At 42.4% G+C, this 288,358-nt stretch overlaps 1 protein-coding gene and 1 long non-coding RNA gene across 3 annotated transcripts; one reads left to right on the forward strand and one right to left on the reverse strand.

Annotated features, from left to right (window-relative positions):
- Positions 1-16,277: 16,277 nt before the first annotated feature.
- On the reverse strand, positions 16,278-33,035 carry IL12B (interleukin 12B). Of its 2 annotated transcripts, none has more exons than XM_089335014.1 (8): positions 32,792-33,035; positions 28,440-28,527; positions 24,558-24,833; positions 23,985-24,102; positions 21,951-22,153; positions 20,401-20,558; positions 18,613-18,744; positions 16,278-17,361 (listed from the first exon to the last, which is right to left on the reverse strand). In XM_089335014.1, the coding sequence occupies exons 2-7, from the start codon at positions 28,525-28,527 to the stop codon at positions 18,613-18,615; spliced, it is 975 nt and encodes a 324-aa protein (XP_089191140.1). In that variant the 5' UTR covers positions 32,792-33,035; the 3' UTR covers positions 16,278-17,361. The 2 variants fall into 2 exon arrangements, with proteins under 2 accessions (XP_089191140.1, XP_002710393.1); XM_002710347.6 differs by having other exon boundaries at positions 32,787-33,035.
- Positions 33,036-66,570: 33,535 nt separating this feature from the next.
- LOC149126134 (uncharacterized) lies at positions 66,571-204,271 on the forward strand. Its single transcript, XR_016235436.1, has 3 exons — positions 66,571-67,489; positions 69,760-69,857; positions 203,646-204,271. It is a non-coding gene; the product is annotated as an uncharacterized LOC149126134 (long non-coding RNA).
- The last annotated feature ends 84,087 nt before the right edge of the window (positions 204,272-288,358 follow it).

The raw sequence follows: 288,358 nt of genomic DNA on the forward strand, positions 1-288,358 counted from the left end.
TTCACTTCTTAGCATCATTTATGTCTGCAAAGTGGGATTTTTTTTTTTTGACAGGCAGAGTTAGAAAGAGAGAGAGACAGAGAGAGAGAGAGTTTTAGACAGTGAGAGAGAGACAGAGAGAAAGGTCTTCCTTCCGTTGGTTCACTCCCCTAATGGCCGCTACGGCCGGTGCTGTGCTGATCCGAAGCCAGGAGCCGGGTGCTTCCTTCTGGTCTCCCATGTGGGTGCAGGGACCCAAGCACTTGGGCCATCCTCCACTGCCCTTCCGGGCCACAGCAGAGAGCTGAGCTGGAAGAGGAGCAACCAGGACTAGTACCCGGTACCCCAACCGGGACTAGAACCCGGGGTGCCGGTGCCGCAGGCGGAGGATTAGCCAAGTGAGCCACAGCGTCGGTCAACGAGAAGTGGGATTTAATTGTTACCTTGTGTTGGAAGCTTTATATGTATTATCTTATTTAATCTCACAGAGGATGACTATGAGACTTAGACAAGGAATGTGGGGGCAGGTGTTTGGTGCAGTGGTTAAGATGCTACTTGAAATGCCCAGCTCCCTTGTCAGCATGCCTGATTCTAGTTCTAGCTACTCTGCTTCCAGTCTGACTTCCTGGTGATGCTTACACTGGCAGGCAGCAGGTGATAGATCAAGTATTTGGGTCCCTGACATCCACGTGGCAAACCTGGATCCAGTTCTAGGTGTGTGGTTTTGGCGTGGTCCAGCCTGGCTATTGTGGGCTTTGAGGGAGTATACAGTAGATGAACGATTCATACTCTCCTTTTCAAATAAAATGAAAGTAAATCCATAAATGTTTTTTAAAGAAAGCAAAAAGTGACTTGCCCCATATCACACAACCAGAACATTACAGAGATAGAACTTACACCCAGCTTGCTCACTCTCTCACTTGCTCACTCTATTCTTAGCCACATGCCTATATCACCTTATGCAGCCTTCTGGTGAGAGTTCAACACATTTGTGAATGCAAACATATGCAGTTAATCACCTTACAATACAAGGATCTTAATTTTTCACATCACAGTTCAGATGGGCAACCTGATTTTCATGGAACAGAGCTGAAAATGCCAACACTGGGGCAAGGCATGGGACCAAGAAAATTCAGAACACCCCATGAATTGGCATTTTATCTGTACCATTGAGGGAGGATGGAGGTACAGCTGCCAGGCTCCAGGTACTGATGTGAACATTCAGCTTTGAGTTGGGGAAGAAAATAGGGCTGGGATCTCTGTTTGAAATTCTTGCCCAAAGATACTGTCCTTCCCCTAGAGAAAGGAACAAAGTCTAAATCTCAGGTTACCTGTGACACTGTTAGAATCTGTTAGTGAGTGCTCTGTGTCGGGCCCTCTTCTGGGCTCGCTGTAAGCCTCATCTCATCTCATCTCATCTCATCTCATCTCATCTTCACAAGCCAGAGCCAGTGGGATTAGAAGATGCTTTTCAGGTTCAGCATGCCGTGTTCCAAGGAGATGAGCAACTATTTTGAGAACTGATTAGTGCTTAAGTGCTGTGAGAGTTCCTGAGTTTCAGTGTGCTGTTTTTCTTGGGTGATGGACTTGTCATTTTAATGATAATATTCTGAGAATTATGATCTAATATAAAAGGAATGGCCAAAATGCAAGACATGAGTCCCGGGTTCAAGTGTGAGACTTGTCATTAATCAGGCTCTGGGTACTTGGACAAGGCATAGAACTCTGACCTTGAATTTGCTCATCTATTAAACTAGAGGTTCTCAAACTGTATTCTGTGGCATTCAGAAGTGCAGAGGAGGCCACAGGACTCCCAGTAGTGAATAGGGAGGGGAACTGTGTGAATGGAAGCAGAGCAGCTCTGTTTTTGTTTGCTTTTCACACAGGACTTCATAAAAAATGAATTTTTAATTATATAAGAAGTATACTAATATATTCTCCTTGCAAGGAATTCGAATACTGTAGAAACAACTGAAGTTTCCTCGGACATAATCCTCCCTAATTCCTGTGTATGTTGGGGTCTCCATTAAGATTTCCAGTAGAATGAAGGGATGTTGTCCCAAAGAAGTTGGGAGATCATTGGTCTGGTTAGCCCTTAAGCATCCCAAATGTGCAAAAAGGAGAGATTGTTTTTAAAGATTTATTTTATTTTATTTATTTGAAAGACAGAGTTATAGAGAGAGGTAGAGACAGAGAGAAGCCTTCCATATGCTGGTTAATTCCCCAGATGGCTGCAGTGGCTGGAGCTGCGCTGATCCAAAGGCAGGATCCAGGAGCTTCTTGGAGTCTTCCACAAGGGTGCAGGGGCCCAAGGACTTGGGCCATCTTTTACTGCTTTCCCAGGCCATAGCAGAGAGCTGGATCAGAAGAGGAGCAGCTGGGACTAGAACTGGCACCCATATGGGATGCTGGCACTTCAGGCAAGGGCTTTAACCCACTGTGCTGGCCCCAAAACGAGAGATTTTAGAGAAAGGGAAAGTCATGGCTCAAGAATGTTCTACAAAGTAGAACAGAAACCCGTACATGGTTTGCTGAAATTGGGCATTGCTCTGGATGCTGTGATAGGCTGCCCATGCTGTGTACTGGCCATATGTCCAGGAGAGGGCTGGTGGATGGGAGCATGTGGCTTTCTGAATGAGGACTAGAAGTCATAAGTATATGTCTAATACCAGCCCTCACCTCCACAGAGAGAGAAGAGGTAGAATTTAGGATTATCTCTTCTTTTCAACATTTACCTTAGTAAAAGAGCAGCCACAGCTAACATCTATTGTGATTCAGCATCCTGTGCTTTGAGCATGGTCTTGTTTAATCCCCACGGGGCTCTAGGAAGTGGTGATGCTGTTAGCACACTTGCTTTAAAAGTAAGGAAGCTGGGGGCGGAGCCAAGATGGCGGAATAGTGAGGGCACGCACTGATAGTCCGGGAAAATTTAGTTTAATAAAAGGGGAGTTACGGTAGCCGCAGAAAAAAGAACCAGGAAAATATTGCAGGGGAAACCCTTCTGGATGGAGCAGCCGTGAATCGGAGGACCTACTGGGAGAACAAGGTCGCCCACCGCGCGGAAGCCAAGTCGCGGGACCAAGCCGCAGAAGCCCCAGGGTCTGCGCGCCAGTGCTCCAAGGGGAGTGCATGCCACACAGACAACAGCGGGGAGACTTGGGACGCTCAGGGCTCCGAGTCCACACATCGGCACTGGAAGGGGAGGTGAGCTCAATAACCCGAGACATTGGTGGGGAAACGGGGGTCAGAATCTAGACGGGGGCCGGAAAGTGCAGCAAACTCACTACCGGAAAGAAGGAAAAAAAAAAAGCTTCGGGGTTTCTCTTCCCCCTAACCTTGCAAAGGTTACAAGGCTGCAAGGCTTGAAGAATTCCCAAGAGACAAAGAGCAGGCCTCCTCTCTGGATTTACATATCAATGGGGGAGAGCTAAGGAACTGAGTCACTACAATTCAGTAGCCTAGGCAACCCAGTGGGAGTCCAGAGGAGCCAAAGACTGGAAGCTAAATACCATCAATTCTGCACAGCCGTGCCCTGCGGTGTTACTTACCCCCTGAATAAATAAAATAAATAAATAAATAAAAAGAGAGAGATTTACCACGCATAACCTGAGGGTGTCACCTTTGCACACCCTTAACCAGGAAGAACCAGGCAGAGCTCTCAGGCCGCACCCATCTCAAGCCTCCAAGGCTCCTCCAACAGCAGGCAGTCCACTTAACACGGACACAGTATAAAAAAAAAAAAAAAGAAAAAAAAAAACGCACAGTGACGCAAGAAGAATTAACTATGCCGAGTAACAAACACAGAAATAGAGGGAGCAAGATCAACGATGACACTATGATGCCTCCAAATAAGCAAAACACCCCAAGCCAAGAGTATGAAGATGATGAGATAGAAGAAATGCAAGATACGGATTTCAAAAAATTTATGATAAGAACATTTAGAAGTTTTCAAAAGCAAATCCTTGAACTACAGAAATCCTTAATGGACAAGATTGAAAATCTCTCTCGTGAAAATGAAATTTTAAGGAAGAGTCAAAATGAAACTCAGAAACTAGTAGAACAGGAAAGTGTTATAGTGAAGAGAAATCAAAATGAAATGAAGAGCTCAATAGATCAAATGACAAACACATTAGAAAGCCTTAAAAACAGAATGGGTGAAGCAGAAGAGAGAATATCAGACTTAGAAGATAGAGCACAGGAAAACATACAGTCAAACCAAAGAAAAGAAGAGGAAATTAGAAATCTAAAAAATATTGTTGGGAATCTACAGGATACTATTAAAAAAACCAACATTCGAGTTCTAGGAGTTCCTGAAGGCATGGAGAGAGAGAAAGGATTGGAAGGCCTTTTTAGTGAGATACTAGCAGAGAACTTTCCAGGTTTGGAGAAGGACAGAGATATCCTAGTACAGGAAGCTCATAGAACCCCCAATAAACATGACCAAAAGAGATCCTCACCACGACACGTGGTAATTAAACTTACCACAGTGAAACATAAAGAAAAGATCCTAAAATGTGCAAGAGAGAAACGTCAGATTACTCTCAGAGGATCTCCAATCAGACTCACAGCTGACTTCTCATCAGAAACCCTACAAGCTAGGAGGGAATGGCGAGACATAGCACAGGTGCTAAGAGAGAAAAATTGCCAGCCCAGAATATTATATCCTGCCAAGCTCTCATTTGTGAATGAAGGTGAAATAAAGACCTTTCATAGCAAACAGAAATTGAAAGACTTTGTGGCCACTCGTCCGGCCCTGCAAAAGATACTTAAAGATGTGCTACACTCAGAAACACAGAAACACGGCCATCAATATGAAAGAAGGGAAAGGAAGAACACCTACCAGTAAAAGAGCATGGGAAGCTCAAAGCATATACTAGAAAATATTTCCGGGAAAATGGCAGGGCAAAGTCACTACGTATCAATTGTCACATTGAACATTAATGGTCTGAATTCTTCAGTTAAAAGACACCGTTTGGCTGACTGGCTCACAGAACACAACCCAACTATTTGTTGCCTACAAGAAACACATCTCTCTAACAAAGAGGCATGCAGACTGAAAGTGAAAGGTTGGAAAAAGATATTCCATGCCAACAGAAACCAAAAAAAAGCAGGTGTAGCCATATTAATATCAGACAAAATAAACTTTAATACAAAAACTGTTAAGAGAGACAAAGAGGGACACTATATAATGATTAAGGGTTCAATTCAACAGGAAGATGTAACTATTATAAATGTATATGCACCTAATTACAGGGCACCGGTCTATTTAAAAGATATGTTAAGGGACTTAAAGGGAGATTTAGATTCCAATACAATAGTACTGGGGGACTTCAATACTCCACTCTCAGAAATAGACAGATCATCCGGACAGAAGATCAACAAGGAAACAGCAGATTTAATTGACACTATTGCCCAAATGGATCTAACAGATATCTACAGAACTTTCAACCCTACATCTACAGACTTCACATTCTTCTCAGCAGCGCATGGAACCTTCTCTAGGATTGATCACATACTAGGCCATAAAGCAAGTCTCAGCAAATTTAAAAGAATTAGAATCATACCATGCAGCTTCTCAGACCACAGCGGGATGAAGCTGGAAATTAGCAACTCAGGAAACCCCAGAAAGTATGCAAACACATGGAGACTGAACAACATGCTCCTGAATGAACACTGGGTCATTCAAGAAATCAAAAGAGAAATCAAAAACTTTCTGGAAGTAAATGAAGACAACAACACAACATATCAAAACTTATGGGATACAGCAAAAGCAGTATTGAGAGGCAAATTTATAGCAATAGGTGCCTATACCAAGAAATTGGAAAGGTACCAAATAAATGAGCTTTCAGCGCACCTCAAGGACCTAGAAAAACTGCAGCAAACCAAACCCAAATCTAGTAGGAGAAGAGAAATAATTAAAACCAGAGAAGAAATTAACAGGATTGAATCCAAAAAAAGTTACAAAAAATCAGCCAAGCGAGAAGCTGGTTTTTTGAAAAAATAAACAAAATTGACACCCCATTGGCCCAACTAACTAAAAAAAGAAGAGAAAAGACCCAAATCAATAAAATCAGAGATGAAAAAGGAAACGTAACAACAGACACCACAGAAATAAAAAGAATCATCAGAAATTACTACAAGGACCTGTATGCCAGCAAACAGGAAAACCTATCAGAAATGGATAGATTCCTGGACACATGCAATCTACCAAAATTGAACCAGGAAGACATAGAAAACCTAAATAGACCCATAACTGAAACAGAAATTGAAACAGTAATAAAGGCCCTCCCAACAAAGAAAAGCCCAGGACCAGATGGATTCACTGCTGAATTCTACCAGACATTTAAAGAAGAACTAATCCCATTTCTTCTCAAACTATTCAGAACAATCGAAAAAGAGGGAATCCTCCCAAATTCTTTCTATGAAGCCAGCATCACCTTAATCCCTAAGCCAGAGAAAGATGCAGCAGTGAAAGAAAATTACAGACCAATATCCCTGATGAACATAGACGCAAAAATCCTCAATAAAATTCTGGCCAATAGAATACAACAACACATCAGGAAAATCATCCACCCAGACCAAGTGGGATTCATCCCTGGTATGCAGGGATGGTTCAACATTCGCAAATCAATCAATGTGATTCACCACATTAACAGACTGCAGAAGAAGAACCATATGATTATCTCAATTGATGCAGAGAAAGCATTTGATAAAATTCAACACCCTTTCATGATGAAAACTCTAAGCAAATTGGGTATAGAAGGAACATTCCTCAATATAATCAAAGCAATTTATAAAAAACCCACAGCCAGCATCCTATTGAATGGGGAAAAGTTGGAAGCATTTCCACTGAAATCTGGCACCAGGCAGGGATGCCCACTCTCACCACTGCTATTTAACATAGTTCTGGAAGTTTTAGCCAGAGCCATCAGACAAGAAAAAGAAATCAAAGGAATACAAATCAAGAAGGAAGAAGTCAAACTATCCCTCTTTGCAGACGATATGATTCTGTACTTAGAGGATCCAAAGAACTCTACTAAGAGACTATTGGAACTCATAGAGGAGTTTGGCAAAGTGGCAGGATATAAAATCAATGCACAAAAATCAACAGCCTTTGTATACACAAGCAATGCCATGGCTGAGAAAGAACTGCTAAGATCAATCCCATTCACAATAGCTACAAAAACAATCAAATACCTTGGAATAAACTTAACCAAGGACATTAAAGATCTCTACGATGAAAATTACAAAACCTTAAAGAAAGAAATAGAAGAGGATACCAAAAAATGGAAAAATCTTCCATGCTCATGGATTGGAAGAATCAACATCATCAAAATGTCCATTCTCCCAAAAGCAATTTATAGATTCAATGCAATCCCAATCAAGATACCAAAGACATTCTTCGCAGATCTAGAAAAAATGATGCTGAAATTCATATGGAGGCACAAGAGACCTCGAATAGCTAAAGCAATCTTGTACAACAAAAACAAAGCCGGAGGCATCACAATACCAGACTTTAGGACATACTACAGGGCAGTTCTAATCAAAACAGCATGGTACTGGTACAGAAACAGATGGATAGACCAATGGAACAGAATTGAAACACCAGAAATCAATCCAAACATCTACAGCCAACTTATATTTGATCAAGGATCTAAAACTAATTCTTGGAGCAAGGACAGTCTATTCAATAAATGGTGCTGGGAAAGCTGGATTTCCACGAGCAGAAGCATGAAGCAAGACCCCTACCTTACACCTTACACAAAAATCCACTCAACGTGGATTTAAGACCTAAATCTACGTCCTGACACCATTAAGTTATTAGAGAACATTGGAGAAACCCTTCAAGATATTGGCACAGGCAAAGAATTTCTGGAAAAGACCCGGGAGGCACAGACAGTCAAAGCCAAAATCAACTATTGGGATTGCATCAAATTGAGAAGTTTCTGTACTGCAAAAGAAACAGTCAGGAGAGTGAAGAGACAACCGACAGAATGGGAAAAAATATTTGCAAACTATGCAACAGATAAAGGGTTAATACCAGAATCTACAAAGAGATCAAGAAACTCCACAACATCAAAACCAACAACCCACTTAAGAGATGGGCCAAGGACTTCAATAGACATTTTTCAAAAGAGGAAATCCAAATGGCCAACAGGCACATGAAAAAATGTTCAAGGTCACTAGCAATCAGGGAAATGCAAATCAAAAGCACAATGAGGTTTCACCTCACCCCGGTTAGAATGGCTCACATACAGAAATCTACCAACAACAGATGCTGGCGAGGATGTGGGGAAAAAGGGACACTAACCCACTGTTGGTGGGAATGCAAACTGGTCAAGCCACTATGGAAATCAGTCTGGAGATTCCTCAGAAACCTGAATATAACCCTACCGTTCGACCCAGCCATCCCACTCCTTGGAATTTACCCAAAGGAGTTTAAATTGATAAACAAAAAAGCGGTCTGCACCCTAATGTTTATTGCAGCACAATTCACAATAGCTAAGACCTGGAACCAACCTAAATGCCCATCAATGGTAGACTGGATAAAGAAATTATGGGATATGTATTCTTTAGAATACTATACTGCAGTAAGAAACAATGAAATCCAGTCATTTGCAACAAAATGGAGGAATCTGGAACACATCATGCTGAGTGAAGTAAGCCAGTCCCAAAGGGACAAATACCATATGTTCTCCCTGATCGGTGACAACTGACTGAACACCAAAAAGGAAACCTCCTGAAGTGAAATGGACACTATGAGAAATGGTGACTTGATCAGCATAGCCCTGACTGCTAATGGACAACTTAATACATTATCCCTCTTAGTATTTTTTTTTGTCTGTTCTACTTAATATGACTGGTTTAATTCTGTAATTATCACACAGTTATTCTTAAGTGTTGAAAATTAACTGAAATGTGATCCCTGTTAAACATAAGAGTGGGAATAAGAGAGGGAAGAGATGTATAATTTGGGGCATGCTCGGGCTGACTTGCCCCAATTGGTAGAGTTGGAAACATACCAGGGGATTCCAATTCAATCCCATCAAGGTGGCATGTGCCAATGCCATCTCACTATTCCAAGTGATCAATTTCAGTTCACAATTGATCATAATGAAAGGACTAAGAGTCAAAGGGAGCACATAAACAAGTCTAGTATCTGCTAACACTAACCGATAGAATAAATAAAGGGGAGAGTGATCCAACATGGGAAGTGAGATACTCAGCAGACTCATAGAATGGCGGATGTCCTAAATAGCACTCTGGCCTCAGAATCAGCCCTAAAGGCACTCGGATCTGGCTGAAAAGCCCATGAGAGTATTTCAGGCATGGAAAGCCAAGACACTCTGGCAAAAAGATCTCTGTGAGTGAGATCCCAGTGGAAAGAACAGGTCTTCAAAGAGGGAGGTGCCTTTCTCTGAAGGGAGGAGAGAACCTCCACTTTGACTATGACCGTGTCTAAACAAGATAAGAGTCGGAGAACTCAAGGGGCTTCCATAGCCTTGGAAACTCATGACTGGTTCATAGGGAGATTACTGATGCCATAAACAGGAGTGTCAATTTGTAAAGTCAACAACAGGAGTCACTGTGCACTTACTCCTCATGTAGGATCTCTGTCCTTAATGTGCTGTACACTGAGGCTTAATGCTATAACGAGTACTCAAACAGTATATTTCACTTTGTGTTTCTATGGGGGTGCAAACGATTGAAATCTACTTAATGTACACTAAACTGATCTTCTGTAAAAAAAAAAAAAAAGAAATTATAAATTCCCAACTTGACTCTCACTGGGATTAAACATGACAATAGGACTTATCTGATTTCATCATCATTAAAAAAAAATCATCTATTATTTTTCACTTTATGTTTTTGTGTGGGAGCAAACTGTTGAAATCCTTACTTAAGGTATACTAAGCTGATCTTCTGTATATTAAGATAATCGAAAATGAATCTTGATGTGAATGGAAGGGGAGAGGGAGTGAGAAAGGGGAGGGTTGTGGGTGGGAGGGACGGTATGGGGGGGGGACCATTGTAACCCATGAGTCGTACTTTGGAAATTTATATTCATTAAATAAAAGATAAAAAATAAAAAAAAATAAAAGTAAGGAAGCTGAGGCACAACGATTAAGGAATTGCGTAAGAGCACGGAGCCGCTGAGTGGGGAGCAGAGATTTGAGTTTGGGTCTTCTAGCTTCAGGTGTACATATCTGTCATTATCATCATACCTGTGTGTGTGTGTGTGTGTGTGTGATTGGGTTTGGAAAGAAGGAAGATCCCTGAACGCCTTGGTTTGTCCAAAGCTTGTTACCCTAACTTCCCTCTCCTCCAGGTCTGTATGGCAACTGGTGAAGTGTCCAGCTCTCTGAAATTGCTTTGCTGGGATTAGCTGCTTTTGTGGGCCTCCAGGGAAGGTGCCAGATGGGCAGGGTGAAGGGCAGGGGGAGGTGGTTTGTACTCAGAGAGGAGACTGGAGAGCAGCTGCAGAGTCCTGCAGCCAGCACACACTGGCATTCACTGGATGGGGAAATCATGCAAGCCAGCAGCTTGAGCACCACTAGAATGGTCTATACTATGGCACCCATGCCTGGGTGAAGGGAAAGGCAAACCTACTCGCAGATGCATTGCCTGCAGAGGACTTGCAGCATGCGTGCCTGCTGGTGTAGCCATCAGTGCTAGTGCTGATTTTAGTTTTACATTTGATGAACTTGAGAGAGGGAATTCATTTCTTTGCTGTGATATGACCCTCTGGAGAAAGCCTTGTCCAAATACATTTTGTTTGCAGTTGGTGACTTGGAAGAAGGACTGTACTGAAACAAAATAGAAAGAGATTATTTTTTAAAAAAATTTTATTTATTTATTTGATAGGTAGAGTTACAGAGAGAGAGAGAGAGAGAGAAAGGTCTTCCTTCCATTGGTTCACTTCCCAAATGGCCGCTGCAGCCAGCGCTACGCCAATCCAAAGCCAGGAGCCAGGTGCTTCTTCCTGGTCTCCCATGAGGGTGCAGGGGCCCAAGCAGTTGGGCCATCCTCCACTGCCCTCCCAGGCCACAGCAGAGAGTTGGACTGGAAGAGGAGCAACCAGGACTAGAACCTGGCGCCCATATGGGATGCCGGCACCGCAGGCGGAGGATTAATCAGGTGAGCCACTGCACCGGCCCGAAAGAGATTATTAAAGTGTGATCTATAGGTAAGGGGAATTGGCAGTTTAATGCCAAACTGTTACATCCAGGAAGGTGAGAGAGAAAAAGGCTCCTCCCAAGAATGGGAAACGTTTGTAAAAAGAAATATTTATGATACACGTAGCATCATCCCAGGCAGACTACATTTTAATATAGTTACCATGTATCCCCCTCTCACCAGAATGAATAATACCTGAAGGCAGCGATTGAGTTCATTGTTATCTTGGTATCTTCCAAATGGGGATAACTTGCAGCTCTATTTTTAAGAAAGGGAGGCTATACTGAAAAGGCATCTAAATCTCAGCAGACAGGGCCACATCTTTCTTCCTCATTGGTGCAGTACTGACCCCTTGATCCCAACCCAGTTCGGGCCTGGTAATAACCATTCCTCCATCCCCCTCCATCCCCCTGAGTCCTGCACAAAGCACAGGTCCAGATTAGTCTTCTTTCAGGTGATAAGCTGTTTAGCAAAATGGACAACAGTGAATCCTAACAGGGGATTTGCTGTGGGTCAGGTACTTGTCCAAGTACTGATGGAACTCAGGAAGTGATTCACCAAAGTATGGCACCTTGCCACACTGAGGATTTTGAACTAAAGGAGATGGGAGGGCTTCAGAAACAGGCTTCAAGCCATGGCCTCTCCCACCTCCCCTGCCCTCCTGCCTCTCACCTCTTTCTCTTGCCAGTAATTCACAGAAGCCAGAATTGCTCTTCACCAAGGCAGGTCCCCAGAACTAGAACTCCTATAGCCTAAAGGAAACCGTCAAACCTAGAAAAGTCACTCTCTGCCTTCTCTGTTGAAGACACTCATTCCAGAGGGTGCTGCCCCACAGCAGGGAGGAAGGAATGCTGCCTTAGAGAGGCCAAGAAGTATCTGAACAGAATGACCTTGCTGGACTTTCTCCTTCTGTCTTTCAACATTATGTCATACCCTTTTGGTGCAGTCATGTTTCTGTATGGCTGTCCTTTCTTCTTGTAACTGCAGCATAAAAACATAGTTTTCCCTGGGTCTTTGAATTTTCATTTCTGAAGTCTCCCATTTCATGTAAGACTTTGATTAGACAAACATGACTTTCTGTTGCATCTGTGTGAGTGATGACCCTTATGGTGGGTGAGGAAAGTTGTCATACCTTCTGTCCCTCCAGAACTTTCTGAGATTATTTCATTCAGTCTTCACAACCACCCTGTAAGGATGATACTGTCGTTATCCCATTTTGAGGTTGATGAAACAGAGTCTTAAAGAGGTGAACTCACTTGTTCAGGCTCAAAGAGCTAGTCAGTGGAAAGAGCTGCCAGTGACACTGTGCCAATCATGTTCAATTGATGATCTCATTTAATCCTTTAGAAGTGGCCTCTAGTGCTTAGCATGGGATACATTTGGTGCCCTGGGACTATAATCCATGTGAAGACAGGGTCTTGTTCATCCCTGTATCCAGGAAATTGAGGATGGTGCCAGGGACAGAGCTATAAATAAAAATGCCCAGTGAAGGAACAACAGAGGTGTGTCTGCTGAGGGATCTTCTGATCCCTTTCCCCTTCAGATGAGTCCTGTTGAGATTTGGTCTGCCCTTGAAGGAGGGACCCTGGCCACAGTTTCCCCATCTGTAATGGGGGTGAGAATCCCGTCTTCACAGGGTGGTTGGGAGTCTAATGACACAGCTGCTTCGACTGCATTGGCCTTTTATTTCTTCCCTTTCTTCTCAAACATGGGAGATGAGGGGTAGACCCCTAATGGTAGGACTGGCAGACTGCAGAGGGTGCTGCCTGTTGGTGTTCTCACTTGTTCCTGCACAGCATGGAGGTCTGGGGGCAGGGGATTGCTAGGTCTCCACCAGGCCTCACTGGAACATGAATGTGCCGTGGCTTCTGCAGGCCTGCATCAGCAGTGAGGGACAGAACTGGGTTTTCTGAGGCTTAAACTTTGGCTCTCACTTGTGACCTGTTTTCTGACTTGGTGAGCAAGCCTCTTCTAAATGAGGTTTTGAATGTTCAGAATATCTTTAGGTTTTGATTTATTTATTTTCCATTTTAAAAACAAATATGAGAGTGGTTATTATTGAATGAATACAGAATTTTTGGTTTGGGAAGATACAGTTGTTTTGGAGAGAGCAAGTGGTGATGGTGGCACAACAATGTGAACGTATCTAATGCCACTGAACTCACACATAAAATGGTTAAAAGATAGTCAATTTTATGTCATTTCACCAAACAAAGGAAATAATTATGAGTCTTTCTCATGTGCTATGGTATTTAATTGTGTCTCTCCAAAGTTCATCGGTTGGAAACGTGATCTCTAAATTCATGTGTTGTGGTGCTTGGAGGAAGGCATTTGGGAGATAATTAGGACTAAGTCAGGTTGTGAGAGATGGGAACTAGTTGACTTTACATGCAGAGGAAGAGACCTGAGCCAGCTTACTCTGCCTTGCCCCATGCTGCCCTCCCCCATGTGGTGATACTGCAAGAAAGCTCACACCAGATGTTGGTGCCATGCTCCTGGACTTCCTGTTCTCCAGACTGTTACCTAAATAAATCTGTATTCTTCTTCTTCTTCTTCTTCTTCTTTTTAACAGGCAGAGTTAGACAGTGAGAGAGAGAGAGACAGAGAGAAAAGTCTTCCTTCTGTTGGTTTACTCCCCAAATGGCCACTATGGCTGGTGCTGATCCGATCTGAAGCCAGGAGCCAGGTGGCTCCTCCTGGTCTCCCATGCGGGTGCAGGGGCCCAAGCACTTGGGGCATCCTCCACTGCCTTCCTGGACCACAGCAGAGAGCTGGACTGGAAGAGGAGCAACCGGGACAGAATTTGGCACCCCAACCATTACTAGAACCTGGGGTGCCGGCACCGCAGGCAGAGGATTAGCCAAGTAAGCCACGGTGCCGGCCTACCTGTGTTCTTTATACCTGGGCCAGTCTTGTGCATTTTGTTATAGCAATAAGAAACAGACTAAGACATTACATAATGAGGCATCTTGGGTAGGAAGTTAGAGTTTGGGTGCTCCACAATGCCACTATAGGGGCCCGAACCTTCTTAGTAGAAGATTCTTGCATTATGGCTTTTACCCTGGGTGCCAGGTATCTCTGAAGGTTCTCATGTTCTGTCTGCTCAAGAGTGGAAAAAGAGGGCAAGAATGATACCAGCCATGGCTCTATTTTTATTATTTTTTTAAATCGGGGAAGCTGAAATTTCTTGGTAGTCCCCCAAGTGGAATTTTCTCACATTTTATTGGCTAGCACCAGGTCTCCTGGCTTTGCCAGACAGCAAGGGTAGATGGAGAAGTGACTGCTTGGCTTTCCAACCTTCAGAGCTGAAAGGAACATCAAGGAAGAAGAAACCTGGGAGTGCATGTTTATCAAAGAACTTTCAAGTTGTATAGTTGTGTCTACTCCTTGCTCAAGATCATATGGTCCCCAGCCGGCGCCGCGGCTCACTAGGCTAATCCTCCGCCTAGCGGCGCCGGCACACCGGGTTCTAGTCCCAGTCGGGGCGCCGGATTCTGTCCCGGTTGCCCCTCTTCCAGGCCAGCTCTCTGCTGTGGCCAGGGAGTGCAGTGGAGGATGGCCCAGGTGCTTGGGCCCTGCACCCCATGGGAGGCCAGGAAAAGCACCTGGCTCCTGGCTCCTGGCTCCTGCCATCGGATCAGTGCGGTGCGCCGGCCGCAGCAAGCCGGCCGCGGCGGCCATTGGAGGGTGAACCAATGGCAAAGGAAGACCATTCTCTCTCTCTCTCTCTCTCACTGTCCACTCTGCCTGTCAAAAAAAAAAAAAAAATCATATGGTCCCAGAAAGGTTTGGTCATGCCTGGGGCCAGGGCCTGTGATTTCCAGGTCTGAGATTTTTTTTCCTGGGACACTTGATGCATTTCATGGTGGGTAGATTTACAGTACAAAGACTGTTCTGGGGGAATGCCTTTAAAAAATGGAAACTCCCCTTTATATGTACTGGAATCAGTCAAATGCTAAAGACCATGGCAGAAAAACACTGGGCATAGTGGAAGCCAGAACATCAGAGCTCTGCCTGAGGCTGGCCGGAAGCTTTGGGAAAGGTCCAGGTCTCTGCGTTTATGAAATGTGATTTTTCTTGATTAGCATTGTGCATTAAGTGCTTTGGTATCTCTAGGTAAAAGATCTTGTAGGAGGACAAATAGTTATTAACTAACCATGTGCTGTCAGGTGTGGGTTTCTAATGCAAGATGATACATTTCAAACTTAGAGTAGGATGACAGAAACCTCCCTCCATTCTTCCAGGTGAGGAGCAGAGCAGAATAAGGGCAACAAAAGGACTCTTGAAATCAGGACCTTTTATAGTTACCCTGCCATGGCAGGGAAGCTCAGATGTGTTCAGTTGGATTTTCAGGAAGGCAGGGAAACAGACTCCTTTCTCTGGATCCCACCACTTGTTCTTCCACAGAGGGCATCCAAGGGGAATATGCTAGCCTTGCCCATTTTGTAAGCCAAAGTTGACCCCTTTGCTTCTGTGTGGAGTCTTCCTGGATGACTTCAGGTTGTCTGTATACTTCTCTTTTGTTCTTACCCCAGGGAACCATATATAGCAAACATTTAGCATTTAATGGTATTGAAATGAACTCCTCATCCTTGTCTTGCAAGCAGGGCTAGAGTGGGCACTGTTTGGGGAGACAGTATGAGGTTTATTGAAACTCTCAACCCCCAAGGACTAGCACATGTCTGGACATGTGGCGAATCTTGAATAAATGCTAAGGTTGGACCTAGTAGATAGAATACCCAGGGCTTTTCCAGCCTAGAATTCTATTTTGCAATGCTGGGGAGACCATTAGAGTTGATTCCAGAACAGAAGGTGGAAGAAACAAGAGCACCCAACCCTTAACAAGAGCATAGTGTGGTTCAGTGGCCTTGCAAACAGTTCTCATTGGTCAGATTGCAAGGACATTCTCCAAGCTCAGCAAGACAGCAAGACATTGACTTTGTAAACAGTATAAAGTCAAAGAGTTACTCTGAGAAACTGGAAATGAAATGGCTTCAAGGAGGGGAGAATTCTTAAATGATAGGGAAGAAAATGCACCCCTTGTAGTCTTGGAAACAGAATACTTGAGTCATTTGGGAGAGGCCAAAATATGATTGCAAAAAAAATTTTTATTAGTTTGGTCTTGGAATACAAAAATAAATAAATAAATAAATAAACACACAGATAACAGATATAATCACTTTCTAGGAAGCATATTCATTACTTAAAAATAGCACCTTTGTGGAGCATTACTTTCTGGTCACGTTGGATTCAAGTTCATTCGTGTTGATGAGGAGAGATTCTAGATCATTTCCTCTGTATCTGTGTGCCTTTTTTGCGTGGTCATTTAGAAGCCACCTGCAATTCTGACAATCTTGTGTCCTTAGCAATTACTACACTTTTCCTCCCTCTTGAACTCTAAGGTCTTTTTTTCTTCTGAGCACTCATGCTGCCACCCTCCTGCGCCTCAGAGAGGTGAGGCATGGACCGCTAGGGATGCTGAAGCTGAATTGCAATTTCAGTTTTTTTTTTTTTTTTTTTTTTTTTAGCTCATTTTAAAAGTCAGGCATCCAAAGACCAAAACTGCTTGGAAGCATAGGTGACCCTGAATTGTTTGCTTGATCAATACCCCTGCAAGGATGACTTCATGGATATGGGAAATAGCATCATCTTATCCATGTTCCCTTCAGCAGATCTGAGGCTTCATTCACCATTTAAATCTCTTGTGTTCTCATCCATCACAGATATACAGTGTCCTGGCATCAGAACATCATGTTCTTACTAATTGTCATAAAACCAATGTACTTTCAGGCTTGCTTGAAAAGTCATCGGTATAAATAACACTGAAGTTCACATTTTACAAAATAGAGCCTGATCCTTATGGATCAGGTCATGAGACTGAAACATTCAAAACATCCTGGCACACACACCTTAAATAATAGTAACAAATTAATAAATACATAAATTATTTAAATATTTAAATAGCATTAAGGTTAGTGGCAATTTGAAAACTAGAAAATCTATGAATAAATTAGGTGATTGTTTCAGTGGACATTTAGCATCTAAATATAAAAATATAGCAAATATATCACTATGATCCAAAAATTTTTTTAGAAAAACAAAATAAGTGGAAAATAGTTTTTTAGTCTATTCCATCATGTCTTTAAAATTTTGTCTAATAACATCTTCCACTTCTCCTCCAAAGCTACATTCTGGCATTGGAATCTGAAAAAGAAGGCCAAAAGTACATAAGGATTAGAAATGTAGCATCAAAAGCTTATTAGAATTCTGTATGGGAAGGGCCAGCTCTTCCTCATGTGGCCTAGAATATGGTTGGTACCATGCTTGCCAGAGGCTCTCTCTCTCTCTCTCTTTTTAAAAAAGATTTATTTATTTAAAAGTCAGAATTACACAGAGAGGGAAGGAGAGGCAGAGAGAGAGAGAAAAAAAAAAGGTCTTCCATCTGTTGGTTCACTCCCCAATTGGCCACAATGGCTGGAGATATGCTGATCTGAAGCTAGGATCCAGGAGCTTCTTCTGGGTCCCCATGTGGGTACAGGGGCCCAAGGACTTGGGCCATCTTCTGCTTTCCCAGGCCATAGCAGAGAGCTGGATCGGAAGTGGAGCAGCCAGGACTTGAACTGGCACCCATGTGGGATGCCGGCACTGCAGGCGGTGGCTTTACCTGCTACGCCACAGCACCAGCCCTCAGAGGCTCTCTTGAGAGTTCTTAAAAGAATATCTGGTTTTGTGCTCCCTTCGGCAGCACATATACTAAAAAGAATATCTGGTTTCATTATTACCCAAGGATGTCCCAGTGCTCTCAGAACAAGTTCTGACTCTGGGAAGCAGGCATGTCCTCCTTGCTCTAACTCCTGCTACCTTTCTCTCCTTTCTTTGCCTTTTCTTCTAGGAGGGCAGGCCCATGCCTGTTTTCTTTACTGCAATTGTCCCCTTGGGGCCGGCGCTGAGGCGTATTGGGTGAGGCCTCCGCCTGCAGTGTCGGCATCCCATGTGGGCGCCAGTTCGAGTCCCCGGCTGCTCCACTTCCAGTTCGGCTCAATGCTGTGGCTTGGGAAAGCAGAGGAAGATGGCCCAAGTCCCTGGGCCCCTAACACATGTGGGAGACCCGGAAGAAGCTCCTGGCTCCTGGCTTCAGATTGACCCAGCTCCAGCTCCAGTCATTGCAGCCACCTGGGGAGTGAACCACTGGATGGAAGACCTCTCTCCCTCTCTCTGCCTCTCTGTAACTCTGTCTTTCAAATAAATCAATTAAATATAAAAAAAAAATAGTCCCCTGCCCAGCACAATGCCTGATATAACATAAACATCAAATATCCATTAACAAGTAAATGTTAGCTTGTGACTCTGGGTTCCATGTGCCAGGTACCCCCTTCTCCCCTTTCCTCTCCTGCACAGTGCCTCCCACCCCAAAGCCTTGTTCCCAGGCACAGCACCTGGGGATACTCTGCTCACCTAATTGCAGGACACAAATGCCCATTCGCTCCAAGATGAGCTATAGTAGCGGTCCCGGGCTTGCACACGAATCTTGGCATCCTTGTGGCACATGACTGTGGCCGAAGTCTTGTCCACACAGAGTCTATCTTTCTGCAAGGAGAAGGGAATTCTGTGAAGACCCATTGGCAATGCAGTGACAAGACAGGCTGAGCATATTTCTGCAAAGTACAACCTCCCCTAAAAAGCACATCTCAGCCTTAAGACACTCTGTTTGCAATTCCCAAGAGGCATGCAAAGAACTGGCACCACCTACTGGAAGAAGCTCTAAGCACAGATTTGCTTGTCTACTTCATAAGCCCCAAAGAAACAATCGTTTGGTCCACTTTTCATCCTTGTAGCCCTTGCCGTAGAGCCCCAGGACTAAGCTGATGGAGCGACTGACGCAGATTAGTCATGGCTGTCACCTGGACATCCAGAAATACTATACCCTGACCTTTCATCAAATAACTTGGCCTTCAAATCCTGGTACTGGTACTAAATAGCTATGTAACCTTAGGGAAATAGCTTAGGCTCTCTGGATCTGTTTTTTTCATTTGTAAATAGGAATAATAACTATCTCATTGATATGTTTAAGTCAAAGGCGATGATCATATAAAACTCTTAGCAAGTGTAACACATTAGAAAACACACAGTATTACCAACTAATGATATGTATCTTAAATAGGGAAGATATTTACCAAGACTTTAAATAATATTAAAATAAAATTTATCCCAGAATACCTCCCCCATCCCCTAAATTCTTTTCAGTGAGGGACTGAGTCACTGAGTTTTGAGTCATGTCCAGTGATTTTAAAAGTGGGGTTTGAAGCTGCTGCTGTGGCTTAGCAGGTAAAGCTGCTACTTGCAGTGCCAGCATCCCATGTGGGCACCAGTTTGAGTCCTGGCTGCTCTACTTCCGATGCAGCTCTCTGCTATGGCTGGGAAAACAGTGGAAGATGGCCCAAGTTCTTGGGCCCTTGCACCTGCGTGGGAAGTCCCAGAGGAAGCTCCTGGCTCCTGGCTTCGGATTGGTACAGGTCTGGCCATTTCGGCCAACTGGGGAGTGATCCAGCAGATGGAAGAACTCTCTCTCTCTCTCTGCCTCCCCTTTTCTTCCTGTGTAATTCTGACTTTCAAATAAATAAATAAATTTTAAAAAGAAGTGAGGTTCAATGCGGCTGGACCTCCATAAAAGTGCTCTGGACACTTGCAGGAGGAAAGGGATTCTGATGCTCAGGTGGGAAAGTTGGAAAGCCATCATGTTAACTTACAGAAGTGCAGACATCCTCTTAAAAGAATTTCACAATATCTGGAACAGTTGGGAGTTACCCATTTTGCAGGAGGTTTATCATGAATGTTCTGTCTGTCATTGTGTTTACTTAGTTAAAAACAATAATTTTAGGCTCCCGGAGCCCAGGTCTCCTGTATCAGGACCAGTTCTGAGTGCAAGGATTAATGGTCAACCATGCCAGAGCAGTGGGTGTTTGGGTACATGGGCTTTATATCTGGCAGGCTGAGTTGGACCTTAGGCAAATCACTTCGCCTCTCTGAACTTCAGTGGCTTTACTTGTGAAGATATGATGACAATACTATCTTTTCTCCTAGGATTAATTACATGGGTTAAGTGTTGGAAAACCACTAGCATAATTCCAGGAACATAGCAAGTGCTAAAACAAAGGTGCTGTTACTGTCATTCTTCATCATCTTCCTGGTGTGGACTTTCAGAGACTTGCTCACAGGACATGCTGAACCCAGACCGTACCTTACCTTTTCTTTCTTGTTCTTGTTCTGCACCTGAACACAGAATGTCAGGGAGAAGTATGAGTGTGGGGTACTCCAGGTATCAGGGTACTCCCAGCTGACCTCCACATGCCGGGAATTCTTCAATGGCTTCATCTGCAGGTTTTGGGGTGGATCAGGTTTGACTATGGAAGAGGAGAAACACCCTTTATTTTCCTGGTGGGCCTTTGGAGATAGATGGTTTGACTTCTGAGCCCACTGACACTTTGGCCCGTTGTGAGTCCCTGGATAGCTACTTAACTTCTCTGAGCACATGGCTGGCATGTGTGAGGCACCTGTGTTGCAGATGTTCATGACAGTGCCCATGAAAGCAGTTGTCATCAACGTTCACATCCTTGGTTGAAGAACCTTAGAGAAGCTCAGAGTTCCTCCTATCACTGCCTAACCCAATGGGATCTGGGAGTTGGAGCCCCTTTGCCTGGAGGTTAGAAGAAATTCCCTGAGACAACAACAAGGCTCTCATGTCTGACCTCAGTGAAGGACCACTCTCTGTGCTCAGTCCCTCTCTTTGCACCCAGTGCAGATCTGAGCTGAAGCGTTTTCTGAGGATGAGAGGAGAGCTTTTCTACTCACTGCCTTTTCTTTAGTATTTCTGTGGTTTGTGGCATTGACTTCTCTTGTAGTGGCTAATATAAATGGTCTCTGTGCTCAGTCATTTATCCAGTAGATAATTACATACACCCGTCATGTGCCAGCTGTTGGAGTGGGCAGAGAGGATCCCACACTGAGTATCACAGACCCCATCCCCAGGCAGGGTGTCTTCTAGACAAGGGGAGGACAGACATCCTGTGACTCATTTTGGGGTTCTGTTGGCCAGCTCTCCTTCTCACAAAAGCCATGGCTCTGTTCTTCATACTTGACATCTTCTTGGAGGGGCTCTTCCCCTTCCACTCTCTATGAATCAGACCTCCTTGACTAACCCACCAAGTACAAACACCCCATAAATTCTAGGGCAAGTTTTGTGGTTCTATCACAATTTATCATGATGCTTTTTCAATGGACAAAAGGCAGGAAATAATAAATGGTGAAATCTTTGCTAACTACAAAAAACACATGTCCATTTTTGAAGGGCTTATAGAAATATACCCTCCCATATATATATATATATATATATATATATATATATATGATAGAAGAGACCAAATTATATTAAAAGGGAAGCCGGGTTCTGAATGTAAATATTATGGATGAGCGACTCTTGGATTCATCATGGAAGCTGCATGGGTGGTAGAACAGAAGTGCTGGAAACAGTCTGCTGTTTCTGGTGGGGGCAGATTGGGATCTGAAATGCCAACAATGAGATCTGAGATCTGGGGCAAGTTGCTCAAGCTTTCTAAAACTCAATTCCCTCCTCTCTGAAATGCCAATACTAGTATCTATAACACATTTGCGGTGGGGGGGGTACAGAATAAAAGAGATAATGCATGTAAACCCCTTACCCTGGTGCATGGGACATGGTGACCCTATAACAAATTGCATCTTCCTTTAGGAAGCACCAGTAATCAACCCCAACTCACTGATGTCTCTGATGAAGAAGCTGCTGGTGTAGTTTTCATATTTGAGCTTGTGAATAGCATCCAGCATCACCTCAAGGTGCAGGCTCTCTTCAGCAGCAGGACAGGCATTGTCTTCCTGACACTCCACTGAGTACTTATACTCCGTGTGGTTCACACTGACTCTCTCTGGTACTCCACATGTCACTCCTTGGGGGTCAGAAGAGCTGAAATCAAAGACAGAAATTATCCTGTTATACACTAACGGGAGCATTCTCAGGACTGTAGCCAGTGAGACAGATAAGGCCTGTAGAACCTAATTTTTCCGGCTGGGGCGTAAGAAACTGCCTTCCTCAGGAGAACAAGCTCAGCTTCAAGAGAGAGCAAAAATGTTTAGGAAAGCCACACTTTCATACCTCTTTCATAAATGAATCTGGATTTTTGTTTTTAGATCCAGATTCCCTGATTAAATCTCCTTATTCAAATTTTAAATTCATATTTCCTGTTTTAATAAAAATCAGCACATACTAGTTATAAAAAATTAGAATGATATAGATGTGCATAAAAAACCATGTGTTGGCCTTCTTCATGGCCTTTTATTTATTTATATATATATTTTTTGACAGGCAGAGTGGACAGTGAGAGAGAGAGAGACAGAGAGAAAGGTCTTCCTTTGCCATTGGTTCACCCTCCAATGGCCGCTGCGGCCGGCGCACCCTGCTGATCTGAAGGCAGGAGCCAGGTGCTTATCCTGGTCTCCCATGCGGGTGCAGGGCCCAAGCACTTGGGTCATCCTCCACTGCACTCCCGGGCCACAGCAGAGAGCTGGCCTGGAAGAGGGGCAACCAGGACAGAATCCGGTGCCCCGACTGGGACTAGAACCCGGTGTGCCGGCGCTGCAGGCAGAGGATTAGCCTATTGAGCCACGATGCCGGCCCTTCATGGCCTTTTAACCCTAACTTTACTTCCAGATGCAACCACTACTCATAGCTGTTGCAGTCTTACTTTTTTCAGTATTCAAGACATCATATGTCTACATGTATAATGCATATATATTTTTAATCTTTACATACACAGAAAAATTTTATTTTTTAGAAAACAGGGTCAAATTATAACCATAAGGTTTTGTACTCATCTTTTCTCCAACTGGACATATTATGGGGGGCCAGGCTGTCCATGACAGAACAGAGTTTGGGTTATTCATTTTAATGACTGTACATTAAGCCAGAGCACCGTAAGCCATGATTTATTTAATCATTCTTCTACCGATTACCAAACACATCACCATGAACACATACACCTATGTCTTTGCACTTGTTTAAGCATCTCTTAAGTATTGTCATCTTCAAGATGAGAAAGTGAGGCCACAGAGCTTAATTTACTCAGTCACAGAATGGTGAAGCAAGGTTGGTCACCGAGGGTTTGCTCCATCATCCCACAGTGCTTGGGAGTGCTTAGGAACTTAGATGATGCTGAAAATCAGTCCCACAGGGGGCTAACAGATAGATTCTAGATCAATGGAAGTTGGTCTCTTAGGGGAAGTCCAAATATGCCAGACAAATTGAGAACTTGGTGTCAGTAGAAGACAAAGGAGTTGAGGTGGCCCTGGAAAAATTTCAGGAAGCCTCCCAGAGCTTCTGGAGCCCATTCCAGGGCCTCCAAGATCTACGCCTTGGAGTTTTTCTTTCTGTTTTCAACTCATAGTGCAATTTTGTCAAGTTATTTGCAACTTTGACTTCTCCTTTTTATCCCTCCCATGGTATTATGGGTTTCAATCAAGCATTGTTAGGCATTTTGGATGAATGGGTCCAAACATGGCAGCGACTATTCTCAGCCCCTGATGATACCCTGTTCCAGTACATACATTGGTTCAGGAGATTGGCTTAAATCTCTGCACTCCAAGTCTCTCCAACTTTAGGCACAAGGCAAGCATTGAGAAATCTAGGTTTGACTAGCTTTCCCCCTCATAATTAACCAATAGGCCACTTATAGGCTACCCCTTTTTTCTATTGAAATAGTTCTACCAAAATGCTGAAAACCTGGACTGGTTTTACTTACCCTCTGTTGCTTTTGACACTGAATTTCACGTCCCTACTGATTGCCGTCAGCCACCAACAGGTGAAATGTCCAGAATAATTCTTTGCCTCGCATTTTAGAAAGGTCTTACTTTTAGGTTCTGGAATTTAAAAAGAACAAAAATTCAATATTTAGGTGTTTACTTTTAGAAAGATTTTGCTAATGATTAACTACAGGCCACCAGTGGTACAAGGGTGATGTTCCCTCCATTTATTTCTTTGGAAAATGCCTCTGCTACCCTGGCAGGTACATACTATAAACCCAACATGTTAGAGTTATTCGTGTTTTCCCAGGCTGTCACCCTAGTGCAGAGTTTTGTACTATACATGTTGATTAACCTCCATTAGCCATCCAATAATATGGAAATAATTTTTAAAATTCTCTGACTATGAAACAAAAAGAGATTTTTTATGATTGATAACTCAAAGTGTCCAGGGAAAAAAGGAAAATGGAGCTTTGCAGGGTCATGTCAGTAAGGGACTTGATGCTAATTCATCAATAGCACTAGTCATGTCTTGCCTCTTCAGTTTTTTATTTTTGTATATATAGACCTACCTTTCTGGTCCTTCAAAATATCAGTAGACCAAATTCCATCTTCCTTTTTGTGAAGCAACACTTTTGAATGGCCCAGAACCTTGTCTCCTTTGTGGCAGGTGTATTGGCCAGCATCTCCAAACTCTTTGACTAGGATGGTCAGGGTTTTGCCAGATCCTAAGACCTTATTGCTCTGTTCTGAAGTCCAGGTAATGCCATCTTCTTCGGAGGTGTCGCAGGTGAGGACCACTGTTTCTCCTGGGGCATCAGGGTACCAATCTAACTCTACAACATAAACTGGACAGCACCAGAAATAGAGAACCAGATTGTAAGCTCCATGCACTCTGGAACTGTATTTTATTCACTGGCTGGGCATCCCACTACTTAAATACCACCTTGCTCATAAGAAGGGTTTGACATATGTTTGCTGAGATTGTCCCCCAAGTGCTTTTTACCTCTCATCTTTGTCACCCATTTACATTTATAAATCCCATAGTTATAAATCTCATAATATAATGTGAGAACTTTATCTTCTACAATGTTTTATATTTGGTGTCAATAACAAAAGCCACCATTTACAAGACATTTAATGGCATGGGCTAAGCCCTGTTTTGGATCAGGGTTGTGCAACAGAAAAGCAAAGAGTTCTATAGCTGCCACTGACTTTATTAACTAGGAGGCTGCCCGTAGTAACTGACTTCTGATTAGCTGTCAGAAGGGGAAGAGCTTGATACACCAAAAAATGAAAACAGCATAGGATTCTTTACAAAGGTCTGGTTGAGATAAACTTGCTGTACAATGTCACCTCATAGGCAGAGAAATGAAGGGAATAAAGCAAGGATTTGGTGGAATAGCACAGATCGAAAGCATAGGATCTCAGGAAAGACTGACTAGGACTGAAATCTTGTCTCTGCTTACTGGCTGGGGATTTGGAGCAAGGTGCATGATCATCATGAGCCCCAGTTTCCTCATCTGTGAGATCATAATAATATCTATGCTATAGTTTTCAATATGAGAGTTAAAGGGAAAAAGCACATGAAGGACTTTGTACAATGTCTCTCACATTGTAAACTCTCTTAGTTATGACTGCTGTACATAGACCAAAGAGACAGCTGGCTGTAGTTAGAAACTCCTTTACAATTTTCCTTGAGTATTAATGATTTAGTTCCTTCTACACATAACTCAGCAATGGAGATTTTAATTGTTTCTGGTTTGTTTATTTGCTTTTAGCTATCTTATACTCTTAGGAGACAGTCTAGGGGATTTAGTGTTCATATTCATAGAGTAAGGGTACTGAAGCCAAGAGGCTGAGTACAATCACATCAAGTTTGAAACTCAGGAGCTTTGATTCAAACCTTGTATCTTTAAGGCTTTGCAATGCATATCTAATGCCAATATCTAAACTAGCACTTGAGGAATGGCTTAGTCTATCATCTCAAAGAGCAGGTCACATGAAAACTTCTTCATTTGTTTAGCCATAGCATCAGTGATTAATTGAAAAGGACAGTTGAGTGCATTTTCTCTCTAACCACTAATATAGCATCACCTGGAATCTGCCAGGAATGCAACTCTTAGTTGCTGACTCAGAAACTTTGGAATGGGTCCAGGGATCCATTTTTTTAATCTCTCCAGATGTTTTTGCTCAATCTGGAGAACCAGGATTTTAGAGTGACATAGGTCTGGATTTAGAGTCTGTTCCAGTCCTTATACTAGCCTTGTGGCTTTGGGCACAGCATTAAACTACTTGAAGCTTTATTGTCATGATATTTATTAAAAGAAAAATACTCATACTTGTTTTAGAAGGTCAAATGTGGATTATGCAAGCTAATTAATATAAGAGCTTAGCCCATGCCATTAAATGTCTTGTAAATGGTGGCTTTTGTTATTGACACCAAATATAAAACATTGTAGAAGATAAAGTTCTCACATTATATTATGAGATTTATAACTATGGGATTTATAAATGTAAATGGGTGACAAAGATGAGAGGTAAAAAGCACTTGGGGGACAATCCCAGAAATGATCAACTGTGCTGACATGTGACACCTTTTGTTGTCTCTAGTTCTTTTTTATCCACAAGGAGACTGAACAACATGGTTATTTTCCTGCCACAACTAAGACTGGAAGACATAGGAGACCTTTGTCCAAGGGCCGGGGCAGAAGTCCCAAGAGGAAAGCTGGGGAGGTGCACCTAGAACCTAATGCTTGGCTTCTTTCCATATCTCCTGTCACAAGGCACAGGCCCTCTTGTTTACCACATTGACTTTCTGGAATTTATGTAGTTTACCAACTCAGAAATAATTAAAGGGTTAAACATGCAAAGGCTAAGGTCCCTTAACTCACTCAAAATCCCATGGTTGGAAGGGATCTGGCTTAATCAACCAGCCTAGGTTTTTACTTAAGTAACTTAAGTTAAAACTTAAGTTTTAACTCCCAAAACTCACATAGGAGTGGGGAGTTGGGTGGATGGTTTGTTGTCTTCCTCAAATTCTTAAGAATGAAGGAATGATCCCAAATTTCTTTCAGGTACTCATTTCAGTATTATACTTTCCTGACTTAAAAGATTATCTCTGATCATCAGCTGAAGTATGTTCATCTTTAACTTAAGCCTATTTCGTTTTGCTCTGCTCACTAAGGATAGGACATAATTGCTTATGTACTTTCTATAAAATCTTAAAATAATTACGTACATATGCTTTGGAGTGAGACTAAATTGAGATCCCCGTTCCTTACAAGGTATGTGACACTGGGCAAGATACCTAATCTGTTAGCCTCAATTTTTAACATCTGTAAAAAGGGTTACAGCTAGTCCCTGATTCATATGATTGTTGTGAGAATAAATGACCCAATACTAAGCTCAATAAATATAAGCTGGTATTATTACTATTACTATTATTGTTATATAACTGGAGACTGCAATTGCCCACTTCATTCTATTGGCTTTTATGAGAAACATCTAGGGGTCTTTCAAGTGTAATCAACAATCTGTGAATACAAATTTACTGACTGTGAGACACCAGAAAGATAGAGGGAACCACTTATTCTATGAGGGATTTTCAGAAAGTTCATGAAAATGTTTATCATGAAAAAGCTATGCATGGATTTCAAAAAACTTTTAGTACCAAAATAAATATTTTTAAGAACCATTTTTCATGTTTTGTAAGTATCCTCATACTAGTACTTATTGTACTAATCTACTAGTAATTTTTATTGATCAATGAGATAATAAAAATTTGGAGACATAATTTTCAACAACCCAAACAGTAATGCTTGCTATCACTTATTTTCACTTTACCATCTCTTCATATCTTTTATATTCATTAACATATTTATTAACTCATGTGGGAGGTGTCCCTTTGTAATACCCAGTTAACAGTTGAGGAAACTCAGGCTCAGGGGTGATCTGGCTCACATAACCCGTAACCCATAACCCATAACCAGTAGTTGAAGGGACCAAGATTTGGACCCAGGTTAGTGTGAGTCCAAATCCTATGCTTTCTCCAAAGTCCCACGTCAGAGGAAGTCATCAGAGGAACAGCAGTGGGGGAGATACAGTGTGGTGGAGTGCAAGATGATAGAAAATTGTTCTTATACTTTTCAAGTCTGCCACTTTGGAATTTAATCATATGAATAGCTAGCTTCTGGTAATCCTGGCAAAGTCTGTATCTCTTCTCTCACCACATTCCACAGAGAGCTCTCTTTCTGGTATCCAGTGTGAAAACCACATAATACAGATGACCTCAAAGTCAAAGAAGGAAGTGTGACCTTGCATTTACCCAGAATGTTGGCTCCTTACTCTGAGGATCCTATGTATGGATGCCCATTTCAGTCTGATTTCCCAAAAGTGCCTGAAAATCTAATTTAGAATCTGGAGCTTCATAGAGAATAAGACAAGCTACTTACCATCTTTCTCCAGTTCCCATATGGCCACGAGGGGAGATGCCAGCAAGACCAGGGCAAACCAGAAGGTGACCAACTGCCAATGACACATCTATAAGGAAGGGGAGAAACAGGAGAAAGAGGAGGGAAGGAAGGGGAAGAAAAAGAGAAGAGTTCATGTCAGCAATTATGCAGCTATCTTAGGGAATCATAAATGCATCCTATCTACGTTGTTCTAAATCTTGATTTTCATCTTTCTTTTATACACTGTTAGGCAATTAGTAAGTGAATTATAGGAGCTGTATGCCAGTCTCTGTGTATGAACATCTCTAATTAAAGAGCCACAAGCTACCTGTAGCTGAAAGACACCCTAGACCAACTTTCTGATATAATCCTCTTATTTTTAAGATGAGAAGCCTAAAACTTAGAGATGAAACATGGCTTCTCAGGGTCTTTGTAAAGGGGTAGCTTAGAATAAAAGGTTTTACCTGGATTTTGTACTATAGGGCCAAATGCTTTCCTTCAATAAAGATTTGTTGTCAGTATGCTAAGTGATTCCTCTCCACTTAGGGAAATAGGCCACACCCTTGTGTCGCTGTAACATAATGCAGTATGTATCAGGACATTCAGGGCTGATGAACTTGGGATAGGGGCTAGGAAGTTAAGATGGAGGTGAACTTTCAAGTTCCAGCAAGAACTCAGCCACCAGTTCTTGTTGTGGAAGCTTAGTTTCTCTTGTTTAGACAGCAACTGCTCCAAGTTAAAAAATTACTCCCTCCCACATAATGTAACCCACATAATGTAACATAATGGTTCTCAAATTTGAGCATATGTCAGAATACTGGGAAACCTTACTGAAACAGGCTAAGTCTCAGCTCCAGAGTGTCTGATTCAGCTTGTCTTGGGTGAGGCCTAAGCATTTGCATTTAAAAATTTCCAGGTGAAGCTGATGATGCTGATACAGGGATTGCACTTTGAGAACCACTTTAAAACTCATGTTCAGTACCCAGAACTCTTGAAACTGAAAGTGTTCTTTGGAAGAAGACCATAAATATTCATATAGTTACCATGAAATAATGAAATGCATAATTTCTTGATAAATAACCACCATCTTATACTGACACTCCGTTTAGTTTCAGAGTACATGAGAATTTTTAGATTGAAAGTTATACCTCACTTATGAATTAGGTAGAGATTATAATCATTTAATTTCATTCTGAGACACCTCCTCCCATCTTGAAGAGACCAGTGTTCTAAAGGACCATGGTTTTGCAGGTCCTTGGTCTAAGTAACCTGAAGAACATGGCCCAGAGGAAGGCATTTGGCACAGTAGTTATGATATTTGGATCACCAGCATCCCATTTCAGAGTGTCTGGGTTTGAATCCCTGCTCCACTTCGATTCCAGCTTCTTGCTAATATGCACTCTGTGAGGCAGCAAGTAATGACTCAAGTAAGTGGGTCCCTGATACCCATGAGAAAGACCTGGGTTGAGTTCTGGGCTCCTGACTTTGGACTGGCCCAGCCATGGCTATTGATGGCTGTTGTGGGCCTTTGAGGAGTGAAATAGATGCTAAAAGATCTCTGTTGATCTCTCTGTCTCTCTTTCAAATAAAATAAATGAATAAATAAAATAATAATAGAAAAAGAGTAAGACTCAAACAATTCAACTAAATACCTTAAAAATGCGCATCCTTTGGTTGGGGTTACTGAGTAATAACAAACCACATTGTTATCAGAATTTCTGTTAACCCCCAGGGGGCCTTGCTATATATTTTATTCTCTTATGTTGTAAAGCTTGTAAATAGCAGGGACAGGACCAGAAGTCAGGAATTCTTGTACACAGCTCAGTGCCCTTGTCACTGCTGCATGGAGATTTAGGGACATACTTATTAATTCAGTCCAGGTTATGACTAAAGCAAAGAACTAGTTGGCAAAGAACATTGGTTAGTACATTAACAGGCTTGGAATCAAGGAGACCTGGGCTAGAATTCTGGTTCTACCTCTAATTTGTTCTATGTTGTTGGCCAAGTTACTTTCTGAGCTTCATAATAGACATAATATTCATTTGAAAGCATTTTTGGGAGTTGCAATGAGATGGTGTATTATAGAAGGCAACCACTAACATATTAACTTGTGCTTAGAGGAAGAGATAAGGGGAAAAATGGGACAACTCTCTGTTTTGTTTACATTGGATTGTCAAAAACATTGTACCAGGCTGTAGGGAAATACCCAGAGAAGTACTGCAATTAGGTGGGCCTTTAAAACCCAGAAGTCGGCACTCTGGGAATGGAAACAAGAGGATTCCTGGCATCTGCTGCTGATTCCTTTACTCTGTTATAATGCTGGGGCTTCCCCTTCAGCTATATGCTTAGCACTTCCTCTCTGGGCCTCAGGTGCATTTGAGAATTTCAGGTGAACTGTACTTCAGGACCAAGGGAGCATTGGCCACGGTTCTAAGAAACAACTCCGATTTGATTATCATCTACATTTTAAACCCTGGAACACTGGCAATGAGACAAGAGGTTGATAAAGTGACCACCTTAAAAAAAGCCTAGAGAAGGCAAAAAGGGATCAAGATGTGATCACTTCTCTACTCTGGCTGATCAGCTGTGAGAGCTGTAACCTTCACTCACATTTCCTCGGCATGGTAAGTTTGAGAGTCTTGAGGATTAAACACCCCTCCCCTGCAATTTGATAGATTTTCTACTCTTGAAACTCTTGCGTGAGGGATGATGGCACTCCTGCTTCCAGGAGTATGCTAGAGCTCTCTAACACCAGTGCCAACACAGGCAAACTGGTACACTTGGTGGCATCTATTTTTCAAGTTTTATTTTGTTACTTTTTAAATAGAAAAAGAAAATCTACTAGAAAATAAAAAAATATATAATCCATGGATGGCACATGCAAAGGACTACAGCTCCAGAGCCAGGCAGACCTCCAGAACTGGCTCTGCCATTTGCTAGTTATATGACCCTGGGCAAGTCAGTTGACCTCTTTAAGCTTCAGACTATTAGTCTGTAAAATGGGCATCCTGTTGTGGTGAGGAGGTAATGAAATAATTCATGTAAAGTCTCCAGCATGGTGCTCGGCTGAAATCAAGATTCCCAACTATTTATTTTCCTTCTTCCACAGCACTTGCTATAATGGCAAAAGCAGCCACTCACTTAATGTTTGCTTTCCCTGCCACACTAAGCTCTCTTATGGTAGGGAACCTCAGAATTTAGGATAGAAGTATCCCATGAATTATTATTAGAATTGAATATATGGAAAAAATTAAATTTCAGGGCCCCATAAAATAAACTCTATGGTGTTACTCAAATTATAGTATCTTGAGAGCCCTTGTTTGAAAAAAAAAGTAGCAATCAGCTGGTATTTAGTAATCTTGTTAAGATGATATTTCAACCCAATTATGTTATTGCACACAATTTTACCTGGGCAAGTATGAGACACTGGTATAGTAAAGATTATCTTTTTCCTATTCTCGTAGATTTTAAGAAGTTTTCAGAAACTACTTTTAAACATTATAATAAATTCCCATTTTTTAAGTCAGAGCAAATTTAGTTAATCTGAAAGAAGTGGAAAATCCAGCTATTAATTGGTCGCTTTCACAACTGACTAGCAACTCCATTACAAATAATAGAGCAAGTATGGTCTGTAACATTCAGTTATAAGCATGCATTCAATTACTTTCACAAAGTTTTCAACACTAACGCAGATACCACTGACTTTATATAATACTTTAAATGATGAACATTAATATTTTAGGAGCACACTTTCATATAGGTACCACTTCAAAATAAGTCAGGTGCTGGCATTTGGTCTAGCAGATAAGATGCTGCTTGGGGCTCTTGCATCCCACATCGGAATGCTTTAAACTCTGGTTCCACTCGCCATCCTAGCTTCCTGTTAATGAGCACTCTGGGAGGCAGCAGGTAATGGCTCAAGTACTTGGGCTCTTGCCACCCAAGTGGGAGAACAGAATTGAGTTCTAGGCTTTGGCCTGGCTTAGCCTCAGCTTTTGTGGGTAACTGGGGAGTGAACCAGCTGATAGGAGCTCTGTCTGCCTTTCAAATAAAGAAATAAAAATTAAAATGAATTAAGACAAGACAGTCCTTTCTATAAAATGTACATGTAAGCATAGACCATGGTATGCAGTTGTTATTAGCTAACAGTTTCAATTGACACTTCACACACCAGCCCCCAAAGTACCAGGTTTCCAATAGTGTCCCAGCAGGTAAATCACCAGGGCTGCTTCAGGGAATCCACTTGCTCCACACTGCCAGGTGCAGGGGACACACACTGCTGGCGCCTCCTCCTGGACAGTCTGGGGGCCCATGGGAAGCAGGGGCTGGGGCTAGGGAAGCACTTACCTCACCTTTTGGCAGAGTGCAGGATCTGATGGGCCTGAACCAGTTGGTTCTTCTGATGCTGGTGCTCTTGCTGCTGGAGCTTATATACCCTACTCCTACCAAGCTTTCTGGTGGAAACTCAAACTAGAAACTGAATCGTTCCAAGTTGCAACATTGAAAACTACTCTCAAAACCTTCTGGGGGAATTTCAAGAAGTTCCTTTTTTTCTCTCTCTCTCTGTGTATCAGTAACACTGAGGAAGACATTAAAACTCCAGGTAATGAACCAAGAGGAAATGTCTTTGGGGTGGGGAAAAGGAAGGAGATGGGGTTGCTGATCTCTGTGGTTGACATCATGGCTGAGGCGCTTCAAGGCACCTTCGAGGCAGCCTCTCTGGTTTCCACAGCCTGGGGAAGAAGGAAGACCAAGGGAAGGTCATACAGGAGGCAGGGCTCACGGCAGGATGGAGCAACTCTATACTGGAAGGCCCAACAGCAAAACCCATGCAATGCAGGAAAATGGGGATGAGATGAAGGGCAGAGGGTTTAGCGCACCTGGGACGCCTTCCCCTGACATTGTTCACTGAACATTACGAGTTCAGAAATATAGCATCACCACTAGTTGTGGCTCCATGCAGCACACATCACACACACACACACACACACACACACACAAACATACATGCACCTCACACTCTGCAGGCACAAGCCTTGGGCTCCCAGACTGCATCTTCATTTCATTTACCCACAGATCTATGGTCCTGGGAGCTCTGCATAGATACACAGGGTTAGCAGAATCAAGACATTTCTCCCACTGAAAATAAAATTGTTAAGAAGTGTGCAAAGGTGTATGCTGGTATTAGTACAGGTACACAGAGTAGAGGCAGATGCAGGCAGTCCCCAGAGCCGCCAATAGAGGGCACCGCTGTGAGGCGCTCCCTGCACAGCTCCTGGTGTCCTGGATCCCCGGCCCGCCCGCAGATTTCTCTATCTCTGCCATTGGTCGCCGGCCCTCGTGGCGGGGAAGTTCCTAGGGCGGGGGCTGGGGCCGGTCGGGTTTCAGACGGGCCCAGATTTCAGGGCTGACTTCTCGCAGCCTCAGTTGAGGGGAAACGGGAAACCCGGGCGGGAGTGTTGGAGCTTCCCAGCCGCACGCTTCCTCTCTCCCGCTGTTGCCGGCCTGGAGGGCGGAGGCCCTAGGCTGGCAGTCACACTGGTTATCCGACCTGTGCTCAGAGGTTCTGCCCAATCTCCTCTGTCCTCTAAGCCTCCCAGGCTTCAAGTGACACTGCAGTTTCGTAAGTGTATGAAGCAGGCTGCGCCATAGCTGGGTGTAAGAAAGAGACTGTGTGTGTGTGTGTGTGTAGGCAACCCTTTCACAGTTTTGTTACTGTTGGGATAGCATTACGCAAACACACATGTTGAAATATGGAACAACTTAGGGAAGGGGCTTTTTGCGTAACAGTGTATTCCTTTCCTCCAATCACCCAAGGGTGCTGAAGAGAACTTACTGTGAAATTGATATGACATAGTCTCACCAATTCACTTACAGTGGCTTCCTCACCCTGTCAAGTAAAGGAAAGCATATGAAAAAGACAATTTTTTTTCATGTGTTCACAAAAGCATCTTCAAAATTAAAGAATGTATGCGTTGCGATGTAAAATCTCAGTAGAAGTCATGTGAGAGTCCTAGTATGTCAAGGAAAATCCCCAGCCTCTCTTGTCTGCTCAGATAGCAAACCCAAGCCAGTCTTTTATGAAAACTGTGGGCCCCTGCTGTTCGTTCACCTGCTCCAGGAAAAAGAAATAGGTATGTTACCCCATCTGTAAAATGGGGCTAATATTCATAGCTCGCCTTAGGTTTGTTATAAAAGTGAAGTGAGCTATGATGCGATGCATTTAGTACAGCATCCTGGCTAAGGGCTTAATGAATGCCAGTACTTGTCTATTTTTCTGTCTTTCCATGTCCCAGAAAGGCTTTTGGTGGCTTACAAAGGGACATTGAAGATACAGTGGAAGAAGACAGAAAGAACTCATGCCCATCCCCTCTTTGCCACTTGGGACTGAGTGGTGAATCCAGGTAATCTACAGGGGAAGTATTGCTTTCTGCATGTAACAGCAAACTCAGGTTCTCAGGACCCACATGCAGAGATTGTGATTCAGTAGCTTGGGAATCTGCATTTTTAACCACGGAGGTTCAAATGTGGTCACTGGCAGGTACTATAAATATGGAAACGATGGCCCACCTTTTGAGACCTTGCCTGAAGGGCACATCTCATGCCTCACTCATCTCTGGAGCCCCCATGAGGCCCCCAGCATCTGGTAATGTTTGCTGGATGCCAGTTGACCTGATTTCTCAGAAGAGGTTTATCAGTGCACATCACTCCACAATCCAGAGTGAGTCAAAGCCCATGAGCTCCCTGTGGCCCTCCCAGCAGGAGGGGAGGATCTGCTGGCAAACAGCTGGCTCTGAGCTGCCAGACTGATGTGCTGATGATTAAGCTTTGAGATGGAGGCCATTCCCCCAGAAACCAAAAATAACTTGAAGAATTTTTTTTGACCACAACCTTTTTTTTTTTCCTAGAAGAAAATTTTGAGCTTCTAGTATTCGTTTCAAACAAAGGAGAGGCCACTCATACTTCAAAAAATTAACATACTTAAAACATTACCTAAGCCATACATGCATACATGCTATTGTGAACTTTAAATAATACAAATACACATTGAATACACAGTCAACAACTGATTCATTTGGCTCCCAGGGGTAGCTTTTATCAACATGTGGTGTATCTTCCTTGGTCTCTTGTCCTTCTCTGCATATTTGTATCTATCTGGTTATGTAAATGGGATCACACTATACGTATTGCTCTGAAAATTGCTTTTTTTTCTTGAAGAAATGTAGTTGAAAGGGAGGGAGGGAGGGAGTAAGGGGAAGAAAGAAAGAGAGACAGAAAGAGGGAGAGAGATATGGATATCTTCCATCTGCTGGTACTATACTCAAAACAGCTGGGGCTGGCCAGGTCAAAGCAAGAAGTCTCGCACTCATTCAGGGTCTCCCATTTGGGACCAATGTACTTGAGCCATCACTTGCTGCCTCCCTGGGTGTGCATTAGTAGGAAGTTGGAACTGGGTGGAACTAGGACTCTAACCCAAGCACTCTGGTATTGGAGGATGTCTTCTCAAGTGCCATCTTAGCTGCTGGGCCAAATGCCCACTCCCCAGTGTCTTGCAAGAGGACACCTGAATAGATTCCATATTGTGATCAGGTGTGATGCTCTAGGCTTGGTTTTCCAACCAGCTTCTCTCAGGCTCTCATAGTTGCTCGACAGTTCCAGGCAACCACTCCACACAGGACAATACTTAGGATTAAGAAACAAAACCAAACAAAAACCCACATATTTTTAACACATCTCTCTTAGGTGCAGAGAAGTTTTCCTAGAAGCTCCTAGAGCCCTTTCCTCCAGTCTTCTATAAATCAAAGGGTTTGTCTCTTAGCTGGGGACAGTGTTGGGATTCCAGAGGAACAGACATTCCAACCAGGTGGAAATGGGTGGGCAATCAGAGTCACAACTGTTGTTAGGTGAGCCCCAGTGACTAGCACCACCCATGAAGTGAAGGAGTGTGAGTTATTGTGCTGATAATGAGGATGAGGCTTCTCCCCAAAAAGTCAGTTGTGTTTGAATGAATGCATCTGGCTTAGAGCTATTGGGCAATAGCTTCCACATGCTGTTTCATGGATACATGCTTTTTTTTTTTTTTTTTTTTTAAGATTTATTTATTTATTTGAAAGAGTTACACAGAGAGAAGAGAGGCAGAGAGAGAGAGAAAGGTCTTCCATCTGCTTGTTCACTCCCCAATTGGCTGCAACGGCCGGAGCTGTGCTGATCTGAAGCCAGGAACCAGGAGCTTCTTCCAGGTCTCCTATGTGGGTGCAGGGGCTCAAGCACTTGGGCTGTCTTCTACTGCTTTCCCAGGCCATAGCAGAGAGCTAGATTGGAAGCAGAGCAGCTGGGACTCAAACCGGTGCTCATATGGGATGCTGGCACTGCAGGCAGCGGCTTTACCTGTTATGCCACAATGCCAGCCCCTGGATACATGCTTTTACAACAAAAAGACAGTAAGATTCTACTGCCAAAATTTTAACAGTGTGTATCTCAGTGATATAATTGTAGATGACTTTTATTTTCTTCTCTATGGTTTCCTAAATATTCTAAAACATCTATAAACAACTTGTATGTCTCTTCTAATCCAGATAATTATGTTACCAAAAGAAGAGCTGAATGAAGCACACAAAATAGGTGGTATATGTGGTGTTTAGAGATTTGCATTCTAGAATCACACAGACCATGGGTTGATCATAATTCGTATTGCAAGTATGATTTAGTGTGCTCATGCAGATAACATTTTTTGGACTCTAAGTCACCAAGTCACTGCTGAAGTCTGCTTTTATGGTGGTGATGGGGAGGCAGCTTTCCATGGTGTGGTATTTCCTAGAAGCAGAAAGCTGCCTGAAGTGAGCTTATTCAATTTTTCAAGTGTTCTTCAAATACATGTTTTTAGTTTCAATGCTTTGTAAAAGATTCCTAGAGTCAGCTTAATTTTTTAAAATCATTTTAAGATTTATTATTTACTTGAAAGGTAGAAATGCACATATGCACACAGAAAAAGAAAAACTGATAGAGAGCTCCTATTCACTGGTTCACTCCCCAAATGCCCATAATGGCTGGCGCTGGGCTGAAGCTGAGACCTGGGATCTTAGTCTGGGACTCCAACATGGATTACGTGAGCTGTTACCATTGCCTCCCAGGATCTGCCTTAGCAGAAAGTTGGAGTCAGGAGCCAGAGGTGGGAATTGAACTCATGCTCTCAGATGGGACTCTACTTGGGTGTCTTAAACTCTAGGCCATAGGTCCAACCCCTACTTCATTCTTAAAGGGACTAAGATGCCTTCACCATCCTTCTCCCCTTCAACACTGACTCTGTTCACATTTCCATGATGTCATCCTTCCTGCTTTGGCCCATGATAGGAAAGGACAGGGTGTTAGATTCAGTCATTGCTGAATTTCATCATCCAATGGTCATCTGTGTCCTGCTCAACTGGACTGACTACAGAGTAAGACACTTGCTCTACTTTGACATTGATTTTTGCCATCTGCATGTGGAAACATTTTTCTTTTCCTTACTACATTACCTTCTATGTTAATCCCAGTGAAAGGAATGGGTGTGTAGACAACCAGAAGGAAGTGGGTGTGTGGTAGGCTGTGGGATTCCTGAAGTGTAGAAACATGCATGCCAGAAAGTTGTTGGAACACCTGGTCTGGTTTGACTGTTAGAGAGACAGGTAGAACAAGGTGAGGTGGGGGCAACGTGAGAGGGCAGACATCTAGGGCAAAGGTCTTTCATCCTCTGTCCAAGGGTCCCCTGTTACATGAACTCCAACCCACAAACAATCATGGAATATTCACTGAGCACTCCTGTGTGAACAGAAAGAATTGTTAAGTCACTGTGCAATGAAGCACATTCCTGCGGCTGCTCACCTTGGATCATAGGGGATTTGTAGATAAAAAGTAGCTCGACCAAAAATCAGAGCCTACAGTTTGAAGAATTTGCCATTCGATTTTGGGACTCACATTTGAAACTGCATTATTTCTCTGTTCATACAGAGTTGACATGTATGTGAGTTTCCAAGTTTCTTGCTATGGAAGATAACCACGATCTCCAGTGTCCTCCCCTTGTAATTTTCTGTCTAATTTTTGACTTTGAAGATCTCTCTCTTATTTGTTCTGGTGATATTTTTAAAGTAATTTATGCCCCTAGTTAAAAAAAATTAAATAGTACAGAATACAGAGATCTTCCAGTCATTTTGCTTCAACCTGTAACAAGAAAATCGACAGAAACTTAATTTTATTTGTGCCCTATAATAGGTGAAAGATGATCCTCTTACCACTTAGGAGATAGAATCTTAGGGGTTAGATGCTACCAACAGTAAGTTACATTCTGTTTGGGGTGACTTACAATCCATGAAAGTTAAATAATGCCAAGGGAAAAACATGACAAGGTAAGGGATGTGTTTACTCATCAAACCCTAAGGCACTAGCATGTTGGCTGTTTAAGTGCCAATGATGAGGACAACATGCTTGCAGCATTTGGAAAACTAGAGAACGGGGGAGGGAAAAAGGGCAAAAGGGAAAGCAGTATCCTCAGTTCTGTCAGGAGGCAGCAGAGCCATCCACACTGGAGTTGCACAGGCCTGGATTCTAGTCCCAGCTCCGTTCTGTTAGCAGGATAATCTTGGGTAAATTACATCAGTTCTCAGAGCCTCAATTTCCTCATCTGTACGAAGGGACTACTGATAGTATCTATCTCAAAAAATAGATAGAATTGTTAAGTTATAAAATTTTGTATGGAACAATACATGGTAACTTTTCTTAAAATTAAATAATATAAAAAGGAATGTGGTTGATTTTCTTGCAAGTCTTTAGTTTTACATTGTAGCAGTTAAAGTTTTAATGACTGTTTTGTCTTGATTTTGTTATTGGTTTAATTAATATTTTCATTTAATGAGATATTTACTGAGCACCTACCTTATCCTAGATGTCATGAAAGAGGTGAAGGAACACTGTCTTCACCAACAATGTGCTTACGGTATACCAAGGGGAACAAAGAAGCTTCAGGGCATGACACTGCTGTGTGATAAGTTTTGTGGTGATGTCTAGGGCAGGGTTCTTTAGAGACACACGTGTCCTTGGGATAGTGATCTGGGAAGGGCTTCCTAGGATGTGGGAAGTCTAAGCTTTGTTCTAAAGACTGAGGAGTTTATCTAAGAAATCATAGTAGCTAACTTTGCGAGGGTGTTTCCTAGGGACCTTGGACTATGTTGTGTGTTTCGTGTTTGTTTTCTCTTCCGGCTCTCACAAGAAAATAATTCTACGCTGCCATTTTACAAATGAGGGAACTGAGACCAGAAATGTGAAATTCACTTGCCATAGAAAATGTAGCTGGTGAGTGGAGAAGCTGAGATTGAAATACATCATGGGTGTGAGTCCCCCAGCATCACCTGTCATGCAACGCCACCCTCTATGATGTTCATAAAGTGAAGATGACTCTGGTTGGCAGAAGGCTTTATTCTCAGCTAGGCCACATCCAGAAGGCCAAGGGGATAAGTGGGTTTGTAAGCAGGAGGTATAGATACTTGTTGGGGAGGAGAGTGACGTGATTCCAGAGCATTGTGAGAATGGGGATCAGGTAGGGAGAGACTAGGTCAGGAGGCCTGGAAAACAGACAAACAGCAATCTGGACATGTGCAGATGAAGACTAGCACTTATACTTCCCCCCACTGCAAGGAGGGGAGCCACATGACATTTCCCTTCTGTGATTGTGAGTGAGCCCAGGGCCACCCAGGTACTATGGGAAAGATATCAGTGTGCACTGAGCTTACATTTAAACTTTTTTAAAAAATTGTTTATTTTTATCTACTTGAAATGCAGAACAGCAGAGGGAGGGTAAATCTTGCATCTTCACTTTTCAAATGCCTACAAGAATTATGATTGGTCTCAGAATTCAATCTGGGTCTCTCATATGAGTGCCAGAGTTCTAAGCACTTGAGCCATCATCTGCTGCCTCCCAGGATACATTAGTTGGAAGCTGGATTGAGAGTGGAGTTCTGGGACTTGAACCAGCACTCTAATATGGAATGTGGGTATCCCAAGCAGCAACGTAACCTGCTGCACCCCAGCACCTACCCTGGGCCTAGTTTTAAGCCTAGAATATGAAGCAAGCCATTTCAAAGAGGAGCAAGCAGAGGATTGGGAGGACTCAGCAGACACCCTCACCGTATGCAAAGCCAGCCCCACAACAACTCTTTTCCAGGCAAGGGTGCAAGAGCCAAAATGAGGAACTTGCCTCATGTCTGGCTACAAAAAGAGATGGGAGAGCTGGGATTCTTAATCTCACTCACTGCCCTAGACCAGCCCTGTCCCAGGCTAGAGATGCAAAGGTCCCTGGTTTCCAACAGATGGGCTATTTACCAGAAAAGCCTATTGGAATGTTTTAGGTTTGACAGGGCCATGGTCAGAATATCCTTGCATTACTTTTGTTTTGTTCAGTTATTTTTTTGAGTCACAGTTATGTCAGGCACTGTGCTAAGTTCTGTGGATACTGTTGTGAACAGAACAGATTTAGGCATCCCAACCAGTTGGACTTAAGCATTACACCAAATGCATGTCTATTACTAGGAGAATTTAAAATATTTTACAGTACTCCTGCGAATTTACTCTGGTACTCTGGGATTATCTGGTTTTCAGTTTGGGCACAGAGTCAGATACTACTTTTTTTTTTTTTTTTTTTTTTTTTTTTTTTTTTTTTTTTTTTTTTTTGACAGGCAGAGTGGACAGTGAGAGAGAGAGACAGACAGAGAGAAAGGTCTTCCTTTTCCGTTGGTTCACCCCACAATGGCCGCTGCAGCTGGTGCGCTGCACCAATCCTAAGCCAGGAGCCGGGTGCTTCCTCCTGGTCTCCCATGTGGGTGCAGGGCCCAAGCACTTGGGCCATCCTCCACTGCCTTCCAGGGCCACAGCAGAGAGCTGGACTGGAAGAGGAGCAACCGGGACAGAATCCGGCGCCCCGACCGGGACTAGAACCTGGGGTGCCAGTGCCGCAGGCGGAGGGTTAGCCTATTGAGCCATGGCGCCGGCCATGAGATACTACTTTTAGATTATAAAACTATGAAACACCTTTGCCCCTAATATGACCATATCTACATCATACTTAAACATATTTTGTGTGAAGATTCCAAAAGAAAAGTCATCACCCGTTCTAGAAATTGTGTTTGATTTGTTAAAGGCTCAGTAGTGATGAACTTGGAATGCTGGCACAGTGTAGCAAATTGGGAGCAAAAGAAGAGGGTTAAGAATATGTTCAGATTTCCAGCAATTGTTCTAAAGCATGTGAGGCTGGCCCAAGAGGAAATGATTATGTGATGTTCAGCTGTGGTTTTAAGGACCTTGTTGGTGAAATGAGTGAGATTCTGAAGGGTTAGTTATTGTCAGGCTTTCAATTAATCTGGGTAAGCCTTAGGTGTTGCTTTTGTAATCAAGAATATCCTGTCAGAAGACAATTAAGGAGCAGTCGAACTGAAATTCAGAAAAGGAATTTAACACCTACCTTCACCAGCACATTCCTTTGGTCGCACTCATCTTTATTGGTAAATGAGAGAAAGTGTGAGGATTAATGATCAGACCTGTCTTTGGAATGCCTCAGATCTGTGATGCAATGTAAACATCGTGTTGTCTCAAAAGACAGCAACCAGTAGAACCAGTTGACTTCAAGTCAGTGTAACTTTCTTTTTCTGGATGACATCATGTATGCAAATCTTCCAGTCAGTCTGACACCCGATGAAACCAGTTCCCATGACAACTGGGAAATTATTTTTACATCATCCTTTCAATGGCTTTTCCCAGGCAATCAGATAGAGAACTCCCAAAATCACTCAGTGGTAGGTTGTATCCCCATTGGTCAACCCTTTAGGCACGAAGAACTACACTGTGAATGAAGAAGAGAAAACTCTTAGATTGTCTCAGGCTACCTCCTTCAAGCTTTACAGGTGAGCAGAATGAGAAAATTTCTGAAAGGAAAGCCTAGGTTTGAAAATTTGAGTCATTGTAGTCATCACATGGAATGATCCAACTTCTGTTTGGGAAGTATGACCATCTGATTTCTCTCCTGGAATCACTGGCCTTTGCTGTAATGTGTCATGTGAAGATTGGTTGCAATTATTAATTCATGTAGAAAAAAGTATCAACTTATTGGTGATAGAAGTAGGGGTAGGAAATGATGATAAATACTTTTCTTTTTTCTTTTTTTAATATTTATTTATTTGAAAGTCAGAGTTGCACAGAGAGAGGAGAGAGAGGCAGAGAGAGTCTTCCATCTGATGGTTCACTCCCCAACTGGCCACAACGGCCGGAGCTGCACCTATCCGAAGCCAGGAGCCAGGAGCTTCTTCCAGGTCTCCCACGCTGATGCAGGGGCCCCGAGGATTTGGGCCATCTTCTGCTTTCCCAGGCCATAGCAGAGAGCTGGATTGGAAGTGGAGCAGCTGGGTCTCGAACTGACGCCCATATGGGATTCCGGTGCTTCAGGCCAGGGAGTTAACCTACTGCACCACAGCAATGACCCCGATAAATACTTTTCAAGCCTGGATGATCTAAAATAAAGCCAACTCTCCTCAATACATATGATAGCTAATGAAAGTGCAGGCCAACTTTTGTGGTAGGATATAGGGCATAGTTAAGTACGATGGTTTGTAAAAGCCCAGATGTTTTGATACCAACTCCACCACTTACTGGTTATGTAATTTCAGATGAGATACTCAGTCTTTCTGCACTATAGTTTCCACCTGTTAAAATGGGGGTGATTTTTCTAAAACCTACCACAAAGTGCTGTTGTGAGGATTGAATGAGACACTATACATAAAGATCCTGGACTGTAGTAGACACTCAGTATATGTTAAGCTGTTTTCATCATTTTGAAACTTCTACCCTCCAGGACTACATAAGTAGATTGCAAGTGTTGTGTCTTTGAGTCAAGAAATCCATTTTTTCTTTCTTTTCTTTGTCATTAGGACAACGTTGGACACAAACTGGTGCTCAATGAGTATTCCATTGATAAATTAATTATCAAAATAATGCCCACTGATGTTATATTCCATCTGTTGGTTCACTCCCCAAACGGCTCCAACAGCCCAAAATAAGCCAGGCTGAAGCAAGGAAGTCAAATCTCCCTTGTGGGTGTCAGGGGCCCAAATACTTGGGCCATCTTCCAGTGCTTTTCTAGATGCATTAGCATTAGCAGGGAGCTGGATTGGAAGCAAAGCATCCAGGACTCCAATTGATGCTCATATGGGATGCTGGTATTGTAGGTGCGTAAAGTGCTGCACCACAGTGCTGGCCCCTAGAGCTAAGTCTTGAAGTAGAGTCTGCTTATTATGTCAAACCTGGAAGGGTGACAAAATCTGAGGCCTTTGGGAGCCAGTTAAAGTGATGAAGAGCACTGTGTATGTGTTTCTGGATGGCACTGGAGACATCAGAATACTGGGAAGTCATGTTTCATCTGAATGCACTCAAATTCAATTTTAAAAACAAAATTATAATCACTGTTACCACCATGTCAGCGAGTTGAATTCAACTGTATTGACTACAACCTATGAAAATGATGCATGAAGCTTGCCAGGGTATACTATAGCTCAGGATTCTATAGTATGAACCACAGTGAATATAACTTCTCTTTATATCTCTTTGCTTCTCATGAAAAATATGATGAATCAATATCTGTCTTCTTTTTCAAGTGCCTGCAAACATAGTTCTGTCAAAGACATGGAGACACCAAGAACATCCAGGAAGCCAGGGATATTCTCCAAGGAAACATTAGAACATGTGCATTTATTCATTCTTCCATTCACTCATCCATCTATCACACTTTTAATGAATGCCTAGGGTATTTTGTTGACAGGGAATCCTTTTCGTAAGTAGTTTATGAGGGGAAATATGCCAGTTGTCAGGTATCTACTAAACTTGACAGGGTAAGAGTGGTATTCAAAGTCCAAACAAGTGCTAGAGGGACTTTAGGGAAAAAGAGATCATGCCCTGGGAGGATGAAGGCAGAGTTATGTGAAGGATGAGACATTCATAGCATATTTGAAATCTGACTATGTTGTAACAGTAAGAAAAGGGAGTGAGTGAGTGACCTAGTGGTTAAGATGCCTGCCTGTGGCACCGGCACCCTGGGTTCTAGTCCCGGTCGGGGCACTGGATTCTGTCCTGGTTGCTCCTCTTCCAGTCCAGCTCTCTTCTGTGGCCCAGGAAGGCAGTGGAGGATGGCCCAAGTGCTTGGGCCCTGCACCCGCGTGCGAGACCAGGAGGAAGCACCTGGCTCCTGGCTTAGGATTGGTACAGCGCGCCTGCTGCAGGGCGCTGGCCACGGCGGCCATTGGGGGGTGAACCAACAGAAAAGGAAGACCTTTCTGTCTGTCTGTCTCTCTCTCTCACTGTCCACTCTGCCTGTCAAAAAAAAAAAAAAAAAAAAAAAAGATGCTGAGATGCCCACATTTCAAAATACAGTGCCTGGGTTTGAGTCCTGACTCCACTCTCGATTCCAGTTTACTGCTAAAGTAGGCCCTGAGAAGCAGTAGGTTAAGGTTCAAGTAATTTGATTTCTGCTACCTATATGGGAGATGTGGCAGTTCTTGGCCTTGGCCTAGCCCAATCCTGGACTTTGTGTACCTGGGGAGTGGATCAGCAAATGGGAGCTGTCTCTGTCTGTTTCTCTGCCTATCAAATAGATAAAAATAAAACAGGAGAAGAAGAAAAGGGACAGATGAGGAGTAGGTAAGGACAAAAGAAAATGTAGGAGATGGATATCTAGGGGATTCCCATTAGTTCTCCTTGAGCTGCTTGTCATCCTAAGGGGAAGTCAGGAAAGAAGATGGAAAGGTGACAGATGACAGATACCACAAATAATTGCCAAGAATCACTGAGCACTATAAAAAAAGTTCAGTTAAGACCAAAGGGAAGTAAAATTCTTGCTTCTCATTGAACTTGGTCTGTTCAAATTTTCTCTTTGTAGTCTTGGTTTCTTTGTGTACAAAATGGGGATAATATTGACTTTAAAGTTGTTACAAGAGATAATAATGCTTACTGTGAAAAAAACCACATGCCACATTTTTGCTCTACATGCTTTACATGCATTACTTACTTTATCCTTACAACAGCCTTTTGGGGAAGGTGTATCACAATCCCTACTGATCTCTGAGAAAAATGGGGCACTGATGTCATAGAGATAGAGAAGAGCTGGGAAGGGATAATGAGATACTGTCTAGCATATGATTTGGTTGAGATCATGAATGTGACTCTTAGTTCAGTGCTTGCCCATAGCAGCAGTGAGCAAGTGCTAGCTGTCATTGTTAATGATTCTTTCCTTGATTCTCTTACCATTATTAATTGATTGGGAGAATCACCTTAGGCTTCATGGAGAAGGTGATATTTTGCAAAAGGCTTTGAAAGTGAGTGGGCTTTGGTCAGGCAGGGGTGGAAGAGAAGGACACTCTAGACTATGGGCACAGCAAGAGCTAAAGAGGTGGGAACATGTTATTTTGAAATGGAGAATGAAGAGGAGACCTCATGGCTTGTTCCTAGGCTCTCAGAGAAACAGAAATTCTGTTGATAAGGCAGTAACATTGCCCAGCTTTCAGTGGGTAGACAGTGCATCAGCATTCTAGATTTGAAATATAGGAAGTAAGGGGACCAGAGATTTGCTCAGTTTTCCGTTTAGAACCAAATGGTGGGGGCCGGCCCTTTGGTGCAGTGGGTTAGCGCCCTGGCTTGAAGCGCCGGCATCTCATATAGGCACCGGTTCGAGACTCAGCTGTTCCACTTCCAATCCAGCTCTCTGCTATGGCCTGGGAAAGCAGTAGAAGATGGCCCAAATCCTCGGGCCCCTTCACCCACGTGGAAGACCCGGAAGAAGCTCCTGGCTCCTGGCTCCTGTCTTTTTAAAGGTGCAGCTCCGACCTTTGTGGCCAAATGGGGAGTGAACCATTAGATGGAAGACCTCTCTCTCTCTCTCTCTGCCTTTCCTCTCTGTATAACTCTGACTTTCAAATAAATAAACAAATTCTAAAAAAAAAAAAAAAAAAATGAACCAAATGGTTTGCTCTTGAAGCAATGCTGTCCTCCCCAGGGGAGCTCTTCAAAGCCAAGTCCACGCATGCAGGGATCCATTCTGGTGGTGATGCCCCAAGCCAGGGGAGGAAATGATGGAGACCTGGAGTACCCGTCAAAAGTCCAGCCTTCATTCTAGACTCACCCCTCCATCAGGACAGCCTGTCACGGGTGCTAGTGAGTATTCAGCAGTTGGGGAAGAAAGAGAAACTGAATAGCAGAGGCCCCTCTCTCAGTCTTGTGGTTTTCCGCAGCAGGTGTCTTGTGTGTTTGAGAGCCCAGAGGGCATGGCTGACAGCTGACTTCAACTGTCTCCAGGAAGAAATGGAAGGAGATTGAGATGTGCTTTTTGCCTTAAATTTTTCTAGCATAAACCACTGGGAAGAAAGATTGATTTTGAAAAGAAAGATGAGCTTGAAAGTGTGATGTTAACACAGGCATTTGAAGTCACTGCTGGATAACACACAAGGTGAGTAAGTGCTCTCCAATGAGCTGGCTGGAGTCCCAGGCAGGGAAGCTGGCTGTAGGAATCAGAGGACATAGAAATGGAAACCAGACCCCCTGAGGTCTTCTGAACCAGTGCTTTCCAAAGGGCATGCCAAGGGAAGTGATTCTGGTCAGCAAAGGGGCAACTCCTCAAATGGTGATCATTGTACCTGATAATGTTTCTCCATTTCAAAGTTGGTTTTTTTTTTTCTTTTTAAAAGTTATTAGAGAGAGAGAGAGAGAGAGAGAGAGAGAGAGACTAACTGACCATTTGCTGGTTCATTCCCTAAATACCTGCCATGGCAGGGGCTGGGGTCTGAGTCAGGACCTGGGTACTCGATCCAGGTCTCTCATGTACATTGCAGGAACCCAGTTACTTGATCTGTCACTGCTGCTTCCAAAGGTCTGCGTTAGTAGGAAGTTAGAGTCAGATCCCCAAGTCAAACCCAAGCACACTGATGCAGGATACAGGCATTCTATTTTATTTTTATCTGTTTATTTTTTAAAGATTTATTTATTTTATTTGAAAGTCAGAGTTACACAGAGAGATGGAGAGGCAGAGAGAGAGAGGTCTTCCATCTGATGGTTCACTCCCCAGTTGGCCACAATGGTAGGAGATGCACTGATCTGAAGCCAGGAGCTAGGAGCTTTTTCCAGGTTTCCCATGTGGATGCAGGGGCCCAAGGACTTGGGCCATCTTCTACTGATTTCCCAGGGCATAGCAGAGAGATGGATTGGAAGTGGAGCAACTGCGACTCAAACTGGTGCCCACATGGGATGCTGGCACTGTAGACGGCGACTTTACCCTTCAAAAAGTTTGTGGAGGGGGCTGGCATTGTGGCATAGTGGGTAAAGCTGCTGCCTCTGATGCGTGCATGCCAGCATCCCAAATGAGTGCTGGTTTGTGTGCTGGCTGCTCCACTTCCTATCCAGCTCCCTGCTAATGGTAGTGAAGAACAACCCGGTGTTTAGGCTCCTGCTACCCATGTGGAAGATGCTGGTGAAGTTCCTGGCTCCTGCCTTTGGCCTAGCCAGCCCTGGCTGCTGTGGCCATTTGGGGAATGAAGCAGTAGATACAGATCTTTCTTTCTGTCTCTGCATCTCTCTCTGTAACTTGACTTTCAAATAAATAAAAACAATTTTTTTAAGGTTTGTGGAAAATAGAATTAAAAAATAAAATTCATAGAAAATGAATATTATGAAAATGCCATGCATGGGTTTCAAGTTTTTTACACCAAAATAAGTTCATAATTTTTTATTAACAAAAGATTTTACTTATTTATTTGAAAGGCAAGGTGACAGATAAGGAGAGAGTGGGAGAGACAGAGAAAGAGATCTTTTATCTGTTAATTCACTCCCCAAATGGCCAAATTAGTAGGGCTGGGACAGGCTCAAGCCAAGAGCCTGGAATTACATCTGTTTTCTCATGTGGCTGGCAGGGGACCAAGTGCTTGAGCTATCTTATGCTGCTTTCCCAGGCGTCTTAGTAGGGAGCTGGCTTGGAAGCAGAGCAGCCAGGACTCGAACTGGTGCTCTGACATAGGATGCTTATGTCACAAGTGGTGACCTTAACTTGCTAAACAACAATATTGACCCCATAAATTTATTTTTTAATCTTTTTTCTTTCATAAACCTTGTGGAGTCTTGTCTTTTAGAGAGCCTCACGTTTGGCTGCACACATTATTGGCTGCTATTTCTGTGAAAATCTTCAAAAATTACTTATGGTTGTGCGACCCCCACCTCCTTCACCCCACCCCCCGCCAGAGGAATACTGCTTTAGTAGATCTGGGATCTGGGATCTGGCTAGGCCATGGGCATTATTGAAGGTGCTCCAGGCAACAGTGTCCAATTATAATTGTTTTATATTGTATTTATCAATCTGTTTATGGCCAGAATCACTGGATTTCTGTTGAAGATGTTGAAGTAAAATCTTTCCACAATAATTGACTTAATTATAAACAGTAGACTCCTTTTAAGGAAAAATAATAATTAAGTAGTGCAGATAGTATTTTGATAGGGCAAAGCCAAAATACTCGTTGAGTGAACTTTGGGAAACTTTTTGGGTTCTTGCTTAGCTCTATCATTTCTGACATCTCCATAGGTCCAGTTTCAACAATAAAATGGGATTAATTATTCCATATCACCTTTCTGTAGTGGGATATCCTGGGAAATATGACTGAGTTCTGTTGAGTTTGATTTCCTAAGGAAATTCAAAGCAGGAAAAAAAAGGTAGATGATTCACACTGGTATGGGTAATTAGCTGAGGTCTTAGCCTGTGTTCTGTTTTTATAACAAAATGCCAGCCGGCGCCGCAGCTCAATAGGCTAATCTTCCACCTAGCGGCGCCGGCACACCGGGTTCTAGTCCCGGTCGGGGCGCCGGATTCTGTCCCAGTTGCCCCTCTTCCAGTCCAGCTCTCTGCTGTGGCCCGGGAAGGCAGTGGAGGATGGCCCAAGTACTTGGGCCCTGCACCCCATGGGAGATCAGGAGGAAGCACCTGGCTCCTGGCTTTGGATCAGCGCGGTACGCCGGTCGCAGCATGCCAGCCGTGGCAGCTGTTGGAGGGTGAACCAACGGCAAAAGGAAGACCTTTCTCTCTGTCTCTCTCTCTCACTGTCCACTCTGCCTGTTAAAAAAAAAATGCCAGAGGCTGGGTAATTTATACAGATAAAAGGTTTGTTTAGCTCAGAGTTTTCTGGAGGTCCAGGAGCAGGGTGCTGGCATCTGTCAGCTTCTAGTAAAAGCCATGTGCTGCTCCATGCATGACAGAAAACCAGAAGTGACAGCTGGTGTGGTAGAAGATAAGGCATGCATGTAAGACAGAGGGAGGCTAATCTGCTTTATAATAAGCTATTCTTGTTAACCCAGTCCAAAGTAGAACTAGCCCTGTCTTTTGAGAAACTAATGCATCCACTTACAAGAGTGGCTTCTCTGAGCTAACCACTTCCCACCAGGTCCTGTCTCTTGAAGGTCTCTCCAGCTGTCAGTATGGTTACATATCCAAATCACAGCAATAGGCTGACAGAGAGCTGAATCTGGGGTATCTTAGGTATCAGAAGTTCTGATTTCCATTTATAGTTTTCTCTCCCTCTTCACTAGGGACTTGCCTCCATTAAAGATATCATAACATCCAGTTTTGATTCATTTACTAACACTCAAAGTCCCATGAAGAGCTCCCCGGGTCACATTTTGGATGACCTATAAGTCCATCTCCAGCTGATCTGGACGTTGCATTTCATTTATGAGGTACTGGTCTGGCATTCCACAGGCTGAATTACACTCATTTCAGCTGAGTGTCCTCTTCCATATTTCTCCATCTGGACAGTGAGGGACTCGGACCAGATCTAAGCTCAAATGCCGTCGGCACCACAGAGGTGACCCAAATATATGGCTTTGCCAAGGGAATAGGGAGTGGTGATGCCTAGAGCAAAGTAGAGAGCACAGTAGCACAACAAAGTACCCATGTTCAAGTTTTTAAAGACATGATGTTGCCTACACAATTCAGCAAGGTGACAGTTAGTGATTCCTGGCTGTGGCAGTTTGGAAGTTTCCTTTCATTCCTAAGAATGATTTTATGAGAGTAAAATGAATTTCAAGGATTTTACTAGAAGTTTTGATATGACTGCTATGCTCAGTAATCTCCAGGGGCTTCCCTGATAATAAGAGCTAACATTAGTGATAAGAGCTAACATTCATATGCTAAATTCTTTAAAATCATGATCACATTTAATCCTTGTCACAGCCATGTGAGGTCAGTCGTATTATAGCTGCCTCCTAACAGATGAGAAAATTGAGCTTCAGAGAATGTAAGATATTTCTGTAAGATCTTGAGAGCAGTACTGTCCAATGGAAATATAAAATGAGCCACATATATAATTTTGAATTTTCTAGGAGCCAGATTAAAAAAATAAAAACTTGTGAAATTCATTTTAGTAATATCCAAAGCATTATCATCTCAAAAATAATCAATAGAAAAATTAATGAGTTACATTTTATTTTCTTTTTGTTCTTTGTAATGTATTTTTTCCTTCTACAAAAGTAGTCTTATTGAGATATAATTCCCACACTATACAGCTTGCTATTTAAAGTGTGCAGCTCAGTGGTTTTGATATACCCATATACATACAAATATCACCATGATTTTGGAAACCTCATTATCTCAAGGAGAAACCCCATATCACTTAGCTATTGTTCACCTACCACCCAGGTTACCTCCTCAGCCCTAAGCAAGCACTATTTTGCCTTCTGTCTCTATATTTCCCTATTCTGGACTTTAGTATAAACTGAACCATATAGTATGTGGTCTTTGTCAGGATTAACTCCTTTCACATAGCAGTTTTTCAAGCTCCATCCATGTTATGGCATGTACAGGGAGTCCTCAAACCTGTTCATGAGAATTTGCATTGTCTTTTAATTTCATTTTTCGATGAACTTTTGAAGTAACCTCAATTCAGTGTTCCATTCATTTTAATGGCCAAATGATATCCCATTATATGGATATTCTATTCTTTCTTGTTTCCCCCTCTTGACTATCTAATAGTGCTACTGTGACATGTATACAGGTTTCTGTGTGGATGTAGGTTTTCACTTCTCTTTGATAATTACCTTGATTTGAAATTGTTATATAACTTGATGTTTAATTGTTTGAAGAGCTGACAAACTGTTTTCTGAAGAAGTTGCACCATTTTGCATTCCTGCTGGCAGTGTACGAGGGGTTCTGATTTCTCCACATCCTCACCAATGTTTATTATCTCTCTTTTTGGCACTATAGAGAGTGTGAAGTGGTATCTTATTATGATTTGATTTGTATTTGCATGATGAATAATGGTATGGAGGATATTTCTGAGTGTTTCTTGGACACTTAATGTCTTCTGTGGAGAAATATCTATTCAGATCCTTTGCCTATTTAAAAATTAGATTATTTTTAGGTGCCAGCCTTGTGGTACGGGGAGTTAAGCAGCTGCCTACGATGCCGACATCCCATTTGAGCACCAGTTTAAGTCCTGGCTGCTCTACTTTTGATCCAGGTCTGTGCTAACGCAGCTGGGAAGGCACCAGGAGATGGCCCAAGTACTTGAACCATATGCTATGTGGTCTTGAAATCAGACATGACCCCCTAAAATTTACACCAAAATGTGGCGCTTTAGAGTTCCCCAGAAGTGCTACCTGGGGTGCCACATATGCTACTGGAATTTGGGGTGTCATATGATTTCACCATATGCTTGCTAATAAAACCCCAATATTAGTAAGCCCAAGAGGGTTCTTGCCTAATAATTAGAGAAGAATTCTAAATACCGGAACAGATAAACGAGGCAGCATGGTACATTTAAAGCTTTATTTAGTGCAGAAAATGCAAAGGAGAGTGAGAGCTTTATTAAGAGAGAGAGGTAAATCTGGTTTCATACCGAGCACCAGGAACCAGCCATGTGGAAGAGCATCTAGGCCAGGAAGCCTAGAGCACATGGCTCAAAGGCCATGCGCCCTGGAGGCACAGGGCTACAGCAAGTCCCCTCCTGGCAAGAAGCCAGGGCTGAGGAGAAGGGTGGGACACACCGTGTCTCAGGCTTTTAACCCACTTCCAAAGGGGAGTGGTTAATAAACCTGATTGGCTGGTGGGCACCCAGGTGTGGCCAGGTAGGGTCACACAGGGGCATGGCGAAGATATCAGGTAGGGTGTGAGGTCACACAGGGGCATGGTGAAGGCGTGGTCTTCCAGCTCACAAACTGAATCTATTTTAACCTGTATGCTTGCCTACTTCATTCTTTGTGATTAATTTATTTCATTTAACATAGTTTTCCAGCTAAATTCCAGGCTCCTGGCTTCAGCTGGTTTGTAGCCATTTGGGGAGTGAACCAGTGGATGGAAGATCTCTGTCTTTGTAACTCTGTGCCTTTCAAATAAATAAATAATTTTTTAAAACAATTGGGTTATTTTTCTTTCTATTATTGGGCTGCAAGAGTACTTTATATGTTCTTAATATAAATCTCTTAACAGATATTCAAGTATGATATGCCAATATTTTCTGCATTTCTGCCAGTTTGTCTTTTTGCTTTTCTTTTTTTTTTTTTTTTTTTTTTTTTTTTTTTTTTTTTTTGACAGGCAGAGTGGACAGTGTGAGAGAGAGACAGAGAGAAAGGTCTTCCTTTGCCGTTGGTTCACCCTCCAATGGCCGCCGCGGCCAGCGCGATGTGGCCGGCGCACCGCGCTGATCCGATGGCAGGAGCCAGGAGCCAGGTGCTTTTCCTGGTCTCCCATGGGGTGCAGGGCCCAAGCACCTGGGCCATCCTCCACTGCACTCCCGGGCCACAGCAGAGGGCTGGCCTGGAAGAGGGGCAACCGGGACAGAATCCGGTGCCCCGACCGGGACTAGAACCCGGTGTGCCGGCGCCGCTAGGCGGAGGATTAGCCTAGTGAGCCGCGGCGCCGGCCCCTTTTTGCTTTTCTTGATGGTATCATGGAAAGTGCAAGTTTTAAATTCTGATGATGTCCAGTTTGTCTGTTCTTTGCTTCTGTAGCTTGTGCTTTTGATTTCATGTGAAAGAGTCTTTTGCTGAGTCCAACGTCATGAAGATTCATGGTTATGCTTTTTTCTGAGTTTTATTGGTTTTGTTCTTCAAGTCTTTGATCTATTTTGAAGGAGTTTTTGTATATGTATTTAATTACTAATTAATTTCAGAAAGAGACAGGGAGAGAAAGAGAGAGAGAGCAAACTCTTATCTCTAGGTTTATTTCTCTAATGGCTGCCATAGCATGCTGAGGCTGAAACTGGGAGCCAGGCACACAATCCAGGTTTCACATTTGGGTGGAAGAGACTCAACTACTTGAGCCATCACTACTGGCTCCCATGGTCTGCATTAGCAGGAAGCTGGAGCTGGGAACTGAACCAAGGTTTGGTACTCATGTGCTTTGTTTGTGGGTTGCAGGATTCTTAACTGCTATCCTAAATACCCACTCTGTATATTTTTTTTGTTTGTTTTGAGGTAAGAGTCCAAATTTATTCTTGCAATTGACTATCCATTTACCCCAGCACCTATTCTGAAAAGACTCTCACCCAGCCACCACTGAATGGTCTTGACACCCTTGTCAAATAAGTTGACCATAGACACATGAGTTTATTTCTGCACTCTTAATTCTATCCCAATGGTCTATATGTTTGTCTTTATGTTAGTACCACTTCTCTTGGGTATTGTTTTGTAGTTAAGTTTTGAAATAGAGAATTTTGAGTCTTTGTACTTTATTCTTCTTTTTCAGGATTATTCTGGCTGTTCTAATTCCCTTCCAGTTCCATGTAGATTTCAGAATTAGCTTATCAATTTGTACACAATAGTCAGCTAGGGTTCAGTTCATCTTTGATCATTTTAGGAAGTATTGCCATTTTAATAATGTTAAGTCTAATTCATGAATATGAGGTGTTTTTTTTCATTTATTTAGTCTTTACTTTTTTCCCAGAATACTTTGTAGCTTTCAGCATGGAAGTTTCCACTTCTTTTGTTAAATTTATTCCCAAGTATTTATTGCTATTTTAAATATAAACATTTTCTGAATTTAACTTTCAGATTGTTCATTGCAATTACACAGAAATAGAGTTGATTATTATTTTTAACTGACACATAAAACTACACATTTATGTGATACCACGTATACATTGTGTAATGTTTGAATCAGGGTCAGCATCTCAGTGTGCTAACACTCTCATCTTTGTGTGGAAAACATCCTGCCATGATACCATCTTGCTGTGATGATTAATATTTTGTATCAACATGAATGAGCCACGGGGTGCCTCCCTATTTGGTCCAACATGATTCTGGGTGTTTCTATGAGGTTGTTTTTGAATGAGTTTAACATTTAAATTGATAGTCTGAATAAAGGAAACTGCCTTCCCTTAGGCAGATTGGCTTCATTCAATATTTGAAAGCCTGAATTGGGAAAAAAAAAAGGCTGACATTTCCTTGGGTAAAGCAGAATTCTCCTGTCTGACTACCTTTGAGCTGCAGCATCAATTTTTTTCCCTGCCTTTGGACTTGACCTAAAAAAAATTGGTCATTGTGGGTTTCAAGCCTGCTGGCATTCAGATCAGAATGAGACCACTGGCTTTCCTAGTTCTCAGGCCTGTAGTGGATCTGGATTGCTACTATACTATTAGCTCCCTTGAATCCCTAGCTTGCTGACCTAGCCTCCATAATCCTGGGAGCCAATTCATTGAAATAAATCTATTTTTGGGGTTGGCACTATGGCTCAGGGAGTTAAAGCCCTAGCTTGAAGCTCTGGCATCCCATATGGGTGCAGGTTCGAGTCCTGGCTGCTCCACTTCTGATCCAGCTCCCTGCTGATGCGCCTGGGAAAGCCCCAGAGGATGGCCCAAGTCCTTCGGCCCCTACACCCACATGGGAGACTTGGAAGAGGCTTCTGGCTCCTGACTTCGGATCAGCTCAGCTCTGGCTGGTGCAGCCATTTGGGGAATGAACCAGCAGATGGAAGACCTCTTTCTCTCTCTCTCTCTCTCTCTCTCTTTTACCTCTCTCTATAACTCTGTCTTTCAAATAAATAAAAAAAATCTATTTTCATATGTATGTTTGCCTTTACACACACATGTACATATATATAGATTATTCAGAAAATTCATGAAAAAATGAAATTAAAAGGTAATGTGAATTTTCCATGAACTTTTAAAACCCTCTTAAGCATACATACACAAGGACGCTTCAAAAAGTTTGTGGAAATGCATATACCTTTTAATTAATATATACTTTTTAGTTCTGTTTCTCTGGAAAATCCTGACAAATTATACTTGCTGACCTCATTTATTGGCTCAAATAGTCTTCTGACGGATTTGTAAGGATTTTCTCGATGCAAAATTTGTCATCCTCAGATACAGATAATTTTATTCTGCTCCTCCCCCTAAATCTGGCTTCCTTTAAATTTCTTTTTCTTGCTTAATTGCCTGACTAGAACTTCTAGTATAATGTTGAACAAAATAATGAGAGCAGATATTCTTGTCTTGTTCTTCATTTCATTATGGGAAAGCGTCCAGGCTTTCACTGCTAAGTATGATGTTAGCTATAATTTTTTCATAAAGGTCCTTTATCAGGTTGAGGAAATTCCCTTCTATTCCTAAGTTTTTAAATTTTTTTAAAGTATCATGAAAGTATATTGGGTTTTGTCAAATTATTTTTTGCATCTGTTGAAAAGATGATGTGGTCTGTGCTTTTATTTTATATCATAGCATAATTTGTTAATTGATTTTTGGGTGTTAAACCAAACAGCTTTTTATATCTGGATTGAATCCCTCTTGGTTATGGTATATTGTTCTTTTTATATGTTTCTGGATTTGATTTGCTAGTATTTTGTTGACGGTATATCCGCACAATAGAATAACTACTTAGTAACATAAAGAACTATTGATAGAGGCTACAGCATGGACAAATCTCAGTATAATTATACTTAGTGAAATAAATCAGATCAAAAAGAGTATATACTCTGTGAGATCATCCCTATAAACTGTGAAAAGTAATGTATAATAACTGGAGCAAATCAGTGGTTATCTTGGCATGGTGTCAGGGGTACAAATCAAGGGTAGATAGGAGGGAGAAATTACAAAGGACCATGAGGAAAGTTTTGAGCTTGATGCATATGTTCATTGTCTTGATTAAGGTGATGGCTTCACAGGTGATACATGTCTCTACACATAGCAAATTATGCCCTTTAAATGTGTATGTTATTATTCACAAATCACACCTCAATAAAGATATAAAACAAGAGAATTAATTATGTGAACTTAAAGCCCCACAAATCCTCATCAGTATTTGCATGTATGTTTCCTTTGGGGTGTAACTTCATTCATTTTATTTGTGTGTCATTCACATGGTTGCCAGAGCCAGGAGCCAGGAAGTCCAACCTGGTCTCCCACATGGGTGGCAGGGGCCTAAAGTACTAGGGCCATTAAACTTTGCTTTCCCAGGGTGATAGGCAGGAAGCTGGATTACAGGCAGAGCATCTGGGACTCAAAAAATCTGCCTTCTCATATAGGATGCTGACATCCCAAGTATTATGCTGTGCTACAAACCCTGGCCCCTCAAATACTTTTACTTCATTTCTTGGGACAAGCATATGACTTTTCTTCTTATTCTATTAATGTGGTGAAGTACATGTACTGATTTACAAATGTTGACTTATGATCCTGGAGTAAACTCTACTTGATTATGATCTGTTGGCCTTTTTACATGAGGTGACTTTCAAAAGTTCATGAAAAAGTAGAGCTAAAAGATAAGTTCATTTTGGTGAAAAAATTTTAAATCCATGCATAGTTTTTTTCATCATACATATTTTTTGTGAACATTTTGAAGTACAATCATATGGGGGTTATATTTAATTTCTCAGCATTTGGGCTCTAGTTCTTACTAAGAAAATATCTTCTTTAATATTTCAAGCATTACAGTTACTCCTTTAAGACTGCTTGTGGTGGACTCCAGTTAAAATATGAGTATCTTTCCTGGGAGCAATAATAGATTAACATCAGTCACTGTGACCACCTCAGCAAGAAACAGTCCACTTATATCACTGAGCAATAATCAAGTAGAGAAGGCAAATTTGAAATAGTCAATTTGGAGGGGATATTTGGTGTAGCCATTAAGATACTTGTGGGACACTCACAACCCATAGTGGAGTACCTGGGTTCAACTCTTGCCTGTGCTCCTGATTCCAGATTCCTGCTAATATATACTCTGGGAAGCATTCAGTCTGCACCAACCCAGCTGTTGTGAGCATTAGGAGAATGAGATCTCCTCTGTCTCTCTGTCGTCTCTGTCTCTGTCTCTCTCTCCCTCTTACTCTCTCCATCTCTCAAATAAATATTAAAATAAACATCAATATACAGATACAATAAGATAATCAACTTGTTAGAAAGCAATTTAATATAGTATATACTCAAATGAGATATTAAGCATAGTTGAGTGAAGGAGTAATTTCTCATCATAATAAGTAGTTGGACAGTGAAGGATTGATAATAGTTACGAAGAAAGCTTCTGGAGTAGGTGGCACTTGATATGAGTTGAAATCTTGATTGGCTTGAAAACCTATATGCCTGATAATAGTGACTTTTAAAAAAAAAAAAACTGTAATAATTTTCTTTTTTTTTTATTTTATTTTATTTTTTTTTTTATTTTTTTTGACAGGCAGAGTGGACAGTGAGAGAGAGAGACAGAGAGAAAGGTCTTCCTTTTGCCGTTGGTTCACCCTCCAATGGCCGGCCCACCGCGCTGATCCGAAGGCAGGAGCCAGGTGCTTCTCCTGGTCTCCCATGGGGTGCAGGGCCCAAGCACCTGGGCCATCCTCCACTGCACTCCCTAGCCACAGCAGAGGGCTGGCCTGGAAGAGGGGCAACCGGGACAGAATCCGGTGCCCCGACCGGGACTAGAACCCGGTGTGCCGGCGCCGCTAGGCGGAGGATTAGCCTAGTGAGCCGCGGCGCCGGCCCTGTAATAATTTTCAATTAGTCTTTTTCTACCAAGGGTAATCCACTTGTCTCCACCTTCTCTTTCTCTAAGGAGTGCTTCTTCAACTGTAATCACATGACTTGAGTAGGAGTAGTGATCATTTTAGTGATCTCTTTTCTGGGTAGTATTGATTGGCTCATGGATAGGCATTTGATCTGATCTTAGCCAATCAGAATACACAAATTTATGTCTGCACTTGATAAATTCAGTGATAGCTTCCCAATCAGATCCATTTATAGGGTTTTTGAGTTTGAGACTGGAGAAAGTGAATAAAGATTCCTCTATGGATTTGTACATTATGAGATTGAAGGCACTGGATCCAGCAAAGACCGTGTTCCTGTCTGGTCTTTTTGAAGAAAGAATGAGGTGCCCTATGAGGTGCTCTCTGGAGAAAGTGGTTACATTTCTGTTTCATGTTCCAGAGGTCTCTCAGAGCCACTTTTATACACTGTTCAAGTTTTTTGATTTTCATGTAAATAAATTCCAGTACTCCTCTCCCCCCACAATCTATCTTAAATTTTTGGCTGGTTCAAGTTGAATTCTCATCACATGCAGCCAAGTGGACTAATATTTTACTGTGACAATGTTGCAATAGATAGAATAGGGTTTTTTGTCTTTATTTACAGAGAGAAAATAAGGCTCAGAAAAACTAATATAACCAAGATATCAAAAAGTATTAGGAGCTGATTCAAAATAAATATCCAATCTTCTTTCTCTGCAAACAACACTAGTTGGTAGAAGGAGATGTGTCATGGAAAGTCTGCTAGCTTAGGAATCTTAGTATATGAACTATGAATGAAATATCTGCCAAATCTTCATGTATTCTCAATGTTCTGACACCATTTGGTATCATTTTAGCTTGGGTTTTTATTGTGGTGAAGGTGGTTGTTTTTGTCAGCAAAACCTTGGCTTTTGAGGAAAAAGAAGGAAGTCCAGTTCCACTACAGCATCTACTTCCCATTATACTTATGTTCATGGGGTTGCCCAGCTCTGAAATCAGTTGCAACTGTCTTCTTTATACCTTAGTGATGTAATGCTGAAAATAATGTGCTTTTGACAAAGACTAATTTCAAAATGACTTAAAATGATTGATCTAAATACTTTTATGAAAGCACATTCAAATCCATATTAACCTAGGGACACGAGACAATTCAGAAAGAATTCTTGTCTTCAACTTATTTTATTTTTTTTAAAAGATTGTATTTATTTATTTGAAAGGTAGAGTTACAGACACACAGAGAGAGAAACAGACAAAAAAGTGTTCCATCCACTGGTTCGCTCCTCAAATGGCCGCAACAGCCAGAGCTGGGCCAGTCCAAGGCCAGGACCCAGGAGCTTCTTCCAAGTCTCCCACTTGGGTGCAGGGGCCCAACCAATTGGGCCATCTTCTACTGATTTTCCGGGCCATTAGCAGAGAGCTGGATTTTTTTGGAAGAGGAGCAGCCAGAACACGAACTGATATCCATATAGGTTGCTATCACCTCAGGCGAAGGTTTAGTCTACTGTGCCACAGTGCCGGCCCCTTGTTGTCTTCAATTTAAAGATAAATTTTAATTAGAGAAAGATATTGTCTTTAATAATAAAGAAGAAAGAGAACTTAAGACATTAAAAAAGTGTATATTCTTCCTTATTTCAAGTAAGATTTAAGGTCGCTTAAAAGGATATAAACACGAAGATCATAAATTGAAATTAGGTGAAAAATAAAAATGATAATAAGGTAGTGATATTTAACATAATTAAATTAAGCTGATAAGCAATGAATAGGACACAATTGGCCCCATGTTGGGCTTTTAGCTTTCTTGTTGTCAATGCAAATAGAGAGTCTCAATGAATTACATGCTTTGTGATGTCCATGAGTTGAAACACACTAAATCCTTAGAAGTACAAGTATATCTGATACTCTGACCACAAATGATGTGTTCCTAGATTCTTACATAGAGAGCGCTGTGCTATATAATGTAAAAGGCCGCAAAGACTTCCTTCCGGGAACCCCAAAGATGAGGTTCATGGGCCTGGTTCTTAAAGCTGGGAGCATTATCTCTCAAATTTCAATAATCTTTATTAATTCTGTTCTATCTGCTTACATTTCAAAAAGTGTTCAGTTAGCATACTTATTTTAAAGATTTGTTTATGTAAAAGACACAGTGACAGAGAGAGAGAGAGAGAGAGAGAGAGATATCTTCCACCTGCTGGCTCACTTCCCAAATGGCTACAAATGCCAGGGCTCAGCCAAATGGTTGTCAGGAGTCTGGAACTCCAACCAGGTCTCCCACATGAATGGCAGGGACCCAAGAACTTGGGCCATCATCTGCTGCCTTCCCAGGTACGATAGCAAGGAGCTGAATAGGAAGGGGAACAGCCTAGAATTGAATCAGCATTCCTATATGAGAAGCCACTTTTGCAGGCAGTGGCTTAATCTACTGTTACACAAGGCTGGACCCAAGTTAATATATTTTTTAATACAGATTTTACCTTGACTCAGTTTTAAGCTTAATCTCTAAATATCAAGGCAGATGGACAAGTTATGTTTTTTATAAATACCCTTTAAATTAAGTTTATAAGTATTAAAATAAAAAAGTCTGTTGTAACCTAAGATTTTTTTTAGATGCCACTGGTGCAATGAATGTGTGACACACCTTGAGAAACACTAAGTTAGGAAAAGCAAAATTTGACATTTGAATATCAGTGACCTCACTGTATCTTAATATCTCTCAGGAGACATTATTGTCACTATCAGAGATGAGGAAACTGAGGTTACAGGACTTTTGCAAGGTTCCAAAATAACTCAGCAACCATGAAACAAGCCTTATGATGAAAATCTGGCTTCAAGATGAGTGTACTAAAGGTCTTTTTTCCAAACTGTGGTTCAGGCCCCTTGACAGAGTGCCACATTGCTTTCTGCCAGCCCACTGTACCTCTGTGTGGTCCAGAGTGATGGCTGCCTGTGGTTATGAAGCTGAGGCCACTGGATCAAAGCGGGCGAAGTCTGTCAGGCATATGTAGAATCCAACAGAGGAAGTTCATCGACTGCATGGACAGCTTTGCCACTTTATGCCCTGTGGATTTTGGGGGAAGTGTTTTTGTGGTTCACCAGGCTGTTATTAGGCAGAGCCACTTGTCTCGTGTTAGTCTACTCCGCTGGTGGAAAGTACAGCTGGGAGATTTGGAATGGTCACACTTGATTCTCATTAGGTAATGTCACTACAGGTTTTTTGGAAAGGCCTCAAAGCTGGTGTTTATTGCTGAGGATTGTGGGATTCCTCCCAATCTTGGGGAATATTCTGAGTCATTCCTCATAGCAGATTTCTGGTGACAACCAAGCGAACTTGAAATGGAGAAGCTACCTCTATCTCTCACATGAATATGATTTTGGGTAAATAACCTTGGACTCAGGGCCCATTGCACTTTCTACTCCTCCTAAGCCTGGACCTTGATTTTTAGTATAAGCATTTTTCTTTATGAAAAGAAGTAGTGTTTTCTGCTTTATATATCTCTTCAAGAAATTTTTTTAAGTCTCTTATAACTTAAAAAGTTTCATTGTTAAAGAATGTTACATTTTGAAGTCATTGTTGATTCACATGCAATTGTATGAAATGCTCTAGAAAAGCCCTGTGTGGCTTTTATAACCATACTCCTAATAGTAATGTACTTTAAGAGACTTTATATTTACTGAGGTGTAAATTAAATATAATAAAATTCATTCTTTTATGTATTTAGGTTTCTTATCTGCCTTTCCAGGACTTGATAGCTCATTTATTTCTAGTGCTGCATATTCCATTGTCTGGATGTACCAGAGTTTATTTATCCATTTACCTACAAAACGACATCTGGGTTGCTCCTAAGTTTTGACAGTTAGGAACAGAGTTATTATTTGTATAATTTGTGTGAAAGTTTTTGTGTAGGCACAAGTATATTAGTCAGATTTTTATTGCTATAACCAATGCTTGAGAGCAGCTACTTATGAAGGCAGTTAAGGTTTCTTTCAAATCACTGTTTAGGAGCTTCACAGTCCAACATCAGGCAGCCCCAATGCTTTGGCATCTGATGAGGGTGGTGGATGGCAGAGCTCATGTAGGAAGGACACATAGTGAGCTGCGAATCAGAGGGAGAGGACAGCGGGGCTGAACTCAGTTTATAGAATTAGCTCTTATGAGATCTACCTTCTGAGGGCATACCTCCAAGTGACTTATGAACCTTCTACTAGGCACTCTTTCTAAACACTACAGTTGGATCAAGTCTCAATCCTCTTTCAATAATGTCACCTTAGGTTCAACGTTGGCATTTGGGAGACACTGAAACTAATATCCAAACTCTAGCAACAAATCTTTAAAAACAATAAAATAAAATATTTATTTATTTGAAAGAGTTACACAGAGAGAGAAGGAGAGGCAGAGAGAGAGAGGTCCTCCATCTGCTGGTTCACTCCCCAGTTGGTCTCAATGGCTGGAGCTGTGCCAGTCCAAAGCCAGGAGCTGGTAGCTTCCTCCAGGTCTCCCACACAGGTACAGTGGCCTAAAGACTTGGGCTTTCTTCCACTGCTTTCCCAGGCATAGCAGAGAGCTGAATCGGAAATGGGGCAGTGGAACCCGAACCGGCGTCCATGTGGGATGCAGGCACTGTAGGTAGCAGCCTCACCAGCTATGCCACAGCACTTTCCACTGATCTAATTTTTTTGGAAATATTTATTTTATTTGAAAAGCAGAGTGATAGAGAGACAGGGAGAGATCTTTCATCAACTGGTTCGTCCCCAAATGGCCACAACGGCCAGGGCTGGGCCAGAGAAAAGCCAGGAATCTCATCTGGGTCTCCAAAAGGGTGCAGGGACCCATGTACTTGGGCCATCTTCTGCTGCTTTCTCAATTACATTAGCAGGGAGCTGGATTGGAAGTGGAGCAGCTGGGAATCAAATTGGCATCCATATGTGATGCTGGTGCTGCAGGTGGCAGCTTTAATCGCTATACCACAGTGCTGGTCCCTGATCCATTTTTCAGTCAAGTAGTTTGTCTCTTTATTGTTGAGACTTAAGGTTTATTTAAATATCTTGAATAATAGCTTTTTAGCAGATTTTTTTTTGCAGGCTATTTCTTCCCAGTTTGTGACTTGTCTTTCCATTTCTCTCAAACCCTATTGGGTTCATAGCTCCTGCACCATGAAGGAGAGTCTCTCAGGTCGTCTTCCTCCACCCAGTGTTTCTTATGCATTCCCAAGAAACCCAAGGAAAAGAGCTGTGGAGTGGTTGTGGCCTTCTTTTGTGACTGTTTCTCCCAGGAATTGAAAGTGTTAATGCTATCTGACTTATAATCTTTTTTTTTTTTTTTTTTTTGACAGAGTTAGACAGTGAGAGGGAGACACAGAGAGAAAGGTTTTCCTTCCGTTGGTTCACCCCCTAAATGGCCGCCTCGGATGGAGCTATGCTGATCTGAAGCCAGGAGCCAGGTGCTTCCTCCTGGTCTCCCATGCGGGTGCAGGGGCCCAAGCACTTGGGCCATCCTCCACTGCCCTCTCGGGCCACAGCAAAGAGTTTGACTGGAAGAGGAGCAGGACTAGAACCCAGCACCCATATGGGATGCCAGTGCCACAGGCGGAAGATTAACCAAGTGAGCCATGGTGCCGGCCCCCTGACTTATAATCTTGAAGAATTTGTGAGCATTTCAGCTATTTTCTTCTTGACTTTTTTTATAACTGCCACTTCTTTCTCTCATGCTGTGCCAAAAATTATAACTGCTATCTGTATTACATCAGATCACCTGGTTGTCCAATAATCTCATCACCTGGATAGAATTCAGAATCTTTTTTAGGTCTGTTTAATTTTCTTTTAGTTTGGGTAACCTCAACCTTCACTTTCGTCTTTCTACATTTTAAGTGGAAGCTTGAAGTCACTTCATTTATTTAAATAGAATAAAAATGTCATATGAATTTAGTCAGTGCCAAAGTTATTGTATTTGGAGACATTGTATGAATCATTCACACATTGGGTAAATGAAATTTCAAATGAATCAGACATTTAGGACTTGTATTGGTGTCTCTCATCAAAACCTTTAACTGTTGTGATATTTCATGGACTGTTCATTGGGAGGCAATTATTACTCAGTGAATTCCATTGATAACTGAAATCTGATTATATTTTGTATTTTTAAATCCAGTATTAAGGTAAAATTTATCTGTAATTCCAAATGCAGTTTTATTCTTCTAATTATGGGCACAATCTGTTTAGGGCTAGAAGCCAGGAACTCAACTGAAGCACCTCAACCATATGAGTGAAGGCACAAAGATTTCACAGATCCACCCAAAATCACATCTGCAATCCTGATGATCCTATGACTGCATCATACTGGGTCAATGTCCTGGGAATGATATGCATGCAGAAGCGGTGATGAAAGGGCCTGACAGCTAGACTGAGAGGTTTGGGCATGAATGTTCCACATTTTTGTTGACTGATTGATGTGTTTTCTATTACAAGAATAATGTGATACAGTGTAGAACAAGTGAATCTTTCTTGAGACTTGGATACACATGGCTTGGATTTGAGTCTTGACTTCAATGATAAGAAGCATAGTGAGGTACAAAAAGCTGAATTCTAGGTCCCAGTGGGACTGAGTATAAATCCGTGGCCCTGTCAATTAAGATTTTGTGACTTTGAGTTAATTAAGAGGTATCAGCTGCAGTTTCCTCACTGGCTAAATGGCACAACAGTACCTACCTTGCAGTGCTCTGGAGAGATGAGATATTATATTTCCAAAGTGCCAGGTATCATCATGGCTCCATATATGATTATGTTGGGATGATCTCAATTATAAAAATCATCTTCTCTAAACCTCATTTTCCTTATGTGTGAGCACATTTCATTGAGTTGTTGAGCAATTTAAATGAGACCATGTAAAATTCAGACCCAAATGCTATTTTTCTTCCCATAAAAGTAGTTATTTGAGGAATATTAGCATTCATAGTATATCGAGCTGCTAATGTCTTCATTAACTTCTCTCTCTCTCTTTTTTTTTTTTTTTTTTTTGACAGAGTGGATAGTGAGAGAGAGAGACAGAGAGAAAGGTCTTCCTTTTGCTGTTGGTTCACCCTCCAATGGCCGCCACGGCTGGCGCGCTGCGACCGGCGCACTGCGCTGATCTGAAGCCAGGAGCCAGGTGCTTCCTCCTGGTCTCCCATGGGGTGCAGGGCCCAAACACTTGGGCCATCCTCCACTGCCTTCCCTGGCCACAGCAGAGAGCTGGCCTGGAAGAGGGGCAACCGGGACAAAATCCGGCGCCCCGACTGGGACTAGAACCTGGTGTGCCGGCACCGCTAGGTGGAAGATTAGCCTATTGAGCCGCCGCGCCGGCCGCTTTCATTAACTTCTCTTAACCTGATTGGTAAGATGGAGATTGTTTACTTAGGTTTAGAGGGATGGCCAACACATGACCCTTGATACTGGACAAATGGGATTGACAGCAGTTGGTCAGTCACATACAATCACAGCCCAGGGGATGGGAATATCACAGGTCCATCAGGCCATACGAGGAACACATGCACTTGAGAACAGAATAACCTAGCAGGGACAGGGGGGCAGGTTTTGGAGAATTAGGGGAAAGTTGTATCTTTTGGTCTCCAGGGAAGGATGTGGCTGGCTTGTTTGAATATTTCTATAGGCTGGCATAGGATGGACACCCACTACTCAGAGATAAGCAGGAATTGTAACTGGTCCCTTTGGAAAGAAAGATGTTTGGTGAGGAGACCTTGTTTGCTATAACAGGGTAAGGAGAGGACTTGTGGTTGTACCCTTTGAAGCTTTCTCAGTTTTTCCCAGATGTAGAAGCAGCATATGATACTGGGTTTTAATTTTAAGCTGTAAGCTGCACGTGTGCCAAGGCATTTGTAAATCTTTGAAACTTTCATCGACTCTCCGTGGTGGATGCCATGGTCTGAACATTTGTGTCCTCCTGGAATTTGTATGTGGAAATACTAACCCCCTCCTCCACTCTAGTGATGGTGTTAGGAGCTAGAGCTTTTGGGAGTGACAGGGTCATGAGGTCAGAGCCCTCATGATTGGGAAGAGTGTCCTTACCAGATTTCAGAGAGCTGCCTTGTCCCTTTCACCAGATGATGTGGGGAGCAACTCGGACTAGACTGTTACTGGAATTAAGACTTATTCTATGCATCTGCTCTCCCACAATATGGCGCTGGGAGAGGAGGAAACAGCTTCTACACAGCTGCCTCCAGTTCAACCAATAAACAGCAGGACCTGCTCCTGATTGGAGGAGAGCAGCATACTCGGTGTGTGGGTAGCAGAGTTGGGATTGGTGGAAGAGGACTATAAAGGAGGAGAGAGACAACATGCACCAGGAACATCTATCTAAAGGAACACCTGAGGAACATCTGAGCAGCCCCTGAGAGAGCCGGCCGGCGGTGTGCCGCTCCCCCGCGGAAGTGGGGAAAGTGGCAGGGGGAACCGCCCTTCCACGGAGGTGGAAGGGACGGTAGCCAACCCGGGAAGAACCAGCAGCAAACCCGGGGAGGGCCGAGCAGACAAAAGAACAGCGCAGGGTCCTGTGTCGTTCCTCCGCGAAGACGGGGAGCGACAAGATGAGGACACTGCGAAATGCTGCCTTTGAAGAGGAGGCTGTCCTCAGCCCCCGGCATCTGCTGGAGACTTGATCTCAAACTTGCTGGCCTACAGAACTGTGAGCAACACATCTCTCTTGTGCCTCAGCCACCAAGTTTAGGGCGCTTTGTTTTAGCAGCCTGAGAAGACGAAGACAGTGGTTATCCTTCTCCCCATGTTACAGCTGTGAAACTGTGGGATGGGACGGACATGCCACGTAGCAAGTAGAGGTGCCAGGGATGAGCTGAGGTTTGAGGCCCTGCTAAGTGGTCGATCCCTTCCTCAACTGTTGTGTGGGATCTGCTGACACGGTGATGGGTGGTGCTGGAGTCATGTGAGACTTGGGCTGGAGGCCAGTTGAGCTGTCACAGCGGCTCAGGAGTGCTGATAAACGCCTACCAGACATTGCAGACTCATACACTGACTCTACGCAGCTCAGGTAAATAAACACACCTGGACAGGGGGTAAGGCTCTGTGCTGAGGAAAAATGAGGCAGTGGTGGGGACTGTTATGTGTTGGCAGCACTGGCTCCCTGCCAAAGGGACAGCTGCATGTTGATGCTGGTTCATTGTGCTGGGTGAGAATGCAAGAGGGGCATTGATTCCTGTGATGTTTGGAAGCAAGCCAGGAAGTTGAACTTAAATGGGGACTTTACTCATTTTAAAAGTTGGCCATCTTTATAATTTAAAAACTGTATTTTACAGGTCATAATGTGAGGAGCAGGCAACCTGTGTCTGTAGACCTTGAGCCACAGAAACTGTTGGGGGAGGAGAAAGGGGGCAGCGGGGAACAGAGGGGCTGCCCAAGGCACTGCTGCAGCAGCTGTGAATATGTGGATGTGTGCCTGTGGACTTGGAGTTTTACCAGATGTATTTTTGACCAAAGGGCTGAATGACAGATGAAAGGACCTTTTCCACTGAATAGGACACCACTGTTCCTTATCTATACCACAGGCTTGGCTTTATCAGTTTGCAGGGACATCTGGGTTTACATTTTTGTCAGCACCTGACTTTGACATGTCACCAACTGCCTCCTAGAATCCCTTTCCAAGAGAGTGTGCTCCTGAGTCAGTCTATATGATAAAGGCAGCGTAGCCTAGTGGTTAGTATCTGGGTTTTTGTCTTGGCCTTTCTGTTTACTACCTTGGGTACCTCAGCTGTCATTTGACTGTGTTCTCCAAAAGTTCATGTGTTAGAAATCTAATCCTCAAATTCAAATGTTGAAAGTATTTGTAGGGCAGGTCATCTGGGAGGTGAGTAGGGTTAGATGAGATCATACAGGAGTAGCCCTATGATGGCTTGGAGACCTGAGCTGGCATGCTTGCTCTGTTTTACCACGTGATGCCCTCTGCCATCGTTGATGTACAGGAGCCCACCATCAGATGCAGAGTAGATGCTGGCTGGCACCATGATCTTGGACCTCTCAGCCTCCAGAACTGTGAGCCAAATAAATGTCTATTTTTTATAAATTATCCAGCCTCAGGTATATTCTAAAAGCCACAGAAAATGGACCAAGACAATATGTTTGTCCGATTTTCACTACCACTACAAAATACCAAAAGCAAGTAATTTCATACAGAGAAAAGGTTTATTTAGCTTACAGTTGGAGAGGTTCCAGTCCAAGATCAGGCGGTCCTCCTCTGTGGACCTATAGTGAGGATGGTGGACGGCTATGGTGGAGCACTTGCCGAGGAAGGCTCCCATGGCAAGCTAGGAAGAAGAGAAAAGTGGTTAGTCCCGCGTCCGGCTTTTTAACAACCCTCCAAGGAGACCTACCTTCCAAAGGCATGAGCCCCATGATTGAAGACCTCCTACTACGTCCTTTCTCTTGAAAGTTACATCACCCTGGGGCACATGATTTATTTATTTATTTATTTATTTATTTATTCATTGAAAGAGTTACAGAGAGGCAGAGGCAGAGAGAGAGAGAAGTCTTCCATCTGCTGGTTCACTCCCCAGATGGCCACATTGGCTAGAGTTGGGCCGATCCAAAGCCAGCAGCCAGGAGCTTCTTCCAGGTCTCCCACATGGGTGCAGGGGCCCAAAAGCTTGGGCCCATCTTCTATTGCTTTCGCAAAAGGGGCCCATGATTTTTAACATATGTGGAAACATTCAGCATTCAAACTCATATCCAAACCATAGCAGATGCTTAATCCTCTTTGTTCAGTTACTTATCTATAAAATAGGTAAATAATTTGATCTATGTGGCTATGAGAATTATAAAATGTAAGAAATATTCAGGACATGGAAAAATGTTTGGTGTATGAAAAGTCCAGCTCCAAAAATATTAGATACTATTGTTCACATTTCTTCTCCATCGGTTATTTATTGGGAGCGGCTATCTGCTGCCTCTGTTGAATTAGTCCCTGAGAAAGTTCACTTGGTGTCACCCAGAGCCGTCAGGATACCAAGACTGCATTCATTCATTCAAAAATTATTTATGGAGGGTTCTCAGATACAGGATGGAGACCATTGGACCAAATGATCACCCTCAGGTATACATTTTAATGCAGAAACAGGGACTTCAAGTTGTACGGAAGTAACAAGGAGTAGAACAGTGGCTTAGTATGTTCTATGTATTCTATTCATTTGGAATAAACAGAGTTATCAGAGTTCTAGAAAAAAGACAAGTAAAAAAAAAAAAGAACAGTTATATAAACCAATTCTGGAAGAATATCCTGTTTCATGGCAATGGGATCCTGTTTTCCAGGATATTTTTCAGAGACCCAATATGCACGAGGAAGAATCTACTTCAAAAATTGGCAAATTTGGCCTCGGCCTGTTGCCTGTCCTTTCTGGGATTCCCAGGTAAGACTTTGGTGCCTTATACCTTTAATTGTTGGTACCCTATTGTTTGAAGCCATGAGAGAGAACAAAGAATATGTTAATGCTTTTCCCCACTAAGCTAAACTTTAGAGTATATAATATGATCTGTGCTTTGCAACAAAGCAAAGATACATGCACAGTGTAACATTTGAACACATGGAATGAGTATTGTTGTACCTGTTATCAAGATGAGGAAACTGAGGCTTAGGGTAGGTCATGTGACCAAAGCTACACAGTTACTAAGAGGAAATTCTGACTTCACAGTTAGATCTGATGTGAAAGTTATTGATTTTAACCAATAAAACTCTATTTTCTCTCTAATTTCTATCCAAAGGAAAAATCTTTTAAGAATTCTTATAGGAAGGAGATAAGGAGCAGGGAAAGGAGGAAGAAAGTAATGTGGAGGAGGCAGGAGCAAAGGGAAGAGTAGGATTTGGTGTAGTGACAAAGAGGAAATTAGTGTAAAATGATAAAAACCCAAGGAATCCAATGTTAAGAAAGAAAACACGATGGAAAATCCAAAGAAGGATAACACTATCATGAGGCCAGATGAGAAAAGCAGTGGAGCTCCAATGTATGGTTACTGTTTACTCATGACCAAAATGCCAAGATTTCAGCCAGGACCAGACCCTCCTGGTTTCTATTTTGATATGCTTAATTACTCATTGACAGTCAGGTTCATGTTCTCCAACAGTTACATGGGCATGTGGGGAGCAACTCGGACTAGACTAAGTTACTGGAATTAAGACTTATTCTATGCATCTGCTCTCCCACAATATGGCGCTGAGAAGGGAGAAACAGCTTCTACACAGCTGCCTCCAGTTCAACCAATAAACTGTAGGACCTGCTCCTGATTGGAGGAGAGCAGCGTACTCGGCGTGTGGGTAGCAGAGTTGGGATTGGTGGAAGAGGACTATAAAGGAGGAGAGAGACAACATGCACGAAAGAACATCTAAGAGGAACACCTGTGCAGCCCCCAGAGAGCCGGCCGGAGGTATGCCGCTCCCCCGCGGAAGTGGGGAAAGTGGCTAGGGGGAACCGCCCTTCCACGGAGGTGGAAGGGACGGTAGCCAACCCGGGAAGAACCAGCAGCAAACCCAGGGAGGGCCGAGCAGACGAAAGAACAGCGCAGGGTCCTGTGTCGTTCCTCCACGAAGACGGGGAGCGACAGGGCACATGAGACTGGTCAGGGATGCAGGAGTCCTGCCGGTGACCCTTACCTGGAGCTAGGCCGTCTTTTTGGATACCTGATCCATGAGACCAAACTCTGCCCAGCCTCTATATAGTGATTCTTCAGGCCACCGAACAATCAGTTTCCCCATTGATTGAAATTTCAGCTAGGTCATATGAAGGCTGGTGGAGTTAGGGTCTATGAATCAATAGTCAAGAGACAGAGGGATGATTTGCAGTAGTTTGAATGTGGATGTCTTGTTCTCTAAACACAGCAAGGCAAGGGAACCAGTGAGAAAGCTGTTGTCTTTTGGTGGTGACTGGTCTCTGCCAGGAGCTGGCCAGTGTGTGGAGTTCTTCCGTAAAGGTGTCTGGTGTCAAGACCAAGCACCACTCAGGGTTTAGGTAGAGTTGATGGCATAGCTCCTACTGCTGCTATTGGTTGCATAAATGGGTGATTTCTGTGTGAAGCATCTACCCAGGTGAGGCGGGACAGATCACAAAATCCCATGCTCTGCCTCAGCTCACCTCTCTGAAACACCCTTATCATATTTGCTTCTTCTCTACTTTTTTCAGAAGGGCTATGGAGTTATAAGGCGAGAGTGTGGAAACACATTGAATCTTCTGCCTTCTTTATCCCAGGCCTTTCTGATCAGAGTCTTCCTAAACTCTCAGCTGGGTAGCATTAACTTCATTTTATAAGAGATAATCAGAGATTTTGGAGGTTGAGAGAGAGAGAATGTGGTTTGTTAAACTCTCTTCTACTAATTTTTACATCTCCTTCTCTTTTATTTGTCTGGAACCTCTTGAGGGCATCTGTTGGTAATCCTTTTTTGAATCTAAGCCCTAACTGAAGGGCACTGAGATAGGTGCCAAAGGTTGGACAGCAGTCCTCTCAGGGCCACTTTGAGGGCAAAGAAGATAGCATAAGAGGCAGTTAGGTATAGCAGACCTCCCTATCTTCATGGGATACATCCTGAGACCTCCATGGATGCCCGAAATCACACATGTATTGAACTCTATATATACTCATTCTTATACATACATCCTATGATAAAGTTTAATTTGTAAATTAGTCGCAATAAGACATGAACACTAACTAATAAAATAGAACATTTAATGCAACAAACTAATAAAACTATTTAAAACTTTTGAATTGTTTATTTCTGGTATTTTCCATTTAGTACTTTTTGTATTATAGTTGACTTCCATTAACTGAGACTACAGAAAACAAAACCACAAATAAGGCTGGGGCTATTGTCTAGGATATTAGGGAGAGGGGAATGATTAGATGGAAAATGAACTTAAGATTTAAAGATAGTCACATTCAAAGAAGACATGGCTGCACTGGAAAGTAAAAGAAAGCCAGAGCTTTTCAGGTTATAGCCTCCCAACTAGGTAATCATTTAGGTCCTTTTGAGTACTAAAGTTTAATTTTTTTTTGTCTTCTGTCAAAACCAGCCCATACTTTGTGTATTCTCTTCAAGTTTGCTTTTTGCTGGGAGGAGCAGGTAATAGCATTGAGCTAATCAGATAAGCTAACTTCTACTAATGCATGAATGAGCTAATGGGCAGCTCTTCCCATGACTTCACCCCATCACCATGTTAAACCTTACTCATTTCAATCTTGGACCTGGGGATTGGCCAATGGTGGGAATTCATGCTGTACTCAGCACCCCTGTGACTGTACCCTGGCCAGTTTCTTGGTCTTCTTAATGCCAAGTACAGGGCTGGACAGTGGCATCAATACTATGACCATAGTCTAAGTATGGAACTAAAAGTATTGGGTTTCTCTGTCATGTTGTAGCCCCACAGGGGGAGGGGGATGATAGAGACTATGGCAATTTTAAGGTCATTGAATAATATTTTGGTTAGTTATGAATTAAACTCCCAACAAACATATAAAAGCTCTCTAAGTTAAAGATACATTTGTGGTAAAAAGGAAAAATACTTAGAAAAGTATATGTCTCCTATAAACTCCAAGTTCCATTCTACTAAAGCAACTAAATTAATTTCTTATAAATATCTAAGCTAAGGAAGGAGACCTATGGCTTAAATACTCTATCTTCATAGGAATCAAAAACAAACTATTTTATTTTCTTTCCTCCTCCACCTCCCACAAATTGTGCCAATAGTGTAGTCTCCTTAAATATCTCGGGCTTTCCATGACCCTCATTCTATGCCTACCTTCTCCAGTTGAGGGATTCCTGTCTCAGAAAAAGCTTTTTATTAGTGGTTTACACTTGAGTATAGGAAAAATAGTAAGAGTATAAAATTTGTGATTTGGAAGGAACTGCTTATAATTGTGGAAGTGGAGGCCCTAGAAAAATGAACACCCCATGACATTGGGTTTGTACAACATTGTTGTTCATCACTATATTTGACTATCATGTCAGCTGTTTGGAAGCAGGAGTGTACAGCATTGATTCTGTTGTGCACATGAGGAAACACAGTACAAGAAGTTTACTTCCCTAATAGCCACTGCACTCGTCCCAGGGCATAGAAATCTGCAACCTTATGGAGAGATTACAGGTGTGACCAAGCAATGGCAATATGGGGCAATTCCCAGAGTGCCACAAATTGCAACAATTGGGCAAATGATTGTTTTGCATAAGCTGAAAACCAGCTCTGGCTCAGGTACAGTGCTGACATTACTTTCCAGGTTTAATTTGGCTCCTGAACATGGGTTTCTCAGGCAAGGAAATGCCATAAGTATTGCTTAAAGCACAGCAGCAGGAACAGCTTTTCGCAGGCACTCAGCCAGACTTGGTTCTTCTTAGTCCCTTGCTTCATAGACTGAGGCTGGTACATATTCCCCACTGTAGCTAGTCATCAGGAACCCAGCCTCTGAAGAAAGATTTTGGTTCAAGTTCAGCTCTGACGCATACCAGTTGATTGACCTTTGGCAGCCGCCTGACCTCTCTTTGCTTCAGTTTTCATAAGGCGAAGATCATAATGTTACCTATTTCTTAAAGTGGTTATGGAGAAAGGATGATGTTAAGAGATGTTGGTTATTATTACTGCTGGTTAGAGTCCCGTGTTGCTGTGATGTGACTCAGTTCTAACTGTAGTTAAACAGAATACATCTTCTTTTTCTCTTTTCCCATTCTGCTTAAAAGCTAATTGCTGACTTTGTGACTAATCAGACCTACCTTTAACTCAACAGGTAAGTAATGCTTTCTTAAGAATGCCAAAGACAGACTTCAGGGAAATGGCTAGAACTTTGAGACGTCAGATAAGGAAGGGCTTGGCAAACACCCAGCCCAATGCCAGAAGGACCACTGGCTGCTCAAGAATTTACAACCAGCTATAGACAATCAGGTCCTAGGTCAAAGGGACCATGGCCCAACTGGTTTCATGCTAACCTTGGGAATTTGACCAACAATCAATCAGTGGTGTCCAATATCCTCCCTAACTTCCCCAACTCCCCCTTCTTCCTTTAAAAGTTTTCTTGATTTTTTCAGATGAGGAAAAATCTTTTCTAAGTCAGAAGTTCCCAACTTTCTCCCAAGATTGCTAGTCTCTTGAGTAAACTTAATTTTCTTAAATTACCAGTTTGTGTCTGGTAAATTGGCCTTCTAGCCACAAGCAGCACAGGTCTTTATTCTCTGTCTCTTTTCCCTCATCAGTTTCTTCCAGAGTAATGTGTAGGACAATACTGCCTATGTTCATTGCTGTCAGACTGAGATGGTTCATGTAGAGAGATTAACAGAGTGTGTGACCTATCATAGCATCTCAAAGAGTGCCATTCATTGTGAGAATGGAGCTTGGAGAAGGGGTAGGTAACAGTCTCAACAAGACAGGGACAGTCAGGGGAGGTGTCTTGGGTGAGTGGTGTCTGAGTTGTGTCTGGCAGATGTGTTCTAGGACAGTGCCCTCTGCTCATATGTGCACCCTATTAGTTATGAAAACAGCGAATTCATTTATTTTTTTTCTATAGGTCTGTAGAAGAAAGGGAAAGGTTATGTCAAATCCCAAACCCATCTCCCTGTACAGAGAGTGATTTAGGAATTTATGCAGTTAGGGTAACTGGGTTGAAATAAAGTGACAGAACATGATAGGTGCAGAGCAAAGAGGTAGGAAAGTCCTTTGAGCATGTGTGATAAATCATGTCTACATACATCGTATGTTCAAAGATGGCTGATGAAACATCACCAGAGGTGTGTCATTGAACATTATGATGAACCACAAGATAACTCCCAGACAACCTGAGTTGTTCTCTGTGTTAGATAGCTAGGTAGACATTAGCCTATATGTGTAAAAGCGTCCAAAAATGGCAATTTTAAAGAAAATTCCTCAATATGATGGACTGAGGAAACAAGCCTGGAGAGCAGACCAGCGATTACATATCTAAAATATTGTTCTTGTTCAGTAACCTTGTTGGGTGGGTTCCAGTCCTCTGCCTTGCATCAAGAGGGCTATCATGTCCAATGTCACTGTGCTGATAAAGTCCTGGGAGGAATTTTTGGGAATTCTACCCCCAGAAAACCTTCTACCAGGCAATTTCCCAGAAGAGGGAAGTGGGGAGGAGAAATGAGGGGACCTATATCCATATCCATACCCATAAAAATTCAGTCTGAATACATACTAGGCTCTCAGTTCTTTCCTGAGATGCCTGCCATGTCTGTCAGGTATTTCTTCTCATTAAAATTTGCTACCTCACTTACTACTACTCTCTGTCTCATGTCTGAATTCTTTCTTGCATGAAGACAAAAATGTCTGAGGAGCCTTCTCTGGTAACATGTGCTGGCTAAAGCTGGTTCTATCAGAGACCCTGAAAAACAGCTCAGCAGAATTTTTTGGCAGAACTAAGGTTTGCAAAGAGCTCTTATGGGCTGTTACTATGTTGAGTAGCCCCTGGAAGCTTGTTGTTTGGCAAGGGGAAGGGGATTCTGTAATGTCCTTGGTTTTGATATAGGCAGGGAGGTAGTTAATGAAGAGGGCCCTAGTGTTGCCAGCAAGGGTGCTGAAGCCCCATTGAATACTGCTCAAATCCCACTCCCTTCTTTGCAGACACCACTGTGTTACACAAGCTAGAAATATCCAACATGGGGCACAGCAGGTTAAACCACAACCTGCAATGCCAGCATCCCATATCAGAACCTCAGCTGCTCTGCTTCAGATCCAGCTCTCTGCTAATGTGCCTGGAAAGGCAGCAGAAAATGAACCATGTTCTTGGGCTCCTGCCACCCACGAGGGAGACTTGGATGGAGTTTCTGGCTCCTTTCTTTATCCTGGCTCATCCCTAGATGTTGTGTCTATTTGGGGAGTGAAACTGTTACTAAAAGTTTGGTCCTTGTCCCTGGTACCAAATCAGAATGATGAGGACAAGGTTTTTGGATGAAGGCAAGAGAAAATTCAATCTGTTGACAGATGAGACGGTATCAGAGTTCTCTGTCTCCAGGATTACTGTTCTGCTGGATGAGGGTGGTTGTTGTGGGGCTTATAAAAGGGCTACAAAGAATGGGGTGCTGGTATGGTGAAATCATGAAAGAGCTGCAGGTCTCTGGTGTCAGGCACCAAGACTTGTTTGTCGTGGTGGTTTTCAAGTCCACAGGTGGTGAGATTAGATCTAACCTTACTAGATCCTCTTGTTCTGCAAAAGAAGCTGAGATAAGGAAGGAGGAAATTTGTGCCTTAAGACATAGGCAGGTGGGAGGCTGGCGTGCGGCTCAATAGGCTAGTCCTCCGCCTTGCGGCACCTGCACCCCTGGTTCTAGTCCCTGTTGGGGCACCGGATTCTGTCCTGGTTGCCCCTCTTCCAGGCCAGCTCTCTGCTATGGTCCAGGAGTGCAGTGGAGGATTGCCCAAGTACTTGGGCCCTGTACCCGCATGGGAGACCAGGAGAAGCACCTGGCTCCTGGCTCCGAATCAGCGCAGTGCGCTGGCCGCGGCGGCCATTAGAGGGGTGAACCAAAGGCAAAGGAAGACCTTTCTCTCTGTCTCTCTCTCTCACTGTCCACGCTGCCTGTCAAAAAAAAAAAAAAAAAAAAAAAAAAAAAAAAAAAAAAAAAAAAAAAAAAGACGTAGACAGGTGGGAAGCCAGCAGTCCAGCCCTGAAGGAAATTGTTGGCTTGTGTTATTTTATACCCAGTGACAAAACAGTGGTGAGAAGATATCTTTCTCTCTCTGTCACTCTTTTCAAATTAAAAAAATCTTAAAAATGAAAGAAATATTCACATGGCTGCAGGTTCAGCAAACCCAATCACATCATGCACATGAATTCCACTCCCTTTGTGTAACAGGTGCCATGATATGAGTTAGGGGGTGTTGATTTTTTTACTCCAGATTCTTATCATGCACAAAGACAAACATACTCAGTGCTGACACATAAAGATGAACAGAGTTATAGCATTTATTTAAAAGGTGAGAAAATGAACACACACACACACACACACACACGAGCATGCGTTGCCCCACACAGGAAATACACATCATGCATGGGCAGTAGGCCAGAATATTTGCCCAAAAAGAGAAGTGGCAAGGGAGGAGAGACAGATAAAGCACCTGCAGTTCCTCTAGCTGTGGTCTGTGGCAGAAGAAAGGGGGGGGATGGAGAGAAAGAAAACAAGAGTACACAAGAGCCCCCCTCCCAGTTTTTGGTCTCTGTTATTAAGTTGGGGTTGATGCCTCCAGGCGATAAGCCACCTGGGGATTATATGGCACCTCTACAAGTTCCACATGGAGTTCAGTATCCATATTTTCATAGCATCCTCCTTTGGGTCCTGGATAAAGCAGATGTATTCCAGGCAAGGGGGCATTTTGATTGACAAGTAGGAGGACAGAATTACATGGGGGTTTGTGAGTTCCAGCTCATTGGTCCTAAATTAGCTTCCTGCCTATTTGTCCCATGTGACGGTGACACTTGGAGATAAAAAAAAAAAGAGACACAGAAGTGTGTCGTACTCAAGCCCCTTCTAAACCACACCACCCTTTGAATATTCAATTAAGCTCTGCCCCAGAAACCACTCCTTATCCTATAAAAAGATGACCTGAACTTTGCTAATTGTGTCACTCTGCCATGAGGTTGCCCACATTCCCTCTTGAGTGTATACTTCCCCTTTTTATTGTTTTTTAAATAAGAGGAATTATTTTTTATTTGAAAGTCAGAGTGATAGAGAGGGAGAGGCAGGGAGAAAAAGATCTTCCATCCAAAGGTTCACTTCCCAAAATAACCCAAAACAGCCAGGTCAGGGCCAAGCTAAATCTGGGAGCCTGGAACTCCATCTGAGTTTCTCACATACCTGGCTGGGTCCCACGTACCTGGGCCATCCCCTGCTGCATTCCCAGGTACAGTATCAGAAAGTTGGAGTGGAAGCAGAGCAGCTGGGTCTCAGGCAGCAGCTTAATCCACCGCACTGCAGGCTACATGTACTTTCCCTTTGTCTTGAAATAAATACTGCTTTTCTGCTTACTTTTATCTATGACTTCTTTTTTTTTTTTTTCTTTTTGACAGGCAGAGTGGACAGTGAGAGAGAGATAGACAGAGAGAAAGGTCTTCCTTTGCTGTTGGTTCACCCTCCAATGGCCGCCGCGGCCAGCGCACTGCGCTGATTCGAAGCCAGGAGCCAGGTGTTTCCTCCTGGTCTCCCATGCGGGTACAGGGCCCAAGGACTTGGGCATTCCTCCACTGCACTCCCGGACCATAGCAGAGAGCTGGCCTGGAAGAGGGGCAACCGGGACAGAATCTGGCGCCCCGACAGGGACTAGAACCAGGGGTGCCGGCGCTGCAGGTGGAGGATTAGCCTATTGAGCCGCGGCACTGGCCCTCTCCTCCTTGACTTCTTTCTTGCATGAAGACAAAACCTGGACCAAGCCTAGCCAGGGGTCTCATCCATACTGTTTCAGATGTAGAAGAGTCAGCCTGGTGGAAAAGGTGGGTTGGGTGGTCTTAAGCAGAGAGGGCAGCATGGAGGTTTCAATGCACACAGTATGGTCTCCAAACAGGGAAGGGTTTGGAATGTGTGCATCTCACAATCAAGGCAGGAGTGGAATAAATTGAGGTGAAGGTAGTGTTTGGGGCTTGGAGGGCTTGCCTGCTCTGCTGTAGACCCAGGGCTCTGGGAAGCTGGGCCTGTTGCTTCTATCTCCTGGATGGGTTTCTGAAAGCAGTTGAGATCATGCTTACAGACAAGGAATTAGTTGGCTTGAACAGTGCTTGTTTTTTTGGCATCTGCACACTCCCACCTGTTAAACAAAGGCCTCAGGCTCAAACTCTGGCCAGGCTTCTTTGGGAACAGCCCATTAATCAGCAAATGACTTCCACTTTGGCAGAGAAGGGAATGCTAATGGCTTGAGGCTGGTGTTGCTGCTGGAAGAATGAAAAGACTGTTGTAAGTTCTTGCAGGCATGTAATGACAAGTTGACTACAGATTTCCAACAGTGCTTTATTACCCATTAGCAGATGAGCACAAATTTGTTTATCAGATTCCCTTAGAAGTTAAATTGTTGAGACAGCTGGAGAGGTGAATTCTGAGGTGGGAGGAGAATTCAGAGAATGAAACTAGAGATGATGAGGATACAATAGTGCATCGTGGTTGAGCTTCAGAGCTTGCTCCTCAGGAGACATAAAGAGTACTTGACAGGAGTCCCAAGTCCTAGGCACCAGGCTTACCTCCATCCCTAAGTTCACAGAAACGATACACAGTATCCTGTAAAACACAGGGAATAATGTTTTCATCATAAATATCTTAATTATTACTTCAAGTTCTTTTCCCCACAGAAATAGGAATTCAGGGGCCGGCATTGTGGCGTAGCAGGTGAAGCTGATGCCTGCCACATTGGCATACTGTATGGATTCCCATTCATGTTCTGGATGCTCCGCTTCTGATCCAGCTCCCTGTTAATGCATGGGAAAGCAGTGTAAGATGGCCATGGTACTTGGGCCCCAGCCATCTCCATGAGAGATCTGGATGAAGCTCTTGGCTCCTAACTTCAGCCTGACCCAGTGCTGGCCATTGAGGCTGTCTGGGAAGTGAACCAGTGGATGGAAAATCTCTCTGTCTCTCCATCTCTCTCTGTAACTCTGACTTTCAAAATAAATAAATATATCTTTTTAAAAAAGAAATCAGAATTCAAAGCAGAGGCGTAAGTACTGTGAGTGAGAGCAGGATTTATTTAAAAATGAGAGAATGAATATACATTCACACATGAGTGTGGACAAACCCACATGGAGAGATACCATCATGAGTGGGCCAGAGAGTTGCCTATGAGGAGATACCATGGGAGGAGGCCAGAGAAGGACCCATAAGCAAGGTCCAGAAGCCAAAAAGCAAAAGGACCTTTCCACAAGTACCGGTCCTTTTTATGAGGTAGGGGGTGGTGCCTTAATTAAATATTTGAATTGGGTGGAATTAAGTGTGCATGAGGCTCTCTGGGAACTTCATGGTGCCTCCCTGTGGAACTTAGCTTCCAAGTTTCATCATGGTGTCTCCTTCCTGGTCTCGAATGAGACACAAGTACATCACAGGGAAGTGGGCATACTGGAATGACAGGTAAGGGATGGAGTTACAATGCTGTGATATACAGAAATTGTGATTCCAGTTCACCATTGCTACCTGATCTTCCTGCCTACTTTGTCTATGTCAGTAACACTTGCTCAATTAGCATCACCAGGCTGTTTGATGAGAAAACATGTCTGCAAGGACACTTTGTAATGTGCACCTAGCATAAAATCCAACCCTAACCCGGTCTTTGAGGCCATCTAATACATAATAGAATATTACTGCCTTTTCCCTGCCTTTGTAAATTGACGTGTGCTCCTTTTCTGCCTGTAACATTCTTCTGCTAGTCTCTCCCATGACTTGTTTGGGTCCATTTCATCTTATATCCAACATCCTTAGAAGAGTCTTCCCTGGCTTGTTTAAAATACATACCCTTCAATGTAGCTAGTGGTTAAGAACCCAATCTCTGAATCACTGCTCTTGGGTTCAAGTTCATCTCTGATACATCCATTATTCTCTATTATTAGCACTTGAGAATGCAATGATGAGCAGTTGACTGTCTCCCAGCCAAGACCTGTTGAAAGTGAAGTTAATGAAGGGCTGTTTGGATAAAGTGTAGAAAGGTGAGGCACTAGCAGTCAGTATGTTGACAGGACTGCAGGGGAGCTACAGAAGACGAATTATAATTTCTCTTCTGAACAGTTCTGCCAAGAATAAAGCAATCCTAACCAGCTGTGAATAATTGTAATTCTTTTCTCCATTTTGTTATCAGTTGACTGATGGGCTGTTATCGGATCATTGCTGCCTATAATTAAAGGATGCTTTACCTCTGGCTTGGCAAGGCTTCCACGTGTGATCAGAGGAGACATTGCTCTAAACTCACTCATCCCGGGGCTTTAGCTGTGCATGCTGTCATTGGCTCCTACAGCAGAGGGTCAGTTACTCATCAGGGACCTGGTGGTGTCAGATGCTGACCTTGAGATCACTTCTGGAGCTTCTTTCCAGAGAGTCTAATAAGTTGTTTGCCAGGACACCACCTGTTTCAAGCCTGCTTCTTTTTCTTTTCTTTCTACCAATCCTTATCCTTCCCCCTTTCTCTCTTTCCTTCCTCTATTTTTTCTAGTTTTCTAAGGTTTTAGGATCAAAATAATGAAAACAAAAATAGAAATCATAACAATAAATATAGAAAAATATAGAAAAAATCATAAAAATAAAAATAGGAAATAACTCAAAGTTGGCCGGTGCCAGGGCTCACTTGGCTAATCCTCTGCCTGCGGCACCAGCACCCCAGGTTCTCGTCCCGGTTGGGGTGCCGGTTCTGTCTTGGTTGCTCCTCTTCCAGTCCAGCTATCTGTTGTGGCCTGGGAAGGCAGTAGAGGACGGCCCAAGTGCTTGGGCCCTGCACCCACATGGGAGACCAGGAGGAAGCACCTGGCTCCTGGCTTTGGATCGGCACAGCGCTGGCTGTAGCGGCCATTTTGGGGGTGAACCAACGGAAGGAAGACCTTTCTCTCTGTCTCTCTCTCTCTCACTGTGTAACTCTGCCTGTCAAAAAAAAAAAAAAAAAAAAAAAAAAAACCCCAAAGCTGTGTTAAATTAAAATTTGTGGGGAATACATGAAAGATCTCTGCGAGTGAGATCCCAGTGAAAAGAACAGGTCTTCAAAGAAGGAGGTACCTTTCTCTGAAGGGAGGAGAGAACTTCCACTTTGACTAGGACCATGTCTAAATATGATCAGAGTTGGTGAACTCAAAAGGCTTCCATAGCCTTGGCGACTCATGACAAGAGCCTAGGGTGATTACTGATGCCATAAACAAGAGTGTCAATTTGTTAAGTCAACAAGAGGAGTCACTGTGCACTTATTCCTCATGTAGGATCTCTGTCCTTAATGTGCTGTACAGTGTGATTAAATGCTATAACTAGTACTCAAACAGTATTTTTCACCTTGTGTTTCTATGTGGGTACAAACTGTTGAAATCTTTACTTAATATATGCTAAACTGATCTTCTGTATATAAAGAGAATTGAAAATGAATCTTGATGTGAATGGAAGGGGGGAGGGAGCGGGAAATGGGAGGGTTGCAGGTGGGAGGGAAGTTGCGGGGGGAAGCCATTGTAATCCATAAGCTGTACTTTGGAAATTTATATTCATTAAATAAAAGTTAAAAAAAAAAAAACAACTTGTGGGGGAACCGGCGCTATGGCTCACTTGGTTAATCCTCTGCCTGTGGCGCCGGCATCCCATATGGGTGCCGGTTCTAGTCCCGGTTGCTCCTCTTCCAGTGCAGCTCTCTGCTGTGGCCCGGGAGGGCAGTGGAGGATGGCCCAAGTGCTTGGGCCCCTGCACCCCATGGGAGACCAGGAAGAAGCACCTGGCTCCTGGCTTCAGATCGGTGCAGCGCCAGCCGTGGGCCATTAGGGGGTGAACCAACGGAAGGAAGACCTTTCTCTCTGTCTCTCTCTCTCACTATCTGTAACTCTACATGTCAAAAATAAATAAATAAATAAAAAGAGTTGTCTCTCTGATTCTTAAAATTAAAAAAAAGCTTGTGGGACCAAGTGATCTCTGAAATAAAAGGGTTTATTGAATTATTTCAGATGCCATCTAGAAAGGAAGGACCAGTGCTGGAACAAGTTTTCAGAGGTAGAAATCAGGAAAATGTCCGTAAGATCTAAGGAGGCAGTCAATTTTATAATGAAAATTTGGGGACAGGGAAGTATAAATTGCTTATGTTGAACTTACATTGGCTGTAGGTAAGAGGGTCAGGATGACATGAAGTGAGCAAAGTTTCAGTGATAGGAAAATAGTCTGCAAGTACATTTTGCTTCTTGATTAGTTCTGATTGTAAGCAAAATATGGTGGGAACTTTGAGTCAAGGGTTTCTACATATGTTTAGGAGTGTGGAGTAGAGTGTTTTGATTGTTTTTGGTTGTGGTAGTTTATTTCAGAGCTCTTCTCTCCTTCATCAGGCCTTGTAACCAAATTTAGGCCATTTCAGAATATTTCTCTTATCAGGTATAAGAAGGTATACAGAAATTCACAGCTCTTTTCTTCTCTGTTTTGATAACGGGTATTTACATCCAAGAAATAGTTTTGTTCTGATTCTCCCATGTTTTGGGGACAGGAAACTTTTAAAGGCAGGAGTAGCATTGCCTTGGGGAGTTGGGGGCAGTCTGGTGCTTGTGATTTAATGCAAACTAATGCAGAAAGGGAGCCACTGACTTGCTCCGAGGCCAGGGGTTGGTTACAGGCTGTAGGTAAAACAGGGGTGTAACTCTCCAGAGTCACAGAGAGGAACCAGCCCCTTGGTGCTAACAGAAGTCACTGCTCTTGAGTACATCAGTTGCGACACCAGGGAAACTTCCCCTCCCCACCCCAGCTACTCCCTTGCTTCTCCCACACTCACATCGGGCTTGCCAGCGGGGGCAGTTCTGGGGAGAGCTTTTGGAAAACCAGTTAGAGTGGATGAAACTACTGGTGTGGTGTCACCAAGAAGAGGCTACATCTTGGGAAATCCAAGAGGAAAATGGAGTAGTTGAGCTAAAAAAAGTCACTAGAGCTTTTCCTTTGGCTTGAGGCATTGCATACATTTAATAATAGTAATCAAATTAATATTAGCATTTCTAATACTGTGGTTGAGCAACAGTGATGTGCTGATCATGGGGTTACCTGGGTTATCTTTAGTCAGTGTACTAACTCTGCAAAGTAGAGCTGTGGAAACTGAGGAGAGAGAGTAACAGTTGTTCAAGGCCACTGAGCCTGTGTGGTGGGCTGAGATTCAATTTAGTTTCACTGATTTTAAAGTCTGTTTTATATCTTCTCTTTCTTCATTCCTTCCTTCCTTCTTCTCCTTTCTGTTTTCATCTTCATTGCTTGCTTCCTGTCTTTTTTTTTTCTTTGATTTATTTTATTTATTTGAAAGTCAGAGTTATAGAGAGGCAGAGGCAGAGAGAGAAAGAAAGAGACAGAGATAGAGAGAAGAATTCCATCTGACGGCTCACTCCCCAGATGGCTGCAATGGCCGGAACTGCAATCTGAAGCCAGGAGCCAGGATCTTCTTCTGGGTCTCCCTTACGGGTGCAGGGGCTGAAGGACTTGGGCCATCTTCTACTGCTTTCCCAGGTCATAGCAGAGAGCTGGATGGGAAGTGGAGCAGCCAGAACTCGAAACGGTGCTCATATGGGATGCTGGCGTTGCGTAGAGCAACTTTACCCATTATGCCACAGCGCTGGCCCCATGTGTTTTCTTTTTTAAAGAAATAAATTCTCGCATCATCATTGAAAGTCCTGGTGCCCCCTCCCTGTCTCATGAGGCAGCCTCCAACTGATGTGAGAAAATCAGTTGGAGGAAAAATATTTCCTTCTAGTGTTCATGTTACATGAATATAAATAATTCACTGTGCTGTATGTTTTAACATTTACATATATGAAAAGGGCTAAAAGTTTTAATTTATAAAAAAAAGAATGCTAACTGTTAAGAAAACGCTTGCTACTTCCTTGATAAAAAGAGCTATACAATTTCAAATCACATTGAGATACCATTTTTAAAATCTGTCAAATCAATCCATACCCATGCGTTGGTAACAGTGTATAGCAGAGACTATGGAGGAAAGAGGTATTCAAACTTTGATTATGGGCAAGTTAATTTGTATACTTTATGTACAGGGCAGTTTGACAATTCTTGATAAAAAATGAAAATGCACAAAATTGCAGAATTTCTTAGAATTTGTATGTATATTTGCATGCATTTAAAAGCAAAATGCTCAAGATTTTTCATGGCAGCATTGCTTGTAATGTAGTAGTAGGAGAGAGGATGAATAAATTACGGTATATCCTTCTAACATGATCCTACACAGTTATAGAAAAAAATGAACAAGTTCTGCAGTGGTCTTCAAATTCCAGATAGGTGGGAATAAAGAACAAGGTTTAGAAAAAGAAGTGCATGTTATCTTTTGTGAAGCAAAGAAGAAAATGAGCCTATGTATTAATTTTTGTTTGTATGTTCATAAGGAAATAGGAAGTTTACATACAAAAGCCTACAGTTTTGCATATATAAAGAAAGAGGGTGTGGCATGACTTTGGGGAGAAGACTTTAAAATAAATTCCTTTTTTAAAAAGACTTTTAAATGCATTATTTTTACAGGGTGGGGCATGTGGATGTGATATCGGGGAGACAGGAAGATTATGTAGGAATAGGTGAGCAGGAAGATGTTCCTAATAATTTTTGTCTCTAGCGCTTCATTATAACTCCACCCCTTCCCTGTCAAACTAGAATGTCTATTTTCCCATGATACACCTATGTCTCATCTGGGACCAGGAAGGAGGAGATGCCATGATGACCACATGGAATTAATCTCTATGTGGAGGTGCCATGAAACTCCCAGAAAGCCTCACACACACGATGAACCTTGTCCAAACTCCAACGCATTTGTGTATTCAGTTAGGGCACCATGAAAGGGGACTGTTATTTGTGAGGGAGGCCATTTTGCTTTTTGGCTTCTGGCTATTGTTGATCTTTCTTTGGTGTTCTTCCATACTTTGTCCTCTTAGGCAATTCTCTGGCCCACCCATGATGGGTATCCCTGCCTGTGGGGTTGTCCACACCCATGAGTGAGCATATATTAATTTTCTCACTTTTTTTGGAAATTTATATTCATTAAATAAAAGTTAAAAAAAATTTATCACTTTTAAATAAAGCCTGCTGTTACTTGCGTATTGTATTTATGCTTCTACTTTGAATTTTTATCTGTGTAGGGGCAAGAAGTTGGAATGAAAATTGGGATACATATTCCTATCACAGTTGGACTATGTTACTTATTAAAATATTAAAAACTAAGGATCATGTAGTACAAGTCGTTCTATGACTCACCTTTTCCAGTCAGGTTCATATTTTCAAAGCCTGTCCATGTGGTAGTGTCTTTTGACTTTTACATTAATTATGCTGCCTGATCTGTAGAATCTTATGGCTGGCAAAGGTGTCAGAGATGACCCAGTCCCCCACTTTCCTGTTATAGCAAAGAGGAATGAAGGTGCAAGAACAAGTGACTCCCTAAGGGTGGCCCAGCAGGTCAGTGTCAGAATTAGGGTTTAACCTCAAATCTGACCCTGATCTGGAATTTGGGGCTGCCTTTCTATCACCTCCCTCACCAAGCCAATGCCCAAACAGTCTCGCCCTTCCTGCTAAGAGATTGGTAACTGAATGTGTTGTCATTTTCTAGGAATGTTTGCTTTGAAAAAATAAAGACAAGTAGCATAAGACAACAAAACCCAGAAGTCACTGTTTTCTAAAATGGTGAATGTTGAGACCACAGGAGTCCTAGAGTTTTGGGGTGAGGGTTATGGGGTGATTGGTAACAGTGTTAGGGGCGTTAGCTAGGGACTTGGTGAATTTCCTATTATCTCCTCTCCTTCTTCTCCCCCCAGATAAATAAATTAATCATGTTAAATGAAAAGGAGAGCCAAACCAACAGCATAAGCAGTAGGTAATGCTCATTTATATGAAAATTGGTTCTGCCTTCAAGTCAAGAAGAACCAAATTGTGCTTTACATGACTTTACTGATGACATTACTATGAATATTGTTAATAAAACACAATCTATTAGACGTTTTGTTGCCAGAGATAGTTTAGGCACTGATAAGCCCCAACCCCACTCCACATTCCCCTCAGTGAGGCTTCTGCAGGCAAAGCCATCTGTCCCATCTCTCTGCTTTAAGGCTGGATTCCATTGAACCATGCAGATAGGCAAGGGCCTCTCAGGATTGATAAGTGATGCCAGTGCTTCTGGAGCTCTTAGGGTCAAGGCCTGTCACAAGTGGCAAGAACACAAAGACCTAGAAAATAGGCATTTTTACCTCAAATTGAACAATATAGGTGGTGCTCCCAAGATTTTTATACCAAAATATTTATAATAGGAGCAGCAACAATATGACGAGGCCCTCCCCAAATTTGGAATTTTGGTCACACTATAGATTTTAACTCACAATTCTATGCAAACAGTGGATTCCACTGTATAGTATGTCTGCTTTCATATTCACTTCATAGTCTATGAACCTTAATCTACTGACCCTTTTTTCCCCCAATTTTCTGGTAAGCAGAAGATACACCAGGCTTGCTCCCTGACTTTGGATATCCTCTGCCTGCTCTCACAGCCTAGATCTTGGTTCACTCAAGTTTGAAGAGCTTGGATCAGCCGGAATCAGAAAACTTCCATTGTAAGGGCCAGAAAGTAAATATTTAGGCTCTGTGAACCAACCACTTAACTCTACAGAGGTAGCAAAAACAGCCGTAGACAATATATGCATAAAGTATCATGGCTGTGTTTCAATAAAACTTTATTTACAAAAACAACAACAACAACAACAACAACAACAAAAAACCCAGACTTGGCTGACAGCCTGAGTTTGTCCCGTAGACCGTAATATACTAACCCCTGGATTAGATAATAAATGTCCCCCAAAGGTTATAAAAAAGGAAGTCTTTTCAGCTCGGCCAAGTAAGGAAGAAGCGTGAGGGTAGAAATTCTGTTGATCATTGAAGTCTACATTGTATTTCAAAGAGCAGAGAGGAAATGACAGCATTATTGGTTGAGGACCAATATAAGCAAAGGCAAATAATTTTGGGGAAATATGTGAGGTAAGAGTGGAGGACAGGGAAGACAGTAAAAGGTCAGTTTGACTAAAGGAAGGAAGTTGAAGAGAAATGTTCTAAAACATCAGGGCCAGAAGGGACTTTGCTAATCATTTGGTTTTCATTGGACACAAAGAGAAATTGATGGTAAACAATATCTCAGATGTCGAAAGGGTTGAAGAATGTTGTGATTTGATTGCTAAGCTAAGGATTTATAGCTCTGCTGGGCAGCCCGATAATATTTCAACACACCTGAAGATTTGAATACTTTTTAATTAACCTCCTTCCTATATGCCACATGACCAGATGTCACAAGAGACATTCCTTTGGAATGGAGTTAATTTTATCATTTGTATACTACTGCTTAATAGCATCCTAGCCAAGACACATGTGGAGTAAGTTCTTGGACAAGCTCCAAGCAAACAGAAGTTTTAGCGTCTCATTCTACTGTGAACTTGCTCCATCAGTCCATATGAAATCATGAGCCTCCCTCTGTTTCCTCCTTGGTTGAACCAGGAATATTGTCCTGGTCTCTTAATCAGAACTAGTGCCTGTTCTACTCCACTTCTCTACTACCAATAGGATCTAAGTCATAAATGACTAGAGGGACCTGGAGCGTGAGGGGCCACAGCATTGTGAAACGCAGATAGTCTCTCATTTATTTATTCTCAACTAATTACTGAGAATTAACCAGGTGTCAGGTGTCAGTCTACCAGAACTCTCATTCTAGTGGTATATGAGAAGGAACATAAACAATGTACAAATAAACAAGGAAATGGAAGAATTTCAGCTGAGATAAATTCTGTAAAGGAAATAGAATAAGGTATTATGATGGTGACTAGATAGACACCTCTTCGAGAAGAGAAAGATCATTCAACTACAGAGCAAAGCAAGGGAGAGAGGCCCTGGGTGTGCTGTGTTGGTAGAACAGAGAGAAAGCCCTGGACCGCAAGGGTAGTAGTAAGGAGAAGATGCAGACTAGACACAGATAAAGAGGATAAAAGAAAAAAAAATCAATGAATTTTAGTCTTATCAGTTGAGTGACTCAGTGTGGTGTCCATTTTACAAAATTCTCTGCTTCTTGGAGATTGATTGTTAAAGGTTAAGAAAATGCGGAAGGCTGTTTTAGGGGCTCAGGGGTGAGATCATGGTGGCCTACTTCACAGTCAAGGTGGGGACCAAGAAAAGATAACAGCAACCAGGATCCACTTTGGAAGTAGCAGAAACAGCATCTGTCGAAGGATTAGACATGGGTGACTGGTGTGGTAATGGTCAAGAGAAAGTAGGGCTTGAACAGCCTGAGAAGCTGCTGTGCCTTTTTGTTGAGACTGGTGTCACAGAAAGTGACAGATGTAGGCTGGATATCATGAGTGGTGAAAGAATTCACCAGAATAGATAGAGTGAGCAGAGCTAGATTTATTGAACACACTGTAAGCAAGCAGCGGGAAAACGGGACGATTAGGGACTGATCACTGTGGCATATGGACTCTAATCTGAGGGGTACACTGTGGCAGCAGTCCCTCCTTAGGGTGACTGATTGTTGTCATATGCTTGCAAGGGAGCAGTGGGCAGAACAGCCTGCCAATGTGGACTATAACCCAAGAAACATACTTATTGCTGTAGTATTTCTTTGGTTAGAGTGAGTTTTCTTTGGCTCAACAGGTTTTCCCAGGTAAGTAGTTTGCATCTCTGGGTGGAGCTGGGGATCCTGTACCACCTTCAGCTTGAGGACTCCACCAAATACCCTGGGGCCACCCTCTACAACTAGAACCCTGAGAAATGAGCAGCCTGGGATGGGAAGTATAGTAAGTCCGCAGGTCCACCAATCATCCTATGTAGGAGTTACCTTTTTTGGTATCTCCAGTCTTAAAGGATTAATATTATCTTTAATACCTATTTAGCATATGCTTGAGCCTTGATTTGTTTGTTTGTTTATTTTATTTATTTGACAGATAGAGTTAGATGGTGAGAGACAGAGAGAAAGGTCTTCCTTCTGTTGGTTCACTCCCCAAATGGCCGCTACAGCTGGCGCTGCGCCGATCCAAAGCCAGGAGCCAGGTGCTTCTTCCTGGTCTCCTATGCAGGTGCAGGGGCCCAAGCACTTGGGCCATCCTCCACTGCCCTCCCGGGCCACAGCAGAGAGCTGGACTGGAAGAGGAGCAGTTGGGACTAGAACCTGGCACCCATATGGGATGCCGCTGCCGCAGACGGAGGATTAACCAAGTGAGCCACGGCACTGGCCCGAGCCTTGATTTGTTTGATCGCACTCTTTTTAAATTAAAAATATTATTTATTTATTTGGAAGGCATGCACCCACACACAAAGACGCAATCTTCCCTTAGCTGATTTACTCTCCAAATGCCCACAATAGCTAGGGCTGGGTCAGGCTGAAGCCAGGTGCCCACAGTTTCAACTGGGACTCAAGTACTTGAACCATCACCACTGCTCCCTAGGGTGTGCATTAGTAGGAAGCTGGAATTGAGAGTGAAGCCAGGATTCAAACCCAGGCGCTCCCATATAGTATGCAGGTATCTCAGGTGACATCTTAACAACTAATAACTGTACCAAATGACTGTCACTGACCACAATATTTTATTTTAATTTATTATTTATTTTATCTTATAATATCTCCTTCCTGAAATATCTGGAAGTCCTTAAAGATGTGTTGATTGCATGGATACACCTTAATTTATTTTTTTAAAGTTTTTTTTTTTTAAATTTATTTGAAAGAGAGTTACAGAGAAAGGTAGAGACAGAGATAGAAAGAGGTCTTCCATTTGCTGGTTCACTCCCCAGATAGCCACAATGGCTGGAGCTGAGCTGATCCAAAGTCAGGAGCCAGAAGCTTCTTCCAGGTCTTCCAAGAGGGTGCAGGGGCCCAAGGATTTGGGCCATCCTCCACTGCTTTCCCAGGCCATAGCAGAGAGTTGGATTGGAAGAGGAGCAGCTGGGACTTGAACTGGTGCCCATATGGGATGCCGGTGCTTCTGGCAGGGGCTTTAACTCGCTGCGCTGGCCCCAGTTCCACCTTAATTTCTGCTTTTTTCTTCTGCCAGCCATCCTGCTTCTGTCACTGCTCCATCCCTTGCCACCACCTGACTTTGTCCCCATCCTGCTTGGCCCTAGCATGGATGTGTTTAAGGGACCTGTCAAGTTAGTCTCCCTTGAATTTGTGCCATTTATCCTCCCACACACAGTGCAGGCACAGCCATGTCCCTACATTCTCACCAATACTGGAGAGTGGTATTTGCTAACTTGATAGATTACAGGTTGTGACATATTTCAATTTGAATTGCAAGGATGTACTTTTAAATAGTAAATACTCTATATCTGTAAATCAAATTGAAACCAATCCCAGTACTCACAACCATTTGTAATTATTCAAGAATTCCAGGGTGCAGATTATAGCAATGACTGGCAATAGTTGAGTTCCTGTTGTGTACTGTAGATATGGGACCTCTTGTAGTCCTCACAGCATCCCAGTGCTGTGGTTGTTATGACCAGCCCTCATTTTCTAGAGGAGGAAACTGTGGTGAAGAGAAATTAAGGAACTTGTCCCTATTGCACAGAAGGGACTTATACTCCAGGTTCATGGGCGTGCAGGGCCTAACCGAAGCCTTTGCTCTGATGCCTGAGAGGGAAGCCACCCAGAGCTACCTCTGCTTAGGATGTCAGTATTGATCAAATCTCCCTCCAGATGTTCTTCTTTGCCTCCTACCATCCCATTTACTCCTGCTAGTTCATTAAATCCTTGCTCAGATTTATTCTTGGTTGACATCTGATTGGTAGAACCCTCTGGGATCCTCTCATAGCCAAATATCCAAGTCATGGAGGGTGGAGGTGGGGGCATAATGAGAGACACAGGGCTTTGTGGGGTGGGGAGAGGGCTCCCTGGCTGGTGGGCCATCTCTGCTCCCCACCTGTCTTTCCTGCTCATATGGTAGTGAGGCAAATTGTTTCCTGATAGTAATAATGAAGTCATCAGTACTGAGAGCCTACTGTGTGTGCATGCTCCATTTTCAGCACTACTAATTCTTATGATTACCCATGAGGTACTACCGTATCTGCTGGTTAGGGAAAATCTGGGTTACAGAGCAGCCAAAGACTGCTGCCCCTGCTAATATGTCACTGTATTTTCTTCTAGAGTTTTTTTGTTACCTTCAGTGTTTGTTTATTTTAGATACATTGGATGTCATATCGTAATGCAGTAAAGTTACACCAGTTTGGCTGTATAAGAGTGAGAGGGAAGAGGGAAGAAAAGAGGATTTAAAGTACAGGGTATTGTGTTTGTCTCTATTGAATTAGGGGAGGCCAGGGAGTGAGTGTGAGAAAGGCATGGGGGGATATCTGCTTGCTGCTCCCTCCTTAAACATCAGGTGTTGGGGGCTTCTCATTTGTGGAAACTCCCAGAACAACAAAGACTCTGATTTTGTGTTTAAAAAGATATACTTTTGCTTCAACATAGTCCCTCATTCAAACCAGTTGCTCTAGCTGATGGTCAAACTAAGAACCAGGGACCAAGTGACATAGAGAGAAACATGGCTGATTGGACTTACTAAGAGATGTCCATATCCCATGTGGCTTAGGGATTTCAGGAATATTTTGATTTGACATTTTTACCTGGTGCCAGATGGCACTCTGTTGTTTGTGTAATTTAGATGTGAGCTGAGATCACTCTGTATTCTGACATTTGAATAATAGTGACCTAAACTATTTATCCTATTTTCTCTGGGAAGTCCAGCATCTTCCCCAAGACTTCTGCCTTCTCTGGGGCTGACATTCCCGTGGTTGGTTCTAATGCCAGGGGTCTGCCCACTGAGGAGCTCTGGCTTCACTTCCTCCTGTGAAGGGACTGCACACTGTACACTCCATCCCCCATGTACTGAGCATGGGGCATGGAACTTGGCCTCGACTCTCTCCGCCAGTCCCTTCTCCAGAGGAACGTGGGCTTAGCAGACTTCAGTCAAGGGGTGGGGATGGATTTTTAAAAACTCTAACAATGCCAGCAGCTCACAATTAGATATTAGGTTGCTCTTTCTCCTGAAAAGCCCCACCTGGCCGTAGAAAACTTCTTTCTCACTGACCATTTTTTCTCTGAGGATGTTTGCCTTCTACCTTGCTCACTGCTTTTTTCTCACTTGCCTTAAAACTTTTAAATTCTCATTTTAGTTCAGAAAGTTTCACTAACAACCCTTCTATAGTCCTGGGCCTCATTTCGATGTCTAATGACATACTGTAGAGTGTTGCTCAAAAGGCTGTCTACTTGGAGTTTCTATCTTTATTTGTAGAGAAGAAAAGTGGAGACTTTGAAATTCCCATCTCCCCCACCCTCACCAGTCTTTGTACGTGGAATAGAGCCTGCTAAGGATTAATTTTTTTCATTGATATAAGTTACATTTTTGTTCTTGCAACACAGAGGCATCTGTACTTGGTGTTGATTTTCAATATATTTCACTGTTCTATATAGAAGGCACTTACAAAATTTCTACAAAAGGATTAATGATTATTTTGCTGTGAAAAAACTTTAAATCCACAGAGTTTTTCTCTTTTTTGATATTTATTTATGATTTACTTGAGTTACACAGAGAGAGAAGGAGAGGCAGAGAGAGAAAGAGAAAGAGAGAGAGAGAGAGAGAGAGAGAGAGAGAGGTCTTCCATCCACTGGTTCACTCCCCAAATGGCAGCAATGGTCGGAGTTGCACTGATCTGAAGCAGGAGCCAGGAGCTTCTACCAGGTCTCCCACATGAGTGCAGGGACCCAAGGACTTGGACCATCTTCTACTGCTTTCCCAGGCCATAGCAGAAAGCTGGATTGGAAGTGTAGCAGCCTGGTCTCAAACCAGCACCCATATGAGATGCCAGCACTGCAGGCGGCAGCTTTACCTGCTATGCCACAGTGCCGGCCCTGACATAGTTTTTCATAATTTATGTTTTCTGTGATTTTTTGAAGGCCCCTATGTATATGGGTTTCAAATTTTTTAACCAGAATAAGCTTATCTTTTTTTTTTTGCAGTATAAACCGTATTTATTTTATTTTATTCTTTGTCATTATGTTTAACTTATTTTTTACTTTTATTTATTTTCATGAATCTCATAATTACAACATTAGGAACATAGTAATTCTTCCCACCTTACTCACCCTCCCACCCACTCTCCCACCCCTCTTTCCCTTCCCTCTCCTGTTCCTTGTCCTGTTTTTCACTAAGATCTATTTTCACTTAACTTTATATACAGAGGATTAACTCTATTCTAGATAAAGAGTTCAGTGCTTAGGCTGAGAAAGAAAAAGAAAAAGAAGGAAAAAAAAGAAACAAAACAAAACAAAAACTTGTTCCTCAACAGTCCAGATAAGGGCTGTTCAGAGTTTCTAAAAGGAAAGAAGAGGGAGGAAGGAAGGGAAAAAGGAATGGAGGGGGGAACAAAATCGCCTTCGAGATGCATTAACTAAGCTTATCTTTTAATTCCGTGTCCCATGAACTTTTGGAAGTGTATGAAATACATGGACCCTGATATGTGCACAGCATGGCATCCTACTTGTTCCATTTATTGTTACTGCTTAACAGACCATCCTAAACTTAGGGGCAAAGCAATAACAACTTACAGTGCTCATAGATTCTGTAGGGCAGGGATTTGAGAAGAACATGGTGGGGACAGCTTGTTTCTGTTCTGTGAAGTTTAAGGCCTCAGCTGGGGAGATGCAAATCCTGAGGTGGATCCCTGGCTGAGGGCTGGAACTCTCAGAAAGCTCATAACTAATGCAAGCCATCAACTAGGATCTCAGTAGGGGCTGTCTCCTGGAACAACTACTTATGGCCTTTCCCTGACAGTTGGTCATCCTCATCATGTGATGGCTAGGTTCCAAGGTGGGCATCTCAAGGGAGCAAGGTGGAAGTGCATGAAAGTATTTAGAGATGCCTTGGAAATCAAATATCACTTCTGCAGGATTCTGGATTGAGTAAGATACTCAGACCCATCCAATTTCCAGGGGAGGTGACATAAACCCTATCATTTGATGGGTGGACTGTCAAGGTCTCATTGTAAATGAGCATGTGAGATGGGAGGTTGTCTTGCAACCATTTGGAATATCTACCAAACTACTCTTTCCATTCACTGTATTTTGCCTTGAAAATAATCACCAATTCAGTCAATATAGCCATAGATTTGTTGATTTAATTAATTCCTTATTACAGGTCTTTTCTAATCACTTCTCCATGGCAGAAATGAAGAGGGTGTGAGCATTTCCTCCTGTGCCCTGCGTCAAAGCAAGGGGGAAGGAAACTCACAGATAATTATTTGATGAGTTGGGCCTTAATGAGCTTTTCAATTTTATTTTATTTATTTGAGAGGTAGAGATATAGACAGAGAGAGAGGAGAGACAGAGATAAAGGTCTTCTGTCCACTGGTTCACTCCCAAAATGACCACAATGGCCAGAACTGGGCTATCCAAAGCCAGGAGCCAGGAGCTTCTTCCACATCTCCCACATGAGTGTAGGGTCCCGTGCACTTGGACCATCTTCCACTGCTTTCCCAGGCCAGAGCTGCCACTGAAACACAGATTATCTCAGCTCTCACCAGATGCACCTACACAACAAAACATCTCTGTCCTCCATCCTTCCAGCCTTCTGTAGTGCCCTAACAAGAGAGGACATATGCAGAGGTGATAGCGGTGGTGAGAACAGACTGTATTCCTTTTCTTCTACCCCTATCAGCCCCAACACACTTTAAGCTTATTAGAAACTCATGTCTAGGTTTGTGTATGTGTTTGAGGTAGGGGTGGTGAGAAGAAGAGAACCATTCATTGAAAACAAGTTTAAAATTTTGAAATGCGTAGGACTGAATCCTAGAGGGAAAAAAAGACTGTGTAACCCCTAATAATTGGAATCAGCCAAGATGATGTTAAACATCATTAAATAGGATTTGAGGACACAGAGTGGGAGGTGATTTTGTGGTTGAAACCCTGGCAAGCTGAGGCTCCTTGATAAACTGAGGCCAAATGTTACTGGGTGCCTGCCTTTGGGAGACTTGATTCTTAGCAACCAAAAGACCCTCCCAGGAAGGCTGTGGTATCCCTAGTGGCTAGATATACCCACTTTACATGCAGTGTTGTCCAGACCTGGACTGGTGACATGAGAGGGAGGTATTGGCTGAAGATCTCACAGCCTCTGTGATTGGTGTACAAGTGAGGGAGAAATGTGATGGCTCCCACGTGCTGCTTGCAGATGGTGAAGAGTCATGTTCAGAATGGGAGGATATGAGTCTTGAGCATTTTGGACCCATCCTTGACTGCCAAACACTTCTTCCCCCTGACTCCCTCTGGGAGATTGCTCCAGTCACCTACTTCTTGTCCCAACCTGGGAGTCCTGGAGTCCTCAGGCCTCACTCTAATTTCCCTCACTTTTGTCATAGCTGTGGTTGTACAGCAAAATGAGGTGGGAGAGAGAAGTCAGGTTGAGGACTGGGAAAGAAGAGGAAATTAAAAAGATAGACCAAGATGGGCATTTTGTGCAGTGGTTAAGTTGCTGTGTGGGATGCCCACATCCCATGTTGGTGTACCTGGGTTTGAGTCCCAGCTCTGCTCCTAATCCCAGATTCCCACTAATTCCCACCCTGGGAGGCAGCACATGATGGCCTAAATTCTTTGGTTTCTTCCATCTATGTGGGAAGTCTGGATTGAGTTCCAGGTTCCTGGCTTTGGCCTGGTCCAGCCCTGGCTGTTCTGGACATTTAGGGAGGAAAACAATGAATGGAAGATCTCTGTCTGTCTCTTGTCTCTCTGCCTTTAAAATTAAAAATTAAAATAAGTAAATAAAACTTACAAAAAAAGAAAATGGACTATTTGAAAACAAAACTTTTTTAAATTCGACCATATGCTCCACCTTGGAAACAAGAAGAGGAAGACGGACTGAGAGGGGAAGCTGGTTCTCAGCAACCATTTTAAAGCTGACAACAGAGGAAGAGAGACCAGAACCACAAACAAATTCAGCATTTTGCACTTGGGCATCATTTGATTTTTTAAAAAAGTCCCTAGTCTTGGAGGGACTGTCCCTGGGTCAGGGGCTCTGCTCCTGAGCCACAAGAAGATACAGGTGAAATGTGGACAGAGTATTTGCTCCCTTCCTCAAATCACTCCCCATCAGCATCCCAGGGTGCTGGAAACCCCCAGGGTTAGCCTTTCTTTCCTCTTGGCTACAGTGATAAAGTTCATTTAATGAATTCTACAATGGTGTATCAGTTTACAGATAAGCTAACTGAGGTTTGGTGCAGTTGAACAGTTGTGCAGGTTCACACAGCTGGTAGACCACACAGCCCAGGGTTCAGTCCCAGGTCTGCCTGATTTCACACTCTTCCCATCATCTCAGTGGTGTCAGGAGGTATTTTTTTTGCTTCAAGACAAAGTATCCTCTCTATCAGCTTCCATCTCATGGTTTACTGAGCAGAGTGGCAGGGAAGCTTAGGCTCTAGGTATTGGAGTCATGAGGACTTGGGATTGAGTTTTAACTATGGGCAAGAAATTTAGGCTCCCTCAGTCCATTCAAAAGGAGGCAAGGCTGCTAGGAGGAAGTCTGACAAAACTGAGGTACATGTTTTATGAGATTATTGTTAATTGTTAAAAGCTAATTCTCCACAAGTAAGCACTGACAGAACAGAAGGTGGACAGATGACAACAATCAGAACAGAAGCTAACACTTGAGTATTGGGGTATACCAGACACTATGTTAATGCTTTATAGGTACTTTCTTAGTTAATCGTCATGACAAGTCAACAAGGTCTATACAATTAGCAAACCCTGATATACTAATAGCATATTCAGTTGCAAGTAGAGGAGCCAGAGCTGGAACCCTACGAGTGACCCTGGAGCCAGTGTTCACCAGTAGGAGATAGGTACACATGGGCCTTCTCAGAAAATTTGAAGTATGTGGTGATATTTAAGGAGGGTGAATAGGGGTCTTGGAACTGGGAAAGCACATGGTGAGAACAGGCCAAGGCAAGGTAACCATGCCCTGGGGATTTGGACATTTGAAACAGCTGTCACTTAGGGGACGACAGTGTCTGGGAGTTGAGTGTGGATTCTAAAGGTGAATCACAGACAGGGCTGGGAGTTCCTTAGAGAGATCTAGTCTGATGGTTTATTGAACTGCACTGAACATCAGAGTCTTCTGAGGGTAGATGGATGAAGTTAATGGAGTAGAGACCTCTAGTCTGCTTCAGCCAGAGTAACTTCACTTTGCTTTTTACCTTTTATTTGTTGTTGATGGTATACAAATTATATATAGTAAAGCACATGAGTCTCAATTATAAAATTTGATGATAAGAAAGCATACATTTTCTTCAATGTATGCATTCATGTAACCAATACCTAGATGAAAGTAAAGGGCATCTTCTAACCCCACAGCAAACTCTTTCCTGTGCTTCTCAGTCAGTCGTAGGTAACCACCATTCTGATATGATGTGATTTCAGACTTTATAGAAATGGACTTACAGAGTATGAATTCATTCTGTCCAAGGTCTTATTTTAAATGTTTATTTACTTGAAAGGCAGAGAGAGAGAGAGAGAGAGAGAGAGAAAGAGAGAGATGGATGGGGAGAAAGAGAGTCTTCCATCCACTGGTTTATACTCCAATGGCCAGAGCTGGCCTGATCTAAAGCCAAGAGCCAGGAGGTTCTTCCAGGTCTCCCATGTGGGTACAGGGACCTAAACATCTTCCACTGCTTTCCCAGATGCATTAATAGGGAGCTGGATTGGAAGTGGAGCAGCCAGAACTCCAACTGGAGACCATATGGGATACCAGCACTACAGGCTGTGGAAGCCATCATGGAAGAGAAGCTCAGAATCTAACATGATTGTTATCCTTATAAAATAGAGGAGAGACACAGAAACAGGGGCACATACAGAGTGAAACATTCTGTGAAGACATGGAGCCACAAATACAATGCCATATGAGTCTGGAGGCAGAGATGAGGGGATGCATCTATAAGCCAAAGATTACTGAGGATTACTGACAACATCAGAAGGTTAAAAAAAGGCATGGAACAGTCTTTGCCCTAGAGCCTCTAGAAAGAAAATGACCCTATTTACCCCTTGATTGTGGACTACTAGCCTTCAGAAGTGTGGAAGAATAAAATTCTGCTGGGGTTGGTGCTGTGGCACAGCAGGTTAACGCCCTGACCTGAGGCACTGCATCTCATATGGGTGCTGGTTCAAGACCTGGCTGCTCCACTTCTAATCCAGCTCTCTGCTATGGGCTGGGAAAGCAGTGGAAGATGGCCCAAGTCTGTCCTTGGGCCCCTGCACCCATGTGGGAGACCTGGAAGAAGCTCTTGGCTCCTGGCTTTGGATCAGCGAAGCTCCAGCTGTTGCGGCTAATTGTGGAGTGAACCATCAGATGAAAGACCTCTCTCTTATCTCTCTCTCTCTCTCTCTCTCTCTCTCTCTGCCTCTCCTCTCTGTGTAACTCTGACTTTCAAATAAATAAATAAAATCTTTAGAAAAAATAAAGTTCTGCTGTTTTAAGCCACCTGGTTTGTTACGCTTTGTTGTAGAAGTCCTAGGGAACAAATGGAACCTGTAACAGAAGTGCTGTTGTTTAAATATTTATTTGTGCCTTGGAAAACAGTTGAAATTTAGCTATCATTCTAACAGTATTAAGAGATGAGCAGCTGTGAGGGCTACCCCTTCATGGGTGGCATTGGATATCTGAATGTATGTCATTGTAAAAATTAAAAGACAAATAAGAAAGGAAGGGAGGGTGGGAACAAAGGAGGGTAGGTTGGGAAGTACCATTATGCTCTTAAAAGTGTGTATATGAAATTTGTTCCCCTTATACAAATAAAAAAATTTTAAAAGAGTAAATTCAGCCCACTGCTGCTCTCCCTTGTCTTTCTGTCTTCTTCCATGTGATGACATCAGGAAGCCTCTCTCAGGATGCTGAGCATTTGATCTCTAACCTCCCAGAATCCAGGGCTGAGAACCAAATAAATTTCTGTTCATTATAAATTACTCAATCTTGAATATTCTGGTAGAACAGCACAAAACAGATGATGATAATAGATACTATTGCAGGGGCCAGCACTGTGATGTAGAGGGTTAAGCTTCTGCCCACAGTGCCAGCATCCCATATGGGCGCCAGTTCAAGACTCGACTGCTCCACTTCTGATCCAGCTCCCTGCTAATGCACCTAGGAATGCAGTGGAAGATGGCCCAAGTGCTTGGGCCCCTTCACTCATGTGGGAGACCCAGAAGAAGCGCCTGCCTCCTAGCTTCAGGTTGGCCCTGCTCCAGCTGTTGGAGTCATTGAGGAGTGAACCAGTGGATGGAAGATCTCTCTCTCTCTCTCTCGTTGTAACTCTGCTTTTTAAATAAATAAATAAATAAGATACTGCACCTGTTTTATAGGTTGAACAAAACAAGATTCCTATCCATATTTTCAAACTAGTAAGTGGTAGATCTGGGATCTAGACCCGGCTTTGTCTTACTCTAAGTTCTGTACGCTCCACTGTGCCATCCCAAGAGTAGATGGGATTAGTCACCTTGGGCTGGTTGGTAGGCCCTTTAGAAGGAGGGATGAGTACAAGCAAAGACAGAAAATTGAGACAACATGAAACTGGAAGAGTGAGACAAAGAGTGGTGATGAGATGGTGATGCTGCTAACATTGGCCATGGTGAAAGTCTCAGTTGATTGAGAACATTCTATGTGGCAAGTGAGTGCTGTCCAGTGAGTAAGTATGTTACTTCTATTCATTCAGTCTTCACAAAACCCAGTGATGAGGAACTTTTACAATTCTCCTTTTCCAAATAAAGATGAAGCACAGAGATGTTAAGTAACTTTTTTACTTTCGTATCGGGGCAGTGGAATTGAAACTCAGGCTGTGGTCTTCGTATTCATTCACACAAGATTGATAAAATACCTTGCCTGGGCTGGATATAAGGGTTTCAGAGATGATCACACTTTGGTTTCACCCCCATAAGTTCTCACTGTCTTTCTAATCAAAACTGGTTGGTGTCCCCTCCTGCATCCATGCAGGAGATGCACTGTCCAATAAGGTGGCTACTAGCCACATGTGGCTCCCAGGAGGCCCCAGCGTGGCTAGGTTGAGCTGAGACATGCTATGTGTGTGATAAGAGGGTGCCTCTAAAAGTTTGTCTGTAGATGGAATTAAAAGATAAGTTTATTTTGCTGCAAAAAACTTCATAAATCCATGCGTAGCTTTTTTCATAATATGAATTTTCATAAACTTTTTAAGACCCCCTCATTCACACTGGGTTTAGAACATCTAGCATAAAAAGGAATGTAAAGGATGCCATTAATCATTTTTAATATCAAAATGACTATAATTTGGATATATTGGGATAAATAAAGTATACCATTAAGGTTAACTGTACCTTTTACAAAAAAGTGGCCACAAGAAAATGAATGCCACATCTATGCACAAAAGGTATTTCTCTTGCACAGTGCTGCTCAGAATGTGAGTTCTTGGAAGGCAAGCAATCATATGCTTCCTGTTCACTGTGGATCCCAAGAGTCAGAGCAGGGCCTGACATGTAATAGTCCCTCAATACTTACCTATTGGATAATTGAATGGATGAATAAATGGATGACAAAATCCCACCAACCTTGTACCTGCACATCTGTTTCCTGTGAATGAGTTTGAACCTCATTTTCACCTTGTCTTGTCTCTGGGCAGTCACTCAGGATATCGAGAGGACAGAAGCTGTACAGTGCCAGCTAATTGAGAGTCCGGGTACGTGGGGGGAATGTGGATACAAAAAGTGGTCAGAGTATTTCTAACCACAGTGGCTGGCAGTGAACACTGATTGGATGGAAATTCCATACCTGGTACCATTCTAGGCGTTTTATATGGAATGACTTATCTGATTCTAAAAGCATCTGTGACATCAGTCCCATTTGACAACTGGGGGACATTAAAATTCAGATAGGCTAAATAATGCCCCCATGATTATAAAAGTGGATTTGTACCAGGGTCTCTCTGATATGTCACTGGTACCCTTAACAAACACCCTAAGCAAAAGAAAAAGGGAGTTTGGGGTTCCCCCAACATAAAGTGGTCATGTACTAGGTCCCCTTTGTTCTGAGGCTCCAGAGTAGTCTCAGAGAGCAGGTAGCTCCAGCTCTCTGGGTTCTGGGAAACCGTCATATGTGTCTAATACCAAAGAACAGTCAGCCACATGTTGTCTTTGAGTCTGGAAATGACTTTTCTGGGTATCCAGTCGCATCCTGCCTGTACATATTCCTCAGCAGATGGTTGGACCACCCTCTATCACTGTGTGATGGCAATGAGTGCCCAGGCAAGTGAACATCCCAGAGTCTTCTAATGAGCCACCACCCTTTCTTGCTTTTCTGGACCTTAACTTTTTCACCCAGGACAGAATCCTGGGGATCAGGTATGCCCAGCAGACCTCAAACTACACATTCTGTCTTCTTAGGGGCTGCTTAAGCTCAGAGAGTTCTTTCTTCTACTCCAAACCTCAGTTTCTTCTTCAGCAACATGAGGATAATAATGGAGTCATTCACGTTATTACTGCTCCTTGTCAAGGCACAACTCACGACCTTCCCCTGGCCTTGGCTGACCCTCTTTCCCTCTGAATTCCTACCCAGCTCCTCTAACTCCTGCATAAATTAATGACAAGTAATTTGGCATGCCGTATGGTGATGTTTGTGGATCCAGCAGGCATATGACTTGCTTAAGCTGTGGGCACTGGAGCCAGAGACCAGGCTCAAGTGTTAAGCCTGCTGCTATTAGCGCTATGTTACCTTCATGAAGTTACTTTACTTCTCTAAGGCTCAGAGTCCTCATCTCTTGAGTGGCGATAGTATCTCCCTTAAAATGTTCTTGTGAGAATATTGTGGAATATCCATGAAAAAGTGCATAAAAGTGCCTTCATTGGGCCCTGGTTGTCTAGGTGATCCCAGCTCCCATCCCCAGCTCGTTCCCTTTCCGCAATCCCCCAGGTGACTTGTCTGTATAGTCAGCCTTGATCTCACTCCTGCTTCAAAGATAATGTCTGCCACCTTGCACTGCATACCTACCTCCTGTCTCTGTCTTCCCTCCTGGCTGCTGTATGTGGCTCCTCTGTGTTCAGCAAAGCAGCTGACAGAGTGTAGCCCTGCCATGTCCTAAGTTCTCAAGGTGTCAGTCAAGCTCTTGAGCTTAGATATATTTTGAAGTCCATTAGTTGAGATCAGCTACCCATATATGGAGGGTCTGATAAGGTTTATTTGACATTCCCAAGGGTAGAGGAAGTTCAGCTTCTTGCATATGAAATCTAAGAAGTCAAAGAAGAGGGACATATACTCCAAGACAAAAACATTATGTAGTAAACCATGTGTTTGCAGTCATTTCAAAACTATGTGGCACTTCCTGCTCACCATATATAACATGACATGTCACACTCCAACCCTTCCTTTTTATTCTCTGTAGCACTTATACTCACTTTCACATCTTGTGCATTTACTGGGCTGCTGTTGGAAGCTCCCCTCATTAATGAAACGCTTGCAAGGGTAGCACTTGGTTTTGTTCATTGCTGTATTCCTAGATGAGCACCTACTGGTTGGGTAGGTCCTTGAGAAATATTTTTGAGTGAATGAGTCTATTTACACAGACATGCATAACTGTATGTGTGTGTGCGTGTGTGTGTGTGCATGCATTTAATATGAGAGTACTGTAAAAAAGTTCATGGAAAATGGATTAAAAATAACTTTGTTTTAGTGCAAAAACTTAGGAAATCCATGCAACAAGGAGTCTTGGAAATGTTCCTGGAAAATATATGTTATGGAAACATTGCTGGGGGTCAGTGTTGTGGTACAGGAGGTTTAGCTGCCATCTGCAACCTGAGCATCCCATATGAGCACTGGTTCTAGTTCCAGCTGTTCCACTTCCAATCTGTTAGCTGCTAATATGCCTGGGAAAGCAGTGGAGGAAGACTCAAATGCCTGGACCCTTGATGTGTATTTGGAAAATCCGGATGGCATTCTAAGATCCTGGCTTCGGCCTGTTCTAATCCTGGCCATTGCAGTCATCTGGGGAAGGTATAAGCAGGTGGAAGATTCTCTCTCAAACTCTGCTTTTAAATAAATAAATAAATCTTAAAAAATTACTCATGGATTTCAAAAATTTTATTGCACCCAAATAGACTTATCATTTAGTCCCATTTCCCACAAACTCTTGAAAGTACCTGAGCATTTGCCGGATACATAAATACATGCAGTGTATTTATATCATTTTCCTGCTGATTAATTGCAATACTGAGGCACAAAGGTTGAGTGTCTGTATCTGGGTTCTGCCTGAGACTGAGTCCCAACAGGTATGTCCCAGCTCTGTGCCCGAGACCTTGGGAATGCAGCTTTACCACAGTATTTTACTACTTCATCTGTAAAATGGCATTATTGGGGTTGGCATTTGACTTTGCGGTTAAGATACTGCTTGGGATGTCTGCATTCCATATCAGAGTGCTTGTGTTCAAATGCCAAGTCCACTCCCAATTCTATGTTCCTGCTAATGCACACCCTAGGAGGCACCAGGTGATGGCTCAAGTAATTGATTCCCTATTGTGAGATATGTAGATTGAATTCAAGACTTTTGGCTTCATCTTTGCCTGGCCTCAGATGTTGCTGGCATTTGGAGAGTGAACCAGTGGATGGGAGTTTTCTGTCTCTCTCTTTCTCTCTCTCTGACTGTCTTTATCTCTTCCTCTAAAATAAAATACATCAGTAATGCTTAATTGACACATGTTCTTCTTTTGATGATTAAATGAGTTACCAGTATTAAACATAAATTATCACTGATTTTTAGGCAGCTGTATACCTGGGTGGCAGCATCAGTTAATTTGTTGACTATGGCCAAGGACACAGCATTGAGCATTGAGTCCTTTGGGATGGGGAGTTGTTTTTTTTTTTTTTTTTTAGATTTATTTATTTATTTGAAAGTCAGAGATACACAGAGAAGGAGAGGCAGAGCGGGGGTCTTCAATCCAATGGTTCACTCCCCATATGGCCACAATGGCCAGAGCTGTGCCAATCCAAAGCCAGGAGCCAGGAGCTTCTTCTGGATCTCTCAAGTGGATGCAGGGGCCCAAGGACTTGGGTCATCTTCTACTGCTTTCCCAGGCCATAGCATAGAGCTGGATGGGAAGTGGAGCAGCCAGGACTCGAAATGGCGCCCATATGGGATGCCAGCACGGCAGGTGGCACCTTTACTCACCACGTCACAGTGCCAGCCCCAACAGAGTTCATTTGATGGACACTTATTGAACACTTGCTGTATGCCAGGTATTGTGTCACATGCTGGAGACAAGAAAATAAAGATGCCATTGCCTCATCTCAAGAAACTTTGAGACATTTTCATTTACACATTAAATTAATCATTAATAATAAAACTGCTGATATAGTAGCAATTGATAATAAATATTCATTTTTCATGCAATATGTTTTTAGAGTACTTCTTGTAAACTGCCATGTTGGATGTGAATAATGACAAACGCATCTCAAAGAGTAAGGAGACAGATGCAAGAAGTCAGTGTGATGACAAGGAAGTTAAGAAGGCTATAAGCATCATATTCATCCACTTGAGCTGCAAGAAAATACTACAAACTTGGCAGCTCAGACAACAGAAATCTGTTTTTTATAGTTCTGACAGATGGAATCTCCAAGTCAAAGTGCTGTCTGGGTTGGTTATGAGGAGCCTTCTTTTCCTGGCTTTTAGATGGGCCTCATTTACCATTGATTCACTCCTTAGAGTCTTGGGTGTTAGAGATTCAACCTAATGAATTTTGGGAGACAATACTCAATTTGTAATAGGTGCACACACAGCTCAGTTCTATGGAAGCTGGGAAAAACTTCTGGAATGAAGGGATATTTCAATGAAAGATTAAAGAATGCATAGATATTAGCCATGTAATGTGCAAGAATATATTTCAGAGTAGGAAACAGACCAAGCAAAGGCCTTGAGGGGAGGCTGTGGTTCTTTTAAGAGAGAAAATGTTTTAATTTCAGATAAGCATAAAAAGTGGAAGGGAAAGCTTAGGAGGAACACAGAGGTTACAGAAGGCCACGTGAATCTAAAGGGAGCAGCATTAAAAATGGAGATGGCTTGTACCAATTACTAAATGATCTAGAAATTTTCAAGTCAAGTGTTAATCCATTATGGTTTGAAATTGACTGTGGTGGGAGCCTTTACACAAAGGAAATTGGCAAGCAGTCTAAATCATGGCCCCATTCTCCACCAACCCCCTTCCTGTCCCCACTTCCCAGGGAGCTGTTGTGAAACATTTGTCAGCATACTAAAGACTTTGATGAAGGTGAGTATGAGTGTTTGGGGATTACAGAGGAGGAGGCTGGAGTTAGCTTCCCGGGTAACTTTACGTCAAAGGTGGTGTTTAGACTGGTTCCTGAAAGTAGGCATTTGCCTGAGTTGGAAGAGCAAACCAAATAAACAAAAGCACCAACATATGAATTTGTGGGTTACATTTGGGTCACTAAGTAGTGCAGAGAAGCAGTGGTATGTGTGTGGAGAGGACGCGGGAAGAAGAGAAGGCACATTGTATTGAAAGAGAGAGCAGCAGGAAAAGGGGCTTGATGCAGATTATGTGAGAATTTGAAGACCAGGTGGGGTCCTGGGGAGCCATGGCAGGCTGTGGAGCAAGGGCACGATGGGTATTGCTGAAGCTTGCATTTTGGCAAGTGTATTCTGGCTCTGATATGGAGAATAGATTGGAAGCAGGAGGCCAAATACTGTTTGCAACTTGTTCTTTTTGCTTATGATAAGCAAGCACTAGGAGAAGATGATCAGCAACTGTGTACACTTGTATGTCTTCCCTTAGGGCTCTACAGGAAGAGTTCTAGGCAGGTCCCATTAGCCTCATTTTTAGGAGTTAGTTCACTGACAGGTGCAAAGCATACTAGCATACTGGGAGTCTAGCAAAAATAGCAGTAAGTCCTCATTGGAATGGAGTGAGTAATGGGTTCTCTTCCACCTACTTTTTGGATTTTCCTTTCACCTGAACTCTGTACAGCAAGTCATCTGAGGGCCATAGGAAGCAGGTAGACATAACAGCAAGTGGGCCTTTCTAAGTGTAAGCCACTGTTCAGTCCTCTTTTCATGTGTTAGCTCCCTTAGTACCTGCAGTTCATCACTGAAGGAGGAGCCGTTGGTATTCCCATTTTGCAGATGAAAGTGATAAAGTAACTTAGTGAAATTTACATGACCAATGGGTGGAGGAGTTGGATTCACACCCCAGAGCTCATGCTATCCCCTGTTGTATCCGGTCTCTCCCTTTCCTTATGCTTATCAATTTTATAATCATCTCAGTTTCTTTTGCAAGAGGTACTATTCTTTGCATTTTATGGATGCAAAAACTGAAGTTCACAGGGCTCATGGCTGCCCCACATCACACAGCCACTGAGTGGCAGAGCTGAACTTGATAGTTCGTCTGTTCTGTCTGACTCTGCTGCCTGAGTCCTGCCTCCCCAAGGTGTTGAGAAAAGATGAAAGAAGGTGACTTCAGGGGCCTGGCTGGTGATCCCGCACTGGAACACAGGCATCTGTCTGCCTATAAAGTGTGGGTCTAATATCTTCCACAGGACAAAATTTTGATAGTTTGGAAATTCCACAGTAGGACACAAGCATCATGTGTGAAGACTGCCCCTGGTCATGCCCACCTCCTTTCTTGGCCAAGACTATGGTTCTTCCAAGATGAGACAGCAAATCTGGGCTGCTATAGAGTCAGCCTGTGAAGGTCAGGGTTCTCATCTGAATTTTGAAAAGTAGTTTATTTTTGAGCAATGCAATCTGCCATCCAAACCTGATGTCACTTCAGAGAGGAGAGCTTTGTTTGTAGGCTTCTTGTTTACCACAAGAAGGAAATTAAGGGGAAGAGAGTTCAGGGGTGGGTATGCAGATTTAACTCAGAGGGTCCATTAGACAACCACGTGGTGAAAGAACCCTGTGAGAGGTAGGAGAGGAGGTATATATTGAGTTGTCATCAGTTTATTGGTAGTTCAAAGCCATTTGCTGGATTATATTATCAAATAAAGGATTTTAAAAAGAGAAAAATGGCCAAGAGCAGGGCCTTGAAGGGTCAAACAGTGAAAGGTGGATTTGGGGTAGGCAGCAGAGGAACTTGAGAAGGGACAGCAGGGCATAGCAGGAGAACCAGGAAACATCTCAAGAAGAACGTGTTTCATGTAGCAGTGATCACCTGGTTACTGCCACTGAAGGTCACGTTAGAAAAGGAGATATTTGAACATGAACTTTAGCAAAATGCAGCCTCTTGTTGACTTTGATGTTCTGGTAGTGACAAATGCTTTAGGTCCATCATGTTGGCTGCCCATGGAGTTCTTGGATAAGGATCCCCAAGATTATGAAACTTAGAGAGGATAGCACCAACAGTGAGGCAGGTCTAGGTTTGAACCTTGCATCTGCCAGTAGCTGTGTGACCTTGGGCAAGTGATCCTCCTTGAACTTTATTTTCCTCAAATGTGAAATGGGAGAGAGAATGGTGCCTGCCTCAAAACTTGTGGTGAGGCAGAGGTTCAGTAAAACAATTTCTATGGTATGGCAAATGCCTAGCAGGTGCTTCATATTATTATTACATTTTTATTATTGTCAGCTCAAGAGTGATGATTCTTATTTCAGATAAAAATCAATGCCTAATTTTGACTGGGGTTTCATCAATACCAGGGGATCTGATGGAAAGCTTGAGGGTCAAAATTTTCTTTTTATTGTGTCACTCAAAATGTCTAGCAGCCGATTCGACTTAATCTGTTTAGTTTACCCCTGTTCCAAGTAGTTCCTCATGGCTCCCTGGGAGGAGATCTAGATCCCCACCTGGGTCCCACAAAGCCTGAGTGGTTTGTCCCCTGCTCCTGGCCCACTTCACCTCATACCGCTCTCCCCAGATTCTCAGTTCCCCTGAAAGCATTGTAGTTGCTCCATGTGCTATCAGGCACAGCTCATTCTATTCCCTCGCCTACATACTCCCTTCCCTGTCCTCTTTCCTGTGTTCTTTTCTTTCTAGTCTTTTTTTTTTCCTTCTCCTGGGCCAATGCCTACTTTCTCATGGAATCTCTCCCTGAGCTCCTAGAGCGAGTCCATTCTTTTCTTAGAAGGTACTGAAGCCACTGTGCCCTCCTTTCTGGCACTGAACATATTTCCAATTGTATGTTCTTGGTATGAATCTTAGTTTAATGCCTGAGTGTACCACTGGACTCTAGGTACCAGGGAGGTGCCTGGGAGCAGAGGCAGACCTGCTCATCAATGCCTTGTGTCTGACCCAGGGCCTGGCACACAGTAGGAGCACAGCATAGAACTGTAGGTAGAAGGAATGAGTGGATGTTTAATGAAGCAAACAAATGAGCAGATGGCTCTCCTTTTGTAGAGCAATGCAGGTGTCTCTGAAACATTGTTGGAAAGGCAAATACAACACCAAATCTTATTCCATTTCCTTTAATTACAATACTAAGCAGTAGGAATAAATCTTGCCCTTGAAATGTAATAAAGTCATACTTTGAAATCTGGAACTGTCTTTTCCACTTGCTTATGCTTTAAAATGATAATTCCCTGATAAGCCATAAACATTAGCACTTAAAATATGTTCCTGAATTGGCTCAGCCACTAACTAGCTGCTGATCACAAACAACTTCCTTACACCCTGTGTGTCACTATTTACCTCACACAGTTCCTGCGAGGCTCTGGGTTGGCAGTGTGAGTGCCCTTTGAAAGCAAGGTCTTATTTAATATCCATTATTCTCAGGCTTATTAATAATAAGAAGGAACAGGCTGCGTGCCAGAGATCATTGAGTAGATTTGCAGGGCTGCAGGATTGAGGCCACAGAGAGAATTGAAAAGGAATGAGATTGGTTGAGAAATATATAAAGGGGGGTAGACAGGAGGGAGGGGGCTGGAGACCATAAAGGCTGGGAGTTTGCGTCTACCAGGATGAATAAAGCGGGGAGGGGTGCTGTGGGTTTTGGAGCTGAAGGAGGTGAACTAAATAAATCCATTCTGGTGGCCAAATTCTTAGAAGCCACACAAGAGAAGGAAGCAAAGAATATAGCTCTGGTCAGCTCGCAGTGCAGCTGCACAGAAGAGAGGCTGGGCGTCCCCCAGGTGACCTTGGCCCATCAGGGCTGCGGCTCTGCTGACAGGTCTTGGAGGCTGCACCAGGCCTGACAGCTTGGAGGCGGGGCAGGGGAGGGGAGCAGCTGTTGCTGGGTTTGTCCACCAGGCCAACTCTGCTGCCCTGCATAACCTGGGCTCGGCCACTGGGAGTGGGCACAGAAGCCCCCAGACCTAGGAGGAGGAGCAGTAGCAAATCTGGCAGGACAGAGACAGGAGGGCTGGCCAGGAAAAGTGAAGAACTGGGCAGCCCAGAGGGCACCAGAGGCCTGCAGAGCCCTGCCGAGTTCAAGGGCAGCAGACCTCAGTAACAGGCCATTGCCTCCCCGCAGGGCTGCAGTTCTCATTGCTGCTGTCCAGCTGTCCTAAAGAAGCTGCCAGTCCTGGGTTTCCAAGGTGGAATCTGTCACCTGCAGGAAAACAAAGTCTACTGGGCCAACAATGCTGATGAAGAGCAGAAACCTCTGCAGGCTGGCAGGATGTGTCTGGTGGCTACGTAGTGGGGTTGCTCCTCTGCCATCCCATTTGATGCTGCACAACCCCACCCCACCCCACACCCCTTCCAGGAGAGGCGGAGAAGCTATTGCACTGCTTGGTGAAGGACCCTGCATACTCACCTAACCACCCTGCATTTTTAACCACTGCAGGTAACCAAGCATGTGATAAAATATCAGCTTGTGATAGTGGCATGAATAACGGTAAGGAGAGAGGAGAAAAAGGAGAGGGAGAGAGAGGGAGCAAGGGGGGGAGGGAGGAAGAGAGAGAGAGAGAGGGAGCAAGGGAGGGAGGGAGGAAGAGAGAGAGAGAGAGAGAGAGAGAGAGAGAGAGAGAGAGAGAGAGATTGATTTTTTGCTTGGATGACCAGCAGAGGTCTCTCCAGTCCTCTTCCTCCCCCACCCTCAGGGACTTAGCAATGTTTGCTGGGTTTCCAGGCCTCACTCTAGGTGCTAATGAGCAGCTGAGAGCTGGCTGAGTAGCAGCCTGATGGAAAGGATTTCCCCTCCACCCTCTCTATCCTTCGAAGCAGACTCAGCCCCAGCCAAAGGGAGCAGGTGCAAGGCTGAAACCCTGATTAAGTATTCCCATTTGCTTACACAGCTGTGAACAGTTGGCTGGCTGAGACTGCAGGGAGGAAAGGCACTGTGGCTGCAGGACAGCAGTGGATAGGGCAGGGGAGCTGGGGCTGGTGGCTCCAGGCTGTGGTTGGCTACCTCCCACTCAGACAGCCTTGCTCAGAGGGGAGAATACAGACATGAAGGATAAGTCAGGGCAGGTCCCACTGCCGCAGATAGAGCCCCCTCCCCTTGTTCTCCCTGCCTGCAATGTAACTATCAGACCGTTGTTCTTCCCGGAGTTGCAGTTTCCAAGGCAGAAAATTATGGAGATTTAAGGGCTATCTATCTCTGAGAGAAAGACCACATTCTCACTGGGGTCCACAGACACTCATAGTATTCAGCCTGTGCACCTTAGGCTGGCTACATAATTTTGGGAGTCCTGGGCAAAATGACAAATTGGCCCACTGCGTCGTTGTTGTTGCTCTGAGTGCAGAATGACTGTCTTTTCGTTTTGGTTTCAAGATCACTCTATCTCCAGAGCTTGCCACTTGAGAGATGCTCAGTATTTTCTGTTGTTAGATAAAGGCACAGAGTTTGAGTCATGAAGTGGATGTATTTAGAGGCTGTCTCAGAACATTTATTAAGCTCTTACTGTGTGGCAGGCACTGGACTATGACAGTGGTTCTCACCCAGGCTGCAGGAGACAATCACCCCAGGAATCTGTAAAAGTCCCAGTCCCAGGCTCCACCCTGGACTGGTTACATCAGCGTCTTTCATGATGCCATGCTGCTTCCAGCATGCTGTCAAATTTGTGGAGAACAGCCACCCTTGTTCTCCAGGGTCAACGTGCATGTGAATAACCAGGCAGCTGGCTAACTGCTCAGATGCCCAGGGACATTTTCAGATTTTCTGAATCAATGAGTTTTGGAGGTGCAAGTCCTCAGGGACCAAAGTTTGCTGATACCAAAGTTTGAGAACCTGAATGATGGTGTTGAACCCTATGGCTGTGCCCATTTTACAGATAGGAAAAAAGGGATGAGGAGGTTTGCCCAAAGTAACAAGGTAGTAACTGTCAGGAAAGGGATTCAACCCAAGGATTCTGACAATGCGTGCTGGGATTACCTCTGTGACAAAAACCTAAGTCTGTGCCTGGTGTTGGTTGTAAAAACAAAACAATAGTAAGTACGATTAAAGGAAGGCATGTGCTATATAGGCAAGTGGGTTTGACCAGTTACCCGGTGAGGAACAGGGCCAGCCAGGAGGGGATGGAGTAGGGGCATAGGGGAGGGAACTGACCCCCACTTCTGCCTCCCCAGGGTCTCTGGGGCTTCAAGGAACCGAGTTGTTGATTCCAGGTCTGATTCTGCGTTAGCAAGTAAATCTCTAAGCCCCTGGGGTATCCCTCAGTTGTGGTGTTTAATACTTAATAGATTCCTAGGCAGTGATACCAAGCAAGCGCCCCAAGGCTGACTGGCTGGCTGGTTGCCTGGGTGCACCAGCCAGGAGAGAGGCGGTCTGTTGGCGCTATTTTTCCCGTAGAGTTGCGACCACTAGAGGGCAACATCGGACAAGACAAAGAAGCTGCTTCGCCGCGGGTTTCCAGCCCTGGAGAAAATAATAGGTTTGTGGCTGTGGATTTAACCCAAAAAGGGTAATTCACGGAGCACTTAAAGCGAGCGCTGCTTTCCCGTGGGCACGCAGGCTGAGGGGAACGTTTCTCAAGACACATTAACATGTGAGGGCACCTCCGGCCTTTCTCGATTTAAAACCAATAGGTTGATGGGAAAGGGAAAATCTGAGTCAGCCTGAGAAGTGGATGTTTATAGAAAATAGGAGTTTTTTTTTTTTTTTTTTTAAGACATTTTGTGGCTTCCTAGACTTTTACAACATTGATGGGAGTTAATGTTTCGAGAAATGGTATTATGATGAAGTTGTATGCTGAATTAATTTTCCATAAATAAAACCATACATTTTCGCAGATTGCTTTCTCTGCCCTGTGGGGAGATTGTGTGCCCCAGGAGGATGAGCCATCCCTTGCCTCCCCCACCTGTCCTGGAGTAGGACTGCCCCAGGTTTGAATCTGGGCCGTGACTCTGCTGACTGTGTGACCTTGTGTAAATGTTTTGACTGCTCTGAAGTTCACAGTCATCAAGTGGAAAAAGAGGGAGACAAAGCTGATGGCTTTGCAGATTTGTCCTCTGGTTTGAAATCAGAACTTGTGGGAAGGTCCCGGCTGGGTGGCTCACACACAGCTGTCATTGCATGGTGGTCACTTTTCATGCCACCTTTTGCTTAGGAGCCCTTCTCTGCTTTTCCATTTGCCACTGAAGTTCTGCTGTCTAAAGAATGCTAATAAGAGTTCTCTGGCTGCCCTTCCTGGACACCATTACCACCAAGATTTGCAGTGTGGACACTACTTGAATAGAGCAGGGACCCCCAGAAATGAAATTCTTTCCCTCTTTTCTTGTTTGTTTCTTTCTAGATTATTTATTTATTTGAAAGGTAGAGTTAGTGAGTGAGAGAGAGAGAGAGAGAGAGAGGGAGAAGGAGAGACAGAGATTTTCCACCCACTGGTTTGCTTCCCAAATTGCTACAATGGCTGGAACTAGGCCAGGCTGAACCAGGAGCCAGGAGCTTCATTCGGGTCTTCCAAGTAGGTGAGGTCTAAGCACTTAGTGGTTCTAAGCACTTGGACCATCTTCTGCTGCTTTCTCAGGTGCATTAACAGGGAACTGGACTGGAAGTGGAGCAGCCAGGACTTTAACTGGCACCCATATGGGTTCCAACATTGCAGGCCATGGCTTAACCTGCTGTGCCACAGTGCCAGCTCATTTCTTCATTTCTTCCTTCTTTTCTTCCTTCTTTCCTTTCTCCTTTCCTCCCTTCCTTCCTTCCTTCCTTCCTTCCTTCCTTCCTCTCTCTCTCTCTCTGTCTCTCTCTCTGTCTGTCTCTTTCTTTTTCAAGATTTATTTATTTATTGGAAGGGCAGAACAACAAGGGAAAGAGAAAGAGAAGGAGGCACATATCGAGATCCATCTTCTATCTACTGGCTCACTCCCCAGATGGTTGCACTGATTGGAGCTGGGCCAGACGGAAGTCATTAATCAGAAACTCCATCCAAGTCTCCTATGTGGGTGCTGCCACTCTACTGTCTTCTGAGCATTTTCAGGGAGCTGGCTCAGAAGCAGAGCAGCTGGGACTTGAACTGGCGCCCTGATCCAGGATGCCTCCAATTGGCTTATCCCACTGTGCCATGAGACTAGTCCCAGGAATGAATTTCAAATGGCAGCCTTTGAGACACAACCCCAAAAGAGTACTAACAATGGTTATGATTCCTGTAACATGTCCTGAGTGTGTGCCATGTGTTCCCTAAAGCTCATGTTGAGAGGTCAGCCTCATAATAAGTGGTTATGTCACCAGGATTGTGCTTCATAGATGGACTGAAGTCACTACTATGGGAGTGCATTAGGTATATCGAGAATGGGCTTGCCAGGAAGACAAGTTCTTGCTCTCTCATTTGCTTTCCTGTTCTCTCTCTCCATGTGACATCTTCAGTGAGGCTAAGAGGCCTTTTGCAGAGGTGGGCCTTGGATTTTGGACTTCCTAATCTCCTGAACTGTGAGCTAAATGAATTTCTGTTCATTGCAAATACCCCAGTATGTGGCACTGTTAGAGCAGCGCAAAATGAACTAAGTGCTGAGCGCTGTGCTAAAGATCTTGCCTGCGTCATCTCTTGTAATTCCCACCACAAACCCTATGAGGTAGCTGCTTTGTGATGCTTTTTTATCAGGTGGGGAAACTAAGGAGCAGAGAAATTGAGGAATGTGGCTGAAGTTGCACAGTCATTAAGTGGCAAAGCTGGAGTTAAACTCAGGTCTGACTCCCACACTTACCATCAAGTAGAGGGCTGGAAATGAAATGTATGCATCCGTTATCTTATGCTGTGGTGACTTCCACAGAAAGGGAGTTTGTCTAGGAGGTTGAAAGGAAGGGGAGGCCACACACGAGGGAGAGAACCTGGAAACACCTGAAAGTAGAGTCCTTTGAGCAGGGCGTGAGGCCTCCCCCAGCAAAGAGGATGAGGGAAGAGTGCATTGGAGGATTCACCAAGGGCAAAGGCAAGAGAGCTGGAAAGCTGTGGTGTGCTTCAGGGATGTGGTTGTATTCTGTGTTGCAATATCACACTGGGGAGGTGCTCTCTGTCATTTGTACCCCAGACCACTGGTGAATCTTTTCTATGAGTGGTTCTCCATCTGTGGCCAGCAGGTGTTGTGGCCCTGCAGGGGCCTTTGTAGGACCTGGGGCAGTATCACAGGCAGAGCCGGCAGTGAAGACAGCATACACACAGTATTCAAGAGAGGTGAGGGTTAAGAGGCCTCAGAAGGAACTCTCTGCTATGGATGTAGAAGGCGTCACCCATGTAGGGCGAGAGGGAACCTCTTCTCCATGTTTTTGTGGAGGAGGGAAGAAGGGAATATGTGCAGCCATATATTCATTCATTCATTAAGACACTTAACAGGCACACCTTGAGCATGTTCATGCACTGCACTGTGTGGCAGGCACCAAAGAACAACAGGGCGCAAAAGCGAATACTTATTCCCAGAGAGCCCCTCATTCTCATGGTGATAATGAGGGTTGGGCTTGAAAGCCAATGGATACATAAAGCAAACAGGAAAGTTAGGTGATGGTGGCAGGTGATGTGGCTGCAGATGATGCAGATGATAACAAACCCTGGAGAGACCAGGAGGGCTGGGGGAGAGGTGGAATCTCTGCATGTGGGCTGTTGTTTTAGGTCTAGATGGAGCTGGAATCAGGTTATTTCTAAACAGATAGGTCTTTATTCTGAGAATCCAGATTAGCTTCTTATAGGCAAAATACAGGTAAGCTTGGATACCTTGCTCAGAGCAAGAAAGGAGATGTTCAGAGCCAGAAAGGGATTTCTGAGAGACGTTTCCATCAGCTCTGCACAGAATCAGTGTACTCTGAGCTGCTGGGGTGAAGTTGGGGGCTGCTCATGGGGACCAGAGCCCATCCTTGTAAAGTGAGGGTGGGAGCAATATTCCTGTAAGCAGACCTTAGTGGCTAAGCCTGGAATGTTTACATGTGCTAGTTCTGTGGGCTGCCCTGGAGATACAGGCCTTCTTGCTACTCTTGTGGAGCTGATTGGGCTTTGTCCCAACTCCATGGAAATGGTCTGGAATTCTGGGACCCAGTTTCCCTGTTAAAAGCATTTGGGCCCAAAGGTGGCTAAGCCCACCATGCTGCTCTGTGGTAGGTGTGGTCCTGGTGCTTCAACTTAATCTGCATCAGCTGATCTCTATTTATGACATAAAGTCATCCTCTACATTCAAAGGCTCTCTGGTGACCAAGAAAACAGATTTATGAGACAATGGCTTTGCTCTGGAAATTGAGGCCCACAAAAGGAACTAACCTGGGAATCCCTATTGTGTTTAAAGTTCACAAGCATTTGTAAACTTTAAAAAATGCTGTATATCAGTTTTTTTAACTTTTATTTAATGAATATAAATTTCCAAAGTACAGCTTATGGATTACAATGGCTTCCCCCTCCCCATAACTTCCCTCCCACCCGCAACCCTCCCCTTTCCCGCTCCCTCTCCCCTTCCATTCACATCAAGATTCATTTTCAATTCTCTTTATATACAGAAGATCAGTTTAGCATATATTAAGTAAAGATTTCAACAGTTTGCACCCACATAGAAACACAAGGTGAAAAATACTGTTTGAGTACTAGTTATAGCATTAAATCTCAATGTACAGCATATTAAGGACAGAGATCCTACATGAGGAATAAGTGCACAGTGACTCCTGTTGTTGACTTAACAAATTGACACTCTTGTTTATGGCATCAATAATCACCCGAGGCTCTTGTCATGAGTCGCCAAGGCTATGGAAGCCTTTTGAGTTCACCAACTCTGATCATATTTAGACAAGGTCGTAGTCAAAGTGGAAGTTCTCTCCTCCCTTCAGAGAAAGGTACCTCCTTCTTTGATGACCTGTTCTTTCCACTGGGATCTCACTTGCAGAGATCTTTCATTTAGGTCATTTTTTTTTTTTGCCAGAGTGTTTTGGCTTTCCATGCCTGAAATACTCTCATGGGCTCTTCAGCTGGATCCACATGCCTTAAGGGCTGATTCTGGGGCCAGAGTGCTGTTGAGGACATCTGTCATTCTATGAGTCTGCTGTGTATCTCGCTTCTCATGTTGGATCGTTCTCTCCCTTTTGAATAAGGTTTGTATTTATTTGTTTGAAAGGCAGAGGGAGAGTGAAAGTGAGTGAGTGAGAGAGAGAGAGAGAGAGAGAAAGAGAGTTCTTCTATATGATGGTTCACTCCCTAAATAATGGGCAGGGCTGATTCAGGCAAAAGTTAGGAGCCAGGAACTACATCTGGGTCTCTCACGTGGAGGGGAGGAGGCTGAGCACCTGCACCACCTTCTGCTGCTTTCCTGGGTGAATTAGCAGGGAGTGAGATCAGAAGTAGAACAGCCAGGACTTGAACTGGCACCCTGATTTAGGATGCTGGCATTGAAAGAAGCAAATTTTTCAGCTGTACCACAGTGCCCACCCAGCTTTGAGTGATTTGTGGCATTTCATCCACCCATTAGTTGTCAGTCATCCAGAAAGATTGACTGGGGACCTTGTGGGTAGCAGACACAGTTCTGGGCACAGGTGTCAACAAGTGAGGGTCAGCTCCTGTCCTCATGTAGCCACAGTTGGGTGTTGGATGCAGGTGAATGAATTGGTAGACCACGGTGCTGTGAGACAGGAAGTTGAGGCTGTTCTGGGGAATACTTAAAGGTGAAAGTCAGAGGTAGCATCCTGGGCAAGGGGTGGGCTGGAGGAAGAGTCACAGGAAGAGCAGGAGCAAGCCTGGAGCACAGCTTGAGGGTCCTGTCCAGGGGGTGTCGGCAAACAGAGAGATGCTTGGGCTGCCCTAGCAGAGTCCTAAAAACTGGGAATCTTATAAAACAGATTGATTTTCTTGTGATTCTGGAGGCTGCAAGTCCAAGATCAGGGTGTTGGCAGGGTTGATTTCTCCTGGGCCTCTCCTGGGTTGGTAGATGGTGATCTTCCACCAGTCTCTGGGTCCCGATCTCCCTTTCTTAGAAGGGCACCAGTCAGACTTGATTAGAGCCTACCTTAAGGAATCATTTGAACTCCATTGCTTCTTGCAAGGCCCTGTCACCAAATAAGGTCACAATCAGAGGTACTGATAGTTGGGGCTCAAACATAAGCATTTTACAGTGAACACAACTCAGGCCAAAACAGATGGATCATGGCTTGATGCAGCATGGCCCTGGAATGGCGTGATGTGTGATCTTTTCCTGGAAGACAAAGTAAAGTCACTGAAGAGTCTCACACAGCGAGGCAGTGCTTAGTTTGCATTGCACAGAGTTCTCAGAGCAGCCAGGGCCAAGGTTTGCAGAGGGGCAGAAAGATAGGTTCTGAGAGAGCCATGGCATGGGGAGAGACTGGGGGGTTGAAGCAGCAGTACTTGGGATGTGTCACCTGTGGGGGCAGAGCAGGGGTGTCAAGGTGAACTGGATTTCTATTTTGGGTCACTGGGTGCATCATGGACCTCTTTATGGAGAGGCTTGGTCTGAGGGAGGAGAAGGAGCTGAGCCATTGTGAGGACGGGGATGCTTGTGAGTCTGAGGGGCTTGTGGGCCATCTGAGTGGGAGCAATTTTCAGCTCTGGGAAGAAATTTGATTGGACATATATACTTGGCACTCATTTGTTATAGATGGTAGTTGAAGCCCTGGGAACGGATTGGGGGCTTGTGATAAATCTGTTTACAGGCAAGGCAGCCACTCTTCTTGTTAATGCTGGAGATATGTGCCGAATGCTGGATGCCCCTGCTCAGATGGAAGCTCAGTTAATTTCTAAGGCTGTATTCTGTCTAAGGAGCTACTGGGGACCTGGGGGAAAAACACCTTTAGGTCTCCTGGCGTTTGCTGCTTTCCTGAGATCTGAGGGCGTTTTCATCAGTTTTTGATATTTAGTGAGTCAGTGGATACCCTCTCTGCTGAGTCAGCCAAGGCACCCCTCCTGGGAGGGACAGCCAAGGAGGCTTATGGGCAGTTCAGCCACCTGCCTTGCTTAGCAGAGGGCCAAGGAGGAAGAGTGGTGTGACTTCCAGACCAGTGAGCTGCAGTGACCTGTCTGCAGGGGAGTGAGTAATGACACCAAGAGATGAAAGTCTTTCCTGGGCTCGAGGTGCGTGACATGTAATTTTGGGCACAAGAACAGATTTGTCTTTGCAAGATATCTTTCTTGGTCTACTTTCACAATAACGATGGCTGACAGTTATAGAATCCTCACTAGCTTCCAGACAATGTGCTGAGCATTTTACCTGCTTTGTCTTAATTCACACTCACAGGCAGGTACTGGAGTTATTCCCATTGTACTGAAAAAGACACCAAGGCATGGAGACACCAAGGAAGAGGCTTGCCCAGGGTCATGCAATTTAAAAGTGGAGGGACTGGGATGTGGACCCCAGCAGACTGATGACAAGGCTCCATGCCACATGCTTCCACCAAATATGTTTGCTCATAGAATCAGCCTCACAGTCCACACCTGGAGTTCCTTCCCAGGTCCTCCATTGAATGTGGCATGATCAGAGCAAGTTTCTTAGCTCCTGTATCTCAGTTGCACTCTTCTTTAAGCTGGAATAACAGTGCCTAGTAGAACAGCATTTTTGGGTGAATTTAATGATGATGATCCACAATGACCAGGAAGCACTTGGCTCATTCTTGCAACACAGCAACCACCTGACATGGGTGGTGTTCATTAAAGATAGTCACCTTCATATATGTCCCATGCCATGGGTTCTTCTCACTGTGTGATGCTGATACTCCTTCATGTGGTGTTAGGTTTCCTCCTCTTGAGCTGGGATACAACTCTGCAGTTGCCTTGGCCCATAAAATGTGAGAAAAGTAACATAACTTGACTTCTGAGCCTGGGTGATAAAAGCCTGGTGCTCTCATTCTGTCTCAGGACATGAGCCAGGGGAGCCACAATTGACACATGACAAGTCTGATTACCCAGGAGCCACCATACTGGAGAAAATGCTTGGGGACACCCCACTGAGACACCTACCCAAATTGAAGATCTGTGAATAAAAACATAGGTATTGTATTAAGCCTCTATGTTTGGAGTGGTTTGTTTTAGCAGCAGTAGGGAAAATTTAGGCATCACTGAGAAGAAGTAACAAAGTTCAAGGTCATATACTTGGTTAGGGGAACAGCAAAGGAAGTATACTCTCCCTGAGTTCAAAGCCTAATTCTTCAACTTGGTAGCTGTGGGGTTTTTGGCAAGCTAATTAACCTCTCTTTTCCGCAATTTTCTAATCTGTGATGGGGATAAACACTTTAGTGGATTGTGGTAAGGATTCAGATATTTCATTCCTGGTGGGAAGGGGAAAGCTAGTTCATTATCTGTGTTAAGGTTTCCATTCAGGGGGCCAGTGCTGTGGCGCAGTGGGTTAAAGCTGCCCCCTGCAGTGCTGGCATCCCATATGGGCACCAGTTCGCGTTCTGGCTGCTCCACTTCCCATCCAGCTCTCTCCTATGGCCTGGGAAAGCAGTAGAAGATGGCCCAAATCCTTGGGCCCGTGACCCATGTGGGAGACATGGAAGAAGTTCCCGGCTCCTGGCTTCAGATCAGCTCAGCTCTGGCCGTTGTGGTCATTTGGGGAGTGAATCAGTGGACGGAAGATCTCTCTGTCTCTGTCTCTGTCTCTCTCTCTCTTTGGCCCTACCTCACTCTGTAACCCTGTCTTTCAAAGAAATCAAATAAAAAAAAAGGTTTCCATTCAGGTCTTCTGATCCCAGATTCCACACTGGTCAATCCAAGTCCAGGAAATCCCACCAATCTCCAAAAAAGGAGGTCAGACAGCAAGATCCCAGCTATTCCCATGCTTCCTCATAGGGTGTAATTTTGAGTCTCTGATCCCTGTGTCTTGATTTGTGATGCTCTGAACTGAAGGCAGCACCACAACTCCTCTTTCGTTAGTGCGGCCCAAGATTACATCGTTTCTTCTGGCAAGCGCCTTGCACTATTGACTCATCCTGCGCTGGCAGTCAGAGTCCTAAGTGTTTTTACCACATGTGCTAGAATCAAGCTGCATTCCTTTCCATCTAGGATTGATGCTGTTAGAGATTTTGAAAATCAGACTGCAGAATTGTCCAGCTTGTTCCATCTTGCTCTTTGTAGTCTGCCTAGGAAAGAGGCCCTGGGCTCCTGGAGATACCCTGTTTTCTTCTATGTGCCCTCCCTTCCAGCTTGGATTTTGAGTGAATCACTGGTACTTGCAACAACAACAAAAACACATAAGCCATTGACTGACTCCTGTGCTGTGTATGCGGACAAGGAAGGAGGTGTGGTAGGGATGCCACCATCACTGCAGGGAAAACAAATGCCAGGAGCTTGTGCCACATGCCACGGAAAATCCCATGGCATATATTGCAGCTAATCATGAGTCTTTTCTGCTGAGTGTGGCCTCAGCTTTGCTCAGCTGCCATCTGAAGAGAATAGAGCTGAGGACAAGGACTGTTTTCCAAGGGAACACTGGCATCACTATTCAGGCTTTTAGCAGATAGGTTGTTCCAATGGCTCCCAACACTGTAAATGCACAAGGCTGTGATTTAAATGGGTCTCCCACATTTTCCATACTTGGAGACTTAATAATCAGGTTCATATGGTAAGTGTGTTTGGAGGTGAGACCTTTAGGAGGCGATTGGGTCTTTGGATTCTGCCTTTATGCATGGATTAACCTGCACATGGACAGAAAGATTATTGATGGAGTGGCTCTGTTACAAAAGCAAGCATTCTCTGGCGTGCTTGCCCTGTCTTGCTGTGTGATGCCCTCTGTCATGCTAGGATGCACCAAGAAGGCCCTCAGCAGAAGCTGAGCAGGTGTTGGAGATATGACCTTGGATTTCCAAGCCTCCAAAACTATGAACTAACAAATCTCCTTTCTTTACAAATTATCCAATCTGCGATATTCAGTTACAGGCAACAAGATTGGACTAAACCATACTGCCAACTGCCCCGCACTTTCCAGGTTAGTGTACAGGATAAAACAGGTTTTCATCACGTCTCATATCTGGTTGAACTACAAATTCTCTAAGTGCCTGCATCGCTTGGTCCTCCTAATCTGAAAATTCTATGCATGGTGCTTGCTTGTGGGGGGGTGGTTTATGAGTGGTCTATGAACCCCAACAGAAGGGGCCTGATGGATATCAGTTCTGTAGTCAGCGCTGAGGTACCAGCGTGAGTCAGGGTTTCCACCAGGTGCCCCAGTTCAGCAGAGTCATTGCGGAGTCGTCCTTGGCCCTGTCCGTGGTGCTTCTCTGAACGACTTTTGGGCGACATTGAAGGACAGCATGGACTCAAGCAGAGGCTGTGCTACCTCTGGATACTTCCACCTTGGTCTTGAGTCTCCAAATTATGTTTTCATTGATCTCCCTCCTCTTCTTACCTTCCTCCCCAGCCCAGAGGTGCCCTTGTGTTCTGAGAATGGGAGGCTTCAGCTTTACTCCATTTGTACTCTATCCAGTGCATTGTGGGTACTCAAGTCCTTCTCATTGCCTGTGCATAAACTTTTGAAGCTCAAAGTGAGTCATTTACCTTTCTCTTGTGTGTGTGTGTCTGCTTGGCTTTCTTTTTTGTCATCTTTTCCTTAAGGGAATAACTGTAGGCTGCTGGGCTGAACACCAAAGGGGAGAGGCCCAAGGGTATCAGGAAATCCCAGAATCAAAAAGCACACTGTTTAATTTTATAGAAATGCTATTCTTCTACACAAGTCAGAGAAACTTGTTCAAGCAAGCCTAAGAAATTAGGAGAGTTGACTGTAGGAATACAGCTGAGAGAAGTCAAGGGTACAAAGAGCTGATTGGGTGTCCATGTTGTGGTATAGTAGGTTAAGCTACAGCTTGCAATATCTCACCCCCACCTCCCCCAGCATACCCCATATTACAATGTTAGTTCAAATCCCTGCTATTCCACTTCTGTTCCAGCTTCCTGTTAATACACACTTTGGGAAGGAAGCACATGATGGCCCAGTTATTTGGGTCACTGCCACCCGTGCGAGAGACACTAATGGAGTTCTAGGCTCCTGGATTCAGCCTGATCCAGTCCTAGCTGTTGTGGGCATTTTGGGGAGTGAAGCAATAGAATATCTCTCTGTGTCTTTCAAGAAAGTGAAAATACATTTAAAACAATAAACATTAAAAAAAGAGCTGAGTTGATTCAAAGTGAAGCTGTAGGAGGAGGCTAGAGGGCTACCCTTTCACCATTTCTCATTTCTTTGGATTTCCAGTCTCTCCTCTACCTGTCTCTGAGCATATACCTCATTGTCCTTCTCTGGTCTGGCTTTTCCTTCTTTAGTGGATGTATGACATATGGAGACCAAGCCAAGCCTGTGGGCCAAATAGTGCCTCTGGACCAATTAGAGAAGCTGCTCCTTTGCAGAAAGATTTTAACTACAATATGCCAGGGGACTTTATTAAAACACACACAAGTCAGAGAGGATCACAGGTGTTCAACAGTTCACTGATCATTTGTATGCTCTGACTGAAGGGATGCCCTAGAACTTGGCCTCACCTCCTCAGAAGTGATCATTAGGAAAGAAGTAACATTTTTGAGTCTCAATCCCCAAAAGCAACAAGCTCATTGGATTTGCATAGCCTGGGTATCTGTCTGCCTGTAGTTCAACTGGCTGTTGGCAGGGGGCCAGATGTGTTGGTATAAATGTATCTCAGAGGAGTGACTATGTCGGTTGGGTATATAATGCTCATACAAAGGGGTTTATCACATTAGAATAATGAATTGATAAAGGACAAAAATTCTCCAGGAGGACCAACCTGGTAGCTCTTTCAGAATGGACAGATCTATGGGTCACCTAGTTCATTGTTGTCTGAAGTTTGTTTAAGATTGTAGGTGTCAGCTTATATGTCCCTTCCTTTGTAAACATTACTTGACCTCTGGTAGGAAATATGATTCATATAAGCAAGGTAACAAGAGGGCTTTTCCAAAGGTGTAGATGGAGTTACAGGAATCCAACAAGGAAAATCAGTGCATGCTGGAGCTAACAAGAGCTGGGAGCCATTATCTCTGTTGGGCTTGAACAGATGGGGGGTGGTTTACACAGACTAGGAGAAAGTGGTGTAGTTGTAGGAATTTTAAGAGAGGGTACCTGGTAGAACCCATGGTGTTAGGAACAGGGAGGCATCAAACCCATAGTTATCTGCTAGGGTGGGAGCTGGGCAAATACATACTTTGATGTTGTTCTCCTCCTCTCCATTCTCCTGCCATTGCCGTGATGGACAGAACCTAACTAGAAGCCAGAGGAGACAAAATCTTATTTTATGTCCACAAATGTTAGCCTTCTGGGACATGCAACAAATGGTGGGAGTAGGTAGAATGTGTATCTGAGAGTGGCAAATGGAAGATACCCAGCACATCCCAGAATATGTTCCAGGCTTTCCCAGATCACTGCACTGCACTGTCTGTTGCAAAGCTCACTCTGTTTGTACTGGAAGAGTATGCATGTAGCACATGAGCCACTCATGGTAAGAGCTCCATCTCATTTGTCCATTGCTTTATTACTAGTGCCTGGTTGGCAATAGCATGTAATACAGTTTGAGACATGAATAGCTGTATATGTCTGTTGTCCCCATATGGGTGATCTTTGGAAACTCTTTGAGAATAGTGAATCTCTCTGTGTCCTACTTGGACACAAAAGAGACTGCTGAAAGAAAATTCAAGTGGATGGATGAATCTTGAGGGTGGGACACTTTGAAAATACTTGACTGTTCATCTCATGGTGCCAAGCTTATATCACAGTTCAACCTCAGATTCATTAAATTTAATAAGGCCTGTCCTTCCTCAGGGGCATGGCCATATATCTATCATGTTCTCCTGCTTTGGATCCACAGCTCCTTGATCTGGCAGCATCAACTCCATTTCCTTGCAAGCAGCTAGACATTGCCAGCATAGGTCCCCAATCCAATCCTACTCAAGGAATGAGCTATGACTAAGGCTGGGACAGTCACTCTCCCTGGAAAGTTGCCTCGCTAAGCCATGAGTCATGAGAAACGTGCCTGTCTTCTCCCTCTACCATATTTGTTTACTTTTTTTTTTTTTTTGCAAAAGCTGAGCAGAGGTAGCACTTGTTGCATGCATTCAAAGAACAGGGACATGCAGAGGAGCATTCTAGATTTATCAGGTGAATGGGAATGGGGTCCATCAATGCCATGTTTGAGACCATGGGCTTTGTGACTATACTGCTTGGGTTTGAATCCCATCTCTGCCATTTCTTGGGTGTGTGATCTTCAGCAAGTTACTTGTCCTCTTGGTGCCTCAGTTTTCCAGCCTTCCAAATGGGAAGGTTGGATGAGGATTCTGTCCCGGTTGCTCCTCTTCCAGGCCAGCTCTCTGCTGTGGCCAGAGAGTGTAGTGGAGGATGGCCCAAGTACTTGGGCCCTGTACCTCACGGGAGACCAGGAGAAGCGCTCCTGCCTTCAGATCAGCGCGGTGCGCCGGTTGCAGCGCGCCGGCCGCGGTGGCCATTGTAGGGTGAACCAACGGCAAAGGAAGACCTTTCTCTCTGTCTCTCTCTCACACTGTCCACTCTGCTTGTCAAAAAAAAAATAATAATAATTGCTGGCACATGGTGTGCGCTCAGACAGTATCACTGGGGTCTTGACCATCTGTGCAACTTGAAAAGAAAAGAATGCCTGGAATCATTCTTCCTTAAACAAAGAAGAAAAAATTATGAATCATGGAATGAATTCAAAGATTTTTGCAGGATTCCTTGTGTCTATTGCTCACCAGCTCTGAGGTGTTATAGGTGTCTAGAAAAATGAATCTAGAGCTATTTCTAAAGGAAGCATTTGAAAATGAGCTAGTGCTTTTTAATTTTTCAAGAAAATCCAAGAGCTGATAGCTGTATCTGGTATTCTGTCTTCCTTTTCTGGGAAAGTTCATGAGTTCTTGGCCCCAAATAAGCTTAGTTCTCTGTGATTTCCCACAAGGAAATTAAATTTTCAGGTCCTGCACAAAAGTTTCGTTATCACTAATGTAATCATTGGTGTTGTCACTGGAAATCTGTAGGAACCAAATGGAGGATGGGACTTGAAGTAAAGAAAAATATTCCTTCTCTGCCTCCCTCTCAGAATATCATGTGCTTACACATGTGTACATCATGTATATAATGTGTACATGATGTCACACACATCCTCAAAGCACATGCATGCACACCACACATATACAAAAGGATGCTTTCCCAGTAGCAGCTGTTACCCAGGTGACTTATTAACCCAACCCATTTAGCCTTTTGGGGTGCAGGCAGTAGGGAGAGGGGAAAATGGGGTACTACCATCAGGGTTATGTCCTGTTCTTACCTCCAGGAGATTCTGAAACAATGTATTGGGGGAGAGAGTCACCTGCCAAGATCTGATAAAAGGTAGGCTACTTGGAGTAGGCATTTAGTACAGCCTTGAGAAGCTGCTTGGAATGCCTGTATCTCATATCAGAGTGCCTAGCTTGGAGTTCTGACTCCACCTCTAATTCCAGCTTCCTCATAATGTGCACCCCAGGAGGGAGTGAGTGATGACAAAAGTAGTTGAGTGCTTGATAACCACATAGGAGACCCAGTTGAGTTTTCAGTTCCTGGCATTGTCCTGGCTCAGCCTGGGGTTGTTGCAAGAATTACCTTTCTCTCTCTTCCACTCTTCACCCTGTGTGTGTGTGCTCTGCCTTTCAAAAAAGTGAACAAATAAATATTTTCTAAGAGGTAGGCTTTGAAAGGGCTCTATGAGAGACTAGAAAAGTTGCTAAAATTTGCTTAATGTCTTTAATTTATTTTTCAGTGTGATTTAGGAGTAGTTTCACAGGTTCTCAGTTTAGTTTTCCAGTCAACCAGCCTTTTTCTGTATTGGCCTGGGTTTGAATATTAAGTGTGCTACTTATGAATTGTGACACTTTGTGAGCCTTGGTTTCCTGGTCTGTAAACAAGGTATTATTGATATCAGCTGCCTGCATGTAGTCTGTGCTCTGCTGAAACTAACAAAGGTCAAATGGCAGAGGCTTAGCCAACTAGGATCTTATGTTTCTCATGGTACACAGTTTAGAGGAGGGCCATACAGGCTTGCTGCCATTCATGTGAGGGACTCATCAAGGATCCAGGATACTTTTGCCCTGCTACCCTGGTGCCCAGGGCCCAAAGATGGCTGCTCCAGCTGCAGGCAAGACAAAGGGGAAGGGACCACCTGGAAAGAGGCTGAAAAGTGCATCTTTCCTTCTATGAAGGGATTTCTTTAAGGCCCCACTTAGTGCCTGCCTCTCCCACTTCATTGGTTATAGCCATTCCAAGATGTCCCAATCCTGCTTGCAAAGGAGACTAAGAAGGTATTTTAACTGAATATTTGTGGCCTCAAACAAAACTGAGATTTCTTTTCCTTTTTTAAAATATTTATTTTATTTGAGAGAGTTACAGAAATAGGGAGGGAGGGAGGGAGAGAGAGAGAGAGAGAGAGGTCTTGCATCCACTGGTTCACTCCCTGAATGGTTGCAATGGCTGGAGCTAAGCTGATCCAAAGTCAGGAGCCAGGAGCTTCTTCTAAGTTTCCCACACCGGTGCAGGGGCCTAAGGACTTGAGCTGTCTTTTACTGCTTTCCTAGGTCATTAGCAGGGAGCTGGATTAGAGGTGGAGCAGCTGGGACTCGAACTGGCACCCATATGGGATGCCAGCATTGCAGGCCGGGGCTTTAACCTGCTGTGCCACAATGTCAGCCCCTAAAATTTAGATCTTGTAAGGCAGGAAGAAAAGGATATTCCAGAACTATCTGCCACCCTATGTTTTTTTTTTTTTTAAGATTTATTTTATTTAATTGAAAGAGTTACAGAGAGAGGTAGAGACAGAGAGAGAAGTCTTCCATCAGCTGGTTCACTCCCCAGATGGCTGCAACGGCCATCTTCTACTGCTTTCCCAGGCCATAGCAGAGAGCTGTACCAGAAGAGGAGCAGCCGGGACTAGAACCGGCGTCCATATGGGATGCCGGCACCTCAGGTCAGGGCTTTAATCTGCTGCACCACAGCACTGGCCCCTGCCACCCTATGTTATTGAGAAGATTCTCCTGGGTAATTCATGTGAAACTCTTGGCCTAAAGCCTGGCATACAATGACAATTATTGAGTCTCTCCCCACATCTTCTCAGAGGACCCTCAGTGAGGTGGCAAATGGAAACACAGTCCCCTCTGTGTAATGGGACTCCCCCTGCTACTAGCTATCTCTTGTCCAAGTCTAATTCATGCCTCACAATGCAGAAAATCTCATCTTCCCAGAAAGTCCTCTTTCACCTCTATTGTCTTCAAAGGTTACACCCACAATTTTGAAAACCTGTAGCATGAAATGACTATTACTCAGTTATAACCTAGTATGATTAAATCTACATCTCTGTATTTATTTCTTCTCCCAAAGAGGCTACAACTTTCTTGAAGGCAAGAATTATGTTTTATTTCTTTATCTCTACCTCATGCCTCTGCTTCCTGGTCCTTAAATACATTAGACGCCCACAAAGAATAGATTATAGGGCATTGTGAAACAGCCAGGTCTTAAGTTGTTAGTAGGGCTGAGATGAGTTATAACAAGGATTTATTTTCTCACATGCAATAATGAATCATGTTCTTTTGAGCATTTGCCATTCTATCTACAGTGGTTTTCCAAACTAAGATAGCCAAGCTGTCATCTAGTAAATGCTCACCACAGTGACACCCAGAGCAAGGGGGAAGAGAACATGACATTCAGAGAGCAGGCATTTGACACTGTGGTTATGATGCCACATGGAACCCACACATCCCATATCAGGATGCCAGGGTTTGAGTCCCTGCCCTGCTCCCAATTTCAGCTTCCTGCTAATGTGTACAACAGGAGGCTCATTCCTGCCACCCACATGGGACATCCTGATTGAGTTTCCAGCTCCTTACTTTGGCTTGGCCCAGCCCCAGCTGTTGCAGGCATTTTGGGGGAATGAACCATCAGATGGGAGATTTCTGTCTCTCCATATCTCTAACCTTCAATAAATAACGATTTTTTAAAAAGTGAAGTTTAGAATGCCTATTTATGATCATCCACCAATCGGGTGCCTGCTGTGTGCTAGGCAGTTTCAAGTGTGGTCCTGGTGCTGCAGTGCACCTTTCCACCACTTCCTTCCAGTAAGAGATAACACGAGCTCCTCTGCTCATCGGTGCTCAGTTTTTTAGATTTTGACTCTGGGGGGACTTCTCTGGGCTCATAAGTTTCAAAACCATTTCTGAAACCCAACTCAGCCACTTGTTTCCAAGGGCAACCTTGTCAAAAATTTACAAAAGAAGAACATGAAGCAGGCCTCTAGTGGATAAGAAATCCCCATTCTTACTCATCCCTTTCCTAGTCAGTTTATGTCTTGGTCCCTTTGGGGTCCCTCCAGTCAACCGCCAGCATCCTTTTCCCAACAATCCAGTAGAAAGGAAAGGATTTGTCTTCAGGCAAAGTGGATTTCATTCCTCAAAATGAACGAATTCTGAGAATAATTTGCAAGTTCCTGTTTTATGGAAGGTAGTTCATTGTCATGAGTGACAAGAACACTGCTATATTAACCAATCCATCAAGTAACTGATTAAATGTTTGATTATACAGAGACAGTTTTAGCTGATGAGGTTACCTGTATCTTCATAAGACTGATGGAGTGCCTTCTGTGTGCCAGGCACTATGCTTATTGCCTTACATATGTTTTCTCCTTGGATCCTCTGAGGATTCCCATCATCAATCAGAGACAGGTCAAAGTAGAGTAATTATCCTTGACCTTCCCCCTATCTACGTTATGTTGAACTCATGAAGGACTGGGAAGAACTGGAAATCTCAAAACAGAATCTGAAATTCTGGGAAGGGATCATTTGTCTGTTGGGATGCTCTACACCCATGTGGGTGGCTTCAGTAGAGCAGAAGTGGCAGCATGTATAGGTGAAGGATACCTTAAACATCTTCCCCATACCTGGGTATGGAGAGGTCTGAAAATTCCCTGTGCTCCTTGATAGTGAACAGAAAGGTAGCCTGAGCAGGTGCCCATCATGGGGTCACTGGGAAGTGGTTTGAGGGGACATCATAACAGAGTGTCTAGGATGAATGGGCCAAGGTAGGGGTTCAGTGTAACGACAGAGCAGGTCTCAGGATCAGCAGTGTCAGGTAGAGGCTGTTATAGGGAGGAAAACTTAAAATTTACTGCCAGTGCTACATCGGCTGTGGATACTTCAGAAGTGAGTGGAACATGGGGAGGGGCCAGCGCCCATGCCTGGAGAAATTATGGCCTCAGTAAAGGCCAGCTACGACATTGGGCTGTACCTGAGCCAGCCATGGCACTGGACAGTACAGCATTGGATGGTACCTGAAGCAGCCATGAAATTTAGTGATACCTGGACCAGCCACAGCCTTGGGTGGTGCCTGGAGCAGCCACAACATTGGTTGATGCCTGAACCAGCCAGGATGATAGTTCTTACCTGAAACAGATGACCTTCCCATGAAGATCAGGATGGTAGAGAAAGCCTTGTGGGAACTTATTTCCTTCTTGTGAAAACAAGAGCAAGAAACTTTTAATTCAATTGAATAACCCCAAAGAGATGAGCTTGAATCAGAGAAGTAGTGATGTGATCTTGAACAATTAAGGTTTTTTTTTTTTTCCACTCACAGAAACAGTGGCTCCCAGACTAGTGACTGTGAATTTTATATTTACAACAAGAGTTAAGCAAAAAACATTCTTAAATATTTTCCTCTTTGCTTCTTTCTTAGAGAGCTGCCTGGTAATCTGCACTGCCTACCAAGGCCAGAGGAGATATATATAGTGGCTGAGTCACCATTCTTAGACTCCATGTTTGCCCTGAGGGAGCATGAATTCATATTCATCTTTTAATTGGTAGAGAAGGGGCTGTCATTGTGAGGTAGAGGGTAAAAGCAGCCACTTGTGACACCGGAATCTCATATGAGCATTGGTTTGTGTCCCAACAGCTCCACTTCCCATACAGTCCCTGCTAATGGCCTGGAAAAAGTAATGGAAGATGGCCCAAGTGTTTGGGCCCTGCTGCTCATGTGGGAGGTCCAGATGAAGCTTCTGGCCCCTGGTTTCTGTCTTACCTAGTCCTAGCCATTGTGGCTATCTGGGGAGTGAATCAAGAAATGGATGATCTCTCTCTCTGTCTCTCCCTCCCTCTCTGTAACTCTTTCAAATAGATACATAAATCTTAAAAAAAATCTGTGGAGAAGCCAGATGATTACTCATCTTCTCACCACTGAGGATGTAGTCTTGTTGCTCTTGACCAAAGTCCCTCCAGGTTCTGGTTTCTTCTAGGTGCAGTCAGGGCAGCCCTGTGGGGGAGTGCCCCTCCTGCAAGGAAGCATAGTTCTGGAAAGACAGATAATGGCTGCTAGGACAAAGGGTCCTTCCTGTTAGTGGCTCCATTTTTATCCAGACCCAGGCTGCAGTTTGAAAGTTCAACACACTTCTCAAACACCCACTCCTATATTCACAATATACAATGCCTCCCTCCTTAGTAGGCTGAGAGTGACCGTGCCCAGAGGCCCTTTCGTCTTCCAAAAGAAGGAATTATGGGAAAAATGAACCAGAAGCAAAAATCTTCCTCTAGCAAAACTAAGGAGACAGTAGAAAGACCAATGACTGTCGCAGGTTAGCAGGGAGAGAGGGTGGATGAGTGGAGCCTAGGACTTGAAGGACAGTGAAACTGCTCTCTATGATATGGTAGTGGTGCATATGTCATTATACATTCGTCCAAACCCACAGATGTACAAATCAAGAGTGAACACTCATGCATACTATAGCTTTGGGTGTTAATGATGTGTCAATGTGGGGTCATCCACATTAAAAAATGTGCCATTCCTGTGGGGGATGTGGGTAGTAGGGGAGGCTGTGCCTATGTTGGGGTGGACAGTATATGGGAAGTCTTGATACTTTGCTCTCAGTTTTGATGTGCACCAAAAAAGCTCTAAAGCAACAAGCCTTTAAACAACAACCATAGAAACCTATTCTGTAGAGAGCAGTGAAGGGTAGCTTCACCCTTCCTTTCCTTAGTTATAACAAAATCCTCCTAATTTCTTTCATACCAAAATAGGTTGCTGGGGAAATAAAAGTGGAGCCACCTCTTCAGCATGGGTTCCACTTAAGGAAACTCAATACACTGAATTTCAGACCAGATCAATTAAGAGGAGATTACTGGCTTTACAAGCAACTGTATTGTTTCTACACAGGATTCCTGTAAGCAGGTGGTTCCCTAGGACATTTAAGAATTTGCTTATAGATAATATGTATTTGAGGGAAGGTAGAGGGAGTCAGAAAACCAGAGTTTGGAGCTGTAGTCTGCTATAGATCTGGGAGAAGTGAAGAAAAAAAAAGTAACTCTGAAATCATGTCAACTAACAGAAAAATGAGGCAGACTTCCAAAAACCAATTTATATAAATTTAATGCAGCATTATGAATTATCAGCCTTTGTAAAGACCCAGCATTTACTGATTGAATTGGATGGCTTATTTACATGAATCCCTCACAACAGCCATGAGGGAAACATAATACTTTCTTCATTTTATAGATGGGTAAATTGAGGCACAGTGTAGGAAAAACTTGTCAATGTCACAGGTGATTCAGGTTCACAATATGCCATAAATTGACAGGTCAAAAATCCCATGTCTCTCTCTCTCTTTCTCACTCTGAAGCAGAAGGAATTAATCAGCATTCACTCCACTATTTGAAAAATGTTCTCTAAAAAGGAACTATTTTTGGATAGAGTGAATTAAAGAGTAAACATGAGTCTCACTGTTGGTTTATTTTCAATGAATGCACACACTCCTGCAACGATAATTCATCCAGGATGTGAGCTGGAACTCATAAGAAGTCAATGGGCCTGGGGGAGAAGATAAAACCACAATTAAAGACATCTGAGTCCTTTAGGACAATTTATTATCTTGAATTTTATTTTTAATAGGAGACACTAATTCATACAAGAAGTCTCTGGGGAAAGAAAATGATGCCCTATAATTGCTGTAGGGCTCTGGAGTTTCCAGGCATGCACTTGCTCCCGGCTGGGCTAGGTACCAGGTCTGCAGGGAAGTGCCAGGCCCAGGAACTCTTTGAAACCATAATCAGCCTGACTTTATGAGAATGATTTCTTGCTGCAAAACAGAACAGTTTCAAGTTCTTTATGACTTGACCATTTTTCCCCCCTCAATTATCTCTCTCTTCATGCCAAGAAGAGGGTGAAGACTTGAGCAGGTTCAAGGATCGGGTTCAAAGCATTAAAATAGGTAGCAGAGTGGTGGAGAGGGGAGAGTGATTATTCTGAGAGCCAAATTCTCTCTATTAGCCAAGTATATAAAATTATCCACAGTGGGCCTTGGATTGTTTGTAAAATGAGGAGATTGGATGACAGACTCCAAGACGCTTTTCAAATCTTGTAATAGAGTTAGAAAGGCAGGGTGGGAAAAGACATCTTGAGTTCAAGTCCATGTGGATATTGGGATTATACTCACAATAGCAGCAAAGGAATGTTGAGTATTATTAAGTGCCATGTGCCATTGCTGAATATTTTACATATTGGAGCAGTCTGATTAAGTAGACACTGTCAACAATCCTCATTGCATAGCTGAGGAAACTGAAGGACAGAGGAACTGACTTACCCAAAGACACATGGAATGTCTTAGATCCAGGCAGTCTGACTTTAGAATCTGCATTCCCAACCAATCTTTATCTCTAAGGTGGAAATAATTACACACCTACCTCATAAGGTAATGGTGAAATGACATTGTGGGCCAGCGCCGCAGCTCACTTGGCTAATCCTCCACCTGCGGCGCTGGCACCCCAGGTTCTAGTCCCGGCTGGGGCGCTGGATTCTGTCCCGGTTGCTCCTCTTCCAGTCCAATTCTCTGCTGTGGCCCGGGAAGGCAGTGGAGGATGGCCCAAGTGCTTGGGCCCTGCACCCGCATGGGAGACCAGGAGGAAGCACCTGGCTCCTGGCTTCGGATCTGCACATCGTGCCAGCCACAGTGTGCTGGCCGTAGCAGCCATTTGGGGGGTGAACCAACGGCAAAGGAAGACCTTTCTCTCTGTCTCTCTAACTAGGCCTGTAAAAAAAAAAAAAAGAAAGAAATGACATTGAGAATCAAAGTGCTTAGCTTGGATAGTTCCTGGCCCATAGTAAAAGCTTGTTAAGTAAATTACATTTGTTTGGCTTGAGAAACTAATGAGAATAGAAGACTTAATTACTGCCTTCATATATGTGAAGGATTTTTAATGATTCACTTATATTTGATGAATACTGAACCTCTGTAAAGCCAGGCTAAATGCTTTGTACTATTGTTAAGTCTATATCATCCAGGAAGAGAATTTAATTTAAACAGGAGAAATTCAATTATACATAAAAATAACTTGATCTTCATATTCAGTATAAAATTTCAGAAAAAAAATTGCAATTAGTTGTGAAGCTTGTATGCATGATGTTTACATAGAGAATCTTTATTTAAAGAGATGCTGTGTACCATTGTGTAATTTGTATACTGTACAAACTATGGCCTGCCATTTATACCATAGTCTATGTGAGTGGTATTTTCTTGAATTGTGTAATCCTTGACCTGTATGGCCCTTTATGCCTGTCTTGAATATTTTCCCTGAAGTGTTTAGGTTGAATCTAATCCTGCTGTGGTTTAGCAATACATGACTCTGAGTAAAAACTGAGAGTTGAGATGATTTTCTAGAAAGGGTAAATATACATAACACAACTCACCATTCATGATTCAATGGCAATCACTGATAATAGAGTAAAATTTCAGAATCCTTTTCACCATACCATTCCAGGTAGTTGGCTACCAACACAAATCTGCCACTTCATCTAAAACACAAAAGCTGTTTAATTTAGTGATTAGTACTCTACTCTGGAGTTAGAATGATTGGGTTCAAACTCATGATCTGCCACTTATACTAGTGATTATGGCTGCTAATAACAGTAAACAAACCAAAGTGCTTTAACAATAAGAAAAAGCTATTAAAAAAAACCCTGAGGTATGTGTGTATATGTATATACACAGACACACATTTTATATTTTTAGCATCTATGGTATTGGATGTGTGTTGCAATTGCTGTTGCTAGGCATTGCCAGTCATTGTGTACTAAATTTGCAGAATAGTGAGAGTATCTCGCAAACAAACCTCAGAGGTTACAGAGGGATACTGTCTTAAGAGCCACTATATCACCAATGGTGTTGGCACAGAGAACAATCGTATGTGGGAAAACTTAGACACTAATGACTGAGTGGACAAGTGATTTCAAATAAATTTAATGTAAAGCAGATTTAGGTATACCATGACAAATTTATACACACACATTCACACAGATGATACTTCAAAAAGTTTGTAGAAAATGCCTATTATGAAAAAGCTACATGTACTTCAAAGTTTTTTGCACCAAATTAGATTTATCTTTAATTTTTCTACCACCTTTTGATTATTCTATATATCTAAATGTATAAGAATGATATGTGGTACAAATAAATCTAGGCATAAGTAAGTCTAAGTGCATTCTTTTATGAAGTATAATATACAAATTCTAAGTGATAAGAAACACTAGTGTCATAGTTGGCATGGCAGCATTCTTTCTTTTCTCAGTTGGACATAATGTAATGGTGCATCTCACAACTAATGGCATCTTAGATTAGAAGAAATGCAGCATATCATATTATAAGAAGACCGGACAGAAGGCAGTGCCAGGGTTGGCCAATTTGGCAGCTCAACAACATTGTTAAAACAGGGTTTCTTTTTATCTTTCCAGGCTGTCACACTTTGTTTGCCTGTTCTTTTAGGTGACTCTCACACAGTTCCAAGATGATGGTTCCAGTTGCAAGTACTCTGTGCAGATGACAACATCCAGAGTGTAGAGTGTCTACTTGTAAGTCTTCTTTGGTCAACAGGGATTTCTAGAAGACCTTTATTCATGTCTTATTTTCTCTAACAGTGCTTCACATACAGAATCATTACTAATGGGAATGGGATTACATTGGTTAGGTCAATTGTGACTCACTCCTGGGCCCAGGGAAAGGCTGCACTCCTCCTGAAACATGCATCCCTGAACACAAGTAAGGATCCTCTAGCAAGAAAGAAACAGGGGGAAAGGCTGTTGGTTAATCAGATGTGTCAACTGTGCTCAGCAAATTGCCTGTGTTTTCTTTGTCTTGGTATTCTCAAGTGTAAAATGACAATCAGAACAACAAAAACAACGATAATGACTACTGCAAAGCATGCATTAAAGAAAATATTTATTTGAGATGCAAAGAGACACAAAGAGAAGGCTACCATTTATTGATTTACTACCCAAATTCCTGCAATGCCCATGCTGGGCTGGGCCAAAGCTAAGAGTTGGAAACTCTGCCCAGGTCTCCCATATGGGTGACAGTGACCGAATTACTGATGCCACTACTGCTGCCTGCCAAGGTTTGCATTGGCAGGAAGCTGGAGTCAGGTGCTGGAGTTGAGTGTGGAACACAGGCACTCCAATGTGGAATGCAAGTTTTCTAACCAACATCTTAACTGCTAGGCTAGATACATGCCCTTTCAAAGGGTGTTTTTGAGGATTAAATAATTCACATGAAAACTTAGAATAGTACCTGATATGTGATAAGGACTCAAAAAGTGCTAAGTTTTTTTTTTTTAATATTCTAATGGTTATTGTTATCATGTCACCCTTAGTCTAGGTAGGCAAAGTCCCAACCTGTCACTGAAAAGAAGAAAATATAAGCCTGAATTAATATTAGATATTAGGATATGTAGTAATTGAGTGGTAGAGTTTTTTCACTGGAGCAAGTCCTCTGTACTAGATATTGCTGCAATATAAGAAGAGCTTAAGCACAACCTTTGAGGAGTTTTTGTTCTGGTTGTAGAGGTAAGACTTACACTCGGGAAACCATTACAGGGTCACTTGCCTTATTGCCTCTGCACATGCCATCTGTCTGAAACACAATAGACCATTGGCTCCCTCCCACCTTGCCCTGGTGAACTCATACTCCTCTTACTATGTTGGCTTAGTTGCTTCTCTTCTCTCTGATTTCAGGTAACCTGGCTATGCTGAATGCATTCATAATTGCCATCACTATAGCAATATCATATTGAAATATATCAGTCTTCCCCACTCAATTGTAAGCCACTGCAAGGATCATGTCTGTTTCATGACTATCTCCTGTGCACAAAATACATGTGAAGTGTGATCCTGTTTAGTAAAATACTAAATCAGTGTATTTCACATAGAACTCTTTCCATTGTAAATGACAGAAATAACCTGGTTTAGGGAAAAACTAGCCCTGTGTATCTTGCAACTGAAAAACCCAGAGATTTGCTGACTACAGGTGTGGTTTGATCTAGGGGGTTCAACTGATCGCTTTTGTATTCTTCCAGATCTTCCTTTCCTTGTGCTGGGCTTTAGTGTCAGGCTTCTGATAGTGTTTTTGACACATCTAGATTCTCAGGTTTCCAGTTCCAGTATGGGGCAAAGAAGATAGACCTCTTTCCCAATAGTCAACACATACCTGATTCTGATTGGGCCATACATTGATCCATGAAAGAATTACTCTGGCTGGGGTGGAGTTGAAGTGGAATTTTCCTGCCTGGATCACATGTAAGGTAACACAGCCAGAGAGTGAAGGGCATAGTGATTCAGAAGGGGAAATTAGGAATATGGTATCAGAATTGACATCAATGGATGCTGGACCACAATGCAACAGATGCTCACTAAAGAATGAACGAATGAATGCTCCAGGGCTATGTGATAAAATCAGGAGTAGAGAAGAGAGTGCTCTGGAATTCATGGTTAGGCAGAACAATAACCCTGTCCCTGAAGATGTTCACATGGTAAGCCCTGGAGCCTTCCACAACAAAGAAAACTTTAGATAGCAAATGGAGTTAAGGTTGCTAATCAGTTGAGCTGGAAGTAAAGAAGTGATCTAGGTGGGCTTACTCGAATCATAAGGGGATGACAAAGGCATAAGAGGAGGTCAGGGTGAGAACCTAGCCCTCTATTGCTGCCCATGAAGATGGAGGAAAGGGTGGGGCCATGAATCAAGACATTTAAGCAGTATCTCAAAACTGGAAAAGGCAAGGAAATGAATTATTTCTGTTAGGCTCCAGAAGGAATACAGCCCATCTATACCTGGACTTTAGCCAGTGAAAACCATTTAGAAATTCTGACCTAGGGAATTGGAAGATGATAAACATGTTGGTTAAAGCCACTCAAGTCTGTGGGAATTAGTTATGGCAGTCACTGAAGACTGATGGAGTACAAATAAAATAACTGAATAAGTGAAAGACACAGGACCGTGTCATGAAATTAGCAATAGAGAGAAAAGCACCAGAGAGTTCAAAGGAGAGAGACCTTTGTTGCTTTAGTCAAGAAACAGTTCTTGGCCGGCGCCTCGGCTCACTAGGCTAATCCTCCGCCTTGCGGCGCTGGCACACCAGGTTCTAGTCCCGGTCGGGGCGCCGGATTCTGTCCCAGTTGCCCCTCTTCCAGGCCAGCTCTCTGCTGTGACCAGGGAGTGCAGTGGAGGATGGCCCAAGTGCTTGGGCCCTGCACCCCATGGGAGACCAGGAGAAGTACCTGGCTCCTGCCATCGGATCAGCGTGGTGTGCTGGCTGCAGTGTGCCAGCCATGGCGGCCATTGGAGGGTGAACCAACGGCAAAGGAAGACCTTTCTCTCTGTCTCTCTCTCTCACTGTCCACTCTGCCTGACTGAAAAAAGAAAAAAAAAAGAAACAGTTCTTGGAAAAGGCAGCATCGTAGCTATAGCATTTCATGAGCTTCACAAAAGGAGAGGAACTGTTGGTTGAGACAAGTGGAATGAATGGCAGGGCGGGCACTTCCCTGATCTGCAGGTTATTGCAGGAGATGGACATGAGAGGAGTTGGATAAATAAGGAAGAGGCAGGTTAATGGGGCTTCTGCAAATCTTTGATCAGAGGTTTCTGTTTGTTGCAATTCATTGTGAGAAGCTTTTGTGCAGAAATCCATCAGAATGAAAACAGTGATGCTAGCATGAACTGGGGACTGAGAAGGCCAGAGCTGGCAAGTCTGGCAGTGTGGAAAGTGCAGGGCAGGCAGCCTGTGTGCAGGAAGCAGAGCTGGAACCACAGAGCTGAGTGAAAACGGAGATTGGGGGAAATGAAGGAGGCAGTAGAGGCCCTCAATGCAGGGGATCCTCATGTAGGTCCCTCACTCCTCACCCCGTTGTGACCTCAGAGTGAGTGAAACTCCCAGACTTAGATGCAAAATGTGGGGTTCTGCAAGTTTTCCTGGGGGAGAGGTAGGGCCAAGTTTTCCTGGGGGAGAGGTAGGGCCACATCTTATATCAGATTTTCTAAGAGCCTCGTGTCTTTAAAAAGGTAGAAGGCACTGATACAAATTTCTTATGTACTTTATTGGAGAATAAAGCACATGGAGAAAAGTGCATTTATCATAAATGTACAGCTTGCTAGATTTGCATTCACTGAGTACCCTGAAGGCACCAATGCCCAGACAACAAACCAGAGTCCTGCTAGCACCCAAGAAATTCCCTATTCCCCCGTCTTCTTCCTGCCATAGTAACTAATGCTTTGACTTCTAACTTGGCCCGAGATGTTAAGCCAGGACTGTATCACGTTCAACTCCACATGGATCAAGTCACTATTACCAGAAGCCAGAATGGGCTAGAAAACCACAAACATAACTTTCTTCCAAGAGAATTCAAATGGAATTGAATGAGAGAACCACTTGAGTGCTTCCCCCACGTTGCCCTAGGGCAGGACAGGATCCTTCCAAGCAGACATCTCCCTGGGTTTCTCACCATCTGACTTGTGACCCAAGCCTGAGCTTCCTTGAGGCCTAAAATCTCCATGCTTCATTCAGCTCACTACATTAGTCACTGTAATCCTGGGGGTTGGACCTGGGGAAGAACCAAATCTAATTTGGGCATTTCATTTTATGAGTTGATCATTATTTGGTTTCCTTTTTCAGTTCAGAATCAAGGGCCAAGAACACAAGCTCTTAAGTACATAGTTACCGTGGTGTGTTTTTATGCAGCAGTGAGTGGCTGAAACACATTGGATGGTAAGAGGATTAGACAGCAAACAGTGCCTGGTAAATATTAATAGGAAGTCCTCCAGTGAGGGTGACGCAGCACATTCCAGCAGACTTGAGGATGGGGGAGACACAGACGGGCTGAAATAGGGTTCAGGACTTATCTGCTTTTTCAAACAATAGTCACATGAGTAACACTAACTGCATAGAAGATGCAGCTTCCCACCTAAGGACATAAGAACGGGGAACCCAAGCAAAAAGAAATGAGGGACACTTTAAGGCCCTCACCAAGAAAAAGGATAACTGCTGGGAAAAGGACTCAAAAAGGAAAATTAAATTTATTTGCAGAAACAGGGAGAGAACGGAAGGGAGGAGAGAGAACCTGGTCATCTTTGGCTATATTTGCATACTTCTGCCCTTCCCACTCTGAAGTGGGTACATTGGCCTCAGAACACATCACAGCAGATTAGCAGAGGCTGTCCTGATTCCCCAGATCAGGCAGGATTTTTGGTGTTTATTTCAATTTGGTTCCACATCAGCTAGGCTTTCACACTCTTTACTTGGGAGAGTTTCCCTGTGATGGTCTTTGTTCTATTGGGCAGGGCCTGGCTCTGAAAAGGACTGAGAAAGATGGGCGATTTGTTAGCGTGACTCCTTCCTAGCCTCCCTTTCCTCCAAGCCCTTCTTCTTTTTGCATTTTCCCTCTGTTGCCTCTCACAATCATGCTGTCCCTCTGCCTCCAAGCCTGAATTGTCCCTGTAACCTGGGTTTATTTTAACAGGAATGTTAAGGATAGATATGGACATTTCAGAGTCTCCTGTGTTTTATTTATTTTTACAAAATATATGGCCAAAGTGAATGAGATTTTAGAAAAGCTCTTCAAATGTATGTTTTTCATAATTATCAAATGAAATAAAGAAAATATATTTAGCACAAATAAATGACATCAAATATAAAGGTGTGCTGAAACATCCATCTAAATGTGGCAGAGTGAATAGATCTATTAATCTTGGTTTTCTCCTCAAACCCAGCCAAAATGATATTAAGTAAATGAAGATAGTAAAATCCTTAAACAAACAAAAGTGAGAAAATGAGACAACTTGACAAAATGGAAGATGGGATGCAGAAGTAATCAGGGTCTTCCGTTTTTTTAAAAATTTATTTGCTAGGCAAGAGAGAAAAAAGAGACAGAGACAGTGAGAAATCTCCCATTCTATTGGTTCATTCCCCAAATGCCTGTAAAAGCCAGGATTGGGCCATGCCAAAACTGGGAGTTCAGAATGTGGGTGGCAGAGACCCAACTACTTGAGACAACAATGCTGCTTCCCAGAGTGAGCATTAGCAGAAAACTGGAATTGGGAGTGGAGCTGGTACTCAAATCCAGGCATTCCTATGTGGGATGTGGGCTCCCAAGCAATGTTTTAACCACTGTGTCTAATGTCTATACTAAGGTCTCTGAAAGAGTAATAAAAGGGGTGGGCATTTAGACTATCAGTTAAGAAGCCACTTAGGATACCAAGTCAGAGGGCCTGGGTTTGATACCTGTGTCCTCTCCGAACTCCAGCTTCCTGCTAGTGCAGACTCTGGGAGACAGTAGTGATGGCCCAAGTACTTGAGTCACTGCGACCCATTCTGGCAAACTGGATAGAGTTCTTGGCTCCCAGCTTCTGCCCTATTCAAGGCAGAATTCTGCCCAAACCCAAGGCCATTGCAGGTATTTGATAGAACCTACTTGCTCTAGCTCTATCTCTATCTGACAGAAGGAAGGATGGATGGAAGGATGGAAGGATGGAAGGAGAGAGGGAGGGAAGAAGAGGAGGAGAGAAGGAGAATAGGAGAGAGAGAGAGAGGGAGAGGACAGGACAGAGAGGGAAAAGGGGAGAGAAAAAGAGATGGAGGGAGGAAATCTCACTGCAATTAAAAGAAAAAAGGAGTCCATTTCTAAAATAATGTTAATAATAACAATAATAAAGCCAGGAAAGGTAAAACCTAACAGCCTGTATGCTGAAGGGGTGGGAAGCAGTAGGGCAAGTGGATTGGAAGTGGAAGCAGGATTCAATCCGAGGAACTCCGAAATGGGATGAGGGAAGCTGTTGCAAACATTTGGGAAGTGAATCAGCAGATGGAAGACTTCTCTCAAAACACAGCAACCAGGCTCAAAACCCTGCATAAGTAGATTGCATGGTTGTTCTCAGAGGAATTGGACCAACGCACACAAAAATTCCATATCTACTGCCTTATAAGTATCTCTGGTGGAGTGGCTGAGTCCTTTCTGGCCCTTATGTTCCTTGTAAGTGAATGAGCAGACTATGACTCCTTTGCCCATAGCCAAATGGGAGGTTAGCTTTTAATCTGCAATGTGGAAGCCAAAATAAATGAACAAGGATAATCATATATCAAGGAAACAAAGACAATAGAGTGAGATGAAGAAAGATAAAAAAAAATTGATATTATCTTCAGAAAGCTAAGAAATTTTATCTGTATAATTCAAACAAGAAAAAGTTATTTAAAAAAGATTGAGCATTTCCCTTCAATTTTACTGAGGTGTGTTTGGAAAACAAAAATTGAATATATAAGGTGTACATCATGTTTTAAAAATTTTTTTTAACTTTTATTTAATAAATATAAATTTCCAAAGTACAACTTTTGGATTATATCGGCTTTTTTCCCCCATAACCTCCCTCCCACCTGCAACCATCCCATCTCCCTCTCCCTCTTCCATCCCTTTCATATCAAGATTCATTTTCAATTATCTTTATATACAGAAGATCAATTTAGTATATACTAAGTAAAGATTTCAACAGTTTGCACCCATACAGAAACACAAAGTATAAAGTACTGTTTGAGTACTAGTTATATTGTTAATCCACATGGTACAACACATGAAGGACAGAGATCCTGCTTGGGGAGTAAGTGCACAGTGACTCCTGTTGTTGATTTAACAATTGACACTCTGGTTTATGGCGTCAGTAATCACCCTAGGCTCTTGTCATGAGTTGCCAAGGTTATGGAAGCCTCTTGAGGTCACTAACTCTGATCTTATTTAGACAAGGCCATATTCAAAGTGGAAGTTCTCTGCTCCCTTCAGAGAAAGGTACCTGTGCTGTTTAAGACATCTGCCATTCTATGAGTCTGCTGGTACATCATGTTTTGATGCATGTATACTTTGTGAAACCATGGCCACACAAAAACTAATCCACATATTGATTAACTCCCATGGCGACTAATTTTTTTTGTGATAAGTACACTTGATATTTCTCTTAGAAAATTCAGAATATTAAATTAATCGTTACCTGAGTCATTATGTTGTTCTTTGGGTTCCTAGAACTTATCTAGTTCATCACTGTACATTTGTATCTTTTGGTCAACATCTTCCCAATTTGCTCACCTCCAGCCCTGATAAGCACCATTCTACTTTCTTTGTGAGTTTGACATTGCTTTTCTTCAAGGTTTCACATCAAGGTTTCAAGGATCTTATCTAAGTGAGATCATGCAAGATTTGTCTTGTTTCGCTTAGCCTGATGTCTTGCCGGTTCATCAGTGATTTCACAAATGGCAACATTTTTTTCCAGAGCTTGGATTAGGTATCGTTGTGCATATGGACTACATTTTCTTCATCCATTCACCTGTTGACAGACACTTATGTTGTTCTCAAATTTGCTACTGTGAATAATGCTTCAGTAAACATGGGAATGCAGATATCTTTTCAAGATTGTGATTTTACTTTCTTTGAATATATACTTAGAAGTGAGATTGCTGGATGGTACAGCAGTTCTACTTTTAATTTTTTGAGATACCTCCATACTGTTTTCCATGATGGCTGCACCAATTTGCATTCCCACTAACAGTGTACAGTGGGGGTGCTTTCCTACAAACCCTTGCCAAGGCTGGTGAACTCTTGGCTTTGTGATAATAGCCATTCTAACAGGTGTGAAGCAGTAGCTCATTGTGGTTTTGATCTACATTTTCCTGATGATTAGTAGTGTTGAGCATCTTTGCACATATCTGTTGATCATTTTTATGTCCTTCTTGGAAAACTATTCTGGTCCTTTGCCCTTTTTAAAAATTGAGTTACTGGTTTTTTTGCATTGAGTTATATGAGTTCCTTATATATTTTGGATATAACTCTCTTGCTGTCTTCCTTTATGATTTGATGATTTTATGTAGTACTATGTTTTTATCCCTTTCTCTTTACCCTCTGGGTATAAGCTATAGGTTTTTGTTTTGTTCTTACTATTATGCTTATGTAAAACATAGTTATATAAATGCATTTTAAACTAATAACAACTGAAACTTGAATACATACAAAAATTCTACTCTTCCTTCATCCATTTTATGTTTTTGATGTCATAATGTATATGTTTTTATATTATATACCCATTAATAAATTGTTGCATCTATGGTTATTTTTATAGTTTTTGCCTGTTAATCTTTATACATTGCATATGACTTACATACTGTAATTACAGTATTAGACTATTCCAAATTTGACTAGATGCTTACCTTTACCAATCAGTTTTATACTTTCATGTTTCCATGATTGTATTTTTTATTTATATCTTGGAAACTTCTTCTATATTGGAAAGAGTAATAGTCATGTTTTTAATGAATTTGGAGAAGCAACTCTCTCTCTTTCCTACTTTGAATAGAAAATAATCTGGAGTTGCATTTACCCTGGGCCTTCCCTCCAGCTGAGTCACCACTGGGTACCATTTGTTTAAACTCTATTCAGATATTAATCCATGAGGATTTAAGAGAGTATGACTTCTCCCAGAGATATTTACAATTTAATAGCTAACTCTTTAAGATTAAATAGAAACATTCTAATTTTAAGAATGAGCTACTAATAAGAAAATTCCAGGCACATTCACAGAGAGTATAGGGATTGTTTTTATGGAGGTAATATCTAATGGTTGCATATGCTTTTTTCTAATCATGCTTCCTATTTGAGAAGGGGCACTCCCCAACATATGGTGTTGGATGTTTTCTGGAGGGAGTGTCCTGCTTTCTACTATAGAACTTCTCCCTCCCTCCCCTGAGCCCTAGAAAACTTGACACCCTTCTGCCCAGGGTTTTGAATCTTGACAGTGACACAAAATGGAAGCAGATACATGTTTTTTGATGTTGTACCATGCCAAAAGATTCATCCTGATACTTCCACCCCTCTTCTCTGGTGGCTATGCTGTTATTTGCTGCTGTCTGTTCTTGCTCTCCCCTCTCTGGCTTTGGTATTGGAGTTTCTGCCCTCCCTGTGCATTTCCATCTTAGAGCTGAGTAGAAACCTAACCCCTCTATTCCAGAAAGTCAAGAGGCCATGCATGCTGCAAATGTCTACAGAGAATGTAGTGTTGGATGGGGAAGTGGAGGAGAAATACAACTATCCCATCATCCTTCTCCTCTCCTAAAAGTGGTCTAAGTAGCTTATAAATCAGTTCCAAATATGAGAGAAAGAAGCACTTCCTTTCCTGCCTGAATCAGAATTGGCCTTTGTTCAGGATGATGGGTAGTGGAAATGCCATTTCTCTCCAGGGGAAACCCCACTCTTACCACAGAACTTTACTTAGACCATGTGGTATACAACAAGCCTACCACAAAAGAGTTTGAGATGGATACATTTCCTTAATTCTGGGTGATTCAGCCTTACCTAGAATCACCTTGCACTCTTAGAATAAAGGATGCAATTAATATACTGCCTGTTATTGGCAGTTGGGGATCTGTCATTCAATGCCTGTGTTTGCCTAACCAAGGAAGGACCAATATGCAAGGCTTGATATATAAATGGGAACCACAGTCATTATAGCCAAGTGTGTATCCAATATCCATGTGAAAAATATTCTGCTTATCATATGGCATCATTTCAAGGCTAGTAAGATCTTTCCTGTGCTGAATCTAAATGTTGGGACCTACATGCTCAGGCATGTCTATAGGGAGTCAGAGACATAGAAGCAGACCCCATATCTGTTCAACCAGCATTGTGGGCAAGGAGAACAACCTTGCCTCAACCATCCCACTGTGGTTGGACCAGGAGAGCCAGCAGCAGTAACATTGCTCAGAGTAGGGGCCAGCGCTGTGGTGCAGTGGGTTAAAGCCGTGGCCTGCAGAGCCAGCATTCTGTATGGGCTCCTGTTGGAGTCCCGGCTGCTCTATTTCTGATCCAGCTCTCTGCTGTGGCCTAGGAAAGCAGTGGAAGATGGCCCAAGTCCTCGGGCCCCTGCACCCATGTGGGAGACCCGGAAGAAGCTTCTGGCTTCTGGCTTCGGATCAGCTCATCTCTGGCCATTGCAGTCATTTGGGGTGACCCAGCAGATGGAAGACCTCTCTCTCTCTCTCTCTCTCTCTCTGGCTCTACTCTCTCTCTGTAATTCTGTCTTTCAAATAAATAAAATAATAATAATAATAAAACATTGCTCAGAGTAAAAGATCAAAGATAAGCAATCAGATTAACCTCTTATTTTCCTATGTGGAAGAGTAGATTAGGGGTTGGGAGCAGAAGTGTGTCCTGTAGTGGGAAGCTACCCATTGAAGCAGGTATCACAGATGGGGAAAGAATTATTCAGAGCAGTCAGAAAGAAACAGCAGGGTTGGATTTATTGAATAAACTGCAAGGGAGCAGCAGGCAGGCAGGACAGCTGGAAGCTGACTACCGATACCATACACAGCAAGGAACCTGGAGGTAGGACAGCCAAGGGCTGTCTGCTGAAACATGGGCTACAATCTAAGAAGCACACTGTGACTGCAGTATATTCTCAGAGTGTTTTCTCAAGTAGTTAATTTGCATTTCTGGGTGGAGCTTCAGAGTCCACACCACTCCTAGTTTTGGGACTTTCCCTGTTCCTTGGGGCAACCTTCCACATATCCTTCTAGGACAAGGGGGAAAGGATTCATGGTGTTTGCTTAGTAAATAATTATAATGAGAAGCAGCAAATGATCAGAATTTAGTGAAGTTCACACACTCAGAGAAGGCTTCAGAGAGGAGGGGGAACCTAGAGTCATCTCCTCCATCTGACTATAGCCTGGGACTGATAGGAGCGTGGCTCTCTGAGTCTTTGTAATTGAAACATTTCTGTATCTAGCTAACACACACTGAGTGGTATGACCATGGAGTATTATTACCTGTCATCAATGGGTTTTGGATGGGATTATTGGATCAATTAGTAATTGGTAAGTGTCATGGAAGTTGGATATAAATAAGTGATTTGATGTATCCTTGAATTCCATTCCACTAAAATTATCACATTAAACTCAGCCTGCTGAGGGATTACTGACAAAAGTAAAGATAAATCTCATTAAAGAAACCATCCAGGTATACTTGACAAAGAACTGAACCACATCCAAAAATTCATCTACCAGATGTAAAACCTCTCAACCCACCCATCTAATCAATAAATTGCTTCTGCAGCCGGCTCACACCCACACATGAATTTTGGATGGCAGGTGGCACAAATAAAATAACTTGAATGTCCCCAAAGTCAGTGGCAGGAAGGAAGAATGACATTGAGGTGGAAACATTGTGAATGCAAAAGGGCTGTGTGGCGACATTCAGGTGATGGTGAGCACACCTATTGAGCTGTTTAGTTAATCTGCTCATTAATCAGTCTGTCTCCACCAAAAGGAATCATTTGACTGTGATATCCCAGAGAAATTGCCTACAAGAAGGAAAAAGACAGTTATTGATGTGAATTTAGGAGTGTTTAGAGGGTATTGTTAGAATTTGAGGATGAAAAAATTTGTGAACTCCCTACAGATGTTCCCGTGTGCACCCATGGGTAGTAACACTGTGGTTGACTCAGTCAGGTAAGGTTTCTGTTAAGAAACATTGTGGATGGCTGGCGCCACGGCTCACTTGGCTAATCCTCTGCCTGCGGCACCGCACCCTGGATTCTAGTCTTGGTTGGGGTGCCAGATTCTGTCCCGGTTGCTCCTCTTCCAGTCCAGCTCTCTGCTGTGGCCCTGGAAGGCAGTGGAAGATGGCCCAAGTGCTTGGGCCCTGTACCCCATGGGAGACCAGGAGGAAGCACCTGGCGCCTGGCTTCGAATTGGCTCAGTGTGCTGGCCGTTGCGGGTGAACCAATGGAAAGGTCTTCAAAAAAGAAACATTGTGGAGACTAGTTAAGCATTGCATGGACCAGTTGGCTTTACTGCAGATCATATCCTCCTTTCACCTCACTGGTCAACAAATATACACCAATGATGCAAATCTTTCTCAAGGGGATCATACTAACTATATTAATCAGAGTTCTCCAGAGAAACAGAGCCAATAAGAGATAGGTAAATAGCTTGGCTCACTTAATTACAGAGTCTGAGAAGTCCCATCTGACACCTGCAAGCTTGTAACCTAGGAAAACCAGTGATGTGGTTTCAGTCCAAACCTGAAGGCTTCACAAGCATGGAAGCCAATAGTACAAACCCCAGTTAGAGTCCAAAGGCCTGGCAACCAGGTGCACTGTTTCCAAGAGCAAAAGGAGACGAATGTCCCAGCTCAAGCAGAGAGAGCACATTCACCATTTCTCTACTTTTTTGTTCTATTCAGGTACTCACTGGATTGGTTATGCTCACTCACATTGATGGGAGTAGTCCTGTTTGCTCAGTCTTCTGACCCGCACACTAGCCCCTTTCAGAAACATTTTCACAGACACACCCAAAAGACATGTGTCACCAGCTATCTGGGTATCCCTTAGCCCAGGCAAGTTGAAAAATAAAAGGAACCATCATACCTACCTCACACTTTTGTTCATGGGATGGGATTTGGGTGCTTTGTGACAAATAAAGCTCTTAGAATCTGTCCCTTCCCCTTAGCCATACTAGATAGAAAGCCTTAAATTTGTCAACAGAAGTGGAAAGACTGTGAGTACTTATGCTTGGGTCCCTTGCCTACCCTTTGAACCGGTCACTTTACCAAAGGACATGAGAACAGGCTGTGTGATAATTCATTCTGAGCGATGGGCAGAGAAGTGGAATTGGTAGTCTTAACAGATTGTTCTAGGGTGTATAACAACAGTGCAATAATTCCATGAATGGAGATGTGGATGGTTGGGAGCTTGGGGAGTGGCTGTTATGCAAAGAGCCAGAGAGAGTGGCAAGAGATAAACCAAAGTAGAAGTTATCACCCCAACTAAGGAAGCTAGGGGCAAAGAACAATAAAGTTCAGAGTGAAAAGCAAAAAGCAGAACACAGAGAGACTCTGGAGTGGAAGGCAGTATCTTCAGAAGACTTCTTTAGGCTGCTGGAGACTTGAAGTGTGTATGAGGAGAGAGCTATTAATGATATCAGCCAGGGCTTAGCACTTCTGGGAAAGTGACTGAAAAACCAGCCATGTCTCTTCTTCTGTGAAGATCAGCGGGCTCTTCCTGGCCAGACCAGAGGGACGAGATTACTGACCCTCGGTGAAAGGATTTCATTTTGTTCTTACTTAAGAACAGATTCCAGAGCCTCTTTTCTGGGGAGTTCTCATGGCTGGTGGCCATTGAACTGGTAGGAAGTTTACAACTTTAGCCAAAGGAAATCTTCCACTTTTACTTAAACCCTGTAGATAGTCCTTGCATATGGGAAGGCAGTCCATATTGTGATCCAATGAGTGCCAACAGAACTTCATGGTTGAAAGGAGGATATTGAATATTTAGAAACTCCAAAGTAAGCAAAGGGAAACAAGGGAGGTTGGGTCATTTGAAAAGAAATTTATTGATTTAGTAGGAAGGAGAAGTGAAACTGTCCCTACTCCCTCACAAATATCCAAGACAAAATGTTGTTGGGGCAGTACATATCAACCTCACAAATGTTTTTGCTGGGGTTGATTACTCAGGGTAAGTAACAGTGACTGATTGGAGTGTTGTGTTAAGAAGGATTCTGAAGCAGTATCTGAGCTCAGATAGAAATACTGTAAGTGATAATGTGAAGCCCACTAGTGTCAGAAATGGAGAGTCATGGTATGCATCTACCATATTTCATTTCTTAGGGATTCAGTAATCTCATTCCTAAGGATTTATCCCAGGGAACAATTACAATGGAAGACAGAAAAATTATATATGCCATGAAGATGTTCTTGGTATTATTTACTACATCAGTAATTTGTCCCATGGAAGAGTAATGGTGACTTGTCAGAATTAAATAGTTGACCAAGAAGATCTGCAGAAATATGAGAAAATGTGGGATATAATAATGTTGAGTAAAAAGAAAACATTTTTATATAAGTAGGATTGCAACAAGCCAAAGAAACATATATGATATAAATATCCTTTCTATTTTTAAAAAAATTTATTTATTTGAGAGATAGAGTTTCAGACAGAGAGAGGGAGAGACAGAGAGAAAGATCTTCCATCTGCTGGTTCACTCCCCAAATGGCCACAATGGCTGGAGCTGAGCCAGTACAAAGTCAGGATCCAGGAGCTTCTTCTGGGTCTCCCATGTGGGTGCAGCGACCCAAACACCTGGGCCATCTTCCACTGCTTTCCCAGGCCATAGTAGAGAGCTGGATCAGAAGAGAAGCAGCCGGGAGTAGAACCGGCACCCACATGGGATGTTGGCGCTATAGACAGAGGCTTAGCCTACTATGCCACAGTGATGACCCCATGAGGGCCTTTCTTTCATGTCAATGGTGTACAGAACTTACTTCCTGTCATATAGTAGCTATGCAACACACACTTGTTAGCAACTTTATTGATATGTATATCAATGTCTATATCTATATATCTGTATCTATATCTACTGTAACAATAGCTTCTTGAGGCTGACATTATGGCACAGTAGGTTAAGCCACCACCTGTGACACCGAAATCCCTTTTGAGCACAGTTGAAGTCTTGGCTTCTCCACTTCAGATCCATCTCTCTGCTAATGCACCTGGGAAAGCAGCAGAAGATGGCCCAAGTGATTCAGACCCTGCCACCGTGTGGGAAACTAGGATGGAGTTCCTAGCTCCTGGCTTTGGCCTGGTTCAGCCCTGGCTTTTGTGGATGTTTGAAGAGTAAATCAGTGGATCGATTCTTTTTCTCTCTCTATTCCTCTTCCCACCTCCATCCTATAACTCTGCCTTTCAAATAAATAAATATTTAAAAAGTAACTTCCCAAAGAAGGAAAAAAGGCTAAAACAAAAAAAAAACACAAGCCACCAAAATTAATGCTTTTTTTTAAAATCCCACCAGAAATGATTTGTTCTGTTTTCTCTAGTCAGCTACATGTCACATATAGGCCCATTCTAGAAATTCACCAAGCAACACCAAAGACCCAGGCTGCCAGGATATTCCTACAGTTGTTTGCACTTAACCAACAAAGACTTATTTTTTTTAAGATTTTTAAATTTTACTTATTTGACAGGTAGAGCTACAGACAGTGAGAGGGACAGACAGAGAAAGGTCTTCCTTCCGTTGGTTCACCCCCAAAATGGCCGCTACAGCCTGCGCACTGAGCCAATCCGAAGCCAAGAGCCAGGTGCTTCCTCCTGGTTTCCCAGGTGGGCAGGGGCCCAAACACTTGGGCCATCCTCCACTGCCTTCCCAGGCCACAGCAGAGCTGGACTGGAAAAGGAGCAACCGGGACTAGAACCCAGTGCCCATATGGGATGCCGGCGCTGCAGGTGGAGGATTAGTCAAGTGAGCCACAGTGCCAGCCCCAACAAAGACTTCTTTGCCCTAGCCTCCGTGTGCTCCGGCTTGAACTTCTGATATTCTGCAGCACCCTTCTTTCTTTTCCTACCTGAGGTGGTTGGTTTTCCCTAAAGGATATTTCTTTTGTTTTGTGTTTCTGAGAGGTAACTGAACTAACCACGAGAATCATCTCAACAGCATCTCCAAGGCCAGTTGGAAGTTTCTGATAGAATTTGCAATTCAGAACTGAATCCTATGAATGAGGTTCCTGGGGGTGACTGACAGATTGAAGCGAGGTATCAAACACAGCTCAGATGCTGACAGCCTTTTTGCCTTGGAATGACCTCTAACTATGTGAACAAATGATCCCAGACTGTCTAACTTCACTAACTTCAGAAACTCTCCCAATATTCCCTAATTCCATCAAGCAATAATTATTCCTTTTCTCCAAACCACACAGAGTATCCATAACTGTTGACTAGGAAATTAAAGTTTATTTTCAATTTCCTTGGCAAGGCACAGGCAAGGGTAAATTAACTGTCTGCAGCTTGTCTGGAACTAGAAAAGCACAAAGTCACAATGTAGGAAAATCATCCAAAGACAATGCAATATTTTGCTGATGGTAATCTCAGAAGATATACTTGGAAGGACAGCAGCTGGGTGAATAGGCAATATTTGTGGGAGCAAAGGGAAAATGGAAAAGGGAGGCAGTTATTGCCATGGTTTACACCACACACACACAAAAAAGCCGTGGTTTATCTGTCTACACCAATGTAATATACTGGGCAGCACAACATCTGTCCATTTCATTTAGTCCAAAATACTCAATTCACTGTCACATGTAATTTACTCATTGCAGAGTAATCGTTTTCTGTCTGTATTTCTCACCTGAATATCTTCTATATCTTCTGTTCCTAGCCCCTTCTTTTAAATAGCATCATTTTTCTTGTTATAACAGTAACATCTGTTTTGCAAATGTTTATTGAATTCCTACCCTGAGCAGACACTATGTGAGGCACCAAGGATCGAGGGGGCAGTAAAAAGTGGTCAAAGAGACAGGCAATTACAATTCAGTGTAGTGACACAAGGAGGCATTAGGTGCTCTCAAAGCACAAAGGAGATTGGGGAAGGCTTTATGGAGGAGGTGACAAATAAGCTAATTCTAAAGATAAAATGACTGTGTGGTATGAAAGAAATCTCCACCACCACATTTAGTCCTACTCAGATAAATGAATTGTTCACATATATGTGTGTTTTCCTCTAGAATTATTTACAGACACACAGAGATAAATACACAGAGATTGGCTGTGGTAGATATTTGGATATATTATGATAATAATGATTATATAAAGGTACTTAGATTTATAGAGCTCTTTCTCATTTAGGTTTCTGTGTTTTTTTCTATATCTTTAAATATATGCCAAAAATGTGAGTTTCGATAAATTAATAATATTATACTGAATAGATGTTTCATCACATGTTGGCTAATTCTTTGTGTGTCTGTTAGAGTTTTGTTTGCAAGCCACAGAGATCAACCTGGCTAACTGAGTGAGATTTATTAAAGTCCTGTAGAATGCACAGAAGGCTTGAAAGAAAACGCTAAGAAAATGGGGGAGAAATGAAGATAGGCTCAGGAGTAGGACCCCCCTCGCCAGGACTGACCACAGAAACCACCTATCCCCAGCATTTTTGCATGGTTTATTTAGGTTTCAGTATTCTGAGAAGGATCACCCTACTTACAAGCAGACAGGCAGTGGAAAGAACTGACTCATTTGACTTTGGTTGTGAGAAGTGGGGACCTGACTCAGATTCAGGCTCCCCAGTGGAGTACCCCCTGCCACACACAGGAAGAATGTTAGGATATGGTCATCAGAGAAACCCCAAGAACAGCCACTACCTCCCTATTGTCAGGTGTTTAGATAGTTTCTTTTTTTTTTCCTTTTTTTCCATTGTCTTATAAACTATTGAGTATCTTGCAAAGTCTTTGGGCACCCTGCTGATTATCTCAGTAAGTTTTTAAATTCCCAAGACATGAAATTTCTGGATTAAAGGGTGTGAGCATTTTAAAATCTCGATATTTATGACCCAATTACTTTTCTGAGAAGTTGCCTCAATATAAACTCAATGTTGACATATGTGCGGGGGTGCTGGTGTTCTGTGCACGGTTCCCATTACTGGGTATGATCCTTTTAGAAATCTTTATGCCCCTGCCTATTTAGGCTACACTAATTTGTGCAGCCTGTACTCTACCTCATTTAACTTACAGTTCTTTGAAGTTAAAACATTTCCTGGTAAAGTGAACCATTTAGTAAATAAGCTGTTTATTTTTTGAACTTATTTGTTTTTTTTTGATTTTTTTTAAATTTATTTAATGAGCATAAATTTCCAAAGTACAGCTTATGGACCACAATAGCCTCCCCCCCTCCCCGTGTCTTCCCTCCCATCCACAACGCTCCCCTCTCCCACTCCCTCTCCCCTTCCCCTTCATATCACGATTAATTTTCAATTATCTTTATATACAGAAGATCAATTTAGCATATGTTAAGTAAAGATTACCACATTTTGCTCCCACACAGAAACATAAAGTGTAAAATACTATTTGAGTACTAGTTATAGCATTGATTAAACACCTAAGAGTAATTGTGTATTAATTACAGAGCTCAACCAATAGTTTTAAGTAGAATATAAAATGCATCTTTTGTATTGTTGTGGCTTCCCCCCCGACCTCCCTCCCTCCCGTGGCCCTCCCCTCACCCACTTCCTCTCCCATCCCGCCCTTCATCACGTTTCATTTTCGGTTACCTTCATATACCGAAGATCAATTTAGTATATACTAAGCAGGGATTTCAATAGGTTGCACTCACACAACCGAACCCGGTATAGGGTATTGTTCGACTAGTAGTGTTGTTTTTGAGTTTTTTGAACTTATTTGTGATAATTATTTTATTGATTTTCTTCCCCAGTAATTTGACTAATTGGGGGGACTGCTTCTTTTAGTATACTGTAGGGGACCACCTTCTTTTTCCATTCTGGAAAGACAGTATTGAAAAGGTAGTAAGTACCTCTGAAATAATAGAAGAAGAAACCCTGGAAGTGAGGTTTGGGGAGAGTATACACCCTCCCTGAGCAGGTGCCTCTGGCAAGTGCTGTCCAGGGCAGCTCACTCTTTAAATCTCCTGGGAGCAGGGGCAGAGTACATCTCAAGAAGCAGTTCCTTCCAGAAACAAGACAGTGATGCAATTCCCACATCCCCTAAATTAAAATAAACATGAAGCTCAAATGGGTGATGAAATATTTCATGACTTTTCTACTAATTTAGAAGAATATATTGTATGTATTTGAATGGCAGAGAGGGAGGGAGGGAGGGAGGGAGGGAGAGAGAGAGAGAGAGAGGCAAGCCGGCACTGTGGCACAGTAGGTTGATCCTCTGCCTGCAGCGCCGGCATCTCATATGAGCGCCAGTTCTAGTCCTGGCTGCTCCTCTTCCAATCCAGCTCTCTGCTGTGGCCTGGGAAAGCAGCAGAAGATGGCCCAAGTGCTTGGGCCCCTGCATTCGAAGGGAAGACTGGGAAGCAACACCTGGCTCCTTGCTTCAGATCGGCACAGCTCCAGCCATTGTGGCCATTTGGGGAGTGAATCAATAGAAGGAAGACCTTTCTCTCTGTGTCTCCCTCTCACCGCCTGTAACTCTACATCTCAAATAAATAAATAAAGAGAGAGAGAGAGAGAGAGAGAGAATGAATTCCTCCATCAACTGGTTCACTACTCAAAAGGCTGCAATGGCCCAGGCTGGTTCAGGACAAATCCAGGAGCCAGGAACTCCATACAGGTCTCCCATGTAGGTGACAGGGGTCTGAGTACTTGGACCATCATCCACTGCCTTCCCATGTGCATCAGCAAGGAGCTGGATACAAAGTGAAGCAGCCAGGACTTGAGCCACCTCTCCTTATGGGATGTTTGTATTGCAACCCACTGTTCCACAATGTCAGCCCCAAGAACATCTTTTTAAAAAAATACATATGACTTATTTGTTTGAAAGGCAAGAAGGGAGGGAGGGAGGGAGGGAGGGAGAGAGAGAGAGAGAGAGAGAGAGGGAGAGAGAGGGAGATTGCTCCCATCTGCTGGTCCATCCCTCAAATACCTGCTATGGGGTCAGGTCAGGCAAAAGTTGAAGCCAGGAACCAGGAACTCTGTTGAGTTTTCTGTGTGAGCTGTGGAAACCCAACAAATTGAGCCACCACCACTGCTTCTGAGGATCCATGTTAGCAGAAATCTGGAGTCAGGAACTGGAGACAGAAATTGAACCTAGGCACTCTCTTGGATATGGGACGTCTTAACAAGCAACTAACCAGCCTCTTATCTACTAGGCCAAGTGCATGCCTCAGAAGAATGTCATTCCACCAAGAAATTGAAAACCATGAGAAATATTAGGCTCCAGACTTACATTAGGAAACCAGGTGATGTCCAGGAAGTTCCACCTGATAAATTAATCACAGGAGATATTCAGAGCAGTGACACATATTGCAATTGAAATAGCATATTCTGTATGATATTATGATGACATCACACATTTGTCCAAAATCACAGAACTGTGTTACACAGAGAGAGAACTTGAGTGCAAACAATGTAGTTTAAATAGAAGTGTATTAACATTGATTCATTCATTGGAACAAATGTGAACACTTGTGGCAGATGGGAACTCTAGAGTCTGGTCAGTTTTGCTGGAAATTAAATACTGTTCTAAAAAAATAAAGCCCATTACCTTAAAAATTCAAAAGAGCAGAGAAAGAAAGAGTATGTTCAGGAAGCAGCCTTTGAGTAGGCATGTGGGCCCCAGAATGCCAGTCCTGCTTTGCAGTTCACTAGCTCTGTGGCCTTGAGATGTCACCTCACCTCTCTGGATTTCACCAGGGAGTTGTACCACATGCTCTCCAGGAGACGTGCCCATGTCATAGCCTAAGATCCTAAGGTTACTTACTTTAGATTTTTCACTCTTGTCATGACTCCAAGTGTCAGTAGTCATCAGAACGTGACTTACAAGTAGCTGTCCTGTAGGAAATGATCAAATAAATAAACACAAGTGTTTTTGCCTTGCCCTTGGACCTAGAGGCCTCTATAGAACTAGCAAGATCTGGACAAAAGTCAGAGAGAAGGCAAGCTGAATTCTTACTAAGAAAGCCCTCTTTTTTTCTATTTGCATAATTTGATTCTAATGTTCTTCCTTTGTCAAGTTCTCTCCTATTTGCAGACATTTATGCAATGAGTTACAACTGTGTTATTTTATTGTTGGTCATTAACCATGGTTGAGTCACCTTTTTAAAGGCCTTATGTGGTTTATTAAGTATTCCATTCACGAAGACTAGAGATTAGTTCTGATTTTGGAACACTGCATGCACAAACATCTCTGAGTGTCTGTGCTTGGCAGCCAGCCAGAATGATGCTGAAATCTGACAGGCCAGATGCTCGCTTGGCCAGGACGCCTCAGATCCATGCAATGGCAGGCATTCATTGGATGGTGGCTGTGGTTACTCTCTGCTCTTAAAGAAATGTCAAACTCACTGAAAAGTTTATATAGTGTAGAGTCATTTTCAATTTCTCCTAAGTAAATATCTGGCAAATCTAGAATTGGATCATGTTCAATTCTGTAGAGAAAATGCCCCCAAACTCATTTTCCCTGAAGAAAGAAATATATGCATATTTATGTTTGTCTAATTCTAGAAAATCACATTAATGTGAATGATGCAGAATATGCATAGTGAATGGTGGTTTTTATTCTCATACTAGTCTGGAGAGGAGTTAATTGTGAACCAGCAGGAGATTAGCGCTTACCATGGGTCCTTCTGTGTGAGATCCTTACATGTGGAAGGAGCTTAGTCCTCATATAAGGATACTTAGTCCAGGAATAGCAAACATGTGGCACTGGTGCCTCAATTCTCCATTCTAAGCCCAGAGCAGATTGCTAATGTAAAATGATATTCTTGGGGTTAGTGCTGTGGTGTAGCAGGTAAAGCCACCACTGGCAGCGCCAGCATCCCATATGGGCACCGGTTCAAATCCTGGTTGCTCCACTTCTTTTTTTTTTAATTTTTTTTTAATTTTTTGACAGGCAGAGTGGACAGTGAGAGATAGAGACAGAGAGAAAGGTCTTTCTTTGCCATTGGTTCACCATCCAATGGCCGCCGCGGCCGGTGCGCTGCGGCCGGCGCACCACGCTGATCCGATGGCAGGAGCCAGGTACTTATCCTGGTCTCCCATGGGGTGCAAGGCCCAAGGATTTGGGTCATCCTCCACTGCACTCCCTGGCCACGGCAGAGAGCTGGCCTGGAAGAGGGGCAACCAGCACAGAATCTGGCTCCCTAACCGGGACTAGAACCCAGTGTGCCAGCGCCACAAGGCGGAGGATTAGCCTAGTGAGCAGCGGCGCCAGCTGGTTGTTCCACTTCTGATCCAGCTCTCTGCTATGGCCTGGGGAAAGCAGTAGAAAATGGCCCAAGTGTTTGGGCTCCTGCACCCACATGGGAGGCCCGGAGGAAGCACCTGGCTCCTGGTTTCGGATCAGCTCATCTCCAGCAGTTGTGGCCATCTGGAGAGTGAACCAGCAGATGGAAGACCTTTCTCTTTCTCTCTCTCTCTCCCTCCCTCCCTCCCTCCCTCTCTCTTTCACTGTCTCTGACTCTGCCTTTCAAGTAAATAAATACTTTAAAAAAAAAAAAACGATGACATTCTTTCCTGCAGAAATGGCCAGTGAGATGTCTAAGGGGACTTGTAAGAAGGACCTAATTACCTTCTCTACCCAGTGGAGTCAAGAAGTTTCTCCTAATCGGAAATCCTTTTTCAGAAGAAGAAAGGTGGCCTTGTTACTTCTTGGAGAGGATTGGTAGGATAAAATGTAGAACCTTTAAGCTTGTGCATTAATGCTCTAGGAGGTGAAATTGACTTTCATTGTATTCTGAGAAGTTTGATTCCCCCGAATAGACATAAGTGATTGGCAAGTACCTACCCATTCTGGAAAAAAAAAAATAGTTGCTGAACATATCCATGGGGAGTTATTGAAAGGGAACAAAAATGGACCTGCCTACTACTCACCTCTAGCCTTAAGAGAAAGAAGACCAGAAATGTGATCGAATGCTATTAAATGAAGGGAAGTCTTAGAAGCAAAGAGCATTGTGGAGCCCCTTAAACCATCACCACCATTTCTAAGCAAATGAGGGAGCTGCAAGAATGAATATCTGGAGGGATTAGGGCTGCATCCCCCTGGCTAGAAGACTCTGAAGGCTGGAGGCTGGGTGCAACAACCTGTGATGGTGAAGCTGGGGGTCACAGTGGGGGCGACAGTGCTTAGACCACTGATAGGGTAGGATGAATGAGCTTTCTCATAGCCCAAGTATAATAGCCAGGCTTGATCATTCTAAAAGGGTTTCACCTCAGAGGGCTGCCTGCTTGCTGCTTAGATTCAAGTGTGAATTCAAATGCTGTACCCTTGCATCCTCAGACACGCTGTCCCAACTACTGTGGCTGGCATAGCACCCCTCCAGTCACTCTGTATTACATCACCCAGTTTGTTTCCTTGGTAGCACTGACAGCATAAACTTATTTTGTTTTCCATTTTCATTTATTTATTGTCTGGAACCCGTCCAAAGTTTCCCTTTATGGGGAGGAGGAAGGTAATTGAAGTGGAGAAGTAAAGATTTGAGAAAGGTGCCTCTAAGAGGTCATTCTTTGAAAAGATAAAGGGAATAGATGTTGGGCATAGTGGTGGAGACACTGTTTGGGATGCTTACAAGAGATCAACTCCACTCCCATTTCCAGCTTCCTGACAATGCCTACCTTCGGAACAGCGGCTCAAGTAGTTGGATCCCTGCCACCCACATGGAGACCTGGATTAAGTTCCTGGCTCCTGGTTTCTGCTTGTCCCAGCCTCAGCTGTTGTGGGCATCTGGGGAATGAAACAGCAGATGGGAGATTTTTTCTTTCTCTCTCTGCCTTTCAAACAGTAAGTAAATAAAAAAAAAATCTTTAAAAGGTAAAATAATCTTATGAATACAAAAATCTGAAACCCATGCATAGTTTTCTCATAATATGCATTTTTTCCATGAACATTTTGAAGATGACTTTCATGCATGGATTTCAAAATTTTGGCACCAAAAAATTATCAGTTGATATAGTTTTTTTTTCCCATGAACTTTTCAATAGACTGCTTATATAAATCCCATGAGAGCCGGGATCTTATTCATCCTGCTAATCCCTATTTCCAGTGCTGGGCACAGAACCTGGCACATTGTAGCTGCTCAACAGTAAATCTCTGCTAAGCAAGAGCCCTGAGAGAGACCAAAGAGTTCTGAGAATGGCGATAACTCAAATCCATGACCCGCTTGTCTTAGACTGTGTTAGAAGGGTGCAGTGGGGGAAGAGGATAGGAACTGTAAACTGGAATAAAATTTTTATTCTCTCTGGGTTTCTATTATGCCCATGCTTCACTGTCTGCATAACAAGGGAGTAATTATTTGGGGGAGTATTTTTCTTCCATCTTACTCTCTCCTTCTAATCTGCCTGTCTGTTGGCTCCTTAAAAGTCACAGGTGTTCTCTTTGGTTTTGATTGATTAGGTTGTTACTGATGAACTCCTCCCAGCCTTGATATGCCTCGAGCATCAGGGAAAGTCGAGCCCTGTCCAGATGTTTGGAGACTATCTAGAAAGGTGAAAATCCACAAAGGGTAGGCATTGACTGGTGCTGTTTGTGGTGTTTGAGCACTTCCTCCTGAGTTACATTAAAATTATTTAGTTTAAGCAAGTGTGAATCTTTACTGACTGGGACCCCAAATAAACAAATTTATGGAAAGGACATAAATAAACTGGAATATTTTAAAAGTTGTTCTTCCCCATATATCTGACCAGAATCACAAATGAAATCTCCACCACACTGGTCAAAAATTGATAAAGGAAACTGTAGCTTTTCTGTAAGATTTTTAAAAAGATATAGAATTAACAGTTTCTTCCATTTGAATAGTACTTAGCAGTTTACAAGCACTTCTACCTTTATTATATCATCAGATTGTGAGAAAGATAAATCATTGGATAAACTGTAAACTGGTAACGTCATGAAGCTGAAGAATATTCTGGGTGTTCAGTAAACAAATGAATGCTTTAGTGTAAAGTAGGGACAGAGTCCTCATTACATATTCCATTTAGATTTAGGGTTATACATCAGGGTGACCTTAAATGATAAATCACATAAGAGGAACATCAGAGAAGGCTGTTGACATAACTGAAACTTGCAAAAAGTGCTATGAGGGCCAGGTCTAAGATTTGCAGGACTCAAGGTGAGAATATTACAAATGACGGCCCACTTGTGTACATGTGGATATTTAAAATGTGTAAATCTGACCAGAAAGATGTTAAACAAAATATATTTAATCTCTTTACTTTGACAAGTGGAACTATTTCTGGAAGGCTGGATTTAAATTGAGAATTCTTGGATGTGTTAGAATTCCCCAATGGAACATAGTAGAATAAAGTCTGACTTGGATGCTGCCTTCTTGTGTTTCTACTCTAAGCTCCATCTCAAAACACAGAGACCTTAAATGCAGGCAAGTACATATCCCAGTCCCATATCCAGTCTTTATCTACCACTTGTCAGGAGGGAGTTCTCTGGAGAAGAGGCCTGCATGTTTCCCAGGTGAGAATTCAGGGCCATTGAGGCAGGAAATTCTAGCGTGCTTGAGACTTAAAATGAAGGTGGGAAGGTCAGGTTGTGTGTGAACACATTCCTTTGGCTCTTGGGAGTGCTGACTCAATGGGGGCAGTATAGTCAGAAGAAGGAGCAAGCAGGCTTGTCAAACTACAGGGATCTGAGGATGGCTTTTCTTACTTGGCTCTAAGGTACTAATTCCAATGATGGTTGGTACTGTGGATTGAATGTTTGTGTCCCTTCTGAAATTTTTAAGTTGAAAAGTTGAAATCTTTTTTTTTTTTTTTTTGACAAGCAGAGTTAGACAGTGAGAGAGAGAGAGACATAGAGAAAGGTCTTCCTTCCATTGGTTCACCCCCCAAATGACTGCTACGGCTGGCACGCTGCGCCGATCCAAAGCCAGGAGCCAGGTGCTTCCTCCTGGTCTCCCATGTGGTTGCAGGGCCCGAGCACCTGGACCATCCTCCACTACCTTCCCCGGCGACAGCAGAGAGCTGGACTGGAAGAGGAGCAACCGGGATAGAACCAGCACCCTGACCGGGACTAGAACCTGGGGTGCCTGCACTGCAAGCAGAGGATTAGCCTAGTGAGCCACGGCACTGGCCAGTAAGTTGAAATCTTAATCTCAGAGGTGAGAGGAAGGTAATGCTTTTGGGAAGTTATGAGGTAATGAGATTAGTACCCTTGTGAAAGCTCAAGGGAGAACCGTGTCCCTTTTATGGTTTGAGGTTACAGTGAGAAGATAGACATCTGCGAGTCAGGAAATGGGTCCTCACCAGATAGAAAATCTGCCAGCACCTTAAATCTTGGACTTCCCAGTCTCCAGAAATGTGAGAGATAAATTTCTGTTGTTTAAATTTCTGTTTCAGGAATTTTTGTTATAGCAACTCAAACAAACTGAATGTGTTTGCATCTCAGCCTGAGTCTTACTCTTGCATTTAGGTAAAACATTTGCAAATGATATAGTACCATAGGCTGTATTAATCAACACCCTATTTTAAATGAAATCCCAACTTAGTTTAGTTTAGTTGCTTTCTTAAGAAATAATTTGGAGCTACTTGGAATGAAGCGTCAGTAAGAACAAATGGAACAAAATCAGAAATAGAAATAGGAAGATAAAGCATAACAACTCTAGTCTAAATAGATGAGTCAAAAAGTAATAATCACTGTACTCGTATCTTTAATAGTATAATTTTTATTTCCAAAGCACTTTCACTTATATGTATATCATTTAATTCTTATAAAAGTAAGCATCAATTCTTTGAAGTTTGGAAAGTATATACTCCAGGCAAATAAAAAGGAACACTTGACGTTGTGAAGAGACAATTTATTGACTCCATTAGTCTGAGGGACAGTGGAAACAAAAGATGTAGAGATGGAGAAGGCACAATAAAAGACAGCAGTCTTGGACCAACTCTTATCTGTCAATCATGACTGCCTAAAGTGCATGATTGAGAAAATCTCAAGCCATGTCTAGACTCAGTAGTTGGTAATGAATTAGCCATGTCTGTCATGATTAAGGTAGGGGCCATGTTGGCATGTTTGCCATGAATATGCCACCTCTGGGATGGAGAAATGAAAGCGGCAGACAGTAAGGGCAAGCAGACTACCTGAGGATATCTTAACCTTTTTATAGTTGCACACAGGAGGACAATCAACTCAAATTCTTAAGAAGAATTCTCATGTTACTGAGTATTTTCCCAGTAAAAGTTGATCCATTTCAGACCGTTCTTTGAGAAAGATGTTTGCTTTGAACTTACTTTCTGGTATGTAAAAAGATTGAATGGACACCTGCTAAGGTGTTAATTGGTGATAACTAGATGAATATGAGACCTGAACTCTCTTATCATCTTTGTCATTAACTAGCTATGTGACCTTAAGCAAATCCTTTAATCCCTCTGGACCTCTATTTCCTTGGCTTCAAAACAAGAATATTATCTGAGTGATGTCTCAGAGTTTTGTGAGGCTTAAAGGAGGCAGCAGCAAAGCAGCCACCTGGAATATAAAATATTTTATACATGTAAAGCATTATGATTCTACTGAAACACAAGCAAATTAGTCTAGGGTGGTAGTTCTCAAAGTACATTCTTGGAACATTAGTTCCAGGGGATGTCAATAGGTATTACAGTAAAACATCAAAGGAACAAACAAGCAATCAACCAAACAATTTTTTTTATTTGGGAAAATGAATTTAGAAAAATCTTGGCTGAACAAGCATAAATAGTATTTTCATCATAGGAATCATTGTAGTCTTTAGTTTTCAATATGCACTGTGACTCATTAAAATTGGAAAATAGAATGCAATGGTTACATACTTATTTGGACACAAAACTCTTCTTTTTTCAAAATATTAGTGCTTCAAGACATAGTCCTATGGAAATCATTGAAGAATCTACTCTAAGTTCCTTTATGAACTGAATGCCCTCTGATTCATTCATTTGTTCAAGAAATATGTATTAACCCCCTATTTTATGCCAACCACTGTTCAGTGTTATAAATACATCTGTTAAAACAGGAAGGAAAAAAATCTCTGCTTTCATGGGCTTTTCATCCTAGCAGGATTTAATGTCATTCACCCAAAGGATGCTTATTCTTAGAGAACTGACTGCTACCCCTTAAGTCAAGGAACTAAAAGAATTTATTTGAATAAAAGAATACATTGAAGAAATAAAGTTTATGGAGAAATTGGGAATGCAGGTGTTAACTGTGCCTTTCTATCCCACAGCCTCTGAGTTGAGGTTAAACTATGAACTCAGATCTGAAGAGGCAGATGGCTAATGCATAGTGGGAGCACAAGATCTCATTCACTCATTCATCCATTCCTGCACTCATTCACTCAACAAATGCTTGTGGCATGGTATATAACATAAAAACCAGTGCACAAGACCCAGTCTGTAGCTCTAGACCTTTCTTCTTGATATCAGGCAGATAAAGCTATGGATAATTTGGGCTAAGTGTATTCTATATTTCTGATGTAAGTTTGGTATGCCCAAAGGTCTATGATCAAAGAATTGGTCCCCAGAATTCTCACATTAATTGTTAATGACTTTCTGCTAATGGTTAATAGATTAGTAGATTAAGGGCAAATTCTTAATCCAATTATGGTGTCTACAGGTGAGGCCTTTGGGAAGTGGTAAGATTGGATTAGGTCACAGAGGTGGGAGATTGGATCATGGTGGTTTTATAAAGAAAGGCCACATAGACACCAACAAGCATTCTCCCTGTTTCTGCATCCTGGCTGCCCATGTGAGTCCTCCTCTGTATATATTCCATCATCTACCACGCTCATAAGATGCAAGATCAATGGGTTGCCTGATCTTGGCTGTGAACCTTCAAGAATTGAAAACTGAAATAAACATCCTTCCTAAGTAGCGTCTTTTAGGTATTTGTTGTAATGATGAAAAACTGATTAATACAGCATGTTAAATATGCTGTGGCAGGGAGTATAGGGTGTGGTGTGAACATGTTGCTGTGGTGCCAAGTCCTAGATGTCAGACAAAGCAACTCAGCCTGAGTGACATTTAAACTGAATTATCAAGGGCTTATAGAACATTTTTTAGGAAACTGGCCTAGGGTGAGTGGGAAGAAATGATGAGTGGGAAAAATGCCTTAAGCAACTGAAATATAATATGCAAAGGCCAAAGAGAACTTGAACTCCCCTTGCACCTATACAACTGCAGTGGAACCACATAGGGCATATGACTTTTCAAAAGGCCTCTGTTGCTAAAATGAACCACTTAGGTTAGCTGTTCTTCCAAAAGTATTTTCATTTTCATGGAAAAATCTTGAAAATTCTTTTTTTTTAACTTTTATTTAATGAATATAAATTTCCAAAGTACAGCTTATGGATTACAATGGCTTCCCCCCCATAACTTCCCTCCCACCCACAACCCACCCCTTTCCCTCCCCCTCCCCCTTCCATTCACATCAAGATTCATTTTCAATTCTCTTTATATACAGAAGATCAGTTTAGCATATATTAAGTAAAGATTTCATCAGTTTGCACCCACATAGAAACACAAAATGAAAAATACTGTTTGAGTACTAGTTATAGCATTAAATCACAATGTACAGCACATTAAGGACAGAGATTCTACATGAGGAGTAAGTGCACAGTGACTCCTCTTGTTGACCTAACAAAATGACACTCTTGTTTATGGCATCAGTAATCACCCTAGGCTCTTGTCATGAGTTGCCAAGGCTATGGAAGCCTTTTGAGTTCACCAACTCTGATCATATTTAGACAAGGTCGTGGTCAAAGTGGAAGTTCTCTTCTCCCTTCAGAGAAAGGTACCTCCTTCTTTGATGACCTGTTATTTCCACTGGGATCTCACTCGTGGAGACCTTTCATTAGGTTTTTTTTTTTTTTTTCCAGAGTGTTTTGGCTTTCCATGCCTAAAATACTCTCATGGGATTTTCAGTCAGATCCGCGTGCCTTACGGGCTGATTCTGAGGCCAGAGTGCTGTTGAGGACATCTGCCATTCATTGGGTCTGCTGTGTATCTCGCTTCCCATGATGGATCGTTCTCTCCCTTTTTGATTCTATCAGTTAGTATTTGCAGACACTAGTCTTGTGTATGTGATCCCTTTGGCTCTTAGTCCTATCATTATGATCAATTGTGAATAGAAATTGATCACTGGGACTAGTGAGATGGCATTGGTACATGCCACCTTGATGGGATTGAATTGGAATCCCCTGGTATGTTTCTAACTCTAGCGTTGGAGGTAAGTCATCTTAAGCATGTCCCAAATTGCACATATCTTCCCTCTCTTATTCCCACTCTTATATTTAACAGCGATCACTTTTCCGTTAAGTTTCAACACTTAAGAATAACTGTGTATTGATTTAAGTATTCAACCAAAAGTATTAAGTAGAACAAACAACAAAAAAAAATACTAAGAGGTATAACGTTTTAAGTTGTTCATCAACAGTCAGGGCAAGGGCTGATCAAGTCACCGTTTCTCGTAGTATTCATTTCACTTTAACAGGTTTCCTTTTTGGTGCTCAGTTAGTTGTTACCGATCAGGGAGAACATATGATATTTGTCCCTTTGGGACTGGCTTATTTCACTCAGCATAATGTTATCCAAATTCCTAACAGGGATCACTTTTCAGTTAAAATTTAAACACCTAAGAATAATTGTGTGTTAATTACAGAGTTCAACCAATAGTACTAGAACAAAAAAAAATACTAAAATGGATAAAGTATTACATTGTGCATCAACAGTCAGGACAAGAGCTGATCAAGTCACTGTTTCTCATAGTGTCCATTTCACTTCAACAGGCTTCCCCTTTGGTGCTCAGTTAGTTGCCACTGATCAGGGAGAACATATGATATTTGTCCCGTTGGGACTGGCTTAATTCACTCAGCATGATGTTTTCCAAATTCCTCCATCTTGTTGCAAATGACCGGGTTTCACTGTTTTTGACTGCTGTGTAGTATTCTATAGAGTACATGTCCCATAATTTCTTTATCCAGTCTACTGTTGATGGGCATCTGGGTTGGTTCCAGGTCTTAGCTATTGTGAATTGAGCTGCAATAAACATTGAGGTGCAGACAGCTTGTTTGTTTGCCAACTTAATTTCCTTTGGGTAAATTCCAAGGAGTGGGATGGCTGGGTTGAATGGTAGGGTTATCTTCAGGTTTCTGAGGAATCTCCAGACTGACTTCCATAGTGGCTTAACCAGTTTGCATTCCCACCAACAGTGGGTTAGTGTCCCTTTTTCCCCACATCCTCTCCAGCATCTATTGTTGGTAGATTTCTGAATGTGAGCCATTCTAACCGGGGTGAGGTGAAACCTCATTGTGGTTTTGATTTGCATTTCCCTGATTGCTAGTGATCTTGAACATTTTTTGATGTGTCTGTTGACCATTTGGATTTCCTCTTTTGAAAAATGTCTATTGAGGTCCTTGGCCCATCTCTTAAGTGGGTTGTTTGTTTTGATGTTGTGGAGTTTCTTGATTTCTTTGTAGATTCTGGTGATCAGTCCTTTATCTGTTGCATAGTTTGCCAATATTTTTTCCCATTCTGTCGGTTGCCTCTTCACTTTCCTGACTGTTTCTTTTGAAGTACAGAAACTTCTCAATTTGATGCAATCCCAAATGTTAATTTTGGCTTTGACTGCCTGTGCTTCTGGGGTATTTTCCGAAAAGTCTTTGCCGGTACCATATCTTGCAGGGTTTCTCCAATGCTCTCTAATAATTTGATGGTGTCAGGTCGTAGATTTAAGTCTTTAATCCATGTTGAGTGGAGTTTTGTGTAAGGTGAAAGGTAGGGGTCTTGCTTCATGATTCTGCATGTGGAAACCCAATTTTCCCAGCACCATTTATTGAATAGACAGCCCTTACTCCAGGGATTGGTTTTGGATCCTTGATCAAATATAAGTTGGCTGTAGATGCTTGGATTGATTTCTGGTGTTTCTATTCTGTTCCATTGGTCTATCCATCTGTTTCTGTACCAGTACTATGCTGCTTTGATAACAACTGCCCTGTAGTAGGTCCTGAAATCTGGTATTGTGATGCCTCCAGCTTTGTTTTTGTTGTACAAGATTGCTTTAGCTATTCGAGGTCTCCTGGGTCTCCATATGAATTTCAGCATCATTTTTTCCAGACCTGAGAAGAAGGTCTTCGGTATCTTGATTGGTATTGCATTGAATGTATAAATTGCTTTTGGGAGAATGGACCTTTTGATGATATTGATTCTTCCAATCCATGAGCATGGAAGATTTTTCCATTTCTTGGTATCCTCTTCTATTTCTTTCTTTAAGGTTTTGTAATTTTCATCGTAGAGATCTTTAACGTCCTTCGTTAAGTTTATTCCAAGGTACTTGATTGTTTTTGTAGCTATTGTGAATGGGATTGATCTTAGCAGTTCTTCCTCAGCCGTGGCATTGCCTGTGAATACAAAGGCTGTTGATTTTTGTGCATTGATTTTATATCCTGCTACTTTGCCAAACTCTTCTATGAGTTCCGATAGTCTCTTAGTAGAGTTCTTTGGGTCCCCTAAGTAAAGAATCATATCATCTGCAAAGAGGGATACTTTGAGTTCTTCCTTCCCAATTTGTATCCCTTTAATTTCTTTTTCTTGCTTAATAGCTCTGGCTAGAACTTCCAGAACTATATTGAATAGCAGTGGTGAGAGTGGGCATCCCTGTCTGGTGCCAGATCTCAGTGGAAATGCTTCCAACTTTTCCCCATTCAATAGGACACTGGCCGTGGGTTTTTTATAGATTGCTTTGATTGTATTGAGGAATGTTCCTTCCATACCCAATTTGCTTAGAGTTTTCATCATGAAAGGGTGTTGAATTTTATCGAATGCTTTCTCGGCGTCTATTGAGATAATCATATGGTTTTTCTTCTGCAGTCTGTTAATGTGGTGTATCACATTGATTGTTTTGCGCACCTTGAACCATCCCTGCACACCAGGGATAAATCCCATTTGGTCTGGGTGGATGATTCTTCTGATGTGTTGTTGCATTCTATTGGGCAGAATTTTATTGAGGATTTTTGCATCTATGTTCATCAGGGATATTGGTCTGTAATTCTCTTTCAATGCTGCATCTTTTTCCAGCTTAGGAATTAAGGTGATGCTGGCTTCATAGAAAGAATTTGGGAGGATTCCCTCTTTTTTGATTGTTCTGAATAGTTTGAGAAGAATTGGAGTTAGTTCTTCTTTAAATGTCTGGTAGAATTCAGCAGTGAATCCATCTGGTCCTGGCTTTTCTTTGTTGGGAGGGCCTTTATTACTGTTTCAAGTTCTGTCTCAGTTATGGGTCTGTTTAGGTTTTCTATGTCTTTCTGGTTCAATTTAGGTAGGCTGCATGTGTCCAGGAATGGAATCTATGCATTTCTGATAGATTTCCCTGTTTGCTGGCATACAAGTCCTTGTAGTAATTTCTGATGATTCTTTTTATTTCTGTGGTGTCTGTGGTTACGTTTCCTTTTTCATCTCTGATTTTATTGATTTGGGTCTTTTCTCTTCTTTGTTTAGTTAGTTGGGCCAATGGGGTGTCAATTTTGTTTATTTTTTCAAAAAACCAGCTCCTCGTTTGGCTGATTTTTGTAATTTTTTTTGGATTCAATCCAGGCATTGTTACCCAATAACCTACAAGGGATACTGCTGAGAGTACCCCCATTTTACAGATGAAGAAACCAAGGCTCAAAGATAAAAAAAAACTACTCTAGCCGGCACCATGGCTCACTAGGCTAATCCTCCGCCTTGCAGTGCCAGTACACCGGGTTCTAGTCCCGGTGGGGGCGCTGGATTCTGTCCCAGTTGCCCCTCTTCCAGGCCAGCTCTCTGCTGTGGCCAGGGAGTACAGTGGAGGATGGCCCAAGTACTTGGGCCCTGCACCCCATGGGAGACCAGGATAAGCACGTGGCTCCTGCCATCGCATCCGCGCGGTCCGCTGGCCACAGTGCGCCAGCCACAGCATGCCGGCCATGGTGTCCATTGGAGGGTGAACCAATGGCAAAGGAGGACCTTTCTCTCTCTCTCTTTCTCTCACTGTCCGCTCTGCCTGTCAAAAAAAAAAAAAAAAACTACTCTACTGATCTCTGATCTCTCACACAGGTCAAGCAACTGAGTCAAGAGATCATTTCTCAATAAAGAGACTTCTCAGGGTCCTAAGGATTAAGTAATGAGACCTGTGTTTGGCATAAACATACCACAATCTATACATAATGTTATGATTCTAAGCCAGCATTCAAGCAATGCTTCAATTATTCAAATAAAGGGTCTTCAAAAAGTTCTTAGAAAACTTTTGCGCTAAAATTTGATTCTATTTTTTATGAACTTTTTGAAACACTCTCATAGATGCCTTTCTGAGATTTCTTCAAGTTATTTAAAGGAGATGCATAGACTTTCTGGAAGCTTATGTACCAAACCTGCATAGAAACCTGGGTGGCTGGGGGAAAGGGAAAGGGACTTTCACCATATGTCCTTTGGTGCCTTGTGGAATCAGAAGCATATGAATGTGTCAGCTGTTAAATTCATGAAATGTAAAAGTGAAATGTAAAATATGAAAGGAACCACTGTGGAGCTCAGACCCATGATTTCACCATCAACTTTGCTTTGGACATGAAGACAGGAGTCAGATCTTCCAGTGATCCTGTCCATCAACATTCTGTTCTCAGTGGCTTTTTGCTTCTTCTAAAGATAAGAATCACTCTCTGAGAATGAGGATTTGCCACCATTGAGGATATTCAAAGAATGCACTTAAGAGTCTGAAAATAATTCCAAGAGGTGTTTGATAATCCTTTTGAGGGCAAGCAGTATCACCTAAGAAAAGGTGCATTGCCTCCAAGGTGCTGCTTTGACAAAGGACTCTCCAGGCTAGGTTCAAGCTTCATTATTTTTCTTTTTCCCTTCTTTTTTCTTAATCCATCACATAATTGTCTTCAAGGACCTAATCTACTACTACATGAAGAAAATTAGACCAGGAATTACAAAAGCAAATCTCTTTGCTGTCTAGGCAGGTCACATTAATATGGGAAGGTCTCAGGTAATAAATAACAAGGAGTTGTGGCAGGGGGGAAGTGTCACAGTAAAGCACTTTGTACCCACAGTCAACTGGATTCAAAATATTATTCTGGGCAGTGATCTTGTCCATGCCAGACTTGTCCAAAGTCCACCAGTTCACCTCCACTAAATTAAGCTTTCTTTTTAGGGATGAGAACTAAATCCAGCAGAGTTACAAGGAGAAAGATCTGTAAGGACTATTAGACTAGTAGCAGAAAACACCAATTAAATGATAAGCTGTAAGAGGAATGAGTTTCCTGACACTGGGAGGTGTTTAAGGACATAAATTGATTATCCACTGGCTATGTAGCTGATCACATGGAACTGATGACCTCTGCATTCTTCTCCTACTTAGAGATTTAATGGCTATATGACTGATGAATTATAGACTTAGCCTTAGCCCTTCCTCTTTACTCAGTATTTCTCCACCCAATTCCAACAACTAAAAATGCTCCATGGCATACATTTACATTTTACATTTTAACAGGAAATCAAGGATTTTTTTTCTTCTTCACTTTCATCCTTCACATTTCTTTCTCTTCCTTTCTTCCTTTCTTATGATTCCTTACCAAGCTCCCTGCCTCTTCTTTCTTTTTCTTCTCTCCCCTCCTCCCTATTCTTCTGCTAATAGTTGTCAAATTTCTTTAGGAAACCATTTTAATTTGTGGGGTTCAGATAGGCTTCCAAATCCTGTTCCATAATTGGATCATGTGATCCAGTCGTGTCCGATCATAATTCCAGCTCCTTGGCCACAGTGACTGGTTTGGTGTTGAACACACAATAAGATGATGAATTCAGGATAGATACAGGGAAATGTGTGGTAGCTTCAAGAAGACAACCTGCTTTTCTTTTTTTTTTTTTTTTTTTTTTTGACAGGCAGAGTGGATAGTGAGAGAGAGAGACAGAGAGAAAGGTCTTCCTTTTTTGCCATTGGTTCACCCTCCAATGGCTGCCACGGCTGGTGCGCTGCAGCCGACGCACCACACTGATCCAAAGGCAGGAGGCAGGTGCTTCTCCTGGTCTCCCATGGGGTCCAGGGCCCAAGGACTTGGGCCATCCTCCACTGCCTTCCCGGCCACAGCAGAAAGCTGGCCTGAAAGAAGGGCAACCAGGAAAGAATCTGGCGCCCCAACTGGGACTAGAACCCGGTGTGCCGTCGCCACTAGGTGGAGGATGGCGCCAGCCAACAACCTGCTTTTCAACTATGGACATGAAAGATGTGGACATGGAGATACTGTTAACCATCTTGCTACTACATTGAACCTGAGAACAAAAGTTACTTGAGGTCAAAAAACCAAGGAATGGAAAGAAAGTGGGCCTGAAACCTCTGGATCAAACTTTCTCTGTATTTTTCTATTATATAAGGGGACTATTTCCCCACTTTGCTGAAGTGATCATTAGTTTTCTGTCATTTATTACCAAATAGTTTCCATGAATACATCTGCCAGTAGCAATGTTTACCTTGGATTTGAAAGAATTTTCGGGGTGGAGCCAAGATGGCAGAATAGTGAGGGTGCGCACCGATAGTCCGGGAAAAGATAGTTTAATAAAAGTGGAGTTACGGTAGCCTCAGGAAAAGGATCAGGAAAAAATTGCAGAGGAAACTCTTCCGGATCTAGTGGATGTGACTCGGAGGACCTACGGGGAGAGCAAGGTCGCCCACCGCGTGGAAGCCGAGCCACAGGAGCTGCAAGAGCCGCAGGAGCTGAGCCTCAGAGTTTGTGTGCCAGCACTGGAAGGGGAGGTGAGACAAAAACCTCTCGGTAACCCGAGACATTGGCGGGGAAAGGCAGAAAGAGCCTGCAGAGAACGAGGCCTATAACCCCACTGGGGAAAGTTCACCAGGCTGGCTGGAGGAGAGAAAAAATCGAATAAATAAGGGGAACCGGCACTGACATTAGCCTCTCTCTCTACTCACCTTACAAAGCAGAGCAAGACAAAGGGCAGGTGCCATTTTACATAAGTAAAGTGGCATGTGCCATTTTGCATATGTAAAGCAGGTGCCCCTCATTAGCCAAGCAGAAAAACCTGACTCTGGTGGGGAGAAATAACAGGAGGTTAACACCTAATGAAAGTGTGGAGCTAACCAACTGAGACAGTGAAAAACTGGGGGGGGGGGGGGCGAGAGAACTCACCTAGTACACAAACTCCGTAACCTGGGCAACCTGGTGAGAGACTGTGGTGAAATCTGAGACCACACTGAGGGCAGCATAAACTTTGTGTGGTCCCAGCAGTAAGCAAACGAATACCCACAGGGGCCAGATTTCATACATCAACTACTCTCAATTCCACTCAGCTGTATGGAATTACCTCCCAACTGAGTCAAAAAAAAAAAAAAAAAAAAAGAGAGAGAGAGAGAGAGGGAGACAGAGAGAGCAAGTGAGCAAGAGAACAATCAGGGTGAATAACCTTTGGCACACCCTTAACCCTGAAGAACGAAAAAGGGCTCTCTGGCCACACCAATCACAGCCTCTAAGGATCCATCAAAAGCAGACAGTCCTCTTAATCTAGAGTCACAGTATAACGAGAAAAAACACCACACTGAAGAAACCAAAGAATATCTCCAATATGCCAAACAACAAACGCAAAAACCGAGGTAACAAGAACAAGGAAGACACTATGACGCCCCCAAATGAAATAGACACCCCAATTCAAGATTATGAAGATGATGAGATAGAAGAAATGTAAGAAGCGGATCTCGAAAAACTGATAAAAACATTAAGATGTTCTCAAAAACAAATTCTTGAACTACAGAAATCCTAAATGGACAAGATAGAAAATCTCTCATGAAAATGAAATATTAAGGAGGAATCAATATGAAATGAAACAACTAGTAGAACATGACGAGAAATCATAATGAAATGAAGAATTCAATAGATCAAATGACAAACACATTAGAGAGCCTTAAAAACAGAATGGGTGAAACAGAAGAGAGAATATCAAACTTAGAAGACAGAGCACAGGAAAATACACAGTCAAACCAAAGAAAAGAAGAGGAAATTAGAAATCTAAAAAATATTGTCGGGAATCTTCAGGATACTATTAAAAAAACCAACATTCGGGTTCTAGGAGTTCCTGAAGGCATGGAGAGGGAGAAAGGATTAGCAGGCCTTTTTAGTGAGATATTAGCAAAAAATTTCCCAGGTTTGGAGAAGGACAGAGACATCCTAGTACAGGAAGCTCATAGAACCCCTAATAAACATGACCAAAAGAGATCCTCACCACGACACGTTGTAATTAAACTCTCCACAGTGAAACATAAAGAAAAGACCCTAAAATGTGCAAGAGAGAAACATCAGATTACTTTCAGAGGATCTCCAATCAGACTCACAGCTGACTTCTCATCAGAAACCCTACAAGCTAGGAGGGAATGGCGAGATATAGCCCAGGTACTAAGAGAGAAAAATTGCCAGCCCAGAATATTATATCCTGCAAAGCTCTCATTTGTGAATGAAGGTGAAATAAAGACCTTTCACAGCAAACAGAAATTGAAAGAATTTGTCACCACTCGTCCAGCCCTGCAAAAGATGCTTAAAGATGTGTTGCACACAGAAACACGGTCATCAATATGAAAGAAGGTAAAGGAAGGAAACCTCACAGCAAAAGATCACAGGAAGTTCAAAACATATATTAGAAAATATCTTTGGCAAATGGCAGGGCAAAGTTACTACTTATCAGTAGTCACAGTGAACATTAATGGCCTGAACTGTCCAGTTAAAAGACACCGATTGGCTGATTGGATAAAGGAACAAAACCCATCTATTTGCTGCTTACAAGAAACACATCTGTCCAATAAAGATGCATACAGACTGAAAGTGAAAGGCTGGAAAAAGATATACCATGCCAACAGAAATGAAAAAAGAGCAGGCGTAGCCATCTTAATATCGGACAACATAAACTTTACCACAAAAACTGTTAGGAGAGACAAAGAGGGGCACTATATAATGATTAAGGGATCAATTCAAGAGGAAGATATAACAATTATCAATGTATATGCACCTAATTACAGGGCACCAGTTTATTTAAAAGATTTGTTAAGGGACTTAAAGGGAGACTTAGACCCCAATACAGTAGTACTGGGGGACATCAATACTCCACTCTCAGAAATAGACAGATCAACAGGACAGAAGATCAACAAGGAGGCAGTAGATTTAAATGACACTATAGCCCAAATGGATCTAACAGATATCTACAGAACTTTTCATCCTACACAGAAAGTATTTAGATTCTTCTCAGCAGTACATGGAACCTTCTCTAGGATTGACCACATACTAGGCCATAAAGCAAGTCTCAGCAAATTCAAAAGAATTAGAATCATACGATGCAGCTTCTCAGACCATAAAGGAATGAAGCTGGAAATTAGCAACTCAGGAATCCCTAGAGCATATGCAAACGCATGGAGATTGAACAACATGCTTCTGAAGGAACAATGATCATAGAAGAAATTAAAAGAGAAATCAAAAATTTTCTGGAAGTAAATGAGGATAACACCACCACATACCAAAACTTATGGGATACAGTAAAAGCACTGTTAAGAGGAAAGTTTATATCAATAGGTGCCTACATCAAGAAATTGGAAAGGCACCAAATAGATGAGCTTTCAATGCATCTCAAGGATCTAGAAAATCTGCAGCAAACCAGACCCAAATCTAGTGGGAGAAGAGAAATAATTAAAATCAGAGAAGAAATCAACAGGATTGAATCCAAAAAAATTATAAAAAATCAGCCAAACGAGGAGCTGGTTTTTTGAAAAAATAAACAAAATTGACACCCCATTGGCCCAACTAACTAAAAAAGAAAAGACCCAAATCAATAAAATCAGAGATGAAAAAGGAAACGTAACCACAGACACCACAGAAATAAAAAGAATCATCAGAAATTACTACAAGGACTTGTATGCCAGCAAACAGGGAAATCTATCAGAAATGCATAGATTCCTGGACACATGCAACCTACCTAAATTGAACCAGAAAGACATAGAAAACCTAAACAGACCCATAACTGAGACAGAACTTGAAACAGTAATAAAGGCCCTCCCAACAAAGAAAAGCCAGGGACCAGATGGATTCACTGCTGAATTCTACCAGACATTTAAAGAAGAACTAACTCCAATTCTTCTCAAACTATTCAGAACAATCAAAAAAGAGGGAATCCTCCCAAATTCTTTCTATGAAGCCAGCATCACCTTAATTCCTAAGCTGGAAAAAGATGCAGCATTGAAAGAGAATTACAGACCAATATCCCTGATGAACATAGATGCAAAAATCCTCAATAAAATTCTGCCCAATAGAATGCAACAACACATCAGAAGAATCATCCACCCAGACCAAATGGGATTTATCCCTGGTGTGCAGGGATGGTTCAAGGTGCGCAAAACAATCAATGTGATACACCACATTAACAGACTGCAGAAGAAAAACCATATGATTATCTCAATAGACGCCGAGAAAGCATTCGATAAAATTCAACACCCTTTCATGATGAAAACTCTAAGCAAATTGGGTATGGAAGGAACATTCCTCAATACAATCAAAGCAATCTATAAAAAACCCACGGCCAGTGTCCTATTGAATGGGGAAAAGTTGGAAGCATTTCCACTGAGATCTGGCACCAGACAGGGATGCCCACTCTCACCACTGCTATTCAATATAGTTCTGGAAGTTCTAGCCAGAGCTATTAAGCAAGAAAAAGAAATTAAAGGGATACAAATTGGGAAGGAAGAACTCAAAGTATCCCTCTTTGCAGATGATATGATTCTTTACTTAGGGGACCCAAAGAACTCTACTAAGAGACTATCGGAACTCATAGAAGAGTTTGGCAAAGTAGCAGGATATAAAATCAATGCACAAAAATCAACAGCCTTTGTATTCACAGGCAATGCCACGGCTGAGGAAGAACTGCTAAGATCAATCCCATTCACAATAGCTACAAAAACAATCAAGTACCTTGGAATAAACTTAACGAAGGACGTTAAAGATCTCTACGATGAAAATTACAAAACCTTAAAGAAAGAAATAGAAGAGGATACCAAGAAATGGAAAAATCTTCCATGCTCATGGATTGGAAGAATCAATATCATCAAAAGGTCCATTCTCCCAAAAGCAATTTATACATTCAATGCAATACCAATCAAGATACCGAAGACCTTCTTCTCAGGTCTGGAAAAAATGATGCTGAAATTCATATGGAGACCCAGGAGACCTCGAATAGCTAAAGCAATCTTGTACAACAAAAACAAAGCTGGAGGCATCACAATACCAGATTTCAGGACCTACTACAGGGCAGTTGTTATCAAAGCAGCATAGTACTGGTACAGAAACAGATGGATAGACCAATGGAACAGAATAGAAACACCAGAAATCAATCCAAGCATCTACAGCCAACTTATATTTGATCAAGGATCCAAAACCAATCCCTGGAGTAAGGGCTGTCTATTCAATAAATGGTGCTGGGAAAATTGGGTTTCCACATGCAGAATCATGAAGCAAGACCCCTACCTTTCACCTTACACAAAACTCCACTCAACATGGATTAAAGACTTAAATCTACGACCTGACACCATCAAATTATTAGAGAGCATTGGAGAAACCCTGCAAGATATGGTACCGGCAAAGACTTTTCGGAAAATACCCCAGAAGCACAGGCAGTCAAAGCCAAAATTAACATTTGGGATTGCATCAAATTGAGAAGTTTCTGTACTTCAAAAGAAACAGTCAGGAAAGTGAAGAGGCAACCGACAGAATGGGAAAAAATATTGGCAAACTATGCAACAGATAAAGGACTGATCACCAGAATCTACAAAGAAATCAAGAAACTCCACAACATCAAAACAAACAACCCACTTAAGAGATGGGCCAAGGACCTCAATAGACATTTTTCAAAAGAGGAAATCCAAATGGTCAACAGACACATCAAAAAATGTTCAAGATCACTAGCAATCAGGGAAATGCAAATCAAAACCACAATGAGGTTTCACCTCACCCCGGTTAGAATGGCTCACATTCAGAAATCTACCAACAATAGATGCTGGAGAGGATGTGGGGAAAAAGGGACACTAACCCACTGTTGGTGGGAATGCAAACTGGTTAAGCCACTATGGAAGTCAGTCTGGAGATTCCTCAGAAACCTGAAGATAACCCTACCATTCAACCCAGCCATCCCACTCCTTGGAATTTACCCAAAGGAAATTAAGTTGGCAAACAAACAAGCTGTCTGCACCTCAATGTTTATTGCAGCTCAATTCACAATAGCTAAGACCTGGAACCAACCCAGATGCCCATCAACAGTAGACTGGATAAAGAAATTATGGGACATGTACTCTATAGAATACTACACAGCAGTCAAAAACAGTGAAACCCGGTCATTTGCAACAAGATGGAGGAATTTGGAAAACATCATGCTGAGTGAATTAAGCCAGTCCCAACGGGACAAATATCATATGTTCTCCCTGATCAGTGGCAACTAACTGAGCACCAAAGGGGAAGCCTGTTGAAGTGAAATGGACACTATGAGAAACAGTGACTTGATCAGCTCTTGTCCTGACTGTTGATGCACAATGTAATACTTTATCCATTTTAGTATTTTTTTTTGTTCTAGTACTATTGGTTGAACTCTGTAATTAACACACAATTATTCTTAGGTCTTTTAATTTAACTGAGAAGTGATCCCTGTTAAATATAAGAGTGGGAATAAGAGAGGGAGGAGATGTACAATTTTGGACATTCTCAATCGGTCTTGCCCTAAATGGTGGAGATAGAAACGTGCCAGGGGATTCCAATACAATCCTATCAAAGTGGCATGTGCCAATGCCATCTCACTAGTCCAAGTGATCAATTTCAGTTCACAACTGATCACACTGATAGGTGTAAGAGTCAAAGGGATCACACAAACAAGACTAGTGTCTGCTAATACTAACTGATAGAATCAAAAAGGGAGAGAACGATCCATCATGGGAAGCGAGATACACAGCATACCCATTGAATGGCAGATGTCCTCAACAGCACTCTGGCCTCAGAATCAGACCTTAAGGCATTCAGATCTGGCTGAAGAGCCCATGAGAGTATTTTAGGCATGGAAAGCCAAGACACTCTGGGGAAAAAAAAATGAAAGATCTCTGCGAGTGAGATCCCAGTGGAAAGAACGGGCTGTCAAAGAAGGAGGTACCTTTCTCTGAAGGGAGGAGGGAACTTCCACTTTGACTAAGACCCTGTCTGAATAAGATCGAAGTCGGCGAACTCAAAAGGCTTCCATAGCCTTGGCAACCCATGACTAGAGCCTAGGGAGATTACTGACGCCATAAACAAGTGTCAAATTGTTAAGTCAACATCAGGAGTCACTGTGTACTTACTCCTGATGTGGGATCTGTCCTTAATGTGTTGTCCAATGTGAAGTAATGCTGTAACTAGTACTGAAACAGTATTTTACACTCTGTGTTTCTATGTGGGTGCAAACTGATGAAATCTTTTCTTAATATATACTGAATCGATCTTCCGTATATAAAGAGAATTGAAAATGAATCTTGATGTGAATGGAAGGGGAGAGGGAGCGGGAGATGGGAGAGGTGCGAGTGGGAGGGAAGTTATGGGGGGGAAGCTATTGTAATCCATAAGCTGTACTTTGGAAATTTATATTTACTAAATAAAAGTTAAAAAAAAAAGATCCTAAAGAGGATGCGATGGTTGATTGTAGATGTCACTTTGGTCAAACGCTAGTCTAGATGTTGTTGTGAAGATGCATTGTAGATGTGATTCATACTGAGAACCATACTTGGACTGTAAGTAAAGAGGTTACTTTTTATCATGTGTGTTGGACTCATCCAAAAAAGAATTTTGCCTCAGTACTGTAACAAAGAAATCCTGCTTATGTTCCCACCTTCTGGCCTTAGCCATTGATTTCAGACCCAAGAGTGCAACATCCACTCTTGTTAAGTTTCCTGTCTACTGGGTTGTCCTACCAATTTTTAATGTGTAGATTTTGGATAAATACATTTAAAATTATGAGAGTCAATGCCTTAAAAATAAAGCTCTCTCTCTCTCTCTCTCTCTCTGGATTTATATCCTATTGCTTTCCCCACTCCTGGACCATTACTGATATGGAGGGAGAAAACTACATTTTAAAAAAAAATATTTATTTATTTATTTGACAGGTAGAGTTACAGACAGTGAGAGAGACAGAAAGGTCTTCCTTCCATTGGTTTACTCCCCAAATGGCCGTTACAGTCGGCGCTGTGCCAATCCAAAGCCAGGAGACAGGTGCTTCTTCCTGGTCTCCCATGCAGGTGCAGGGGCCCAAGCACCTGGGCCATGCTCCTCTGCCTTTCCAGGCCACAGCAGAGAGCTGGACTGTAAGAGGTGCAACTGGGACTAGAACTCGGTGCCTATATGGGATGCTGGTGCTGCAGGCAAAGGGTTAACCTAGTGCGTCACCGAGGCAGCCCGAAAACTGCATTTTTAAGGGAAGGAGGAGGGTAGTGTTTACATAAACCTAGGTGTCAGTCCTGACTCTTCCATTGACTACCTGAACAGCTCTGGGCAACACTCGTGATACCACTAAGCTTGTACGTTCTCCCACCTACTTGATGCCACTCAAGGCTACTGGGAAGTGAGATACTGAAAATGATGTCATACATTGTCTACATGCACGATACTATTTCAGTCTGTTTTCTTTTGAAACACTCATGATCTTAAAGTCACTCCCAGACCCACACCTCTCTACAGATGGCCCCTCCCCAGGCATTATTAAATCTTAGCTCTGTCTCTGTGTAAAAATCCACAGCCAGGGAATGAGATCCAATCCTGCAGCAGGTAGTTGTCAAGGGAATAGAAAGGGCCCCACCCTGGCCTTAGTGGGCTCTACATCTACAAGCATGAGAAACTAGAAAGAGGAGGATGGTATATAATGGAGGGAGGAACTTTTAGAGGTAGGGGAAGAGAAGGGTGAAGGTAAGAGAGGAGGGGGCCATGTGCTGGACTAGGTCCCTAGGGGTCCAGGGCTGATTTGCTAGGGAAGTTGTTGGCTCTGCAGTATGCAGGCTGATTGCAGCAGATCTGCTGGGACCTGAGAGGGGCCTTGTCAGAGCATATGAATCCAGTGCTGAGTGTTCTGCTATTTCTCTCATCTGGGGGACAGAGCCAATCAAAGTGGAGAGGGGCGAGGAAGAGTCACTATGAATAACTTGCCTCCTCTGCCATCCAGGGCATCAAAACACCACTCAGTCCCATTTATACTGGTTATTTTCCTCTGCCAGGAATTCAAGGGCCAGCACTTGAGCAGGATGAAACTTCCTATTGTGGCTGATGCACTAGTGTTGCCATCCATCCCATCCATGTTATTTATTTAACCACTCAGACTCTTTCACACCACTATCACAAGCTGAAGTTATTTGATAAATAATTATTTGCCAAAAACTGCTCTCTCTATTAGAATGTGCCTTGAGATCCAGAAGCTTGTCTCACTTGTTTATCCTAGCACCCAGCAGAACAATCCGTGGGAAGGCCTAATAAATATTCATGAAGGAATGGGATGGGTGAGTCCCATTGACTGAGAACCCTCTTGTGCCAGGTAAGGAGCCTGGGACTGTTTAAGTATTTTTCATCTACTCTTAATTAATCATAGCTCTGCAAAGGAGGTATGTTCATCTTTATTTTACTATTAGGAAAACTAATGCTCAGAGAGCTGAGTAACATGTCCTTAGCCACACAGTCAAAGCTGGGGTTTGTTTTTTAATATTTATTTATTTATTTATTTTCATCTTATTTGAAAGGGGAAGAGAGAGAGAGAGAGAGAGAGAGAGAGAGAGAGAAAGAAAGTCTTCTAGCCCCTGGTTTACTCCCCAGTTGCTAACAATAGCCAGGGCTGGGAAGGCTGAAGCCAGGAGCTAGAATCTCCATTTTGGGTATCCCTTTTGAGTGTCAGGGACCCATACCCTTGAATCATCATCTGTATCTCCTGTGGATTAACAGGAAGCTGTTTTGGAAGCAGAGGTGGCACTCAATCTTAGGTACTCCTATATGGGATGTGAGAATCCTAAGCAATAGCTTAACCTGCTGCACCACAGTGCCCACCCCCAAAGCTGGGATCCTAATTTGGGTCTGACTGACTCTAAAGTATGTGGTCTTTATCACTATACCAGGGGTAAATATGCTTTATTTGCAATGCCAGCATCAACTGATTGGCAGTTACTGCCATGAGCTCTTAGTTGAAAAAAGTACTGAGGCCATTGCCTGACTTAGTAGATAAGAGTGACAAGATCAATTAGTAATGTATGTAAGGAGTGAGGTATGTCTAGTGGCACATGTGCCATCTGGTTTCTGTTGGCACACTATATTATATTGCTTCCATAAGGATGTGCAGTAGAGGTAAAGAGAAAAAAAAGTAGGGAAAAACTAGGAGGTAGAATATTTGGCTTCTTTTCTGATCCTAATTTTCACTCCTTCTTGCTATGCTTGTCTTTGCAATGGGAGCACATCTATCTACAGGCTTGGGTGGAGGATAGAATGTATACAGAAGAACTAGCATTGAAGTCTTGCATATGTAGGTTGCAGTCTTGCTTCTTAAGCTGACTTCATGATGCTTGACGGGCTTCAGGTTAACTAATCCTTTTGTGGGACTCCAACACTTCTGTTCACAGGTACAATTATTATTTCCCAAAAGTCTTTCAGTGAAAGCAGGAACAGGAAGTGGGGGAGCAGTCAGATTGCTGAGCTGATATTTTGAGGTTTGGAGGCTGGTTGCAGACAAGCTTTTGCAATCCGTTGGTCTGGAATAATCACTATATATTATCCTGCTTAACTAAAACCTGGGGGATAATACAGTATATTGCTTAGGAGTGGGGCTTGTAGTTTTTTAAGTCTCAACATACTCACTTATTGCATTATGTTAGATAAGTTATTTAATCCCTTTGAACCTTAATTGCTTACTTAAATTAGCACCTATCTTAGGAGCCTGGTATGAGAATTATAAAGTTTGTAGAAGGAAACAATTAGGCCATGGCATGCAGCAAAACTCGGTATATGTTACTGTATGTGGGGAACTGACATGCACATATGGAAACTGGAAAATCAGAGTAGTGGTCTGAATCTATCTATGTTTCCTCAAACCAAGTAACTGGTGAGTTTTTGTTTTTCAAGGTTGCATATGAAGATTTTGAATGCCCAACGTCTGTGTTTTCAGAACAGGCCAGGGTAGAATGGTTCAGAGCTCTTCCATTGCTGGAAATACAGGCAGCATTTGACTTCTCTCTAACTAGGGGGAAAGCAAGGGGGAAGTGGGAAAAAACAGCCCCCCACCCATGGTTTGTTGAAAACTGGTTTTGAGTATGTCAAGCTGAGCATTGCACCATTTGCTCACAATGAGACACTCTGGACCAAGACAGCACTTCCTCTTGTCTTCTATAAGAAATATCTCAGATCATGACTACTCAGGATGATTTCTACCATTCACTGGGCATCAAGTGTGTGCCAAGGACTTGATGCTGTTGACAATCCTCTAAAAGTAGCCACTATTGTCACTCTTGTTTTTGTAGACGATGAGGTTGTAGCCCAGTATTTGTAAGTTATTTGTCCAACACAGCCAGGTAACAGTCCTGGGATTCACATGATCTAATGAAAACTGGCTGATTAAAGAACTTTGTTTGTCAGAGGGGGTGAGATGCTAGCTTTATATACGAGAGAATGTGAGAGACTGTGGAGGACTCAAGGCTGTGGTTCTCATGCCCAGATTTCTACTTGAGTAGCATTCATGGAAGAGAGATTACTGGTCCCCACTCACAAAGAGTTTGATGCATTTGATTTAGAATGGAATTGGAGCTTTCTGGGGGATTCTGTTAGACTTTTGGGAATGAGAACTGCTTGGGGTTGAAGATTTAGCTGGAATGAGAACAGCTGGGGGTGGGATTTAGCAAACTCCTCATGTTCAGGAACATTTTGCTCCCTCCTCAGTGGTGGCTGATTCACATTCCAGGTGGTGCACCCCTATCTCAGTATCCCCACTCCAGGCGTTGTGGGCAATGGAGCTTGACAGTGTTGCAGAGTGTGAATGGATAAACAGCTTGAAGTGTGCCTTTTAAATGGGAAACACCAGGATGAAGTGCCCCTGGGGCTTGAAGTGGCCCGATTTCAATTTCAGTGTGTGTTGGGGGCTACTCTTGGCCATATCCTAAGCAACTTTGAATCATTTGGGAGTCTTGGGCAGTGAGGAGTTAGTCCCAGAAAGCCAGGATGTGAGATATCTGCTCATACAGCTTGGGGTAACTGTTTCCTCCTTTGGTTGAGGAACAGTGAGAACCAGTGCATAAGTAGAACGATTAATAGGCTCTCAATATGGAGAATGAGATTTGTAGCTCTGTTCATGAAGGAAATATGAAACAGTAAACACACTTCCCATTATGGATGGGGCTAAACACACCATTAAACTGAATGCTAATGGCTGCCTCCTGCTCCCTTTGAACATTTCACCGTGGCAAACAGCAGGTGCCCTTTTCTTAACTTCTCTTTCATCTCTCCATAATTCTCTTCTGCCGTGGCTTTTTTTTTTTTCAGATTATAATGGGCACATGCCTGAAATAGTAGATATAAAGAGAATCAGAATTGTTCAAAAAGCCAATTAGGCTGTAGTAGAGACCCAACTCCTCACATTATTTGCTTGTAGGATGTAACAATCTCAGGTGTTAAGAAAAGGCTGAGGCAGAGTGAGGTGAACATTTTTAGCTGGTGTCAAGCTTGACTTCTCAGTTACTAGGCTGTGGGAGGAGCACAACTTAGGGCTTAAGACCAGGAGCCCTGGAACTGGACACACTTGTGTGTAAGTCCACTTCCATTGCCTGAAAGCAGTGTGACTTTGGGTGAGTAACTGCCCCCCTCCACTCCGACTGAAGTTTCTGTAAATCAGGGATGTTAATAACCACTGCTCCACAAGGTTATTGGGGGTGGGATATTCATGGAAAGTGGAGATAGCGCTCTTGGTACAATACTCAGCATAGCACCGGGCCTCAGTAAGCAGTAGCCATTCTGATGATGATGGAGATGATTAACAATCTGCTGAGTGGCTTCAGGCCAATAACTTCCCTGAATTTCAGATCCTGCATCTGTAAAAGGCAAGCTAACGACAGTACTGGAGTCATTTGTTTAAAGTGCTAGATAAGAATTAAATGATGAAAAGTACTTGGCGCCGAGAATGGCACCTAATAGCAGCTCAATCAGGACTTGCTGAGTGAATGGGAAAAAAATAATAAATGTTCTGCTGCCTGGAGGGACTCAGTGATCAGACCCCAAGTGTTTACTGGTAGACACAGAGGGAGAAAAATGCAAGCAGCCTTGGACTCTTGTCAGTGACATTCTTTAGCAGCCGAAGACCTTCTGTTGCTTTTTTTTTCTCCTTGTTGCATGCGCTTCTTCTAGCCCTTATCAGGCCTCTGTGCTGGAAAAGAGAAAACACGACACTGGCACATGTAAATGAAATCCCAGTATTACAACAGGCCCGAAGCAAGGCCCCCACACAGCAGGGCACTTCAATAATAGAGCCACCTGCACATGATTGCTCATCCAGTTAAGGCTGTCGGTGGGAGGGTCCTGGCAGCACCCCCAGCCAGGTCCCTTCAGTTCCTCACCTTCAGTCTCACACCCTCTTTCTCTTCCCACTACCCCCTTGCCAGGTCTGCTCTCCAGGGCAGTGACTCATCCTCTGAAATTGCCTCTGCCTCTCTGCCAGACTCCAGCTTGCCTCGCTTGCCTGTCCAGCTCTCCCTGAGAGAAAATGGGCTGGTAAACCAGCCACTGATACAAGTGCTTAGTCAGCTGCTCTCAAGGGGGTAACTGAAATGTTTTTTGAATAGCATTTATGGTTTTAATTTCTAATTATAAACCTGATACATGTTCATTTTAGAAGACTTGGGGGAAAAATCTAGAGAACATAAACAAGTATGCAGAAGAAAATTAAAGTCCTGAGTCCCAGGTCACAATCCAGGACAATTAAATTAGATGTCTGGGATGGGAACCTACCTCAGGATTGCTGTTTTAAGTTCCCAAGGTGACTCCAATGTGCAGGCAAGGTCAAACCATCAACTTAGAGCTGCCTGCTGGTAATACTTTGAAGTATTTACTTATTATTTTGATATTTGGATTGTACTGTCCATGTTATTTTAAACTTAGTTTAGCATTTATTAACAATATGTTACAAACATATTCTTTTAGCATGAAATAGTCTTGAAAACACAGTTTTTAAAAATGGCTATGACATTTTCCATCATATGGATGCAGATTAATATTTGAAACCAACAGATATTAGACATTTTTCTAAAATTTTGCCAATTACAGTAATACTGAGATGTTTTTCTACTTTCTGTGATGGCTGAGTTAACATTTACATAGCATCTAAGTGGATGTTGGACACTATTCTGAGGTATAGCACATATTTTACTTAACCCTCACAATCAGCCTTTGAGGTAGGTACTATTTTATTATTATCCCCATTTTAGGTATAAGGAAACTGAGGTTCTGAGAGGTTAAATCACATGATGGTAAGTGGTAGGCCCAGACTATGCTCTTGAATTAGTTAAAATTGCTGGATTGGGGGCAGACATTTGCCACAATATTAGGATACCACATAGGATGATATCAGAGTGCCTGGGTTCAAGTTCTGGCTCTAGATTTCTGCTATTGCAGGCCCTATCGGATAGCAAGTGATGGTTCAAATGCTTGGGCACTTGCTACCCACATGGGAAATCTGGATTGAGCTTGGGGTACTGGCTTCAGCCTGGCCCAATGTCAGCTATTTTGGGCAATTGAAGAGTGATCTGGTGGATGGAAGATGTCTTTCTTTCTCTGTCTTTCTGCTTTTCAATAAAATGAAAATTTTCTGAAAATTTAGCAAAATCGCTGAGTTGAAAAATTTGAACATTCTTAGGGATTTTAAAATGGATTTCCAAATGACTCACCAGAAAGTATACAACAGTCTAGCTTCTTCATCATGAGTGGAGTTGAGACAGTGCAGGGGTCTTTGACATTGAAAAGAATTCTGTAACCCATTGGAACCACCAGTCTGAAAACTCCCATTCTGCATATCTAAAGAAATCTTTTAGAGTCAGGTTTCAAAATGTGACTACCCCTTGGATTCTGGGTATATTGATCAAATTCAATATTCACCTTGGTTATTATTGTTTCTCTTTTGGAAGTGGATGGAAGCCACCCAAGACTCTGCCTGTCGTTTCCACCTCCTACCACCCATACACTGATACTGATGATGTTTCTGAGTTTTTTTTTTTTTTTTTTTTTAATTTACATCAGGAAAGGAGAGGAATTTCTCATAACTGTGTACTCCTTGAGGACAGGAGCCACTGTCTTCTTTTTCCATATATTTTTTTTTTTGACAGGCAGAGTGGACAGTGAGAGAGAGAGAGACAGAGAGAAAGATCTTTCTTTTTCCGTTGGTTCACCCCCCCAATGGCTGCTCCGGCCGGCGCGCTGCGGCCGGTGCATCGCGCTGATCCGAAGCCAGGAACCAGGTGCTTCTTCCTGGTTTCCCATGCGGGTGCAGGGCCCTAGGACCTGGGCCATCCTCCACTGCACTGCTGGGCCACAGCAGAGAGATGGACTGGAAGAGGAGCAACCGGGACAGAATCTGGCGCCCTGACCGGGACTACAACCCGTGTGCCAGTGCCACAGGTGGAGGATTAGCCTATTGAGCCGTGGCGCCAGCCTCTATATCCTTTCAAAAATGTCATTCCCAGTGTCTGTGGCAGGTCACAATGTCCATTTCTACTCACAGGTTGCCCTAGCCTACTGACTGCAGTTTTAGTGGGACTTGTCTTTATGAGCTCTATATTGGTTGCCAGCTCCAGAACCCTGTTGAAACTGTCTTCGGTCTATAACATGGAGACCAGGATGTAGAACAGGTATAGCTAGATTCACTCTCTCTTGCTCTCCTTTGGACTCGTCTCACTCTTTCCTGAACGGTGGGCTCCCTCCTTATGGCCAGATAGACCTTCAAAGCCTCCACTTCTGTGCCAGTTTTTGGCTGTGTGTGCCTTTGAATGTTGGATCAGATACACTCCTCCAATGAAGGAGCTCCTCCTGGGCTACTGAATCCATTGTTCTTTTTCTGCTGCATTCTCTCAACAAATGTAGCATACTCTGATATGCAATCTTACTTTCCAGCACTGTTTCCATTTTGGAGCGAAGAGTGTCCTTATCAAAGACCTGGGAAAACCGTTTCTCTTATTGGCACTTTTGTCATCTTGACCTGTCTGGTTTTGTTCTCTGCCTATAAACAGAAGAGGGACTCAATGTCTGCCCCTCCATCTTTCAGTTGGGCTATATTTTGTCTTTGGCAGGTAGACCAGACTCATGGAAGGAGCACAAACTTTGGAATCAGGCAAACTTGTGTTCACCTAATAAATGTTCAGTAGATGGGAATTCTCTTCCTCCCTTCAAACATGTCTGGTTCATCCCCTCTCACCTTAGATATTACTTATGCACTGACTTGCACATCGTGTATCCTATTAATGTTGCCAGCCTGTTAATATTTTTCAGAATATTTATATTTTTCATAGTCAGAGGAGCTCACTATTAGGAACAATCTTAAAGCTAACTACTCTTTGGTAGAGTCCCTTTTCTGCCCTCCCTGTCCTTTCTTTTGTATGGCCTTCACTTTTACTTCTGTTCTCTCAGGTGTAGCACACATGTCTCTCCTGCGTTCTTTCCATGTTGTTCACCATCCACTCCATTTCCCATTGAAAGAGCACAGTCCATCTGGGGGAGCAGGTTTTCTACAACATATGGTTCCAGGGGGCTAAGAGTGTCATTTTGCTGTAAGATGGCTGGTTCCAGGTTCTTGTCTCCAATCCAGGAAGGAATTCAGGGATGAGATAAAAGTAAGGTACAATGGAATAATAGCATTTATTTACAAAGTGAAAGAAGATATTCAAGGAGTGAGGGTACACTTGAGAGTGAGCTTCCCCCAACAGAGTTCAGGATTATTCCTTTACATTATCTGGAGGAATTTAATATTTATACAGGTTGTGTCTGGGGCAGGGTTTAGTAAAAAAAAAATATGTGTGGGGTTTCCAAGTAGGGTATGAAGTTGCCCATTTTCTTTCTTTTTTGTAAGTCTTACAAGTGTCATGGCATCACGGGAGTGAGAGGGTCAGCCAAGGTAATTTTATTATAATGACATTATAATAGGCTATAGGTCATTGCAGGGATGTGGTCAGTTGACCAGTTGGGCATTTTCAGCCGGTGCTGGTTCTGGGCAGGGGCTTTGAAGAAACAGCTGTTTCCTACAGCAAAAAAAGGGTTGGGGGGTTTTGGTGGAGTAAGCAGATCATAGGAATGGGGTACTGACCTCAGCTTTCTCTTTGCTAGCTACCTACCTATATCAATTTGGCCAGAGCTTGATCATTCATGATATCTCAGGCCTTGGTTCACAGTGATCCAAGTTTGGGTTAGTATTGCCCTTCCCTTGAATTTTATGTGTCAATTCTTTTTTAAAAAGATTTATTTATTTATTTAAAAGTCAGAGTTACACAGAGAGAAGAGAGGGAGAGAGAGACAGGGACAGAGACAGAGACAGAGACAGAGAGAGACAAGGAGAAAGGTCTTCCATCCAATGGTTCACTCCCCAATTGGCCACAACAGCAAGAGCTGTGTCAATCTGAAGACAGGAGCCAGGAGCTTCTTCCAGGTCTCCCACACGGGTGCAGGGACCCAAGGACTTGGGCCATCTTCTACTGCTTTCCTAGGCCATAGCAGAGAGCTGGATGGGAAGTGGAGCAGCTGGGTCTCGAACCGGTGCCCACAGGGGATGCTGGCACTGCAGGCCAGGGCATTAACCCACTGCACCACAGCACTGGCTCCTTATGTGTCAATTCTTAAAGAGAGAAATCTTCTTTTCCTTGGAATTGTTAATCTGGATTAACGAAGCTTGAAGCTACCTGTGCCATGTCTCTTGTTATGAGGATAACATTCTTTTATGTTTGGAAAGAATGAGTCCAAAACAAGAAAAGAAGCAAAGAACTGAGAGAGTACAAAAGGATGCAGAAGGAGGGAGAGAGAGAAAATACTGTCATTTGATTTCCTGAAGACATCTTTGGACCTGGCCTTTGTAGATATGAGTCAGCCAATTCTGACTTTTCCTTAGGCCAGATTGGTTTAGGTTTCTGTTCCTTGCATTCAATTAATAAATTTATCAATGTATTTAAAGAAATGGCTACCTTCTAAATGAAGATTGTGTGGATGTTGCAGCAAAGTCTTGAGAGTGAGTCTAAAGTGTATGCAAGGAATAGTTGAATACTGAACTCTTACTAAGGGCAAAAACAGCTGAGGTTATAAAACCCTCTTTATGTTTGTAACATAGTGTATGACACATAGAAGGCCCCAATATATATTTGTGGCATAAAGCAGAGAAAGAGAGAAGATCTGATTAAATCAGTTCATTGGTCACCATTTAGTACAGGAAAGTGTCATTGGCTGACCACAAAGCCCTACAGCCTGTCTGTCTGTGGGTTAGGCACCTTTCCTAGGATCTGACCAACTGAATAGGGAGTCATGGTGCAAAAGTAAGCCCTCATATTTAATGCTTGACTTTTGATATGGCAGGCACTCTGAGTCTCACAAAGGGGACAGAAGAGCAAAAGGGCACTGGGCATGGCTGATGCAAGCCTTCTGAGTCTTTCCATTAGAGTCTGTGAGGATTTGGGAAGCTATTGGGAGAGCTCCAGAAAAAGCAGAGCTACTGCTGTCCTGCTGAGCATCCCCCATGAGTTTCTCTTCCAGAGGAGAGCTGTGACCTTAGACAGAGAGATTCTGGGAAACTGTGGGAGCCTAGAGCCACTGCCAGAGAGGGGGCTGACTCCAAAGCAACTGGCAGACCATGCTGGTGAGAAATTCACCCCCTGCCAGGGTGAGGCCACAGGGACCAACAAGGTCTGCTGGGAATGAGAGCCTTGGGAAGCAGTAACATTCCAGAATGAGCCTGGCTCTGACCTTGGCCCCAGTGGTTCTCACTGTCAGTTGACACAGGGAGGTGCCTCTCATCTTCTCCGGTCAGCGAGGCTGTAGGGAAACATCTATGCTCAAAGGCAACCAGCTGCCTATGGAGTTGCAGAGAAAGTGTGAGGACAGGAGACTAAGCCTATATACCTGGTGAGGAAGGGCAGGGCTTAGCCAAGAGGTCCTCCAAGATTTTGGCTTTGAGAAGGAGGCATTTGAAGTTGATTTTGACTTTGTCTATACAGCAACAGAGTTAACTATGAGGCAATGAGAGGTGTCTGGAAGAGCACTGGAAAGAGGTATGGGAGATTAGAGTTAGTACAAATGCCTTCTATAAGCTGTTTTGTGGCCAGGGACAAGCCTGTAGTCTCCCTGGGCCTCGAGCTCCTCAGTGGTAAGTTGAGGAGAGAAGAACAACATGTCCTTGGATCATCCTTTAAACTAGAGTAATCCACAATTCCCATTAAATACTTGATCTAATTCAATGCTATACCAATCAAAATACCAAAGACATTCTTCTCAGATCTGGAAAAAATGATGCTGAAATTCATATGGAGACACAGGAGACCTCGAATAGCTAAAGCAATCTTGTACAACAAAAACAAAGCTGGAGGCATCACAATACCAGATTTCAGGACATATTATAGGCCAGTTATAATCAAAACAACATGTTACTGGTACAGAAACAGATGGATAGACCAATGGAACAGAATAGAAACACCAGAAATCAATCCAAACATCTACAGCCAACTTATATTTGATCAAGGATCCAAAACCAATCCCTGGAGCAAGGACAGTCTATTCAATAAATGGTGTTGGGAAACCTGGATTTCCACATGCAGAATCATGAAGCAAGATCCCTACCTTACACCTTACACAAAAATCCACTCAACATGGATTAAAGATCTAAATCTATGACCCGACACCATCAAATTATTAGAGAACATCAGAGAAACACTGCAAGATATAGGCACAGGCAAAGACTTCTTGGAAAATACCCCAGAGGCATAGACAGTCAAAGCCAAAATTAATAATTGGGATTACATCAAATTGAGAAGTTTCTGTACTGTGAAAGAAACAGTCAGGAAAGTGAAGAGGCAACTGACAGAAAGGGAAAAAGTATTTGCAAATTATGCAACCGATAAAGGACTGATCACCAGAATCTACAAAGAAATCAAGAAACTCCACAACATCAAAACAAACAACCCACTTAAGAGATGGGCTGAGGCCGGCGCTGTGGCTCACTTGGTTAATCCTCTGCCTGTGGCGCCGGCATCCCATATGGGTGCCGGTTCTAGTCCTGGTTGCTCCTCTTCCAGTCTAGCTCTCTGCTGTGGCCCGGGAGGGCAGTGGAGGATGACCCAAGTGCTTGGTCCCCTGCACCTGCATGGGAGACCAGGAAGAAGCACCTGACTCCTGGCTTCAGATCAGTGCAGCGCCAGTCTTAGCGGCCATTTGGGGAGTGAACCAATGGAAGAAAGACCTTTCTCTCTGTCTCTCTTTCTCTCACTGTCTATAACTCTACCTGTCAAATTAAAAAATAATTTAAAAAAGAGAGATGGGCCAAGGACCTCAATAGAAATTTTCAAAAGAGGAAATCCAAATGGCCAACAGACACATCAAAAAACATTCAGGATCACTAGCAATCAGGGAAATGCAAATCAAAACCACAATGAGGTTTCACTTCACCCTGGTTAGAATGGCTCATATACAGAAATCTACCAACAATAGATGCTGGTGAGGATGTAGGGAAAAAGGGACACTAATCCACTGTTGGTAGGAATGCAAACTGGTAAAGCCACTATGGAAGTCAGTCTGGAGATTCCTCAGAAATCTGAATATAACCATACCATACAACCCAGCCATCCCACTCCTTGGAATTTACCCAAAGGAAATTAAATTGGCAAATAAAAGAGCTGTCTGCACCTCAATGTTTATTGTAGCTCAATTCACAATAGCTAAGACATGGAATCAATCTAAATGCCCATCAACAGAAGACTGGATAAAGAAATTGTGGGATATGTACTCTATAGAATACTACACAGCAGTAAAAAAAAAATGAAATCCAGTCATTTGAAATAAAATGGAGAATCTGGAAAACATCATGCTGAGTGAAATAAGCCAGTCCCAAAGGGACAAGTATCATATGTTCTTCCTGATTGGTGGCAACAAACTGAGCACCTAAAAGGAAAACTGTTGAAGTGAAATGGACACCATGAGAAACAATGACTTGATCAGCCCTTGTCCTGACTATTAAGGAACAACTTACTATTTTATTCTTTTTAGTATTTTTTTAGTATTTTAAAAAGATACTTTAATTAACACACAATTATTTTTAGTTGTTTAAATTTAACTGAGAAGTGATCACTGTTAAATATAAGAGTGGGAAGTGGGAATAAGAGAGGGAAGAGATGTACAGTTTGGCACATGCTCACTCAGACTTACCCCTAATGGTAGAGCTAGAAACATGCCAGGGGATTCCAATTCAATCCCATCAAGGTGGTATATACCAATGCCATCTCACTAGTCAAAGTGATCAGTTTAAGTTCATAATTGATCAAAAAGATAGGATTAAGTATCAAAGGGATTACATAAATAAAACCAGTGTCTGCAAATAATAATTGATAGAATTAAAAAGGAGAGAATGATCCTACATGGGAAGCAGGATACACAGCAGACTCATAGAATGGTAAATGATCTAAACAGCACTCAGGCCTCAGAATCAGCCCTTAAGGCATTCGAATCTGGCTAAAAAGCTCATGAGAGTTTCTCATCATGGAAAGCCAAGACACTGTGGCAAAAAAAAAAAAAATTACCTAAAAGAAAGATCTCTGTGAGTGAGATCCCAGCAGAAAGAACGGGTCATCAAAGAAGGCAGGACCTTTCTCTGAAGGGAGGAGAGAACTTCCACTTCAAATATGGCCTTGTCTGAATAAGATAGAGCCTCGGGTGATTACTGACGCCATAAATAAGAGTGTCAATTGTTTAATCAACAACGGGAGTCACTGTCCACTTGCTCCCCATGTAGAAACTCTGTCCTTAATGTGTTGTACTATGTGAATTAACAGTAAAACTGCTATCTAACAGTACTCTATACTGTGCGTGTCTTTGTGGGTGCAGTCTGTTGAAATCTTTACTTAGTATATACTAAGTTGATCTTCTGTATATAAAGATAACTGAAAATGAATCTTGATGAAGAATGGGATGGGAGAGGGAGTGGGAGATTAGATGGTTGCGGGTGGGAGGGAGGTTATGGGTGAAAAACTGCTATAATTTAAAATTTGCACTTTGGAAATTTATATTTATTAAATAAAAGTTGAAAAAAAATAACAGAAAATAAAAAAAAAATCTCCACACTGTTTAAAAAAACACTTCATTTAAATTCAAATGAGACAACCAACAAGGAAAATGCAGGCCTCAAAATCAACTTTGTTTCTAAACAAAGGGAATGGATAAAAAACAACATCATTCCAAATAGAATAAGAGTAATAACAACTATTATAATCATGATAGTTATAAGGCAATCATTTAAAAATACTCTCTTTGAGTGAGATACTGTATTAAGTATTTTATGTGAATCACCTCATTTAAACCCTTATTATACTTTCTGGGTTGAATGTTATGATTCTTGTTGTGGAGATGAAGCTCAGAAAGCTCAGGGAAGTTTAGTTATTTTCACAACATGTCACTGTCAGTGGTGGCAGACGTTGGATTTATTTATTTGTTTGTTTATTTTAAAGATTTATTTATTTATTTGAAAGACAAAGTTATAGAGAGGCAGAAGAAGAGAGAGAAAGGTCTTCCATCTTCTGGTTCACTCACCAGATGTCCGCAATGACTGGAACTGAGCTGATCCAAAATCAGGAGCCAGGAGCTGTTTCCAGGTCTCCCACGCAGGTGCCATCTTCTACTGCTTTCCCAGGCCATAGCAGAGAGCTGGATCAGAATTGGAGTAGTCAGGACTCAAACTGGTGCCCACGTGGGATGCTGGCACTGCAGATGGGGACTTTAACTGACTGTGCCACAGCGCCGACCCCCAGAGATTGGATTTAAACCCATTGTCTTGATGCTGAAGCCCATGTTTCATCTACTCTGTTACCAGGTGGGTGAGGGGTGCCTTCTACTTTTAGCTGTGGAAGCATAGATAATTTGGGGCAGCAATTTCCCACTAACATAGCCCACTTGAAGACAGGGCTGGTTGTTCTCCAAGTGCTAACATGTCATAAAATCTCCCAGCAATATAGACCCAGGCATCTTTTTCTAATGTCACTGCTTACCATCTCCCCATCCTCCAGTGTGCCCCTCTGTATTAGGCAGTTTATTTATTTTTTTGCTACTATAGTAAAATACTTGAGTCTGGGTAACTTCATAAAAAAGATGTTTATTTAGCCTGCAGTTCTGGAAATTCAAGGGAATGGCCCCAGAATTGACTTGGGTCTGGTGAGGACCTCATGGCGGATGTCATCAATGGTGCTGGGAACACAACTCAGATACCAAGCTTGTTCTTTTTTTTTATTTTATTTTTTTTAATTTTTATTTATTTATTTATTTTGACAGGCAGAGTGGACAGTGAGAGAGAGAGACAGAGAGAAAGGTCTTCCTTTTGCCGTTGGTTCACCCTCCAATGGCCGCTGCAGCCTGCGCGCTGTGGCCGGCACACCGCGCTGATCCGATGGCAGGAGCCAGGAGCCAGGTGCTTTTCCTGGTCTCCCATGGGGTGCAGGGCCCAAGCACTTGGGCCACCCTCCACTGCACTCCCGGGCCACAGCAGAGAGCTGGCCTGGAAGAGGGGCAACCGGGACAGAATCCGGCACCCCAACCGGGACTAGAACCTGGTGTGCTGGCGCCGCTAGGCAGAGGACTAGCCTAGTGAGCCGCGGCGCCAGCTCCAAGCTTGTTCTTGTAGCAACTCAATATTGTCACATGAGAACTACCCTAATTCCCTCTGAGAGTATTACCCCAGGTGACCTCAGGGCCCCCCACTAGGCCTCACCTATTTACATGGCTACATTTGCCAAGCTTGCAAAACATGAAGCCTGGGGGACAAACAACATTCACCCCACAGCACCCACCAAACTCTGGATTACTCAGTATGTTCTTTTTTACCCACCCTCCTCCAGGGACTTTGTTCTTCCATGCCTCTGAGCTTTTGTGCAACTTGCTGCTTATTCTTGAAACCTTTGTCCTCTCTCTTAATGCTGGCCCATTCTTGCTCAGGCAAAGTTCAGATGCCTTCTCTTTTTTGAAGATGTTCTCTGATTTTCAGTTATCCATGATACCTTCTTGCTTCTGTTATAGCATATCTTATGTTCAGTAATTATTTGTTGTAGTCAAGATTCATTCAATAAATATTCGCTGAGGGATTCCAGCACTTGGCAGTGGGCTAGGTGCTTGTATATTCTCTGCTGTCCACCATCTCTGTCCTCCATGCACTCAACTCCCATATCATGCTTACAGAGGAATGATTTTTATTCATTTGTTTACAGAGATGTGTCTTATTTCACTAGCATTCCAGGTAATTGACAAATCTGGTACTGAGAAAATGCTTAATAGCTTTTTGATGAGTAAACACATGGCCCAAAATTTAGCCCCTTATGGCCTGTTTTTTTTTTTTTTCCTCAAATACCCAGTAGACTTTTTTTTAAAAAAAAAGACTTATTTTTATTTATTTCATAGAGTTACAGAAAGAGGTAGAGACAGAGAAGAGGTCTTCTATCTGCTGGTTCACTCCCCAGATAGCCGCAATGGCCGGAGCTGCACTGATCCGAAGGCAGGAGACAGGAGCTTCTTCTGGGTCTCCCACACGGGTGCAGGGGCCCAAGGACTTGGGCCATCTTCTACTGCTTTCTCAGGCCATAGCAGAGAGCTGGATCAGAAGAGGAGCAGCTGGGGCTAGAGCAAGTGTCCATATGGGATGCCAGCACTGCAGGACAGGGCTTTAACTTGCTGCGCCACAGTGCCAACTCTCCCCCACCCCGCCCATGGTAGATTCTTATACTCTTATGGGCAGGATTTAGATCTTGCTTTGTTTTTGTCCCCATTGCTTTGCACAAGGAAGGAATTTAATACAAGTTTATTGAATGAATGGCTAGTGAGAAGCGGGGACAAAGAGTAATTCTACAAACATTGACCAGGCACCCACTATGTGCCTAACATGAGATAATCACTTGAGTGGGCACTGTGAAGAGTAAATACCACGTAAATAGATCTCATGTCTTCAGGATCCTAAGTGTTCAGTGATTGAGCTCATGAATACATGCTGACAAGAGGAAGACTCAGCAGAGGAAGAGCCTGACACCACCCAGATGCCCATCCTTCCAGAATCATCTCTGGCCCTTGCTGCATCCTCAGCCCACCTGAATCTATTTCCATGGCTTCCTTCCCTCTGAGGGCACTATGTCTATGGAGGTAAATGAATGTGGACTGTGAAAGTGATCTGGGTTCTTGCAGAGATGATGACTCCATTTGAATGAATGTGGATTAAAGTAGAAATACAGGTTGGCACCACTCTTGTGCCCAGAATCATTTCTCTTTATGACTGGAAGAGGCTATTGCTGGTCATTTGGCATGGTTCTAGTCTTCTGTCTCCAAAATCATTGTAATGGGGTGGAAATCATGTTAACATCTGGCCTCAGGATTCTCTTTTTGGGGGAGAACAGTCTTAAAATCCTGAGAACAAAGTTGGCAGAAGACAAGGTGATAATGAGAAGAGTGGCTTTTTTTGCATTAAAATAAATATTTGGGTGCAGGAATTTTAAGGAAGAGAGCAAATAGAGAGGGAGAGATATGGATGGGGAGAAATTAGAACTAAGAAGGTGCATTGGTGGAACTTTTTGAGGAAAGAGATGTCTACTTTTGATTACATTGTGTGTGTGTGTGTGTGTGTTGCAAATCTTTCCTTCTCTTCTATAAAGACTGACACACACACACACACACAAAAGACCTTTGTTTAAGTTGACATTCATTTGGGGAGAGCAGACAGAAATTGAGGAAAAGGTGCAGGGTACCTTGCTTATATTAGCAAAGGCAGCCCATCCAAGGTAATGAGACCAACTATAAACCAAAATAATTCATTGGAAACAAGTGATTTTAAGATAAGAGATAATGGGAATTCTCCAGAAGGGTAAACAGGATTGAGGGTTTTCCATTGTATACACTTACAATTTCAAGTTGCCAACCAGTTTGTATTTGACTCTCAAAGAAAAAGGGCATTCACTAGGTTTCTTTGGTTGCAACAGAAATCAACTCTGGCTAAAAATCCAATAAAGGACTCTATTAAGATTCTGGGTGGCCCACAGAACTGAAGGGAAAGTTGAACAATCAGGACCCAGTGAGTGACAACTAGTGGATGCTATGTCAAGGTCACCCCTTTGGATGAATCAGCCCAGCTTTCGGCCTGAGTCTGGATCACATCACCATCCCCTCCCTCTTGGCTGGGGTACCATGGTGTAGGGGTATTGTGATTGACCAACTCCCAGGACCACATGAGAGAATAAGAAGAAACTTGATAAGGGAAAGAAAGTGGATACTTTTTGCCAAATGTAGAGGACAGTCTTTTGCCAAATTTAGAGGACAAACAGCAGTGAATAGCCATGCTCATTAGGGTATATCAGCTGTGCAAACACTGCTGCCTGCACAAAACAATAGAGTAGTTGAGATGACCCCCATCCTGAAATTAATTTCATAATAGGCCAATAGTGAGAACTGAGCAATGCTACATTGGATGACAGGCAAGTGGAGGAGAAAGGAGTGGGGCACAATCCAGTCTGTCTTCCAGTTTTAGGTCCTTTGCCCACATCAAACAATTTCCCTGGCACCCCCATCCCTCCAAGCCCTTGTTTAAGCTGTGTTCCTGGCCTGGAATTACCTCCCTTTTATTCCTTTCCTATTAATGCATTTGTTCTTTAGGATTCAACTTAAAAGCATCACTTGAAAGGAATCTTATCTAATCTTCCCCTTCCCTTTGGGTTAGGTGCCTGTCCTCCATGTAGACCCTTCCTTTCTCTCATTTTAAAAATATTTATTATTTGGGGCCAGATTATGGTGCAGTGTGTTAAGCCTGATGTTGCAGAGGCCTGCAACATCAGCATCTCATATGAGCGCCGGTTTGAGACTTGACTGCTCCGCTTCTTACCCAGCTCCATGCTAATGCACTTCTATTGTGGCCATTTGGAGAGTGAACCAGTGAATGAAAGATCTTTCTTTCTCTCCTCCTCTCTGCAATTCTGTCTTACAAATAAATAAGTAAATCTTTCATAAATAAATAAATATGTATTATTTGTAAAAATAGTTACAGAAGCTCCAGGAAAAAATTCCAGCATGCAAAAAGGTGGAAAGAGAAAAACTGGGTTTCCCTTTGCCTCTGACCCTTCCTAAGGTTTGCCCTTTAGAAGCCACTGTTCTTTCCTTTGTCTCCTTCCAGAACGTAACACACACACACACACACACACACACAGTACTCAAGCACACACATGGACACATAAACAGTTCCACCATTGCTATAAGGTCCTGCCAGTCCATTCTCTGAACCCTCTAAGGGTAGGGGCTCCTTGTTTGACTGGAACAGTCCAGGGCTCCCTATATAAGTTCAGCAACCACTGCTAAGATCTGTAGTCTTGCAGAATGAAAAGTGGCAGAGGAATGGGGGATGGATGCTGTCTGAGATCACTTGATGCCATGCGCTATGATCTATGAGTTGCTTTTAATTTCCTGTGCTCAGCTGCTAGCAGCCTGATGAAATGAAGCAGATAACAATGCATCAGATCTAGCCCTGCCAGCACAGGGACTTGTCTGATCACTATAGGGTCATGATCTTCAGACCTGAAGAGGGAGCTGAGTACGCTCCCTTTGCCCCCAACCCCCACATTCCCCACTCTCCCCCACCCCCTACTAGCTGGTTGTCAAAGGAGGAAGTAGGAAGGAAGGAGACTCCCTGGTTCCTGGAGTCGTCCTGAGTTTGCTACTTGGGCTCTGGAGTCAGAGACGATTTGAGTCATTGCTCTGTGGCTTTCTAGCCACATGACTTTAGGACAAATAGGCTTAACTCTCTGAGCCTGAGATTCCTCAGTGGTCTAACATTAATGGAGCTGTTAGTGGGGGTTATTAGTGGAACCTACTTCATTGACAACTTAAGAAGATTCAAAGAGGATGAATTCAAAAGTTGAGACAGGTGCCTGGAAGCTATCACACTGAGTTGAGGGCAGGTATGGTTCTCTTTGCCATGTGGTCACCAGGAACAGCTGTTAGTAAAATAGTCCAGTTGGTGACTTTTGTCTTCTGTCTTCTTTCTTGTTGGCACTCCTTTTCCCTTCCAGATACTGGGTGCTGTTAACTTTCTTCATCTCTTCTGACATGGCCAATAATAACTCTTCTGGAGCAGGTGTTGTGGTATGCCAGGTTAAAATGCTGGTTTGAGTCTGGCTATTCTGCTTCTGATCCAGCTTCCTGCTGATGTGCCTGAGAAGGCAAATAAGATGGACCAAGTATTTGGGCTTCTGCCAACCATGTGGGAGACCAAAATAGAGTTCCTAGATCTTGGCTTCAGCCTGACCTAGCCTTGGCTGTTGCAGCCATTTGTAGAGTAACTAGCTGCTAGAAGATAGATTTTTCTCTCTTTTCCACTAAACTAATAATTAAATAAATCTTAAAAGAAATAGAACTACTTCCATTCCTGCTGCCTCTGTGAGTCTCACTGTATCTCCAGTAAGTCAATGTGCGCTTTGTGCCAGGTGTTGTGCCCTAAATGTGCGTGTACTGGCCAGTCTTTCCTCCATCACCATTTCCACTTCATAGCTGAAGAAACACAGTCATGGAGAGCCAAGGTACTTTTCTCCAGATTACAGAGTAAGTAATTAAAGCCAGCAGTATGTTGGTTACTGATAGTAGAGTAGAGAGACTTAATGGATTATTCCTCCACTGGGTTTGCTTCTTCAAAGTCAGCTTCAAAAAGGGGTCAGAGCTCCGTCCAAAGGAAGTAACTAATCAGGGGTGCAAGTCAAGTTTCCTCAACAGGCTTGGGGAAGAGAGAGAATTGTGTGAGGTAGAGACAAGGAATGTCATCCTACTGCCCTTAAAGGAACAAAACAAAGGGCACCTTTTCCATCTGAAATTAAGACTCACTGTGTCTAAAGAGAGCAATGCAGGACTCCTTGCTGTGTTTCACAATACCTGTAACAGATGGACATTCTCTCTGGGAGGAATTCTACTTCCTGCTGCTGCAAAGATTATTTAGCAAGCACAAACTTTCCCCCAATCTTAAGTTCTAAAGAAAACCAAAGACTCTGTCTTGACGTCAATATTGTTTCACACCTGGGGGTTCATCATGAGCAGCTACAGGGCTTCCAGCTACCTGTAGGACTTGCTGGTAGCTACCAGTCCTCCAGGCATTGGGCAGGTGATAGGGAGAGAGAAAGAAAGAAGCACATAGGGGCTACACACTGGTCCCAAATGGGACACATCCTTTAGCTGCATGGACTCTTTAGGATCAAACACTTGTTTTTACAGACAGGGTGCCCAGGAATGAGAAGTGACTGGGTTTAAGGTCTATACCTTAGTGCACCTGAAGATGTGTCTTTGGTGGGAATAGTCATAATGCCAGACATTTGTACAGCTCATTTCACTGTTAACCAAAGGCTTTCATCTTCTGCCTTCCTCTTTCTCTCACCTTTTCCCTCCCCTCTCCCCCCTCCTTCCTTGTCCTCCCCTCCCCTCCCCTCCCCACTCCTCTCTCTCTCTCTCTCTCTCCATCCTTTCACCTCCCCTTCCCCCATCCTTCTGCTTTCCCCCCTTTCCTCCTCCTCCCATTTGGACTTCACAGAAACTAGACTGGTTTCCAACATAATAAAGAAGAGTAGCCGATGCCTGAAGTCATACCAAGGTGAGTGACAGATGAGGGACCGAGTTGGTATCAAATGCCTTGACTAGATGCTCCACCGTTGTAGGAGTGGGGCAGTCCTGGCTGTTACTGATGAGTTATTAGTCTTAGGGCCAGTTATTTTCTCTCTCTATTCTTCTATAAATGAGACAGTAACAGTAGCTACTTCATAGAAAGGTACTTAAAGTATAGAAAATACTTACCAGAGCATCTGGTACTTAATAAGTACTTGATAGAGCACTTTGTGCTCTACATCCTGACAATCCCAAGTACTGCCATCACATAGATAACTCTGATGTTAGAAGTTGAATTTGAGTTTATTTTGTGTTTTGCAATACAAAATACCTCTTTTAAAATGCAGATTAAACAAAGAATCTATTTTTCACTTGGCAAAGATGTCAGTTCTCATTGCTGGTAAGTGTGTGGTGAGAGGGGAGATGAGGCTGCTGCCTTCACAAGTGCCGGCAGCAGCACCATTGCACCCTCTGAGCATCACACCAAGAAGTGGGCCATTGAGAGTGAAATTTATGTCCACTTTGGGAAGGCCAGCTTCAGTGTGGTACCTTAGAATGCTCAATTTGAGGCACAGCAAAGTAAGCAAAATCCCAGTGTCCAGAGATGATAAGAAATGACTTGCAAGGTTTTGGACAGAGTAGTAAGCATTCTTCAGGAATTGACTTTAAGACAGGCAAAAGAAACTGAAAATACCTCAAGGCTTTGTGGTCAGTTGAGCAGGAGAGGTTCAGGCTGTTGTTATTGTTAACTTAGTACTAAATGAAAGAGTGACCCCTGAATACTGGAGACCACAGAACTTGCCCTACTTAGACCCTCAGATTTACTTCTCTATTATTGCACTGTTCATTCCATCTCACCCTATTAAGCTTGCTGCTTCCTGTCTACCCACTGAACTACTTCAGCTGGCTTCATGAAGATGATGAGCACACCTTACCCATGGGACTGCCCTATGCAATAAATTCGGGAGCCCTTCCTAAAGGGTTAGCACATAAGAAGTGCTCAGAAATGTTAACTCTTCTTGGGGGGCTGGTTTTGAAAAAATTTATTTGATTTCCCTGTGATAATGGTGAGGGGGTAATGAAGAGATCTATCCTCATTTGCTTGTTAGCTATCTGCCTGTTAGCTTTGTAGTCTCAGATAAGCTGCTTATTGCCCATTTGAGCCTCAGCCTTTCCATCTCTGAAGTGGGAGCACTAATTTTACTCACCTTATAAGGTTATTCTGAATATTAATTGAGATTATATGCCATGCATGTGATCATGCCTGTTACATGGTAAGTGTTCAACAAATGTTAGTGGTGAGTCCCTGTTTAAATAGTTACATGTCTCTGCCTCTTTGGGAGCTGGCTGACTTCCAAAAACACCATCTCTAGTGCTCCCAAAAGGCTTGATTGCTCCAGTTTGTCTACTTCTTGGATAAGCCTAGTCCCCAGTACTTTTTTTGTAGGTAGAAATTGATGATGTATTCTGGAAGCATTTCTCTTGCACTTGCCCTGGCTCATTGCTATTTCCAAGAATTGTACTTGCATCTTTTGCAGATGAGACGATTGCCACTGCAAGATTGGAACATCATGTGCAGGATGACTGGCTCCAGGTTCTCCACCCCATTGTTGACTTTGGCATCAGGGCCTTTAGAGGAGAGCTGCCATGGTTGCATTCTTCAGAGCAGCAAAGAGAGACAGTACTTTTGCCAATTTCTTTGAGCTCCAAGGGAAAGAAACAGAAACAAGTAACGTGAGTAACAACACGAAAATGAGATTGGACTTGTGTTGGAACAAGCTGAAAGTCTCTGGGGCATGCCGCAGGAACAATACTGTTTGGCTGCCTCTGGTTTTGTATTATGCTAGGTGTAGTCTGTTGACTTATGGGAGGTTGAAGTTTGTTGCTGGAGCAGAGGGAGACAAGACATGTGGTAATGGGGCACCTGGGGAAGGGGATGGGCTGTTTAGGGCTGAAAAGAGAAAGTGGTGATGTTTATGGTAGACTCTCAAAGTTTATTGTGTGGTGGGTGATGTAATCCTTTCTCCTCCTGCCCAATTCCATGTCCAATTCAATGTTTGGAGAATTGAATTTGTTTGGAGGTTATGACAGAGAACTCAATGTAAACTCAAGGTTGGCATTAGCATGGGTAGAGGTGGCCAAAGGAGATAATGTATTAATTGATCCCCATTTTATATAAAAATGCATTGAGCTGCTTACTTATAGAAGTCTCACCCTCTACCCAAGATAAAGATAGATTATATGGGGAACGTTAAGATCACTGCATTAATTGAGTTAATAAGAAAAACTGATTTACAGAAACTTTTCCTCCCACACTTATGCCCCTGGAAAGAGAAGCCAACACTGCATAAGTCAAGAAATTGTGGGGAGATTATAGGGGGTCTTTCCAAATAGGGATGAGAACAAAGGAAACATTCCTTAATGTTTGACAAACTAAAGAAGATGCTGATACTTCAAGATGAGCATTTCTTTTATCTCCTGTTGTTTAAAAATGCCCCCAGACTTAGTGGTTTAAATCAATACTGTATGCTTATGAATTTGCAGCAGCAGGAATAGCATCTCTCTCTTCTCCCCCCCCCTCCCTTCTCTCCCTTTCTTTTTCTCCCTCTCTCTTTCTGTACCCACTCAGCTGGAATGACTGTGAGGCTAGAATCCTCTCATGTTTGTATACCTACATGCCTGGCATTTTGTGCTGCCTATGAGCTGGGGCCTTTGTGGTGACTGTCAGGCAGAATAGCTACACCTCTCCACGTGGGCTGGGCTCATCATCACCACATGGTCACTGCATTCCTAGCATTGAATGTCCTGGGGAATAGAACCACATCAAAATGGTATCCCCTTTTCTAACCTTGTCTGGGAAGTCATACAGTATCACTTTCTGTTCATTAGAAGTGAGGCTCCAAATGCATTGGTCTGTTCAGGCTACCATGATAAAGTACCTCAGACAGGGTGGCTTAAGCAAGAGAAATATATCTTCTTTTCTGGAGACTAGAAGTCTGAGATGGAAGCATTGGCAGGGTTGTTTTTATTCTGAAGCCTCTCCTTGGTTTGCAAGTGGCAGTCTTCTCCTTGTGTCTTCATGTGGTCTTTCCTCATGAAGGAGCTCTCTGTTCTCATATAATTTACTTACAAGGACACCAATCAGATTGTATTAGGACCCACCCACCCTAATGGCCCTATCTCTAGTCACATTCTGTGATCATGAGATTTAGGTTTTCAACATCTGAATTTTGGAGCACTGCACAATTGAGCCTGTAACACTATGGCTAGCCTATATTCAAAGGAAGAGGAAGGTCAAAGAATTTACAGATGTATTTAAATATCAGTACCGTTGGGTAAGTGGCAAGGGCTTGAAAAATCCTGTAGCTGATGGGGTACTACACTCTACTCCCATCCAGCACCTTCAAAGGATTGTAGACTTTCAAAGATCACTTGGGTTGTGACTTCTAGAAAAGATCGAATGGCCCACAGCTCATCATCAAAAGGTCATGAGTTTCAGCAATGATATAATTCAAGAAAACCCTGTCCTCCAAATAAAACCTAGAATCTGGGTCTGAATTTAGGTAGTGGAAAGGATCTCAAAATTACAACTGAGATTGAATTTTTTTTTCCAAAGAAACCTTTTATTGGTTTAATACAAATTTCATAAGTACAAATTCAGGAATATAGTGATTGTTCCCACCATACCCGCCCCCCCCAACCACACTCACACCCCTCCTCTTCCTCCCTCTCCCTTTCACAATCCCATTCTTCATTAAGATTCATTTTCAATTAACTTTGTACACAGAAGACCAATTCTATAGTAAGTAAAGATTTCAACAGTTTGCACAAATATGCACACAAGACTGTTTGAGAACAAGTTTTACAGTTAGCTCTCATAATACAACTTATTAAGGACAGAGGTCCTGCATGGGAAAGTTACTGCACAGTGACACATGTTGTTAATTTAGTAGTTAATACTCTTTTGTAAGATGCCAGTGACCAACTGTGGCTGGCCCTTGACATGAGCTGTCATGGCTGTGGAAGTCTTTTTTTTTTTTTTTTTTTTTTTTTTTTTTTTTTTTTGACAGGCTGAGTTAGACAGTGAGAGAGAGAGAGAGAGACAGAGAAAGGTCTTCCTTCTGTTGGTTCACCCCCCAAATGGCAGTTATGGCCGGTGCGCTGCACCAATCTGAAGCCAGGAGCCAGGTGCTTCCTCCTGGTCTCCCATGCAGGTTGCAGGGCCCAAGCACTTGGGCCATCCTCCACTACCTTCCCAGGCCACAGCAGAGAGCTGGACTGGAAGAGGAGCAACCGGGACAGAATCCAGCGCCCCAACTGGGACTAGAACCCGGGGTGCCGGTGCTGCAGGTGGAGGATTAGCCTAGTGAGCCATGGCACCCACCTGTGGAAACCTTTTGAATCCACATACTCTGTCAGTATTTAGATAAGGCCACAAGCAAAGTGGACATTCTCTCCTCCCTTCAGAGAAAAGAAGTGGTGATGTTTATGGTAGACTCTCAAAGTTTATTGTGTGGTGGGTGATATAATCCTTTCTTCTCCTGCCCAATTCCATGTCCAATTCAGTTTTTGGGGAATTGAATTTGTTTGGAGGTTGTGACAGAGAACTCAATGTAAACTCAAGGTTGGCATTAGCATGAGTAGAAGTGGCTACTGGAGCCCATCCTTCTTTGATGACCACTTCTTTCCACTGGGGTCTCACTCACAGAGATCCTTAATGTAGAACATTTTTTTGCCACAGTGTCTTGGCTTTCCATGCCAGAAATTCTCTCATGGGCTTTTCAGCCAGACCAGGATGCCTTAAGGGCTGCTTCTGAGATCAGAGTGCTACTTAAAGAGATTGTCATTCTATGAGTCTGCTGTGTGGACTGTTTCCTATGTTGGAACATTCTCTCCTTTTTAATTCTATCTATTATTATTACTTGACACTTTATCCTATTAATACGATCACTTTAACACTTAGTCCTATCTATCTGTTCACTGTAGCACTTAATATGATCACTTTATCACTTAAGATGGCATTTTTACCACCCAGTTTAATGAGATTCAGGGTCCCATGGCAAGTTTTTAAACTGTACCCTTAGAAATAAGTCTGTAGGAACGTATTAATAATTCTACAGCTTTACAATTACAAACTTACTCCTCCCTCTCTTATTCCCACTCTTATTTTTAATGAGATCCATCCTCAGTTGACTTTATATACATTTGATTAACTCTATGTTAAGTAAAGAGTTCAACATAATTTTATGAAGGAAAAAAACCTGTTCCTTGACAGTCAAGACAAGGGTTGCTCATCCCTTCTTAAAGTGTCAATTTCAAGTCATCCCTTCTTAAAGTGTCAATTTCACTTCTACAGATTTTGATTTTGGTGCTCTATTAGTTCTCATAGATCAGGTTGAACATATGGTATTTGTCCCTTTAGGACTGACTGATTTCACTAAGTATGATGTTTTCCAGATTCATCCATTTTGTTGCAAATGACTAGATATCTTTTTCTTTTTTACTGTTGGGTAGTGTTCTATACTGTACATATCCCATAATTTCTTTATCCAGTCTTTGGTCAATGGGCATTTGGGTTGATTTCATGTGAACTGAGCTGCAATAAACATGGAGGTGCAAATAGCTATTTTATTTACTGATTTCATTTCCCTAGGGTAAATTCCCAGGAATAGGATGGCTGGGTCACATGGTAGTTCTATATTCATTTCTAAGGTACCTCCCTACTGTCTTTCATAGTGTATGCACGCACTAGTTTACATTCTCACCAACAGTGAATTAGGGTACATTTTTCCTTACATCCTCGCCAGCATTTGTTGTTTGTTGATTTCTGTATGAAAGCCATTTTAACCGGGGTGAGGTGAAACCTCCTTGTGGTTTTGATTTGCATTTACCTGATGGCTAGTGATCCTGACATGTTTTCATGTGTCTATTGGCCATTTGGACTTTCTCTTTTGAAAAATGTCTGTTTATAGCCAGTGCCATGGCTCACTAGGCTAATCCTCCTCCTTGCGGCGCTGGCACACTGGGTTCTAGTCCCGGTCAGGTCACCGGATTCTGTCCCGGTTGCCCCTCTTCCAGGCCAGCTCTCTGCTGTGACCAGGGAGTGCAGTGGAGGATGGCCCAAATCCTTGGGCCCTGCACCCCATGGGAGACCAGGATAAGTACCTGGCTCCTGCCATCGGATCAGCACGGTGCACCAGCCGCAGCGTGCCGGCCACGGCAGCCATTGGAGGGTGAACCAACGGCAAAGGAAGACCTTTCTCTCTGTCTCTCTCTCTCACTGTCCACTCTGCCTGTCAAAAAAAAAAAAAGTCTGTTTAAGTACTTTGCCCATTTCTTTTTTTTTTAACTTTTATTTAATGAATATAAATTTCCAAAGTACAGCTTATGGATTACAATGGCTCCCCCCCCCCATAACTTCCCTCCCACCCGCAACCCTCCGCTTTCCCGCTCACTCTCCCCTTCCATTCACATCAAGATTCATTTTCAATTCTCTTTATATACAGAAGATCAGTTTAGCATATATTAAGTAAAGATTTCAACAGTTTGCACCCACACAGAAACACAAAGTGAAAAATACTGTTTGAGTACTAGTTATAGCATTAAATCACAATGTACAACACATTAAGGACAGAGATCCTACATGAGGAGTAAGTGCACAGTGACTCCTGTTGTTGACTTAACAAATTGACACTCTTGTTTAAGGCGTCAGCAATCTCCCCAGGCTCTAGTCATGAGTTACCAAGGCCATGGAAACCCCCTGAGCTCGCCGACTTTGATCTTATTTCAACAAGGCCATAGTCAAAGTGGAAGTTCTCTCCTCCCTTCAGAGAAAGGTACCTCCTTCTTTGATGTCCTGTTCTTTCCACCGGGATCTCACTTGCAGGGATCTTTCATTTAGGTCATTTTTTTTTTTTTGCCAGAGTGTCTTGGCTTTCCATGCCTGAAATACTCTCATGGGCTTTTCAGCCAGATCCAAATGCCTTTAGGGCTGATTCTGAGGCCAGAGTGCTGTTTCTGACATCCGTCATTCTATGAGTCTGCTGTGTATCTCGCTTCCCATGTTGGATCATTCTCTCCCTTTTTTATTCTATTGGTTAGTATTTGCAGACACTAGTCTTGTGTATGTGATCCCTTTGACTCTTAGTCCTATCATTATGATCAATTGTGAACAGGAATTGATCACCTGGACTAGTGAGATGGCATTGGTACATGCCACCTTGATGGGATTAAATTGGAATCCCCTGGTATGTTTCTAGCTCTACCATTTGGGGCAAGTCAGCTTGAGCATGTCCCAAATTGTACATCTCTTCCCTCTCTTATTCCCACTCTTATATTTAACAGGGATCACTTTTCAGTTAAGTTTCAACACTTAAGAATAACTGTGTATTGATTACAGTATTCAACCAAAAGTATTAAGTAGAACAAACAAAAAAAATACTAAGAGGAATAACATATTAAGCTGCTCATCAACAGTCAGGGTGAGGGCTGATCAAGTCACTGTTTCTCATGGTGTTCATTTCACTTTAACACGTTTCCTTTTTGGTGCTCAGTTAGTTGTCACCTATCAGGGAGAACAAGTGGTATTTGTCCCTTTGGGACTGGCTTATTTCACTCAGCATAATGTTTTCCAAATTCCTAATAGGGATCACTTTTCAGTTAAAATTTAAACACCTAAGAATAATTGTGTGTTAATTACAGAGTTCAACCAATAGTACTAGAAGAAAAAAAAATACTAAAATGGATAAAGTACTACATTGTACATCAACAGGGCAAGAGCTGATCAAGTCACTGTTTCTCATAGTGTCCATTTCACTTCAACAGGCTTCCCCTTTGGTGCTCAGTTAGTTGTCGCCAATCAGGGAGAACATATGATATTTGTCCCGTTGGGACTGGCTTAATTCACTCAGCATAATGTTTTCCAGATTCCTCCATCTTGTTGCAAATGACCGGGTTTCATTGTTTTTGTCTGCTGTATAGTATTCTATAGAGTACATGTCCCATAATTTCTTTATCCAGTCTACTGTTGATGGGCATTTGGGTTGGTTGTGAATTGAGGTGCAATAAACATTGAGGTGCAGACAGCTTTTTTGTTTGCCAATTTCATTTCCTTTGGGTAAATTCCAAGGAGTGGTACTTTGCCCATTTCTTAAGTGGGTTGTTAGTTTTTTTGTTGTACAGTTCTTGATCTTTTTGTTTATTCTGGTTATTAGTCCTTTGTCCCCTACATAGTTTGCAAATAATTTCTCCCATTCTGTCAGTTGCCTCTTCACTTTCCTGAGTGTTTCTTTTGCAGTACAGAAACTTCTCAGTTTGATGTAATCCCATTTGTTAACTTTATCTTTCATTGCCTATGTCTCTTGGATCTTTTCCAAGAACTCTTTGCCTGTGCCAATATCTTGCAGGGCTTCCCAATGTTCTCTAGTAATTTGATAGTGTCGGGTCATAGATTTAGATCTTTATTCAATGTTGAGTGGATTTTTGTGTAATGTGTGAAGTAGAGGTCTTGCTTCATATTTCTGCATGTGGAAATCGAGTTTTCACAGCACCATTTGTTTAAGAGACTGTCCTTGCTTCAGAGATTGGTTTTAGCTCCTTGAACAAATATAAATTGTTTGCGGATGCTTGGAATGATCTCTGGTGTTTCTATTCTGTTCCACTGGTCTGTCAACCTGTTTTTGTACCAGTACCAGGCTGTTTTGATTATAACTGCTTTGTAGTATGTCTTTTTTTTTAAGATTTTATTTATTTATTTGAGGTAGAGTTACAGAAAGTGACAGGGTGAGACAGAGAGAAAGGTCTTCCTTCCATTGGTTCACTCCCCAAATGGCTGCAATGACCGGAGCTGCACCGATCTGAAGCTAGGAGCCAGGAGCTTCTTCCTGGTCTCCCATGCAGATGCAGGGCCCAAGCACATTGGCCATCTTCTACTGCTTTCCCAGGCCACAGAAGAGAGCTGGATTGGAAGAGAAGCAGCGGGACAAGAACTGGTGCCCATATAGGATGCCAGCACCGCAGGTGGACGATTAACCTACTGCACCATGACATCAGCCCCTGTAATATGTCTTGAAATCTGGTATTGTGATGCCGCTGTCTTTGTTTTTGTCGTATAAGATTGCTTTAGCTATTCAAGGTGTCCTATGTTTCTGTATGAATTTCAGCATCATTTGTTCTGTATCTGAGGAGAATGTCTGATATTTTGATTGGTATTGCATTGCATCTGGCAATTGCTTTTGAAAGAATGGACATTTTGAAGATATTGATTCTTCCAATCCATGAACATGGAAGATTTTCAACTTTTTTGTATCTTCTTCTATTTCTTTCTTTAATGTTTTGTAATTCTCATTGTAGAGATCTTTGACATACTTGGTTAAATTTATTCCAGGGTATTTTATTTTTTTGGTAGCTATTGTGAATGGGATTGATTTTAGGAGTTCTTTCTCAGCCGTGGCAATGTCTGTATATACAAAGACTGTTATTTTTGTGTGTTGATTTTATATCCTTCTACTTTACCAAATTCTTCTGTGAATTCCAATGTCTCTTGGTAGAGTCTTTTGGATCCCCTATATATAGAATCATGTCATCTGCCAATAGGGATAGTTTGACTTCCTCCATCCCAATTTTTGTCCATTGATTTCTTTTTCTTGCCTAATGGATATGGCTAAAACTTCCAAGATTATATTGAATAACAGTGCTGATAGTGGTGTCTTTGTCTGGTTCCGGATCTCAGTGGGAATGCTTCCAACTTTTCCCCATTCAATAGGACCTTGTCCATGGGTTTTTCTTAAATTGCCATGATTGTGTTGAGGAATGTTCCTTCTAAACCCAATTTGCTTAGAGTTTACGTCATGAAAGATTATTGTATTTTATTTAATATTTTCTCTGCATCTATTGAGATAATAATTTCTTTTCTTTTTTCATTTTGTTAATGTGATGTATCACAATGATTGGTTTGCTAATGAAGAACCATCCCTGCATACCAAGGATAAATACCAGTTGATCAAAAAAAAAAAAATACCACTTGATCTGGGCGGATGGTCTTTCTGATGTGTTGTTGGATTTTATTGACTAAAATTTTGCTGAGGATTTTTGAGTTTATGTTCATCAGGGAAATTGAACTATAGTTCTCTTTCTCTGTTGCATTTTTTTCAGGTTTGGGAATTAAGATGATGTTGGCTTCATAGAAAGAATTTTGGAATATTATCTCCCTTTCAGTTGTTTTGAAAAGATTGAGAAAAATTGGAGTTAGTTCTTCTTTAAATGTTTGGTGGAATTCAGCCATTCAATCCTGGGCTTTTCTTCGTTGGGAGGGTCTTTATTTATGATTCAATTTCCATCTTGGTTATGGGTCTGTTTGGGTTTTCTGTGTCTTCATGACTCAATTTAGGTAAGTTGTATGTGTCCAGGAATCTATACACTTTTTCATCATTTCCCAGTTTGTTGTCATACAGCTCTTTGTAGTAATTTCTGATGATTCTTTTTATGTCTGTTGTCCGTTGTTTCATTTCCTTTTTCATGTATAATTTAATTGATTTTGGTGTTCTCTCTTCTTTTTTTGGTTAGTTTGGCCAATTTTTTTTTATCAATTTTGTTTATATTTTCAAAAAACCAGCTCTTCATTTTGCTGATCTTTTGTATTGTTTTTTGATTCAATTTTGTTGATTTCTTCTCTAATTATTTCTTTTCTTGTACTGATTTTGGGTTTATTTTGCTGTTGTTTTTCTAGATCCTAGAGATCCATTGATAACTTCTTTATTTGGTGCCTTTCCAGTTTCTTGATGTGGGCTTCAATTACTATAAATGTTCCTCTTAATACTGCTTTTGCTGTATTCCATAAGTTTTGATATGTTGTGTTGTCATTATTTATTTCCAGAAATTTTTTGGTTCCTCTTTTGATGTCTTCTGTGACACACTGTTCATTCAAGAGCATGTTGTTCATTTTCCATGTGTTCTAGATATTCCTAAGTTGCTGATTTCCAGTTTCATTCCATTCTGGTCAAAGAAATGCATGGTTTAATTTTTTATTTTTTTGATACTTTCTTTATGGCCTAGTATGTGGTCAACCCTAGAGAAATTTCCATGCACTGCTGAGAAGAATGCATTCTGTAACTGTAGGATGAAAAGTTCTTTAGACATCTCTTAGGTCCATTTGGTCTATAGTATTGATGAACTCTGCTGCTTCCTTGCTGATTTTCTGGCTGGTTGATCTGTCTATTGCTGAAAGTGGGGTATTGAAGTCTCCCACTACCATTGTATTTGAGTCTATGCTTCCCTTTAGATCCATTAACATCTCTTTTAAATAGCCGGGTGCCCTCTAATTATGTGCAAATACGTTTATAATAGTGACACCTTCCTGCTGAATTGATTCCTTAATCATTACATAGTGCCCTTCTTTGTCTCTTTTAATAGTTTTTGTGTTAAAGTCTATTTTATCTTATATTAGGATGGCTATGCCAGCTCTTTTGTGGTTTCTATTAGAATGGAATTTCCTTTTCCATCCTTTTACTTTCAGTCTGTGTGCATCTTTGTTGGTGAGATGTGTTTCTTGTAGGCATCAAATAGATGTGTTTTGTTTTTTAATCCATTCAGCCAGTCTGTGTATTTTAACTGGAGAGTTGAAGCCATTTACATTCAAGGTGACTGTTGATAAGTAATGACTTTGCCCTTCCATTTTCCCAAATATTCCTATTTTTTACTTTGGATTTCCTTTGTACTTTTACTAGGAGATTTTTTTCCTTTACTTTCTTTCATAGTGATGACAATATTTCTGTGTTTCTGTGTGCATCACATCCTTAATCATCTTCTGTAAGAGGGAATGAGTGGTGACATTCTTTCAATTTCTTTTGTTATGGATGTTCTTTTTTTCACCTTCATTCGTAAATGAGAGCTCTGCAGGGTATAGTATTTTGTGTTGACAGTTTTTTTCTCTTAAGACTTGGAATATATCTTGCCATTCTCTGCTGCCCTGTGGGGTTTCTGATGAGAACTCTGCTGTGAGTCCAGTTGGAGATCCTCTGAAAGTATTCTGGCATTTCTCTCTTGAACATTTTAGTATCTTTTCTTTATGTTTTACTGTGGTTAGATTACAGTGTGTCTTGGTGAAGATCTTTTCTGGTCATGTCTATTTGGGGTGCTATGTGCTTCCTGTACTTGGATGTCCCTTTCTCCAAATTAGGGAAGTTTTCTGTTATTATTTCACTACACAGTCCTTGTAATCTTTTCTCTCTTTCCACACCTTCAGGATTTACTCTTCTTGTTTTTGGTCTGACTGTACTTTACTGTGCTTTACCTTCTAAGTTGAATATTCTTTCTTCTGCTTCATTGATTCTGTTGTTAAAACTTTCTACTGACTTTTTTATTCTATTGAATTCTTCATTTCATTTTGATTTCCTTTAAGATCTCAATTTCATAGGAGAAATTTTCTTTCATGTCATGTATGGATTTCAGTAGTTTGTGCATTTACTTCTTATTATTGCTATGTAATCTTATGATCGATTTTTTGAATTCCATTTCTGGCATTTCTTCCATCTTATCATCTTCACAACCTAGTATTGAAGTGGTGTGTTTTTTTGCTGGCATCATTTTGTCTTCCTTATTTTTGTTTCTTGAATTGGCGTGTTTGTTATTCAGCATCTGTGGAGATATTCGTTGGTTTCTTTTTTGTTTTATTTTCACTATGGTGGCTTTTATCTTTGTACTATTTCTCTGTAGATTAGTGGAGTGTCTGCTTTCAGTGAATATCTAGATACTTATATTGGGTGGGGTCAGGGAGCTCTATTCAGCTCTCCAGGGTGAAGCATACATTTTAGATGACGCACCCAAGTTTTGTGTGCTGGATCTCCTTTTTTTTTTTAATCATAGGGGAGGTTTATTATACTCAGCTGAGTTCCTCTCCTCAAAGGAGACCAGTGCCTGAGTGCTAGCCCCAGTGGGTATAATATTCATTTGCTCTGTTCTAAGGACCACACAAAGGATCCGTGCAATACTCAATCTAAGTTCAGTTTCCCCAGCAATGACCCTCACCAGGTAACCAGGAAGCCCTAAGCATGTGGAGTCTCCCACAATGACTGCTCAGAGTCCTAGCAACACTATGAGCTCTCCCACACAGCCTCAGTTTTTTCACAGTTCCAGCACACAAGCCTCCCACAGTCATGAGCACCCAGCCCCCTGTTAGTTCTCCTCACCAGAGTCAAGAGTCTCTATTTAGCTGGTTGCTGGGCCCAGACACAAGCTGGCACAGCTGTTATGTATATCCAAAATGGCACTCACTCTATCAGCTTGTTACAGGATGCCATTGCAGGGTCATTGGGGAGAGAGAAGCATGGTGCTCTTTTTTTTTTTCTTCTCTAGTTTGACAGGTACACTATCTGCAGTGGGGCTCCAAGCTGGATTCCCTCTAGGTTCTTCTTGCAGCTTTATCACCAGTGGCTTGGGCTGCTGCAGTTTGGTCTCACTTCACTCTCCAATGCTGGTGGGGAAGATCTCGGCTACTGGGTCCTGAGTTGTGGGTGTTCACACCCTTCGTGTGAGTCCACTGTGTCCCTCTAATTTGAGTAGAGTTTCCCCTGCTATTTTCTCTCTACCTCTTCCTTAAGACTGTATTCTGTCCACTTTTTAAAAACTATCCTCCCCTAGATTAGAGCAATATGCTCCCTCCCTACTCTGCCATATTGGAAGCCCCATTAATTCTAGATTGAATCTTCTACCAACCTGATGAGGGGAGGTTTAAGAATTAAATTTCACTTGACTTGAAGTAATATAATGTAGTGTTGATTAGTCAATGAGGAAAGAGGGACTGTCATTCACAGTCAGTGTACAGATAACTGTGTATAATGTTTTATCTGGACAATTGGACCATACAGGTTGAGTATTTGTTATCAAAAATACTTGGGATTAAGAATGTTTCAGATTTTAGGAATTTTTGAATCTCAGAATTTATTTATATAGATTTTATCAGTTAAGCATCCCTAATATAGAAATCTGAAATCCAACATGCTCCTTTTTAAGAATAATATTTGCACTGCAAAAGTTTCAGATTAGGGTATTGAACCAGTGTCAGTTATAATTGTGAATATGGATGTATATCCTTGTACCCATGGGCAGAAGTTGGATTCCCATGGATATTCACAGGAGTACATCAGATTCTAGATACAAGAATGTTTATTGCAGCCTTTTTGTGAAAGGGAAACATGGGAAATAATAATATAATTTGAGAAAAAATACTTCTTCCATTTTTTTTTGTTCCAATGACAGCACACACATCGTTTAGCTATTCTCATGCTCTTCTTAAAAACTCACCTAAAAACTCCTCTTTCATGATCCCTAAACCTTAGATCTCTTTCCCCTTTTCCATTTCCCACTATATCCACACAAAAGAACACAGGAGCCTTCCTGAAATGATGTGGAGAGGAACACACACCAGGTAAAACCAGACTCCTTCTGCAGATAGGGAGAGGTCTGGGAACACTCTTGTGTTAATTTCCAACTTCTCATAAGATAAGTGGACATTAATCTTCTGCCATGGGCTGGGCATACCAGCAGTATGCAGCAGGGTGGGCTGGGGCTGGCTTTGGTCTGTACATTGCCTCAGTGTCTGCCCATAGATTGGAGCAAAACTGAATCCTTGTGGCTCCATTCCCAGAAAGGAAATGTTGGCAAGAGTAGAGGAAAAGCATCCAGAATGTTTTTAGAAACTCGCTAGGTGGGGTCTGGCTCCCTGCAGAGACTGTCAACCTCTTCTTCTTCTTTTTAAAAGATTTATTTATTTATTTATTTGAAAGTCAGAGTTACACAGAGAGAGAGGAGAGGCAGAGAGGGAGAGAGGTCTTCCATCCGCTGATTCACTCCCCAATTGGCTGCAATGGCCGGAGCTGCACCAATCTGAAGCCAGGAGCCAGTAGCTTCCTCTGGGTCTCCCAGGTGGGTACAGGGGCCCAAGGACTTGGGCCGTCTTCTACTGCTTTCCCAGGCCATAGCAGAGAGCTGGGTCAGAAGTGGAGCAGCCGGGACTAGAACCAGCGCCCATATGGGATGCTGGCGCTTCAGGCCAGGGCCTTAACCTCCTGTGCCACAGCACTGGCCCCAACCTCTTCTTCCTTGCTTCTAACTCTGCTTTCTAACTCTGCTTTCCTACCTCCCTGGCTGGTTGGCTCCCTCACCCTATGACTGCTTCTCAGGAGGCATTAGGCCACACAAAGTGATTATTCTGGAGGGGCCCAGCACCCATGGCAAAACAGGAGTTGGTAAATAGTGGGACCTTGCCTTTTTCCTCTCCATTTTCCTAGTGGAAGTGGAAAGAAGGAAGGAAGAGAGAGAGAGAGAAAGGTCTTCTTTTCCATTGGTTCATCCCCCAAATGGCCACTATGGCCGGCATTGTGCCGATCCGAAGCCAGGAGCCAGGTGCTTCTTCCTGGTCTCCCATGCGGGTTGCAGGGCCCAAGCACTTGAGCCATCCTCCACTGCCTTCCCGGGCCACAGCAGAGAGCTGGACTGGAAGAGGAGAAACCGGGACTAGAACCCAGCACCCTATGGGATACTGGTACCGCAGGTGGAGGATTAACCAAGTGAGCCACGACGCCAGGCCCACAAAGGACTTTGAATACTGAGCTGAGGCCACATTTCAATTAAAGCTTTGAATAGAAGCTTTATATAATTAGTCATAATAATATTTATAATCGTCATCATAACTACATTTACCAAGCTCATCGCTGTCATTTAATTCTCACCAAAACTTTATGAGGTAGGCAGTGGTGTTATATGTGTTTATCTCTAATGTGGAATCAGATACAGGGAGGAGGAAAAATTCAAAGTTGTGCATCTGTGGTTCCAACACAGCAGTTTCCAGCCCCATCATACCTAAGTACGCTTTCATGACAGACATTGCAAAGTTTCCTATACTATTGTAAACTTATTGTAATCTGTTTACAACATACTTCAAAAGTAAGTATAGGAGCAGGCATTGGTCTAGTAACTAAGATGGTTATATCCCATGGGGGTGCCTAAGTTTGAAACTCGCTCTGGCTCCTGATTCAGGCTTTCTGCTGATATATGCCCTGAGAGTCAGAAGCTGATTCCCTGCTCCCAAGTGGGAGACCTAGAATGCGTTCCTGGTTTCTGGCCCTGGCCCTGCTCTGCATTGCCTAAACTGTTGCAGGAATTTGGAGAGTGAACCAGCAAATGGGAACATGTGATCTCTCTTTCTTTCTGTTTCTTCAAATAAATATACCAATTTTAAAAAATAAATAAGTAAATATAATGCCTTCTGTGTTATAAATAAAAATAAAACAATTTATAATAAATTAATATCTATTTCAATACAGAAACATTCAGACTTAACACTTTTAGAAGCAAAATAGTCAACATGGCAGTAGAATGCACCCAGGCAATGGACAGGGAATTAGAAAAAGCTCTGAACTGGTGACCTTCTCCTCTTAGTTCATCTCCCTCTGTTCTGGAAGGCTGTACGAAGGCGGAGGTAGTTTAGACCAACCAGCAGGGGTCTGAGCCCTGGAAGGCGACTGAAGTGCTTTTGGAAAGGCAGGGAAGGCTAAGCAAGCACAACTTGTCATCCATCGCTCAAAACAGCCGTCCCAGCCAGGTGCCAGGTGCCTTCTCCTGCCTCAGGCTCTGAAGAAGGATACTGATTTTTCAGCTGAGAATTCAGTTTGGACACTTGCTTTCAGGCCTCTCATTTTGAGCAGCTCTTACCCTGGGGTAGAGTGAGAACCTCGATCTGGAGATTGAAAGCTGTGAACAGGCTCAAGGGGGAAAATAGCAGGGCTTCTTTGCTCCAGTCTGTGATGTTCCAAGGTGGTGCATGAAATCATTGTCAACTCCAGCGACATGGTAGCTGCAGAATCAAGGGCCACACACTTTGGATTCTTCATGAGTGGCATTGAGAGAGTTTTTGCTTTTATCATTTTTATTGTGGAAAATCTCAATTTTATTTATTTATTTATTTTTTATTTGACAAGTAGAGTTATAGATAGTGAGAGAGAGAGACAGAGAGAAAGGTCTTCCTTTTCCGTTGGTTCACTCCCCAAATGGCTGCTATGGCCGGCGCTGCGCCAATCCGAAGCCAGGATCCAGGTGCTTCTTCCTGGTCTCATATGTGGGTGCAGGAGCCCAAACACGTGGGCCATCCTCCACTGCCTTCCCGGGCCACAGCAGAGAGCTGGACTGGAAGAGGAGCAACTGGGTCTAGAACCAGTGCCCATATGGGATGCCAGTGCTGCAGGCGGAGGATTAGCCAAATGAGCCACGGCGCCGGCCCCAAGAAAATCTCAATTTTATTAAAAAATAAAAATGTCATGAATCTTACCACCCTAACAGTCATCAGGTCATGGCCAATTTTATGTCCCCAGTCCTCCTTCTCTCCCATTATTATGAAGCAAATCCTAGGTGGCATATAATTCCAGCTTTAATTATTTGGGGATGATTCTCTTTAAAATAAGACATCTTTTAAAAATAAATTCTCTAGTACCATTATTGCACTAAATATTAATAACAAATATAAAACACATGAACATACATTTGTAATTATGATATATGTGAAATATTATGATGATAATCTTATATCATCAAATAATTAAAACATATCTGTGCACTTTCTTTTCTTTTTAACTTTTATTTAGTAAATATAAATTTCCAAAGTACAGCTTATGGATTACAATGGCTTCCCCCCCCCATAACTTCCCTCCCACTTGCACCTCTCCCATCTCCCGCTCCCTCTCCCATTCCATTCACATCAAGATTCATTTTCAATTCTCTTTATATACAGAAGACCAATTTAGTATATATTAAGTAAAGATTTCATCAGTTTGCACCCACACAGAAACACAAAGTGTAAAATACTGTTTCAGTACTAGTTATAGCATTACTTCACATTGGACAACACATTAAGGACAGATCCCACATGAGGAGTAAGTACACAGTGACTCCTGTTGTTGACTTAACAATTTGACACTCTTGTTTATGGCGTCAGTAATCTCCCTAGCCTCTAGTCATGGGTTGCCAAGGCTATGGAAGCCTTTTCAGTTCACCAACTTCGATCTTGTTCAGACAGGGTTATAGTCAAAGTGGAAATTCTCTCCTCCCTTCAGAGAAAGGTACCTCCTTCTTTGATGGCCCGTTCTTTCTTTATTTGTTTTTTAAAATTTTTCCCTAGAAACCTTTTTATTTAAGGAATACAAACTTAATGGATTTCATAAACACAACTTTAGAAACATAGTGATTCATCCCACTGTACCTGCCATCCCACCCCTCTTCCTCCTCACTCCTTCATTCCCATTCTTACTTTTTACTAAGGTCTATTTTCAGTTAACTTTATGCATATATGATTTGATTAACTCCAGAGTTCAACAAATAGCATAAAAAAACCTGTTCCTCAATAGTTGAGGAAAGGGCTGTTCAAAGTCATTGGGTCCCAAAGTGTCTATTTCACTTCTGGATTAATCCATTTTGTTGCAAATGACCAGATTTCTTTTTTTTTTTTTTTTTTTACCATTGTACAGTATTCCATGGTGCACATATGCCAAAATTTTTTTTATCTAGTCTTCAGTTGATAGGCATTAGGGTTGAATCTATGTCTTAGCTATTGTGAATTGAGCTGCAATAAACATGGGGCACAGATAACTCTTTCATATGCTGATTTCATTTCTCTTGGGTGAATTCCTGGGAGTTGGATGGCTGGGTCATATGGTAGGTCTGTATTCAGATTTCTGAGGTATCTCCATACTGTCTTCTAAGTGTTTGTACCATTTTACATTCTTACCAACAGTAGCTTAGGGTACCTTTTTCCCCTACATCCTCACCAGTATCTGCTGTTTGTTCATTTCTGTGTGAAAGCCATTCTAACTAGGGTGAGGTAAAACCTCATTGTGGTTTTGATTTGCATTTCCCTGACAGCTAGTGATTGTGAACAGTTTTCATGTGTCTGTTGGCCATTTGGATTTCCTCACTTGAAAAATGCCTGTTTAAGTCCCTTGCCCATTTCTTAAGTGGGTTGTTTGTTTTGTTGTTGTTAATTTTATTGATCTCTTGATATATTCTGGTTATTAATCTTTTGTTCCCTGCATAGTTTGCAAATAATTTCTCCCATTCTGTTGGCTGCTTCTTCACTTCGCTGTGTTTCTTTTGCAGTGCAGAAACTTCTCAGTTTGGTATAACCCCATTTGTCAATTTTGGCTTTGAATGCCTGTACCTCTGGGGTCATTTCCAAGAACTCTTTGCCTATGCCCATGTCTTGCAGGGTTTCACCAATGTTCTCTAATAATTTCATGGTATCAGATTGTAGATTTAGGTCATTGATCCATTTTGAGTGAATTTTTGTATAAGGTGTAAGGTAGCGGTCTTGCTTCATACTTCTGCATGTGAGATCTAGTTTACCCAGCACCATTTGTTGAAGAGACTCTCCTTGTTCCAGGGATTTCTTTTTGCTCCCTTTGTTAAAGATAAGTTGGTGATATAGATGCGTGGATTGATTTCTGGCACGTCTATTTTTTTCCATTGACCTGTCCATCTGTTTTTGTAACAGTACCAGGCTGCTTTGATTATAACTGCCCTGTAGTATGTCTTGAAATCAGGTATTGTGATGCCTTTGGCTTTGTTTTTATTGTATAAGATTGCTTTAGCTATTCAGGGTCGCCTCTGTTTCCATATGAACTTCAGCATCCTTTTTTCAGCATCATTGTCCTTGGAATTTTGATTGGTATTGCACTGAATCTGTATATTGCTTTTGGTAGTATGGACATTTTGATGATATTGATTGTTCCAATCCATGAACATGGAAAAATTTAAAATTGTTTTTGTTATTCTTCTATTTCTTCCCTTTATGTTTTATAGTTCTCATTGTAGAGATCTTTGACATCCTTGGTTAAATTTATTCCAAGGTATTTGATTGTTTGGGTCACTATTGTTAATGGGATTGATCTTAGAAATTCTTTCTGAGCTGTGTCATTGTCTGTGTTTACAAAGGCCATTGATTTTTGTGTGTTGATTTTCTGTTCTGCTGTTATACCAAACTCTCCTCTGAGTTCCAATAGTCTTTTGGTGGAGTCTTTTAGATCCCCTATTTATAGAATCATGTCATCTCTAAATAGGGATAGTTTGACTCTCTCTTTCCCAATTTGAATCCCTTTGATTTTTCTCTTGCCTAATGGCTCTGGCTAAAACTTCCAGGACTGTATTGAATAGCAGTGGTGAGAATGCTCATTTTGTCTGGTTCCAGATCTCAGTGGAAATGCTTGCAGCTTTTCTCCATTCAAAAGGACATTGGTCATAGATTTTTTATAAATTGCCTTGATTGTGTTGAGGAATATACCTTCTATACTCAATGTGCTTAGAGTTTTCATCATGAAAGGGTGTTGTATTTTTTCCAATGCTTTCTCTGTATCTATTGAGGTAATCATATGGTTTTTGTTCTTCATTTTGTTAATGTGGTGTATCACATTGATTGATTTGTAAATCTTGAATCATCCCTGCATAGCAGGCATAAATCTCACTTGGTCTGGGTGAATGATCTTTCTGATGTGTCCTTGGTTTTGATTGGCTAGTATTTTATTGAGGACTTTTGTGTCTGTGTTCATCAGATAAATTGGTCTGTAGTTCTTTTTCTCTGTTGTATTGTTTTCAGGTTTAATAATTAAGGTGATGCTGGCTAGATAGAAGGAGTTTGGGAGGATTCCCTCCCTTTTGATTGTTTAGAATAGCTTGAGAAGAATTGGAGTTAGTTCTTTAAATGCCTGGTGGAATTCAGCAGTGAAGCTATCCAGTCCTGGGTTTTTTCTTTTTTGGGAGGACCTTTATCACTGATTCAATTTACATTTTGTGTATTGGTCTGAGCAGTTTTTCTATGTCTTCATGGCTCAATTTAGGTAGGTTGCATGTGTCCAGGAATCTATACATTTCTTCAGAGTTTCCCCATTTGTTGTCATACACTCTTTGTAGTAATTTCTGATGATTCTTTTTTATTTCTGTGGTGTCTGTTGTTGCATTTCTTTTTTCATCTCTAATTTGATTCATTTGGGTTACTTGGCCCCCCATTTGGTTACTTGGGCCAGTAATGTGTAAATTTTTTTTTATTTTTTCAAAAAACCAGCTTTTAATTTCACTCATCTTTCATATTGTTTTTTGGTTTCAATTTTGTTTGTTTCTTCTCTAATTTTAATTATTTATTTTCTCCTACTAGTTTTGAGTTTGGTTTGCTCTTGTTTCTCTAGGTCATTCAGATGTATTGATAGCTCATTTATTTGGTACCTTTCTAATTTCTTGATGTAGGGACCAATGCTATAAACTTTCCTTTTAACATTGCTTTTGCTGCATCACATACATTTTTTAAGGGAAGGGGTTTATTAGAAAGAGTAGAAAATCATGGAGGGAGAGAGCAAAGAAGAGGAAGGGAGAGAAAGATGGTACAAGTGAGGGGAGCAGTTCCTTTTAGACCCTCGCAGAGGCAGGGAAGTAGGAAGAACAAACCCTGTTAGAGTAGGGATGGAGTTGACACCTGTGGTGGGGCCCTTTGGTCACTTCTAGCAAGTCAGTCTTGGCTTAGTGCTGACACTTACTATGCAAGATTACTATAAGCTTTGATATGTTGTGTTGTCTTCATTCATTTCCAGAAATTTTTTGATTCTTCTTTTGATTTCTTCAGTGACCCACTGTTCATTCAGGAGCATGTTGTTTGGTCTCTATATGTTTGCAAATGTTCTACAGATTCTTGAATTGTTGATTTCCAGCTCCATTCCATTGTGGTCAGAGAAGACTCATGGTATGAGTCCAATTTTTTTTTAATTTGCTGAGACTTGCTTTATGGACTTGCGTGTGGCCTATCCTAGAGAAAGCTGCATTCGCTGGTGAGAAGAATGTGTATTCTGTAACTTAGGATAAAGAGCTCTATAGATAGCCATTAGTTCCATTTGTTCTATAGTGTCAATAACTCTATTGTGTCCTTGCTGGTTTTCTGTCTGGTTGATCTATCCATTGCTGAAAGTGGGGTATTGAAGTCTCCCACTACCATTGTATTTGAGTCTATGTTTCCCTTTAGACCCATTAACATTTCTTTTAAATAGCCAGGTGCCCTCTAATTAAGTATATATACTTTTGTAATAGTCACATCTTCCTGTTGAATTGATTCCTTAATCATTACATAGTGCCCTTCTTTGTCTCTTTTAACAGTTTTTGTGTTAAAGTCTATTTTGTCTGATATTAGGATGGCTACACCAGCTCTTTTGTGGTTTCTGTTAGCCTGGAATTTCTTTTTCTGTCCTTTTACTTTCAGTCTGTGTGCATCTTTGTTGGTGAGATGTGTTTCTTGTAGGCATCAAATAGATGTGTTTTGTTTTTTAATCCATTCAGCCAGTCTGTGTATTTTAACTGGAGAGTTGAAGCCATTCACATTCAAGGTGACTGTTGATAAGTAATGACTTTGCCCTTCCATTTTCCCAAATATATTCCTATTTTTTTTACTTTGGATTTCCTTTGTGCTTTTACTGGAATATTTTCTGCCTTGCCCTTCTTTTATGACCATGTTTCTGTGTTTCTGTGTGTAGCACTTCATTTAGCATCTTTTGTAGGGTTGGATGAGTGGTGACAAGTTCTTTCAATTTTCACTTTCTTTTAAAAATTTGTTTTGGGGGGCTGGTGCTGTGGTGTAGCAGGTTAAGCCTCTGCCTACAGTGCTTGCTTCCCATATGGGTGCTAGTTGGAGATCCAGGTGCTCAAGTTACAATCCACATCCCTGTTAATGTTCCTGGGAAAGCAGCAGAAGTTGACCCAAGTACTTGGGCACCTGCACTCATGTAGGAGACCAGGAAGAAGCTCCTGGTTCCTGGCTTTGGCCTGGCCCATCTCTGGCTATTGTGGCCATTTGGGGAGTTAACCAGTAGATGCCAGATTTCTCTCTCTGTCTCTCTCTTCCTGTCTCTCTCTCTTTCTCTCTCTGTCTCTGTCTCTTTGTCTCTGTCTCTGTCTCCCTGTAACTCTGCCGTTCAAACAAATAAATAATAAATCTTAAAAATTTTTCATTTTTGTTTGTTCACTTGAATCATAATTGAAATAATGTTTAAATTTATTTCTGTGTCTCTTAGGTCCCTTATAATATACAGGTTCCTCCTGTCTTTAAAAAGTTTTTCCTTACAAGTGTGCTGTCTTGTAGAGTTTCCCACGACTTAATCTTGCTGATGACATAACTGTGGTGACATATGACAGATTCTCTCTTCCTGGAGTTTCCTTTAAATTAATAGATGGATGTTGAATTTTGATTAAGTCTTGATCATTTTTTTCTTGGCAAAGCTGCTTTATAGTTGTGTCTGTTCTATCAGGAGGCATAAAATGTCTGATTGTCTCTCTCTGCATTAATTGTTGCTTAGCTGCATGAATTCATTAAGGATTGTAACATGGTGATGAACTAATTTTATCCCTTCCCCCCTTTTTTATTACCTAGGACACTTCAGTATAGACAAGCTTTCCTTCATCAGCTGTTTGTGCTGATGCTTAGTTCTTATAGAGAAACAAGATTCACATTTAACTCTTTCCCTTCATTTACCACTTTTCTAAGCAAGGTATGGTGAGCTGTACAGCTATCTCTATGCATGACTAATTAATATTTAAAAATATCATTGATTTAAGCATAATAGATGCAATTTTCAAGTTATTAATGTTCAAATTATTCTGTCTTTGGCCAATAGGAGCCTCTTTGAATTGGTTCCTGGGTCCTTATGACATAATCATAGTAATCTTTGATAGCTTCCTTGCTTTCTGGTATAACAAATTCTCCAGGTTCATTTTGTACATTTTCTGTTCAAGACATGAAATCAGTCACTTCTCCAAGGAGCCCTTGTTTTTCTCAGTGAAAAACGATATTTTTTAGATAGCCATCTAGGTTCAGGGAGTACTCAGTGCTTCTCTATTGCTGATTATAGGCCTTTCCTGTGGATAGAATTGGGAACTATGGATCATACTGATAGAATCATACAGACAGTTTTTATTCAGATTCAGGATCACAGGGTTTCAACCACCTATCATGCATTTGTATTTCCTTTCTCCCATGTTGAAATTCCAGGCTTTTAGTGACACCACAAAATTATTCATTTGATTTATGCTGCACTATACTCTCAATAACTCAGAATAACAATACCAATCCTACCACCATCAGAGCAGTAGCTAAAAATACCTTGTTTTCTCCAGTTTCCTTTGTCCTTCAAATATGTCATCTTAGGAGGGATGTTCAATCAAATAACTATGATTTAAAAACACTTTGAACACTCCTCTGTGTGCATATGTCAATGACTGGTTATATATTTAAGTTTTATTTCATTTTATTTGGAATTTTTATGGAGTATCTTTAAAAGTAAGATATATTAAAAAAAAAGTCCCTGTCTTCTCAACAATTCCTTCCCTCTCCCTTTAAATACTACTGAAAATTTTATGATTTTCCTTTTTACTACATTGATGTAGATAGATAATTTTTATGGGGGTATGTATTTGTATGCGCCTCTTCTTTCTTAGATAAATTGTACTAAATATACATTATTTACCACTTTGTTTTTTAAAAAGCTTATAATATGGGCTTGATCACAAAAAAGGTGTTAGAATGCCACATATAACCCTTAAAGGTATATATCTTTGGGGTGAATGTTATAGTCTCATAGTTCAATTTCCTCCTCTGTAAAATCAGAGCAGCAATATCCACCTCCTATGATTGCTATGTAGGTTATGTCTGCAGGTATTAATGTGTTGATACATGGTAGGTACTCTGATTAGTAGCTCTAATGGTTTTATAGAAATTTGAATATTTAACAATTTGTGTGTACTTCCCATTTCATGAACCCTTTGTCATTCCACAATTTATCCCACAGTGAAGCTTAGGAGAGGTTGGCAGAGAATTTGAATGTTGTTGAATAAGGACTCAAAGAATAAGAATGTTAATACTGAAAAAAGCCCTGACAGACATGGGCTGATTATTCGACAAGGAGAGAGAATTGGAGAACCAAAGGAACAAAATGGTTTACCCAAGATCACAAAACAGACTGGGAAAAGTCTACTGGTGATGCCCTGTCCAGTTGGCATTTAAAAGTAACTTTTCTCTAAAACGCAGTTCATCTCCTGAGGTTGACAGAAGTTCCCCTACGCATTCCTGTGTTTGTATCTGTCAAAGGAGAAACTGAGTGAGGGACAGGTCAAGGAAAGTATGCCTTGGTGTGAACCCGTAGAAACTCTGCATGCATATCAGGCAGCAAAGGCTCTATAATCCATCCAAGTTGAGATTGTGGTGATAAGGAAGCTCAGGAAATGGTCCCTTGCCCTCAGGAGGCTTCAAAACTATTAAAGCAACTTTTACTCTTAAAACAGTGTTTGACTGTAAAAATATATGTCAGTGCTTAAAATAATGATGCATTTTAATTGCTTTGCCTTATTTTCATTGCAAAAACCCTAGGAGATGGCCCCTACTATTACGTCTCCTATAAATAATAACACTGAAGTTCTAGTAGATTCTATCTCTTGAAGTTACATAGCTAATGAGCAGAAAAGCGGAGTTTGAGTTTAGGTCTGTGTGACTCAGTTGCCAAGTTCTTAAACAGATGTTAACAGGAGTGTCTCGGTCCATTTTGTCTTGAAACAACAAAATATTTGAGACTGGGAACTTCATAAGGAAAAGAGCTTCATTCTGGCTCATGGTTTAGAGACTGAAAAGTCCAAAACAGGGCAGCCACATCTAGCAATTGCCTCATGCTGAATTGTAACATGAAATATGGCATCCCATGGTGGGGGTATGTTTATAAGAGATAAGGGGAAGTTCCAGGCTTTGTTTCAATGTCTCAAGGCTTCCAGTCTCAGAGAACCTAACCCACTCTCATGAGATGGACATTGATTCCTTCCAAGAATGGTACCCCATGACCTAATCACTTCCCACCAAGTCCTACCACTTTTCAGCATTGTTACATTGGGGGCCAGTACATGAATCTTTGAGGGAAAAGCCAGAGCCACCCCATAGCAAGGGATAGGGTGCATTTCCACTTCTAACATTCATTTTGGGACAAAGAGGAGGACAAAAACCCCGAGTCTTCTAGAGCAGTTTGGAGTCATATGTCATTTCCTTCATTCTTTCATGCTTTCTGTGCTTACTAAGTGCCTTAAGAATCTAAAGTGCCTTAAAAATCTAAATAATGACTGCCTGAATTTGAATCCTGGCTCTTCCACTTAACAGATAAGATGATGATGTACATTCTCTGTGTCTCGGTTTCCTCATTACTGTAACAGGGATAATAGTACCTTCTTGATGGGCTATTGTGACTTAAAGTAGTTTGTATATGAATGCATTCAAAATTATTCTAAGAACTTTTTTAATGCTGCTGCTGCTCAGCTATATGTTGTGTGATCTGTGTTTTAGTGGAAAGAATAGGGAGTCTTTTGGTTTTGCCTTGAATGAGCCAGGTGATTATGGGCAAGTTATTGGTCACTGCTACACCTTTATTTTCTTACCTGTGAAAGTAAGGGTTTTGGCCTTATGATCTCTAAAGTCTCCTAACCTTCAAGTTCTGAAGTTTTGAGAGTTTTCACCTGTTTCCTCATCATAAACACAGACAGTGATCTTAAAAACATAGTCTTTCTAGGCTAGAAGATCCTTTACAAACTATTTATGCTACTCTTAATAGAGAAGGAAAGTAAAGTCAAATCTTTTCCTATAGTTTCTCAAGTGTGCTGCTCAGATCAACCACATGAGAATGATCTGGGCTGTGGCTTAAAAAATACAGATTCCAGCACCTGAAACCAAGGACCTCAGAAGATTGCTATGGGAGCCCATGTTTGAAATCACTGGACAGAAGAACAGAGAAAAAGAGCACCAACTTTGAGTCAGATGAACCAGAGCAGGGTTCTTGAACTTGAATATACAGCTGAGCTGTATTAGTTGAGCATCTTATTGACCATAAGATTCTGGAGGTGGGAGGGAAGGCCAAGAGTCGAGTCTACATTTCTAATTTTTGGGTGATGATGAATCTGCCAGTCCATGGACCACACTTGGAGTCACAAGGCTTTGACAGAATTTCTGAGCTGTACAACCCTTGGAAAAGTTTTTAATTTTCTGACCCCTAGTTTCTTTATCTATAAAGATGGTGAAAGCAGTGCCTACATTATAGGAGTGTTAGTTGGATTTAATCAAATAATATGTGTAAAGCTGCTTTTCACTACACATAGCATATAAGCAGTTATAAAAGACTCTGAATAAATACTACTGTAATAAAAGTTCTATTGACTTAGACTCTCAAGAGGTAGACACTGGAAATGTGCATTTTTTAACTAAGCTCTGTAAGTGACTGTTATATACCAGAAAGTTGAAAACCATGCACTCTGTCTCTGTCAAAGACAGGAAAATCCCCAACCTGACTTGAGTTCTTCAAATCCCGTAGGCATCTGGTTTGAAAATGTTTGATTCAGGAAGCAAAATGGCAAGGCCTTCAAAATAAAACTGTTGGTCTCCAAACGGCACAGGTTGCTTTTACTGCTTTCTGTCGCTCCCCGTCTTCGTGGGGGAACGACACAGGACCCTGCGCTGTTCTTTCGTCTGCTCGGCCCTCCCCGGGTTTGCTGCTGGTTCTTCCCGGGTTGGCTACTATCCCTTCCACCTCCGTGGAAGGGCAGTTCCCCCTGGCCGCATTCCCCACTTCCGCAGGGGAGCGGCACACTGCCGGCCGGCTCTCTCGGGGGCTGCACGGGTTCCCTTAGATGTTCCCCATAGATGTTCCTGGTGCGTGCCGTCTCTCTCCTCCTTTATAGTCCTCTTCCGCCAATCCTAACTCGGCTGCCCACACGCCAAGTACGCTGCTCTCCTCCAATCAGGAGCAAGTCCTACAGTTAATTGGTTGAACTGGAGGCAGCTGTGCGGAAGCTGTTTACTTCTCTCCCAGCGCCATATTGTGGGAGAGCAGATGCATAGAATAAGTCTTAATTCCAGTAACAGTCTAGTCCGAGCTGCTCCCCACAGATCCCCCTTTCTTTTTATTTTTTTGGCGTTGATACGCGCCTGTCTTCGGTGTCCCGCAGCACACACTCTGCTCTACTTGCTAGAGTTGCCACAGGCTCTTACAAGTCCTATCCATCAGGCAAACCGAATCCGGGTCCTCTCTTCGCCATGTTGTGAGGAGGTTTTTAGGCGCTGATGCATGCCTGTGTTCGGTGCCCTGCAGCGCATACTCTGCTCTGCTAGAACTGCCTGCAGGTGTTTACAAAACCTATCAGGCAAACCGAATCCAAGCCTTCTCATTGCCTTATTGTGGGGGAGACTTATTAGTGTTGGTTCGTGCCTATCTTCAGTGACCTGCAGCTCATACTCTGGTCGAGCTTTGCTGGCGCTTACCGCCTTAAATCAGGCAGACCGAATCCAAGCCTCCTAATTGTTGCATTGTGGGGAAGCTTTACTGATGTTAATTCGTGCCTGTCTTCGGTGACCTGCGGCTAGCCGCCCAGGTGCTCATCGCCTCACTAATCGGGCAGACCGAATCCAAGCCTTCTAATTGGCATGTTGAGGGGAGGCCTTATTTCTCTCTATTTCTCTATCTCCGGGCATTCCTATTTCTCCCATTTTACTTCTATCTTCCAGCATTCCTATTTCTCTCACTTTACTTCTAAAACTTCTGTTTCTCTTATCCCCGCAGCTTCCCGGCACCTCGCCCCGCCGGCGGGTTCCCGGCTCTGCGCCGCTTCAGCCCGCGCGCCTCTCTCATCTGGGCAGCTTCCCGGCTTTGCGCGGCCGGCTTCGCGCGCTCCGCGGTCTCCACGCTTAACCCTTTCGCGTCTGAACCACGGCCTACGCCAGCCCCGTTCCCTATCTACTCACGCCCCGTGCTCTCTCTGCACGCGGCGGCTTCCGCGAGTAACACAGCGTAGCTTGCGTCTCCACCACTAGCATTCAATCCAAGTTCCCCGGGCTAGCCTGGCGAATTCAACCCAGCGTACGTCTCCGCCCCACGATTTGGCTTCCCTTCCTTTGCTCCCCGGGCTAATCAGACGGATCCCAATCTGGCTTACGTCTCAGCTTCTGGTTTCAACTTTTCGCCCCCTATTCCCGGGCTAACCTGAGAACCCCAAAGTGGCTTTCGTTTCCGCCTTGGCCTGCCCCCCGTGGCTTCAATTTCCCTAACAGTTTTCTCTACCTGGTATGTTTCCCCAAGCTTTCCTCCAACGATATTCCTCCCTCATTTCTCCTGGCCTCTCCCCACAGTCCGCGTCCGAATCTGTTTGTTCTAGCTTTCACTTTCGCTTTCGACCTTAGAGATTTCTCCCAGCTTCCCCCCGTAGTCCGTATCCGAGTCTATGCCTAGGCTTTCAATAGCTTCTTCCGGCACCCTTTTCGTCCGGCTTTTCCCTAGGCTGTTTGCTAGTTTCTCTCTCCGATATTTTCCCTAGTTCTTCCCGTTTCTTCCCTCCTAAGTTTGCTATCCGTTCTAGGTTTCCTAATCCGAGTCATTTCTTCCCTCCTAAGTTTCATATTCGTCCTAAGTTCCCTATCCGTCCTAGGTTTTCTATCCAAGTCAGGTTTCCTATCCGAGTCACGGCACCATTATGTCGCTCCCCGTCTTCGTGGGGGAACGACACAGGACCCTGCGCTGTTCTTTCGTCTGCTCGGCCCTCCCCGGGTTTGCTGCTGGTTCTTCCCGGGTTGGCTACTATCCCTTCCACCTCCGTGGAAGGGCAGTTCCCCCTGGCCGCATTCCCCACTTCCGCAGGGGAGCGGCACACCGCCGGCCGGCTCTCTCGGGGGCTGCACGGGTTCCCTTAGATGTTCCCCATAGATGTTCCTGGTGCGTGCCGTCTCTCTCCTCCTTTATAGTCCTCTTCCGCCAATCCTAACTCGGCTGCCCACACGCCAAGTACGCTGCTCTCCTCCAATCAGGAGCAAGTCCTACAGTTAATTGGTTGAACTGGAGGCAGCTGTGCGGAAGCTGTTTACTTCTCTCCCAGCGCCATATTGTGGGAGAGCAGATGCATAGAATAAGTCTTAATTCCAGTAACAGTCTAGTCCGAGCTGCTCCCCACAGCTTTCCAAACAAATGTACATTGGAAGGCTCTTGTCTTCTCTGAGGATGTCAAAAACAAGCCCACATCATCAAATATATGAGCATGAAAATCCAATTCTACCATCAGGCTCCTGTTAGGAGACCAGTGGTAAAGAGGGGCTGGGATGGAATGCTGAATCAGGGGCTTAGGACCCTTAACAGTGACCCTGCTTTCTGTGGATGAGAAAGCCGTAAGATAACCCACTTCCCCTTCCATGTATGCCCCTGGATGTAACCTAACCTAGATTTAGATTCTGAGATTTTCATCTATTGAGTTTGGCAAATGCAGTTCCACAAATCTTTATTATTATTTCTTCTACTAGGTACTATGCTAGGTGTAGGGACACAAGAACAGCAAAGCAATTTGTATTCCAGGGATGGTAGCAAGGACAATAAGTAGTACCCTCTTATCCATGGGGAGATACATTTTCCAAGACCCCAGTGGAGGCCTGAAAGCTCAGATAGTACTAAACCCTCTATATACTATGTTTTTTTTTTCCTATGTATACATACCTGTAATAAAGTTTAATTTATAAATTAGGCCCAGTAAGAGAATAACAATAGCTAAATAGAACACAATTATAACAATGCAAATTTTTCATTGGCATCTCTAAATTACCAGCATCACTACTCTTGCATTTGGGGGCCATTACTATGCAAAAGAAGTGCTATTTGAACACAAGCGCTGTGATACTGTAACAGGTGATCTGATCATTGAGAGCTAAGTGCTAACAAGTGGGTAGCGTTAATGTACAGTTCTGATATGTTGGGCAAAGGGATGGTTCATGTCCTGGGCAGTTTGTCATAAGACTTCATCATGCCATTTACTACTGCATACAATTTCAAACTTTTGTTTATTTCTGGAACTTTTTATTTAATAATTTTGCACCTTAGTTGCCTGTGAGTAATCAAAAGTATATAAAGCAAAACCCCTTTCATATGCTGATTTCATTTCCTTTGGGTAAATTCCCAGGAGTGGGATGGCTGGGTCATATGGTAGGTCTGCATTCAGCTTTATGAGATATCTCCCTACTGTCTTCCACAGTGGCTGTACCAGTTAACATCCCCACCAATAGTGGATTAAGATACCCTTCTCCCCACATTCTCATCAGCATTTGTTGTTTGTTGATTTCTGTATGAGAGCCATTCTAACTGGGGTGAGGTGAGACCTCACTGTGGTTTTTTAAAATGATAATTTTGTTTAAGGAATACAACTTCATGGATTTAATATATACAGACTTGCATTTCCCTGATGCATTTCCTGAGCATTTTTTCATGTGTCTGTTGGCCATTTGAATTTCCTCGCTTGACAGTCCTTTGGCTCTTTTTTCTTTCTTTCTTTCTTTCTTTGGCTTTTTAAAGATTTTTATTTATTTATTTGACAGGTAGAGTTACAGACAGTGAGAGAAAGAGAGAGAGAGAGAGAGAGAGAGAGAGAAAGAAAGGTCTTTCTTCCGTTGGTTCACACCCCAAATGGCTGCCATGGCTGGAGCTACGCCAATCCAAAGCCAGGAGCCAGGAGCTTCTTTCCTGGTCTCCCATGCAGATGCAGGGGCCCAAGCACTTGGGCCATCGTCCACTGCCTTCCCGGGCCACAGCAGAGAGCTGGACTGGAAGAGGAGCAACTGAGACAGAATCCGGCACCCCAACCGGGACTAGAACCCGGGGTGCTGGCATGGCAGGTGGAGGATTAGCCTATTGAGCTGCAGTGCCGGCCATTGTTGAATTTTTTGAGCTCTTTATAGATTCTGAATTTTAACCCTTCATCAGTTGCATAGTTTGCAAATATTTTCATGTATTCTGCTGGCTGCCTCTTCACTTGCCGAGTGTTTCTTTTGCAGTGCAGAAGCTTCTCAGCTTTATATAATCTCATTTGTTAATTTTGGCTTTGATTGCCTGTGCTTCTGGGTCTTTTACAAGAAATGTATCCCTATGCCAATGTCTTGTAGAGTTTCCCCCAATGTTCTCTACTAATTTGATGGTATTGGGTTATAGCTTTAGGTCTCTGATCTATTTTGAGTGGATTTTTCTGTAAGGTGTAAGCTAGGGGACTTGCTTCAGACGTCTGCATGTGGAAATTCAGTTTTCCAGCCACTATTTGTAGAAGAGACTGTCTTGGCTCCAGGGATTGATTTTTGCTACTTTGTCAAAGATAAGCTGGTTGTGGACGCATGGATTGATTTCTGGTGTTTCTTCTGTTCCATTGGTTGACCGTCTGTGTGCTACTATCAGGCTGTTTGATTACAACTGTCCTGTAGTGTGTCTTGAGATCTAGTATTGTGTTGCCTCCAGCTTTGTTTTTGTTGTTTAAGATTGCTTTAGTTATTCAGGGTCTCTTGTGTTTCTGTATGAATTTTAACATCATTTTTCTAGATCTGAGAAGGATGTAACCAGAAACCATTATACTTATTGAAATAAGCCAGTCACAAAAAGACAAATGCCATATAGTCTCTCTGATTTGTGGTAACTAATAGAGTACCAAAAAGGTGATTTATAGGAATGAAACAGTCACCTTGAGATGCAATGATTTTAAACAGCGCTTGTCTTGACAGTCAAGTAACATGTTTTTCTTGTTTGTTTTTTTCCTGTTTTCTTCATACTGTTCAGTGAACTCTCTACTTAGTGTAGGGTTATTCTTATGAGTAAAAAATTAGCTGAAAATTGATCTTTGTAACAAATAAGAATGGGAAAGGGAGAGGTAGGAAGAAGAAGGGTGGGAGTATGGGTGGAAGGGAGATAGGGAGAGAAGAATCACCACGTTCCCAAATTCATATATATTAAGTACATGAAGTTTCTATTCCTTAAATAAATTATAATTAATAAAAAAGCAAAACCTTAGGTGTTACGGAGGACTACTGTAAATAATTCATGAACTAACAAATGGGTAAGACCAGTTTAGCTTCTGCAAAGGGCTAGAAAGGAGATACAATACCCGGCGCCATGGCTCACTTGGCTAATCCTCTGCCTGCCACGCCGGCACCCCAGGTTCTAGTCCCAGATGGAGCTCTGGGTACTAGTCCCAGTTGCTACTCTTCCAGTCCAGCTCTCTGCTGTGACCTGGGAAGGCAGTGGAGGATGGCCCAAGTGCTTGGGCCCTGCACCCGCATGGGAGACCAGGAGGAAGCACCTGGCTCCTGGCTTCGGATTGGCGCAGCACCAGCCGTAGTGGCCATTAGGGGAGTGAAGGAAGACACTTCTCTCTCTCTCTCTTCTCTCTCTCTCACTGTCTATAACTCTACCTGTCAAATAAAAAAAAAAAGAAAAAAAGAAAAAGAAAAAGAAAAAGAAAAAGAAAGGAGATACAATAGAAAGAGCTGGAGAGGGACTGTCTTTTGAAGAGGCTTAGGGAAGGCCTCTCTGAGGAGGTGATCATTTAGCTGTGGCTCAAGCACGAGCATGAATTGGCCTTAAAGAGGGTAGGAAGAGCATTCAAGAAGAAGGAACAGGCAATGTGAAGACTCTGAAAAGGGGGAGAAGTTAGCTTGTTGGTCTCATTCCTATTAAAAGGAGAACAACATGACTGAGGGTTGCGTATTGCGTGAGTGTGTGTGTGTGTGAGTGTAAGCTGAAGTGAATGATGAGTCTAAGTGAGGCAGAAGAGGTAACTGTTTTTTTTTTTTTTTTTTTTGACAGGCAGAGATAGACAGAGAGAGAGAGAGACAGAAAGAAAGATCTTCCTTCCGTTGGTTCACCCCCACCCCCACCCCCGCCAAATGGCCACTACAGCTGGTACGCTGCGCTGATCCCGAGCCAGGAGCCAGGTGCTTCCTCCTGGTCTCCCACATGGGTGCAGGGCCCAAGGACCTGGGCCATCCTCCATTGCCCTCCCGGGCCACAACAGAGAGCTCAACTGAAGAGGAGCAACCGGGACAGAATCCAGCACCCCAACTGGGACTAGAACCCGGAGTACTGGCACCACAGGCAGAGGATTAGCCTAGTGAGCTGTGGCGCCGTCCAGAAGAGGTAACTGTTAATAGTGGGCAACACTTTTTGAGGGCCTGTGGTGTGCCAGGTGCTGTTAAAAGTTTTTGCTTATAACAATTCCTTTAATGTTCACAACAATGCTTATCATATCTGTATGTTACAGATGATGAAATTGAGGTACAGAATGGTTAAGCGAAGTCAAAGTCAGATAGGACTTAATGTATTAGAATTTGCAATGCCCATTCCCCATAAAATGTGAGGCCAGAGAACTTAAAGGACTCATGCCCCCATACCTTGCTTTTTCTAGTCCCCTCTCCTCCCTGTGGTGTTGATACCTTCTCACTCCCCACTCTCATTCCCCAGCTGCCACTCTTGTGCCTTATACTAAACCTTAGAAGGACACTGTAAGGCTGAAAACTGTGGAGGTGGGAACTCTTCTCCTCGCTGGACTACCAGACACAGCCAGCTAAGGTTTGCTACATTTTTTTTCCATTCATTTACAACGACATTTAATAAAAATTCATTAAGTGCAACATGGCACAGTGATTAACAATAACTCAGAGGGAATAGGTTTGAATGTCAGTCTTGCTGTTCATCATATGTTCTGGAGCCTTAAGAAGCCAATAAATGTAAGTCACATCATTAAAGTAATAAAAATGGGTCAAAGGAGAAATACTGCACTAAAAATACATTTCAGATGTGAGGTTATCTTTATTCTAAAAGTGTTAAAATGTGAAGAGGACTAAATATGGTTTTTTAAAACAGAGGACATGGGTTGAGTAGTAGAGTGATTCTTCTAAACCTCAGGTGTCATATCTGTAAAATGGGTGCAATACCACCTACCTCTCTGGTCTGTTGAGACTAGGTCTAAATCTGTGAGCACAAGCAGACCAACGATATGCTTAAGGAACTAGTGAGGAAGGGGAGCAAATGTGAAAAGTTCAGCTTTGATGATTAAATTTCTATTTTTGGCCAGCGCCACTGCTCACTTGGCTAATCCTCTGCCTGCGGTGCCAGCACCCCGGGTTCCAGTCCTGGTTGGGGCGCTGGTTCTGTCCCGGTTGCTCCTTTTCCAGTCCAGCTCTCTGCTGTGGCCCAGGAAGGCAGTGGAGGATGGCCCAAGTGTTTGGGCCCTGCAACCCGAATGGGAGACCAGGAGGAAGCACCTGGCTCCTGGCTTCGGATCGGCGCAGCGCGCCGGCCATAGTGGCCATTTGTGGTGTGAACCAACGGAAGGAAGACCTTCTCTCTGTCTCTTTCTTTCACTGTCTAACTCTGCCTGTCAAAGGAAAAAAAAATGAATTTCAATTTTTAAAGCGGTATATCTAGAATGTGGCTATTTTAATTTCAAAATGTGTTACAGATTTTAAAAATTTAATTTAGCACATATAGTTGTTTTTATGTTGAATATGGTTCAGGGGTACACTGTAATCTTCTAGGAACAATGTCCTCTGGATGTCTTATCTGAGCCTTATAGGGAGAATGAGTGAAATAATACACAGTGGGTGTTCGAAACTGCATCTACAAGTGTGGTTTTCATCATTTTTACTCCAAGGCGTGTTTCTGTTCTCTGCTGGGGAGACAGGAAGAACTGAAAGCATGGTTGCCCTAAACAGTTGTCCCACACCCACAGGTTGTACACCTGCAGATTCAACCAGCCATGGGTTAAAAATACTTGGAAAAAATTGCATCTGTACTGAGCATGTACAAACTCTTTCTTATCAGTATTCTCTCAGCAATGCAGTGTAGCAACAATTTACCTGTGTTAGGTATGGTAGGTAATTTAGAGGTGATTTAAAGTATTCAAGAAGGTGTGCCTAGGTTATATGCAAACATTACACCATTTTATATAAGGGACTAGAGATCTGCAGTTTTGGGGATTCACAGAGTGTTCTGGACCCAACACCCTGCAGACACCACAGTCACTGAGGGATGATTGAAATTTATCATCCCAACTAGGTTAATTTTGAGAGAATAAGAAACTGCTACTATTAATTAACAGCAATGATGGATATAGACACAGAACTATCCCTGGCAAACCAGGGTGTGTGGTTTCTATGACCACAAAGTTCAGGAATTTACCAGCTAATAGAGAATTATTTACAAACTGACTAACCCTACATTTCATGAGACTCAAAGCCTCTTCCAGGCCTAGATCATGACCTACCTATTTAATTAAGGTTTCTCTCTTTCTGAAGTCAAAATTGCACATAACAAAAGATCTTGGTTTGCCCATGCATTTTTACTGTAATATAAATTTTCTTTGCAAAAGCTTTAGCAGCCTTGGGGACACCATTCTCTGTGATGTAATAGTGAAATTCCTTTCCCATCCAAGGGGAGAAGATGTATATTCTAAATTACAATGTCACAAGAAGAAGAAAGCCAATTAATTTCAGACTCCACTAACCTGGAATTGGTATTAACTTGGGCAGAGGCTGAGACTGATATTCTATTTTGTATTAGCTTTTGGTAAAGTACATTTGTAAAAATGCAGGTTTCCTTCAATGTGCATGAAGGGAGACGCTGGACACAGGATTTAGAGGGTGTTAAAACTACATGATAATCAGAGCTATTGTATTTAAGTGCTTACCATGTGTCAAGTACAAGGCTAGACTTTTCATATGCTTTGTCTACCTCTCATGATATTCCTGTAAGCTTGGTCCAAGAGTAGGAAACTGTTGTTGTTGAAGTTTGGTCCCCATGAAACATTCTTGGGAGGTGGGCCCCAGTGGGAGATATTCGGGCCATAAGGGATTTTCCCTTTAGGAATTGGTTAATGTATTTCTTAAGGGACTGGGTCAGTGTTCATGGACCTGGGCCTCTCTTTTTCCTCTCCTTGCACACACTGCTTGCCTTTCTGCTATCCTGCTATGCATGCAGCAGCTCAAGGCCCTTTTCAAAAGCCAAACAGGCACAGGGACATGACCTTGGACCTCCAGAACCATGTTCCCAAAGAAAAGGCTTTCCTTCCTAAATTACTTGATTTAAGTCTTCTATTATAGCAATGGAAAATGGACTACAGTAGCAGTAAGAAAATGATGGTGTGAAGAATTAAGCTACTATTGTCTTCTGACTCTCAAGAAAACTAAGATTGAATCCATGATGCAGAAGAAATTAGACAACCTGTAGATCAAATTTGTTTTCACAGATAGGCTCCCAGGACCTTGGACATATAGCTTATATTCTAATTAAATATTTTCACTCTTGTATTCTTTCTTGACTTTGAACAAATTATATTGTGCCTATCTGCTGTAGTTGGTGTCCAGCAACTGGTACTCATAGCTGAGCTCGTTCTTTTGCCCATTGATTGATTTGACAAATGTTCATTAAGGGCCTTCTACATAGCAGGTGCTCTGCTAAGTTCCAGAGATTAAACAGTGAACATCCACATGGCCTCACCAAGCTCATTAGCACTCACCACTGCCACATCACTGTTCAGTGGATAGTCATAGGACACAAGTAAGCCAGCAAGCTGATGGAGCCTTAAACTCCCTCTCACTTCCCTCAGTCTCAGGCAAGCAGAACTTTAAGGCTGAGGATAAGAGGGAAATGTGGGTTGTTGATGAGGCAGGTAAGACAGTGCATTTGTTCTTTACCCCCACAGTGTGAGCAAGTCAACTGAAGCATTTGCACACAAGGCAGATGCCTGGTGCTGCTCTCATTGGATATGATTTAGTGGTCCACAACCACTCCAGATAGTTGATTTATATGTTCAACACATATTTACTGAAATCATACCATGTGCCAGGTGATCTTTGGAACCCTGGGGTCCAGAAGTTAATAAGTTAGACATGGCCTTACCCTCAAGGAGTTTACATTCCAGAGGAGAAGATACAGAAGAAATAGATGAATAAGCAACAACATTCTAAATTGGGGAAAAGGGCTATGACATGGGTCATGGATTGAAGAACGGCCTGCAAGGAGGAGTGAGACATGACTTTATTGTGAGGGTCAGGGGAGGTCTAAGTGGAGAAATGACATCTGAGTTGATTGTTGGATGGCAAGAATGAATGGATCATGCACAGAACTGGGAAGAAGATCCAGCTCTCTGCTCTGGACTCAGAAAGCAGTGCCTGGGCCCCTGCACCCAAGTGGGAGACCTGGAAGAAGCTCCTGGCTCCTGGCTTCGGATCAGCTCAGCTCTGGCTGTTGCAGCCATCTGGGGAGTGAACCAGTGGATGGAAGACCTTTCTCTCTGTCTCTCCCTCTGTCTATAATTCTGCCTCTCAAATAAATAAATAAAATCTTAAAAAAAAAAGAACTGGGAAGAGGATTCAAGGGATTTCTGTAATCAAGGACTAGAAAGGAGGCCATTGAGATAAAGTGGGGTGCAAGATGAGGTCAGTGAGGCAGCCAGAGGCCAGATCATATCTTGTGAGCCATGATAAGGAGTTGGAATTTTATCCTAAGAGTGCTATGAAGCATTAGATGGCACTAAAGCAGCAGAAAGCCATGACCCTTGAACTATGCATTGAGAAACGCTGATCCCATGGCTTGGCCTCAAGCAAAGAGAGAGGCCTCCAGGAGCCTTGACCTTCTTGCCTCTCCTTTCCCCCAAGAGACAGGCATACACTTCTCCTCAGAGAAGTCATCTTTCGTAGGAGAGAGGGGAGAAGGAAGAGATGTACAAAAACTGGCGATGCCTCTAAAAACTGTACATGGTGGTGGTGGCCATCTTTCTCTGGCATTGCTAGTCCCAAAGGGCAGAGAAGAGATGATTTGGGGAGGAGCTGTGACAGACCAGTGACACCATTACGTCATAAAATGGTTATAGCTAAGAGTCCTCAGTGTCCTGAGAAGAGAAAGAACAGCTGTTTCCTCTGCTCTGTTAAGGACTTAAGCCTTCTTCATATTGAAGAGCTTCCATAAACAAAACCAGAGATTACTGGATGTTCCCACAAAATTGCTTGTGTAACTGGAAGGAGTTTGTGTAAAGGGGAGCTCTTGGTATTGGCGAGGGGCATGACAAATGTTCTTTCCTAAGGCCTGAGGGCCCAGAGGAGCAGGGCAACTTCCCAAGCTATGTGGGATTGTCTTTCCTGATTTAATTTTGTCCTTGAAGATGAATCCTGAACTGAAGAAGTGATCACAACAATGCTGTTTCATGGGGGCTGGCTCCATGGCACAGTAGGTTAATCCTCTGCCTATGGCGCCAGCATCCCATATGGGCTCCAGTTCTAGTCCCGGCTACTCCTCTTCCAGTCTAGCTCTCTACTGTGGCCTGGGAAAGCAGTAGAAGTCCTTAGGCCCCTGCACTCACATGGGAGACCAGGAAGAAGCACCTGGCTCCTGGCTCCAGATCGGTGCAGCTCCAGCCGTTGCGGCCATTTGGGGAGTGAACCAGCAGATGGAAGACCTCTCTCTCTGTCTCTACCTCTCTCTGTCTGTAACTCTACCTCTCAAATAAATAAAATCTAAAAAAAAAAAATGCTGTTTCCTAGCTTCCTCCTCAGACTACTGATCCAGCAGCCAGTTTGTCTTGCCGGGCACCCTCTCAGAGCAGCTCTAGGTCTGGCTTGAATTAGGGATACATGCTGGGTTTATCACCCACAGGTGGCAGCACACTATTCTTCACTTGCTCTTGCCTGGGGGAGTTTCTTTGATATTCTCCAAATGCAAGTTGATTGATAACCTCTGGAATTTTCCAGATAATTCAGGTGGAACTAGATGTTCTTCCTTTCAAGTCCTTTAAAAATATTATGTCGTAAATATTTTAGGCCCAGGCAAGTCCTCCATCCTCCTCTGTGAAAACTGCTTTCCTCTGGCTGCTGTTCTGAATGTTACCTTCCCAGCCAAGACTGATTGAATGAAAAATGGATGCCTGACTTAGTTTAAGTTAGTCACATTCTCTGTCTTGAAAGGTTGACATGGAGATTCAGAGATATCTGCTTTTACCTGCTGACTTCTGAATCCAAGACTTCTGAACTCCAGATCTATGCTGTCCTGTGTAGTAGCCTAAACATTGGCCACTCGAGACATGTCCAGTCCAAACTGAGATATGCTATATATGCAAACTGCACAGTGGCTTTCAAAGATTTAGTACCAAGAAAAAATTCAGAATACTTCATTAAATTTTTACGTTGTATCACATGCTCATTGATATTTTGTATATATTAAATAAAATATTTTAAATTAACTTTTATTTTTTATTTTACCTCTTTGAAACATGGTTATCAGAGAGAGAATTTAAATTACAGAAATATCTCACAGTGTGTTTTCACCAGAAAGTTCTGCTCTCTCAATCTTGTCCCATGTGTCTGGAGGGAGAGAGAAAGCCTATCTTCATAGAAAGAACAAAGCAAATGGTCAAAGAGAGCAGATAAGAATTGACTTGTGGCTGGGGATAGGGGAGAGGAAAATGAGGGGGGCTAGGGATGGATAAGAGAAGCAGAAGAGTTGGAGAGATTCTGATTGGCCAGAGACAGAGACAGAGTGTGCCAGCCTGGGTTCCTGATGACCTTTTGATTCTTGGTTCCATGGAGTGACAGTGTGGGGAGCAACTCGGACTATACTGTTACTGGAATTAAGACTTATTCTATGCATCTGCTCTCCCACAATATGGCGCTGGGAGAGAAGAAAGAGGCTTCTACACAGCTGCCTCCAGTTCAGCCAATAAACTGTAGGACTTGCTCCTGATTGGAGGAGAGCAGCGTGCTTGGCGTGTGGGCAGCCGAGTTGGGATTGGCGGAGGAGGACTATAAAGGAGGAGAGAGACGGCATGTACCAGAAACATCTAAGGGGAACATCTAAGGGGAACACCTGTGCAGCCCCCGAGAGAGCCGGCCGGGGGTGTGCCGCTCCCCTGCGGAAGTGGGGAATGTGGCCAGGGGGAACTGCCCTTCCACGGAGGTGGAAGGGACAGTAGCCAACCCGGGAAGAACCAGCAGCAAACCCGGGGAGGGCCGAGCAGACGAAAGAACAGCGCAGGGTCCTGTGTCGTTCCTCCACGAAGAGGGGGAGCGACAGACAGTGTCAGCATTTCTCATCACTGGGTTCCAAAAACATCTCCGTGTTCTTATAATACATTAATACAGTCACCTTTTTTTGGGCTTAGGTGTATTTGAGTTTACTTGCAACTAAAAGAGATAGGTCTGAGACATAATGACCTATGAACTGGTAAAATACATGAATAAGATTCATGAGCAGAGTTATCATGACATTACATAGGAACTGTAGCTCGCAGGCATGCCTGTTAGCACTTTCACAGCCCATGCTGTGCTAGAGTTGCTAATCAACCACAGCCCTAGGCACAAATTTAGACTCTTTTCAGTGCTAGGTCTCTGGTCAGCCACCACCAATAGACTAGAAATGTTATTTTTGAGAAAACTCCTGATTGCCTTTCAAGAGAAAGTATTCATTGAGGTAGAAGTCATAGCAGATTTTTGGTTCAAGCGAAACATGAACTTGTTTTATCTTAGTCAAATTGTCTTTATCTGAGCCTCAGTCACTTTGCCTGTAAAATGGCAATGATAATATACATACCTACAGGCTTTTGTGAAAAACAAATGCAGTGTAGTAACATGTTAGTTGCTGTGCTGACCTAGGTGCCCAGCATCAGGGCCAAGGGAGGACACTCTCTCCTCTGAAATTGGCCTCAAGAGTGCTAAGGAATCCCTCCCCCCATAAGAACCTAGGTTTTGGGAACAACTCCCAATAACTGCAGTAAATGAAATGTGTCTTCTGGAGGCTAGCAAGACCCTTTAATGCTTATCTTCTTATTTTATGTTATTTTCCGTACAGAGGAAGTTGGCACTCAAAGGAGGTACTGACAAGGAAAATTTTGGAAAAGACTCATTTGGAATGTGCTGTAGAAGTCTCACACTGATGAAACTTCAGCATTTGTTTTAAAAATAGGGAGTGGGGGGAGAAAGATTGAGAGAGAGAGAGAATGAATGTATATGTATATATGTATGTGTACATGTGTACATGTGTGTGTATTTGTGTGCATGCATGCACGCACGTGTAAATGCTGCTCTCTCCCTGAGCCACATCAAAAGCAGTTCACAAAGAGTGAGGGCACTGTATGACTGGATCAGGATCTAATGCAAGTGGTGATGTTTTTTCCTTGGGCTATTAAAAGTGTTTGTCAAAGGGACAGGACTATGTATCTAGGCGAATGACATCTACCCAAAATGATGGCAAGAATGAGGAGATAGTTTTCACTTCAAATGATCTTTTCTTCTTGCCTACCAACCCTATCGGACATACAAAATCATAGGATCCAAATTGGGGTTCCAGCTGGCCATGCAACCTTTAATGCACTGTTCTGCCTCCTCAAGCCCAAAGAAGACCATCCTTGTGGCCATTTCTAAATCATGTGCATGTCCAAAAGCATGTGTCTGTCAAACACCCTGCATCTTTCGATGCCCTGACTTCAACAGCACTTCTTCAAAGAAGTCAGGAAACAGCACAGCAAATAATTTTTTTTTTACTATCTAACACTTATATTACCCTTGCAAGTTGCTTCAAACTTTCCTAAGTACTTTACTTATATCCATTTAATTTAATTTATTTTTTATAACAAGCCAAAGAGGTAGGCACTGTTATTATCCCCATTTTATGGTTAAGGAAACTGAGGCAAAGAGAGGTTAGGTTATTCACTGAAGATCTCACAGCTGCTAAGTGGAAGAGGTCACACTCTGAATGACTCTGTGAAGATCTAAGCCATTGGGCAAGGTGAAGTGAATTCTGGAGCTATGACAGGAAAGATCAGCTATACTCATATCAGAAATAGCAGAGGAGAGTGGTGGGATGAAAAAGCAAGTTAATGGCTAGGTGGTCCTCATGGCAGACTTAGGAAGTGAGGAAACTGATATGCAGGGAAATGAATGATGTGCTTCTTGAAGATATGGGATTGGCAGAATTGTTAGGAGAGAGAATGTGACCAGAAGAGAGAAGGTGCAAGGGTCATACATGGTTGGGTGAGAAAGAAGAATTGGTGCAAAAGGAGAAGGTGTTATTAGTTATGTAATGATTGATTGGCTCATATGCATATTGTTGGGCTCCCTTGACTAGATGATAAGACCCATCAGAGCAGGGATCAGGTCCATTTTTCCTCACTAATAAGAATGTTCATCAGGCTTGCTACAGCAGTAAACTACCTGATCATCTCAGAGGTTTTCAGAAAGGGACATTTCCTTCTCACTCCTCAGTACTCATGTCCTGGTACAGGTCGGCCATGGCTCTTTTCCAGGCAGTAGACTTGTCCATGTGTCTTTTCATTCCAGAACCTGTAGGACAGAACAGCCTCTATGGGAACCTGGGATGCAACATTCTCAGGAGAGCAGGGAGAAGCAGGAGCTATGGAAATGCGTTGTCTCTAAAAGCTCCTGCTTGGATGTGGCAGATGCCATGCCTACTGTCATTCACTGGCCAGTGCTTGGCAAGTGGCCAACCCAGTCATCCTCAGGATACAAGTTACACAGCAACAGGTCAATGTGTAAGTCTCTTAAAGAGATATGAGTGGTGAATCAGTGCAAACAATAACTTCCACTTCCTGCCAAAGGAACCCTAATACTAATGCAATACCTGGCAATGTTTGTTGAATGAATATGACCCAGGAGGTGAAAGAAGATGAAAAAGTAGGCAGGGAACTCAAGCAATGTTTGCCTTTATAATTCCAGAAAGAATCTGACAGCACACAACAATGAATATTATGCATCCAACAAGGTCATGTACAAGGAGTACCTAGTATTTTCCGTGTTATTTCATGGGAAATTTCACAGACATCTCTCTCAGTTGTGGATCCTACAAGAGAATTCATTTGTCCCAAGTTCCAGGACACTTCTACTCTGGATCTGCCTTCAACCACACTCCTCGTTGCTTGTTAGTTCCATTTATAGCTCTTAAAATGGGAGCTCTCTGGTGTGAGATTAGACACAAATACTCATTGCTCAGCAACTGGCGAAAAAGAACTGCAAAGATGAAAGCAACTATAAAAACTGTGTCCCTATGCCATAGGGAACAAGCCATTCTCCATATATCGCTGGGAATAAGGTCAGGCCACATTCTCCCAGGGGCCAGGGTGGTACTGCCAAACTAGCTGTGGGTATCGAAGAGAAAAGGGAGTGGAGATTGTCTCTGCAAACAACAAAATGAATGAGAATGCTGCTGTGGTATCATTCAGAAATATCCATGCAAGCCACGCTTGTTAGCTTTTTTTATTTTTAATTCAAACTAATGAAAAATTGAAGGGAAATGAGATATTCCGCGAGATTTAGCCAAACAGTGAATAGGTCTTGTGGAATCTGACTGCAAAATTAGTTATAGATGGCTTTTGGCAAAAGTAATTACTGAAATTAATATACTACTCACCTGTTCCTAAAAGGTGGTGGTGCCAACTGTGAGACCTCTGGTGGGCTATTGCAAGGGCCCCTGTTGGCCTGTTCAGAATTACCTAGGAGATGACTTTTTTTTTAAAGTTTAACTGTTGCATATGAGCCAAGCTTAGTTGGATATTTTCTCTTGCCAAGTACCAAGTATCAAACAGCAAAGGCAAAAAATCTTTTAACTTAGATTCTGTAATATGTGCATATGTGTGTGTGTGTGTGTGTGTATGGAAATGCAACAATTTGTAAATTAGAAACCATGATAAAGGCAATCATTAAATGACTATAACACAGCTGTCCCTTCATATCTTTAGGAGAATGGTTCTATGACCTCCTGCAGGTGCCAATATCTGCAGATGCTCAAGTGCTTCTATAAAATGACATTGTGGGGCCAGCATTTTGGCATAGCAGGCTAAGCCACCTTCTGCAATGCCGGCATCCCATATGGTCTCTGGTTTGAATCGTGGCTGCTGTGCTTCTGATCCAGCTCCCTGCTAAATGCACCTGGAAGGGCGGCAGGAGGATGGTCTGGGTATTTTGGCCCAACCATTCATGTAGGAAACCCGGATTGAGTTCTGAGCTCCTGGCTTCAGCCTGGCCTATCCCCAGTTTTTGTGGTCATTGGGGGAGTGAACCAGCAGATGGAAGAGTTCTGTCTCTCCCTCTGTCTCTGTTATTCTAATTTTCAAATAAACAAATCTTCTAAAAATATTGAATTTTCATAGAACCCATACAGTCCTCCCATTTACTTTAAGTATTTCTAGATAACTTACAATACCCAACATAATGTAAATACTATGTAGCTAGTTGTTGAGCTGTATGGTTTAGGGAATCATGACAAGAAAGAGTTGGATGTTGGATATAGAGCCCACGGATGTAAGTGCTTGTGGATTAACTCCAGTTAGTTTTATTTTGTCACTTGTAATTCTTATATCTGGGGTGCACATTTGGTGCTGTAGTTAAGATGCTGCTTGAGATGCCTGCATGCCATGTTTGCATGCCTGGGTTTGAGTCCTGTCTCTGCTCCAGGTTCCAGCTTCCTGTTTAATGTGCACCCTGGGAGGTAGCAGTGATGGCTCAAGTTGTTGGATTTCTGCTATCCACATGGAAGACCTGGATTGAGTTTCTGGCTTCTGGCTTTGGCCTGACCCAGTGCCATTGTGGTATTTGCATAGTGAACCGGTGGATGGAAGATCAGTGTCTGTCTCTGTTTCTCTGTCTTTTGAATAAATAAAAATACATAATATATTACATATATTTTTCTGGCTTGCCCTACATCTTATAAACCAAGTGGAAGAATGTACACAGATTTACTCCTTATTGCTAGGGAGCTTTCTAATGTTACTGTAGCATGCTCTAACCATGCTGAACTTCTCTCTGTTCCTTTGAGTATGCTAAGCTGTATCCAGACTCAGGGCATTTGCAGAACCGTTCTTTTTGCCTGGTATGTTCCTCCATGCCCATTTACCTGGGAAAGTTCTCAGATCTCAACTTAAAATATTCCATCTACAGAGAACACTTGCATAGTCCTCCAAACTCTTTCCCAGTCTATCTAAGTTATATTACTCTTCCATTTATTATTTTTTAAAAGATTAATTTAATTATTTTATTTATTTTAAAGACAGAGCAACACAAACAGAGGTGGATCTCCTATCTATTGTTCACTCCCTGAATGTTTGCAACAGCCTCAGATGGGCTAGACCAAAGCCAGGAACTAGTAATTCAATACAGGCCTCCCATGTGGATATCAGGGACCCAAGGACTTAAGCTATCACATGCTGCCTTCCATGCATTAGCAGGAATCTGGATCAAAGGCAGATTGAGCCGGTGCCGCAGCTCACTAGGCTAATCCTCCGCCTAGCGGCGCCGGCACACCGGGTTCTAGTCCCGGTTGGGGCGCCGGATTCTGTCCCGGTTGCCCTTCTTCCAGGCCAGCTCTCTGCTGTGGCCAGGGAGTGCAGTGGAGGATGGCCCGCACCCCATGGGAGACCAGGAAAAGCACCTGGCTCCTGGCTCCTGCCATCGGATCAGCGCGGTGCGCCGGCCGCCGCGTGCCGACCGCGGCGGCCATTGGAGGGTGAACCAACGGCCAAAAGGAAGACCTTTCTCTCTGTCTCTCTCTCTCACTGTCCACTCTGCCTGTCAAAAAAAAAAAAAAAAAAAAAAAAAAAGGCAGATTGGAACTTTTACTTAGGTACTTAAATACAGGATGCAGCTATCCCGAGCAGTGCTTTAACTGCTGCAACCACCCCCGACCGTGTTTATTTTTTCTTTTAACATTCTGCTCTTTTTTTTAATCAACTATAATGCTCTATTTTATTTTTTGTTTGACCTTTTGTTTAATAACATCTCTCTTACACTGTAAAGGCAAGGACAATATTTGTTGCATAGCTTCTCCAGCATCTAGCAGAGGGCCTGGCATACAGATGCTCTGTACCTAGAGTTCCCCTCACAGTGGGTAATATCTAGGATTGTTTCATTTTAGAGTCGGTAAGAACTTAGAAACTTTAGAATGGGGTACCTAATCTTTTAAGATGCTGAATCCATGTTAATTAACAGCTCTTGAGTTTATTTTTTCTGTTCTCTGAGTATAGCAGAGCTTATTTATTCTTTTGCCAATTGGCATTAGGTTCATTTGCACTGTCTAGCTATGATGAACAATACAGCTCCGAGCATTCTCATGCTTCTTTGTGCACATGTGCAACAATTTCCCTGCAGACTATATCTAGGAATAGCACTGCTAGGCAGTCAGATATGCATATCGTTGTCTTTACAAGATAGTACCAATTTGTTTGCCAGAGTGGCTGTTTCAGTCTTCACTCCCAGCAGCCAAGAATGAGCCTTCCTGTTGCTCTACTTCTTTGGCAGTATTTGAATTTACCAGATTTCTTAACATGTGCCAATATTGTGGGTACAAAAATGGAGATTTCAATTTTCACATGTCTAATCTCTTTAGGCCAGAAGTTGTAAACCAGTTGTGCATGGCTGGATGAGGCTTGCAGCTTGGATGCCATCCACAAATGGATTTTGTTTGACCCAAAGGATGTTTTTGGAGCTCAAAACTCAAATTAGCTATCAACATTTAAAAACTGGAAGATTACATTTAAGATTCTGGGTTTCTGTATTTTTGTGGGGAAAATCACACGTGCCCCACATTCACACGTGACAACAACTGGCAGCAGCTTAGAAGCGGCTGCCTCTGCTTGTCAGGCAGGGGATGTGTTTTTGGAATTGGCTATCATCCTACAGCCCACCTAGATCTTTTGGTTATCTTTGCTTCCTGCGCCCTGCAGGCTTTTCAATTTTCTGCCCTGCTCTGAGCCTTTATTAAAGAGGGGACAACCTCAGAAGCAGGATGGTGGTAAGTGGGTAATTCCCACCCCAAATTCCACCTGGAAATAGCCCTGCACTGTGGAGTATTAGACTCCCGGCTTGCAGAGAGAGATTAGAACTGCTGCTGAAATCAGGGCTACTTCCTCCCTAAAACCACTTCCTATTCTTTCCTTAGTGTCATCTTTCATGAACTTCCTTGGCCCCTTTATTAGTTATTTTCACTTATTAGGATTATTTGTGTGTTTGCTCCCTTTTTGAGTTTTCCCCTGTTTTGTTGAAAATGCCTTCACGTTTGGAACCATATACTAGATGCCTTCAAAAAGTGAATGGAAAATATGTGTTATGAAAAGATTATGCATGGATTCCAAAAGTTTTTCACAAAAATAGACTTTTGATTCTATTTTCCATGAAAGTTTACTTAAATTTTTATTTATTCATTTTCATTTTTTTTAGAGGCTGAGAGAGACAGAGACAGAGAGAGTTGTTCCATCAGCTGGTTCACTCCCCAAATGATCACAGCAGGAAAGGTTTGGTCAGGCCAAAGTCAGGAATCTGAAACTCAATTTGAGTCTCTCACATGGGTGGGAGGGACCCATGTACTTAGGCTATCACCTCCTGCCTCCCAAGGTATGCATTTTCAGGAAGCTGAAATTGGAAGCAGAGACAGGACACTCACAGGGTCTTAAGTGTTAGAGCAAATGTTCACCTCTCCGCAAACTTTTTGAAGTCCACTGGTGTTTATATGTCTGGAATTTTGTGGTTCTTTCTTTGTATTTGGTCCATTACAATACTTTAAAGTGGCAATTTGCACATGGAAGTTCATTCACTCATTACATAAACATTTACTAAGTACTCATATGCCAAAAATTGTGAAAGACACTAAGAACATATGATGTCATTATTGCCTTCAAGGATCTGACAAAATCCCAGAAGGAAAGGATGGGTTTGTTCATTCATTCACTCATTCATTCATTCATTTTTTTACATTAAAATTATCCATTGAGTGTTTACTTTGGGCCAGGCACTATGCTAGGTGCTAGGCAGCAAAAACAGATAAAATCCTTGCATCATGAAACAAACCAATGAGGAGACAGGTGTTCAGTTGCCCATGACTCAAGAAACTGGCCTAGCCTGGAAGTTGGGATTGGGAAGATGAGATGAATCCTGAGTTAAAATTAGAAGGATGAGTGGAGTGCTTTTTCCCCACAAAAATATAGATGAAGAAGGAAGGCAGAAAGGAGTATGCACTCTCCACATTCAAATGTAGAAGAATTAGTGTCTGTGAATACTTTATAGTAGAAGGGAGGAGGCCTACCTCACTTCCTAGAAAGGAGAGGCAATGTGGCTGGAGCTTAGAGTGAGTGATAGGTGCAGGGTAGTGGGAGGCAAGGCTGGAGAATAGAAATGAATGCAGTAAAGTGCTGGGGTGCTAAAATGATGGTGAGTATAATTGAGCTGCTCCATGATAATTGAATTAGTGTGCAGGTAAGTGAAAATAAGCATGGCTATTCACAGAAACTTAACATCTAATAGAGAAGATAGGTAGCATGTCTAAAGGACAGGTTGCTTTCATCTTTAATCAAAAAAGGCAGAATGCATGCTGAACCTCTCACAGACCTGCAAACTTAAACTTGCCAGCACCAGCTACAGTAAGAAGAATCCTGTGGTCCTGGAGATTTATTAAAGATGGATGGCGTCCCATTGCTCAAACCTGCCTTGAAAAGGAATGGCCTTCTCCAGGCTTCTACAGTCTCTGAAAAGGGGAGAAATGTTGTCTGCAGAGGTTTAACTGAAATAGGTCCATAATGAACCAACCCCAGGTCATTGACAGCACTTAGCACTTAGCTGTAAGGAGCAAGTCTGATTTCCTAAGCTCTTGCCTCACAAGCGTACCTCTATGCTCCAGAGGTGAACACTACCAATAAGCACATTTTTTCCTTGCCGTCTGCTGTGCTGAGACTGACTGAAAGCTTCCTGCCTCCCCATCAGTGTTCTAGGCCACACTGATTGCAGAGCTTTCTCAGCCATGCTATTAAAACCTAACACATTGTTTGGGAAATCTCCCCCTTGACGCAACACCACTCTATAGAGTAGAGGACTGTTTTCCCTCTTAGCTTATTCTAGTGGCTTTCTGACAAATATAGTGAATGAGTGAGAGACCTTGTCCCCTGTGCTGATGCATTTGTTTTGTTTGTGTTGCTGCTGTTGTTAATTTGCCAGGTGTGAAAAAGAGCCTGTGTCTCCCCAATATGTGGCACCATCTCTACCCCTTTGCTAACAGCGTCCTTTGGCCTGGAATATTCTACCTGCTTTCCAGGGTTGTGTCTTCCATGAAGGCTTTCCCAATTATGCTAGAGCCCAGTGCTACATCTTTTCCCTGACTGGCCTCTAATGCTTACCAATTACTCTACATTCTGACATTTGACTCTCCAGTTTATATGTGCATTTTTTTCATAGCGATATGTCTTGGTTCTTTAAGAAGATTATAACTTGGTAGTAGGCCAAATATTCTTCGTGGTATTTATTAATAATATATACAATATATTAATAATATATTAATAATATATACAATTTATTAATAATCTATACAATTACTTGTTCCTACTATTATGTATGAGCTGTTGATGGGAGCATAATGACTATTCAGGAACTATTTTTTTTTTTGACAGGCAGAGTGGACAGTGAGAGAGAGAGACAGAGAGAAAGGTCTTCCTTTTGGCCGTTGGTTCACCCTCCAATGGCCGCCGCAGCCAGCGCGCTGCAGCCGGCGCACCATGATGATCCGAAGGCAGGAGCCAGGTGTTTATCCTGGTCTCCCATGGGGTGCAGGGCCTGCACTCCCGGGCCACAGCAGAGAGCTGGCCTGGAAGAGGGGCAACGGGGACAGAATCCAGCACCCCGACCGGGACTAGAACCCGGTGTGCCGGCGCCGCAAGGCAGAGGATTAGCCTACTGAGCCACGGCGCCAGCTCAGGAACTATTTTTGAAGTAAATTAAACATACTGAAGTTAGACTTGAAAACAGTTAACACAGTGGGTTTTTTTTATTTATTATTTATTTATTTATTTGAAAGTCAGAGTTAAGAGAGAGGAGAAGCAGAGAGAGAGAGAGAGGTTTTCTTTTTTCTTTCTTTTTTTTTTTTTTTTTTTTTGACAGAGTGGACAGTGAGAGAGAGACAGAGAGAAAGGTCTTCCTTTTGCCGTTGTTTCACCCTCCAATGGCCGCCGCGGCTGGCGCGCTGCGGCCGTCGCCAGGTGTTTCTCCTGGTCTCCCATGCGGGTGCAGGGCCCAAGCACTTGGGCCATCCTCCACTGCACTCCCAGGCCATAGCAGAGAGCTGGCCTGGAAGAGGGGCAACCGGGACAGAATCCGGTGCCCCGACTGGGACTAGAACCTGGTGTGCTGGCGCCGCAGGTGGAGGATTAGCCTATTGAGCCACGGCGCCGACCAGAGAGGTTTTCCATCTGATGATTCACTCCCCAAATGGCCGCAATGGCTGGAGCTGCGCCAATCCGAAGCCAGGAGCCAGGAGCTTCTTCTGGTCTCCCACGCGGGTGCAGGAGTCCAAGGACTTGGACCATCTTTCACTGCTTTCCCAGGCCGGAGCAGAGAGCTGGATCGGAAGTGGAGCATCCGGGTCTCCAACTGGCACCCATATGGGATTCTGGCGCTTCAGGCCAGGGTGTTAACCTGCTGTGCTGCAGTGCCGGCCCCATAACATTGTGTTTCAGAGCATAACAACATCAGGTAGCTCTAAGTTACTAGCTAAGGTTATGAACAAATCTAGTAATTTCTCTGTTCCCCATGTTGCCTCATTTGTAAAATGGGGATTGTAGTAGTATCCACTTACTGTTGAGAATGAGTAAGATAATGTTTATGGGTAACTAACCTATAGCTAAGATTAGTTGCAAACAAAGCTGTAACTGCACAGGAATGTTCAGAGTTTGAATAGGGCTCTGAAGTAGAGAAAGTAAGTGGACAGTTGTGTTGGTGCTTAGAGTCAACATCAAAACATTAGCCTTCAAGAACAATTCCAAGGAGAGAGCAGGTAAAAGACATCATAGGGGACGAAGAGATGATAAATGCTTGAGACAGTGGATACGCCGATTACCCTGATATGATCATTTTACATTGTATACATGCACTGAATTGTTACAGTGACCCATGGGTATATACAATTCCTTTATGTCATTTAAAATATTTAAAATATGTTTTAATGATTATATTGGGCACATCAGAAAATAAAGCAAATTAGGGTGGAGTGGGCTGACATTTTATAAATTCACACACCTCACCAAGCAGTTCTCTTTTCATTATCTCCTCATATTTTTTTTTCTAGGCATGTAACCAGTTTAATTTATTGATCATGTTATGTATAACAACACTATACCCACTTTTACTCAACATTGTGCTTTTCTTTTTTCATATTTTAAAAAAAGATTTATTTGTTGATTTGCAAGTTAGAGTTACAGAGAGAGAACAAGAGACAGAGAGATCTTCTATCTGCTGATTCACTGCTGAGGTGGCCACAATGGCTGGGGTTTGGCCAGTCCAAAGTCAGGAGCCAGGAGCTTCTTCTAGGTCTTCCACATGGGTAGCAGGGGCCCAAGGACTTGGGCCATCTTCTGCTGCTTTTTCCCAGACCACCATCAGAGAATCTGTATTGGAAGGAGATCAGCCACGACACGAATCGTCATCCATGTTAGATGCTGGTATCATAGGCAGCAGCTTTAACCACTGTATTACAACAGAGGCAGTATTTTAAGTGGAACTTAATATCATTGTCTGCAATTTATTATTTGGACTACTTTTAGCTAAGCTAAGTAATACTGGTTTTTCCATTATGGTTAGTCATATAAAGTTTCCTTTCGAGTTTTATTTATGTATTTACTTATTTATTTTTGACTTAAAACAACACCAGTTTATAACCTTATTGTTCCAGAATTCTGATGCAGATCTCAGTCAAGGTGTTAGCAGAGCCACCCCTCTTCTGGATGCTCTAGGGAAGAACCTGCTTCTTTGCCTTTTCTGGCTTCTAGAAGAGCCACACATTCCTTTACTCATGGCAAATTTATTTTTTTGAGAAAAAAGGAGTAATTAAAAATTAAGTAAGTAGTAGTATAGGAGCTTCATGGCTAAATGAAATGTCATGAAGATGGTACATGGATGGCTGATCAGAAAATCTATAGACTTTTGATGAGAAGTGACTGGGTTATATACACTAGTTCTGCCCTTAATTATGCACCCTGGAAATTAATTTCACCTGACTGAGCTTCCACTCTGCCTTTCAAAGTGAAGGCGTTAGAAAAGAGAGAAACACCATGGTTCTGTCTGTTTCCAAGCTCCACCTGGGGAAGGTATCAGAAAATCTTCCATAGTGCAGATGGAGGCAGAGGCAGAGGTGGAGGCAGAGGGCTGATTGCCTTGGAGGGATCTGCTTTGCAGTGAAGTAGGCAATGTTGAGGCTGAACAGATGCAGCGTACCAGGGACATGCAGTATGTATTTATTCTCTGGCTATATTTATTCATTTTGCTCACCAGCTCCAACCTGCCATCCTCATTTAGGATTAAAAATGTTCATTTCAGACACCCAGACTTGGAATTGACAAATAATTTGACACTAGCATGTTGTCAGTTCAGACTCTTCTTTATCTCTCTTGCTTTCCTTTTCTTATGACCTTGGAACATAATAATGTTTTTGCCCTACTTAAAGAAAGAAAACGCTCTAGGTATATCCTATTCTCTGTTTTCTGTCTAGTATTCCAGTAACTATCACTTTCCAAGCTTTTAGCACATATCGAGTACAGTGCAAATCACTTTAAGTGTATTATATTGCCTCATCTTGCCACAGTTCGAAGAGTGAGATATTGCTATTACCCCTGTTTTACAGTTTGAAAACTAGGGCTCAGATGAAATGACTTGCTCAAGGTCACATAGCCCATAAGACATAGACACAGGATTCAAATACAGACAGGTCTGTTGAATTGCAAAGCCCATTAAGTTCTGAAACCATTAAGTTTTACATTGTTAGAATTTTTTGTATCAGGGTTTTTTTTTTTTTTATCTTAAAGTTAATCCCAGAAGCTGGGAATCTGAAACTGAGAGTTTCTTCTATTTTAACTTGAGTGCACTCTGTTCACAGATGGAATACAATTAGTTATTAAAATGTTAGGAATGTAGACCATGCTAATGCATGACCGTGCTTATGTGAAATGCCATTTGTGAAAACTAGTGCAGGAGGAAGATATATAATAATTTCAACTCTGCTAAAACATTTTTCATATACATAGGCAGAGACTATGCAGAATTTGAAGGATGCAGATATCCAGAGTTAAATGTGTTTTAGATTCCTTTCTTCAAACTTAACATACAAATTTACGTAGAAATACACAAATATACAAATTTACACAGAAAAATTAGGAAGGTTTTTGTTCTTGAAAGTGAGTAAACCAGGAATAATTCTTAAAAGGATCCAGTTGTGTCTAGACCTCGGGACTGGCATATCCCAGGCCCACTTGAAATATTTGCTGAGCAAGTGCTTCCTCTTTGAGATCAGGTTGAATGAAACTGTCTCCTGAACTCCCAGTGTCTTTTCATCCTGAATCAAGTTCATTGAATCAGTATTCAGAGAGCTCTTTCCAGAATCTCACAAACTTTTTTGGTAACCAACCTCTAGAAAAATGTACATGTGCACATGCATATGTACTTTGCAAGTGATTTCGATGGACTCAGGATCCCTGGACAGTTATAAAGCCTTGCTGAGAAAATGCTTGGATGGTTGAAAAGAAGTTGAAGTGAACCTGGGCCTCAGGGCAAGAAAGCAGAGACATTCACCATGGTGGCTGCTGTCTTTGGTGTGAGACTTCACAGGTTTTACAGAGAACTTCCATGACTTCCATTTTTACAACCACCTTCCAGTTGGACAGAGCAAATGAGACTGTGATTTTAACAGTGCAGATGCTAGTGACAGCTGCCAGGATTCAACCAACAACTTCATTATTTATTACCTATGTAAAGTTGGCATGTTATTCAATTCTTCTAATCCTCTGTCTCTTCAGTGAAGTAGAGATGATAATCATGAGAATCATGATAAGGAGGACATTGGTAGTTCACTGGGTAGTTGTGAAAATCCAGTGGCACATATTACTTAAACACTAATCACAGTTCCTGGTACAGGGAAAACTTTAAGTGAATGATACCACCTTTGCTTAAGAGAACTAGTAATGAGCAGTACTGAGTCTCTATCTTAGATCATTCAACAACTCCAAGTCCTCTTATTGTAGTTAATAAATTATAATGCATGCATCCATTCATTTTCTATTATCCATATAAATGATATATTTTTCATTTTTTCTTCGTTTTACATATTTTAGGTATTTTCTCAAAGAAATTATTAAACTATTCAGAAAGTATTCCTGCCCATAAATCTTACTTCATATCAAGGTTAAAAGTTTTTGCTTCAGATATACTTGTAAGATTTTTGCATTTAAATCAACGGCTTCACTGTATTACTATTTGGGATAAAACTTGATAATACAGTAACATGTTCCCCTCCCCCTTTCATTGGAGACTACATCCCAAGACCTCCAGCAGATGTTTGAAACTTTGGATAATACCAAACCCTCTGTATACTGTTTGTCCTGTATACTCTTTAGTGTTGCCACCTAGTTCCAGAGTTAATCTGTCCTTCCTGTTTTATGCCTCCACTGCATAATTGCTGTAGAGATTTGGTGCCAGTACCAAGTAAAATAAGAGTTACCTGTCATGTTGCTCTGAAAACTGAAGCAACTACTAATTGACTAATGGGCAGGTAGTGTACACAGCATGGATACACTTGACAAAGGGACGATTCACATCGTGGGGTGGGGTATGAAGTAGGATGGCCTGAGATTTTAGCACTTTACTCAGAACAGTATGCAATTTGAAACTTATTAATTATTTTTTGGGAATTTCCAATTTAATATGTTCAGATCACATTGGCTATGGGTAACAGAAATTGTGAAAAGCAGAACTTCAGGTAAGGAGGGGACCACTGTAATTTTTGTGAAATGCCAGTGATTGATCCAGGCCTTGCCTCCACCTGGTTACCACTTGATCCCTTTTTCTGATCCTATCCCTAATGGGGCGTACAGTGTGACTTCCTCCCACCCCTCAACTCCATGGCATTTAGATCTCTGTTCAGATGTTACTTCATCCATCTTCACTGTCTATGTTCTGAATTCTTTTTTTTTAACTTTTATTTAATGAATATAAATTTCCAAAGTACAGCTTATGGATTACAATGGCTTTTTCCCCCCCATAACTTCCCTCCCACCCACACCCCTCCCATCTCCCACTCCCTCTCCCATTCCATTCACATCAAGATTCATTTTCAATTATCTTTATATACAGAAGATCCATTTAGTATATATTAAGTAAAGATTTCATCAGTTTGCACCCACACAGAACACAAAGTGCAAAATACTGTTTGAGTGCTAGTCATATCATTAATTCACATTGAACTACACATTAAGGACAGAGATCCTACATGAGGAGTAGGTGCACAGTGACTCCTGTAGTTGACTTAACAAGTTGACACTCTTGTTTAAGGCGTCAGCAATCTCCCCAGGCTCTAGTCATGAGTTACCAAGGCCATGGAAACCCCCTAAGCTCGCCGACTTTGATCTTATTTCAACAAGGCCATAGTCCAAGTGGAAGTTCTCTCCTCCCTTCAGAGAAAGGTACCTCCTTCTTTGATGGCCCATTCTTTCCACTGGGATCTCACTCGCAGAGATCTTTCATTTAGTTTTTTTTTTTTTTTTTTTTTTTTTCCCAGAGTGTCTTGGCTTTCCATGCCTAAAATACTCTCATGGGCTCTTCAGCCAGATATGCATGCCTTAAGGGCTGATTCTGAGGCCAGAGTGCTGTTTAGGACATCTGCCATTCTATGAGTCTGCTGTGTACCCGGCTTCCCATGTTGGATCGTTCTCTCCCTTTTTTATTCTATCAGTTAATATTAGCAGTATATCCTGAATTCTTCTGTCTTCCTTCTACCCCCAGACTCTGGCAATTACTCTGCTCTAAGTTCGCATAGATTCACATTCCTTGTCTTTACTTATCTCTGTTTATTATTAATTTGGGAGATTATTTGGCTCGGCTGTTTCCCCTACCACACTATACCTGACAAGCAAGCAGAGCCTCTACATTATACTCTCATTCCTGTGCTTGACATTTGGTTGAATAAACAAATAAGAAGTTTTCTTTGGGCATTGATTCTCTACCTGGCCCAGGAGCAGCACCTGCTGTCATTCTCTGACAGGTCTGGGGGAAGGCAGCATTTCATTCATTTTATATACCTCCAAGAAAGTGGAAGGTCAGAAGGGATGAATAACTTGCCTCAAGTTGTAGAGTAGGTAAATGACAGAGGCTCTACTGTCTGTTGAATTAGAGGCACAGGGCCCGGCAGGCAGCAGAAGGCAAAAACCTTCCAAAGCCAGGGAGGACCAGAGGTGTATTCATGGAGCTCTTAGCTCTGAGAGCAGCAATCGGCCTGCTTGTCAGTCAAGTAGAAGAGCAATCGTTGTAAATCAAGTCCCCTGACTAAGAGGTTCCTGAAATTGAGATGTCACTTATAATCCTCTAGACTCCCTGGATCAAGATTCCTAGGTAGACAAGGAGTCGTTTTTATTTTTTCTCAGGGAAATCTAAATATTTGAATATTAAAAACAACAGCAACAGCAACAACTTGTCATCCAAGAGGAAGTTAAAACGAGTTTAAATATTAATTTCTTAATGATTTTTGAAATGTGCAGCTCTTGCTGGAGCAGATGTGCCACAAATGGATGATTTCCAATGTCCTGTTAAAATCTGGGATGCCTCACAGACTATAAAAATAAAATCCTAAGCACAGTGTCATATTGGCAAAGGCTGGGCAACCATCCTGGATTGGACCAAAATATCAAATTGGCTTGGGCACAGAGTATCAATGCTGTTCTCCAATTGGTGAACTTCTTCTGTGGAGATTAAATGGAATCATGGGATTGTAATTAATTATAATTATGGAAGTAGTTTCTTCTGTTTTTTGTCTCTTTGCCAAGGCAATTGCCTGGGATAGATCTGGAATAACTTGTTCCTGAGGCTGAGAAGGGACCTGAAAAGGAAGTTTTCAGTCGACTGTCAAGTACGCTACTTAGACCGTTGGACCAAAATGAGTTGGTTTTAGATTCATTCACTTCAAAATGTTTTTTCTTTCTTTTCCCTCAAACTGATGCCATTTGGTCCAGCTAGGGGTTGGGGAAGGAAGGAAACCAGTTGCAAAGTGCAAACCAATAATATTGCTCTTGCAGCGACACCATACCTAAGGTGAGAAGGCTAACAGTGATCAAGGAGACCAGACAGAGGTTCCTTCCTTTGGGAAGCCTGAGAATATGAACCTACTGCTCACATATCAAGCCCTTTGCATAACAGCTTTTTTGTTCTTTTACAGCTTTGGGGTTTTAAGGTGAAGCTAATTTATTACAGATTGAGTAGCATTCATCTGAAAATATGAAATCCAAAATGTCCCAAAATCTGAAAGTTTTTGAGCACTGATAATTTACACCAACAAGTAGAAATTCCACACCTTACCTTATGTGATGAGGTCATGCAAGTACACTAAAAATATGAAAGCACTTCAGGCTGTGTCTAAAAGTACATGTGAACCATAAATACATTTCGTATTTAGATTTGGGTCTCATCCCCAAGACATCTCATTATATACATGCAGATATTCCAAAATCTGAAATGTGAAACAGTTCTAATCCTAAGCATGTCATATAAGGTATACTCAGTCTATACCAGAATATCTGGAATGAATCCACTTCTACCTCCCTGCTGATGGCTGATTACACCATTATTTTCCTCCACTCAATGAAAATTTCTTAGTGGAAGTATCCACAGCTTCACTCATTTTATGATCCCATTATTTAAAGAGATATGAAGTAATAAGAGCTCTGCCAGGCCTTTGCATGGAAAAGTCTAGAAAGCACTCATCCTATGCAAATATACAGTCTTTGCCTGACCCTAGGCCCTATTGAACTCTGGAAACATAGAAGTCAGGGTAGAATGCATGAACAGCTTATTTTGGGGCTATCTAGAAGGAAAGTCTTGTCAGATTTATATTCTTCATAAGTGAAATAACTAGCCAAAATTATGTAGTGATTACACTGTTGCAAGGAGTTGATCAACAGCATTGTTACTGCAAGTGCACTAAACTGCTAGAACTATTTGAACCACTGGGAGTAAAGGCAGACAGTCGTTGTTGGCCCTATCTCTATCTTTGTTGCACTTCTGTTGTACTAGAAAGCTGGGTTTGAGTGAAGCTCTGCACAGTAGAAATGGAAGTAGACTTGGTTGCCACTCTGGGAATTAGGGAAGAGGAATTAAGAATTATAGGGCAGTGAATGAAGTTGGGTCAGCAGTCCAGTGTCCTCTGGCCACCATGTTCTGAAGCACCTGAAAACCTGTTCAAGATACAGATTCTCAGGTCCCACTCTTTACCCAGTGAGTTAGAAACACTCAGAGTTTGCCTTTTAATAGGAGTCTTCTACAGCCAATGACCATGAAGGGAAGAGTTTGAGAGAGTCACCCTTGGGGGAAGGCCACAATGTGATAGAAATTGCTCGGTCAAGTCGACCATCTTGTATGTTACAGAGAGGATTTTCTCTGGAGTCTCATCTGCCTCGAAACATAACCTCTGATTGGCCTAAATTTGGTAGGGATGTGAAACAGAAGATTTTCTTGCTACACTCCTGTTACTCAAGTAAAGTCTCTGTCAACTACCTCATTGGGCTTATAATTCCCTTGTGGGTCTGGGAGCAGAGAGAGGCAAAGACAGGATGAAGACAGGGAGATAGGAACATTTTACTCTGCCTTCCCCATAACTATTGCTTGTGAATGGATATCTGTTTATGGCCAACGATTGTCCATTGTGGTATTTTGTCCTCATTTCCAGTGGAGATTAACATGATCTAGAGGTAGCTCATGGAGTTCCTTTGTGATAGTCTAAAAATAAACAAGGCCCAAAGGATCCATGCCTTCTTCCCCTTAATTTGAAGGAAGGAAGGCAGATAGTGTCCAATAACCTGACTTGAATTGTCAATAAAATTCATCATTTTTTGCTAAGCACTTGCTGTTATGTTTTAACAGATGATGTTAGGTGGTGCAGAATGAGGTCAGGGAAAGGTTACCCTGTACCTGTGTGATGGGAGAATGGAGGAAGATAGTCATCATTCTGTGTCCACACAACCTTCCTAACAAAGAAGGGATGTTGAGGGATGAGAGAGGCCAGGGGAGGACTCTGAACTGTTGAGACTGAAGTGGAAAATATGGCAGGAAGAACTGAGCTGGTAACAAAGTGATGTTTTCCAAGGAGCTTGAGGAGAACAAAGTGCATGTGTGAAGACATCAACTGTGTCTTACTTAATATTAATATCATCTTTCTAGAACCCTTAGGTGGTCAGTAGGCAATCAGTGATGGTTGGATGAGTGATACAAACCCTTGATGGTTAGAAAGGGTAAGAAAAGAGGGAAGAGAGTACCTCCAGGACAAGAAAGGAAATTACTTGCCACAAAGAACTGCAGAAAGGAAAGAAAGCATTGTAGATTTGGGACATGGGTTCTAGTCCTGACTTTGACATGGGTCACCGAGAAAGTCCTGCAAATCACCAGATGGAGGAAGATGGAACCACATAGTTTTAAGTGTCTTGCCTGCTTCATCTTGAACTAAGACTCGAGTCTCCAAACCTCCTGGTGCTGCTTTCATGAACAACAAACTTACTCCTTGTTTCTGTGTTCAATATTGGCTTATTGATTTTTCTAACTCAGAATGGTTAATTCTGTTGATTTTTTTAAATGTCAAAATTAAGTGGCTGGACCATAAGATTGATAAGGCCTTTTCAATCCTAAAATTCTGTGGTATTTTCTGTGATGTTCGTGAAGGCCCAAGTTTTGTTTTGCTTTATTAGTAGAGAATGTCAGGATGCCTGAGCCGGCCAAAGCCAGTTTCAGATGTGAGCATATCCTGAAGGTTGTCTTCCTTAGAAGAGAATAAATTGTGGCTTGGCCACCTCTGCTCTAGGAATTGAACATCTTGCTATAAGGTACTGGACTGCAGTAGGTTTTACCTACCTGTTACTCATTCCTTCTATTCCTTTCAGCTCCCCTCTTTGTAGAACTACCTCTCTCCCATTCTCAGTCCTTGTGGATGGTCAGGGCCAAACTTCTCCCTCAGGAGTGGACACCTGATTAATGTTTAGCCAGAGTATGCTGTACACTCTGAACACAGAGTTTGGTTCAAAAACGAGAACTTAACTCAAAACAACCTAATGAGAATCAGACTCAGGATTTCTGGCAAGACAATTGAGAATGAAATTCTCTGTCATCATTGGAGTCACTAAACTACATGGGTTTTCGTTCGAAGTTGCAGATGGCTATCAGCTCCTACAAATGAAGGCAACACAAAGGAAACAAATCTGAAAAATGGAAAGGATAAATTCCTGGTGACATTATACATGGAGACAGATTTATCTCTGGACTTTTCAACCCAATGAGTCAATGAACTCCTTCTTTTGCATAGGTTTGTTTTAATTGGGTTTTGTAATTTGCATGAGAAATGTCCCAACTAACATAGCCACTTTGCTACTCAAGATAGTGCAAGGTGAGGAAAAAGAGATAAATACAAAATAATGAGCAAATACAGTGATCAATAGCTGGCTTTGGATGCACCCAACAGGCTGAGGAGAGAAGGCTTAAGCAACACTACTGTGTGACATCTAAAATACAACTGGACAGTTTATGTACGACCTTTTATAGTCATAATGGTGGCATGGCATAGTGGAAATTTGGCAGAGCACAGTCCTCAATCAGTTGGCCTCAGAGTCACCCATGGATGTTTGATAAATTCAGATCCCAGGGCTTTACCCAGATCTACTATTCAGAATCTAAGAGCAGAGGCATAGAATTTGCTTTCTCAAGGATTCCCAGGATAAACATTAAAATATGTGATCTGCTGTTCATACACTAAGATATGGGTTTCAATCTAGCCTTTGCCACTTGCTACCTGAAATGACCTTTAGTGAGTAACTTAAGCTCCTTCAGCTCAGTTTTGTCATCAGTACTATGAGGCTAATCATGTCTTTTAGTATTGTGAGAATAAGTGAGGCAATGTATGCATCTAAAGTGTTTAACCAATTTTTTTTTTTTTTTTTTTTGGACAGGCAGAGTGGGTAGTGAGAGAGAGAGACAGAGAGAAAGGTCTTCCTTTTGCCATTGGTTCACCCTCCAATGGCTGCCATGGCTGGCGCACTATGGCCGGCGCACCGTGCTGATCTGATGGCAGGAGCCAGGTGCTTCTCCTGGTCTCCAATGGGGTGCAGGGCCCAAGCACTTGGGCCATCCTCCACTGCCTTCCCGGACCACAGCAGAGAGCTGGCCTGGAAGAGGGGCAACCGGGACAGAATACGGCGCCCCGACCAGGACTAGAACCCTGTGTGCCGGGGCCGCTAGGTGGAGGATTAGCCTATTGAGCCACGGCGCCGGCTAACCCATTTTTTAATATAGGAAGTATTCAGTTACTGTTATTGTTTAAACTTAAAACTATAAGAGAAGGGAGTAGATATAAGAAAAGCCAAAAAGACCTGATAAACACTTTAGATTATGATTCTTTGCAGAACACAAGGTAACTTCAGAAAATTCATGGAAGTAGAGTAGCCAGGACTCAAACCAGCACCCATATGAGATGTTGACTCTACAGTTGGCAGTTTTACCCACTACACAACAGCACCAGCCCCAGAAAGTTCATGGAAGAATGAAATTAGAAGGCATTTATTTTAGTGCAAAGATTTTTTTTAAAGTCTGCGCATACTTTTCCCCACAATACGCATTTTCCCTGAACTTTCTGAAAACTGCTCTTTTATGAGGATGCATATGGGTTAAGACCTTTGGTTTGGGAGTTAGAATGCCTAAATCAAATTCTGGTTCTGCCACTTACCAACTCTGTGGCCTCTTACTGGACTATTTTTTGCCTCAGTTTTCTCATTTGTAAAATGGAGTGAATATTAACTAACAGCTATTTTTATCTTGGGGGGGGAGGGATTAATAACTAAATAAGATCATGAATGCCTAGGACATATATAATAGTTACTATAGCAATTATGACCCTTTACCCCTTTTCCAATTACATTGATGCTTCTCTCTTGTGATTCACACCCATTTAACTTATTCCTCTGAGAAACTCTCACTGGCCTGTGCTCTGGCTCTTAGATAAAGAAATTTGATTCAGAAATAGGGTCTCCCCCTCTTAGCCTGCAGCTTGAACAGAATCCCCCTAGACAGACCTCTGGGTCAGGGAATAGTGGAGGTTACTGATCTGTGCTATGGGGGCCTGGTTATACTGACAGCCTACATGCTTGGAGAAATGTCTGGAACTTCAAGTTGACATTTGCAAAGTGTCAAAGCCCTGAGCATATCCTTTCCAGCAGAGTCCCAGGAAACCTCAAGGTCCAGTGTATTAAGCAAATGAAGAAAAAGGAGCCCTGTTTGGGCTGTACGTCATGCAGATGGATGGAATACTCTGTTTCTGTCTGCTAGATCTGTTAGGTATTGAACGTTTGAGGATCTGCTCAATGCAACTTTTCAAGTGAAAAGGAAAAAAACAATCTAGTTAGCTACATGTTGAGAAAATAATGGCAGGAGCAAAATGACTGTCTTTGGCAGTGCTGCAAAAGTGCTCAGGAAAGCTTGAAGAAACTTCTGATGTCAAGTAAATGTTGGGCCTCAGCTTCCTCATCTGTTAAATTAACAGATGATTTGAATGCTGCTTTTAAACTCAGTTATTTAGGAGTCTTATATTCCAGATTCTATGTTTTTATCCAGGTTTCTTAGGAAGTCTCTCCAGCTCTTCTGAATTTCCATCAGTGGGGGACAGGATGGATGACATCTGCAGTAGAAACCAGGCCATGTTGCTGAACAGTTGGCAAATCCAAGTGATTCTCTTCTGGCTGGAATGGGTGCAGGATTGCATATTAATTCACAATTACTCACAAAGTAGACAGCAAAGACTTTTCTTTTGTCAACACTTAGACATACAAATTAGGTAATATTGAATGGGCAATGAATATTTCATTTCCACCTTGCTTTACGATGTCAATCATCTTAAATGAGGCTAGATTAATATCAGAAGTGACTCACATTTGGTTAGGTATCCAAGCCTGACCCCTTCCAACTTGCTTTATTTTGGCCTCAATTTGTCAGCTGAATTTTGTTATTGACTATGTAAGTTCAGAAGCAGAGCCGCACATTCTATTTCAAGTTTATACTGGGCATGAACTTCAGTGTTTCAAAGTGATCTTTAGTTCTGACAATATGGCAGAGCAAATTCATAAAAAGGCTGAATAAAAAATAGAAGTAGAATTTTCAAAATACTCTGAAAGAAAAAAAAAAAACTCCCTAGGTGCAACAAATGAAGAAAGGGATCAAAGTCAGGAAAGTAATGGAGAGGTGGTATTTTTGCAACATTTCTGGCCTAGATAGGTTCTAAGAGTTCATGGTTTGGAATTCAATACCCACTGGAGTACATGAAATGTGACCTCAAGCACTGGCTATGCAAGGAAACTGGAACTGAGCATAAAGTCGTGGGCCTTGAAAAGTTCTATTAGCCCTTGCCTGTATTCCTGAAACTGGGTGTTTGTTTGTTTGTTTGTTTTTCTTTTTTTTTGTTTGTTTGTTTTTTGCTTTTTACCTATTAAACTTTATTTGGTGGAGCATTAAGCCCTTAACTGTAATGCCATTTAAAAATAGGTTATCTCAAAAACCAAAATAAGGAAGAAAGGGAGGAGGATTCAAAGAGGGGGAGGAAAGGCGAGAGAAAGTAAATATTATATTCTTAGAATTGTCTCTATGAACTATATTGAATCTAAGAACTTTTTTTAAAAGCCTAAAATAAATAAATATCAAAAGAAAAAATGAAAATTTGTACTGTTTGTGGAATGACAACTATAAAAACTTCATGTCTGAATCCAGGAAAGAAGTAAGAATGCTTTCCACTCATATAGCACTCCGATTTAAAAGATTACAAAATATTATGTCCAAGAAATCAAAACCCCAAATCAGTGCATGTATATGGGAATGGTACCAAAATGTATACCATTGATCACCACAAATGGCTCAGGTATATGAAATCATAAGGTATAAGAGAAACAATGATAAATTGCATCGTTGGGACATTTTTACACATTTTTACAATAAACTTGCACAAGGAAATTAGATACCATAAGGAAGAGTTAGTAAGTACAGCAGAAGAATAATTAGCACCCTATGAGTCTTTATAAAGCTATAAAATATATGAGATTATTAAAGGTCTAAAAGACAGAGCATTGTGTGATAAAAGAAACAGAAGATTTTAAAGAAACACAGATAAAACTCATGTGTAAATTGACCAACTATTCTGCTGGCCCAGGACTGAGAGATCTTTCCTGAACACAGGGTATTTAATATGAAAATGAGAGTCTCTGCCAAACCAAGATGGTTGGTCACCCTACTTCAACTGAGGAATAGAAGAGATTTTAATAACGGCATTTTTTACAAACTTATGTTTAGAATTTGGAAAACCAACAAGAAACCATGCAGTGCCCATGCCTAGTGACGTGGGAGCTGTTACCACCCAGAAGAGGGAAGGAGAGGGTTTGATTGCTGAAACCCAGGAAATAAAGTTCTCTTGGGTGTGCTAGCTCACAGGGGCATTTAGTTGTGAGAAGTAGGAATAATAGAAACACTGATTTCATTCTCTTCCTACTTTGTCTCTGAACTCCTGTTGGGGCCTCCCATTGCCCAGACTCAGCTGAAAGCCAGAGGATAAGGGAATCCATTGACTATTCCATGTGGGTCAGCTGAGACACAAATGAAGAAGAGTGCAGAATAATTCTTGAGGGACATATAAAAACAAGGACAAACATACCATGAAATTGTTCATCTGAATATCTGTACCTGAAACCTTGCCATTTAAAACACATTATATGAGAATACTTCCAAAATTTCATGCAAAATGGAGTTAAAAGATAAGTTCATTTTGATATAAAACATTTGAAATGCATACATATGAAGGATTTTCAAAAAGTTTGCTGAAAAATACATGTTATGAAGAAACTACGGATTTCAGGTTTCTTTGCACCAAAATGAACTTACCTTCTAATTCCAGTTTTCCATGAGCATTTTAGAATACATTGTACAATATCAGAGTTAGGAGAAACTAATACCAGGTTGAAAGTTAGGAGAGCTAAGACCTGGGGAGACCCCTTAGCCCTCAAAATCAGCGTGATTGAGAAAATGTCTTTCTTTATGTCAAATTTCTTGTCTGTTAATTGATAATGAAATTGTTAGGGAAGAGAAGGCTGTAACTGGAGCTCCACAGATCAGATCCTATTACAGATTTGTATTTGGTTTAAACAATGATTTAAAATAAATCTAAAATACTAAATAACATTGAAAAAGTCAGCAAAATTCACATAAGAATCTGGATTTCTGGCTCTCTTGTTTCCATGTGGCAACAATTGCCTAAAGGATCCCATTTAAAAAGGATCCTGACTCCCAGTTCTCATCCTGTCTGTTTTATTCCAATCATTTCTGATTGGAATACCTGCACGCTCCCCATAGGAACTGGAATTTGCAACTCTTGAGTGAGTTCTTTGAGCTTTCAGTTTAACAATCTGTGAAATTTACAGCATTGCTGTATTTTTTGCCTCTGAACTTATAAGGCTTTTAAAATTTTCTGATGGAGGTGGATGGAGAAGCTGGCAGGTGGTTATTTTTGCATATGTTCCTTTACATCTTAAACATAGCACATATACAGTTTTATGAAGCATATGGTTTTCCATGTGTAGAACTACAGTGTGTTGATTTTTCTTTTTCCTAAATTCTCCAAAAACCCAGTAGAATAAACACAAGCTGCCATTTGGAAAATAACTGAGGAGAAGCACAGCTGGGAAGGAAAAAGCCAGGGCATCCGAAATCATGGCAGCTTTATATTAGGTGTGAGTTTCTACAGTGTATGAAGACCATGACCCTTTCTCGAAACCCTTGCATGGTGTTCGACGAACAGGTTTGGAAACAACTCAAGGATTGGACTACCATTGCTTTTGTGGCTTGTGGCGGGGAATGGGGCAAAAAGGTGAATTTGGCCTCTATTTTAGACCTTGACTAGAAACATGTGGAGACATTTTACTGGGTGATGGACCCTGGGTTTTATATCTCCTGCCAACAGCCATGGCAGGAGATGACAGCAAGAAGAAGAATCTTGCCCAGGCTTGGGGAAAGATAAATCTGAAAAGGAGTTTTTCTCCAAAGACCAAGACTGCTTAAGAGATGCTGACAGTAAGCTTCACACACCCGGGAACCTTGAGGTAGGGAGTAACGGGAATTCCAAGAGCTTTCCCCTGAGGGACCAGAAAGCTGGAGCTCTCAGGCCAGCATTTTGTACTGAGACAGACTGCTTGCCTGGCGCCACGAAGAATCCCCTTTAGCCCATTCCTCAGGGCTTACCCTGTTCACTGTTTCAGCTACTGCTGGGAAATGGTTTGGCCAAAGGATTAAAGTATTGAAAGAGAAGCTTCTGCCTCTTCTTGCACAATAAACAAGGATTGTGGGTTGAATATAAATTGTTAGAATGTATTAATTTCCCTGTGGACAAGTTGGTGCTATTGAACCACCTTTGCCTGGAGGATAGGTGAATGTTTGCACTGTGGTAGGCTGGTCTGGCACCTGCTCAAACTATTTAGGAGCAAAGTCTTTCTTTAGGATGTGTTCCTGAATGTTTCCTGTTCCTTTCTGGGGGCTCTTTTTTGCCCACCATTTACCATTCCTCTGCCTTCCTGCACACCTGGTGTCTCCTGTGGGCTTTATGTTCCTGTCTCATCCACTAGCCCACTTGCCCTTTAGTCCCCAGAAAAACATTCCTCTTACTTCTTCTCAGTGCCATAGTGTCAGTGAGCTTTCCTGATGGGGAAGACTGTAACTTAATGTCCAAACTCGGACACTGTTGAGACTAAATGAGTGCTGTTCACAACCGTCTTAGTCTGTTTAGGCTGCAATGACGAAAAACCATGGAGTGGTGAGCTTAGAGACAGCAGAACTCTCTTAGAGATCTGAAGTCTGCAAAAGCCACATCAGGCACCAGATAGATTGGGTGTCTGGTGAGGGTCTGTTTCCTGATTCACAGATGCTGCCTTCTTGCTGTGTCCTCACATAGTAGGAGCAGCAAAAGTTTCCACCTAAGCCACGTTGACAGGGGCACTAATCCCATTCATCAAGGCTCTGCCCACATGACCTATTCACCTCCCAATAGGCCTTGTCTCTTAACACCATCATCCTAGGGTTAGGATTTCAGCCTACGTGTTTGGGGAAACGTAAGCATTCAGATTATAGCAATAATAATACTAGTATGGCATTTTATTCTCTCCAGAAAATATACATGCATTTCCCTGGAGGTCTTCTGACAATATTTTGTCTTAAACCTAAAGGGACACTTACAAAGGTCTTGACTCTAAAAGGGATTCGGAGCTCTGGTATTCTAACATAATAGTGGTTGAGCTCAACTATTTAGAAACAGGTAGAGCTTCTGTAGAAGATCAAATCAAACCAGGAGTCTAGGTTGTTTCATAAACTTGGAAAGTTAGGACCAATAGTGATGAAAAAGTGCTTAAGACAGGTTTAGAGAAAAAAGAGATGCATATTGCTTTTTTTTTTTTTTTTTGAAAAGCAGACAGAGAGAAGGAGGGAGGGAGGGGGAGAGAGAGAGATTGACTGACATCATATCTTCTGGTTCATTCTCCAAATGTCTAGGAGCTAGGAACTCTTAGACACTGTTACATGAGTGCCAGGAATCCAACTACTTGAGCCATCACTTGTTGCCTCCTTAGATGTACATTAGTAGGAAGCTGGAATTTTTATGGTCTTAATTGTGTTTTTTGATGAGCATTAAGTTTTTTTTAACTTTTATTTAATAAATATAAATTTCCAAAGTACAACTTTTGAATTATAGCAGCTTTTCACCCCATAACCTCCTCCCACCCACAACCATCCAATCTCCCACTCCCTCTCCCATCCCATTCTTCATCAGGATTCATTTTCAATTATCTTTATATACAGAAGATCAACTTAGTATATATTAAATAAAGTTTCAACAGACTGCACCCACAAAGATACACAAAGTATAGAGTACTGTTTTTGTAGTAGTTTTACTGTTAATTCACATAGTACAACACATTAAGGACAGAGGTCATACATGGGGAGCAAGTGCACAGTGACTCCCAATGTTGATTTAACAATTGATGCTCTTATTTATGACGTCATTAATCACCTGAGGCTCTTGTCATGAGGTGCCAAGGCTATGGAAGACTCTTGTGTTCACCAACTCTGCTCTTGTTTAGACAAGGCCATATTCAAAGTGGAAGTTCTCTCCTCCCTTCAGAGAAAGGTACTGCTTTCTTTGATGGCCCATTCTTTCCACTGGGATCTCACTCACAGAGATCTTTCATTTAGGTTATTTTTTTGCCACAGTGTCTTGGCTTTCTGTGATGAGAAACTCTCATGGGCTTTTTAGCCAGATTCGAATGCCTTAAGGGCTGATTCTGAGGCCAGAGTGCTGTTTAGATAATTTGCCATTCTATGAGTCTGCTGTGTATCCTGCTTCCCATGTAGGATCATTCTATCCTTTTAATTCTACCAATTATTATTTGCAGACACTGGTTTTATTTATTTAATCCCTTTGACACTTAATCCTATCTTTTTGATCAATTATGAGCTTAAACTGATCACTTTAACAAGTAAGATGGTATTGGTACATGCCACCTTGATGGGATTGAACTGGAATCCCCTGGCACATTTCTAGCTCTACCATTAGGGGTAAGTTTTTTTTTTAATTATTTATTTATCCAAAAGAGTTACACAGAAAGTGGAGAGGCAGAGAGAGAGAGGTCTTCCATCTGATGGTTCACTCCCCCAATTAACCACAACAGCCAGAGCTGTGCTAGTCTGAAGCCAGGAGCCAGGAGCTTCCTCCAGGTCTCCCACGTGGGTGCAGGGGCCCAAGGACCCGGGCCATCCTCCAATGCCTTCCCAGCCCATAGCAGAGAGCTGGATCGGAAAAGAAGCAGCCGGGATCAGAACTGGCACCCATATGGGATGCCAGCACTTCAGGCCAGGGCACCAACCCACTGCGCCACAGTGCCGGCCCCGAGGGGTAAGTTTTTAATTCTGAAAAATTCTATTCTGTTTTATGGTCAGTGCTTTTTTGGTTTTGTATATAAAAAAAACTTTGCCTTCCTCAAGATTGTGAATTATTAAGTTTTTTTTCTAGAAACAGTACAGTTTTAGTTTCTATGTTTAGATCTATGGTTCACCTTGAATTATATCTTTCACATACAGTGGCTAATTTTGCTTTTTTTTTTTTTTTTTTGAGATTTTTACCAGTTACTCCAGTGCCAATAGTTTTTTCCATTTGAACTTCTTTTGTGCTTATGATGTATTTGCTGATGGGACAGCAATGGACTAAAGAAGGAAGAGAGATCATTTAGGAGGTGACTGCTGCTGTCCAAGCTTGATATGATAGTAGCCAAAACCAAGGCAGTAGTACTGGAGATGGGAAGAGGAAGTAAATTGTTTTTCTAGACTGATGCCAGCTTACTTGTGTTACTCCTGCATATATCCCATTTCTATCCATCTCCATTGTTTCAACACAGAGAAAGGGACAGCATAATATGGTAGATAATTCCATAATATGCGTGATAAGTTCAGTGTTGGAGATTTTAGGCAAGGCTTTTACACAGAGTCCTAACCAACCTCATGAATAACTCATTTTCTCATAAAAAATGAGGCCATTAAGAATGTCCTTTCCACCCTATCGTTATATGAGTCTTTGCTGCTCTCTGAATGTTTCAGGAAAGGTGGCCAATGAATTCCTGATGTCCCTAAGCTCCTTTTGATCTTTAGTTGAGGTCTATATAACATTATACACTTCATTAACTATTCCTTTCTTTTTTAAATCCTCATTTTCCTGGGCTTCCATACCTCTCTTCTTCTGATTCTTCAATTTCCTCTCAGTGTTTCTGAATCCCCATAACTGCCTGCTCTCCCTGGGTGCAACAACTTCTTCTTCTTCTTCTTCTTCTTCTTCTTCTTCTTCTTCTTCTTTTCTTTTCTTTTCTTTTCTTTTCTTTTCTTTTCTTTTCTTTTCTTTTCTTCTCAGGCAGAGTTAAACAGTGAGAGAGAGAGACAGAGAAAAAGGTCTTCCTTTTCTGTTGGTTTACCCCCCAATGACCGCTGCGGCCAGCGCACCACACTGATCCAAAGCCAGGATCCAGGTGCTTCTCCTGGTCTCCCATGTGGGTACAGGGCCCAAGGACTTGGGCCATCCTCCACTGCCTTCCCAGGTCACAGCAGAGAGCTGGACAGGAAGAGGAGCGATCGGCACAGAATCCGGTGCCCTGACCGGGACTAGAACCCAGTGTGCCAGCGCCACAGGCAGAGGATTAGCCTATTGAGCCGCAGCGCCGGCCAACTTCTAAACATTAGCCTCATCAGAATTATTGCCATGGACACCTTCTAACTCTATGTTTCTCCTAGACCATTTCTTCCAAATTCATGACTTCAGTAGTTAGGTGCTATTGACACAAATTTGTATCTCTAGGGGAGGTCTTGCTCTCTTAGATTTTTTTTTTTTCAGGAGCCAGGAGCCAGGTGCTTTTCCTGGTCTCCCATGGGGTGCAGGGCCCAAGCACTCGGGCCATCCTCCACTGCACTCCCTGGCCACAGCAGAGGGCTGGCCTGGAAGAGGGGCAACCGGGACAGAATCTGGCGCCCCGACCGGGACTAGAACCCGGTGTGCCGGCGCCGCTAGGCGAAGGATTAGCCTAGTGAGCCACGGCGCCGGCCTGCTCTCTTAGATTTTTAAATTACATAGTTAAGTATTACCTGATTACCTTTATCTGGTTATATCCTAAGTTCAAAAGATAACTCTTTATTGTCTCCCCTAAAACTTTCTTCTCTCTTTGAATCTGTTTTGATGATTTGCGCTACTACCTACCCATCCTCCCAAAGCAGATGACTAAGAGTCATTCTAGATTCTTCCCTCTCCTTGACTTCCCACACCAGTCCCCAAAGTCTTACCTTCTCATTCCTTAATGTTTTTCACACTCTTAGCCAAGTTGCATATGAGAATAAAGGGGAATGCTATTAGTAGTGTAAACCAGGACTGACCTGGGCAAACAACAATGTGTGATGAGCCTACAGTTGAGAAACAGAAAGAAATTTAGAATTGTTTTAAGAGAGAGTGTTGATTTTTAAGAACTGTGAGAATTTCAATCTGGCTTATCAAGTGTGTGTGTGTGTGTGTGTGTGTGTGTGTGTGTGTGATGATGGAGTGATAGAAAAGGAAGAGATAAAGTTAGAAAGGTCATTGTGGCTGGCACTGCGGCTCACTAGGCTAATTCCTCCACCTGCGGCGCCGGCACACCAGGTTCTAGTCCTGGTCAGGGCTCCGGATTCTGTCCCGGTTGCCCCTCTTCCAGGCCAGCTCTCTGCTGTGGCCAGGGAGTGCAGTGGAGGATGGCCCAAGTGCTTGGCCCCTGCACCCGCATGGGAGACCAGGAGAAGCACCTGGCTCCTACCTTCGGATCAGCGCAGTGCGCTGGCCATGGTGGCCATTGGAGGGTGAACCAATGGAAAAGGAAGACCTTTCTCTCCTCACTGTCCACTCTGCCTGTCAGAAAGAAAGAAAGAAAGAGAGAGAGAGAGAGAGAGAGAGAGAGAGAGAGAAAGAAAGAAAGAAAGAAAGAAAGAAAGAAAGAAAGAAAGAAAGAAAGAAAGAAAGAAAAGAAAGGTCATTGCAATATCAGGTTCTTCAAGTATAAAACGTTTTTTGACTTCGGAATTCATTCCAAGTAGACAATGCTGGTTAACTTCTTAACCTTCATTTTCCCTCCTTTCTAACAAATGCCATCTCCCATATAACAACAAGTTTCAGGAGAAGACAACCACACTTTGAACTCCAGTGATAAGTCCAATTGGTTCAGATTTCATTTCTGTACCTTTGTTAGAGATTGGCCCCATTAGGGAAATCTACTAGCAGCTTTCCAGGTACAGTTTCCTTATTCCTAACAGAAAACTACAAGAGTTTGTGGTGCTGAGATGTGATGTCTGTAACTCCTATAGTCATCTGAATTCCAAGTCTTAGGTTGAAGCAATTGTTGATGACATAGTGAAGAAATGGAAAAAGGGTGGACTGTAGATGACTTCATGTGCTGCTAAGCAACCATCCCCTGCCCTAATTCTGGACTTCATCAAATATGAAATAATACTTGCTTTATTACTTAAGTCCTTTTGAACTGGAGCTTTCTGTTACTTATAGCCAATGGTAACTTTCTGTTACTTATAGCCAATAATACTCTAATTTATATAACACGAAATTTAACAAAGGGAAATAATGGCCTTGACTTTTTGGGAATTAGAGGGAACATTCAACATAGTTGCCATTTATTTTACTTTGTGTTGTTGTTTATCTTTCTGTGGGATTGTTTAGAATGTCCGCTTGAGTCAGGAGATTTAAAAATCAAGGACAAGGATAAACCATTTACTTCCTTGTAGCCTCACCACACTTTATATAATCCACAGATTTTTGTCAATTACTGACCCCCTTTTTATCATACGCACACAGATTCTTTCAGAAGACGACCAAAATACTATTTCAATTTGGGGATAATTAGTCTCATCTTCATTGGCTTCCTTTTGAATGTGGAGGGAATTACTGGATGAATAAATAGGAACATGGTGGTGGCCATGTGGCCCGGTGCTCCTGAGTGCTACTTGGAGACCAGCCTGGCATGGAAATGACCAGATGTTTGAAGCTGAGCTACTGGTGAGTGAAATAAATAAGTTAGCTGTCACACTTCCCATCTGAATGGACAACTTCTGCATAGCAAAACCACTGGTGCCTGCAATCTCCCATGACAGAAATAATCTCTTAACCCTTTCCTCAACTTGAATTTGGAGAGCTCTGGAGGGCAAATTAGACCATGTGAGTGTGGGTATCTTAGTGTTCATCTATTGCCAGTGTTCTTAGAATTGATGGCTCAGCTCAAGTCACAGTCTAGGTACATTAGTGTTCCCGGACCTAATATAGTAATCTGTGAAAAAATAAAAGTGATAGGAAAGGAAGTATATTGGTTTATTAGGCAGCACTGAACAAGCAGAGGAATGATAATGTTCAGACACATGAAGTGTGCCAAAAGTAAGCTATTCTTTCAGGATATTCTCCCTCTCTCTCACCCTCCCTCCCTTCCTGCACCCCTCCAATGATTACTTTTCTGAGGATACTAGTAATTTTATGCTGTTGCTGAAATGCTTGAGAAATAGTATAAGAAGATAAAAAATTACCTTAACTTTTCTTCTATTTCAATAAATATCTGTGCATATTTTTCCAAGTTGTGTGATTGCTTATTCAAACCACAAAATTTCCACAAATATCAAATGTATTTTGTGTGTATCAGGAACCATGCTAGATATTGGAAATACAGTTGTGATTACTAATAGTCATAATATATCATCTCATGAAATTATGGTTTATAGCATAAGTCACATGAAGACATGTCATAAAATTCATGAAAAAATGAATTTAAAAGTATGAGTTATTTTGGTGCAATAGTTTTTGAAATCCATACCTATTTTCATGATACACATTTTTCATGCACTAAGGAAAATATTTTCGAACCAGAATAAATTCATACTTTTAAGTCCATCCTTATATGGAGTTTTTGAAGAGCTCTCATATAGACATATAACTATGATAATAATTATTTCGTCTCAAATTTGACAGGCTGTACAAAGGACAAGTAGCAGGTCTTTTAATAGAATAGGGAGAACCTAACCTAGTCAAGGAGTGTACCTAAGAGAAGGACCCAGAAAGTGAGTCCAGAATATTCAGAAATTGTTGGCAAATAAATTAGGGGAACATGTTGACCTGAAAAGCATAGGGCTAAAAGAAGGCTGGCAACAGAATGGAATGGGAAACTTCTTTGTGGAAGGAATAGCCTTCCTGAGATACTGATGAGGAGACAGTGATTACAGGGAGGTAAAATGGCTTTGTGTAAGTTAGAAAAGGAGCCAAATCCAGAACATATCTTCTTTTGTAAATGAAGTTTTATTAGAAAAAGTCACACCTGTTTGTTTATGGAATATCTATGATTGCTTTAGCACTATGATAACACCAGCATGACCAGATGCTACAAATTATACCACCTGCAAGTATTTACTGTCTGGCCATTTATAAACCTTGTTATTGCTATAGTAATCTTGCAGCTTAAAATGTGGTAGAATTCTTTTATCAAAAGTAGATTGGCGGAGAGATCCAGGATGACAAAATAGGAAGGGAGCTTACTGCTCTAGTCTAGGGGAAGATAGTTTAAGAAAACAGTGGAGAGTGCAGTCTCAGGGAAGAGTTTGGGAAAAAACAGCAGAGGAAACTTCACACAAATTAGAGCAACACTGTGGACCTATGTGGAGGATGTGCACATATGCAACCCAGGACCCCAGCAGCTGAGAGCCTCAGCACCAGCTCTGGAGAGTGAGGTGAGACCAGACTGCAGCAGCCCAAGCCACTGGCAATAAAGCCACAGGAAGAGCCTGGCATGAATCCAGCTTGGAGCCCTGTGGGGGACAGTGTACCTGCCAACCTACAGGAGAAAAAAAAGGGGGCTCATTTCTTTCTCCTGACTACCTGGCACTGGCAGTTAACAAGCAAAAAGAGGGTGGACACCATTTGGGACATAAAGAACAGCTGTACCTGCTCATGTCCACATACCCAGCAACCACCAGAGGGAAGATGCCTGAGTCTAGCTGGGATAATTGACAGGGGCCTGGGTGCTCGTGACTGTGGGAGGCTTATGTGCTAGGACTGTGAAAACACTGTTGCTGCACGGAATGGAAGAGGGTGTGGCTGGAACTTTGGGCAGTCACTGTGGGTGGCTGTACACACTCAGGGCGCCCTGATTGCCTGGTGAAGGTCATTGCTGTGGGATTGGTGCTCCGACCAAGTACTGCACAGACCTTTGTGTGGTTCTTGTGAAACTGGTCTCTTTTGAGGAGAGGAGGCGAGCATGAGACTATGTCAATGGAGCAGAACAAACCTCCCCTCTGATAAAAAAAATAAATAAAAAGAGGAGATTTACCACACACAACCTGGGTGTCATGTTTGACACTCCCCTCACCCTGGAGCACTCAAAAGGGCTCCCTGGCCACACCCACCACCCAACTCTGGATATTTACTGAGAAAGCAAACACTCCACAAAGCCACAGAGGCATATTCCAAAGATAAAAACCATCACAGGAAAACAAAACAAAACAAAAAGAAACCAACAAGTACCCCCACAGATGCCAAATAATAAATGCAGTATTCAAGAAGCAAGAATAAGGAAGACAACATAATGCTCCCTAAAGAACATGACACGTCAGTACTAGAATATGAATAGATGAAGAGACTGAAGAAAAACCAGAAAAGGAATTCAAAAAAATTGATTGTGAGATTATGTAGACATAATCAGAAGCAAATCCACAAAGTAATGAAATCCAAATATGACATGAAAGCAAATTTCTTCCATGAAATTAAGATCTTAATGAGAAATCAACATGAAACCTTGGAAATGAATAATTTGGTAGAACAAATTAAAAAATGCATTGGAAAGCCTTACCAACAGACTCGATGAAACAGAAGAAAGAATGTCTGAGAAGACAAATTGCTAGAAATTTTACAATCAGACCAAAAACAAGAAGAAGAAATTAGAAAACTAGAAAACAGTGCTGTAGATCTGTGGGATACTATCACATGACACAACATACAGGTGTTAGGAGTTCAAAAAGACACGAAAAGAATGTATTAGAAGGTCCTTCTAGTGAAATATTCACAGAATTACAGAAAACTTCCCAAATTTGTAGAAAGAAAGGGACATCCTAGTACAGGAAGCACATAGAACTCCTAATAGACATGAATGGAAAAGATCTTCACCACGACAGATTGCAATCAAACTCTCCACAGTAAAACATAAAGAGAAGATTCTAAAATGTGCAAAAGAGAAATGCCAGATCACTTTCAGAGGATCTCCAATTAGATTCACAGCTGACTTCTCTTCAGAAACCCTACAAGCTAGCAGAGAATGGTGAGATATATTCCAGGTCTTAAGAGGAAAAAAAAAAAACATTCAACCTAGAAAAGTATGCTTTGCAAAGCTCTCATTTATGAATGAAGGTGAAATAAAGATTTTCCATAGTAAACAGCAATTGAAAGCATTTGTCACCAGCCTTACAAAATTGCTTAAGGATGTGCTACACACAGAAACATGGTCATCACTATGAAAGAAGGTGAAGACAGAAAATCTCCCAGTAAAAGTACAAAGGAAATCCTAAGTAAATAATAAGAATATTTATGGGAAGATGACAGGGAAAGTCACTACATATCAGTAGTCACCTTGAATGTAAATGGCCTCAACTCTCCAGTTAAAAGATACAGACTGGCAGAATGGATTAAAAAAACAAAACTCACCTGTTTGCTGCCTACAAGAGACACACCTCACCAACAAAGATGCACGCAGACTGAAAGTAAAAGGATGGAAAAAGATATTCCAGGGTAACAGAAACCAAAAAAAGCTGCTGAAGCCATCTAATCAGTGTGATATATCACATTAACAGATTGAAGAAAAAACTGAATCAGATTTGCTTTCAAAAGAACTCTGGCCATGGTTCTTTTGGGAGAATTGACAGATTAGAAATGGGGACCCTGGGTGGATATGGGGCACCTAAGAGTATTCAAGAGAGAGTGGTGGCAGAGGTTTGTACAAAGTTTGTGCCAGGTGGTCTTGGAATGAAATCAATGGAATTGAGATAGTTTTATGATTTGTGTAGGATAGCACCTGGTGACTGATTGGGTAGTTGGAGAGTTGTTCAGGACGACCCAGATTACTTCCTGGTGCACCTGGATTAAAGAAGGTGTCAGCCACTGGATGGGAATCTCTGGAGAAGAAGAAGGATGGGGAGGCAAAGTCAGGAGCTTTTTAATAACTGCCTAGTTTACCATGATGAGATAACAAAAGCTGTCCCTCATTGGACATATAGATTGTTTCTCTTGTTTTCTTTTAACACTAATGCTTTAATGAACTAACTTTTGTTTATCTATAGTTGTTTTCTTAGAATGTAATCTTAGCAGAAAAATGATTGAAGACTGCACACATTGTTAAGTTTGTTGATCCATATTGTTCAGTTAACCTCAAGAATTTTACTCCAGTTGACACTTTCACCAATATGTGTTGCTGTGGCTGTTTTGGGTTTAATAGGCACCAAACTTCCAAAGAGTTACATGTCAGAATCTGTCCTATTCTCCCCTTAACCCCCCAGTTTCCATTTCTTCCAGCTCAAAATATTACTGATTGAAAGATTTTCTATGTTTGAAGGAAGTTTTGTGGTGCTGGCCTATAAGTTTCTTTGTGGTAGAAAAAGAACATTCTTCAAATCTCTGGTTGACATCCAAAGTAGGACCCCTGGCACAGGAGCCTTTCTGGCTTTATTTCTACTTGGTGTGATAAAAAGTAACTTGTAATCTGAGTCAAATTATACCCCTAAAGTATGTTGGCTGGTATTCCAGGCCACATCTCCTCTCTGTCTCCAAAGAGGTGTTTGTTTTATGTGGCACATCCATCTCCTGTCACACTCAACAGCTTTTTATCCTACCTGGCAATTTCAGATACCACCCAGTAGCAGCCAGACTAGTGAAACCTTTTGGCACAAGAAGCATGTTAATGGCATTAAGAAAGCAGACTAGGGTTACATTGTGGTGAAAGGGGAGGATGGCTTTGGTGCCAGTTCAATTCCATCTTTTCCTGGCTGTGTGTCCTATGAAGTCTCATGACTGCTCTGAATTCATCTCATCAGCACAAGAGTACTTTTAGTAGTAAGTTAATAAATTATTGGGAAGAGAAACAACAAGCCTTTCAGATTCTGAGTCCAGGCCCTGGCACTGAGCAGGTGTTGGATAAATAGTGCTTTACTGAAAAATGGAGTGGAGTTAGTGGTTGAGTTTGGGATCATGCTACCTTTCATACCTCACCTTCTTAAGCTCTGAGACTCTGAAGTCTCTTGGCACACAAAATCTATCACAGCTCCTTCTGAACATTGTTGAAGATGTCTGAGAAGGGAGAAATGATGGGTGAGGTTAACTTCCCAATCCCTGTTTTAAGTGCTTATCTCACAATTGGAGGGCAAGGTCATTGTGGATGAGGCACAATATGGACACTATCTTCCCCAGTGTCTGTACCACTAGAAATTCTTACCATGTATTTAGGCTAAAATATTGTCTCCAAGATGCCCTTTTAAAAATACAGATCTCCTCAAGGGACACTGCTAAATGTTAGTGCAAGCTCTGGAGTCAGATGACCTCGGAGTGAATCTCAGCTCTGCACTTTATTAGCTATCATATCTTAGGCATGTTCCTTCACTTTTCTGTGCCTCAGTTCCTTCATCCATACAATAAGAACAATAACAGGGTTTGGGAGGAGTGGATGAGATGATGCCTGGAAAATAAGCACTCAGCATGAGTTAGCTGTTTTTACTAACCGTAACTAAATCTTGAGGAGAGGAAGGTAGTGATATTTCTCTACCAGGAAAAAAATTAAGTTTATCCTTCACCCAGATTAGTCTCCTTAGCTTTGCTATTTCAGAGAGGGCAACTAAGTCTCAGAGATTAAATGGTCTTGATCCACTTGGCTTCACCAGGATGTGCTGAAGAAACAGGATGTAATGTGTACCTTCCTTCATCTGTGACCCTAATAAGCCTTGCAGATAACTCCTCAGCCTTCCTAAGAGAGGGTTATTGGTGGTAGTCCTTGAAATTGAGCTGTGCTCTCCCCTGAAGACAGCTGTGTTGGAGAACTCACAAATGCTCTCCCTTTTGGGGGGAAGATGGGAAACTCAGTTTGGAGAGTAACTTATAAAAATAAGGCCAGATTCCAAATCCAGAGGCCACATGGATGTTAAAATATTACACCTCTGCTCCCGAGAGGATGACTCAGCATTTAGAGATGAAAAATAACCTCCAAGACATCACAATTGACTTGTTTAGGTAACTGATTATTTGTGTACTATGGCTGAATCCACTTATGGCTCCATGCCTGGTGCTATGGGGAAAATACTATGGCTCCTGGGTTGTAGGTACATTTCTATCTGCTGGGCATTCTCTGGGTTTCTGAAAGAAGTGAGTCAACAGCCTGTCAACAATTGATTTAATGTCTTGATGTGAGTTTTGATGTGAGAGTATTTATAATGCTTCACACACTCCCACCCCCATCCAACCATAATGTTGATTTCAAATCCAGAGACCAGGCATACAAATACTTGTTTCCCTTTAGCTATAGACTTTCTACCTAGGACACTTTGAGAATTCTTAGTTATTCAGTTTGTAGTTCGCAAATGCTTATTCTGTACCCAGTATACCCTAGAATAGAAGAAGGGAAACTTGCAGATTATTTGGTATAATCTAAGTGAAGTTGAACTCAGATAATAATAGTTATAATAATTTTCCTATTTATTAAATATTTACTGTATGGTAGTTACTGTGCTGGGAACCCTGGACTTTATTCTCTCCAAAGCCTTTTATTATTCACATTTTGCTAATAATGAAAATAAAACAGAAAAGGATAGCATAGCTGGTCAAGTGGCAGAATTGAGTTTCAACCCTGAATATGTTGATTCATGTCATTTGTGGCTGCTATGCTTTACAGAGTGGCTACAAGTGCCATGAACTATTGTACCTAGGGGAAATACAGGGATTGTCTCCTACACTCCTCTGATCATAACATTACCCCAACTGCTCATTACATAACCTTGTTTTAAGTGTGTTTCTGTTTAAAGACATCTTATTTAATATATTCTGTTGATTCATTAACATTGAACTTACAGCTAGCAACACTATGACTCATGCCTAAATGAAGCTTCTCTAACACACAAATATTTTCTGTAAGATACACATCACAGTCTTCTTGGGGTTAGGATCACTAGGTAGCACTTCAGCATGATGCTTGGGGGCCATTTAAACAGCAGCATCACCAAAAAGTGCACAAAAATAATAAAAACATTGCACTAAGTAGACTGCAAAGTAAATACTTTTTAATAATCCAAGAGCTGAAAAACGAAAGCTTTATCACTTTGTCACCCAACCTCAGCTAGAAATGTGTGTGTTCAGGAGCTCAAATTGTTTTGCTGCTCTGAGATTGCCTGCAAATGACCATAAAAATGCCATGAGTATTGATTTTTGTAGCTACAAATAAATTTTAACAAGTAGGGAATTGCTCAAACACAGAATTCATGAATAGTAAGTGGTGAATATAGTCTTATTCCAGACCATATGTTTCCTCTTCCTCACACTTTACCCAGCTGTGATAAACAGCCTTCAAGATGACCCTCAATGATCTCCGCCTTCTGATCTTCATACCCTTTGTAATCCAATCTGCTAGAGTAGTGCTAGAGTAGTGCTAGACCAGTGACTCATTTCTAATGAGTACAACATGGCTTAATGTGATAGGACATCCTTCTCAAGGTTCAATTACAAAAAGACTATAGCCTCCTTCTTTCCTCTTTCTCTCATTTGTTCTGTTCACTGTTTTGAGCCACCCTATTGAGAAGCCAATATGATGGAAAATTGACTGAGCCAGAAAGAAAAGGGATTCCTTCAATATAGCAAGAAATCAAATGCCACCAACAAATGGTGAACTGATCCTTCCCCAGTCAAGATTTCTGATGAGACTGCAGCCCTAGCTAACACATTGGTTTGAGCCTGGTAAGAAAACATAGAATTAGAGGAAGCAAGAGCTTAGACCTAAAGAAATTATGAAATAATAAATATTTTTATTTAAACCACTAAGTTTTGGAGTAATGTGGTACCAAAGCAAAAATTAACCAATGCATTTACCTTCTCATAAACTACATTTGTCATATTACATGGCATTGTAAATTAGGTATTTAGGTATTTATTTGAAAGGCAGAGAGAGAGAGAGAGAGAGAGAGAAACAAACTGAGCTTCCACCTACTGATTTATTCTCCAAGTCACTATAATGGCCAGAGCTGGGCCAGACCAAAGCCAGGAATCTGGAACCCCATCCAGGTCTCCCATGTGCCCAAGTGCTTAGGCCACCATCCACTGTTTTTCAAAATGCATGAGGAGGGAGCTGCACCAGAAGCTGAGCAGCTCTCTCCAATATGGAATGCTAGCATTGTAAGCAATGGCTTAACCTGTAAACAGTGGCTTAACCCCAGTGCCACTGCTGAGAGTGATATTCTTTATGCACTGTAATGTATTTAATCTTCACAATGGCCTGTTAAATTAATGACGTAATTCCCATTTTATAGATAAAGCAACTGTCCATCAGAAGAGTTGGTTAACTTGCTCTAGGTTATATAGCTAAAGGTAGAACAAGTTTTTGACCTCAGACATGATTAACCCTCAAACTCAAGTTAGATGATTTAAATAATACTTTGGAGCCAAAATTGGAATGTAGACCTCCTGATATTTTTCCTGGTTGTTATGAAGACAACCAACCCACAGTCTAAAGAAAATTGAGGTGAAACTGAAAGAGATTGAGGGTGATGATAGCAATACTCAGTACCTGCCACTACTCCTTCTTAGTTTTCAACTCATTTGCAGAAGTCAATTTAGCCAAGGATTGTGACAATGGTATTTCTCACAAAGGCATAAACCTAGAATCAAACTGTATTCATTTACTCAGGCTACTCTAACAACATTTCAGAGATCAGGTAGCCCAAGAAACAAAAATTTATTTTCTCACAGTTCTGAGGGCTGGAAGTTCAAGGTCAAAGTGTCAATGTGGTCAGTTTCTGATGAGGCCTTTTTCCTGGCAGAGACAGCCACTTCCTCACAAAGTCCTCTCATATCTTGCCCAGAGAGCACTCTGGTGGCTCCTCTTCTTCTTGGAAAGTCACCATTTATAGCATATTAAGATACCACGTTTATGTAAGCTTCCTCATCTCCATAAAGGCCTTGTCTCCAAATACTACCACATTGAACTTCAACAGAGGAATTTTGGGGGCACCATTCAATTATTAACATAAATCAACACTCATATATTGGCCACTCTGTGCAAGGCTATGTAGAGACTATGGATGCCACTCCCAGGATATGAGCCTGAAACTGATCCTGAAGGCACCAAAGGGATATCTAGCAATCCAGCCAACCACTTATCTCTGTACTCCTTGATCTCTAACAGAGAAGTAAAGACAGGTAGCCCCTGCAGGAGAAGCCTGTACTTAAGGTATGTGCACCACTATACATGACCCAAACAAGTCCAACTTCCTCACTTTACAGATAGAAACTTGTGACTCAGAAAGGTAAAGTGACCTGCCCAAGATCATAGGGCTGGCTAGTAGCAGGGCCAGGACTGGGTGTAAATGTTTTGGCTCCCATCTTTTGGCTAGGCCTGAGGATGGGTGTCCAGATGAACCTTTAGATGGAGAACTCTGGACAAACCCTTGCAGATATGTGTGGGTAGGTGGTTGTAGGGTACAGAGATTTAGTGTGTGTGTATGTTTGTGTGTATGTGTCTTTCAGGGTTGTTATTTGGCAGCACAAGCCAGTATAGCTGGTATCTTTGTCTTCTTCATTATCCAGTTTCTGTTTCTTCTCTTTTTTGTTCCTTTTCCTATATGAAATTAAAGCCCCTATTTGCAGCTCACTAGAGTTGGGATTGGTGAATTTTCTGAAAGGACCAGCTTGGGAATATGCATATACTAAGTTCTACAGGTCAAATGATCTGTCATAATTACACAGTCTGCCATTGGAGCTTAAAGTGGCCATACACAAAGTGGCTCTGTGGCAATAAAACTCGTGAGTAAGATACGGCAGGCTGGAGTTGATCCAATGGATATGCTTTTCAGAGCCCCTGAAACTAAGGTGCTCCCTTTGACAAACACACTTACATGAACTTTACCCATCTCTTTTCTGATTTCACTTTGTCAATTTCTTAGATTCCAAAAACCATGACTCTTCATGGCTCTGTCAGTCTCAATACATCTAGCTCTGACCCTCAGTGTCATCACCACCAGCACCACCATGTCGTTATCCTGTCTCATGCCAATCACTGCACTAAACAGCTTACAAGTGTTATCACATTTAATTCCTTCAAAAACACTGAGAGGTAGGTATTATTCCCCACGTAATAGGAATTGACTGAGACTTAAAGAATTAAATAACTTATCCAATATTACTGTAAGTGGTAAATCTAGACATGGTTGTCCTGATTTATAAACCTCAAGCTCTTAACAAATTCTGTACCAGCTCCAAAATAGATGACTTTAAACTAACACAAGTAGAAAAATCACCAAACTGAAAAATAAGAGTAGCAAGTTAAATCCCCTGACTACAACTGTAGGCTTAAGAGCCTAGAGTTATGATCGCCAAGTCAGAGGTCAAGTGAGGGTTGGACTTCAGAATCTCCTGGGGAGACATATGCATATTCCTGAGTCCAGCCCTTAGAGATTCTGATTTCATAGACACAAGAGGGAACCAGGAATCTGCATTTAAATTACCATCCCAGTTGATTCTGGTCCTAGTGTTCTAAAAGCTGTAATAGGCAACAAAACCTCTGAGTCTTACTGCAAAATCCGGCAGTCAGAGTTGATGTAGGTAAACACTTTGAGATGACCATTTCTGGGTCTCCAGTTCTGTTTATGTGACACAGAAATGTTGATGTTCTTGCTGGCTCACCACTCATAATGACCTAACATGATTCTCCTTAAAAAGCAAAACCTCTCCATGCAAAGTACATCCCCAGAATATATGAGCTCTGGTTTTCTTTTTTTATTTATTTCTCAGGATTTTAATTTCTGTACTTCCTGGCATGTCCATTCACACCAAATGTGAGTGAATTTAATCAGAAACCTAATAATGTAATACCATATTTGAAGTTTTCCTAGGGCTTTGGACAGGGAGAAGGGGCTTAGTTGAATCTATGCCTTAAATAATCTCTTTAATACAAATAAGTAAGGGAGGATGCTCATTGGCACATAATTGTCTGGCATTTATGGGAATGTGGAGGCTAATGAAGGTTTTTGTACAAATGATTTTTTCTGCTTGATGATTCAGACACTCATATTCTCCCCCTTACATCTTAGCCACATGTGGGAGGCAATAAGATCTCTTGTTTTAGAAGATGATTTTGTCCTTTCACATTAACAACTTGCTTGTTGTTTGGTCAATCCTCAGTCACCTTCAGTTCAGAAAAAATAAGAAAACAGGGATCAAGAAATCCCATCTGTGACACCGAATAACCCATATTGCTGTTAAAAACCCTTAGTAAAACTACGTAGGAACACAAAGGCGAGAATGAGATGACTAGGTCCGAATTTTTTCTCTACCATTCACTGACTCTGTGGCTTTTTGTACTTTACATAATCTTTCTGCATCTCAGCCCGCTCATCTATAAAATGAAAAGAATGATAATACTTCTCTTATGGGGTTGTTTCAAAAATGAAATTGGGTAAGTAAAGTATTGCATGCCTGGAATATAGTAACTACTAATAAATGATGGTTTTCTATTCATCAGGTTTTCATTCAAAAAACACTTTTTAGAGGCCATTAATGTTGCAAGTACACAGCTACATAGGACAGAGGTGTAAACAGACAGGAATCCCTGGCTTCATGCCCAAAGGAGTTAGACAAGTACAATACCATTGATATTAGAGGGTAATGAGTGCTTTGGAAAAAATACAGCAGGGGATGGTGATAGGCAACAGCAGAGTCATCTTTTTCCCTGATGGTCCTCTGCACTGTGAGAAGTCTGCAGCCTGGGATATCAGGCATGTGTGAGAATGGTGGGCAGCCTGCAATGACTGAACAAAACTAGGAAAAGAGGCATAAAGAGATTAGGACCCATCTGATGATGTGATGGCCAAGAGTATTCTGCAGTCAGCTAAGAGGAAGGGATTTTTCCAGGAGCACATAAAATTCTGGTTCCCCTTTTTATCCTGGTTATTGGTTACTTGAGGCTATGGAAGGGACTGTTTTACAAACCATAATTAGTATCTTTACTATGAAAGGTTTCATAGTCTGGGCTCAATGGATGTGTTAAATGTGCAAGGAGAAGGTCTATAAATTTTATCCCAGGAGCTAGTACTTGGTATAAAGATTAAGATGCCCACCCTCGTATCAGAGTGTTTGGCTTCTAGCTCCAGCTGTGGATCCTAATTCCAACTTCCTGCTAATGCAGATCCTGGGAGGCAAGAGTGATTGCTGAAATGGATGGGTCCCTGCCACCTACCTGGGAGACCTGTTTTGAGTTTCTCACTCCTGGCTTCAGCTATTGTGGGCATTTTTTACATGAACCAGTAGAAGGGAACACTCTCTCTCTCTCTCTCTCTCTCAACTCTCAACTCTCAACTCTCAAAGTGACCTATGACCACAACAGTTGAGATTGCTTCTCTCCTTGATTCATAAAATGGTGACCACCTGGGACAGTGCGAGTTTATGTCCACTATCCTCCTCTAAGTATGAATGATGTCCCTTTT

The sequence above is a fragment of the Oryctolagus cuniculus genome, chromosome 6 (assembly GCF_051225735.1).
Source record: "Oryctolagus cuniculus isolate XC-2025 breed Fujian yellow rabbit chromosome 6, ASM5122573v1, whole genome shotgun sequence".
NCBI lineage: Eukaryota > Metazoa > Chordata > Mammalia > Lagomorpha > Leporidae > Oryctolagus > Oryctolagus cuniculus.

Bases quoted from the DNA above. Each gene is read 5' to 3' on its own strand.
- IL12B (XM_089335014.1), bottom strand. From the start codon at position 28,527: ATGTGTCATTGGCAGTTGGTCACCTTCTGGTTTGCCCTGGTCTTGCTG. The intron at 24,834-28,439 runs GTAAGTAGCTTG...GGTGCTGTCCAG, and splicing joins ATGGGAACTGGAGAAAGATG to TTTATGTTGTAGAGTTAGAT. The intron at 24,103-24,557 runs GTAGGTCTATAT...TTTAAATTCCAG, and splicing joins TATTTTGAAGGACCAGAAAG to AACCTAAAAGTAAGACCTTT.